Source organism: Psittacula echo (genome assembly GCF_963264785.1).
Source record: "Psittacula echo genome assembly, chromosome: 1".
Classification (NCBI taxonomy): Eukaryota; Metazoa; Chordata; class Aves; order Psittaciformes; family Psittacidae; genus Psittacula; species Psittacula echo.
Window position 1 is genome coordinate 65,516,721 of NC_137735.1, and position 237,177 is coordinate 65,753,897.

The 237,177-nt window shown below is 37.4% G+C and overlaps 1 protein-coding gene across 1 annotated transcript; it reads left to right on the forward strand.

Annotated features, from left to right (window-relative positions):
• Positions 1-97,744: 97,744 nt before the first annotated feature.
• TTC29 (tetratricopeptide repeat domain 29) lies at positions 97,745-232,151 on the forward strand (the record flags this gene model as incomplete). The annotated part of the gene is made up of 10 exons (XM_080638920.1): positions 97,745-97,925; positions 101,336-101,419; positions 119,375-119,598; positions 131,593-131,778; positions 151,781-151,993; positions 155,240-155,325; positions 171,221-171,312; positions 180,815-180,938; positions 184,920-185,151; positions 232,060-232,151. The coding sequence occupies exons 1-10, from the start codon at positions 97,807-97,809 to the stop codon at positions 232,149-232,151; spliced, it is 1,452 nt and encodes a 483-aa protein (XP_080495046.1). The 5' UTR covers positions 97,745-97,806.
• Positions 232,152-237,177: the final 5,026 nt, after the last annotated feature.

Below are 237,177 nucleotides of genomic sequence, written 5' to 3' on the forward strand. Positions count from 1 at the left end.
TCTGCAGTCCAACTTATTTTTCCTGGATAAGCTCTGCCTCTGTTGGGATTGTAAGGAATAATTCCAAAACTTAATAGCATTACAGAAAAACAAGTGTATAAAAACTGTTCATACATTAAATGTGTTGTTGAAGATGTGCTGGATCAGTCATTTTTACATAGTGTCTGCAGTTAGGTACAACACTAAAGAAATATTGGAGTGTCTCAGCTTCATACAGAAGTAGTGACAAAACTGAAATTTAGGGTGTGCAACCTTTTCTGTCTTAAGTGGTATGGATTAAAACTACTGATATATGTGCTCAGAAGACAGTTTACAACGATGTATCAGTAAGTTTTGATCACTAGTCATTTAACATATGTTCAGAGTTAAAGTTCAGGGCAGGTAAGGTAATTAGTTTGTGGACATTAATGTAACTGATGCACTCTGGAAGGCCTCTTAAACTCACTCTGTCCTTATTCCCATAACAACTGCTGACACTTTTCGAGATTTTTTGCCTTTGGGCTAAAGCTTCTCATATTTCATTTGAACTCTTTGATTTTTGGATTGAGGAAATGGAGCAAAGGGAATGTAAATGGGTTAAAGTGTTTCTGTTCCTCCCACACACCCCCTCTTTTTAATGCATGTGTAGGAGGAATGAAGAAAAAGCTATGGTTTCTTTTACTTGCTACAGCTTTCATTTCCTTGCCCCGTGTGAAAGCAGAGACTTCAAGAAATAAAAATCCTGTGCATCGTTTGCTAGGATTTTGCGTTAAAGATTCAGAGTTTGGGGTTTTTTTTGCCAACACACACACACACAATTTATGAAATATTGCTTTTTTAGTAACTAGATAAATTCTTCCTGAGACATTAGCCTAATATGTGTCTAACACTGGGAACATGCTTGAACATTTTGCTAAAAAGTTACCGAATTGCAGATTTTATGAATTTTGATACAAACCTCGTTATGTTTGGTCAGGCAGGCAGCCAATTTTATTTTCTTAAGACTCTTAATTCACCTAAAGATATAGCAAAAAATAAAAGGAGTATTTACTGAAAAACAAGCTACAAGTAGACCTTATGAGATCAGTCAAGGCAGGCTGTGCTGTACCTGCATCATTCCTGACACTTCTCTCCTCTGTTCTTGAAAACTTTTGATGTCCAAAGCTCTACAGCTTTTTAGGTCATCTGTTCCAGAGCTTCGCTAATCATACCATTAAAAAAGAGGTGCTTTTTTTTTTTGTATGCCTCTGTAAGTCCACTAGTTCTTTTATGGGCACAGTGAGCAAATCAATCTTTCTTCATCACAGCAGCCTGTCTGTTATTTACAGTTCTTATCTTGTCCTTGCTAAGACCCATACTCAATATTGAAAGGTTTTTTCAGGCGGTATTTTCAGAACTTTCCAGGGTTTCACAGTCTCCTTTCAACTTTCATCTTCGGTCCTTCAGGAAGGATGATGGTCCTCTTTCAAACAGGTAAATTCAGTAAGAAAATGGAGCAGTCTGAGAGGACACCTGCCATCCAAACACTTAGGTGTGCCAGCCAGCTGGCAGCCAGGTATGCCGGCAAATGAATTCCAGGTCCTAACCCTAGGATCAGATGCTAGCTGACCACTGAAGTGGCCTAAGGGAGCAAAAATAAGCTCTGGGTAACCAGTGTTAGTTAAATAGAATTGAATTGTAAAATCTGTGAAACTTAAGGAATTGCAGCAACTTATTTTACAAAATCAGTAAACTATATAATAGAAAAATTAGTCTTTGTAGTAAGTAGTAAAGTAAATAGTAAAAAAATTTCTTTGTAGTAAACGGGACTCAAAACATGCAAACTAATGCTGGGCACTGAAATTCTCGGCAAAGCTCCATTAGGAAGTAAAGTCGTGCATGAAAGCATGCTGTAGCTAAAATGGTTACCTACAGTTGAGTTTTTAGTATATAATCTTAATTTTTTCAGGATAGTAAACTTTCTTTTACTGATACTGTAAAGATACAGCAAGATACTGAAGCACATGCCAAATTCCAACCTTGTGGCTAGTCCAGCTGAAGTCAGTAGAACTAGGTATGGCCTAGCAGGTTTCTTCTTAGGAAGAAAAAACAATCAAAAAGCCAATAACTCAATAACTTTTTTAAAATACAACTCCATATCTTCTTTATGGAGAAAGATAATTTGAGGGGGAAGCTGCTGTTATCTTCAAGTCTCTTTCTAAAGGGCCTTCAATGCAAAAAAAAGTCTTTCTTCCAGAATACTGTTACCAGTTCACTATGGGCAGTCTTCCCAAACTCATCTTCTTCATGATCCTTCCTATTCCTGCTTGTTTCTGACTCTGCCATACATGCAGTCAGTAAACGCAGCCTCTAGTTTTCAGTCACAAGGGAAAAACAATACAGATTGCATTACTCAACTCTCACCTAAAGCTTGCCAGCCTGATCTGTGAGCACTCCCTTCTGTTGTTACCATTATCTTTAATTACTGTATGTATTTGGACAGCAAATCAATTATTTTTAAATATGCAGATCTGGAAAATATGCATCTGAGATTTTTAAAAACAGTGGCTAGTAAGCCAGCTGCTAGCAGTGGTTTTACAGCTATGATATGGTGTCAACAGGCTGGAAGAGATTGTGTCATTCCAAAGTTCATCCTGACATTTGGGAACAATGAGAGGAAAACATAAGAACAAATTTATAAATTATCACACCAAAAAAATTATAGTGCAGGTCAACAGCCATCAGTTCAGAGGAAGTTAAATACATCAAATGTAACTTGGTATCTTTCCCTAATGAGACTGCAAATGAGAAAAGGTAACAACACTTGCAGTACTTGTTGACACCCAGCTGACAACAGTAGGCCAGTAATAAAGATGCTCAGGCTGAAGAAGGAAGGACCTTCATATGTATCTCATCCTATCTTCAACTATTCTGTGCCATGTTTCTGTTACTAGAACTGTGAATGTGATGTAGACCAGCTGTAAAGCCCTCTACAGAGAAAGCTTGAATTTGTCATTGCTACAGCTCAAACAGGTATTAGAAACCAGCCTATGTTTGTGCTGATTCCTTCAAGGCTACCAAGAATTCCTTCTGGACATGCTGGATTCCAGGAGGAAGGAGAAGTTTCAGCTCAGTACGGTGTAAATGCACAGAGAGCTCAGGACTAGGATTGTCTCCACGTACATGGACCCCACCCTAGCTCAGAGCACTGGGAGCACAGTCCAGAAATACCTCACTGCTCCCAGCTGTGTGTACTTGGAGATGGTTCTGGGTCTTTTACCTTCTTCCCTAGGCAATACATAATTCATGCTTGTATCTTAGGAAAGTATCCCAGTTTCATATTAATGCAGGCTAAAGACCACATATAAGGGCACCTAGCCCTTTGTCAACCTTTTGCCATTGCAATGTCTGATACTTCATGAGACATTATAGTTAAGAATAAACAGTGTGCTATATGGACTTCAGTGTAAATGAGACACACTAAACAGTCAAGAGTCTTTCTAATAGGCTTTCTAGCAACTAATTCTTGTTCCTCAGTTATTTAATACTTAAAAGCAACTTAAAAAAACAGTAAAAGAATGGTTTATGAGTAAGGAAACAGGCGGAAATGGATCAGGAAATTATTGAGGCTGATCTACTCTAAGCAAACAAAAGATATTTCATGTAACAAGCCAGATATTTTGGAGCTAAGACTGTTGGTTGAACTTGAGAGTACGATTTTTCTCCTTTCAGTTACTGCATAAAGCAGTAACTTAATGCATCATAAACCCCATGACTTCTTCAATCAGCTTTGCTTAAGCTCCCAGACAGCTTAGGACAAATGTGTATCATAAGCAGTAGAAATTCTTGTAAGAATTAAGTGATAAACATTACCGTGTTTGGTGCTAGTTCACCCGCTATTAGAACACTGTGTTACCCCCTGGAAGCCAAACTTAAAAAGGATTTCCATAAACTGGAAATGGCTCAGGGGGGAAACACCAGGGTAACCTGACAGACTCTTGCAGCTTGGAAAAAAAGAGTGGGATGTGAGTGGTCACATTTGCTCCTATTTTTGTGTGGAACAGGACTAGGCAATCAAAGGCTTTTACATTTGTGTGATTGATTTAGACTGTAGATATTTTTTGTTTTTTTTCTCTCTGGTTGTACTGGATTTGATCCAACAGGGTGGTTTGGTTGTGTGGTTTTTTTAAGTTTTCCAGTCAGATGTTATCTTCCAAAGACAGTTCTTCATTTCTGTAAGTTATTTCTAATTGTGAAACCATCCCTAAGCTTACATTTTAACACCAATCCTTGAGTCATCACTTGATCTTGGCCGGTTTGTTCTGCCTTCATGCTGCTTTCAGACAATTGAAAAATATCCACAGAAAGTTGTCTTAGACTTCCCTTGCTTGCATGTATTCTTCACTTGACATCAGCACTTTATTTTCCATTATCCCCTCAGGTTTTCCCTTAAATTGGTTAGGGTTTTTTGCTTCGGTTCATTGTTGTTTGCATTCTTAGAAACTTTTTTTAATTTCCGTCTTTGCATCTATTTTTAAATAACTTGTGTCTGTCCTTGTGCCACCCTATTCCTTTAGCACATGTAGTTCTCTGTTCCTGGAACTTACTAGAAATTATGTTCTGTCATCCAGATTCCATTAGGGTAAACTAAGTATTTTCGTCTTTCATTATATTCACCTTGGTAGTGTGGAGAAAATGGAATAGTTCCAAGCACTCCATTGCTACATATAACAATGGTATTCCTAAAACAAAGCACCAAAAGTATATTGGAGTAATCCATGCTGTGAAATCCAGTGTCCTCATTGACAATATGACTGGCAAATAGTTTGATGCTAGAGGAAAAAAACCTTGAGTATAGTAAATCTGTACAACAGGCTTGATTTTCATGGAGCTATATTGATTCTTGCAGTCTGAGAATTTATGGGAGAGCGATTAAGCATCAGTTAAAAAATAAAAATAAATTTGCCTTCAAAATGGGCTTTTGTAAAGTAAATGGTAAATTGCTGTAGCTGCTAAGAAATTGCTTCTAATTATAGGAGGAATAGTGAAAGAAGTGATATTTTGAATTAGACTTCCTTTTCGTTCTCTTTAGGTTCTTGTGATCATTGGGGGGAATTAATATTTTCATTTCCAGGAATTCTTACTCCAGGCCTCTGTCCCATATTTCAGCTGATCTTAGACCACCAGAAGTCAGAAGCAACAGCCCAATTCAAGTCTTTCAATGTTTAGGTAGAATTATATTATCTGGATCCCTAACTGATTAGGCAGCTGGAAGAAGGATTCCATATCAGGATGCTAGAAGAAACTGTGAAGTAAAAAAATTAATTCTTGCAGTAGGCAACATTAAACCTGCCTCACTTCAATTGCTTGTTAGTCCAGCTGGAGAAGGAATTCTTGTGTGAGTTTGATTCCATCTGCTACGTGTTCATCCATTAAGCCACTGTTGACCATTGCCTCTTCATACATGAGCCCTTTCTTGGTAACGTTCATGCTCACTTGCACTCTATTCCTGTGCGTATGTTTTAAAACTTGCAAACTTATGTCTATCTGTGAAAGTGTGGGATCTTTCTATATGAGGGTGTAAATCCTAGGATAAACTGTGATATGGAGTAAGTATTATTGAGTGCAAAGGAAAACATAGCTGGCTGAAGTTAAACTATTTCTGTAATTTAAAGAAAAATAAGTCTTATGCCCTCCTTTTCCTGTCTATACAGCCTCATAAAGCATGTGAGACAAAGCTTCAGTTCAGCCAGAACTCTCCACTGCAGTCTGTAGGAACTATATTGACTTTCTCTAAATAAAAATAAAAATACTTGTTTAACCTCAAAAATATCAAGAACATCAACTCATGACTTGTCTGTTTTTACTGGAGATTCTTCTGGATAACTGGAAAAAGTTGTTCTGAGTTAAAAAAAGAATAACATGCAAAGAAAGCCAAGCTAGTGCCAGAGGACAGTTTAAAACTGTTGAGGACAGACAGATGTTTAGAGTGTTCTTTGGGTCAGTTCGGGGAAAAATATTCTTGTGTGACCCACTCAGAAATTCTGTTGACAGTGACGGTTATCTGTGTTTTTTCTGGAGAAACAGAAAAGCATCATATTGGTTAACAGTAATAGTGGTATTTAAAATCTGTCTGCTTTGTCATGATGGTGAACCTGTGGGCAATCAGAAATTAAATAAAAAACTAAAATAATTCCCTGAAAGTTGGGTCTCATTAAACCAGATGACAGCAAATCAAGGTGTCCTTAATTGTTTCTTACCTGGGCAGATAAGTACCATGAGAACATTCGTAATTATCCACTTCAAGGTTGCTTCATTTGGTCCTGCTCTAGCATGGGTTGGACTGGGAGTAAGAGGTGTAGGTGAAGAATATGACTTGAATAGAGAGCACTTTGTGCGCATCCAACAAAGAACCTTATTTTAACTATGTACTAAAATTGGGAATTTTCAGCCTCTAGAACATCATAGATTTAGGAAAGTGCAAAGTGCTTTCTAGGACAACAAGTGTTGTAATGTTCCTATATGCAGTTCAACATCATACCCTATACGTTTCTGTACTAAGTGTCAGGTGTTTCTAGATTTCACTGAATCTTCTATGAATGATGTGAAAGTGGTAAATCCTCAGATAAATGATGGCAAAGTAACTTAAACGTTATAGAAATGGAAGAAAGTAAAGCATTTGTGTGAAAATAGAGATTAAACAGTTCTCGTTGTAGCTGGCAGTACACACTAGGCAGAGGGAAGGGTCTGTAGGTGGAGGTTTCAGGCTTTTTAGCAGCTCAGAGGACAATTGGCTTGAGTTCCTCAAGAGGCACCCTGTAGAGTGCCAAAGATATATTTGGCTAAAGCTACAGCAGCTGCAGAGCGCTGCTGGGTTGTCATGGGATTTACAGAGGCTGGGAAATGACAGCTAGAGCCAGCAAAGATGGGGACCTTCAGAAAGGCTTTTCTGCTCCCAGCTAATGTGCTGGGGCACCACAGCTGTTGGGAGTCAGGGAATCTGCTAGAGCTTAGTAGTTCGATCTGTGAGCTGAGTGCAGAGCTGATAAAGTGATTGTCTATGATCTCTATGTAGGTTACAGAAGTGCTTAATACATAAACAGGGAAACTGCCTCCCTGTACTGGGCTCTGCATGTGGAAGCAGCACATGGTGCTAGGCAGGGCTGTCCTGAGGTCAATCTTTAATGTTCAGTAACTGTCTGGTGTGTGGCCTGCAAATTACTGTCTTCTCCACAGGGCAAGAAGGTGCCTAGAAAGCAGTACATGGCCCAAAATCAGATTGTAAAGATTCATCATGTCAGTATTTATAAATAAATAATAATGTCTTGTTGACCCTGAAATGCTGCCTCTGATACGTGGAGAGCCATCTGTGAATTACTGTTAACACCAGAAAGCATAGATTAAAAGATGGACCACAACTTAATTATCAAAAGAATATGTCTAGAGATATGTGGATGTACCATAGTCAAGAGTGCCAAGACTCCATCCTGCTGGCTTGGGGAGAGAAGGAGGAATCCCCAGTATCAGTAAAGAGCTTCTCACTAGATGGACATGCACCTACTGCAATTGCACCTTCTAGATCAAATCCAAATCTTATCAAAAGCCATAACAGAAACAGAGGTGCAGCCCCTATTACAAAGTAATGGGTACTAAATTCACCTGGGAAGGAAACATTGCAGGCAAAAGATTTCTTATTATTGATGCACATTTGAGAGCTTGCACAACAGTGCACAACAGTGCAAGAAAGTAGGAGAACCCAAACAAACACCAAATAATCCTGACAAATAGATGCAGCTAATCTGCAATTATAAAATATATTACTTAATGATCTATGTCAGCTGCAAGTTTTCCTTCTTAGCCTGAAAAATAATGAATCTTCTTTAGGATGGTGCTGTATAAGCTAAATACTTACGTTGCAAAAACCATCAGTACTGTCTCTAGGGCTGCTTACATTGACTTAACCTGAAGCTCTTTTACTTTTCCTTAGAGAAATGGCTCTTGGAACATGTCATCTTCAAACTGAGGCAAAGCACTTTCCAGACTATTGTTGACCCCTGCAGTGCAAGCTGCCCAGTTAAATGTCTTCTGCTGTATAGAAGGAAACAAAGTTTTTACATTAGACTGAAAGACTGAGGGAGACTTGTTAACTTATTGATTTTACAATATAGGTGTATTTATCTCATTTGTTCTTTAATTTGGCACTTCAGATATCAACCACTATTGAGAACAGAAATAACTAAGCTGATATTTATAGCAATACTCTGCTCTGTCCCAGCAACAGCCTCCTTTATCATGAAACATTGATGTCTGCAAAAGCAGTTCGCTATCTCAAATAGCAGCTTCCTCTGAATACACGGTGCTGAATGCTATAGATGAACTATACTGAGATGAGTCAGGAGGGTATGCCATATGTGAAGGAGTACCCTTTTTTGTCCATGTAGTTGCAGTGACATGGGGATGCTCTTTGGAAACCCTAGTAAGAGTTTCCTGCTGACACTAACAGTGCAAAGTAACTTTCCCACTGGGTGACATTTGAATACGCAGGAGCACTCGCAACTGTGCGAATGCTGTTTTCCCTTGACTTGCTTAAACTCTATGAAAAACACCTTGAAAGTGATTAATTTGTGTAACCTAAGAATATAGTTTAAAAAGGGTTAGACTGCTCGTACCTGCGTATTCTTACTCTCACCTCTGCTTAGCACAGTGTCTGTTGCATACACTGGTGTATAAATAGACTCCTGTTGTCGCAGTGTGGCAAACACTCCAGTCATATCAGTGGTGGTGTGGGCTACTCCTTAGCATGTTAGCTCAATTGTTTTTACTGCTGAACAGACATTGTGCTTAACCATTTCATTTGCTGTGTTGCATAGCTCATAAATGTTTTATAGCCTTAATTCAGAGCTGGTGATAAAGCTGTTCCCAAACTTAGAAATACCAAGAGCCAAGAATCACAGTTTATCAAATCTCTACAATAAAAAAGGCATGTGTCAAACTTGCCTATCCATTGGCAAGGGGATGCCATGAACACTGATGTCTGATTGTTGATAAGGGAATGTGGACGTTGTGAAGTGTTGACTGATACAACACTCAAGGGAATGGAAAAGAGAAAGCTGTGGAAGATGCAAAAATGTGCCAGCTGATATCCCAGCAGGATTTTTTTTCTGGTTCTGTGAAGATACTCTCCTGATGGATTGCAGGGAAGAATAACTCTCAAACTTGTAGCAAAATCAGTTTTAGGAGTTTTATTCTATTAGTTTTGTGGCATTGCTGTGTGGTAATAGTCTGTGAGCAAGGCTTTTTTTAAGTGCATGCCAGGTCTGGTTCCCTTGTCTGTTATTTTTGTGGTTATTAATGCTTTTCACCTTTGAAAAAATAATCCTGTGTTACCTTGGTTAGAACATCCAAGAGCTGATGTGACAGAATTGACAGATGCTTTGGCTTGCTCTTTACTCCATTTATTTATCTGTATATGAGGACAATTGCATTCAAAAGGGAGACTTTCTCCTTCCTTTTATTTTTGTTTGTTTTGAGTACCTTTGAATGCATCTCAAGGCTTCTCTTTTCTTTTTTGTACTTCCTCTCTAAGAATTATGCTCTTGTTCTCATAGGATATGTCAACTACTCATTCTGTTGCTAGTAAATCAGCCAGGATCATTTCCAGTAACAGAGGCCATGTGTCATGATGCACTAGCACTGGTATCCCACAATTATAAATAGATTCTTGCATGGACCTCAGAAGGGTAAGTAGACATTCAAGATTACTGCAGTCTTATAGGAGAGGAATAACAACTCTAAAAACTAATGCCAGAGCCCAGTGTTTGGTTATTCAGAGAGCTGTTCTTTCTCTCAAAGGACTTGGCTTGTGTAAATCTTTAGACATTTAAAAAATTATTATTTTTTTCTTTGGTTTTACTTTATTTGTTTTCCTCTGGCACATGGACAGACTGCTGCTACCCAGCATGTGCTTTACTGTTGTTATTAGCTTTTAGGAGGAAAAGGAAAGTTTTCACTATTATGATTATTTCTGGTTTTCATGTTGCTGTGCTCTTTTCACTGCTTCTGTCCCCACATAGGCACCACTCTGGTGTGCGTATAAGAAGCTTCCCCGTGTTCTGTTTATAAGAAATCTGCTAGCTGAATCAAGTAAGAATCTTTTCAGTCAGAAGGATACAACAAGTATTTGAAAATACTTTGTCTTGTCTTCCTTAATTGCAAGAGGTTTTGGCAGTATTGTAAGAACATGTGTAGAAAAGAGTGTTATTTGCTGTGGTGTAGATGCTACACCGGACCAGGCTTTCCCCTTGTGGATAGGCCTTGCAATATGTTTTGCAGTGGATTCCACACACACACACACACACACACACCCCCTACATTATACACAGTTTTCTGAAACTCTTCTTTCTTCCTCTGTCACCTGATAGGCTAGAGCGAGCCATCTGGGTGTCTGTGAAAATTTCAGAGGTTTTTTGGCTTGGGGATTTGCCAGGCAAATTCTGGTGAATCTTGACACCATACTTTAAACTGTTTCCTTGACCTGCAGCTCTTCGTGCTGCAAATCCGCTGGAGGTTTCCACCTCTGGGGTTGAGCCAAGGAAGTGCTCAAGTCTCAGCTGCTATAACATGAAGTCCAGCATTTTAGCTTTAAACACTGATGGAAAAAGTGTACATCATCTTCTTGTCAATTATTTGGGAGTAATAGGTTTGGAAAGATGCAAACCAAGGCTAGTAGGGATGTGTAGATAGGGTTTAAACCATCACAGCTCTATTTGCCTCTTTCTAAAGCCTGTGACAGGATAAGCCTCCTAAACTTTGTTCTGGTAAAAACCCAAAAAGGAGCAGAAGCCTTGCTGGCTATATGGATGACAAATAAACACAGGGCTTACATGCTCATAAGAGAAAAGTTTGGGTTTGGCTGACGAAACTTCCTGTGTCACACTTCCCAAGGACTTGATCTCACGCACTACTGGATGTGTCACACTGAACAAATTCTCAAAGGGTCTCTGGCATGGACATGCCGTTTCCTATTTTTCAAAGAAAGTTCCAGCAGGACTGCATTTTAGTGAAACATTATTTCTTTTTAGACAATTTTTGTTGACTTGCATGGGTGCAATAAAACATCTGGGCTGCAAAATAGAGCATATTTAATTTGATCTCCCTGCGTAGCCTGTGTAAGTTTTGGAGGGCTAGAGCACAGCATTATGCCTTGTATGTTTGCTCAGCACTCTCACTTGTAAGGCTCTGGTTTCAACTGATTATTATGTGCCAGGTTTTAACCATTTGCCCTTGGCATTTCCATGGCACGTTTCCCCTGCGAGTGTCAGTATTAGGCTGAATGAAGCTTTCCAGAACCAGCAAGAATGATTCAGCTTTCTAAGATAGGAAGGGGAAAAATATTAGTGTCCAGAAAATTCTTCATAGCCTTTTCAGTGAGCAGTTCTTAATTATTATTTATTATTCATTATTTCTTATTGTTTTATTATCATTATTTACCTTTAATCTGACACAGGAGTTATAGTGTCAAGGGTTTCCCTTATTTTTTTCTGATATAGAGGAAAAAGAAACCAGATAGACCAAATGCACATATTACGCTGACTGAAGACTTGTTAGCTTGTCATCTTAAATTGACATCTATGGTCGAAACAGTGGACGCTTTGAAATCTAATGTCTCTGCATCTGTCCCCATCTTCCCTGAAGTACTCGGGACCACTCGCTTATCTAAAATACCTTCTAATGGCATCGGCATCCTCGGAACGGTTGTAGAAACTCTAACAAGGCTTCCCTAGGGAACGACCGCTTTCTCCGCTCCTGGTGAAGGGGTGAACCCTGTAATCGGCGCCTTCCTCCCGGCGTGTCACACACGCCCGTCCCCACTAGATGTCACCGTTGCTCTTCTCCACCTCCAACAAGAGGTTCTGCAGGCGGGGTCAGCCTAAGCGCCCGTCCCCCGGCCACCCATGTCCTCATGCAGGCAAACAAGCAGCCACTTGGTTGCAAGGCACACGTAAGAGTTCACATATTGAATTTTCAGGGAACGGGGTATTTCAAAGCACACCCAAGGAGCCAGGATCACGCTCGCGCTGGTGGTGCATCTGACAGAAATACCCCAGTGTGCTTGCAGAGATAGTATCATCAAGTGGCGCGAGTCCAGAAGTGCTATTGCAATTTGATTTAACTGGAACTGTAATGGCTTGGAGGGAGTGATCCTGCCTATGAATAAAGCTGCTGCAATCCATGTCCTCCACTGAGTTCGCTATGCTTGACAACCACAAATGGAAATCATGAACTTGATTGATTTTGTTCTTACCAGAATGACGTATGAAGGTTTCCATGCCAGAAAATTAGTCAGTATTGTTTAATTAACTTGATCTTGCATTTTTTGTTAGTTAAGTCCAAATCTTTGACAGAACTTTGCGCTGCCACTGGCTCTACAGCAACATGTTAGGTTACAGTTCCCAAACTGGAGACGCTTGGATTCAACTTTTTAAGGGTTTGTTTCTTCCCTATAAATTCTTGATAACTACATAGATGAGTTCATAGAGTATTGCATTCAAAAATCTGGGTTAAAAAAGAATTAAGGATGCAAAATAAAGCACATGTGTTAAATTTAATATTGCCTATGTATCCTGTGATTTCCTCTTTCTACAGAAGTAGAAATGCAGTGTTTATATATACAAACACCAAACTGCTTATTTTTACCATGTCAAGCATGTTTTTTCATCTTCAGCTGAGATGGTCTTCACATCATCAGCATTCAATGCTTTGTTTCATCTTTATTGAAAAAGATATGATTCGTATTGCGTGGTGATGACTGAATTAATAATTTCTTTGTGGACACTGTTGTAATACTTTGTCTATATAAAAAGCAAGCAGTGTTACTGGGCAACCTGGGGAGTGTTGTGAGACGGTTCAAAGTTGCCAAACTGCTGTTAATGTTAGTGGTCACAGTGAGATGTCTTGAAAATGCTTTCCAAAGTGTGCTGCCTTTTTATACCATATTAGGTATTCAGAAAGCCATTGATACATGAAACTTTGGCTGAAAATGCAAGCACTCAGCCAATTTGGCCAGATGTTCCACATGGGACATGTAAGAAGTGAGAGAATTAGTGAACATTATGTTAGTTAAGGTTTTGTTTGGAATACTGCCTTCTGTTATGTACAGAGGCAGACATAGGCCCTAATTCTTCAGGCAGCATTCAACTGCCTTGAACCGAAGCATATACTTCTTTTTTTCTCCCTAAAATGATCTTGATTTGCCACCCATCTCCTGTGTTCCTTAAAAACCAAACAGCAACAACAAAACAACAGAAAAATAAATGAGACAAAATTATAAGGACAATAGCAGCCCTGGTATGTAGCTGTGATCACGGTAGAGCAATGTAAGGACTGAGCACATTAAGAAGGAACAGGCATTTATAATTTTGATACAGTGCATCTTACAAATTTCTTCACTCGCAAGCATAATATTCTTTTGAATATTTTGTGTAATTCCCTAGGTTTTTAGAAAAGCAAACTGAAAATACCAAACTATTTTATGGAATCATAACACCTCCCCAGAAGGGTCATCAGCAAGAAGGCAATCTTTGGACATATCTGACAACCATCTGCTACTTGCGATGTGTCACTGACAGCAGTTGCAGGCAGTGACTGTCAGTAGAAAGGGAGAAAGGGTGTGCATCCTGTGGATTCCAAAACCTCTTGCTGGGAGTTGAGAAATTTTCCCATATGATCCAAGTCACTGGGAAGGAATTCTTGGCCAGTTGGCTGGCTCCGAAATGACTGAACTTTTCTGTCCTTGTCTCACGACTACTCATTTCCCTGCTTCAGTCTTCCATGTCATTCTCCTCTCTCTCCAACTGTATTTTGTCCTAACACTCTTCTCCCTTGAATCCTTCATCTAGTTTCTCTTTATTGTTCAAAGCTACCTCAGTGCTTTCTCCAATTTCCTGGCTCACTCTAGGTTCAGTTCTCCCTGGTTTGCTTTCTTCTAAGCCCAGTACTCTCCAGATGAGCTGGTATCACTTCAAAACCTACAAGTTTCCTGTTACTGCCTGATTACTCCAGATGTCAGGCTCTTACCCCAGATAGAATCATCATAGAATGCTTTTTTTCTGCTTCCAATTTTCATTTCTTCCACTTTCAGTAGCAGCTTCCGTCACCCCTACAGGGTCCATTCTAAGTCTTGGAGCCCTTGACCATAGGGTATTTTTGTGAATGTAACCTTTCAAGTTATTGCAAGCCAAGTTATTGTCCTGCCTGTATTTCTCAGGTAGGTTTTATCTTCAGATTTGATGAACTTTACCTCTTTTCTTCAGTGTTACTCTTTCCTGAAAGCAGTTCTCAGAAGATACCTATGTAGCTGTTGAATGAGAAAGGAGTACATTCAATGACTGTCTTACATTCACTCTCAAATTTTATAATTAAATCAGTTTGCTTGTATTGTAAGGAGACAAAGCAGACAGCATATCTTCTAGCTCATTCCCTTCAGTGCTAGGTGTCACAGAATCATGGGGTTTAAGTCTGGAGGGGATGATCAGATTGTATTGTTTGAACTCTTACATGCTGTGAGCCCTTACATTTTACTCCCTTAATATATATTAGGTCTGATAAATTGAATTTTGACCCTGAGATAATTGTAGTTACTTAATCAAGGATTGGAAAGCCAAAGGAAAAACGCATACAAACACACACTTGAATGAGAGAAATTATGTGTATTACTGCCTTTGTCAATACGATTGTGTCTTTCTGAGGGCTGACTTGGTAACAGCGTGTAATACAATTATTAACTGAATAAACAAGTACATATATATGTCATATCTTCTGCTTCAGTATTTTCTTTTGCACTGTTTTCTTCCAGTCCCTCAAGTTGCAAGATACGAAAATTCTACTACTACATTGAGTAGTTGCACAGTTTTCTTATACCAGCAGAAATGAGGAGTAAGCTTAATTCTCATTAAGCTGAATTTTTACTCTCTCCTAAATAGAGTTGAGTGCCGTTTGAATACTGAACTATAAAACTCCAGAAAGCAAATAATGCCACTGATGACATTATAAATAAGAAAGAAACACACAAAGTTTGCTACCTTTAGAAAAATAACAGAAATTACTTCAAAATTCTAAATAGGCCCACCACTTTGCATGTATATTGGTGGCTGTGTTTGAGTTATTATTTCTCTTCTTTTGAAGGAGCACCTGGAGACGCCATTTGTGATCAGCTCCCCACTGAGTATTTTATATGTCCATAGTAATAGCCTCTGGTATGCAGGAGGCCAGATGAGAAGGTGTTCTAGTCCTGTCTGGCCTTAGTCTAGGAATAATAGGAGACTTTCTCTGCCCAGTGTTTACAATGAAAATAGACCTGGCAGATGGTGAGGAAACATGGAGGTACTCTGAACTGTCACCTTATAGCTGGATAACTGAGACTGATAGGCAGCTTGCCCAGGGTCACAAAGTTGAGTTAGTACCAAGAATTAGATTGCATACCAAAAATTTGGCTTGGCCAAAAGCCTGGACTTTCTTTTTGTGGTCTCTAACAGTTAACAGACTGACTGGTGCAGAGGCTGGATCCTGTTGCCAGCTCATCTTTAGTTCCTCTTGAAAAAGTAATAGTTGAATGTATTTGAAGCAATCCTTGTTGTCTCCACCTGAAATTGATGTACCAAAACTCAGCCTTTGGAATGACTGTGGAAGTGCTGGAGCAGAACTTTGCAATTCCTTCTCTGTGTGCTTCATGAGGGCAGGAAATAACCTCAAGTGAAACAAGTATTTTCAGTGTAAAGAATATGGATTCATAAGTGTATTTAGAAAGCCGAATAAGCTAACTTTAACAGTGATGTTTTAGGTGTAAATTCACACTAGGGACATATGGTTCACCTAGGTGCCTGCCCTTTGTACTGCCTGTGTCCAAATTTTATATCTTCATAAGTCCCTTACTTACTGGACACTGGACTTGCCCAGTTTCTATGTCTGCTTACATTAATTTACATTGGAAGTACCTAGTCGCCATCCAGAGGGACCTTGACACGCTTGTGAGGTGGGCTGATGCCAACCTTATGAAGTTTAACCATGCCAAGTGCAAGGTCCTACACCTGGGTCAGAGCAATCCCAGGCACAGCTACAGGTTGGGCAGACAGCTACAGGTTGTTACAGAGGTAACAGGTTCAAACTGAAACAGGGGAAGTTTAGATTGGATATAAGGAGGAAGTTCTTTACTGAGAGGGTGGTGAATGCTCCATCCCTGGCAGTGTTCAAGGCCAGGTTGGATGAGGCCTTGGGTGGCATGGTTTAGTGTGAGGTGTCCCTACCCATGGCAGGGGGGTTGGAACTAGATGATCTTAAGGTCCTTTCTAACCCTAACTATTCTATGATTCTACTGTTCTAGATGTCTAAAGCTCTGTTTTGGGCTATGGTATGAACTGCCTCAAATGACACAGTATTGAAAATGTGCATCTTTAAGGATTTTGTTAAAAATTTGGGATTTCACTGCCTGTCCCAGCTTCTGCGCTCTGCCTTCTCTTGTTCTTAGAGCAAGCTATGCGAAATACATGGGAGAGAAAAGCAAAGCCTGTTTTCTGTTCAGCTGCTCAGTGGCTGCGATATTAGCTCAGGAAAACTGGGGTTGGGTCTTCCTAAATGGGTTTAGACCTGTGTGTCGGAAGAATGTTGCTAAGCTATAGCTCTCTGAGTTGCGGCCATGCTGACTTCCCTTTGTTTGCCACAAAATACGGTGAGTTTCCTGCTTATTATGCTGGGCTTTTTTTTGACTCTTATTCCAAAGCATTCACGTAGCAGCATAAGGAACACAGCAGTACTTTGCAGGGATGATCAAGTACCCCAGTACTTACAGTCGCAATGGCTTGCTCACTATCACTAAACTCATATCCATACCTTAACCCGCCCAAATTCAAGACTGTCTAACTGAAAACTGAAAAGTAGTGGCCTCACTTTTCCTGATTTTTCTGAAGTTTCTTTCCTGAGCATTGCAAAGAAACTGGTGAAGGCTCTTAAAGGCTTTCAAAGCATCAGAGAGAGCACAGGGGGGAGTGTTGATTTCCTGCTGGCTTGTGCAGAGAATTTCCCATGCCTCGGGTTCCCAAATGCTAACTGGAAACAACACCCCCTCACATGAGGGAAGGCAGAAAAGAGGAATATTTGTTATTCTTCTACACATATGCAAATCTAGAAAAATCAGCTGGAAAGATGAGTGCTGTTATAATAGGTGTAGTAACCCAAAATGTTTTTAAGGTGTTTCACACTCTACTCCTGTTGCAGAGGAAGAAAGCTGCTGCTTTTCCTACTTTCAAATCCTAATCTTAGGTGATACAAGTCTAATTCACACTTTACATCAAAGATTTATTTTCTTTTTTTTTTTTTCCAATATTTTTTCATTTGCTTTTTCTAGGCCTAATTGCATTTGTTACTGCTGAGTTGCATGCAGTCTTTGCAGCTGTTTTTTCTCCTGTGTACTTGTGATCCTCTTAGCATTTATTTATCAAATCCCTGGGAATCCTGAAAAAGGGACAAAAATTGAAATACAGGAGGTGGTTTAAGGCTAAAATTTGGTGTCCAAATTTCTGCAACTCTGCATCTCCCAGTTGCAATCTCATCTCTGCAACTCTGCATCTCCCAGACCACAGAAGTAACCAGGGTAAAAACTTCTTTCCCAGTTTCTCTTAAAACATGTGTTCTCTCACACTTAAACCACAGGAAAATCTCTGTACCATAGTAGCAATAGAGCCACAGCCAGGAACCCAAATGAAAAAATACCCCAATTTGCAGTTGTTTGGATATATTTTTTCCCCTGCCCCACCCTGTCCCCCCCCTTCCATTTTCTTTCAAACAAAATGCAGGACAATTTTGCAAAGCTGAAGCAAAATCTAAGTTTTCTGTTTGAGAAAGATGTGAAGAGTTGTTTTGCAAAAAAACTGGCTTTCTTTTCTCAGCCCATCCACTCCATAGAGGCTGGTTTTAATGGGTAACATATTTGGGGATTTCTTATTTTTAAAGAAAATATTAATACTGAAAAAAACCCCAAAACAACCCAGCAACCCACCATGATAAAATTCCCTTTCATTTTTCATACAAAGCATTGCACTAAGCTGCTTGTCATTTGAATCAAGGTCTGTTTTGCTATTTGCTTCAGTGGAAGCATCTACATTGAGGTTTCTCTATGCTGTTTTCATGGAGGTTTGCATATATAGCTGTTGCTTGCTGTATTAAGGATGTATATAAAAACAAGAATAATTTGAAGAATATGAAGATATAGCTGCAGCATGTACAGGTTTGCATACACATTGTATATTTGATAAGTTAACTCCTGCTTAAGACACAAGTGGGTCAACCATTGTGAAGCTGCCAACAGTCTGAAGCAACAACTCAAGGTTCCCATTCCGCTGTTCTTCACTCCTGTGGAATGCCTTTGGGAAAATCTTGTACATAATTCAACTGACTTGTGTAGTTTCAGTTGGATCTTGTTTGTCTGTGCCTCATTTACCCATGTGTCTGGATGTCAAAGAAATGTGGATGGAAGTTTAGCATTCAATTAACCTTAACACATTTTTTTTTCCTTAAGTACTTCCTCATCCAAATAATGCTTAACTTATTTTGACTGCATATTTTTACATTCAAAAACTGGGATGAAATTCAGCACCAGGCAGTTTGAGGGGTGTTGATGGTTTTCAAGATTGTGTGATGTTGAGGTGTTCAAGATTGTCTGGTTATTCTTAAACTGTTTAAGAAAAAAAAGAAAGTACAGAAACATTATTGAGCATGTATCCCATTTCCAGGAGAAGGGGGAAAAAAAAGATGAAATCTATTATTTAAGAAAGAAATACAGCCAGAGTGATAAAAGTGTCTTCCCACGTCTTCTGGCCAGGTGCTGCGTGCATATAAATGTTTCACGTTAAGCTTAAAGATCAAGGAGAATTCTGTGGGGAACCTTGTTTCCTGGAGATCTGCTTGCTAGAGTAGCTCTCAAGTACTGACTTCCCATTTTTTATTTGGTTATTAAGGATGAAAGGCTACATCATTTTCTGGAATAGCAGTTCCTTGCATGTTATTATCTTTGTCCACAGCTATGAAACATGCATTTCCATGGGTACATGTGGATACTTAGCTGAACTCAGCTCTCTTTCTACTGCTTTATGTAAGTTTAATTCAAAGGATCACCTTTCTATCGTATTGTAGAGTGAACAAAAGATATACAGTTTCATTAGCTGAGAAACTGGGTTTTTTGTAGGTACAGGAGAGTATAATGGATCTTCAGCCTATGTAAGGCAGGGCACGCTCTGTTGCCACTGAAAAGGAGACTTTAAAAGTCTAATTTTCTGGCAGGATTCACTCTTCGCAATGTGTGTATGTATATGCAGCTTTACATAATCAAATCATTAGTATGAAGTTTTGCACACTATCAAATGTTTAGAGAACCAGTAGAAAAATGTGATTGACAGCCATTTATATTCAGTTTGCATCAGAAAATTATGCACAGGATTAGAAGTTCCAGCACTTATTTATTTATCACAGCTACCCTGCATAAATACCCCTTCCACAAAGTCATGGCAGGCTTTTTAAAAAAGACTAGTACAATTAACACGGATGTTTAAAATATCTAATAAGCTTAGCAAGCTATTTTTTTTGCTTGAAAAAAATCCCGGTTTCTTTATTATATTTTGTTATTTAGCTAGTTTGTATATTTCTGGTGAACGCTATCAACCTGAATGTTTCTGAAGCATTAACCTTTTCTTTCTAAAAAATGTAATAATTCAAACCGTAAAGTTCTTGCAAAATATTATTACCGATGTAATAATTCTGTCAATGTAAATGACAGAAGCTATTTTCAATCAAATGTAACATATCACTACGAGATGGTAAATGGTAGCAGCCTTCATACAGAGGTATCAAGGAAAGCACAAGAACTGCAGCAATTTAGAATGAAACAAAGCCCTGCAAAAAACCAAATAAATCCTGATAATTTACTAAGGTTAAAAGTAAGTATAAGTGTGGGTGTTTTTTCTTTCTCACAGGTGAAGGATCCAACCTATAGATCTTTTTCTTCCTCTGACCTGCTGCTTCTCTCACTCTTTAATGTATTGGAAGGTAGTTTTGATTCATCAGGATGCCTGAAAACAGTTGTCACAGAGTTGCTTGGGAAGAAGCTAATAATGGCAATCTACTGTCTGGAGAGTTTCTGCTCGTGTGTTTTCGCTAACATGACACTCATATCAAATATAAACTTAACAAGGACTGATCTATATTCTGTACCTTTCAGATGCTGTTACTGAGTCTATTTCCTACTGACTCTAGGGAAGAGTAATTGTGTTGCTCAAAACCAGACACATGGTTGGTATTGTGTAGAAAAGGGAAACTTATTTTTACCTATATCCACACGTTGTTTGTGGGACCAAGAAGCCTGTATGTGTGTATATATTTACACGCACACACCAAAAGTATATGTCTGAGTACATCCATATATAGAATGGCACTTCTGACTCTTCTAACATGTATGATGTATAAATTCTACCATCTTTCTCTGAAAGATACAAACTGAGTTCTAATATATGCACCCTTCTAAACACCAAGAACATGTTAAGGAAACAAAGGAACATTTATTTGTAAGTAAACAAATGGTAAAACAGAAGCCCAAATAGTTTATATTTTCACACTAAATTCACTTTAGCTTTGATTCTCTTTCTTATTTACTGTCTTCAAACCTTCCTGTGATTGTGGTTTTTTACAGCTTCATAGAAAGGGTAATCCAACTTTCTAAAAATGGAAGGTAACCTTTTGTTCTATATAAATATGATTAAAAAGAATTTCCACGCAGTTGTATGAAAGGAACAGGAAGAAAAGAGAGCAAGCACCACTCTAATCATCTTCACAACAAAACCAAGACTAAACCACAAGGCTCTGACAATTTGTTATCTAGTAGTGGTGTATATCATTTGAAATGCTTTTGTGACACTTTCTTTAAAAAGCTGTTTACATCAGATAAAGACTTATTTTTAAAACTTGGTCTTGCTTTACCTTTAATGTACACACAATGTGTGTGGGGAAAATAGCATCAACAACTTTTAAAGCAAAATAAGTAGTTGTTTAAATTCCTGTGCTGGAAAACCTAAGACTTAGCCAGCTAAAATCAACTAACTATCACCAGCTTTACCAAACCTGTTGTGTTTCTCCAACCACTATTGTTTATGACACTTTCATAGAAAAGCAAAGGGGCTCCACTAAGAAGTTGCCTTATGGTGAGAACAATAGGAAGGACTTCCAAGTAGTGGAAGATAAAGAAATTATTTCAATTAATTTAGTTTAGATGATAAATGCAGATAAAAGCACAGTGTGCAGGAGAGTAATATCCTTGGCAGAGGAAGCAGATAGATAATTTTCATAGTCTATTGCTCTGTCAGCTTTTCAGTGCAATAGGTGCTTATGTTCAAACACTGGGTTTTAGAATAAATCAGTTAACAAGTTTCTGAAAACAGTCTAGGAGTACGAGTTGGCTTTGTGTGGGGTGTCAGAAAAGCTAGCAGTAATGAACATTTTCCTAGCCTTCCTGTAAAGCATGGGGGTACAGTTTCTGTGATTCTTTGCAAATTTTAACTTCAAATATCTCTCTGGTGGGGTCCTAAGATACTGTGTTCTACTTTGGTCTCTGTCTCTGACACATTGTTTTGATGCAGTAAGCATTTTGTTTACTTTGGTGCTCTGTTAAGTGTTTCATGGCCTGGCATGAACTGAGTATCTGGTGGCAATGCTAGTCTAGGCTTCCATAATATGTCTGTCTTTGGCTACAAGTTGCTTGAACTGGTGGTTCTTGAACAAATGAAGGAAAGCCTATGTGCTTATGTTATATCTTTATCTTTTTTTCCTTCCTTCCACACGTATTCTCTTTCTCATTTCCTGGGCTTCTTCTGTTCTGTTCCTTGAGAAGCTTTTCTACTCACTGTGGACATTTAACATTTTCCTTTTTTATTTTTTTTTTCCTTAGGATTCTGTTAATCTTAACAGATGCACCAAAGGGAAAGTAAAGAGTTTTATTTCTAGTAATTATTTTTTATTAATAAACTCCTTGCCTGTTTTTCTTGGGTTTAATCCTATGGTTTTGACTTCATCTTCTTTTCTCTCTGTCCCATATTCTATCACTGAATCTTTATTTCCGTTTCTACTTCTCCTCTTTCTTAATTTACTTTTAACTGTTCTCATACCAGAGTTTGGGTTTGGGTTTGGGTTTTGGTGGGGTTTTTTTGTTTATTATTTTTTCCTCCACCAAAATATGGAATAGTTCTATTTCTCTTCCTTCAAATCATTCAAGCCTGAAAAAATAACGTTTTTCTTTTTTAGGTTCAGTAATCCTTCTCAGCTGTCAGGATTATAGAGGAATGAGGTGGAGCCTTGTACTTCTGAGGAAGGATATATAGTTGCTGGCGTTTGCCCACTGAGGAATGAGGGGAAAAAAAAACCCCTCCAAAATTAAGAATCCTAGAGGAGACCCCTTGAGAGCTGAAAACCACCCTCCCTATGTGAAAAACATGCCATTTACATTGTTTCTAACAGATCACGATTGCTGTAAGGTGAGCCTTGCTTACTGATAATGTGAGTTGTTTGTTCTGTTTTAACAATGAATTTCAAAGTGTGTGCTGAAAGGGAAAGTGAAGTTTTAAGAGTAGTGCTTAAAAAGTATACTCTGACATACACAGAGCTTGACTTCAGCCTGATTTGTCTTCATGCTTCCCCTGGAAATCGAAGTGCTTGGTCATTAACACAGTGAGTCACAGTAATGTGTTATGATCTGATCTGGCATTTATAAGGAAATATAGTGTCTAGCCTTGGATACCTCTCCTACAGGTCATTTGTCCTAGTGATAAAGAGAGTGCTTGCTCCCAGGGGAAAGCAAAGCCGCCCATTATGTCAGCTCACACCCTGGAAAAGTCTACAGATTTCAGTGCATCTATTTGTGATGTGCTCTCTAAACAGGGTCAGTGTTATAACTGGGAGGATGGAGCAGTTTCAACTGTGAGTGAGTGCTTGGAGAAAGGGTGTAGCTGACCCTGTCAAGGATGAATACAAAACGTAGACAAGCTGGCTTGTTTTATACTCATTTAAAAAAAATACATATGTAATGATTCAGTGTTTGGATCATTGATTTATGTCAGTCAGATGAAAAGCAAAATTTCTGTGATGTCTTTATCATTATTCTGACAAGAACTGCTTTTAAGTTAAAGACTGATAAAGAATGCCAACTTTTGACATTACTAGAACAGCTCTATCAGCTTTAATTTTCTTTTGGATTCTTGTTGTTAAAGAAAGCCATTAGAGACAAATTATGTTCTCAAACTGGTTAACCTAGTGAGGTGCATTTTTTCGCCATAAATTGCCCAACCTGGTTTATAAAGCATTATATGATCTCATTGAGAAGCAAACTACAGAAATCAGAAATTGCGAATATTGAACATCATCAGTCATTAGGCCAGAGGGTTCTCAAACCACTGGAAGACCATTGGTGAGTTGTCCACAGCTGAACCATTGTGTCATATTTAACTCTGCAATGAACCCATTTGTTCTGTCTGACTGTACTTCTGTGTGCACAGTTCTTTTATCATGCTAGAGACCGCTAGAGTGTGCTCAATTATAAGTCTGCCAGAAAGCACACAGTGGTGCATAGGGAGTATTCAAGGTTGCTGAAAGTTTATTTTTTCCACTAAATTAGGGAGCTAGTGCTCTTGTCATTACAGATCAAAGTTAATTGACCTCATACCATTAGCATCAGTATAGTCACAGCACAGAGTGTATACAGAAAGCTGGAGAATTTAAAACTAGAAAGTTTCATTTTGACCAATCTCTGTGTGTATGCTGCCGTTTCACTCTTCAGGAGAGGAGTAGCTGTGCAGATTATGAGGATTTCATGCAAAAGTTTGTTGCCTCAGACCACTCTTGGTCTCCAATATATTCAATTTCAAATCAGAGTTTTCCCCTCTTCTTTGCTCTCTCTTCTTCTTCTTTCTAACAACTTACTAGTTTGAATGTTCAGCCATCGTGCTTTCTAATAAACATAACTGACAGCTAATAATAATTTGCTTCTCTTTAGCCTGTGCTATATCAACATTATATTAACATAGTCGATGTTTTCAAAACCTTTATAAACATTAACTTTATATAAAAATTAACTTTATTAACATTAACATTAAAATACTTAGTCCCAGCTAAGCATTGCCCAGCCAAGCAGGCCAGTATTATTTGTGTATTTTGACAGGTAAACTAAACTACAAAAACAAAATCGAATTGCTTCCTTGTGACTGTAAGACTGTGCAAAAGCCAAGACAATAATATGCATCTTCTGACATCTATTTCTATGCTGAGCTTTTTTTTCTTTCCTTTTTTTCCTTCCAGATATGTATATGATTATCATTATAATTTAAGGGTTATGATTAACATTCTTTGGAGAATAGATAAAATGACTTCTTTGTATTTATACTAGAAGCTTTCAAGTGTAATATATCATCCTGAGTATGTTATAATAAGACTGACACAAACTGAGCACACTTAAAAAAAATGCTCTGTGCAGCTCAGCTGGATGTTAGCACAGATACACAAGGCAATACGTGAAGTGAAAGAGAGAAAGAATCGGAGAGAGAGGTGAGAAGATGCTGATAAAATCAGCAGAAAATATAGAGAATGACAGAAAAAAAAAGGGGGGGAGGGGTACAGATGGGAAGGAAGAGGATCCAGGCTGGATTTATTAATATTTAGGACTAAATTTTATATTATAGATACTATGTCCAGAATATAATAATCAGGTTATTATTTAGTAAAATAAGCATATTGAGCCTAGAATCACACAAGTTTAGAATAGAAAAAAAATCATGTTTCCTGTCACAGTGTGTAAAGACTCCACTGTCAGTCTTGTCTATTTTTAATGCATGATTGTAAGGGAATAGAAATATTCTGGATGTTTCACTATCATGACATGGTAGTGTCATATATCAGTGTGTATATCTTATCATATATCTGTGTCTTATCAGTGAATAGAAATTACTTGAAAAGAAATACTTAATTTATCAGTGAATAGTAGCATCTTTGTAGGACAGAGACCCAAAATAACAATACCAAGCAGAGTTATTGTAAATTAATTTTTTTTTTCTTTTATTTTTTTTTCCTTGTAGTGTATGTGTTTGCAGTATCCTCTTTCAAGAGTCTGGTATCACAGAATAACTGTTAGTGTTTAGTCACTTTCTGCACCAGTGATTTCATCTGCTGGGAATTCAATTGATTTCTCACATCTCAGCATAAGAAGGCCCAGGCTGTGCCCTATTACCTGTTAGTGTGTGGTGGCAACAGCAGTAAGGGATGTCAAGGCAAATGCTTTTAGGACAAGAGCAGTGATGATAGAAATACCACAAAAAGCATTAAGGTTTCATGGAACTGCAGACATTTTCTGATCCGAGCAGTTCAAAATGTGGACTTCATATGGTAGGAGGCCTCGTCCTGCAGGATCTTGCCTTCTTAGGTTTAAAAAAACCCAGTTGTGTTATTGTTCCTTGAAGTAACATTTATTTCCTTCCAAATTTGGATTTAATCCTCAACTATTTACGCATGAAATTAATTTGTATTATTTTCCTAATCCTATTTGAGGATACTCCTGGGAAGTATCTCTCTCCTGGGAAGCGCAGAGGGTTAGGGATAGATGTGGGAGCAAGCAGATTGATGCTATGCTACCTGAGATTTTACCTCTTAACGTTTTGTGCCACCAGATAGTATAACTATATTAACTGCATTTAATTGCTGTCAGGGCATTTGAAACTTCTGAATAGGCTGAAAATAATAATAGATTCTACCTAGGCCCTTGCTGCACTCTTTTGCACTTCTCCAATCTTAGTTCCATAAATGGAATGGTAATAGAGGCCAGTGGTACTGTGGTGGCAAACTGGGTGCACAGAGAAGCATAGTCATGAGTATGAAGGCCCTTTGCAACACTGTGGGTGGGTTACTTCTTGAGCTTCCCCCAACGGTAGATGCTTGTAAACATTGCTTGCTTTTATATGGTATTCCCATAAAATCAACCCTCATCTTTCCTTAGTTCATTAGAAGTTTGCAAGAACTTAACTCAGCCTTTGGCAAAGGTAGATTCAGGCCTTTTGACCTGGATCCTGACAAATCAGGGTGTAATGTGCCATTTGCAGGAAAGACCTTCCTAGGTTGGAGGCAGACATGACTGCTAAAGTAAGCTCTGAACTAGGAACCTGGAGAAAGATGCTGCTAAAACTTAAGCCTGCTACAGACAGTAAAAGGGAAAGAGGCATAGTTACATGAGGATAAAATTAAGAAAAAAGTAATGTTTAACACAGGCAAATGAAAGATACATTAAGTACACTAGCTGTGTCACTGCAACTGGCTGTTCCTCCTGCTACTGGAAGTCTGAAAATAGGATGAAGGAATTAGAACTCCTAGGACTGGAAACAGACCAAATCGTGTAGTAGTGATAAGAATATGGTAGACATGACATATTCTGGGTTAACAAATTGAAAGACATAAACTGATGAGAAAAGTGAGAACTGTATATATAGGGAGTGAGATAGCATTGTCTGTTAGTGAAATAAAAAACGGGACCACTGGAAAGAGGGATGTTGAGAAATATCTAAGGCTCAGAACTGGATAAGGATATCCATTTTGTGAGTGGAGGGCGGGGAGTGGGAGGCCAGGAAGTAGTAGTGGAATTTATATGATCATGGGTGACTAATTTTCCCAGACTAAGACACAAATAAAGTTCATTGAAAAATGAACTCTGAATACTGTAATTATTTTCCCAAATTTATTTTCCGATAAAGTCAGGTCTCAGATATTTTTGGGAGTGAATTAAGTAGATTTGTTTGTTTATTTGTTGTTTACCAAAGAGTCAGTGAACCAGCAAAGAAAAAAAAGATGTGTGATGCTTAGTTTCACTAAACAGCAAGATTTCAAGGGGCTGGGCATAAAAACTAAGCTTGGAGCAGATTCAATTTTGTCCAGTTCTCTTTCTGAGAAAAGTAAAAGATAAATCTGTACTTCTGGAGACTTAGAAAGACAAACTGAAAAACTGAGGCTACTTAGGGAGTGCTGGGAAGCTTACATGTTTGAACGTGGAGAAGGAGGCGGCATATAATAACTTTGAATCAAAAAAGTTTGAACAGCAAGCAAGATACTAGCAGGAAGGAGCATAGAGCTCCCCAGAATGATAGTCATCTTAAACTGTGTGTTAAAAGCAAGAAGAGAATCCATTAGGAATGCAGAAGAGGACTGATTAGGAGGAAGAATTATGCCCTGGAGTTTAAGATACAGAACTGAAGCAAGAACGGCTGACAGCTGTGTTAAACCAGACTTCACTATTCATTTCAGTTCCCTCTAGAACTCTTTGGCTTTGCAAACAAAAATTGAACAAGGAGGAAAATTCTCATCCTAAGGAGCATGCACAAGTAGAGGGATGTGTGGTAGCTTTAAACAACTGATAGGAAAACCCATCTCATAACCTTAGAGCACATTCATTGTTACTGAGAGGTACTGGAAGAGGGGCTATAGTCCTATTACTTACTCATGCTTCCTCCCTTTGCAAAACTGTGCTATAGTTTGTTTTGTAAGAAGCTTTTCAGAGGGCCTGTTTTATTTGCTAGTAGAACATCATCAACAAACAGAGAGCATCAACGTAAGCCTTCTGGCTTGCCATTCAGACAGCTAGGCTAAATGGCGCTTATATGTGGCATTCCACTTGGTGCCATGGCAGAGAGGAAAAGTCTTGTGGAAAAAGGCAAGACAAGAGATTCATGTCTCTAGGACTCCTTCCTCTTTTACTGCCTCATTTGGAAGGTTTGCAGTGAATTCAAGAGGAGGTTACAGGACGAAATATAAAAGTAAATGATCTCAGACTTGATGAAAATTATTTTACTTCAGTAGAATTCATTTCAATCTCAGTATTGTTAAGAAAATTAGTGTCACTTGACGTTTTGATTTTAATCTCTCTGGCTTTTAGTTCTCCATCTATAAAATGGGAATAATATTTCTGCTGGTAAAGGCTGTGTATGTGAAAATACAGACATTCTTGCTGTAAAGCACAATGAAAACACTGACACAGAAATCATTTTTATTCTCAGTGCAGAAATGTGGAATGTGTGAGAATAAGGTTTGGAATGATCTATTCATCTACAGGACTTAATATGTAAATGTTTGAATTAGGTAATGATTTTGTAGGGAGGGAAAAAAAGAGAAGTTCTAATGACATATAAGATTGTACTGTTCTGGTGTTTCATGGAGAAACTAAGGTTGTACGAATAGACCAGTGTTGCTTTTGGTTTTGAAGCATTTTTTTTCAGTTTGTGGGTGACTGACTTGGCAATCTTTTTATACATGAGACTTATTTCAGTGTATTGAGACTTATTTTAGTGTATCATATAAATATTTGCACATAGAGAGAAAGGCTTGTATTGCCTATGTATATACTAGAAAAAAATATTAGCTAGGATAGGAACAACCTTGTGTTATAGCCTCTTAGCCAAACAGGTATGGTTCAATCAGTGAGCTCCCTGTGAAAGAAATAATCACAATAAGCAATTAAAGAAACAATTTGTAGGCTGAGATTTACAAAATCCTGCAGGACCATCCAGCAAGAGTTCCTCACAGAGATGAGATTTCTGTGTGTGGAAATGCATGCCCACCCCTATGCTTGGAGGAGGTGCAGGAGAGAGGCTGACTGGTGGACTTGGTTGTTGACTGTTAATAGCAATTCACTGCTAAAATTCCTAATTGCTGTTTTAAGGAGAGAAGTTTAAGACTGCAATAATCTGTTTTACACGCATGCATACTGCTCAGTGCACTGTGTCAGCGTTCAACAGTACTGTTCCTTCCACCAAGGACTGGGGAGCAAGTGTCACACAAACTAAAGTCAGTCTTTACTCAAAGTTTCACTGGACTCCATGTAAAATTGTTCAGGTGAAGCCTGGGGTGCCAGACCAGTTCTGGACCTTCTGAGTGGGTCAATGGATATGGGCAGAGATAACTGTTAGTGGTATTACTCTAAGTCACCAATAAAAATGCTGACAATGAAAGTATTAATTTAAAATTTCAATATTTTATGCTACAATATTCAGCTGTGAGGTTATTGCAAATTGTAGTTGAAGGGAAAACAGCGAAGTTAATAGGCTGCAGACTTTGATCAACAATGAGCAAAGAGAGAAGTTTCCACTATTTTTATTACGTATTATTTCTAAAACATTGTACAACAATATCTTCATGTTTGCTTTGTATGCTCTGCTGGGTGTATACCTCAAGTTTACAGTGTGATTGTAAATTGTTTTAAGGAAGACGCAGCACTTCAGCAGCTCACTGGCTTCTGTGATACAAGTGCAGTTCCTTCTGCACTGGTTCTTTTGTCTGTAATGTAGCTTTTGTTGCTCTTCTAAGAGGAATAGTGGATTAAAGTGAACTAAAGCTATGAAATGTGCTTTGTAAACAGTATTATTTCAGAAATACTGCTCATAATATTAAAGCACAGAGTTAGGGTTTTGGTTTTGGGTTTTTTTCTGCATAAATTATGAACTTTTGAAATGATCATGCATATCATATATATACAGTACATCTGCAGTTCACCCCTTAGTTTCCATTCCTCTGAGATTCAGATAAAATTTGACTGGTGTTTTCCACTTTATTTTCTGCCTTTGCATATGGTAAATCAAACAGCACATTCAAAACACATTGGTTCTTTGAATCCTTCTGGAAGACTCACTACTGTGCTCTCTGAATTTCTGAGTTTTTCAGCAACTCATAGGACAAGTGTGTTTTCGTCCAGTGGATATGTGCAATGCACAGCCTGTCAGGTCTTTCCCAACAGTGTCTCTCAGAACGAACTTCAGCGTTGTTACATCAACTTATTTTTGATAGCTGGAAGCGTTCAGGTCTTTCTCAGTGGATCCCGGAACTGTAATTCTTGCACTGGAAGAATAAATACAAAGGGCAACCCGTTGGTTAATCTTTCCCCATGTTCAGCTCGGCTTGCAGGCTGGAGCCACCAAGGCAAGACGGTTTTGTTTCAGTCTTGCTCTGTGTGCTCCCTCTAGCGATCTAACCACGTAAAACATTTTCTTCTGAGGGGAAGAGCTGGAATTTCCCAGGCGGCTCACAAAGCGTTTAATGAAGTGTGTAGCACAACCATTTCATTACAACATATTGTGTACTTTTGCCTTTAATAACTGCATTCCTCATCCAAGAAGTCTCTGTAGCTTTCAAAAATGAATTACAGCGGTATTATTTTTCTCGGAATATATTTTTCCATGACAAGAATAGCACTTTCCTAAACTATTGTATTTATTAGCAACCTGTTACCCTCTGACACTACTGTCATTTTCATCAGCCTTGATAAAGTGAGTATCATTTAAAAACTCTTTAAAACTTATTAAACCAGTTGTATTGGTTTGGCGTTTGTTGGTTTTTTGTTGGTCGGTTGGTTGGGGTTTTTTAACTGTGCACAACGAAAGAAAATAGTCTGTAAAAAGATTAGAATTCCTATTCTGATTTGCTGGCATTTGAAAAGTCAGACTAGCCTGAGGGTGAAATAATCTTCTGTAGTGGGACAGAGGAATCTTACTGTCCTGATGAAGAGCAGGCTGACTTAGCTTGGAGATGGAGAACACCTTCTAAAACATGAAGCTTGGTGCTCCTATTGCTAGGTGGGTACTGCTTCAGCTTCAGGAAGAGATGTTGCTCTTTCTGGCAGTTTAGAGGTACTGAATCTGTAGGAACAGAGGCCCCTGCACAATTTCTTGCTTTTTTCCTCTTTCATTGCTTTTGCACATGCCTATTGCCTACTGCATTTCCTCTGTCCACCGAGGATGTGAAGATATGAATCAAGATTGTCTATAGATAGGGTGGGAGATCTTGTGCTTGCTTGCTACATGATATGTGAATTTTACCCTGTTAGAGGGATATAATGATGGCATAAGGGAATTTATTCCTTCAAAATACAAAGAAACAAACCCAAATCATAATGAGTACATTGACTCCCTGTACCTCTTACAGGACCTCTGCGTAAATAATCAATTTATTAAACAAGTTTTTAACAACAGCATAATTACTGGTGATTGGAGCTGCAAATTAGTTACCGCTGGCACTTCTTAGCTAGGCTGAGGAATTAAGAGACAAAGAGATTGAACTGTCTTTTGATCCAGAAGTCCTCCTCCTCTTACATCTTTGTAGAAATCCTGTGTGACTTAGCTGCTGTGGACAGGGTTAGGATTCAAACTCTTTCTAAGGGTCTTTTCAGCATGGATGTTCAATCATCTGTAACAAGTGTCATTATGAAAAGCTTCATCCATTGTGTGATTCAAAGGAGTTAGAAGAGTTGTGATCAAAATAATTTTATTTCTAGCATAAAACTATTAGAACAATTTTTTTTTTTTTTTTTTTTTTTTTTTTTAACTGTGGCTTTGCTACTAGAATTCCGTCCTTGGAGCATCACAGAATTGGGTTTCATGTTCAATTCTTGACAGATATTTGAAAGGGGTGCTTTTGTTGTAAGCACAGCAGCAGCTGGAGCTACAGCTCAGCTTCCCTTGTTTATAGTGTGAATGTCATCCTATTCATTACAGCCAAATTCTGCCCTTTTTGGACAAACTTCAGCTTCCCATGAACTTCAACAAATGCTGAGAACGCATACAGCAGCCCCCAGTCCTGTGCCAGTGTCAACATTTTAATAAGTGTTTGTTTATTCACAGAGTACAGTGTACAAACAGCATCCAATTCTTCTGGTTGAGTATTTCTCAAATGGAGGGGTAGAGGACTTAATTTGCCAGCAATCAGGGCGTTTAAATGAACTGTGCCTCAAACAGCAGATCAGATAGCTGCTCACATGGAGTTTTGCTTGTACACGGTACCTCTGATAGGGCCAAGAGGTATTAAATCTAATGTGTATGTGTGACTAATTTGTGCATACACAGTGAGAATCACTGGCATAGAAAAAAAAAAAAGGTGATATCCAGTTATTTCATTAGCCACTAGCAATTCTAGATTAAAATCAATTTATAGAAAAAATTCTTCAATTACCCTGACAGCAAATTTTGTCCACTGCTGTTGTAGATATTTCCATACTTTCTGCTAGCATCTGTTATTGAATTCATTCCTGTAGCTGAAGGACAAAAAAACCAAACCAAAACAACCCAAAAACAAACTTAAAAATTCCCTCATCATGAAGAATTAAGGAATTATGTCAGGCACGTAGGAAAAGAAAGAAACTGTGTACACTGTCTTGCTTGTGCAAGGCAGCGAAAGGGGATAGGAAACCACTGAAGAATTCCAGGTCTACCAAAAACATGACCTTGCTGAGTGGGTTGTTCACATCAGCTAGAGATGAACAGGTAGAAACTGCAGCAGGCAGTGGCTTCCCCTCATGCAGTGATGGAGGTAACAGGGCTTAAAGATATTTCTGTAAACTTTGAATCAAGATAACAGTGTAGGCAGGATCTGTACATATCAAGTTTTCTGTTTGCTCGAGTCCTTCATAAAAAAACTGAACAAAAACCCCAATCAGTTTGTGGTTATCAAAGAGAACCAGCCCAGCAAACAAAAAAACTGCACTGCAGAAATCCATCCAAAGGCTGTAGGAGACACCAAGGGGGTGATGGAGGGAAAACCTGATCCAGAAGGAAGGCTTACTAGCAGAACCAGAATGGATCCAAGCACTTCTTCCCTTTGACACAACTATTCAGGATGCCATTTTGGGGTTTTTTTTAAAAAAGCCTTCCTTTTTTCCAAAATGGAATTATGCCTGGTTTTCCCTTTCCTTATATTAAATTGGGCAATAGCTACCTTTTCCACATTCCTGTTTGATCCAGGCAGCAGTTTGATATTTTTTACTGTTTTCAGCATCGTAAATGCTTTGCCAAAACTGCTTGCCACTCCTCTGCAAATCATGAGATGGCTAATACTGTGATGTGGTTTAAGCTAAACCAGGACATACTGACACTTCTTCCCTCATTTGTGAGCTGAGTCCAGAGAAATTTCTGCAGAAGCTGAATTTGCTGAGAATGTAAAGTCAATGATTCTATGCATTTTAAGTAAGAAAAGCCAAATTTCAGTTTTAATGTAAATGTAACCCTGCATGCATGCCAAACCATGAAACAAGCAAAGAATAACTCAGCAGAGGGGTTGATCTTAAGACTTACATCCGTCAAATGGTGCTCCAAAGCAAGGGAACAGCTCAAATACAATTTTAGCACCTCTGCCTTTCAGAACTCAGTTGGATATAATGTCTACATCAAGGAACTGACAGAATGAAGATAACTGGTGTGAAAAAACCCCACTCCTTCTGAAGCAGCTTCTAAATACCAGTTGTCTAAGTCTATTGATAAGCAGGGATGCATTATTAATGAAGCCTGCAGCCTGCCTAGTGCTGCTCAGATGGTTCAAGCATTTAGTAGGAAATATTTCTGTGAAGTGCTGCATGGAATAATGACAGTGTCTGTCTTAAATCGAACAAATGACTGTAGCAAGCTCTGGGGAGGCTCAGAGCAAGCAGATGCTTTCCAAGTGAAAGGCAGTGGGGTACCACCTGCTGTAGGCAGGCAGGCAGGAACAGTCCACTAAATATTGACTTGTTAATAATTCACGACAACAGGAACCCCTAGCTCTTCAAGCATTGCACTGCCCCTTCATCATGTGGCTTTTCATCACCCTAATGAGCTACTTGAAGAATAAGACACTGAAACGTCTTGCAGATATTCCCCAATCTGCCATAATGCTGAATAAAAAGTTGTCTGCACTTCACAAAATAAAGAGAATTTTAAAAGTGGAAGGATCGGTGGTTTGGCTAAATATTGCTGTTTGCTGCATGTTGCTGTGTAGTGACTCAGTCTGCAGTTTGTGCAGCTCCTGAGGCAGAATGTGTGTCCTTTATGACATTTCTCTGGCTAAAAATAATTGACATTCCAGTTTATTACTGGTATATTGAGAGTTTTATTTTCAACAAGAAAAAGAGCTCTGTGAAAATCCACAAAATATTACTCACAACTGGAAGTCTCAGTTAATGCTTTCTGAAAAGGATCTTGGTTTTGTGATTAGTATGTGTTTGGGACCCTCCAGAGTCCCTGCCTTCATCATGGATATTAAATCAGCATTTGCAAATGAATACATTTCAACTGAAAAAATTAGAATTGAATAACCCAGTGATGATGAATAACTTTTGAAAAGTTGGCAAAGCTTCTCTGCAGACTTTTTTGACTCTTGGTTTACTATCAACAGCAGCAGTTTGCCCTGCTTAAACACTGCAGCTTTATGATGAAACGCAGGAGCTCCTGTATGAATGGTATATACCCTGATGATTGTTGCTGTTGCTTCTCTTTCAAGGTGAAACATTAACAGAACCTTCGTATTCATTCCTCCTTTCTTTTTTTTTTTTTTTAATTTAAGATGTTTTTCTTCCCTAAATATATAATTTTTAATTTATTTTGTAATGATAAAGTAATATACTGAGATGTTTCCTGTTTGTATGGTTTTCCCAGCGGTCAGTTATCACTCAGCTAGCAGACATCTTTACAAACTTCACAGGGAATTTTGCTGCACTTAATCAAGGTGATGAGGCTTGACTCTGTGAACAGTCTTGATTATTCCAAATGGAATTTTGTTCACTGTTCCTAAAGCAAGTGATTATCTGCACTGAGGAACTTAAAATTGCAGCAAATTCAGTAGTATTGCTATGAAGAGAGTGCTTCCTTCATGCCACAAGTGACTTTCCAGCACTTCATTTAAAAGAGCCATGAGTCTGTATGGCTTTCTCTGCTGCACTATTGAGCTTCTGCTGCAGCCTTCTAAGTTATTAGTCATCTGTATATATTGACAGTGTTTGGATTTATCAGAAAAGACAAAAAATTACCCAGACTCCCCTACTGAGCTGATTGAAGTTGCCCCCACATCTCCACAAACCTTATGCTTTTTTCTGTCATTCGTGGTGGTGGAACATCTGAACAATCTATACTCTTCATTCAGTGGTGGCAGGTCCTTACTAGACCATCTGAAAGTGTTGTGTATGAAATCGCTCTGTAAAGAAACCCCAGGAATTTAAAGCTGCAACTGTAGTCTTTTCCTGAGTACTGTTCGTTTTTAATTGAGAAAGGTCAGCAGGATAAAAATAAATCCCACTTATTCCAATCCTAGAAAGAAATTAGAAGCTAAACAGAATTGCTGCACTTTGTATGCAAGGCAGAAGCAATATGAGCTTTTGTTGTTTTATTTTGCTTACACAACAGCTTGTTTTATGATAGGTCATTTTTCTGGTCAGATGTTATTGCTAGAGAGTGTAATTGGTCCCCGATTTTATTTTCAAATAGATTCTACTGTCAAAGTCTGTGACTACAAATTGGCAACAACGTTTGTCTTACCTATGATGGTATTACTAAACACTGATCACTTTTCTGCCTTCTAAATTAAAGGGTGAAATAAACATCAACCTTTTTTTATCAAAATACTGCTACATGTTGTTAGATCCTGAGATGTCAACAGAATATATGATACTGTTGAGGACTTATATGCATGAAGTTTGCATGTTTCAATATGTTTCACTAGTAGAAGCAATAAAGTGCCAAATTCTTCACCAACACTGCCAAGTAGACAGGATTTAAGGAGGAGAACATAATAGTGTTATTCAAGAGCGCCTTTGATCATGGGAAGGTAAAGCTTTTGAAATATCTTGCAACTGGCTAGCTTAGAATGAAATTTTTAAAGGCTGCAAGGATCTTAAAGCCTTCAAAGCTGTGCCTTCTGTCAAAAATCACTGTGATTGCTCTGCTATGTGAGGCTTTGCTAACAGAAAAAATACTTGCCTTGTACGTCAACATTAGCATCTCTGAATGCCAGAAGTAGTGGGTAAGATAGTTTTAAATGTCCTCTGAGGTCTGTAGCCATTTGCCTAGTGGACCTGCCAGGACCCCACCAGTCCAGCTACCAGGCAAGTATGTTGAGGTAGATGATCTGGGCGAAAGCACAGCTGGCAGAAAGGACTCCCTCCACCACTGCATAGCTGTTTGGAATCAGAAATTGCATAGACAAGAGTATCAGGGACATAATTAAAAGCAATTTATTATTTATTAAGAAACAGGCATTTCTTAAAATGTTTCACTGTAATTTTAAGTAAGCAGAAAAATAAGTCCCTCATTTTCAATAACTTTGATATGATCAGAAATAACATTCCAAAAGTCTCTATCGAAACATCAGAGGAATCCCAACAAACTCTTCATGGTGCTGAAAGGGAACAGAATCAAGTCTGCCATTTTATTAATTCAGATTTTTTCTGTGATTAAATTTGTAACTAGTTTTCCTCTTTAAAACCAATTTTTTTTCATGTGCAGTTACTCGTGAGTGCTACTTCAAAAAGGAGAAAAAACTGGGGGGGATTCTACATTGTGGTAGTGCATGAGGTTGCCACTCCTCCTGCAACACTTGCTGCTCTATTGCAGACTACATCTGTTGCTCTATTTTAAAAGTCTATTCTGCCTTTCCTCACATTCTCACTGATTTTTTATGGGGGTTTTTCCACACTGAAGAGAGAATAGTTCACCAGAATGCAGAAGCTTAGGAATGCATATATTCAGTACCACCTCTGAAGCTGATCTCATTTTTATTTAATTGTACATCTAGACTCTCCAACTGCAAACCCCAAAATATCCTCACAACATAGGCCATTAGACATGCAAATGCTTTGTTGATTTAGCCAGTAGGTTGACTGATAGGTTTGGCATTTTTTTAACTGGAAAGGGAGCCAGATGTTCTATTAGGACAGCTGGAAGAACAGTCCACCCTGTTGATGTTGCCCACGTCCCAGTTCTACAGCTGACTTGTTCTATGGCCTTGGATATGCCCCTTTCTCTCTCAGGCTTCCAGGTTTTAGGGTCTTATTTAAGTAATTTTCCTGGAGTTAACTATATAAGCTTAAATGCGTGCTAAGATAAGATTCTGATTTGCTGACTGTGAAGAAATAAATCACTGTGTTACATGGGGCAGCTGTAAGAATTCATTAGGAAAATGTTTTGAAAGGATGCTCTAGAGGAGCTAAATATACTCCCCAGTCATGATACTTGAGTATCATGATTGGGACTTTTTATACCTTATAAAAAAAAATGCAATATCATAAATCTGAATCTGCACCAGCCACTCATGCTTAGTATCTATCAGAATGTTTTTCTATATAATATATTTTAGTTTACATGTGCAAATAATCTTAAAAATGTCAATTTTCTAGCCAGGAAAAGGTAATCTCATCTATTAGTACAACAGTAACAGAATGGTGTGGAATCATTACCTCGGATGATCCTTTGGAATGTGAGATAGTGGTGTCATGCAGCACAAGAGTGGTCCTGTCCCAAGGAACATTCTTTTAGCAAATGCCTTTTTCACACTAACTTCACTTAAGGCAAGAATGTATTTTTTTGAAGCTTTTCCCAGTATCCTTTTTTTTTTCATTCTTTTTTTTTTTGGTGGGAAGTCTCAGCTTTGGCAGGGTGAAACAGCTGAAAAACTTGTCAAGTATAATGCTTTGACTTTAGCTTAGTGAATGCCCCAAACTTCTGATCTGTCCCCATCACCCCCCACCCCCACCCCCCTTTTTTTCTTTTTTTTAAATTTTTCTTTCTTAATATTGGAAAGCAAATACTAAAAATTTATCCCAATTATTTGGACTAGCCAGATCTAGGCTATATAGAGCGTAAGAAGAAAATGTCAGACCCCATTCTGACACCACAAGATACAAGTTGCGTATAAAATTGTGTATAATTTTAATAGACACTACCTATGTAGTGGGCCAGGAAAATAACATCTAGAATTCCTGACCAATGGAGGCAAAACCATGTAGATGGACAGATGTAGTTTCATTTAGAATAGTTATGTTCAAATTCACTTTTCTTAAAACATATTTGTTTAAATAGTAATTACTTCTCTCCTTATTCAAAGAAGCAAAATGAAGCAAGGACTTATACGGACCAAAACTCTTGGTACTTACTCTGTGAGAACTGTCACAGTATTGAGAGACTTGCCTTATGTAGCTTTGCAGGAGTGCAAAATGAGGAAAACATGCAATAAACTACTAAACCCACAAAGAGATGGATCTTCAGAGTCTTTCCATCTTTATATGCAGGCTAACAGGCATCTAGGGATGTGAACTATAAAGACAGCAGAAAGCTGTTTTCACACAAGTATCTGTCAAGGGTGCAAAAGTGGAGTGTATGATGCAGGGTAAGCATTATGCAGAACACATTAGCTTTATCCATAGATAAATAAATTTTGTCATCAGTGGTGTTACAGCTGTAATGGTCTAAAGAGAGATGAGGCAAGGCTTGTAGGAAAGAATGGTATCTTCCATTAGGTCTACAGTACAGAGGAGCTTTCGGATGCATGAACCTCTTCCTCATGTTTTGTTTACTTCTATAATGCACTGTAACAAGGTGGTTCCATTACATCGAGGGTTGGAGCCCCAACTGCGGGTGGCTAGTGGGGCAGAGCCTCTTTTATTGAGGCCACCTTGAATATAAGAAGAGGAAATGATGAATGACCAGGGGCAGGGTCTTCCATGCAAAAGGAAACTGAAGATCTGTAGTTGGAAAAATTATATAAGCTGGGACATACGCTTTATTAAAAAACCTTTTTTTTCAATTTAAAAAATCTTAGGAGATGTCTCTTTACAATGACTATGTAGCTCAGCAGAGTTGGTTAGACATTCTATCACCTCATAACAACATTATGTTTTGAGTTGGGAAATGTTATTTCCTGCTCAGAACATTGTTATCTTTCTCAATTATTAGAAAACCACTGCTTTACTGTCACCTTCCCCCTCTGGCTTTTAAAAAGGGTTATCAGTTTTCCTCTGCATTATCAGTTGCTGCCTTGTTCTTGAAGTTTCCTCCGACTCAAAATGCAGAGGAAAACTTGCTGGCTCATGAAACCACCTGAAGTACTTTTTTCATGGTACAGGAGGGAAAATATTCTTATTCTGAAGTCATATCAGTTTTGATATATTAGACTTGAGATCACATAACATTCAAATTCTCTCCTCTTTCCTATTTTTGTTCAGATTTTGCTAAGGACTGTCATTTTATTGCAACTTTCAGAAGTGACTGGATGTGTCTTTTATTGAATTGTATTTTCTGAATGGTCTAATGTTAATATTATTCTTCCTTTCATTAACAACTTTAGGTATTCAGTACTACTGTTCTTTAATAATATGTTGAGAAAAGAAGCTTTAACAGCAAAGCAACTGGCCAGTGAGAATACAGCCATGATATTTAACCTGGTTCTACGTTCCATTATAAAATATTTTTACCAGAAAAAAAACTCTTACCCCTTTTTTCTTATCATCCTTTTAAAAAACTAGTGCATTTTAAAGTATATCTTAAATAAGTTTGTAATTTTTGGCATCTTAAGGTGCCAGAGCAGAGAAATGAACCATAAATGAGAAACATCAAAAGTAACTTAGAAATTTTTTTAATATTAAAGCGATGAATCACAGGCCAAATTAACAAGTAAAGGAATCCACCTATAATGAAATCTTTTTTTCTAACATAACACTTCATTATAAAGGGAGTTTTTCTATAATAGTAGCAAGTGTAATTACATTTTTATATATAATTAGGACATTATTATCATTTCACCATATCAAAGTTCATTATAAGACATGCCCAATGCATTTTTCATAGAGCAAAAATAAAAAGAGAACAGGGGTCCTTCAATTAGACTAGTATAAGGACATCCACAGAGACTGAGGGAAGCTGATCAAACAGCTTAGCCCAAAAGGGACCAGGTAGAAACTCGTTGCTTCTCTGGAACAGGGAAGTTGCATTTTTACATATCCTACTTGGTATTAATTATACTTTTCACCCTTCTCATATTCCACTACTTTGTTTGGGATACAAAAATGCTTTTCAAATTATAATCCACCAGAACTAAATATGGAAGATAAGAAATCTCTGTAGTCTACGAATTTGAGTCATGAGAGCTTCTCTACCTTCTTGAGTATGTTGCTCTTAACACCCAGAAAGTTACATCTGTGTCACCAGAAGGGCATGCAGAGGGAATCCACATAAGGTATTCCATTTTCCAGATTAATTTTAAAGTGTTCGGGGCCTCCTTCTTTCTAATTTGAAAAACAATTCAATCTTTTCCTCTTTCAAAAGTTCCTTTATTTCTGAGTAAGGTAAGGATTAAGGAACTATTGATAATTGGCACAAGAACAATCAAATGTCATGTTGATTATTAGCTTGTATGTTCCTTAAACATTGTTAAAACTATGCATAGTTTGATTATGCTCCGTGTACTTTCCTAATCCTGAAAGAGTTTGTTATCTGGTGCACCCATACATGTAAATTCTACATGACTTTGTAACTGCCAGAAAAGGTGTGTCCTCCTCCCTTTATAAAATACATTTACAAGTTCTCTGGTAGAGCCATAGAATGGAAAGTGTTTAATTCTGAGTGTTAAACTGAGTGTATTTATTCCATTTACTTATCAGTCTATACGCCAGAGATAGGTAGGTTAAATCACAAACACAGTAGGAAAATGAGTATTTCTAGTGCCATATAAAAAACTGCAGTCATTTGCAAAGCTGGCAATAAAGAGATCTAATGAGATGTTGAAAATGTGGCTTTGGACACTCCATCTGTGTATGTGTTCTGGAATGTGGAAGGGGAACTACCACATGGTGCTGGACTGTGGTATCTAGTGTCTGGCAATGCAGATGTGTTCCATCTCCAAGAATGCACTATAATGCATATATAATGCTCACTAATGTGACAACAACTGGATGAAACAGATTATGAAATACAGAAGTACTTTAAATGGCTACAGGTAAAATGGCCCACTCCTCAGAGAGGTGCCCAACTTGGTTGCTTGACTGCTCTCCAGGCTGAGAGCTCCTCACCTTGGTGATTAGTTTTGGGCAGTGGGAATTGCTGCCTTCTGGGCAGTTCAGAATAACACAAAAGGTGCCAAGTACAGAAGGTATGCTCACTGAAGAAATGAGCTGGTTTCGCATATTCTTGCAGGCTGCTTCCACACTAGGAAAAATCCAAGTTTATCTTGAAAGAATACTAAATAAGGATGCCATTTCTAGAAACCAAATAAAAAAAACCCTCAACCAAAAATCACACGTTTGTTTTAACACTGTATTCCTGGCTGACAAGAGCAGATTTTTGTTTGAATAGGTTGTGGCTACACAAATGACCTCTGCTGCCAGAGCAACACTTGCTCTAGTTAAAGTTTGCACCTCACTACACTGCTCCCTGACACTCCTGTGCTGGCAGAAGGCTGTAATACAGACCAGCTCAGGGATCAGGCAAGAGTGAAAATGAGTGGGAGCCTCACTTGCCCTGGAACTAAAAATGTCTTGCTATGACTCTGTTCTAGAGATCCACATTCAATACATTTCTAATAACAAGCTGTTGTGTCTACTTGACTTCTGCATGTGAGATTGAAGAGAATCCCTGGCTTTATAAGAACTGTGGTGACTCCAGGTTTTACTGGTGTTACAGTATTTGGTGATTGCTAGAAGGTAGCTGATAGATTATCTACTGAAATGGGTGATTGCAGAGAGCTGACTGTAGCAATTGGCATTATATTTTGCTCATCTCAAATGATACCTCTGGCTGTGAAGCAATGTATTTCAGTTCTGCATTTTGGAGATCCCTTCCTGTTCTGTTCTGATCTACAGGTCATTGTAACACTTCACTGTGCTCTGTATTGTAAGGCCTTGCCACATTTTACCTAGAAATATTGAAAGAATATATTACTTTCTGCTGTCACACAGAACACCAGTGACAATTATTTACTTTGTTATTCCTGGAATAAGAATGACTTCCAGAATGATGTAAATGGCTTTTGTGACCACCAGTGTGTCAGGGTGTAAACTGTCACCCGGGTGGTACATTTCAGGCTCGGAGTGTTTCTTCACACTGCACAGGCAGAGGTTGGAGGTGCAATGCCATCATGCACTGCCAACAGCTCTGACCCACCACAGCCCTCCTGCTTCCCTACAGTGAGCTGATCAGCAAATGCATCAGTCCTGCAGGGCTGAGAAGCAGCTCATTCCTTTTTTGGTGTAACATGGGTGAAACATGCCTAAATTAAATTAGGTGAATGTTCTTGTTTCACGTGTTCACTTCTTCACTTTCTCCTTTCTTTTCCCTTCTAGAAACTTCCATTAATTATTTGCATTTAGCTCGGAATTATCTCCTTTTTGCTTGTTTTCCTCTTCTCATTTCCTCTGGAACCAGGATTTTTGTCCTGCTAGGACAAAAGTTAAAGTATAGTTCAGTTGCTGTAAAACAGGGTAGTATTTGTTCAGGGATCTGACAAATTTTATATAGGACACAAGAACTGCTGAAAGATATAAATCAGAAAACTACAACTGGAACTAAAAGTTCTACTGTAAATAGCACAGGCACAGGAATTTCATTACAAATAATTGCATTTATCTGAATGGTTTCTGCATTGCTCAAGTGAAAGAGGGAGAGTAATAGCACCCAGGGGGTTTAGGTTATATCCTATATATATATATCCTATATATAGGATATATATATCCTATATACCTATACCTATATATAGGATATATATAGATTATATATATTTTTTATATATCCTATATATCTATACCTATATATATCCTGTATATAGGATATATATCCTATATATATCCTATATATATCCACTTTCACAGAAGTGGACTTTGCTCAAGTGAAATCCTTATGAAATCACTTGGCCCTGCTGGAACAGTTGGGCTTCTCCACAACTTTACTGGGATCTGGGAGACAAGACACAGAATGCAGGGAGGAGAAAAGCCTGAGATAGCAAGGGTGGGACAAGAAGATCTGCAGACCACCCATCTGCAGATGTAGACAACTGCTCAATGCAACCACAGGTCTCCACTAACAGAGCAGATGTCTTTGGTTCTTTCTGTAAACATTACAGCACAAATGACTTTTAAAACAGGTCTGGAACGAAACAAATGTGGGGATCTCATCTTCAAGTTGTGCTGCATCAGTTAGTTTGACACAGAGGCTGCTCCAGGCCACTTTTAAGCTTTTAAAATCTTGCTGGTATTTGGAAAATACAAAGAGAATCCTTTCCTTATTTACCAAATCAGCAAAGACGAAACTGTGATAATAATTTCTGCTATGTAGTCCCATGTCAGTGAGGTAAAATACTGTATTTAATGAGGGATGATTTTTAACTGCTTAAAAAAAGTAAAGCATGTTGCTTCATCTTTGTACTACAAACCAGATAAATCACCATTTTTAATGGACCATTGCATACAGGGAGTCAGAAGTCACACAGATACCCAATTTTATTAATTGCAAGAATCTTAGTTATTCTCCTGCACTCACAGCCAGGAAAAAAATTGTGATGTGGAAAACTCTCAAGCCTCCTAAATTTCAGCTGTGCCTTGTCTCCACTGTACTCTTCACCTTGCAGAGTGGCTTCAGTCTTTGAAGAAATAAAATGCTAACTTTTAAAGAGAAGAGAACGACATAAAACTGATTTGGTATAGAGTAAAAATGTGTGAAAACATCCACGAGAGGAGGGAGGTGAGACTTCTGTAACATTATATTTTATTTCCAAGACAGTAATGCAAGTAATGTAGAACATGTGTATGAAGTCTTTGCAATAAGGATGAGAAGAGGCTCTGCTTGCAGTCTGGGCAGCTGAAGCTAAATAATAATGTTACCATAATGTTGATCCTGGCTCCAGGGCCCATTCGTTGTCCCTGTGTTCATCAAAGCACTAGCCATGGCTGCAGGGTTTCAGTTTGGAGTGGTCCATTCCTGATAAGCTCAGAGAATGAGCAAAGCAGGCGCTTGTCCTTTTGAAGGACTGTAGATGTCCCTATAACCATTCATCACTTCGGAGGCTGACTTTCCAAGTATTATGCAGCAGCTGTTTGCCTTTGGCCTTTTCTATTGAAGATGTTTTGCACTCACACAGGTACATGGTGGCAGCACTGTGAATTTCTGGTGCAGAAGTGCTGAGCTAGAGGAAATCGAATCTCGAAGACCTGGGTAAGATGCTGAGAGTCCCGTTTCTTGCACTGAAACTTTTAACACTTGGCCTTCTACCTGAAATCATTTGAGTTTAATTTTCTGTGATGCTGAGCACTGGCACAACTTTTCTTAGCTGTAGTCATGGGAGCCCAGCACCTTTTAGAGGAAGGAGGAAGACAGCAGGAGGAAATATAAACCTTCCAAAATCCAAGGGACCAAAAATGAAGACCACTAACAAATGTTTAGTTTAAATTTTTGTCTTGGTCTTGCCTCTCTGTAAAGTAAGTTTGTTAACAGCTACATCTCTCAAAAATGGATTTTGGGGATTTCAGTACTTGTTAAAGCCTTGAAGAAATACTGTCTGTTCTCTTTAATGAAGCTCTTGGGAAGAAAACAAGTTTAATGTTAACATGATCCTGTCTGCGGGTCCTTCCCCTAGATAGCTATTCCATTCACAGTAAATGGCCCATATTGCACTTCAAACATGGCAGGTAGAACAACAACATGAAATTTTGTCCATGGGAGCTTTCCTTTTCCTGTGACATGGGAAGGCTCTGGTTCCAGCGCTGTGACATGGTTCGGTTCCAGTGCTGTGACATGGTTCACTTCCATGCCCTGACCACCTTATGGCCCCTAATATGCACACACTCAAAGTGAAAGTAAACTTTGGAGCAATAACCAGACAAGCCTCCCCCAAGAGAGTGGCCTTTTAGGAATAACAGGGGTAGTATTTTGGGTTTCCTTTTCCTTTCCTTTCCTATTTCTGTTCTACTCCTCGGATGGGATATTCTTGTCTTTTAAAACAGTAAATATATTAATATTAATAAATAAGTTTTTCTCACAAATATTAACACAGTTGTCTGCAAACTTAGGCAGGTATCAGTGAATTTATTTAACTTGGATCAGATTCTGGATTCTTTTTTTAGGGCTAAGACTGTAATAGAGTCATAGAATCATAGGATAGTTAGGGTTGGAAAGGACCTTAAGATCATACAGTTCCAACCCCCCTGCCATGGGCAGGGACACCTCACACTAAACCATGCCGCTCAAGGCTCCATCCAACCTGGCCTTGAACACCACCAGGGATGGAGCATTCACAGCTTCCCTGGGCAACCCATTCCAGTGCCTCACCACCCTCACAGTAAAGAATTTCTTCCTTATATCCAATCTAAACTTCCCCTGTTTAAGTTTGAACCCGTTACCCCTTGTCCTGTCACTACAGTCCCTGATGAATAGTCCATCCCCAGCATCCTTGTAGGCCACCTTCAGATACTGGAAGGCTGCTATGACGTCTCTGTCGTGGAATGGACTCAGTCGGAGATCAATGTGATCAGACAAAAGCCATTTATTATAGAAAACTAACCCTTTATATACTATTGCTTAAAGTTGCTTACAATAACTTGGCTCATTGTGATTGGATACATATCTTTAAGGCCCTTAACAACTAACATATAATTGGTTAAGCACAGGTGCGAGAACCTGACCTTCAAAGCTTGCCCACAGTTCACAATTTAGCAACTCTCTGCCTATGTCAGGGGGGTTGGAACTAGATGATCTTAAGGTCCTTTCCAACCCTAACTATTCTATGATTCTAACTCAGTAAATTCCAGCTCCTTCTTATCTTGCTGGGATTGTTACTCCCAGCGCCTCACTCCCATCCGCCTTCACCTCTAGTTGTCACTTGTTTCATGTTGAACTCCACGTAGGCACTTGCTGATCTGGGTATGTGGCCGTTCTTTGCCAGAAAATCATCCACACGTCTCCAGGCAGCCTTCTCTTCTCCAGGCTGAACAGCTCCAACTTTCTCAGCCTGTCTCCATACGGGAGGTGCTCCAGTCCCCTGATCATCCTCGTGGCCCTCCTCTGGACTTGTTCCAACAGTTCCATGTCCTTTTTATGTTGAGGACACCAGAACTGCACACAATACTCCAAGTGAGGTCTCATGAGAGCAGAGGAGAGGGGCAGGATCACCTCCTTCCACCTGCTGGTCATGCTCCTCTTGATGCAGTCCAGGATACAGTTGGCTTTCTGGGCTGCGAGCGCACACTGAAGCCGGCTCATGTTCATTTTCTCATTGACCAACACCCCAAAGTCCTTCTCTGCAGGGCTGCTCTGAATCTCTTCTCTGCCCAACCTGTAGCTGTGCCTGGGATTGCTCCAACCCAGGTGTAGGACCTTGCACTTGGCATGGTTAAACTTCATAAGGTTGGCATTAGCCCACCTCACAAGCGTGTCAAGGTCCCTCTGGATGGCATCCCTTCCCTCCAGGGTATTGTTGAAATAAAATGCGTCTATTAAGGTATTTAAGCAAGGGACCAGGTTAGGAAATCTGAGGCTCAGTTAGAATGAAACTTGGCAAGGGATGTGAAAGATAACAGGAAGGGATTCTGTAGGTACATAGTGAATAAAAGCAGACATGGGTCCTCTTTGAAAGCTATCAGGAGAACTGGCTAGCCTGGATTTGAAGAAAGCTGAGGTTCTTAATGACTTCTTTGCCTCAGTCTTCACTGGCAAATGCTCTGACCACATCACCCAAGTCTCGGAAGGCAGACGCAGGGACTTCAGGCAGTGGTAAGAGACTTTTATGTTTTGGAGGAGAGAGGGTACCTTTATTAAGGCCAGAGATATAAAGTTCCCTCTAAGCTCCCCCACTGTTAGCATTCTGCTTCCTAGGAGAGGGTTTCAACATGAACTGATTGTTTTGATGGTGACGTAATGTGCTTCTAGTGAATATTTTTCTTGGGACTCTCTCTTCTTTCTGTTGCTGTCCAGTAGAGCCAGTCTGCCAGTACCTAGTCAATGAGGCATTTCTCAGGCAAATCCCAACGATGCTGCAGATGCACTAGTAACCACAATACTGTATGAATCCTCACCCTGGTTTTGACCAGCTGAATTACTGCAGGGCATGCATTGCCTCAGTTATTATAATAGGACAAACAAGCCATAAAATAAACACCAAAGAAATAAAATCAGTCAAAGCAAAATATGCACCTTGGAACAAAGCTACTAAAAGATTACTGAGCGGTACTTCAAGGACTGTAATGTCTGTCAGATATGCAGTATGAGAACTAGATGAAATGATTCAACTGATGCATTAAATGCTTTCAGTATAAGCAAGTGGAAAAACTCAGTGAAGAGACACAGCCTTGAGGCGGGTAAGGAGCATGACAGCTGGTAAAAAAAATGACAAAATACATTTACATAGAGCAATTCATTTAAACAAGGTAGTACATAAATGAGCTCAATAACAGATGCCTACAATTGAGGAAATATCTGAGTTGGCTGGCAAATGCACAGGCTGTCTTACAAGCAGGTATTTTTGTATTAAGCAGCAATTAATTACCCTAATCTCCACACTACAGAGTAGAAATGCATGGCCAAGAGAGACAATATCGATTAAGTTTGCTGTAAAAGAATATTAATGCTGCCAGCCAAATATGCTAAGAGGACTCATTTGGATAAATATCTGGGTGAATCAGCGTGCTCAGGTATAGTAATTTGAAGTTAGCAGAAACTAAGGTAGATCATGTCTGCGACATCCTTTTGCTTCCCAGAGCAAGCTAGGGCAGCGTGACTAAAATAAGGGAAAAACCAGAGAAGCAATGACTGACAACAGTGTTATACAGGGGTCACTTGCTGTCTGTTATGAGTATAACTTGATCCTGGGAAGGCTAAAGCAATGTGACAGGTGCCTGCACCTGAAGTACGTCTTCCTAGTAAGGAAGGAGAGACTAAGAGACTATTAATATCTGTAAGTTTTCCAGACTATCTTGCTTCCAAGCATTTAAGGTGTCACTTGAACAAAGATGCAATGCAGACATAACTATTTCCATTTGGTGCATCCAGTGTGTAACTCTGCAAGTAAGTGACTGTTTATTGTGCAAATGCTAGATTCACAAACAAATAACGTGATACCAGAGAGAATGTGTCTGGAGCACTTCTTCTCCATAAAGGACACCAGGTAGCTTCCATATCAAAACTGCTGTTATCAATGGAATGCAAATTATGAAAGTCATGAATTGGCTTTTCAAATGCAAAATTTGGCCAGTTCAATTTTGCAATTTGAAGATTGTGAATCAATTTGAAAATGAACATGACTAACCAGATTTTTTCTTAAAAACAGTAGGAGTGGAATCCAGACGCTTTCAATGCATGCAGCTAAAGTACTGGTGTTCTTTTTATACCACTAATATGCCTTAATTTAGATTAATCCAACAAGGAAAAGATTATGGTATATATACAATCTTGAGAACAGCAGAATTATAAAATTGTAATAGACTATGTCTGAAATTTTTGAACTGCAAGAGAAAAAATGTGTAAAGCCTCTAAATCTATCAACCAGACTAGTTATGAGGCACTTTTACGAGAGGCTGAAAACACCCAATGTAAAGAACAAGAAACAGCTATATGTTTATTGTTCTGTCAGTCTAGCCAGACATCAGGAGCAAAGGACCCCGTGTACATGGCAAGTTTAAAGAATAAGATCCTCTATACCAGTAACTCCTTGTGATACTTGGGTCATTGAAAACCTGAGCTCTAAAGAATGAAAACAGATCTCAGATAGAAGTGTAAGTGCTCTAAGGAGGCAGTTACCACACGCTGGCCAGACATCACCCAGGTTAGCGGTGACCTAAGAAGGGAACTTTCTCATTAGCAGAGCGAAAGCTGCCAAATTCGTATTTCTTTCTGGTGTCCAATGCATAAGACATATATGAAAGCAGAAAAATAAGAAACTGGGTGCACATTGCATGAGATGTTGTGTCAGACAAGGAGATTTGGACAGACTATTTCATGATCTCTTTGCAGTCTTGCCTTCAGTAATAAATGTTTGGTACTCAACTGTAAAATTGTTTGTATGCTTTTTACTGTAACTATAGATTTCTAATTACCTTCAACCATGGAGCCAAGCTGACATTTCCTAATAACATTTTTTCCCAGTGACCTGAACAAGTGTGGCAGTGCTGTTTAGATTAGGTTTGTTCTGTTTCACCAGGATATTTTAGAACAATGTGATTATGCATGGTTGCACCTACCTACTACTATCATGACAAGTACAGAAGTTAAATTATGAAGCAAACGTAAGCTTTGAAGAAATTTTTATTTAATCTGTATTCCCCTGTTTCATCTGCTCATCCATCCAGCACAATCTGCATCATTATTAACCACACCATATTTCTAAAAAAGGAGTATAAAAAGTAAGACATCTGTGTTATAGCATTAATATATTCAAAGGTTTTTACTTTCATCTTCCAGGCATTAACACTATGTAAGTGCAATGTAGGCGCAACTTACAGCATCGATGAGATACCACAAGAAAAACATAGTAAGTGGCAAAAAAGAAGGAAAAAAAGATGCAAGTAGACTGAGTATTATGTAAAAAGAGGACTTTTTTTTTTCATAAATAGAACACTTTCGCCTATTGCTCCTATATACGTTTATTTCTAATTGCTACCACAATTTTTAAGGCACTGAGGCAAGCCTCCAGCAGTGTGCTGAAGGTGTGTTTGTGCTGTTATGCCCTCTGGCTTTGCTGCCAGCCTATTCCCTTAGATCAGAGCCAGAAGGCAGACTGTTTTCGAATACCGATCACCTCACCCGGACCTAATCCTTTGAGTTCTCTTTGGCATCTATTCCTTCTGCCAGTTTCCTCTTCTGTTCCTCTCTTTTCTTCTGAAGTTGACAACAAAGACATCCTCAGGGCCCTCCTTGATGTAAGACCACTCTTGATGTTGTTACAGTGTGGGTTTTTTTTTGTACCCTAAAGTTGTGCTACTTTTATATTCAGCTAGCACAATATTTGCACACCAGAAGATAAAGAAAATGAGAATACGTTACACAGAATGATAGTTTCTTTTTTATTTGTACACGCTGGTCCTTTCAGTGGAAACCTTTTTTCTTTTTCTGTCATTCATCTACATACCTGATCAAGAACCTAAGGTATCTTTTTACAGTCTGTGCTGCTTATATACCTTAAATTGGCCTGACCTGCCACTTTTAATTTTAAAAAGATGGCTGTATGGAATGTGGATGAATACAGAATTTCTATGAAGCACAAAACTTTTGAACGGTTCCTGTCCTCTGTGATAGTGAGTTTTAAAAGGGAAATCTCCAAAGAGCTAATTAGTAGACAAGTAGAGCTCAGGCTGAACAAAGCTGAAAAGATAGCAGATAACTAAAAGGACCTGGCCATAGCTGACAAAAATCAAAGCACTGACAGAGAGCTGGCAGTAACCTTGGGCTGCTAACTGACAGGGACAATAAAAAAAGCCTCTGAGTGTGGCAGAGAGTGACAGCCACAACCACAGTCTCTCTAAAGAGCATGAAACCTCCACCAAAACAAAGATACAATCTTCTGCCTGGCAGCACCATACACTTTCCCTTCCCATTCCAAATCGGGGAAATCTGAGCTTGTCTAAATAATTCTGCTGCATAAATGTGAACCGAGGAAGGAAACACGATGTGCAAAGTTTAGTGTCAACCCTATGATCTGAGGGGACATGTCTGCAAAAATGTGAGTTTGACTGGGGGACAGTGAAGGTTTCCTTTGCTTATCCTCGCACTTTTGCTGGAGCAGCCATAGAACTGCTTTACTCTATAAACCTTCATGGGATAAACATATAGAACAAACTGTGAAAGACATTTAGTCACAACATGCTCCCTGAAATGTAATATAAAATGGAAAACAAAATTAGCTTCTCTGCAGTTAGTGGGGCAGGGGAGACACTTATGGCTGTATCATGTTCATAGAGGAAAATGTGCTTGATCTGATTCTAAAAGTCACTTAAATTTTGCATAATAAATTGTTGCAATTCCATATATTAGTATGCCCTCACTGACCATTACCATTTACACACTGTGATCAACAACATGTGAAGCCCTGTTCAACAAGTAATCATTCACAAACTAAGATATGGAGGAAATGTATACAGGCAGCAGGAAACATATTGAACCAGCAACCACGCAAATGAGATATGCAAAAAAGACTTGGAGATTGTTTCATAAGACAGTAGAGATGGTAACTGCAGGGAAACCAAGGTTGCAGAATGCAGAGAGATGTTATAAAGTAGCATCATCAATCCTGAAATCACCATGACAATAGTTTGGGTGCTACTTTGGGGCATATTCATGTTAAGACAGAGATTGTAAGTTTGATTTTGTATCTCAGTGTTCTATCTGCAACCAATTTATCTTTTTTCATATAATGAAATAAGGGCCAACCTTTTTCAGAGGTGGCCAGTTTCTTTTATCCTATGAGCTTACTACATATCAGCAGTCCTCATGACACCTAGCAAACTGTAACACAATTACTTGGAAAATTTCTCTTGTTTTGTTGAAGGGATGGGGATGATTTCAAGGTTAAAGAAGAGCTGAATTTTTCTCTATACTCTCCAAGAAATCTTGACAGCTTTTAATTGCTGACTTACCCAGTCCTAAACCCTTCACTGTGCCACATTGTCTTGGATATATGTGTTTAATTTGATCATTCAGCTAAATGGTCAGCTCTGAAATGTATGTATTTGAAACATTAAATAAGGCTCAGAAGTAATATCTGCCCCTGACATGCAAGAAAAATTCATATACCTCAGTATTATTATTTCATTTCACTTAAAAGCTTAAAAATGTGTTTTTTTCAAAATTAACACCGCTGTTTAATAGTTTCCATCTATTTGCAAGCCAGACCAAATTCAAACTCTTATACAAATCCACCTGCAGCTTCTAAATCTCATTAAAGAGATAACCTTTTGCTTCATTTACACCTGTTATTTAGCAGTCTCCAGACTGGGAAATTCTTTTATTTAAAAACTGTAATTCTAAACCAGATCACACAAAGGCTGCTTAAGAGAGCCTCTGTGTGGTGGGACAATGAGATGCATCTGGGCATCCTGCAGACAGCCCTGTTTACACTTGCAGTCAGAGCCATGCTCTATATGAGAATCTTGATTAAAAAACTGTCATGGAATCCTTTGAATGTTAATATTTTTTTAAATTTCATTCAACCTATTTGCCACCTATTTTCATTCTTTTTCCTATGACCAAAACAGACTTTGGTTATGCTTAATTTCTCCTTTTTCTAAACCATGTCCTGAATCCCTAAGATTATTTTTTCTCCTCTTTCATGCTACGTTTCTTACAGTCTCTTTTTAATCCTTTAAGTTCTTCATGGCTCCCACTTTCTTCAGCATAGGTGTTTCTCACTGATTGTCTGCATACGTTTCTCCTCCGTCCCCTGCAAAGGATATATTTCTTTCTCCCTTCCCTCAGAAAGTAACTTTTCTCTTCCAAGTATGTGTTCTTCATTCATTTTATGTCACAACTGTGTAAACTCATATGAACTAGAACAATATAAAGGGCCAGTAAGAATATGGCTGCTTCAGGCCTTTTCTTGCTTAGTCTTCTTCAAAGAAATCTGCCTTGATCATTTTTCCTCTCCTTTCTTTCTCAAACTGCAGCATTCATCTCTATTTCACTGCATTGTATTAGCAACTGCCTCCACTTAAAAAAAGGGTTCACAGATTCATCCTCTGTTCTTACACTGATGTAGCTGAAGACAAAAGCTTTTAAAAGCTTTTGTTAATCTTAGTGGTTTAATTCCTTACTAGCTAAAGGGCTGGTACAGATTGACATACTAACACATATATATACTAAAACCATTGTAAATTGGTTTTGGAAGGTAACATTGTACTGCGTTATACTCAATGCATTCCAAATGAATACAGTTTATAAGGTGACATTCATTTCTGGGAGCAACTGAAACAAAATTGGACCAGTTTAACTGAGATTGACATTAATATATCACTGAGCAGTTAGTTATATCACATGAATTAGGTCTTACAAATTCAAGAATCATTTGTTATGCTTTTAGTACAAATTTTCCTGACATAAGTGAGATAGAGATAAATAGCCAGTCACAAAGATGTCATTTGGTCTCTTGGGGCTATATTGATGATTCCTGCTGAGAAACTCTAGCAGCAGTTTACCATGCACTAAAATGTGGAATGGGTATCCATGGGTTTTGTAGGGGTCTTTTATTATTGATTCCTCACTTTTTAATACTGATTTTTATGAGGATGGTGTCTGTATAATTTGGCAGAAGAAACTCCATTGAGAAACTTTGGAGTCTCCTCCATTTAACTGACATTAGAAGAAATGTCATAAAGAAAAGATGAGTTCTACTTCATTATTACTTCCAGTGGAAAAGAACAGCTGTAGGTAATGAGGCTTTATTTTGAGTGTTACTCAGACATATCTCTACTTTCCTATTCTCAGAACTACCGTGCACAGCCCTTCTGGATGTCAGTGTATTCACAGTTCCACTAATTAACTTCAAACTGATGATACTAAAAAAAAAAAAAAAGTTTATTATTTTCAAAGGTTTCTTCTGTATTGTTGTATTTATGTTGAATTGTTCAAAATCTGTTCTCCTTGAGGTTTGGGGAAGTTCAGTAGCAAATTTAGAAATGCTGCCTTCTCGTTCCGATTCAAGACAAAAATTCAGAAATGCCTGAATTTTCTCTTGGGCAAATATCCTACCTTCACATTCACCCGAACATTGACATTAACCTGTGCTCACTCTGTGTATTCTTCCTCAAGTACAATTTTGTGACTCTGGATCTTATGGACAGCACTTGTATTCAGCAAACATTTCTGATACTGTCAGTAGACAGGATTTGTAGCAGCACAGCCATCAGCAGTTGCTTTTGCAGCATACAGGCTTCCTTTCTTTAAACAAAAGTATCCGCTACTCAAAGGATGCTTGTGAACATAGTACCCATTGCAAAATGTCCAAGTGGAGATGCCTATTGCAGATCAGGTCCTTTTATTTATTGTACCCTTACTGGCCCGATATGAGTCTTCCTGATTAGCTGTCTTTTACTCAGGCCTGTACAGTGGAAGTGTGTCCTCTCTGAGCCTCTCTGTGCATACACAACCTGTTGCCATTGATGAATAACTACATGAGGCTCTGAGCCTGTGAGGACTCAGGCCTCATGGGCCTGATCTTACTCTTCTGAAACTAGTTCTACATTCCAGTGATGTAAATGAAGGCATCCGTCATACAGTAGTGAGAGAAGCAAGAGCAGCTATGTGCTTAAAGTGCCTTTTCTACTAATAGGCACATTCCTTGAATGCTGTCTTAAATGACCAACAGCAGAATGTAAAAATGAAAGCTGAAGCTTCTTCTGCCAACGCAATCCCCAGTCATTTGCTAGAGCAGGACTGAATATTTACTGAAGAAACATAGTCACAAAATTAAATTAATATGAACACTACCAACACAGCCTCACAGAGAAAACGCAGAAAATCTAAAAATCTCTTTTCTCCTAGTCATACCACACTGCACGTCCTTCCATAGTTTTCTTTCTTTTTAAGTATAACAAAGCTGCCAGATGCTGCATGCATACTTTGGTCCAGTATACAGATATTTTTTGGAGCCAGGGGCACCTTTAAGCAAAAGCTACAAAGGATTATTTTGTGTATATCTGGTTTATGAGAACTGTATCTGAAAAATAAAAAGAAAATTTTCTCTTATTAATATAATTCTGAAGTGGTTTGTGTTGCATTAGTTAAATGGGATCTTCTTTAATCTTTTCATTAAAAGAATTTGCTTTCTTCATAAAATTTATTTTAAAATTTTTTTATTTAAATGAAAATCAATTAAACCCATATTACAGCTACTGCTGCTAAGTGCATTTTCGAGAGATAATAAATAGTCTAATGATTTTTTGTTTTTATCATGAGGAAATTTCTTCTGGTAAAATATGCCTGCCTGAAAAGACATATTTTTGCTGGAAATGTGTACAAACTAGGGCTTTGGCTATTCTTGATGGACAAATAATATCAAGAGCTAAGGGTGTTTTCTTCATGCATATATTTGGCAAAGAAAACTACAGATTTTCCTTTCGGACATTCATCTTCATCCCGGAATGCATTCAAGCTGAGCTAAATCTGATGTCTCTTCATGTAGTACAGGATGTGCCTGTTTGTGTGCGGTGGGATTTCTCACAGGGAAGGTTGCAGTTGCTTCAGATTGTTTCCAAATACATGAGTTTTATGGTTTGAGTTACTGAATAAAGGTCACTCCTCTATTCGTATTCTACTTTGACACTTCAGATGAGATGAAATTCTTGAATTATAAAGCTATTTAGGCAGCTATGAATTGTGCTGAGCAGTGAGAGCTCAGAGTTCAGCTCCCTGCTGACTAAAATAGCCCCAGATTGTTCTCCCAGAACCTTCCAGGGCTGATCTTGTTCAAGAGACTTTGATGCGCCCATAAACTGCATTTTTGGAGGAGTGTTTTAATTGACAGTGGCTCTATTAATCTGACATGCTTTTAGTCTCATAAGCATATATTATAAATCAAAAGGGAGATGCATTATTGTATATAATGTGGTTAAAGGGAATATTAACAGTATTTCAAAGAACAAAGTATACACCATAAGTATGAAATAAAAATGGGATTACACAGTAATCGCGTGAAAAAGTGTTAATTGCATCACAGTGTAAACTACAGTTAATTATCAACATTAACCATCCCAGCCTGTTCACTGACTGCAGTAAAATGATTCCTGAAATGGATCTGGCCTAGTGACACATACCTGTACGTGATGATTTTAAATAAATCTTCTGATCTCAGGTCATAACAGCCTTATGGAGCAGTGCTCTGAAGGACTATCAGAGCTCTCACTGTACTGGGCTTGTATCTCTTTGCTTTCCTCAAGGATTCATCAGATTAAAACTGATGTGAGGGTGACAAATACCCTAGGCAAAATGATCTTCAAATCATATAATTTAAGGCCATTTAGTGTATTTTCATTAACAAGTTTCTAGCATACATTTCGTGGGTGGGAAGGCAGTCAAAGGCCCTTCTCACTTCAAATAGCCATGAGAGAGATGTTTGCCAGAATTTCCGTGAACACATTAGTGATCGATATAACTATTCAGTTGCATGGCTGCAGATTAGCTCAACTGAAGTTCCAGTTTTCTTCCCTTGCTTTCCCCAAATTACCCCACGTGTATGAAGAAAACAGTGGAGAATTCTCACACAATAACCCATGGAAGTGTTTGCTTCACTCCAGTGCAAGGGATAGCATATGCTCTGAACAGAGTCTACTTCTACACCTGTTCGATATTACAGCTTTTGGACACAATAGCCAGTAGTGTTAACTTGACTTTGTTACTGTATTACACTAACATATTAAGTGTTGATTCTGCATAGAAATTTTCGGTGTGCTTATTCTTGTGGCTACGAATACCAGTAAAATCTTTTAAATACCTCGTAAGAAAAAGCAAAAGTTAAAGTATCAAAGCAGTACAGTAGTACACATGGCTTTAAAGTTACTTATTGCCTTTCTTTCCAGCTGTAAAGTACATGCTAAGGAAAACTACAAGCATTTGACTGTAGTTACCTGTTGCTAACTGCTTGATGTTAATGGGAAAGACGAAAACTTGCTGCAGCTTTTTAATCACCTCCTGGCTCCATAAAGACAAGAAAAAAGTGTATTTATATTGAACAGAAAGCAATAGGGAATTCAGGAGTTGCAGATCACTTTTTTCTATGTTTTTATTAACACTTATTATGGAGGCGATGTTTATATATTCTGATCCTTTGTGATCTTCAAAGTTAAGCTTTGTAAGTATAGGCCTACAAACAAAAAAATGACACACGTTTGTTGTCTGTTCATTTGCAAAGTGGCTGTTCTATTTCAGTTAGGCTAACTCAGAGAGTAACTTGAGTTAAATCTGTAAGGCACTCAGGTAGGAACACTTCTCAATCTTAAGGGGTATATAAATTACGATAGCCTTTGGCTAATCATTTCACAAGATTTATAGCCATTGCATGTTTAGTTGCTAATTGTCAGCCTTGTCAGAGGACAAAAAGACCAACATGATGAAAGAATCTGCTGCTCTCAGTAGCTTTTCTCAACTACCTTCAGAAATAGTCAGAAAATAAGAACAATAAAAACAGTCAGAAAAACACAGAAGAGCTAAACCCAGGCACCAAAATTGCTTTCAGTGACAGCAGACAAAAGCTCTACTCCAAACAACCATGCCTAATTAGCAGAACATTTTCTACGACAGAAAAATTACACAGCACAAAATTTAGACCACCGAAAGATGATAGGTTGGTTCTCATCACAGGTGTGTTACAGTGCTCATCTACCTGCTAATAGTGAGACAGGAATTCAGCCCAAAAGTCTTGACAAAATACTGACTTAAGTGTTCTGCCCTCCACTAAGATAATAATAGTGATATCCCAAATGTGAACTGGTGTTTATTTTCCAGTGAGTTTTTTTATATTTACCATAGGCAATGCACCAGCAGTTTAATAGTCAAAATTAAAACCTGGATTATAATTTGAATATTTAGGACAAAATCATGGCACTTACAAAGCCTTAAAGTTTTCATGGGAGGACAACTTTGCCAATGCACTAAGAAGAAAAATTTTCAGACATGTAGATATTATTGTATGCTGTAATGAGCATGGCAACACAGTAATTCCCTAAGATAATGTCTTTACAGTCAGGTTATATTTATAGACTTATCATTTGTTCTAAAAAATAACCACTGTCTCTTGTTTTAATTAGTTGCAATCTACAGAATCCAAGGAAGGGTACTAACAGCACTAGACAAGAGAAGGCTCTTTTTACCAGCAAATAACCCAGTACAAGTTGTGTCACTGCCATCAAACACTACTTCTCCAGCTTCATCCTTCCAATTGATCTACAGACCCTTAGTGATAGTTGCAAACATGCTGTGTAAAGCAGAGACACACTGTCACCTGCCACTCTTAAAGCAATTGCATTGAAAATCACTCTTCCATCTGTCCATAAGTATTCCAAAAGATCAACCCACACACAGACACCCCAAACATATTAAATTTGAGAGACTTTAAACACATGGAAAAGAAAAAGTGTAATATAAAAGACAAATTGTTCTTTTCCTCCTCATATAATGATGGAAGCATTATTAATTCAATCGCCAAATTTATATCTTTTCAGTTAGCAATTTCATGTGATATCATAGAATCATAGAATATTCAGGGTTGGAAAGGACCCTAAGATCATCTAGTTCCAACCCCCTGCCATGGGCAGGGACACCTCACACTAAACCATGCCACTCAAGGCTCCATCCAACCTGGCCTTGAACACTGCCAGGGATGGAGCATTCACAATCTCCCTGGGCAACCCATTCCACTGCCTCACCACTCTCTCAGTAAAGAATTTCTTCCTTATATCCAATCTAAACTTCCCCTGTTTAAGTTTGAACCCGTTACCCCTTGTCCTGTCACTACAGTCCCTGATGAATAGTCCATCCCCAGCATCCTTGTAGGCCCCCTTCAGATACTGGAAGGCTGCTATGAGGTCTCCACGCAGCCTTCTCTTCTCCAGGCTGAACAGCTCCAACTTTCTCAGCTTCTCTTCATACGGGAGGTGCTCCAGTCCCCTGATCATCCTCGTGGCCCTCCTCTGGACTTGTTCCAACAGTTCCATGTCCTTTTGATGTTGAGGACACCAGAACTGCACACAATACTCCAAGTGAGGTCTCACGAGAGCAGAGTAGAGAGGCAGGATCACCTCCTTCGACCTGCTGGTCACACTCCTTTTGATGCAGCCCAGGATATGGTTGTTAAAGCCTTCTATCAAAATGAGAGAATGGAGGTTCCTTCCTAGTTCTATCGTAACCCTTTGGTATGAGATAGAGTAAATTATTTTCTTCTACTTCAGTTCTCCAATGATAAACTGGGATAAAAGTGCATTTCACAACAGATGACTGCTGGTGAAAATTTAGTGATAAGCCTAATACAGACTAAAGCATGGGCTTTAAAAACCATCTCCCATTTGGTAGTGTGAATCATACTGGGAAATTGGAAGTAGCAAATAGTTTTTAGCAGTATTGGGGTGGGAATGTCTTTTCTATTTTTCTTTCTGAGAGAGTTTTAGAAAAATGTAAACTGAGGACAGGAGAAATTCTAAGCTGCAAATAAGACTTATAAAAACAATAGCTATTAAAGAGTGACTGGTAAATATAATTGTCTAAAGGAAAACTGAGGCTAGCTGCTTTTTTTGTGCTTTTTAATATCAACTACACATTGGTCTGAGCAGTTTATGTTAGCCTACCTGAATTTAGATTAGGTTAGTTGTAAGAGGTTTCAGTACCAGATTGTTGCAATTAAACCTGCAATGGGTAAGCTATTTCCAAAGAGAGCAGATGGTATCCTTTCCCTGATAGTGCTACAAGCAACCCCTGCTAGTGGAAAAAAGTGATGTATGCTCCTTGCAATTCTTTTCTGAGAAATCATTTACTCAATAATGAGAATAAATGCTACATCCTACAGCCAGGTATACTGAGTATCAGGCAGTGGTCTGTCAAAAACCACAAACAGAAACACTGATGAGAAGTTTTGAAGATATAACAACTGCCTTTTAAAGAATCACTTAGATGTTGATAAAAAAATTGCACAAGTAATTAAGTATTACTCCGATCTAAATAATACTGTTGATGCAACTAAAAATAATGTGGGACGCAACTAAAGTGACTCTTGGGGCTGCTTTATTAGCAATACATGAAAAAAAGCAGTGAAAACATAACAGGCTGTTGGAAGAACATCAGTTCAGTAAAATGCACATGAATCTAATGGAGATGTCAGAGTTTCTGAGTTATTTTCAGAAAGGAAGGCTATTAAATCTGTTTTCACCAATAAAATCAGAGAATGTACTCTTGTAAACCAGACTGATGACTTGCCCATGTGTGAAGAATGCACTGAGATAAGGAACTGACTAGAACAGAGTAAGGGGAGTTGCATGTTTCTTGACTTCGGTTCTGCAAAGATATTTGTGTGTTATTTACAAACAATGATGTTCAATATAGTTACTTTAAATGGCCAAGCCTAGATTTCTCCAGCACAACAGTAGCAGGTATACTGATATAAAAGAAGGAAGAAAACAGATAAAAGTAAACAGATCAAATTAATTGTTCCATTCATGTGAACTTCTGTGTTCTGTCTACCCTCGTGACCTCATTCATCTAGTGAAAGGTGTTGCTTAGGCTTAGTAAATACTTTGAGATTCAGGCATAATTGATTCAACTAAAAATAATATCTACTTCTTTAACCTATTCTTACATATTTTCAGGTAAAATGAAAGTTATTATACAAGTTATACAGATGAGGAAATGAAGGCACTGAATACTATGCAATTAGAATAAGCTTGTTCTTCAAGGTAGTGAGAGAGTCCACCAGAGTCAGGAATGGAACCAAACTTGATGCGATTACCCCTGGGTCACATTGATTCCTCTTTGGTAAGGGTTGCATATGACATAAGTAAAATGCCACTGTTGTTTTTGGTTTTTTAATTCATGGGATTAGCTGTTTAACAGAAACACTGGTTTATGTTTTGGATAAATAGAACAAAATTGAGCAAAAGTGCTTGCTGACTCAAGTGGGTCAAGATCAAGCTATATAGAATCATAGAATCATAGAATAGTTAGGGTTGGAAAGGACCATAAGATCATCTAGTTCCAACCCCCCTGCCATGGGCAGGGACACCTCACACTAAACCATGTCACTCAAGGCTCCATCCAACCTGGCCTTGAACACCGCCAAGGACGGAGCATTCACAATCTCCCTGGGCAACCCATTCCAGTGCCTCACCACCCTCACAGTAAAGAATTTCTTCCTTATATCCAATCTAAACTTCTCCTGTTTAAGTTTGAACCCATTACCCCTTGTCCTGTCACTACAGTCCCTGATGAATAGTCCATCCCCAGCATCCTTGTAGGCCCCCTTCAGATACTGGAAGGCTGCTATGAGGTCTCCACGCAGCCTTCTCTTCTCCAGGCTGAACAGCTCCAACTTTCTCAGCTTCTCTTCATACAGGAGGTGCTCCAGTCCCCTGATCATCCTCGTGGCCCTCCTCTGGACTTGTTCCAACAGTTCCATGTCCTTTTTATGTTGAGGACACCAGAACTGCACACAATACTCCAAGTGAGGTCTCATGAGAGCAGAGGAGAGGGGCAGGATCACCTCCTTCCACCTGCTGGTCATGCTTCTCTTGATGCAGCCCAGGATACGGTTGGCTTTCTGGGCTGCGAGCGCACACTGAAGCCGGCTCATGTTCATTTTCTCATTGACCAACACCCCAAAGTCCTTCTCCCCAGGGCTGATCTGAGTCTCTTCTCTGCCCAACCTGTAGCTGTGCCTGGGATTGCTCCAACCCAGGTGTAGGACCTTGCACTTGGCATGGTTAAACTCCGTAAGGTTGGCATCAGCCCACCTCACAAACGTGTCAAGGTCCCCCTGGATGGGATTCCTTCCCTCCAGCGTATCAACCAAACCACACAGCTTGGTGTCATCGGCAAACTTGCTGAGGGCGCACTCAATCCCACTGTCCATGTCACCGACAAAGATGTTGAACAAGACCGGTCCCAACACCGATCCCTGAGGGACACCACTCGTTACCAGTCTCCAGCCGGACATCGAGCCATTGACCACAGCTCTTTGCATGCGGCCGTCCAGCCAGTTCTTTATCCACCGAGTGGCCCACCCATCAAATTGATGTCTCTCCAATTTAGAGACAAGGACGTTGTGTGGGACAGTGTCAAACACTTTGCACAAGCCCAGGTAGATGATGTCAACTGCTCTACCCCTGTCCATCAGTTCCGTAGCCCCATCATAGAAGGCCACCAAATTGGTCAGGCAGGATTTCCCCTTAGTGAAGCCATGCTGGCTGTCACCAACCACCTCCTTGTTTTTCATGTGCCTTAGCATGCCTTCCAGGAGAATCTGCCCCAAGATTTTGCCAGGCACGGAGGTGAGACTGACTGGTCTGTAATTCCCCGCGTCATCCATTTTCCCCTTCTTGAAAATGGGGGTTATATTGCCCTTTTTCCAGTCATCAGGAACTTCACCTGACTGCCATGATTTTTCAAGTATGAAGAACAGTGGCTAAGCAACTTAATTCGCCAGCTCCTTCAGGACCCGCGGATGGATTTCATCAGGTCCCATGGACTTGTGCACATTCAGGTTCTTAAGATGGTCTCAAACCAGATCCTCTCCTACAGTGGGCCCAAGGTCTTCATTCTCATAGTCCCTGCATTCGCCTTCCAAGACTTGGGTGGTGCGGTCAGAGCATTTGCCAGTGAAGACCGAGGCAAAGAAGTCATTCAGAACCTCAGCCTTCTCCAAATCCAGGGTAGCCAGTTCTCCCGATATCTTCCGGAGGGAGTCTACGTTGTCCCTAGTCTGTCTTTTATTCGCTACGTACCTATAGAATCCCTTCCTGTTATCTTTAACATTCCTAGCCAAGTTTAATTCTAACTGGGCCTTAGCTTTCCTAACCTGGTCCCTAGCTTCCCGGACAACATCCCTGTATTCTTCCCAGGCCGCCTGTCCCTGTTTCCACCTTTTATATGCCTCTTTTTTCCTTTGAATTTTCCTGTGAATCAAAGAGAACTATCTGGAACCTGAGATCACACAAATTTGCTATGGGGAAAGATAAATTAGGTTATCCATGGCCTCCTGCCTGGTTATCACTTTTTACTACAAAAGAAGTTATTCTTTTTATTACCAGGTCTAAAGGCTTTGTCTTCTCTTCCTCAACGCCTTTACTTTTTACCCTCCTTCTCAGCTCTCGTTCTGTCTTAAACGTCCTGTCTGTACCATTGCACACTTCTCCCTGCACCACATTCTGATGCTCCACAGGACTCTCCCTTTTTTCTGTACCCAAAATACTGAAAGACATAGCATAGTGGTACGAAAGAGGCATTGTTTGGAAAGGGGATGGGAAGCATAGAGCTTAACGCAGCTGCCAACCCTGCCAACCCATTCTCCCATGCCACAACATCAACCCACAGCTCCAACCATGCATGGTGGCTGGGGAGGCAATGCCACAACATGTACAGTGGTTGCTGATTCTCCATTCCTCATTCTTAAATAAATATTCATATATGACAGAATTAAAGAATACTTACACAGAACAGGTTACACTCTGTTGTTGCTTTCCTATACACCCCAGTAAGAAAAGAAAATATAAGTACTAAAGTATATCCGCAAGTGTTGTTTTGCTAAAAATACAAATGTACCATGTACTTTTCCTGTCCTTTCTCTACAATTATTCTGTTCATGTCCAGTGATGCACATGTCTCTGATCTGATTAAATAGATTTTGTATTTGTAAAGCAGAAAGAGATATACTCATGTGTAGGATTAAAGGCCCCACTGAAGTCAGCAGCTGTTACATACACAGTGCTAAGCCTGCATGCTGAACAGAACAGCCAATCGGAAAACAACATGGGCAGCCCAATGCATTTAGAGCACTTAGATACTTGTAAGGTTTGAATGTACTTAGTGGCTGTTTTATTAACAGTACTTTCTACTGGAAGACTTACACATACACCTTTCCAGAAAATACACTTACGAATTTAGCTAATATATTGTATGCATCTTGAATTAACTTCCTTCACAATTATAGGACCTCATACTGAAACAAAAACATTTCATATTGCTTTTTTTTAATTTACCAGTACTATTACTAAAATGATTAACTACTACTCACTTATTCCCACCAATTATCCAATAGAAAGCAGGATATTAAGAGATATAAAATAATACTGAAACAAGATATATTATTTAAGCAATGAAGCTTGGGGCTGGAGGTAGAATTCTGGTCAAGTTGGGGACTCAGGTTTTAGTCTAGAGCATTACAAAAAAGGCTAACTGCAACTTTAGACTCAACATAAAAACTTGGCATTGTGTGGTTTGCATGACTTCCCAGGGAAAGATGTAACAACCCCTTCTTATTTATGGAAATGTATTTTACAGAATTAATACAAAATCCAAAGAATTTAAAGGAACTGGGATGTTGTTTCTCCTCTTTTCTCTTTATCCATTTTCTGTGTAAATTCAGACAAGGAGATTACATTCAGAATTTTAAAAGGAACAATTTTCCCAATCTCTTGTCCAAATTTATCAATTAAGCATCATCTGTTAAGACACTTGGTTCTGATAAGGAGGAAAGAAAGCGACTCTTCCTCGTCCTCTTTTTCCATTCTGGAGGGGAGATATTCTCTTTTCCAGGTTGCCTCTTCAGAAGGGTTAACTTCTAGTGATTGTAGTTGATGATTCCCTTATACACTTCTAGTTAGTGATTTCATTTTATGACCCCATCCAGAGCTGAAGATCACAGAAGTATCGTTAAGTTTGTAGGATAAAACAGCCTTACTTGGAACACTTGGAACTAAGAAAACGCAAGCCTATGCCCTACAAGCTCTGGCACAACTTGCAGCATTCCATCCCATAGAATAGCTAGAGTTGGAAAGGACCTTAAGATCATCTAGTTCCAACCCCCCTGCCATGGGCAGGGACACCTCACACTAAACCATGCCACTCAAGGCTCCATCCAACCTGGCCTTGAACACTGCCAGGGATGGAGCACTCACAATCTCCCTGGGCAACCCATTCCAGTGCCTCACCACCCTCACAGTAAAGAATTTCTTCCTTATATCCAATCTAAACTTCTCCTGTTTAAGTTTTAACCCGTTACCCCTTGTCCTGTCACTACAGTCCCTGATGAATAGTCCATCCCCAGCATCCTTGTAGGCCCCCCTCAGATACTGGAAGGCTGCTATGAGGTCTCCACGCAGCCTTCTCTTCTCCAGGCTGAACAGCCCCAACTTTCTCAGCTTCTCTTCATACAGGAGGTGCTCCAGTCCCCTGATCATCCTCGTGGCCCTCCTCTGGACTTTTTCCAACAGCTCCATGTCCTTATAATGCCTTCTGATTTATATGGAAGTGACACCGAAAGAACTTACGAGGAAGGACAGATAAGACACTAACTGAATGACACCAAAATAGAATAATAAGACTAATTTCAGACTACTGAATGAGAATGATGACTGGAGAAGGTCTAATTAAGAATAAGGGGAGGTCTGTGAAGAATGATGATATGTTATTATGAATGATGTAAACAGTAGAGCAAACGTACATCTGGGATACTTTTCTGTCTTCTAGCATGTGAATTAGGAGAAGACGGAGGAATTTTACCAAAAAAGAACTAAGAGTTACTCATGTTGATTTTTCAGTTGAGTTACTAGTAACAGGAAAAATATTCTCTGACAGAAGAAAGTGGGAACATATGGGATCTACAAAGGCTTTTTTCAGAGTATTCAGTGACAGAGGCCAGTACAGCAGAAATAAGAAGCTGTATATTAATACCAAGAAATAAGAGGCTGTGTAATATTGTGTATTTACTGCTATACTTTGCTCTTCATAGTAAAATTCTTGTTCTCTAAAATTCTTTCTTGTAGATCGGAAAACATATTGCCTGAAGGTTTGATAGTTGTCTTCACACACTTCTCATGTTCTGCTCATAAAAATGGTAAGGGAACTTTAAAGGGAATAGTAGCAGACACACTTGTATGTAAGTTCATGTTTGTGTTGCCTGTCTTTTGCCTTGACTATTTCCCTAATTTACAACCTCTTGAGATAGGAATTATTTCCTTTCTTACTTAAAGCATTTATATACCAATCAATTTTTACAGTCATTCTTGTCCTGCAGATTACCTTCAGGCAGTTGGTTAAAATATTTTACTGTTTTTCTGTGGACATTAATTTCACCGGTAGGCAATACTTTGTAGCCAGGTTTCTGGTGTAAAGACTGGTATTTAGCAGTCTGCTACCTCTATGAAGGTTCCTACTAAAATACCTGTGGAACTGAATGCCTCAGCTGAAGAGGGTGAAATGAACAGTTTGAACAGTCAAGATTTTATTTTTCACAAGCATAAATGTCTTTTCAAAGTTGCTTACACATATTCCTTTAACTAACTGGATAATGTCTTCCAGTGTAATTGGAAGGAAATTAACATGCCATCTGAACATGTTCCTTTGAAAGATTATATTCATGGCAGAATGTAGCATTTCAAGGAGCCTACACCTACTGTAATGTTGAGATTTCATTTCACTACATCTGAAGTCTTACTTGAGTGTAGCCCAACATACAGTCTTCAGCTGCATCAGACCAGTCAAAACATTGCCAAGTAACAGTTGATCATAAGTGACCAGTTGAAGAACACTTATATTTAACAAGTCTCTGATTATCACATGAAAAATGTGCTGAGGGCAAAGAGCTTAGGGAATTACCTAACATAGAAATTCCTCTAAGATTTTTATTATTTCCCAATGTAACTAGGCTACTCAAATGCAGAGATGCAATTATTCATTTGCAGCCCATAAATTCAGATAAAATGAATTTTTTTTCACTTTCCATTTGGACAAAAGCATAGTGCAGAAGAAACAAGAATGTTTTCTTGATGGACTATATGTTTTTATTCACACATATCCAGAAATAATGGAAGGAGTTCCTGAAACTTTTGGAAAATAATTTTCATCCAACAGAGACCTAAGAGACGAAAATTTCAACCATAAGTTTTCAGAAAGTTATGAGCTGCTGAAGTGCGGATAGCATGGAAAACATCACACAACCTGAACAGTAGTAGTCATTTTCTCTCCTGCTGTAATATGTAACTGTATAATTTATTCATGTTCTAACATACATTAGGTAAAAGCAATGAACTCTTAGTGCTGGAAGAGTTAAATCCTGTAGAAGTCACTATAGTTTTTCATATGTAAGATTAAGGTGGGGGCTTTGCCTCAATTAACTGTTTTCCAGTTGCATTAAATGAGCAAGATTCCATTTTGGCTGGAAATACAAAGTGCTTGTCAAAATGCCATTTCTTACTGAATTTCAGTTTCCCACCCTGGGAAAACAATCCCTAATAGCTTCCCCCTGCCCCCATTGCCTAGCCCCCTTCACATTTTCCCTGCTTTTTGGAATAATTATAGCACTTCCTAAGCATAAAAATGCTTGCTTACAGAGCATATTGTTTTAAATTAATTCTTCAGACAGGAAAACTCTTCAGAAATTAAAACTCAGTGTTTTCTAGCTATTGTGCTATAGTGCCTCCTCCTGCTTTTTTGCGATCATCTCCAGTTTTCATACAGTAGTGAGTTCCTTTTGTTGTTCATTTCACAGAATTCTGTATCTTGATTTTTTTGTTGGTTTACTTTATACACAGAAATTAGATTTTTCACCCATATGAAAATCTGTATATACAGAATTGGAAATGGGCAGGGTGTGTATCTAATTACACAGTGTGTCTTAGCTTTGAAACCTTAATGGGTAAAGACAAAGTATATTTTCACAAAAAACCCCAACCAGCTGTCTGTGATGTATATAAATCGATTTGATTTAATAGGCAGTATTCACTGCGAAGTTTGTTTTTATGCTACCTTTTTTTTCTAGAAACCATCAGAAATTTCCATTTTAGAGTAAAGATTGCAGTCTGTTCTAAGCAGGCCAGGACTTCCAAAGCATTATTTAAATGCCTCAGCTGAATACCAGCATTCTTTCATCCCATTTCACACACTGAAGTACCAAAAGGGTAAATAACTTGCAATATCATTTTTGAGTGACTTGACTTTGAAAAAGGCAGAACCTATATAAACAACTGAGCAGTTGTTAGGCACTTAACTGGATCTCTAAATGATCCCATATGCTAGTCTGCTAATGCTGGTAATGATTATAAATACCTCAGTTCATCGTATTTATGAGTTATAGCCAATAGAAAAAGACAAAACCTATAACTTTTCCACAAACTTAGTTAAATGTCAAGGTTTTTAAAGGCATAGTTAGCAAGTATATTAGATGAGATATGTCAGTTTCCCAATTTACGACTCTGACTTGTCTCTTGTGATTCCTTATAGCCTCTAGCCATTCTCCTCTTACCTGAGGCATTCTCTGGCAAAAACCTGATGCTTCCAGTCATTCTGCATTCTTGTGTTCCTTCAAAAATAATTGGACAGGCACCTCTCCATAAACAATCATCATTAGTCACATAAGGTACACGGATAAGAATAACATACAAATAAGTTTCAGTAGAATGTCTCGAGTCAAATAATAATAATTTGGCTAGCTTGCTAAAAATTGATTGACAGGGAGTTAATGCACTTAACACTTTTCCAGCAGGCTGTTAAAATTAGTTCCTTGATGCTCAAAAAGTCCTGCTCCCAGAAAAGTGACACCGACATTGACCAGTGAGTTTGTTGCTGTTCAGTAACCTGCTCCATTTCCAGACTATATGATTAAAGTCATTATGGGAACTGTCAGTAGGAGGGAGAAAAATGAAAACTGTCATAAGAAGCAACTGTTGGAAATCTTAGGAATTTTTTTCTATAATGCTAAACTATTTTAAAATATTGCCTATAATTTTAATATTGCAATATTCAGCCATATAGTAAGGGTCAATATAATAAAAGAAATCCTTAGAAGTTATGCCATAAATGGTAATCACATTCTTCTTTATTACATATATAGTAGAAACGAAATGAATCATGAATTTCATTTGACATCAAAGAGTGAATTAGCTTGCAAAAATGAATTCCTATTTTAAAATGTTTCCATCCTCTGTTAAATGTTAAATCCTCTAAATTAAAGAAGTAAAACTAGAGAGTGGACGGGAAAAAAACAAGAATTCACAGTTGCAAGAATTTTGTTGAAAGAAAAAGCCTGTCGACTGCGTAATCGTTTTTATCAATCCTACAGCGCACTGTAGTTTGTTGCACTAAATCAGAAAGACAAAAATGTTCTAATTCCATCTTAAAACCTTTGCTAAATTCATTTTAATATTTGTTGTAATTACATAGTAATAATTTCGCTAATAATTTATATTCATAAATACCCACTAAGTTCTGTTTTAACTGCCCCCCTAATGCACTGTAAATTGTTGTTAGTTAATACAGAGATCACAAAACTTATGTAATGTATTGCTCAGATAGACATAAATTATAGTATTTGTCTTGTATTTGTATATTTTAGTAGGCTTTACTGATTTTTTAACAAATTCACAAATGCTTAAGCTATTGAAAGATTAGGTGGTTTTTTTTACATACCAACATAAAGATCTGACCCTGTCCGTATGTTTAAAATGTTTTTATACATCAAGAGGATGCTTAAAAAGAGAGTGTCTTTAATACAATAATACCAACACTATAATTTTCTTATATTTATTTTTCTTTTCTCACCTGCTATGCCTAGGTTTTGACATTAAGAATATTGTGTTTGATATTTTCAGCATTAAAAACCACTTTATGCTTTGGTTCCATTTTACTCCCAGTCAGAAAGATCAGAAAAAGCTCAAGTCACACAGTGAGAAACTTTATCCACTGAATGAGACATTATCCATTCCACCAGACTACAAATCAAAGAGTATCTCTTAGGCTGCTTAAAAATTCATTTTAAAATCTGATCCTGATTGTACTTTTATGGTAATTTCATACCATCAATCATCCTTTTACCTTTAGTCTCTAGGTCCACTGCTTTCCCCATAGATCTCATTCACTCTACCTCATTATAATTCTTTAGGTGAGAAAACAGGGTAAGAAACCTTAACAGAAAATGAGAGAAAGATGTAAATTTCTCAAGAAAAGTCAGGTTCACTAAGAAGCATAGCTAATGATATGTTCTGATCTGTGGGGCTTTTTAAGAAAAAATTAAAAGATGGAGGGGAATAGAATAGTGTGAAAAACACATTTGCCATGCAAATAATGTGTTTGTAATTTGTATTCTCACTCAACAATATCATTTATACAACTAAGCTGTCAAAATATTTTCTTAGATGGAGTTCCTTAGAAAAAGAATAAAAGAAAGATTGTTGGAGCTCCATAGAACTTTTCCTAACTGGGCTCTGAACTTCCTATGATTCTGCACTTTCCATTACAGCTGAGGCTGCCCCATCTTTGCTAATACTATAGATTATGTAAATTGCAATAATTAGTGAATGGAACTAACTGTAGAGTGCTAGAAACATGCTGATCAAAAACCCTTTCTTAGACTTACACCTAGACTTATACTACTTCATTATATAAAATGAATATATAACCTTGTTTATTTCTTCAGCAGTGCTAATGCCTTCACCAAAAAAACAGCTGATCACAGGAAGGGAAAGCTACTATGTATTGTTCTGTCAACCACTTCTCAGTGGCAGCTAAAATTCTTGAAAACAGCTGAAACAAGTTTAGGTATGATGGTTTCTACATAAGTCATATTTTTCCAGAAATCAGTATTATGTTTCCACTCTTTTCATTTGAATCCTGTCCATAATGAAAAGCCTTTCTTACACCATTGAGAAATAACGACAAATAATGAACCCACTATTCGAGACATCTAGACTGAAAGAAAAACTGTTGTTAATCACAAGGGAAAAGAATGATTTTTTTTTTTTTTTTCCCACAACACTATAGGCCAATCCATGTTACAGTTCCTAATGTCTTTAACAAAATGTAGCTATAAACTGCTGAATATCGGTAATAATCCCTCCAAAATGGTTTGTCACCAGCAGTTAGTGACCAGTTTCTTAGTTAATGGCCTGAGGGGAAAGGCTTTAAAAAAGCTGTATTCACTGTTTCCTCTCAGGCAATTTAACTGGCTGCATTAAACTGTATTTTCATTGAGCTTCCTAACATTTCTACTCTGATAAAATTCTAGTCAGGGAAGGGAATGAGGCAATGGTGGAGTTTGTCACGACTGTACTTTTTAACAGAAACATTCAAAAAAAAAAGTTATCGAGTGCCTTACTCCTCTGAATGATGGTAGGATTTGGTACTGATAGTAATAATAAATTTTCAAGTCTTTAAATATTATGTAAAATTTAAAGTAACTAGCAACTTTATCTGAAGAAAGGTGAAAGAGTCTTCAGATTTATGGTATGATGCAATGCCCTTGAAACAATCAGGGAATGCAAGAAAAATCTTTATGTGCTTTCATGCAAAATCAACATGCTAATCTGAAATGCTCATTTATTTTCATAAACCAAGTAAAAATAGTAGCTTATTTGGAAGAGTATCACATGTTAATGTGATACACGGTAATATTAAAAGGTTAATAAAACATGAGTAATAAAACATGAGTATAGGAGAGCATATAAAACAATTAATATACAGGTTTCATTTATATTTTAGTGAGTTAATATTTTGTTTCATAAAGTGCTTCCAACTATGTCATCGATGTACAGGCTTATGCAAGTAGGATTTTTTTTTTAAATATACATGCTTTATCCATACTTTATAAAAAAATTCTCAGTATATGAAAACATTTTCCAGCACAGTGCTCTATGAAAAGGTAAAGCATGAATATTCCTCCACTATTTCAGTTGTGTAACAAGCTGTAAGGCAGTCAAACACATAAACAACACTGCTGATTCCTCTGCCCATCTCCACAGCTCATTGGGTTTATATGGTATCTCTTCACTTTTTGCTCACATGGGTAAAAAGACTCATTAATCAGAAAATTTTTCCCAAGTATAGCAATAAAGTCAAAGGAATGATTGGCATTACACAGAACTCTCTGTAACATACACACAGGAATATAGGCTCTCATTAGGCACAGCATATTAAAAAAAGCCCCAAAACAAAATACATCTTTGCTTGCGCTATATAGGATGAAGGAATAGTAAAGAACCACACATAATGTGCAGGGAAGTGGGGGTGACTGGAGGGAATCTGAGGTTTCTGGAGTCCAGGCATGAACAGAAGGAATCGGTTCTGGGGAACTGTCAACCTGCATTAAAGCTTTGGTGAAAGGCACAATTCTGAATAAAGTTACTTTTGTGAAGGACACCAATGCGAGAGTTTACTGTGACAGAATCATCCCATTCATGCTCAGCCTGCATGAGACACTCAAGAAGTCTTTACCACCACCCAGCTGCACTATATGCAGTAAGACTTAGTGAAACGTTTTTTTTCATGAACCTTTCTTTTCTTCAAGTGCTCTTAGAGCACTTTTTGCTGTCAGGTCCCAGTTCAAGGTGCTGTACCACCCACCATAGGGAGAATCATATATCCAGCAATTTTAGATCTACCATAATAACCATATGTGGTAGACTATCATTTTACAGAACTCTCAATGTTTTAAAGCTGATTCTCATCCTGAGGTGGGCTGTTCATTCTGTGTAATCTAATCATAAAGTCAATTGAATTATGGTGAGTAGAATGAACTATATTGCATGCAAAAATTTAGAAATAGACATGGTGTTTGTTGGAAACATGACATTCATGCAGTTAAGTCAGTCACAGGATGTCTGAAGTAAATAAATAGTGTTAATAAGCAGCATTAAAAATGACTGAAATGGAACATTAGGTAGCAACACGAATTTGGTATAATTAGGTGGAAATGTGGAGGGGGCAAAGAAAAATAGTGAGAAGTGGAGAGAAGGGCTTATGCTTTGCGAACAGAGACAAAGGTTTTCATGGGAAACAAAAGCTGAATACCTTTTGGAAAGGTCCCAATCAAGAAAAATATTTACTTTAAAGAGAAACTTTCTGTCACATTCACAATTTACAGTTCCAACAAGCTGAAACATTTTTCTTTCATTAAAAAAAGTAACTGCACTTTTTTTTCCTTTGTGTATTATATGTAAGAGGAGACTGAAAACCTTCAGGGTTTTTTGTGGTCTTCCCAGCCTTCTTAATCCTCAAAATATCAGATGTTAATTCCGTTTATGTTGGAGGACAACTTGGTGGATGTACCTCCTGTGCTTTAATTGAACTATTAAGAGAGAAGGGACTGAACACTTAATAATACATTCTTCCTTCAAAAAATTAGTAAGAATACGAAACATTAATAGAATTACTTCATATTAAACTATCTAAAGAAGGTGCTAAACACAAAGGGTCTTGTCATTCAGGTGACCCCATAGGTTAAGTGCTTTGTCTGGATAGAAAGGAATTGGAGGAAATCTGGGATCCACTGGACATTGTCTCATCTCTAACTCTTACAAGGGGCTGAACTGTTACACCCACTTGCCCAAGCCCAGGCAAGCTTTTAAAGCATCAAACTGGAGGTTAGTTGCTTCGAGCTGAGGGATTTTGGGGATCAAAAACTGAGCAAAGAAAGGAAAAGAGAATAGAAAAAAGCAAGAGGAAGAGATGAGAGATAAAAAGGTATTTTCTTGACAACAAGAGCTGGCTCAGTGGTGTCTGATTTGTATATTTTGAAAGCAGAATTAATTGTGTGCAATTTGGATCATCTTTGTTCAAAATAAAACAATTTGTATTCATTTTGAACAGAAATATACCCAGAAGCTGGGGCATTTCTCTTTTGGCTGTAGAAATGTTAAATCACTGTAAAATACTGATTCTGTTATGACTTTGGATGCAGCAGTATTTGTTTCATGCTAACCTGACAGTTTCTGTCAGATTCACCACAAAAGACATATGATGTAGGAAAAGTTCCTACCTCTGATAGCCCCCATAGAAAGAGCTGGACTGATGATAGTGACTTGATTTCTAGACAATTTTCTTCCACTGAAGATAGAGCAACTGCTTATGACTGAGGTGGGAATTTGAAGAGAGTAGCTGGTGGATTTTGTGTTTAACAGTGTTGTGGCAATTTACAGAGATATACAAACTGCCAGGTACAAAAATAAACATTTTAAAGTTACTTCTTAAGAGTATTTTGCCATGATGACTGCATTACCTGTCAGTTGTTTTGCAGGAAGTTATTTGCTCAGGAAGAGAAGAACTCTCAACTTGTTTCACTTCCCAATGTTTTATTTAAATCTCAGTGAGATGATGGAGCATGGGAAAAGACCTCCTATTTCATGGCTGAAACTCCTTTCAAATCTCAAGGCTCAAACAGAAATGCATAGTATTATGTGAAATATATACTATATACAGCCTTGTATACTGGGCTGCATCAAAAGAAGCATGACCAGAAGGTCGAAGGAAGTGATCCTGCCCCTTTACTCATGACAGCCCACTTGGAGTATTGTGTGCAGTTCTGGTGTCCTCAGCACAAGAAGGACATGGAGCTGTTGGAGCAAGTCCAGAGGAAGGCCACGAGGATGATCAGAGGACTGGAGCACCTCCCGTATGAAGACAGGCTGAGAAAGTTGGGGCTGTTCAGCCTGGAGAAGAGAAGGCTGCGTGGAGACCTCATAGCAGCCTTCCAGTATCTGAAGGGGGCCTACAGTGATGTCAGAGAAGGACTATAGTGATAGAACAGGGGAAGTTCAAGTTAGATATGAGGAAGAAGTTCTTCACTGTGAGGGTGGTGAGGCACTGGAATAGGCTGCCCAAAGAAATGGTAAATGCTCCATCCCTGGTAGTGTTCAAGGCCAGGTTGAACAGAGCCCTGTGTGACATGGTCTAGTGTGAGGTGTCCCTGCCTATGGCAGGGGGGTTGGAACTAGACGATCTCAAGGTCCTTTCCAACCCAAACCATTCTATGATTCTATGATTCTATGATTATGTGCACTGACTTTTCTGTCTAAGCTTTGGCTGCATACTGCCCAAGTGGTCAGTAATGAAGTGATTTCTACTATGATTTCTGCAATATTAGCAATTATGTGAGAAATATAGCTTTTCCATTAAAAAGACAAAAATAAACAACAAACAAACAAACAAGCAAAAGACCCAAACAACAAAACAGAGAAACACACAACTTGGTTCTGTTTAAAAACTTTTTCTACTTTACTCATCATGCTAATACATTTGTGACAAATATTATTTTCCCAGATGACACTTGTACAGTAGGTCTATAGGAAATGTCAGCCAGGGAAAAAAAACTCCTGCATTAATGTGCATTCTGAAAGCTTTCTCATTATTTCTCATGCCAGCTAGAAGAATACTAAATAACAAAATAGAATGCAAATAATAAAAATGATGCAATTAAATTCATACAAAGTTGGGGTGCTCCAGAAATAGCGGAGAAATATTGCACACAATATTTATGTATATATGATTCCTTTAAAAAAGATGGGGTACTGGTTTTATGCACACTTTGTATTCTTATCACTCAAATTATGGAAATCTAAAAAAAAAGGAAATTAAGGTAGTAATGTGCTACGGAACAACATACAGTGATGATTACAATGGAATCTGTCAGGGGTTATCTTTATGGATTCTTTCAAAATAAATGTATGGGAACTGCAGTAGAACCAAAAAGGAAAGTTCAAAAAATATCTACAAATTTGTGGGACTTTTTAAAAAGAATGAGGGTGATTTCTTAATCTTTTTAGCAAATTAGATTACATCTAATATTTTCCAGAAATTTTTGTTTCCCAAATTTTTCTTCTAAAAGAGAGAAGGAGCAATCATTCCTTGACCACTTTCTTTGTATGAGGAATGATTATATAGGTCTCCAGCTATTCTTCTCTTCGTCAACCCTTTCTAGTTTAGGTAAGCCTTTCTCTTACAAAAACTATGCCCTACCCTCAATTGTCTATATGCACGGATCCAAAGATGGACTTTTAGGGGGAATGTCACAGAGAACAGGGCTATATACACAGTATTAGTCCCTGAAAAATGAGAAATACCTAGTATGTCTGTCCAGTCTGTCCTGCTTTTAGGCACATAAAACTGTGAATTTTAATGAACGTGCTGGTCCAGGAACTAAAGCACAGTATGACACAATACAGAGATTCTGCGCAATTTTCTTTAGCAACAAAAAATATTGCAATCTATTAAGGGGATTTTTCTACAGATAGTATTTTAATGAGGAAAGTTCATAATGTACCTCATACCAAAATCAAAAAAAGGGTCTAGGGCAAGAAGAAACATTCTTTTAGCTATCTTAAAAACAATTTAATTTAGCCTCAGAGCAGACAACAGAATCAAAGGCAGCCAGTTCAAGAGATTGCAGTCATCTACTCAGGAAACTAAAAGATCTGTGACCTGAATGGCGGGTTACAGGTAAGAGTCTTAGTTGAATGAAAGTAATTGCACAGCAGCTATTGACAGAATGTCATTAAGAAACTTAGTGTAAATCATTTCAAATAAATTAGAAGACGCTTTCATGTGGCCAAGTGGAATTCATCTAAATAGTGGAGACTGCCATATACTGAAGTGGAACGCAGTTTCATGTGAATGGCTATAGCTACTAAGGAAAATCTCCTTTCTTCCATGCTAATAATCATACCAGTAACTGCTACCCTTAAAAAGGGTATATATACCTATACACAGATATATCATGAAATTAATGTCAGAAGCAAGATAAACACTGAATTTCACTGGATTCAGTGAAGTTATTATCTCTTCTTTCTGTTGGAGCATTTCTTTAGAAAAAGTCTGTCATAAATATGACACAATAAATCTAGGAGTAGAGAAATATTTAGTTAAAATTATAATTATTTATACATACATATCAATGCATACACTTCATTACAGCCTCTTGCTATTTGCCTTTTTGTTTCATTAGCGAGCTATGAACAACATTTTCAAGGGTGATTTTTTTGGAAAGCATAAAGTTGGAGAGCTTTCCTAAAGTGCAGTTGTAAATTTCACATAGTCATAAAATTCCAAGAGAGGAGTCTTGGAGAAAAATCTTTCATATAGCTAAGAATTTTGTCAAAAATAATGTTTAAGATAATAAAATTAATAAAATTTAAACTCTGGAGCATTTTATATTTAACTCTGAGTATACTTAACAGGTATACATAGAGAGTGCGTATCTTAGTGTAGAAGAAATTTAACATACTTTTTCGTTAAGTTTTAGTGATAATTTTTAAACTGTATGTGCAGGGTAAATTCAAAATTTAACCCAAATTTGAAAAACATAACTAGACTGCTTCTGTTATATATCTTACCACCCCCTCTTTACTTTTGGCTTTTTATCTGCTTCTCCTGTTGACAAAAACTCAACTACTTTCAATGTACTGTTTTTCTAGTGTCTCAAATGTGACCTTGATCACCCCTTCTTCAGAACACTCTTGTCACAGACAGCCATACTTTTCCAGAATACTACTAACAGCTTCAGAATTTATTCAGTCTTCAGTTCTAACTGTATCTTTTCCTGCTGCCTCTGATCAATCTGTCTTGAGTGCAGCTTTACCCTAGCATCTTGTTTTTCTTCTGCCCACATTTCCAAACAAGTCTATTTAGATAGTCTGTTTCATCAGTTTTAACATCAAACTCTATCATTACCTGTTTTGCCTTAAAAAAATAAGCTTCCTGAAATCCCACAAGATCATAACATCAGAGCAGCTATCTAACTAGTAAAAGAAAGCCATAATTTCATTACCATGTGCCAGTATCCCTGGTTAGCTAAACCAGCTGGCACTGGAAACAGTAGGCCACAAAAAAGGGTGCAGCATGAGCTTTGCAAGGCTGGAGTCCACAGCATCCTTTTCCCAGGATACTTGGAAACATTGTATACATAGTGGAAAGCCAGCACAGCCCTTGATCTGACCACGTAAGATTGAGGAACTACTCTTTCATGAGGGCCTTATTCAGTATTCTAGTCTGAAAGGCTCTTTCTTACTGATTGTATTTAACACATGCACTGTGTCTGCCACTGCAGATCCCACCCATTATCCTGATACAAAGGAGTTGTGTGTTCAAATAGTTTGTTAATTATTTTTATCCCAAAATACCACATTGTGGTATCATTATTTTTTACTAAAATATTTTGTGCACTGTTTATGTAATATCACTTATCCTCATGAGAGCATAACACCTGCCAAATCAGACAGAAACAGATATCTTCTGTTTGTGATATAAAAAAGTATATTACATCTCAGTGCAGAATTATGACATAATTTTCCCTGATTGGATATTTCCATCTTACACTTTCACTTACTCCTGGGTTACACTCTGAAAGAGTTATATGAAGTCTGTTTCCCTATTTGAAGCCAGATAGAATTCTATGTTTGAATATTAAGCTTGCTTTTTTTTGGTTTTAATTTACTATTTTTGCTCTCTAAATAAAAATGTTTATTCCCTTTTAAAATTCTATTAAAATCTGGAACACAGTATAGTGATGAGCTGCTAGACTTATGTGCATATAAAACTACATATATATTTATATATGCTAATCCATTTACAACACCCCTCATTTAGGAAATTCATTATTAATTATGATCTGAATAACTACAAAACAACTAAAAAGCAATGCATTAGGAACCATTCTGAAAGTAAAAATACCGTATATCCTAAAAAATATTCTTTAACAGGCATAAACTCTGAGGCAGCTGTTTTCCTATTTATCTAGATACTAAATGTGAAAATCTTGTTAATCTAATTTTCTTGAATGTCAGATTAAAATCTAATATTAGTCATGGACAAGATAATTGACATTCCTTCTAGACAAAAGAAATGCATAGATTTCCTATCTGCTTTATAACCAACCTTAATACAATGCTACTTGGGGGTAACTTTTTATAGTGGAACTTATACAAGAAAGTATGTAGGGAATGAATGGTGATACACGATGTTGAAGGAGAAATAGCCAAGTTAAATGAGACTATATACAGGATTTGTAAAGTAGTGGTAAGGGGATAAATCCCATGTGATACGGTCAAAAATGGTCTTGGCAATTAGGAGTCAAAGATGAGATGAAGTTTTAAGTACAGAGAAGGATCCAAATGTCAGAAGAAAATCACTCTGAAAGTGTGATTTCAATGGCATGAAATTTAAAAGTACAGAACATTAAAGGACTGGAGAAATGTTTCTGCAAGATTGAGTGAAACTCCTGAGTGAGTTCAATTTTTTGATTTTTTTTTTAATGTAAATGCATAAAGCCTGGAAAAAGCAGTTGCAGTACATGGGAATGACACCTTTTAGTGACAACTTTGGAGGCATGAAGTCCAGGGTATGTGATGCAGAAGTAGAAGCCCATTCAACCTGGAACAGGGTTCTGACTGGAAACTCATTAAAGATCTTGGGCTAAAAGTATTTACCAGTATAATCAATACTAAAAGTATTTATCATTTGTGCTTTTCTACGTCACCTTCAGCTCAGCTAATCCCATCTCTGGCAGGAAGAAACAGGCTACCTCTGCATTTGCTAGCTTGTCAGATTTCCTCTGATGCTCTGGCAGCTAATATCATGCTAAGGCATTCTTAAAGAGAAATCGTCTCTTCACCAGTCTTCCTGCTCTGCTGGAATTCCCTTCTTCCAGCATCAGCCACATCTTTATCTCAGTTCTTGCAATGCTGTATAGGAAAGGTCAGCTCCAAGCAACACTACTTTGTGGCCTCCTCTTTACCTAGTAGTGGACGACTCTTGTCATCTCTGTTGGATGCAACAGTGTTAGTTTCTCTTCTTTCTGAAGTGGCTTAGGAAGAACACTTTTCTTCAGTTCAGAGTCTGCTTCTTTCCTCCATTTTTATTTAGAAAAGGATGACGTGTAAACATCAGCAGTTTCTTCTAACACAGCACAGTTTCTCTGGTACTCAAATATATAATTCAGAGCCACCACTATTAATGCTTTTTGCAGCTGAGATGTTACTTTAAAACAGTATTTTATAGTCCCCTCCCTTAAGAGAAATGCTGGATAGAATTGTTACTCTTCTTAAATGGTGCCTGACTTGAAGATATTGATAACATGTGGAATAGATAGAGGAATAGAAGATGGTACTCCCTTCACCGGCATAGTCCCACCTTATAACTCAACCCCATCCTACTGAAGGTATCTGAGAATGAAAAGTCTGTTTACATGTTACAGCTGCCTTGGACATCCCATCTTTTCTTCAAAACTTTCAGGCATTGTAGTTGGCAACACTGGTACCAGTCCACTGGATATCCAGTTGTATTTACCTGCATTTTCACTCTTCTTTCTCAGCCAGTACCTGCCCTGATGATGTTTTCCCTCTATTTTCTCTCCAGAAGTGTATTCAACATGTTTTTAATAACTTACTTTCTCCCACTAACATTAGTTATGCCTTCTTTTCTTCACATTCTAACTACTAATTTTAAATCTTTCATCATCCTCTACACTTCCTGGTCTTTCTTCTCTAACCATTCGTATTTCTTTGGATTATCTGTTCCATGTTAGAAATCTATTCTTCTTCTCTTCCTTTTTCAATCTTCACCTTAGTGTTAATCTTTATTTCAAAATTTATCTTTTTTCTGAAAAGTTGTTCTTAGTTTCCACATACATCCTTTTCCAAAGGATTTCTAATCAGTTTGCTAATCTACAAAGTCGTAATCCTTTCTTCTTTCTGGAGATTATTCTTCATTGCTCAGTTCCTTCTTGTTGCCTGTCTGCATTACACCCAGTTTGCTCAGCTAGATATCTGCAGCAGCTGTTAGCTGTTTAGGGCAAACCTAAACATGTATGTTGATAAGATATCCAACTAGCAATAAGAACCCTAAACCAGTCCTTGCACCCAGACATAAAACATCTTAATATTTGCTAAGGAAATTTAACAGGCATAAAGCAGCCAAGAGCCAGTAATATAGTTCTGCAGTTACACAGCCCAGTTCAATGTTATGTTACAAAAAGCAATCTGAACATTTTCTCCCTAATAATAACTAGTAGAATCTTACTTGTACAATTAAAGAGCAATGTAACAACTTTAAATTTAACCACTTAGCATTTAATTTACTAGCCATGAGTACATATATATTATGGTTTTTAATGTTAAATTAGGTGACCCAGTTTTATAGTTTGTGTTTTATAATACAATAAAATTCTAGTCAAAATAACCACAGAATGTATATACAAGGTGAAGACACTGTATCGTAGAAGAAAGATCCCTCTACCTCAATGAATAATGCATTTGTGAAGCATGGAGGTGATAGAAATCTGAGAACAATAAATAAATATAATCCATACAACAAAGCCTGGGAGTGCTGAGTGGAGGTTACTCACTTGAGCTCAAAGATAGTGGAAACAGTTTGGTTCTAGCTGCCCTGCTGAAAATGCCAAGACTGTTATTTACTATGTTAATATAATCAAAGCTATGATCATGATCTCTTCAACCTCAGGTGCAAACCATATACTACAGCAGAAAAGCAGCTGTCAATTGTTTCTAAAGCAACTGAAGAAAATAGGTTGCTAATCCAAACTGATGACAAGAATGCAGAAAATTAAGAGACCTTTACTCCAAAAAGATCTTCAGTGACTGGCGGCAGAGAATGTAGGAAATATACTGTGGTTCGTAATAATTGCTGTCTGCCCTGGGAAATGGCATCAAGGCCAGAGCAGTCACGGCTCCATGCAAGCACATACTCTAATTATTGAAAAACCTGTGTAGAGTCTCAATGTTAATCAGTCTCTCAGAGACTTCAGCTTTATGCGGTTAGTGCAGATTTATGGCATTTTTCTTTTCTTGTTATTAAAACTGATATTTCACAAGGAAGAAACTATCTCCAGACAACTGTTAAAATGCAAAGTTTCTGTCATAAAAGAGAACTGCAGGATTATTCTGAGACCATTCCACAGAGAACCCAAACAAGAAGGGCAAGAAACAAAACATCAAAGACACACGGAAAAATGCAAAAGGATGAGATTTTAAAATATTAACTAAAGATGCAACAGTTGGCCTATAGATTCAAGAGGTTATAGTGTAATTAATTAAGTGCTTGTTACAATTAGGGAAAAAAAACAGTGCATATGCTAATACAACATGAATAATGCATAACTATAAGAAAAATTAAAACAAATTGAGAGGTTTGCATGGCCACATTACCTGAGTTATTTGCATTATTGTATCAATGGTGTCCTTAGAAAACAAACAAACCCAGAACTTTAAAATTCTATTACATGGTCACCGTTTGCTTCCTTTTACTAGTGTTGCAGTAATAGTATAACATACAATTACTGATTATTCCATATTTAAAATTATATTTTGGTCCATACTGCTGAAACAGTCTTGAAATATACATGGTTATAATATGGTCTTTGCCAAATAATAATCAGTAATAAAAATTATAGTAACATAGTAATATAGTAATAATATCAGTAATAATAATAATAATATTTTCTACCAGCTGTGTCTGCAAATTCCTGGCAAAGTAGAAAAAGTTGTGTGTCTCAGTATCCTTTCTCTTACTCTTACATATTACATCAATCTCTACTTTCCAGAAGTACCTGCCACTTCATAAATAGTAGAACCCTGTGAAAGTTCACAGAAATGAAACCATAAAAATTGCAAACTTCTGTGTCACTGACAGGATTTGAGAAGTGTTTGGGAGGGGGAGATATAGATGTGTTAGTCACACATCATTTAGTTGTTGTCATGATTTTGAAAATATGAAATCTGAGATCTGATTTGTCTACAGGTTTTAATTTACTGGTGACGGTTCACTGCTCTTCAGTGGCCTAAATTAGCATTAAAATAATCCTTCTGGAAAGACATGCATAAATACTGCATAAGAACTGACCGCAGATTGTACTTATAATTTAGAAGTGGTACGTTTACTCTGTATAGAAAAAGACTGTGCAAGATACCCAATTATCTATATGGCAACAGGAAGTTCATAAGATGTAACTGGAATAAGCAGTTGGAATGCCTGAATCAGAGCACAAGACTGGAAACAAAAAAGGATATGCAAACTGACACCTGACATTGGCTTTTTATTTCACTTACGATGCTAATGATTGAAAAGAAAATAAGGACTAAGATACCGCAGATATATGTGCATAAAAGATGCACAATGATTTAAAGTACAAAAACTTGTATGGAAAAGCAAGCAATGTGTATTCAAGAATTCTCTTATCATCGTACAAAGCTCTTAGATATAAAGACATCTAGGACACTATTTTAGAGTAACTTACAGTCCACTTCCTTAACCGTGATGGTATGATAAATCAAGTCATGTGCACTTAAAAGTAAATCACAGGTGAAGTTTTTTTACTACCTGATTTACTCTGAAGATGCAAACAATCACGTACAACAACCAAGAAGCATTTATGCAGTCAAGTGCTTTATCTTCTGTAGAGATTATGACTAAGTCCAACCCACAACCAGAATACCTATTTCTTGGTTTGGATTTGAATTTCAACAAACTCCAGCTAATCCTGGGAGGAAAAACATGCACTGAAGTCAGTATTTTATTCTCAGAATGGCATATAAAAATGCATCCCCATAGGAAGTAACTTGACCACTACCAAAACAACTAATACTGTGATAATGGTTATAATTGCAAATAAAAATAACAGGGGAAACATAGAAAGCTGTGCATGATAGTGTGTCTGTGAGCCAGGCAAAAGCAATTAGACTGGTGATTACTAATTACAGATTATAACTTAGATGTCTATCAAAGAATGAAACCACTCTGCAATAATCTAATTGATGTTTTGTATATAGCAGTTTAGATCTGCATATTCTTACTTGTATACATTTTTATTTCTCAGTATTAGCTACCACACTGCCTTAGTAGAGATGTATGTCTCTACTTCCGGATGCATGTCCAGAAAAAGCTGAGGGTTTCTCACACTTTTATAAGAACATCATGCTGAATTGCAACCATATGCTGATTATATATTATCTATAAACATAGACATGAAGGTCTGGGTTTTCACACGTGTTTCTCTATCTGCATCATAACTGTGCACTTGAATATTTAGAAGTTCACTCTTAGAACTTGAAAAACTGAATTTTACTGGGTGAAATACAAAGTGAAGTATCACATTTATAAAGTACAATATTCTACAGTAACTACTGCAAACTGCAGTATTGCTATTGTTACTTATAGTGTCTTAAATAATTGCTATATAAATCCTGTAGTGATATTTTAAAAAGGAGGAGAAATGCTTGATTTGTACAAGTTAATATAATTTGCATTCGCCCAAAATTAAAAATAGTCAATTTAACTTTCAAATCATACATACAGCTATCATTAATATTTATCCTCTGCTTCAACTATGTAAACATTAAAGAGTATAACACTTCATTCTATGATACATTATTATCAATTAGTGAAAATACAGCTGACAGCATCAAAAATATAAACAGAAAGTGAATTTTAATAAAGGCTTAGTTCACTGTTTTTCTAACCTGCCACTTGTTGGCCTTATAATAATGAGAGATTATACTACCTTTTAAAATAAATACAAGATTTTTTTTGGATAAGAAACTATCTAACTCAACATAATCTTGTAAGACTGAACGGCAGGCTCGATTAGTGCTTCTTTTCACTTATAAATGAAGCAGATATTCTGCAAAGACTTATAAAGTTTAAATCAAAATTGTTCCATTAAGCAATCAGCGGCCATATAAGAACATATGTATGATTTTTATTTTATTTCATTAGATTTTATTTTATTTTATAAGCCATCCACAATTGTATGTCAGTATCCTACTTTTGCTGCTGCCTGCACTAGTCATTGTAAGCTGTGTCTTGATGAGTTCTCATGTACATAAATAAGTTATCTGAAATGAATGGACCCTGACTAAATCTTTCCTAGGAAAAAAAAAAAAAAATTAAATAGGTAACTCTTCCACGTGGATATGACTGTGCCATAAGCAATACGATCTGCTTTTCTGGGCATGCCTGCCTGTATACTAAGTTTCCAGTGTTTCTGTGTGTTCCTGAAGCCCTGCTTGCCTACTCCCTGTCTGTATGGATACAGAATCTTGTCCCTTTTCAAGAGACGATGTAAACATAATGAGAAAAAATTCTAAGGTAAAAATGTCAAAACCAAGGGACTGCTCTTGGAAGAAGGCCAATTTTGCTATAAGTTCAAAGAAGAATCAAGAATTAGCTTTAAATTAGAAACATCAGTACTTGAAGGAAAACATTAGGTGTAAAGAAGGAGAATCACTAGCTCTTTCTTTGGAAACATCTGCTTGAAAACAAGCCAGATAGCTGTGTGTGTCACACATTTTTTGTCCAGTACTGTATACTGATAAAAGCAAAACCAATCAAGTGTAGGATCTTTGCAATGCCAGTATTTCATTGCAATGTGTGCAAGACAGGGAAACTGAATCCTGAAATTATATACAGAGACTGAAAAGCAGTGCCTAAATTCTGCTGAGGTTGAAAAGGGTAACTATGAGACCTTAGCAAGAATTGTGATGCAAAAGTTTACAGGGTAGACAAGAAGACAGCTGTTAAAATTACAAAATTAGGTAATTATAAAATTAAAATGTAGGTGATTATAAACCTACATTATGCAAAATTCTTAACCCTGTACTTTTTAAGCAGAAAAGGTTCTGGTTCTACAAAACAGAAAGGAGGAATTCTGTTGATTTCCAAATTTGTTACCCAAACACTGTCCCAAGCCAGTTCTACCATTTTTTTCTTCCTCTTTGGTCAGCTTCAGTTTAGCAATGCAGTCATGCTGCTGCTGGTTCCAAATACGCATCTGAAGCCTTTCCCCCATTAGACTAAGCAGCTCTAGCTAGGCCTTTCCATTCTATCCCCAGCAATGAGAAATGCCATTTTTGGGGATGTTGTCCCCAGTAGTAGCTGGTAAAGCCACCTTCCATAAGTAGAGGCACAGGTACATCCTGGGTAAATACTCTGTGCAGAGACTCCAAATTCCTGTCAATAAATCCAAAATTAAAGGCACATGGGTGCTGGCATTACAGTGTATAATCCAGCATGAGATTATGTCTTTCATTATGGACGCTAGCTTCTAATCTTTCTTGCAGCAAACTCATATTGTTATCTTTACTATTGCTGTAATCCATCTCCCAGGTGAGCCAGGTTACTAAATTTCAGCTTGTTTCAAGACAGAGATATTATGTACTTAGCTGAAACTGTTTGAAAAAATTATTAAACACTCTGTCATATATATCTGGCAACATTTAAGACTAAAGACTGAAGCTAAAGACCGATGTTGGTATGACATAAATGTTATAAAGGTTTTGAATTGACAGTGAAGTCCCAAGAAAAGGAGCCCTTAGCATCATCCTCACTTCTTTCTGGAGTTTAAAGATTAAAAATTCAGAAAGCATGATAATGATGGAAAAAAATATAGTCAGGATAGATGATTCAGATGCCTGCATTCTGTGCATCTGAGGAAACTGTGGTGTAAAATTGCTACATATGTATGCGCTACAGTTACAGTAAAGTTAATCCACAGAAGAATCAATGCCAAGAACATCCCTTTTCAATAAACAGAGTGCTCTCCCTAAGGCTAATTCACAAGAAACTGTCTGATACAAACTTCTGTTTCACATTTAGAAAAAAATGTGACTCCACAGTTTTGCTCATGTGGCCACCACAAGACAAAGGCATTTACGTCAGAGTCTACTGCAATTGCACATAGATCCAAGTCCAGCTATTACCATAGCAAAATGTCTTTTCCAGGATTTATGGTCCTAAACTGTCACTGCCAGCTGCTGTCTTCAATTTCACTTTCCAAAAGATGTTACTTTGACTAGATAAGCAATTAGAAAAAGGCTGGACTGAACCAGTATTACTTTGAGTAACATTTGGATGTCCCTGCAGACTGAGGGGCAATAAATGTCACCTCCATCTCTAAACACTGTTGTGAGGCAGATCCATGAGGAATGAGTGAAGCTGTTTTTTCAGGGACACAAGTATAATGGCTTATGCTGGGAAATTTCTGCTTCTCTATTCTGGACATCTTGCAACAAGTTAAGAGATCCTCCTTCTCTTGCAAGGTACAGAAGAAAATTAGGCAAATGTTAGTAATTTCAGCAATATATCGTTCCAACAGAAGCTCTGTGCCTCAGCAGTACTTCACTGAATTCTCTGGCTTCATCAGTTCAGTTATTATTTTATATTATCTGGTAATTCAGATACAGCTATTGTAGGTTCTTCAGTCTGTGTTAGATATTCTCTATGCTCCCCAGAGTTTTGTATCCTGTTTTATAATTCTCTTGTTTTTACCAGTTGTCACCTATGGTGCCTCAGTATTTTACTCTCAGGTGCTTCAATTATATATGAATGTGATGCGGTTCACAGCTGCCATCTAAATACCTTTGTACATGAACAGAGTAACCTACATTTAACTTCATAGACAGTTGTGCAAATCTACTGTATTTCAGGTTTTGGGTTTGGGGTTTGGTTTTATTTGATAAATGATTTCTAACTGCTTTTTCCCTCTTTCCATATCAAAAATAAAACAGGAAAAATAAAATTAAAAAAAAAAAAAAAAAGGCAAGAAGTCACAGAGCCTATCCCTAAACCTGAAGGGAAAGAAGGGAAAGAGGCTAGCTTGGAATATTGAGGGCTCATTTGACCTGAGAGATTTGGTCATGCTGGCTCCTTTGGTGTACCTCATGTACTTAAGCTTGGCAATTTCCTTAAAAATGTCTATTTCAGGAAAGAGTAGCTTGTCTTTTATCTTGTTTTAATATCTTAGTAGTAGCAGTAATTATTTGCAAAGCTTTGTTAGTACCCCACAAGACTGATTTTCAAAAGTACTTTCATCCTGCAATGAAGCAGAAGCTGTTTTCCCAGTACTCCTAAACATAAGAGTCTTTGAAAACAGAGAGACAAGATCTCTGTTGTAAGATTATTGCCTACACAGACAACAGCCAGGTAAAGAAGAAGCAGATGTATGGACTGGCAATGACATTTATATGAATATTCTTTGACACATTTTCAGCAAATATTTGCAATGTCCAATACACATAAATGTATTTGACATATTTGACACTTGTGTAATTTTTAACATAAATAGGAAAATCACATATACCTCACATCATACTTTTCTATGCTCCTCATACAGTATCACAGGATAGTGAAATAGAATTTAGTGTCAAATTCTTGTAACTTTGAGGTTGGGCTGTGTTAAAATCATATGAAACAAGAAATCAGTGCACTATGTTATCAAAACCATTTTTCATTTTACCAGGTGATTTTTTTTTCCTCACCTATTTGTCAGACCATCTTTGCCTCAGTCTATATTATCCAGAAAATATAGTTGGTAGAAAATATACATTGAAGAAAAATAACCTGGCCACAAGTGGTTTAAGGATGCTCCCACTTCTTAAAGTTACTTCATGGAGCAGATAATTATCTGTTCAAACTCATGGAAATGGCTTGAACTAATGGTACTCCTATACAATAGGTACAAATACTCCTATAGTATTTGTTAAGTACTCATCTTTCTGCTTGCATCTGAATTTCATACTCAAGTATGCTTTTAAAATAATGCCAGTCCTCACAAAAACATATAAAAAATAATCATGTATTCTTGTAGGAAAAAAAAATCTCAGTACTAGAACAGAAAACAGCTGCATTGGGATAAAAATAATTCAAAGCAGAAGCCTTCAATATGTAGCAATATAACATTGTATTTGTTTTGATTTTTGCTCTTCTGAATCCCATGAGCACCAAATGTATCTTTTAGACGATTTTGAAATAATTTTGAAAGTAAATAATTTGGTAGGACTTTCAAAATCAATTGTTAATCTATTATTTGACTGGTAGTCTCACTAATCAGGAAAGCAGCATGACCAAGTGTAAGTAAATACAAATCGAAATGCACCAAGAAATAAATGTCTGGAAAAAACAGCAATGCACTAGGGGATTTTCTGACTTCAAATTTGTGCAAATACAGATAGAGCTTAAGATGTGTGGTTATTGGTTAAACAATTTTTAATGAAATATAAAGACCTATGTGCTCTTAAATGGATAATTTATGTGCATTGTTATTGTCTCTCAAGGTTTAATTAAATGTTTGCCTTGTGGCTAATCAGCTACAATTAATAAATGAAGCCTATACTCATGTCACTGATAGGGAATGTTAAAATGGCCTCCATTAGAATTTCAGTATCATTTTTGTGACTGATTGATAACAACAATCCAATGTACCAGAAACTTACACAAAGTAATTTGATAAGAGTACTAAGACAAATTACATTCATATAAAGCAATGTTTTTAACACAGTGCATAATTTTAAGTTCAGTTTGAAGGTAAGTAATGTGGAAGTGTATGCCTGCAAAGTGCTTTTCACCCTTTTGATGAAATTTTTTCAATAAACGAATTTTGTCAATAAAATTGAAAAGGTTCAATATTAATATCTACTACACCTAAAAACAGCAACACTTCTTAGCCTTGTACAATCTATACAGGGGAGCAAAAACATCCATTAACCGTTAGACCTACTGAACACAAAGGATTCGATCTCTGGCACAACACACAAAATTTTGTCCTAGGACTATGAAAAAACGCCACATTATTTTCCTAGACATGGCATTTCCATGCCTTTTCACTTCTGCTATGTTAAATTACAATCCTCAGTAGGTGAGCGTTTGAAATGTAGGTGAGCCTCTACTCACTCTCCCACCTGAATACATTATATAAATCACAGACCAACAGAGAACAGGCCAAAGGCAATCCTGGCTGTCACTGACAGTGTTCCAGAAGTCAACTAGAAAGAGAATTTCAGATCTCCTGACCTCAAAAGACATCTGTTCTATGTAGTTAACATACTGTTATTTATCATTTACACTGCAGTAGTGCACAGAGCTCTCAGGGCTAGGCTCCATCATGAAATGTTACCTGTAAATAACATGTATTTACTTATCTGTATCAGTGTTTAAGATGAGCAATCAATGAGAGTAACTAGAGCTAGAAAACAATAATGGAAGAAGAATTTTATAGCAATTAAGAATAAACAATCTGCAGGGACCAAGTGTAAAACTCCAGAATTTCAGTTTACTGAGGAAAAAAAATAATCCTTCGGTGTAACCTAATATGAGCACATTTGCTGGCAGTCTCTCATTTTTTTTTTTTTTCATTAATTTTAGCACAATCTATTAGACAAGGAAGAGAACTGTACCGGATAATTCTATTTTCATCACTCAAGTTGTTAATTTTGACTGCACCTCCTTCGATTGAGGTAGATTCTTGTTCAGTCACAAGTCATACCATCTACAGAATCATGAACTTCACTCAGAGTACTATCTTCTATTAGTATAAAAAAGGCATAATTAATTGCAGTACAGTAAGGATATTGGCTGTATACTTTGTCCCAGGAAATGAAAACTTATTTAAGAATAACTTACTTCTTTTGGGGTTGTAAAGACATCTTTATCTGTAAGTCACTGTCCTTTTATACAGGCTTCCATTTATTACAGAATTAAGACTATACAAATAAATGTATCAGAGATATTCAGCTCAATTCTACATGAAACAGAGCTTGTCCCAACACATACCAAAATAAACAGACAATGACACACTGTATACACAAAACACAGTGAAGTTTTCTACATATGATTATAGTGGCTATTTCTATCAGTTACTAATATCAGTTCTACAGATAAAGCTTTTGTTTTTTAAATGCTCTGTAAGATAAACAGTCTTAACCTCATTCTGATTACTATTTTCCATTCAATCATGGAGGAGACCTTCAAACTCACTTGCCCGAGGCACTGAGAAGCTCCAGGTCTTTGACGCTCATGAAAGAAAGATAACGATCACTCTTCAGGGGAGAGAGATCTTATTATACATACCCCGTGGGGTTTTTTTATCCTTTATCAAACTGCACCTTTGTGGGCCTTTAATTTCTTAATGGGTTGTTTATCCTTTCCCCCATAATTCATGATGATAAGCTAGATGTCACATAGATATTGTTATGGTGATGAAAAAGTTGTACTGATGAGCTGAGTCAGTGATGTAGTTTGATTAACTTTTTATATAAATCTTTTTAGACAACTTTCCAAAGAAGACAAACCAAGTAAGTTGAGAATGTTACAAATGTTTCAGAAGATTAAAATCTAATGCATACCTATAAGTCTCTGAGTGCTAATACTTGAAATGAGTAAACATTACCACAGAAATAGAAGGAGATATTAAAGGGATAAAATTCAACTTATTGTAAAATGAGGGAGCAGAAGCAGAAGGGTGCATGCTGGGACAGTTTTCTCTGTAATGCACGTAGAATGTAGGCATACAATGGCATGACAGAAAAGACTTGACAGCATGAGTTTTGGAAAGCAGTATTACTTGTGACTCCATTATTCACTAATAAGTTTATTAGGTGATCTCAGAGAAATGCTAATAAAATCTTTGTATGATGCCACCTTTGTTTGTACCATACATGTCTCTCAAGTCAAAGAAATACTGATTTAGACACTTCTGAGACGTGTTAGGTTACCATGAATCCAGTTTTCATTTGTAATAGCCATAAAATTGAAGTGCAGTATCTCTGGAACATCCAGGCCTATGAATGAATGTTTATACCCTCTTTTTAACAATGCAAAACTCAAACTTCTAGGCATGCAGAACAGTAATGCCCAAGGATGAGAAATAATTTGTCCATTGTAGCCCTCAAATCTATTTCTTTAGAGCTAAACTGGGAAGAGTTGATACTTATTATTTTTAGTTTTTAGTTAAAAGTTTTTAGTTACATGAGTAGTTCCATTTTGAGTGAATGGAAAAACTTATATATATAAATGTTCACCAGTACATTAGTGTTAACACAGTCCTATTTTGCTTAGTTTCCCATTACAGTGTTTGAATTGCCATAAGCAAAGAGAAATGGAAATTGTGATAAAACAAAAGTTTATGGAGTCTAATCCTTTTCTCTAATGCCACTCTGGAACATTTCTATCTATGAGCTGCAAGATACAGCAAGATGAAACATGACAAGAACCATGAAGTAAAGATTTTGGAGACGTGTGTTCTCTGTCAAATATTTGGCTCATTCCTGAGCCTATTATGCCAGCAACAGAACTTGACAGTGATCTAGTATACCGATGCACAATATGTATATAATTTAGCATTGCACATTTAAGGACAGTATATTACCAATTCCTTTTTCAAACAATCATAAAAGCTGCACCAACACATTACCTAAAAGGGTACCAGCTACTCAATATCTTGTAGTTTTTGCCTCTTTAGATTACATTTTTTGAATATTCCAACATCGAAACCCGAAATTTGCTCAAACAAATTAAATTTTCACATAGCTTTTATGAAGTTCATCTGCTATAAAATGTTATCCATCTTTGGACGTTATCATTGCTTACAGAATTAGAATCATGGAATCATAGAATAGTTAGGGTTGGAAAGGACCTTAAGATCATCCAGTTCCAACCCCCCTACCATGGGCAGGACACCTCACATTAAACCATGCCACTCAAGGCTCTGTCCAACCTGGCCTTGACCACCGTCAGGGATGGAGCATTCACAACTTCCATGGGCAACCCATTTCAGTGCCTCACCACCCTTACAGTAAAGAACTTCCTCCTTATATCCAACCTAAACCTCCCATGTTGAAGTTTTAACTCATTACCTCTTGTCCTGTCACTACAGTCCCTGATGAATAGTCCATCCCCAGCATCCTTGTAGGCCCCCCTCAGATACTGGAAGGCTGCTATGAGGTCTCCACGCAGCCTTCTCTTCTCCAGGCTGAACAGCCCCAACTTTCTCAGCCTCTCTCCATACGGAAGGTGCTCCAGTCCCCTAATCATCCTCGTGGCCCTCCTCTGGACTTGTTCCAACAGTTCCATGTCCTTTTTATGTTGAGGACACCAGAACTGCACACAATACTCCAACTGAGGTCTCATGAGAGAAGAGGGGCAGGATCACCTCCTTCGACCTGCTGGTCACACTCCTTTTGATGCAGCCCAAGATACAGTTGGCTTTCTGGGCTGCGAGCGCACACTGAAGCCGGCTCATGTTCATTTTCTCATCGACCAACATTCCCAAGTCCTTCTCCACAGGGCTGCTCTGAATCTCTTCTCTACCCAACCTGTAGCTGTGCCTAGGATTGCTCTGACCCAGGTGTAGGACCTTGCACTTGGCATGGTTAAACTCCATAAGGTTGGCATCAGCCCACCTCACAAGCGTGTCAAGGTCCCCCTGGATGGCATTCCTTCCCTCCAGCGTATCAACCGAAGCACATAGCTTAGTGTCATCGGCAAACTTGCTGAGGGCGCACTCAATCCCACTGTCCATGTCACCGACAAAAAAGTTGAACAAGATCAGTTCCAACTTCTTGACATGTTCATTCAATGAACTCTCTAATGCCAGTTTTGGTTTAGTAACTGAAGTTGAACTGTCCTCCTACATTATCATTTGAATAGAAAACAACTCATTGATGCCATATAACATAACTACTTCAGCTGCCATCTTCCCAAATGTGCAGAAGTAGCGTGTGTGAGTGTATATATATGTTTTAACATTCAAAGTTTGTCACTAATTATGGTTAAAGTAGACATCATCATTCTTTAATAGGGTCTTCTCACTATTCAGATCATTTTCTGTCATCTATACTTAAAATTCCATTTTCCACATTTTAACTTTGTTGACCATATGTATATTTCCCTTACAACCTTTTACTACCCACAGTAATTTTCTACAGTTCCTACCTTACAGTGTACATGTATGATACCACATTTCCTTCTTCTGTTTCATACATGTTTTCCTTGTAAACTACCCTGGCTTTTCAGCAAATGTATTCCCTAGTTGTGGGATTATGTCTTTGTGGGTATCTGGGCTAACATCCTTAAATGGTTTCCAATTATCATTCTCCTATTTCAGATCAAATTCTTTCTCCTGACAGCTTTACCTTATAATGGTATTCACCTTTATAAAATTAGCCCTTGCAAATCATTAAGTATATATATTGGTTTGGACTTAATTCTGTTTGCACATAACAAATGTGATCAAATCATTATGACTTATACCTGAGGTATGGCTAATTTTTAGTTCTGTGATCAATTCCTTTTCATCTGACAAGATGAGGTCTAATATAGAATTCCCCTGTGTTGGATGCAACACTTTTTGAGTTAGGAAATTGACATTTAAAGTATTTTGAAATGCCAGGTACATTTTATCACAGGCAGCATGAGACCTCCAGCATATGTCACTCAGATTGAAATTCACCAAAATACAGCAGTGTTTTCCCTATATATTGTAGGTGGGTAAGACATAAGTCATGCTGTTCTCTAGTGTGATTTGATATCAGCTAAGTACCCTGTCAGTTTCTGACTTATCTGTTAGAACATTGACCCATAAACATTCAAGATCATTTGCTTCCGACTGCCATCCGCTCAGAGAGAGGTAATGCCATTTTTGAAGTGCTTTCTGTCCACTTGATCCTTCCAAAATAGATTATAACAATTGGTTTTGACATTGTGGTTTTCCAAACAGTTTTAGCAATAAAAACTAGGTCAAACCTGTGCTAAAAAACAATGATCTCTTCTGCAGGTTTCCAACACCTAAAAAGAGGCTACCGAAAAACCTCTGCTCTTTGTATTCTTCAGCATCCTATTATGCTTCTCTTATAATCTGCATTTGCATTTACGAAAAGCTCACTGGTTCCTTCTCACTATTTCCATTTCTTATAAACTTCCAGATTCCTTAGCCGATCTGTCCCCTGGAAGAACAGTTTCTTTGCTGCAATAAATTAAACAGCAGGATCTCATCAACAGAAAGCAACAGAATTTTTCCATTAACCAAAAGCTTTCATGTTACGTCACTTACTTAGCAGTCAGGTCTAGTCTTTTCTACTTGCTCTTTTCTGTTGTACAAAAGTCCTGAAGGATGTCGGGAAGATCAGAGGTCCTGAAAGAAAAAAGCCTGCTTAGAGCAAGTGTTCATCTATAAACTAAGAGACTGCCCACAGACCTTCCTTTAAGTATCGATATGATATTGTCACTGGTTCTTTGCTTGCCAACTTCAGAAATTCACTTAACTTTGAGACACGCTCCCATTTCAGATAAGCTCATTTGGATTTCATTTGAGCTCTAAGAAACCACACAACCACTCTGTTAGCTGGAGGACCCATTAATGCAGAGCACCTCGAGTGGTGCTGATTTCTCACAGCTTCCACATTTTCCATGGTCTAAGTCGGACTTTGCGGGCCACCTGTTCCGCAGGCCTCACCCAGAAGGGAGCACCGGGCTTGTTCCTCACGCCTGGGCGTCCAGCCGCCCCACAGACACCAAGTGTAGAAGTGCCTCACGCCTGGGCGGACTGAGGCTGCTGCAGGGCCTGAGAGAGAAAGGTCCGGGGAAGGCAGCGAGACGGGAGACCGGCTCTCAGCACCGCCCACCCCCGTTGCCATGGCGAGGCCGCGAGCGTCCCGGCTACGGGCGGTGGCACCGGGGCCGAGCCGGCGCGGAAGAAAGGGGCCGCGGCCGTTACAGGCCACTGGGGGCTCCCTGTGCCCCCCGCCCCTCCCAGGGCGCACCCTGCGTCTCGTCTTAGGCGGCGGCGGAAGAGTAACGGAGCCATTAAGCGAAGGGCTTGGAGGGCTCGGCAGTGAAGAGCTCATCCTGCAGCTGCAACACAATGGGTAGAGGTCTGTTCCCCTGCAAAGTTCGGTTAATTCTTTCTTATGTATTTAAAGTGGCTGAGACCGTACCAGAGCCAAGCATTGAGGGTATGTAGGGTAAGAGGACGGTTAACAGTTGAGGGGAACAAAAAGTCTACCCGTTGGTGGTTGGGGAGGCACAGGAAGTAGCAAGGGGAGGCTATCTTCTGTCCCCACAGCCAGGGCTGGATAGCCACAAAGCCAGAGGAGGTTCAAGAACGTGGGTCGACTGCCACAAAACCAAGCGTTGGTCTAGGCTGTGGCCTCATCCCAGCTACTTGGACCAAATTCCATCTATCATGAAAGCTTTAGATTTAAAAAAAAAAACCAAACTATTATTTGTTTTAATCAATCATATCAGTACTTTCAGTGTAATAAAGAAGCATGGCTGTGAGTCAGTCCTGTTACACTCTGACTTCCTTTTGTTTTATGAGGTGCTGGATAGCAGCAAATGGGTTTGCAAAGGGAGCTGGATGTAGCCATGCCTACTTCCTAGGCTGCTGCCCCTCAGAAATGCTCAGCTTCCAGTTGCATTTATGCAGAAAATGCATGGGAAGAACAGCAAACATGTTTCCTAAAATGTGCCAGGAAAGACCATTGTGATCAGTTGGCATTTTACCTTTAGCCTCAATGCATGCTGGAGTGATTCCAGCCTCTGGGAAGATTCACTTCCTCATGTGATGGAATATAGCTCTTCTTTAGGAAAAATCTGTACTGCCTTGTCTTTTGCTGAACTCTGTGGGTGCTTGATTAAGTAAATGAGATGTGGCTTGGGCCTTATATTAAAGTAGTAAGATGGAAAGGGATCAGCAGTCTTTAAATGGTAAGCAACAAAATGTATGTGAGTGTAATAGGACACATTTCAGAAGGATGTGTTACTGATACCTTCATGTCTCTCCATGATTGTAATTTACCTGTAGACATTAGAGTTACCTTGGAAATGAGGGAAAACCAGCATTTAACTGTGAAAGCAACCTCCCACTTCTAAAACAAAAATTAAATTGGCATTAGTATGAAGGAGATTTTTTTATTTTACTTTTTTTTTTTAATCCCAAACTTTGAGTTTGAAATAGAAGTCAGGGCAATATTTTAATCCTTGTGAGGCAGTATTGGACTCAGGAAATGTCTGTGTCTGTACTTCATGTTGGTGTGAGACCTGTGTGTGCCAGACTGTCTTATCATACACTTGATGTCTGTGGGGTAGGAACCATAAGTGTGTGAGCCAGCGAGGAGCTACTGCATGCTTCAGCCAGGTCCCATGTGGGTGCAACATGGAGCCTGTTACCTGTGGCATGCCACAAAACACAGCTACCAATTGATAGCTTCATGGTTGCAGTGTCTCCACCAGGGCTTTCTAGGGTCTCCTTTCAGCAGTTTACCCCTTTCCTTTTCTGCACCACAGCTGCAAATGGTCAGCTATCCTGCCTTGCCAAATACAACAGTTGCCATTAAGATGTTGTCTGCTTGCTTTTTCTCACCTAATACCTCAAAACTGAGAGGATTGTAGAAAGCTTTTCATCTTCTCTGGACTTCAATATTGTTGTTCCAAAGTTTAATTACTATTTCTCACTGAACAGCATCTTCCTAAAAAGAGATTTTCCTTTCTATATTGCTTGTGAATAGAAACCCATCATTCTCTGTAAGTATAATCTTTTATAGTGATGAATTACCCATATGCTTTTATTCTATTGATTTTGTTTTTCCATGACACACTTCTGTAAAATACTGCCTTTAATTGTAGGTTAGTTTATTTATAAATAATATTTTTTTCTTTCTGTAAAAAATGTTACCATTAGTACTAAGCCCTAAAAGAATGACTTAGGGGAAATATCATATCCTGTCATCTTTTCAATCTCTAATTGTCTACATTATTCCATTCTAAGTAATGCAACTAAAAAATTATTTCACTAAAACTTCAGCAAAATATTGCATCACTGGAATGCCTTTTGATCCCAGAAAGGCTAATATGTAAAATATCTGCTAGTCTGATGCTGATCATTCAGAATCAAGTTGGTTCATATCTAATATTTATTCCCTGTAAAATAAATTTCCTTTCACTAAATGTAGCAAATGGTTAAATTCTTCTCCCCTCCTATTATATTCTGTTTTCCCATTCCCATTAAAAGTTTCTGCCTTGAGGCCTACCAGCAGGGCATGCAATACCTACATTAAACCAAATTTAAAAGTAAGGGTGCTCCTGCTGCTAACGTCCTCAGATCACAGACATGCAAAATGAAGGAACTGGCAGCTGAAACTTTAATGGTAGGAAGTGTAGACTGAATACTTGGGGAAAAAACACAGTAGCTCTATATGACAAAAAAGTCCTATTAGCATTTATGTACTTCAAAATGACAAGCTAGACGATTCTACATAACTGTGGGGCTTTCAGCTTTTGTTTTAAGTCAAACCCTGTGTTGTAAGAATAGCATTACTTACATTTTTTATTCAAAGGATTGTTACTATTATGATTATGTATTATTTTGAATGTTAATAGAGTGCCTGTTGTTGCATTGCACACTGTACGTTCAATCATTTCTCTGCCTTATATATTACCTTAAAATATTACTAATACTTGGATGTAGATAGCTTGAGGAAGAACAGGGAACCATGTGCAAGTAAGGTTCCTGAATTAGTTGTCCCTGTGCAAATCAAAAGCACTCCAGGGAAAAAGAGAAACCCATTGAAAGAAAGATCATGACCATTCGTTCACATTATGTCCTACTAAAGTAATGCTGAGGTCTGAAAAGATTTGTGTGGAACCTGAGTCCAGTTTTACATGTAACGCACTAGGAAAAAAAGGAAGTTGACTGAAGAGCAGCACAAAAAGAATAAGAAACTTTTATCACTGTGAAGACAGTGTTTCAAGTAACATGTTTGGTTTGTTTGTTTTAGTTAAAGTGAATATGTTGCCTCAAGCAATCCTGCAAAGCCCAGGGGAGCATCCCAGATTCATAAAGCAGACTCTTGGCCCCTCATTAGACTCTGCAAGGTATGTACCTCTTTTCTTTCAGAATTTATGGTGAATATCTTCAATCAGCTAAGGTGACAAATTCTGTTTGGGTTTTTTTGCAATATTTAAAACTACAAAACTCAGAGGCAAAGAATTTCTCTTTTAGGAAATCTTCATAATTAAAAGAGGGGAAAAACCTAAATAGGAAATGTGTTCTGTGTAAGGCTGATATCCTAATTTCGCAAAACCCCTTCAACAGCTGCAGGAAGTTAGTTCTGTTTAGCATTGTTATGGATGTAGGTCATTGAAAATGTACTTATTTGGATGAAAAGACAAGATTTTGGTTTTTTTGTTTGGTTTTTTTTTTGTTGTTTTTTTTTTTATTCAGGCTCATCTCTCAAAATATGGTGAATAAAACTAGCTTGAAAAACATTATCCTGTACTTAATAACTGAGTTAACAACAATGCCATAATAGTTCCAAGCCATCTTCTTGCAAATGCCTACTTGGCTTCCTGTTCCATTGCACTCATTTCTCATTTTAGTTACTTGTATCCATACATTTTTGTCTCCCTCAGCGCGTGTTGGTCTCAGTTACTATTCTGCCCCAGTATGGTCTTTTTCCTGGAACTTCCTACATTTCAGAAATAATTGTGGCTAATTTCTTCTTATTCCACATTTCCCTAACACCCCTTCCCCACCCCCCATGCCCCCTCAATCACCTTAGCCTTTGGCTGAAAAGTCTGCAGCATTTCAAAGTTCAGCAGCTGCATGTCCATGCCTAAAAGCAGTGAGGATCTAGTAATGTGGAAGCCTTGGGCCCAGTCTTTCTGGAGGGCTCGTACTGCCATATTCTTTGATAGGAGAAAACTGGAGTACAAGTTAACAGAATAGGCAGTGATGATAGAAAGCTTTGTGAGAATCAGTTTGGTCCTTTATGGAACTTTGTTCTGTTCTTTGAGTAAAAAGCCAGGTGTATTAATCATGAAGTTTATTTCTAGGAAAAAAAAATAGTAGTTATTTTTTTGTTGTGTAAATTGGTAACATAAGTAGTGATAGGAAAGCATGGTGTAAAATGTTAACTCTGGAATAGGTATCTATTGGATTAAATATATTTGTCTTAAATAGAAGCCAATTTACAGGTGAAGTAGACTTTTTTATAAACTATTTATGAAATACTGTGAGTCATCCTGGAAACACTGGGGAAATAAAGCTAAAACAGTTTGGAAATAGCAAGTGACAACTTCTGGAGGGAGAGAAACAATGCCACTTTAGCCAGTGCCATCCTCACCTCATTTCTTTATTAAGAATCAACATCTATTCCAAGTCACAGTCCAGTTCTTCACATTAATTAAGTTTATTGGTTTTAATTCTCATTGCTTATTACAAACCATTTTAAATAATGATTATTCGAGATGACAAATTTTCTACTACGTATTTTTTCCTATGTATCATCTGCCTGTCTTTTCTGTGTTATTGCTACATTAACATATTTGATAATAACAGCCAGAATGAGATAAGAATTTATTGTTTTTACTAACTTTAAAAAAGGTTATTGCAGAACTTACGTAAACAGTAATTGTTTTGCAATTTCTTGCCTTTGGTTTCCCCACCCCCCTTGGCTGTAGTTCTCTTTAAGTTAGAGAGTGTTAGCAAACAGAGCTCAGAAATTTGTATCTTGACTATAAGGCAGGTGACATTTTAAATTGTATCTGATTCTAGGGACTTTCCCCCGATTGCTTTTTCTTAAAATACCTTTGAGAAAATAAAGAGAAGACATCAAGCTTTCCTTTGTTCCAGTTAGAGATGATTTTTAACTGCAGTGTAGATTAAATTGCAGCAAGCTGATAGTGATGCCTAGGAATTCGTTTGTTGTAGTTGACTGTTTCAGTTTGAGGGTTTGGACACCCCACCCATATCTGGTGTGTTCTCTAAGCGCGGAAAGTTCATTTTTGCAGTTTTAAATTACGAAGGTCACCGAGTGTTTATTGTGTTGCCTACTGAACACTTAATATTTAATTATCCAGAGATATTATTTTTCAATTTTTGTATTACCTCATGTAAACCTACTGGATCTTGAAATATGTTTTACATCAAATTAAAATATGCAGTAATTACCTTATCTTCATTATCCTAATGTATCTTCCTAAATTATGACTATTTTGGTGTGAAAATTTTGATACGGATTAAATATTGGTATTGATTATAACTGAATTTTTATGGCAATATCCATAAGGTGTACATTTTTCATGGTCAGCAGCAGCTCGTATGGCTTGTGTTATGTGCAGCTTGAAAGCATAAGCCTCTGTTCGGTGCAGCAGTAGTAATAAATTCTGGAACAAATTTAGATGTACTATTTGTGCCAGAAGTTTTTACTATTACATTGTTTTAAATACAAACATGTCAAATATTCTACATTGCTTAGCTATTTTGTTTTCATTTAAATTAACTTCATAAAGTGTCTTTGGTATTCTCAGAGCAATAAGGAGAATGACGCTTATATTACCTAACATTATGAAAAGAATTTAGTCTTGCCACTGTAATGGAAGACAGCAGTGTAATACAGAGAAAGACGAAAGTAGTAGATATATGTGGAACATTGATGTTGAATTTCTTTTATCTTTGAGCAATTAACCCGACAACCTTCATGCTCTTTTAAAGAAATTTACATTACTTTTATAAAGATAGTATCCTCCAAAGTCAGGATATCAGAATCTGTTCAAGTACACTTTATGGTCAGTAAGTATGTATTATCCTTTAAAATTCTAGGCATCTCTTGTGTATCAGAGTGGGGATGCAAAGAGATGATTGCTCAAGTGAAAGGTGAAATGATGCACAGTTCAAATTTTAAAATTCAATCCATGCATCCTGATATTTGCTGTTTGTTTTGATGCCCTTTGTATTACCCTGTTAGCGGACCACCTTTTGAAATATGCTGTTTGAAGTGTGAAAAGCTGAGAACAGTGTTAAAAGTCTGCATTGCACTGAGGAAAGCATTCTGAGTTGGGTTTGGGACATTTTTTGAGGAGGTCTGGTTTTTTTTAATTTCAAAAAAATTAAATACAAAATAGATTGGACCATTTTGGCCCATACTGGTAATGCAAAAATGTAATGGTTCTTCTTTAGAAAACAGTTTAAATATGGATGGCTTAATCAATTATTACTGATTTAGCTAATGCACAATTTCTTCTAGTTTAGACAGAAATATGAGGCAACCAGGTCCTAGAAAGCTAATACTAGCTCTGTTTTCTTCTAGAAATCAAGATTTAAAATACCTACAGACCAAAAACTTAACAAGATATTTGTATGTGTTTATAGAATATCTGATATATTACTTTCTCAGTATTTTAGTATTTAGCTCTACTTGGCAATGCTAATATATTATAAATGCTGCAGAAGTCTACGTTAGCACCTCACTGTGTTTCTTTTAATTTTTTTCATTTAAATTTAGGATTCATTTGATCAAAGCCAAAGATGGCATCGATGATTATTTGGCGAAGAATATCAAAGGGTTGTCAAAACAAGAAGCTGCTGCGTAAGTTGGCTTTTTTTGAGGCATTTTAACATACCTAAGTTTATTGTTTCCTTTGTTTCTACTCATCATAATCATTTAAATTTAAAGCTCCCCAGGCCCTACCCTTTTTAGTGGAACTTGGCATTTAAAATTGAATTTGATATTAAATAATGATGGCTCATTTCTCCTGATCTTAAATATATCAAAGCATTTAACTCCTCAGTTTTACCAATTTGTATATTTAACAAAGTATTATATCACATTTGTAACATTATTGTTAAGATTGTGTCAGTAATTATGTTTAAAATTGTGTTTCTCTTTTTTTTTTTTTCCCCCCTTGCTTTTTTTTTCCCGAGCCTCTGTGAAATATCTCCTTTGGGGTGGAAGCTTCGTACACCGACATACATATTCTTGTAATTTTGAATTACTATTTAGCCAAGCCCAAGTGCTGACTTCTGTGGTAAAGCATTTAATACACCATTAGTTATTTAAAAACCCAATGAAAGAAAGAAATCTAGATAAGTTTTTGATTTCTTAGAGCTGAGGTATTTACATTTAGAAGTTACAAGAGACTACAACCGACTTATTCTTCTGGAGTCTTTTAACAGATCTGGGGTTCAGCACCATCAAAATTAATGAAAGAATTCTAAGAAATCTGAATTGCTGGTTGCTTAAGTGAGATGATTTATTTATTTCAATATTGAAATAATAAAAAGATGCATATACAAGGCCTCTAGGCACCTTAACAATTAATATTGCAAGATCACCCTTGCAGCATAAAAACATTGTATCAGTCAGACAGGAATTCGACCAGTAGTTGCTTGCAGAGCATGCTTTTTTCCTCCTTCCTAGCTCAAAAATGGACTGGCAAACCTTCCCTAAAAACTTTCATATTAAAATCTAGAAAATTACCAAATTTGAGTTGAGGGGTAACAACTTTAGCAGTGTCCTAAAACCATACCAGATTAAGGCTCAGCCAGCAGACACCTTTCTCTTTCCTGTAACACGTCCAATTTGCCTTTATTTTTACAATGGTAACATGATAAAGCTAGTAAGTGTTCTGACTGTCAGTACAAAGACTGTAATGTGTCTGATCTGATGCTCTAGGAAAGCAGTCTGTTTAAAGGAAACTCATACCACACTTCTTTTATTTGGGTTTTGTCTAGGTTCAAAAATGAAGGACTAAAGATTCACTGAACCAAAGTTCAGTGGTAGGATTGGTCAGGACCTTCTCAATATGTCATCCCAGGGTTTGCAAAGTTCAATTTGTTCCTTTGTTTCTGTATGAGAGACTGTTATCATGGTCATGGTCTGTGGGAGAGAGCAGCCTGACAGTGACAGGAAACTGAGTTAAGGAAGTCCCATGTTACTGCTCTGTGAGTACGTATGGTTGATGTGGAACAGTTACCTTTGATCATGCTGTCGTACTAATTGTGCTAGGTCTCATAGCTGGTTTAATTCCCTGCTTAAAGAGAAGGAAACTAAAACTGGTCTGTGACGCGGTCACATTCTGCATGAGCTGGATCAAAATAAGGAACAGATCCTTCCTGAGCAAATGCTGTGTTGACAAGAGATCCTGTCCCCTGAATTAGGGGTAGTGTAGTTGCTCTGTGAGGGGAGATGTATCAGACCCCAGGGAGCAAGCACAGAAATAAGTACATTAATTTATTGTATCACAGTATCACAGTATGTTAGAGATTGGAAGGGACCTCAAAAGATCATCTAGTCCAATCCCCCTGCCAGAGCAGGAACACCTAGATAAGGTCAACAGGAATGTGTCCAGGCGGGTCTTGAATGTCTCCAGAGAAGGAGACTCCACAACCCCCCTGGGCAGCCTGTTCCAGTGTTCTGTCACCCTCACTGAGAAGAAGTTTCTTCTCAAGTTTAAGTGGAACCTCTTGTGTTCCAGTTTATACCCATTACCCCTTGTCCTATCATTGTTTGCCACTGAGAAGAGCTTGGCTCCATCCTCGTGACACTCCCCCTTTATATATTTATATACACTAATAAGGTCACCCCTCAGTCTCCTCTTCTCCAAACTATAGAGACCCAGCTCCCTCAGCCTTTCCTCATAAGGGAGATGCTCCACTCCCTGAATCATCTTTGTCGCCCTGCGCTGGACTCTCTCCAGCAGGTCCCTGTCCTTCTTGAACTGAGGGGCCCAGAACTGGACACAATATTCCAGATGGGGTCTCACCAGGGCAGAGTAGAGGGGAAGGAGGACCTCTCTCGACCTACTGACCACCCCCCTTCTAATACACCCCAGGATGCCATTGGCCTTCTTGGCCACAAGGGCACAGTGTTGGCTCATGGTCATCCTGCCATCCACTAGGACCCCCGGGTCCCTCTCCCCTACACTACTCTCTAACAGGTCGTTCCCCAACCTATACTGGAACCTGGGGTTGTTCCTGCCCAGATGCAGGACTCTACACTTTCCCTTGTTATATTTCATCAAGTTTCTCCCTGCCCAACTCTCCAGCCTGTCCAGGTCTCGCTGGATGGCAGCACAGCCTTCTGGCGTGTCAGCCACTCCTCCCAGCTTAGTGTCATCAGCAAACTTGCTGACAGTACACTCAATTCCCTCATCTAAATCATTGATGAATATATTAAATAATACTGGTCCCAATACTGACCCTTGAGGCACTCCACTAGATACAGGCCTCCAACTAGACTCCGCCCCATAGACTACAACTCTCTGGCTTCTGTCCTTCAGCCAGTTTGCAGTCCACCTCACTACCTGATCATCCAGACCACACTTCCTCAATTTAGCTATGAGGATGCTGTGGGAGACTGTGTCAAATGCTTTGCTGAAGTCAAGGTAGACCACGTCCACCGCTCTGCCATCATCCATCCACAATGTTATTTCCTCATAAAAGGCTATGAGGTTGGTCAAGCATGACTTCCCCTTGGTAAAGCCATGTTGACTGCCCCTCATAACCCTCTTATCCTTGACATGTCTTAAGATGGCATCAAGGATAAGGTGTTCCATCACTTTCTCGGGGATGGAGGTGAGGCTGACCGGTCTATAGTTACCCGGGTCCTCCTTCTTGCCCTTTTTGAAGACTGGAGTGACATTTGCTTTCCTCCAGTCCTCAGGCACCTCTCCCGTTTCCCAAGACTTGGTAAAGATGATGGAGAGTGGTCTAGCAATGACTTCCGCCAGTTCCCTCAGCACCCGCGGGTGCATCCCATCTGGACCCATGGATTTATGGATGTCCAAATTGCTCAACTGGTCCCTAACCCATTCCTCATCGACTAAGGCAAACTGCTCCAGTGACCTGACTTCATCTGAGGTCTCAGGAGTACAGGGCTCTTCAGGACTGCCTCCGGCAGAGTAGACTGAGACAAAGAAGGCATTCAATAACTCTGCCATCTCTGTATCTTCTGTCACCAGGGCACCCACCCCATTCATCAGTGGGCCAGCCTTGCCTCTGGTGTTAGTTTTATCAGCTATGTATTTGAAAAAGCTCTTTCTGTTGTCCTTGACCCCTCTCGCCAGATTTAATTCTAAGGAGGCCTTAGCCATCCTAGCTGCCTTCCTACATCCTCTAGCAGCAGCCTTATATTCCTCCCGAGTGGCCAGCCCCTCTTTCCATGACCTGTAAACTCTCCTCTTCCACTTGAGCATACCCAGCAGTTCTTTATTTAGCCACGCAGGTCTCTTGGCCCTCTTCCTTGACTTTCTACGTGTCGGGATGCTCCGCTCTTGAGCTTGGAATAAGCAATTCTTGAATGTCAACCAACTATCCTGAGCCCCTTTACCTCAAGCAGCCTTGCCCATGGGATTTCCCCTAGCAATTGCTTGAAAAGGCCAAAGTTTGCCCTGCTAAAGTCCAGGGTTGCAATTCTACTTGCTATTGTACTGGTCCTACCACACAAGATCCTGAATTCCACCATCTCGTGGTTGCTGCAACCAAGGCAGCCCTCAACCTTTACTGCTTCGACCAGACCCTCCTTGTTAGTGAGGATGAGATCCAGCAGCACTCCTCTCCTGGTTGGCTCATCCACCATTTGGATGAGGAAGTTATCATCCATACACTGGAAGAACCTCCTGGACTGTGGCTGGGTTGCTGAGTAGTCCTTCCAGCAAACATCAGGGAAGTTAAAATCCCCCACGACAACCACGTCCTGTGACTGTGAGGCCGCTCTCAGCTGCCTGTAGAAGGCCTCGTCAACTTCCTCACCCTGATCTGGTGGCCTGTAACAAACACCCACAACAGTATCACCCCTGCCAGCCTGCCCCTTAATTCTCACCCACAGACTCTCAACTCGCTCGTCCCCTGTCCCTGGACAGAACTCAGTACATTGCAGCTGCTCTCGCACGTAAAGAGCAACCCCACCACCCCGCCTGGCTGGCCTGTCTTTCCTGAAAAGGACATAGACCTCCATGAGTATATTCCAGTCATGTGAGCTGTCCCACCACGTCTCTGTAATTGCCACCAGATCATAATGTCCTGACTTAACACAGGTCTCCAACTCCTCCTGCTTATTTCCCATGCTGCACGCATTGGTGTACAGGCATTTCAAGGAGGGAGCTGAGCTCACCAATTTCACCCTAGGATTATAGGAGGCCTCCCAGTCTTCATCAATTCTAGAGTGCTGCCCCACTGGGGCAAGCCCAGCTACAACCCCATCCCCCTTCGAATCTAGTTTAAAGCTCTCCAAATGAGCCCTGCTAATTCATGCCCCAGCATCCTTTTGCCTCTGTGAGATAAACCTTTCCCACATGCCATCATCCGGACTGGAGCCTTATAAAACCAGCTGTTATCAAAGAACCCAAAGCCCTGCCTAAAGCACCAGTCTCGTAGCCAATTGTTTATGGACTGAATTTTCCCATTCAGTCCCACATCATCACCGGAAGATGGAAGAAGTGAGGAGAAGATCACTTGAGCCCCAGACTCTTTCACCATCCGCCCCAAGGCCCTGTAGTCTTTCTTCATCCCCCTCAGACTGTGGGAAGCAGCTTCCCCCCCACCTGTCTGGAAGACCAGCAGTGGGTAGTAGTCTGTCGGGTGCACCAGGCTGGGGAGCGCCCTGGTGATATCCCTGATCCGGGCTCCAGGCAGACTACACACTTCCCTATGATGAGGGTCAACTCTGCATATCAGGCCCTCTGTTCCTCTCAGAAGGGAATCGCCTACAACAATGACCTTTCTTTCTTTCTTGTCAGAGGCAGTCTTGAGGCGCGAAGTCGACCGCCTTTTCCTAGGTGACCTTGTAGTCTGGCCTTGCGCCACATCCTCACTTACCTCTCCATCAAGATCCAGGGCCTCAAACCTATTACGGAGGGGCACCTGGGGAAGCAGGGCAGGAAGGGAGGAGGGTTGCCCACGGTTCCGAACTGGAACTTGCTTCCAGCCCTCATCGTCTTTTTGTCACCCTAGTTCCACGCCAGCTATGCAGTGCTGCTGTAGTCACTACTCTACAATTGTTGTAGACCAACTTGCCTACCCAGTGACCTGTTTCAGTCTTTAGCCCCAGTGGATTTCCACAGTACACACACTGTGGTAGGGACATAAGTGTTCTCTGTGATTACACAGGAATTCACTGCTGTTTTAGTGAGGCCTTGGGGCTTCAAAGTTCATTTTACAGATCTGATTTGATCATGTCAGCCTTTTACTGCTATTAAAAAAAAAAAACAACAAAAACCAAGCCAACAACAACAACAAAAATCCACGCCCAAAACCCCTTCCTATGCAATTTTTCTTTTTATATCCAAACTCTTAGTCTGGAGGTTGTGAAAAAAGAAACCAGCAAGGAAATCCACAATGAAGTGAGAACTTTATCATCTGTTCTGCAATACCTACACAAAGTGGGGTGTTTCCTTACTGGTTTGTAATATGCTGTTTTTCAAAGTTATCAAAGCCTCTTGCAAGATTAAACTGATACATGTATTCTAGTTTATTTCTATGGAGGCTTTTTGAGTACATCTTTTAAAAGACTATTTTCATGTTCTTTGTAGTTAATTATTCTCAGAATTTTAGCTTTTGATAGTAGCTCAGCAGTTACAAAGCTTTTATAGTATGTCATTTACTACTGCTCTTCCATAAACTTGATACAAGCATTTGAGAACAAACAAATGGTAACAAACTAGCAGCTACACAATTAAATTAGTACTAGGATAATATCTTTATAAAAAACCTAAATGACCAGCTGTAATTTTAAAACAATTTATAAACTAAGGGGATGCCGTATCTGTAAATGATCTTACTGAAATCGATGTTATCCTTTCTATGCCTTGGCAGACAACAGATGTTTTTCTGAAAAAAAAAAAAAAAAAGAGAAATTGCTTATAATATACTCTGTATTTCTTTAAATAGTTTCCATTCCAAAAGTGGATTATTGCCCTTTATCTTTATATCTGTACTTTTGTTTAATATGGAGGTTGTCAGTCATTTCTCTGTTAAGAGAAATTCTTGTAGCCACACCACTCCTTAATATTGAGCACTCTTTTTTTTTTTTTTTTTTTTTTTTTGCGGGGGGGTGGTGGTTGTACATGTTAGGCAGATTTATTACCTACTAAATAAAGACATGTATGGCTAGTAGCATATTTATGGAAAAAAGTAACAATATTTAAATTAAAACTCTTCCCTAAAATTGTGTCCTTCACAATATTCTTTAAAATTAAGTTAGTTTCTTCAGAGCTGAAGGAAAAAAGGGTTGCAGTTATCCTTCTATCATACAGTATTGTACTTTGTTCCAGACTTCAGCAAATGAGAAAAATTTTGTTGAGTGTTGTTATGTTATAACCTCATTTTTCTGTGAAAAAATTTGGAGATTTTTTCATTTCTCTTCTTTGTCATAATTTTTTGTCCCAGGGTGATATAAGAGGAAGATGAAACAGTTCTTAAGAAAAATAGTACTTTAATCATATTAAAACAGGTTATTGCTTTGGGTTTTTTCACTGATTTTGTTTTCTTTGCTTCTCTAAAACTTTAACTTGAAATAAGAAATGAATGCAGTGCAAGTAGCTGGAAACGGACAAAAGTGAAGGTTCCATTAATGCAGCATGTGACTGCTTTTCTGCTACAGCATTAGGCTTTTGTAAGCTTATGAGGAGGCTGGCTGACTCCACTGGCCTCAAGTGAGCCTTCCCAGACACTTTCTGTTAGTGGCCTTGACTCACCAAATCATTAATGGCTCGAAACTGGGTTGCCAGAAAAACCACGTAACAGTTCTTTAGTCTTCATATTAATGAAAATTGTCCAAATATGACCATATCATCAAAACACAGTTAAAAACTAGAAAAAGAGATTTTGAAGTCTTTTTGATGAAAGGAACAGCTCTGTTTAGTATTAACCAAAAAAAATAAAAATAAAATAAAATTCGTGATGCTCCTAGATGTATTTCTGTGATTGGATGATGCAGTTCTTGTATCCTCAGTCAAGACCCCTTGGTAATCAGATGACGTCTGAATTATTTTCCAGAGACTGTATGGCTTGACCTAGATATGCAGAAAATTGGTGTTTGTGTTTTCTGTCTTGTGAGTGGTGGGTCAGTGTGTTATTGCCTTGATAAATTTGTGTCAGTAAAGACAGGCTCTGATATGACTTTTTCAGGCAGGAGATGGTATTATTTTATATGCATTCAATCAGATGGTTTTTGAGATATAGTAGGTTGTTCTGCTTAGAATTCACCAGAAAGCTGGCCCTTTTCAAGATCACCTGGAACACAAAATGGCAAAGGCTTTCACCCTCAGGTGGGCTGTGTCTCCCAGAGCAATTGACAGGTATCTGAGCTAATACTGGGAAGATCAATCATTAAACTAGTTTGCAGATTGTATAGCGACAACTGGAATATTTTTGCTCTAGGAGCAAATGGTTGAATGTAGTGTCAACCCTTTGCTTCCGTAAATTTTTGTCCTTCAGATAGAGCAAAGGGATTTTCATCTGAATTTAACTGATACAGAGGACTAGGTTAATCACCGCATATAATCAATTTAAATAATTAAGAATAAGTACTTTGATTAGTTAAACCCAATCTTTTAGGATTTACAAAACTGCTTTAGAACATGGTGGATTATACTTTTGAAGCACCTGTTCCATAGCTTACATAGGGAACTTAAGGTGACCAGCTCAAGTGTAAACATGTAAATATACAATTAAATCCTACACTGGAGAGCTATTGAATTTTGAAAGTTGTAAAAAGGATCAGGTAGAAGTCTTAGAGTTGTGTTCGCTACTTCCTGCAGTAGCATTTCTACAAGAAGCTGGCAAGTCCAGAACAAAAGTGACCTGGCATCTATATTGCATCTTCTGTTTGTGCCATCTGCTAGAAGATTATTTTTCCATTCTTCAATGAGAGAATGAAAAGGGGCAAATTCAAAAACTTCACCCTCCCCCACCCCACCCACCACCCCCACCACCCCTCCCCTAGCAAGTTTCTGCTGTTTTCAGTGTCAGTATCAGCTATGTACAGTTAAGGAAAAAAAATGCTGGAAAATTAACGAGTGAGTAATTGTGAGTGCTCAAGATAAGTTTGTGGAAATAAAAGATTTCTTTCCTACATCCTTAATTCTACTACCAATTTGGCTCCGAATATTCAACCCCATCTGTCCTCCAAGACTACAGGAAGAAACCTCCTCATGTGATTAGAGGCCAGGATGATTTGGAGAGTCCACTGCAGGAGAAGAATGGGGTCTGTGGGCTGATGGAGAGCAGAAGGACTAGGCTGAAGGGTGTTCTGTTTGTTATTTTCATCATAGCCATGTGTCCTGGGTTCAGCCAGACTAGTAAACCCTACTATTAGGCTGGGCTTCTTATCTTGTCCTCTCTTTGTAAGTTATTTAAATCATTTGGTACTCAATTTTAGATTTTTTTTGCTTTTCTATTTGTCTTTATTCTATCTTTTGCATTGATGGACCAATTTATTAAGGAAGCTGAACACAAATATTTTCTTGGGATTTTTGATTAATCTAAACTTTCTAGTAGCTGTTGCTTCTACCAAATAAATTAGTAAAGTGACTTCATAGGTGACATATGAAATCTTTTACTTAACAAATAGATTGGGACAGCTTATCATATTGCTATGGGTGAGGTTTCTTCTTCGACGGTATATCACATTGTTATGGTTGGAGGGATTTTCCACAACCTTAAATCTTTACTGGGGCTTCCCAATTTGAACATGCGCAATTTAGGCTTATGAATTCTGTGTTGTGAAGTGAATATGACCATTTCTGTGTTATGAGGTGAGATGGTGTTACATAGCACTTAAGGGACAGGGGAGGGGCGCTGCCAAGAATAAGAGTTATGAAAAAAATAACTTGGTGGTGTGGGATTAAGACAAGGAAGGAAGAGTGGCAGCTGCTGTTACTAGAAACCTTGCATAAGGCAATTTTAGACACAGATAATGTGTAAAAGCAGATTCTGCTTCTACCTTGTATTGCAGTCCCTAATTGCACAGTATTTGGTTCTAGTGGTTTGAGCTGCTACCTTTTCTTTTGTAGATAGCACTATGAAGGCAGAGGGAGAGAGGAGAGCTCAAGGTAGCTAAAGAAGAACATAGCAGCAAAAGGAGAAAGGAGTAAAGTGTTCTTGCTCTTTCATGTTCACGATGATTTTATGGTTCTTGCTGATGTCAATCTTTGGATATGACCTGTGAGCACCTTATGACTGCATTACTCTGAGAACTGGTGGAATGTTGTGTTAACTCCACATTTTATGAGGATATTTCTTCACTTTTAAATACTAAAAACTACAGAAAAGAGTAAATCAGAACCAAAGAAATGTATCTTTTCATAGTAAAAGAAATTTTAAATTAAGGCACTCTATCCCAAACTCCCTGCTGATTGTGGAAAGGGAGATGGTACAAGTCACTTATTGAGCTAGATGATACATTTTAAATTTCTTTCACAATATTATTTAAATATGTATTTTTTTCTGTCTGAATTATTCCTAACAATCTTGCTTGCCATGACCAGGATTCAATGTTTATTAAATAACTTTCAAAAAAAGATTTTTAGCACTTAGAGGCATACATTCTTTTTGGTTAAATGAATCATCTCTGTGAATTCTGGGCCTGATAAACATTATTTAGTGTAACTAGGCAGTGATCTAAAGAACAGAACTGTGTGGGAAGTGAATGGTTTGCCTTTCCTAAAGAAACTTCTCTGAGCGTTTGTGTAATGTGAAAGGTTTTTCTTGAAAAGGTTAAAAAAAGTTCTAATCAACTTCTGTACATTATGTAGAACTTCATTTTCTAAACTCTGCAAAAGAAAGTTTCATATTTAATGGGAAATCATGAATTATTCCATTTATTATCTACTTCCTCCTTTCAAAGACATGATCTGGATAAAAGGCGGGGTGAATAATTTCAAAAAATACAATACATTTTTAATGGGAAGGTGCAAACTACAGATTCTCATGACTATTAGCAAGTATAGAGGAAACAGAATTTTACTTGCAAAAACTCATCAAACTCTTGCAAAGATAAAATACATGACATACTTTAATAAAGAAGAACACAGTGATCTGAAGTTTTCCTTTTTTTATGTAACTTGTTGTTTTTACTAAGTTTGGCCTTACAGTTTTCTAGTGCTTTCATTTCTCAATAGTTCAACAATATTTAGTACTGAAGATAATATACAAGCAATGCACAACTGACTTCTATTCTTAAAACGCTCATAACGGTGAAGCATCTCTAACATACAAAGAGAGTCTGAAATAAAGACAGTCTAATTTGCCTTGGTACAATCACGACTTCCTAATAATTCTCGCTGTGAATCCTTCTGAATTGTGTAAAATCCTCTCTTTTCATTTTCCCTCTGAATCTCTGTGTGGTCTATTTGTCTTTAGACTACTGAATAAGTTCTGTTAGAGACTTAAATGAGCTACCATAAACAAAAGCAAAAATACTGTGAGAATTGTTCATAGCAGTAGTATAATAAATGTGTAGACTTGTATAGGGTTCTATGATAATTCATAGCATCAGCTTGAGAAGAATCAGAAAGTAAATAGTTATGATTATCTTTTTCTAAAGATAATTTTGTACACTGTGAAAGAAACTTGCAGAGAAATTTGACTTCTCCAATATCATACAAGTCAAATGGAAAGGGTTCCAAATTCAGATGTTTCTAGCTCTCAGTCCACTAGGTTAGCTCTGAAATAAAAGAGGAAAGTTGAGAAATACTTCATCTTGATAAATAACAGTTCACAAAATATGTTGGAATTACTCTTTGTTAATGAACGTAATTAATTTAGAAAGAAAAGCAGAAATATTAATGAAGATAATGTTTTTGTCTGATTATGCTTGAAATATTCACAGGTGTGTGTGGTCTTGTTTGTAGAATATTTTTATAAGGCTAGCATTTTTATCTTTATTTTTAGTGCTTTCTTTTCATTTCTGTTTAGGGACATAATGCTCCAAAAGTTCATTGCTAAATTTATATTTCCATTTTCTGTGTTAATGAGGGTTCTTATTTATTACAGTACTTACATTCATTTTAAAGTACTTTTTCTGTGTCATCCTTTGATGTTTATAATTGATTAATTTTTCATTTTATGTAGTATTAAAGTGGCAGCGTAGCTTTGAACAAAAGGAAGCGAGTTCAATATATGTGTTCTTTGCGAGATCCTACTGACAGGTTATGCATCCACCTTTGATTGCATGATTTAGGTTAAAGTGTGGTTTGACAACAGTCAGAAAGTCTGAAAGAGAAGATGAAAAATACTGCATTACTGATGCTGAAAGTTGAATGGAATATATGGTATAAAGTACCTATATACTTGTTTTCTGATATACTGTTATTTTCATCTTTCTATTAATAGTTCTGAATACATAGCTCCATAAACCTTTTCTTATTTAAAAACAAAATCTCAATTGTTACAAAAGTCAATTTAAAGTAATGTTCTTCCCTCTCAAGATACATACAAATTATCATGAAATATTTTTTATTTATTGTTTAGAGTAGGGAATTCCTTTGATAACATTTTGAGGGCTTAGTTGATTTCATGTTTGGGTTTTTTTAATTAGGACATTAGCTATTTCAGCTTTGTAATTTGGAATTAAAAACCATGCACCCACCCCAATGTAAGTTAATTCTCAGCCTTAGTAAGAAAAATTCTGACGTATAACTGATGTCTATTGCTACTTAATGGCACTTATTGTACTTTCTTTAATGACATTACTATAGTCTACAATTTAACATATTACTATCCAGTAAATATTTCATAGAATCATAGAATTAAAAGTATTTAAAGTATTTAAAAGTATTAAAAGTATTTAAACGGGCAGTCTTTAAACTAGAATTAGAGGGTTGTGCCCTGATTCAGTTAAAGAGCTCTGTATAAGTAGCAGCATGTAGTGAAAATGTGCTGAGTACTTAACCAAACTGATACACCAAAGTACTTACGTATATAAATTTTCACACTGAACTCAGATACTCAGATGACTGAGATACATTTTCAAATTAGCTATGTACCTATAACTTCGGTGGATTGCAGCACAGACACGACAATCTAGATTTCAATAGTGTGAGTACATGGGTTTATATCTCTGTAACCTGAATCGTAACATTGCTGAATGCAATAGTCAAATCTTCAGCTTCCAAATTTACCAGGTATTGGCATATTTGCTTTTTGTGTTCAGCAATACCCTGCAGAAGTCTGAACTGTATTTCAGATATGGGTCACTAACAGTGTTGGGTTTTGACTGTCCAGCTATAACTAAATAATAATTCCTCTTTCAATTCTTAGGCAGAGCAACCTGAAGTTACAAGCTGTTACAGCATCCTTGGCTTTTTAGTGTTTTGTATAGTTTGGTTTGGGGTTGGTTTTTTTTTTTTACTTAATGCACATATTTTTCAAATTTTAGTGAGGAAATTCTGATCTCCTCTTGTTCATGCTGTTTGTTTGCATGTAAGTTAAGCACAAAGTAGGAAAGTATTCACATACTTTATTTAATTTTCATTTTCATGTAGATCTCTAGACATGAGATGTGAGGGGGAAAATAGTAAAATGTATTAGTTTGAACAAACCTAAGAAAAAATGTCTTGATTATTTTTCAGAATTTTGTGAGCCTTCTCCACGGCATTTGTATCAGTGATTGATTTGCTAAATGCAGAAGGAAATCCCAAATGGATGAAGCCTGTTTGAATACAGTTTTTAAACGTTATAATAATTAGTAATTATTTTACACTGGAAGTACACTTTAATATTTCATATCCTATCATTGTTTAATCCATGCCATTTTGTGTTTTACAAAATGGGAGTGCTATAGTATGCTTGTATTGTAACCATCTGGCATTAACCTACAGTAGTAATTAAATCCTACAAATTTAAAGATATGAACCCTGATACTAAAAAAAAAAAAAAACAAAAAAAAAACCACATAAAAAAACCCCAACCAACCAAAAAACACACCACAAAAAAAAACAAACCCTGTCATCTGAGAATAGTAGACTTTTACACTTATTTTGCATGTCTGTAATTGACCACACCAGACAGGAGGCATGGAGAATTAAAATAATAATAAATAATTCTGTTATGCTATACTGACTGTTTTGAATTTTTCCAACACCCGTACCTGCCTCTTGGTCTCTTAATTTCTTTTTTCTTTTCTCTCTTTCAGTGTGAAGGATAGCATGCCAATAGCCTTGCTGTGCAGGATTTTAAGTTAAAGGGAATGTAGTATGGTACTGTCCTGATCACCTAGATTTGCTTAGCTGTCTTGTAAAAGTACAATGCCATAAAATAGGAAGGTGTTTGAGATTGCAACAACAGTGTAATTTCTTTAGCCTTGCTGAAGGTTATTATTTATGATTTTTGCATGGGTAAAGACAGATTAGAATCAGATTTCTGTGGTTCCTCAGCATGACTCCAGATCATTTTAGAATAGCAATGATAATAAATAAAAAGAAATCCATATCAGAAAATCATATAAGTAGCTATGTAGTTTAAGAAAAGTATGATGCCTGTAGGAATACTAGATACACTTAAAGCAGTGTTAACAATAGCAATCGGTGCCTTTTCAGGCTTGCAGATCCACATTCAATAAATAGCTTCTTCCACTCATGTGATATACCACATGAAATCCTTATCTATAGCATGGCATCACTAAAATGACAATTTCAACTCTTGGTGGTTGTTTGGTGCTAAAAATTATTCTGATCCCTCACCCCCATGACACACATGCAGAAGGGCATAGATTTTTTCAGCACCTCATGCATAAAATGCCACATTGGCATATACTGCTGGTATAGGATAAATGCATGATACCTTACCAGAGCTACTAAGTGGACCTCAGTCATGTTTGACCCAGTCTGATTAAATAAACATACAACATGTGCAGGATTTCAGGAATGACAGAGGTAACTGTACAGAGGAACAGTGGATTCTCAGCACTGTTTATGTTTAAGTATTATAGTTTTCATCTGTTGAATTTCATGGATTGAAAAAAGAATTAAACAAATCTGCTTGAAATTAAAAACAGATTAATTGGTATCTTTGTTTTTACCATAAATGCACATACATGCTCCACACTTCTTTAAAAATTAATCTGTTTTCAAAAAATCCATCTGAAAGATTTTTTTTTCCTGGCATGCCCATGTGATCATTCGAAAGGGAAAGAGGACTTCAGTTTTATATTCACCTCATGCTTCAGTTTTAACATTAAACCCAGCCAACATGACAGAGCTGTCTGCTCTTTCCAATTCGACCGGTTGAGCTCTTTACAGGCAGCGTTTGTGTGGCTGTGGCACTGTGCTTCAGCGACACGGCGTAAGACAAACCGGAGCCTTGGCAGAGCAGGGAGCGCACCGCGTTGTCTCTGCGCTCTGCCGGCGGTTCTGCGCTCCCGCGTTTCATCCGCGCGGTCCCTTCCTTTGTTCTGAGGCCTTGCCCCGCCGCTCTGACAGCTCCGGGATTGACATATCCTGGGTGCAGTTTTCCGGATTTCCAGTAGATGCCCCCAGAGACCATTAAACCTCTTGAACGGCCCCACTTCAAACAAATGAAAGGCCAGTCTTTTTTCATTTTCCTTCTTGAAGTAACATAATTGTTCAAAGGAAGCCTAAAATCGGCGTAGCCGCCATGCAGAAAAACAAACTTACCTGCTTAACAATCTATAATAATTTATTAGGTAGGAAGATTCAAAAGGTTTAACGTAAACTGCTTCATTAGTGTAGTAGAAACCTACTGTTAATAGTTGGATTTTGTAAAATAATGGACCTTTAATTAGGTATCAGTTTTTTATATTGATATTAGAAATCAAGTGATATTCGGTTACATTAAACGTGAGATGCTCTATTTAAACTCACATTTTACATGCTGCATGGCATCATAAAAAATAGTATGAAAAGGATTTTAAGGGTTGATTTATAGTTTACCTCAAGATATCATGAAAAGTTTACTTCTGTCACCTACACTACTCCAGCTGTTCAAAAGCACTGTTTGGTGGGAAAAAGGGGCACTGACATTTTCATCTGTAACCACTTCAGTAACTGAATAAATTTAAGAAATCGTTGCAATGTCAGGCTCTCCTAGGTGTCACAAATACTATTCATCCACACAATATCATTCACTTCTAGCCCTATTTTATTGTTTGTGTGTGATCAGTCACTTGTGGCTGATATATTGTAGAAGCTTAAGAAAACAATAGTATTATTTTGTGCTTTGTGTATTTTCTGGTTTTAAGAATAACAGAGTGATAACTTTACGACTGTAAAATTTGAATAGTTATACAATAGATAGCAGCTTCATTGGTTGTGAGCTAAAATCAATTATCTTCGCCTAAAAAAAACCCATGCACTGTGCTGTATGATTACTGTATGTATGTTTACAGCACTTTATTAATTAGGATAGGATTTATTAAAAGCATATTGACACTAATTTTTAAAACTTGCCTATTTTATTGTATGTTTTGTTCTCCTGAATTGGTTTGCTAATAATGCTATCTTCTGGAGAAAATGTACTTTGACTCCAAGCAAACTGCATCAGTATACGCAAAATAATGTTACATGGACACAGTTTTCCTGTTTATACAAATACAAGTACTATGCTCAGTGACTATGCAGCAAATGTTAAAAATTAACTGAATGACCTTTTGTTTAGTTACTGTGAAGATCTTTTTGCAGTACTTTCTTGTTTACTTCCAATACATCTAATGATCTAATGCATGCACACATATACACATATAAAGATCACATTATAGGAATAAATATGCCTGTGTCTGCTCTGCAAGTTGTTATTCCACTGCTCTGAGTTGTATTACTGTAGGATTCAGTTCTAGGCGTTTGGAAGTTTATAGGAAATTTTACCCATATTCTTCAATTATTTTTAGTTAGAATTTTAAAACAGAAAGCAGAAAGCATTCAATATAGACTAGAGAATATATTGTATGGGATTAGCTTAATGTCTTTACAGTATTTTTAAGCCATATACTGTGCATCTGATCTGTGACAAATATAGCATATACTGGCAAATTAAAATTACATTTTTAAAGATATTTATCATTTATTTTTCTTAACATTTACTTTTCTTAACATTTACTTTTCTTAACATTTACATTTACTTGTTGCAAATATTTTCTGGTATAAAATAGTTATGTCTTTTCTCGTGTCTGTATGACCAATGCATGCTTTTCAATCTCAAAAAACACCTATTTATGTATTAAAGATAAATTCAGTACTGTCTAGTCTAAATTATATCAGGCTTTTGTAGTATTTTCGTATTCAGTTTTGAAACTGAAATACAAAAAAAACCCATGAAGGATTAGTGTGCATCTATGGAGTAAGAAATAGATTTTATTTTAATTGTATTAAATATGAACTTATGCTGATTATTTACTTCTTACATCTTACATTACTTTTTATTTCATTCACATCTAGTTAAGAAGTTTTTTACATCACTTCCATCTTACTAGCATTGTTAAAGAACTGCAGTAGCTATTTTTGGCTAGAAGTATTAGTCTCATTAGGCTATTGTTTAGCATGAGGTCATCTGAATTTATTACATACACTGTAAATCTCAGTTTTCAGAATTTCGTATTTATTTGAAAGCTGGTGAGAATCTGGAGTTAGTGGATTTTAATCTAAAAAGATAGTCTTGAAAACAGTTTGAAGACTTAATGGAATATAAAAAATAGAACTAACACTTCTGGGTGCTTGCCATTTTATTGGGACAAAGGTTTGTTTTCTGACACTAGATTCCTACTCCTGCAAACCTTTACGTCTGTACTTTAGTGTTACAGGCAGTCCCATTGGACTCATAGTTTTCTCCAGGATGGGACACAATGATTGTTTCATGCCACATAAAAGAAATATTTTGATTATTTCCATAAATAATACCCCAAAAGATATATTACCTCTTGAGAATATTTGATTGCACAACTTTTTGATATGTATATCTTATCAGAGTTTATGAATGAGATAACTTTGATATAAATTCATCATTGCATAATTTGATGTTAAAATTAGGGAGAAATTATCAAAATTTTACATCAGTAAACCAGTCCTAGCTGAAGTTATATGCTAAACAGAAGCAAAATAATACCTAATGATTATGTTTCTGGCATGGCATTTGTCTGACTTTTTAAACCAACCCATCATGTCCTACAGCAAAACTATTTAACATATACATTGTTTTGACATGTGGAATGTGCCTCATTTTTCCCTGTGCACTGTTTTAAAGCAAAATAAAAGTTCATTGTGTTTTCATGAACTAATATAAACATGGGGAGAGGGGGTTTCCCATCAGTCAGCCTTTTTTACCAATATCAGCTAAAGAACACCAGTATATTTGTAATATGTTTTCAATACATATATATTGGTATTTATTCATTATTGCCATATTTACTTCCCTATGGCATGACATTTGTAATAGTATTCTAGCAGGATGCTTTTTGAGCGGGGGATAAAAATACCCTGCTGCTGAACTGCAGAGGTCTCTTCTTGAAAGCTGTTTTAGTTATCTGTACTTATTTGGTAAGGTGGAGAACAGAATATGTGTTTAAAGGCTTAAAATCTATCTTTCTTATTCCCAGTAACAGGAATTCATACAAGAAGAACATCTGCATAGACATGCTGCGACAGGGTTATCACAAGTCCTTCTCCGAGCTCTTCGCTCTGATAGAGAAGTGGAATGCCTTGAGGGAGGCTGCAGGGCCTGGGTCAGCCATATGGCAGCAGAAGTCCCTGGGGGAGCAGCCTGATAAGCTGGATCAGCTTTACCACTTCCTGACCAGGGCTGAGGCAGCCCAGCGAGCAGGTATTGGGGGGATTGTGGGTAGCAGAGCAGCGGGAGCCGCAGCAGCGAATGCCTGGGGGAAGCTTCCAAATTGTTTCATGTATGAATTTGAAACACTACTGCATCTTAGCACATTTCAGCCTTAGTCAACTAAGCTGTATTTATAGAATAAATGATTAGGAACTGCAGATATCAGGAGAGGTTTTGTGAAGGAAAAAAAAAAGGAAAACCATGTAGAGTGCGTTATGATATCATCAGAAATGTTTGATGTATTTATAGCTTTGTTAAGATCTCAATTAATTTCTCATTGTTTTATTATTTATTGTTTTTCTTTCTCTATTGATTTGAGTAGCTGGGTTTGTATCAGAAAAATTTAATAGGTGAAATTCTGTTTCACACAGTAATAGTTTTATAAATCTGATTTTATTAAATACCCTGTCTGCTAACTGTGTTTGGATTTGTGACTGACTTAAAAAGGATTGTGAACATGTCAAATAAAATACAGCACACAGATGTAAAATGCCACCTGTGAATTACTAGATATTAGTGAAGACATAAGTCCAAATTACTGTATTTTCTCTATTGCCTACTATTTACTAAGCGGCCATATCTATCATTTCCTTTTACTATAAATAGTAACATTACTTATTCTGTCTTTCTCCTTTGGAATAATTGTAGGGATGGAGGCAGATAAAGCTCTAACTGCAGTGCTGTTTGATGGCTGAGCTGATATCACTATAGTTGGCTTGTTTCAAGGTTTGATTGTTATAAATATGAATACCTACAGTAAAATAATTTAAAAAAGGAACAGCAAAAAAACCCTTTCAGCACTTAAAAACAAACAAACAAACAAACAAACACATTCATTTTAAATGTTTATTTCATGTTTACTATGAAAGCCAAAAGTTATTTTTCAGTGTTAATTCACTGTAATGCTAGACAGGATGTCTAGCCATCCTATGACTGGAAGGAAGCTTCAGATTTGCATGAAATACATCTAAAACCCGAATAGGCACCCCTGTACCTTGCAGGTGTAAGAGAGAAAAGTTCTGCACTCAGACTGCCCTGACAGAAGCATACTACTGCCAGCAGTTTGTTCAAATAGTAGATATGTCTTATCTTGATGGGCCTGCTTCAAGCAGCTGCTTAAGGAGATAATTTTGCCTTCCTTCAGTGCTACAGTGTTACAGACTGACGTGTGACAACAGAGTTGGCAGACATGCTGTCAAAGTCTCAAGGCACTGCGGACCATGCAATTTCTGCCCCTATGAAAGGCAAGGGCCCTTTCCCTCACTGAATCCAGCAATCGTTGTTGCTGGGCTCTGTAAGTCTTTCACCTCTCACAGAGACAAAATACTAGCAATTGTCTGACTGATTGTATCTTGCATCTGGGAAAGAGTATCTCCCAGCTTTACCTGTTAAAGTTGATTAAAATGGAAGAAGATTAAATGAGAACGTATCTCCAGAGCTGGCAAGCATCTTTACTGAATTTTCAGATCGAGGTATATTTAGTTTTGATTTTTTTCACCTGTTTCAGTGCAAAACTTTGCACAAATCTCTTGTTTGCATTAAGTGATGCTCAAGTCACCTGATATGTGAAGCAGTAGATGTTAATTCATATTGCAGGTGTTAAAGCTAGTAGTGCTGTGAAGATAACATGAATTACACAGCTCATCAAATACTAATTCAGTTGTTCTAATCCAGTTACTCTCTGATTCTAATCAAATTGCTTGGGGCTCTGGCTTATGATCTCCTGACAACTGTAGTTGACACCATTTAAGAAGCATTCAGCATTTCACCTCAGCTGGAACTTACTATGATGTAGCAGTCACAACAGCAGATGACTTATGTTTGCTCTTCAGCTGCCACAGTTCAAGCAAGGATGAAAGTAAGATTTGAGGGTGCAAACTATAAGAATTTCAGAGTGTGGCTGCTATCACTAATATTAGGCTGAAAGTACCTTTCTCAGGCATGCTGTCCTGAGCTAAGAGTTGTATGAAAGAAGACATAGCAGGTATAAACTAGGAGGAAAAAAAAAAAAATCTTTGTGACTTGTAAGTTTTTTGACAAATTTAAACTTCATGAGGGGATTGCTTTGTAACCTGAAGTGGTAAGTGGAAAGCAAAATTCCACTTACCTTGTCAATAAATACTTTTCTTACTTGTTATTTGATTTTTCACCTGGTGTTCTTGTATCACAGAGTGTTTCTGTCTTAATTGTGAACATAATTTAGAGCTGCTTCTCCTGTTTTAGAGTTTTAAGGTTGTTACCATAGTGCACAGAGAAAGCTAGGTATTCATTTACTTTCCATTTGCTGGTGGAATATGCCAATCTTCATTTTTTTGATAGTTTGTAGTTATAGGATACTATTTGCTGGACATAAATTCTTTGCTTGAACAGGATCAGTGCCATCTGCCATGATGTGGAGGCTGATATCAAACAGGAATTATTTTCTTTACTCCTGAGTTTGAAAATAGTAACATTTTTTTTATCAGTGTTAGATTGTACAGACTGTTTGCCTTTACATACACCAGTGAATGTTCTCTCTGTTTTCATTTTTAGTGGAACATTTTGATTGAATTTCAGGTCATACAAGAGTAATCTTTTTTTTTTTAATTGCCTATTACCAATATTATAGTGTGCAATGAAAATACGGTTCCTTTTTGTCCAACTTAATCTCATCGTTGTTGTATTTGAATACCTTCCAAGTATTTAAAAAGAGACAGCTAACATTAATCCTTGCAGCTTCTTGGAAAAATAGCTAACAGAGTTATTTTGTCCTATGTACAGCATTATCCCAAAACCAGTGGCAGAAATGTTGGCAATATTTGATTGCATTCCTATTTGGTCCATTTTAATGCAAATAATGTAAATGTTTCTGACTTCAGAATTGAATTGTTTCTATTTATTCCCTCATCTTCCTTCACTATCCTGGACTAATCTCTTTTTTCACTAGTTCTAGTCTCAGCAGCTTAAAAAAAAGAAATAAAGTGAGACAGTCTAGCTGTTTAAATAAGTGTAGTAGTAGGGTCTTTTACAGAAGAATGCAAGATAAATGCCAAAGCAACATATCTGCATAGCTCGGCTTGGCATGTGCATGAAAATGTTGGTTTGGTTTTGTTTGGGGTTTTATGTTTGGGGTTTTTTTCAAAAAGAAAGTTATATTTTGAGGCTGTGAAATGGCCTTCCTGCTTGACTGACTGATTGAACTGCTCAGAGTAATTCCACTTAAAGCTATAATTGCCCTTGAAAGGTATGATACACTGCTAGCAAGGTGTTGCTGCTATCCGTTTGAAAAGGCATAGCTCCCTAGCCCCTACTCAGTACTGTTCTGCGAGTTAGCAGGAGGGAGAGTTTGAAGCCACTGTCCATCCCTGTCTGATATTAAGGGTTCCTAACTTAATATCCTCTACCCTGTGAACAAGTGATGACCATACCTTACAGTGGTGTACTAACTAGACAGAATATTTTTGTCTAAAACCCAGACAAAATTTAGCTCTATATATCTGTGTATTTCAGTAGGTCACAGGGAAGATGTAGGAACAAAGACAATATGACTGAGAAGTCTTTTATTTATAGTTCGGAATTTTTTAACAGCACTCAGTGTAATGTGTGCCTGGAAGAACAGTGCATTATAATGGTAATATTGTTCCTCAGATAGAAATATTTAAAAGTGAAATTAAAACCTCTAAGCTGGTATTTGTACATTTGTTGATTTTGCCATATGAATGTAACTGATACTTTAAATCACTACTTGGCTGCTATAATCTGTCTTGTTTTAAAATGCATTGCTAATTTACTTGTTGGGTCTGTGTGCTCATTAGGCTAAGGCACATATTTCTTTGAATCATCTCATCAAAGTATGATGTAACTACTTTTATTTAGTTCATTAACACTGAGCCTACTAGAAGAATGAATGATGTTATGCAGATTATACTGAAGAGCATCAAACACGTGGTTTAGGCTGAGGCCAGCCTCTCGGTGATAATGTACCAAATTTGATTTTTGTCAAATTAGAGGTCGTCTGTCCCGGTATTATTTCAGAAGGGCTTGGAAAGTATTGCTTTTCATATTCCATCTTAACTACATATTTAATATAGGTCTGAACCTTAACTAAATCCTTACCTAGGACTATCTGAGGCCTTGACGAGGTATGATCAGTGCTTGTTAGAATGAGCTGGTTTACTTGTACTACAAATTGGAGGGAATGCAATGCCCAGATCGAGAGCAATTAGAGATTAGAATTAAACTTGGCTAGGGATGTTAAGGATAATAGGAAGGGATTCTATAGGTACGTAGCGAGTAAAAGACAGACTAGGGACAACGTAGGCCCCCTTCGGAAGATATTGGGAGAACTGGCTACCCGGGATTTGGAGAAGGCTGAGGTTCTTAATGACTTCTTTGCCTCGGTCTTCACTGGCAAAGTCTCTGACAGCACCACGCAAGTCTTGGAAGGCGAACATCCCTGGGATAGCTGGTGGGGAGTAGGAGTTAAGACCTGGAAGCTGCTGCCATTCTCAGATTGCATCTGCTCGTGACTCCTGACCCCATGAAACCTTTGTGGTACGCTGTATGCTAAACGCTGAATCTGTGTGTGCCGCAGGCTGCAGACCCTTGTTCTAGAGAATAACAGACATGCAGAATTAGAAGGAAGTGCTAACTTGGCTCTTTTTAACTCACTTCAGTATAGAGAAAACTTCAGATGGTATGAGTTATCATTTGTTCTTGTAAAAGATGACTTTTCATGAAGTTTGTGAAGAAAGCATGAGTATTTGATGTTTAAATCTTTTGTTTGTCTGAGATACTTAAGGTTGATAATAAAGTTTAGCATTTTAAAGCATTTTACAGTAGAAAGCTTTTCTGTAAGATTTCACACTTATGCCTTAGGCTGGGCTAGAAACATTGCAATAACCATATTACCCATGCTATTTTGAAAAAAAAAAAAAATAGAAAAAGGTTAAAAAGAAAGAACAAGGATAAGCATGCCAAAACCTCTGTTAATATTTGCTTGGATGAGGCATACTTTTGTTTGGTTTGTGTGGGTGAGGAAAGGAACACACTTATTTTCTGAGCAGATTTCTCGTTCTGTACTCAGTTTTTATCACAGGGAAAAACACAGCAGTTGCTAGGGACCAGTGGAAGGGTTTATTATTTTTGTAATTATCTTACAAAAAGTGAAGTGATTCTGCCTGGGAAGGAAGCTTTATCAAAGTATAGCCAATTGTAGAATTACCATTGGCTTCAACAGAAGCAGCATTTCTTAGAAAAATTCTGTAGTGTGTTTTCATTGCAAAGTCTTGGAGTTCCACTTTAGCATCCAAGATTACCAGTTAAGTGCCTTATATCATTATCATTAGATATCTTTGCCCTAACTTGGCAAAATTACTTCCTGACTGTTTCATTAGCATCCCTGTATAGATTGTACTTTCATTGAATATATTCCCCTTATGTAACCAGCAATGTTGGAAGGGATGTGCTCTTTGTACGCTATGCCTCACGATATCTAGGAAACAGCAGCTGTGCCTGAAACTGAATGATGTCAGTATGCCAACCCACATCAACATTTCTTTGTGTGTGAGTTTAGGTTATGGATAAACTTTTTGGAAAAAAGAATGATTGGGTTGTCCTCAACCTATAGACATAGAGGCATGATTGTTAATGGCCTGATTTAAGATACACATGTAAGGCATGAATTATCTACGTAGTTAACTATTAACTATTTCTTTCTTTGATGTAAAAATGCAGGCTTAGTGGAAGTGGGTGTGTTCTTAAGTTTTTTTATGGGTCCTGCTCTCAGTTTTCACCTATTTGGTGAAACAGGCTTCCCAAGGAAGTGGTGGAATCCACCACTCCATCCCTGGAAGGGTTCAAAAACTGTGTAGATGAGGCCCTTGGTGACATGGTTTAGTGGTGCCCTTGGCAATCCTGGGGTAAAAGTTGGACTGGCTGATCTTAAAGGTCTTTTCAAGCCTAGTTTATTCTATGATTCTATGATTATCCTGAACAAGCAAATGGGACTGATTCTTTGCTGTGTATGGACTGAGGTGGAAATAAACTTATTGCAGCACATACTCTATTGACATTCATGCTTCTTTTCGGCCCAGCAGTCTCCATTCTGGATCTTTCTGTATATGAATGCTTCACAGCATCAGCCGTCCTGTTGCTAAGTCACTGGTATTGATCTCTTTGGCAAAAGAAAAATGGAATTTCCAGTATTAATATTGTCTCATTCTGACATTAAAAAAAAATTACTCCTATTGACTTAAAGTGACTTAATTGATCTTAGGCCACTCCTTTATATCTCTTCAATAATGAATGGTCAGTTGTAATCAAATCATACCTGCTGAAAACAAGTAACTGAACTGGAAGATAAGTGTTATCAGCTGTTGAAAACTTTCCATATGGCCTTCATCTGGCAGGAACAAATTACTAACTGGGGCTTTTTTTGAGTGGAAAATATTGAGCCATAAATGGATGTTGAAAAATTTCTTTCTGATATTTGTGTTTCAAAAATAGGTAAAAGTTCTATTTTCCATTAACAACAACAGTTCTCTTTTCAAGGATAATACCAGGATAGGATCACTTCATGATATTGTTTTCATCTGTTCTCTCAAGACCATTTTGTACTTCTTTTCCTTTCTTCCACTACCTCTTGTCATGAAGAAGATCATGTACATGTGGCAGCAGTTGTACTTACATCATAATAGTATGGCTTGCAGATCTTCTATGTGTTTGTTTTCTCTCATCTTAGCCCTCTTGAGATTGTTAAACTCCACCTCGCTATCCCCATGCATTGCACTACTTAGTAGTTGTCTAGCTGAACACCACAAACATGCAAAACACTGAATGATCCTCTGTTCCATGCACACCTTTTCTTGCCTGAGATCTCAAAAGAGCCCAGGAACAAAGATTTTGTTCAGTGGTCTAATCTGGAACTATGGCTTGAGCATAGCAAGGGGAGATCCTAGCTGACAGCTGAAATGCACTTGAAGAGATCCTGATGCAGAGCAGGAAATACTATATTGTTTAACATATGGGGTTTAATGTTTAAGGTCAATTTGAAGGGATTTTTTATTTTAAATAACAAAAAGATCTCAGCAAGATTTGATAGGGATCCTTTCCTTTTGTGCATGCACACCCAATTTCAAAGTTGTTTTCCATTGCAAAGGTTAATAAAAAAATAAATATTTTAAAAAGTTCAGTTCAAACAAAAGGAAAGAAGTCCTTTTTCTTTAATTTAAATTCTGTGACAGAAACATAAAAATATTAAAATACTACAAAATGAATACTGCAATATAGCTTGACTTTTAATTTGTTTTCTGCTTAATTTTTGTGAAATATTACTGCTTTCAATTTGATAATTTGGCATTAAAAAAATGTTCTGTTGGATAATTGCTGATAAGATATGCTCTTAGCCCTGCTTCAGATCTTCAGTAAAGTCCAAAACTGCAAACTACCAGGCCTCACCATTTGCTCCATCAAGTTCTGTTCGCTCCATGTAGCTGCCAGTTTAGGTAGATGTTCATCTTTACAGTGTTCTTACAATCTTGTGACTTAAATGTTCCAGAAGACCAGAATTTAGCTTCCAGTGTTTTATGAAATGAATATGATTTGGACATACTAATGGGATCAGCCTTTGAACTTTTATTTATGTGCTTTCTTAATTGTTTCTTGTTTAAAACCAGGAATTTGTCTTGCAGGAACCATTTTACAATTGCTTCTGTGATTCAGACCTCTGTTTCTGTTCATTGGTATCACATTCCAGTGCCATCAGCCTCTGTCTGATAAGTGATGCAGATAATTTTTTTTTATATATATCAACAGATACATAATGATTACTTGTCAACATATATTCTGTTATCAGCTATAGAAAAATGCAGAAATTCAGAGCTCAAAGACTTAATGACTGAACTAACTATGGGATATTTTATAGAAAAGCAAATTTACCTGTTTTAATATATTTCTTCTCCTGGGGAGGTAAAAGTTCACTTTTCCTAGGTCTGATGTGCTAGCTACACTGCTGTCAGAATAATCTTTATGAATTTCTTGATTTGTAAATCAGAGTTCAAATCCAGAAGACAATATGTCTTTTAAAAGTCTCTCTTTGGGGTTTATTTTATGACCAGCATATGTGGTCAGCCCCTGTCCAAGACAATTACAGAGAAATGGTTGTCTTTGTGCACTTCTCATTGTTATTCACTGGCAGGATAGTCATCAGAGGGTCACATTAAAGTTCATTCAATCAAAGCTGTGGCAGTAACAATAGTCCGCCTCAGGTCAATTCCCTCTCTTGGGATTTGTAGGGCACTACCTGAAGTTATTTGCGTAATTTTATGTAGCATTAGTGTCTTGATACTTTGTAGCAAAGATTTCAAAGGCAACAAATCTGTATCTAGTGTTCTACTCCAATGACAATCCAATTATCTTTCCTCGTACTGTGTTATTGTAACCATTTTTATGTATCCTCTGGTATCTTCTAAATTCATTTGCACTTAGCTGTAATCTCTATATAATGTGTATTGTTATCTTTATATTCGTTGTTATAATTAGGTTTTGTATTTCTCTGTTCATGTAGTTATTTGTTATGAACTTGTAATCATCGTTGGAACCTCTGCCTTTTACTTTTGAGATAATCTTTAAAAGCACTCCGTTCTGCTGCCATAGATAAACCATAGCCAAGAAGTATCTGCTTTTCTTCAATGAGAGTAAAGAGATCTTAGGCAACCCATATCTATATCTAAATCAGTTAGTTTTGGTGAATCCCAACTATGTCTTGATTTTTTTAATCTATGCATATGTACAGATGTGCTTAAGTATATAGAGATTTATGTGTGCACATGCACAGATAGATATATGTGTATTAAGGCCAAATCAGTTCTGTTACTTCCATTGCAGTATCATTTGCAGAGATTTTTATGAGGCTATTTTACCAAAATACTCTTCATTTCTAATGCATGAATAAGTTTTATATGATGTACATTCCTGCATATTCTGCAGAAGTGGTGCCTAAAAGGTGCTTTTCCAGCCTGAAGGGGGAACAAAAAGCATGAAAATTCACAGTCATCAAGAGTGTTCTGATCAGGAATATATGAAGTCTATATGTAGATAATTATTCCTCTCAAAGCCAAATTTCCAAACTTAAACTGATGGTTTGGTATCAAACCTTAAATACAAATGAAAGCATGAGATTATAATCTAGATGTAGTTTCTGGGGTATTTCTATTTTGGGGATTCTAAAAAGACTGTGAAACATTTTTATTTCTTGGAAGGCGTGTTATTTAAAATACTAGAAATGGAAATGTTTGTAACACAAGCTGGTTCAAAAATCATAATTTTATATATTTTGATGAGAATTATTAAAAAGGTAGAAATATGAGGTACTACTTCATGGAGGAAAAACTGTGAGAGAATAAATAGGACAGCAAAATAACAACTAGAAGGCTAAAGCAATGAAAAGTATTGTTTAGCATTAAAGAAGGTAAATTAATTTGTAAATCAAAAGACAAAACCAGAGACTGTTCAAGAATGAGGAAAAAACATTTCAGCTTGATTTCAGAAAATTAAGCACGGAAAACTCAGGCAATGTTCTCCAGAATTGCTGGAATAGGTAAAGATGAGGGAGAAACAAATACTAGATAAACCTTTTGAAGACTGCAACATGATTAGGTGGCAACAGAATATTTTCAGAAGGCAGAATAAAGTTCTTACAGTGTTGTGCAACGCACTGGAAAGCTTTATCAAGATGTTCTGAAGTCAAAGAACTGTCATAGAATCATAGAATGGTTTGGGTTGGAAAGCACCTTAGGCTCATCTAGTTCCAATCCAGCCATGGGCTGGGACACCTCACACTAGATAGAATTTAGTCAAGAAGTCTTTTTTGAAAGTTGGATTTTCCCCAGTTCTTCCTGCAGATAACAAGAGAACAGAATTTAACTGCTTCTGCAAAACTTTTCTTCAAAACTTTTCTTCAAACTTGTTTTGATACAGTATCATAATTTTAAAACAGAGAAGATAAGGACTTTGAATGAGATCTTGCCTCTATTGAAATATTGGTTTTTTCCTCTTGATTTCTGTGTGGTGCTCAGTAGCCAGGTGTTTCTTTTCCCCCTTTTCTCTTTTTTGAGCCAAGCTTGCAAATTGCAGAACTCCCGAAAGAAAAGCAGTGCTGTTCACACATCTAGCTTAACCAAACAGTCTCTTACCTGCTGCAAGACTTGTGCCTATTAACTACATCTTTACCCAACTACATGAAAATTCTTTTAAGAAGTAGCTGTTTGGCTTACATTCATTTAACAGCCACAAACACAATAAATAGCAAATCAAAGCTTCCACAGAATTTTAGCTAATTACTCTCCATTCACATCTGATACAAGCAGAGTGTTGAAAGAAAATCTTAGTTCAGCTGGTGATAAATTCAGCTGTGAAATATATAGGTTCATGTTTGCCATGGTTTAAGCCCAGCCAGTATCTCAGAACCATGCAGCTGCTTGCTCACTCCCCCCTCTTCTTCCTAACCCTGCTCCTGGAGGGATGGGGAGGAGAATCAAAAGAATGTAACTCCCAAGGGCTGAGATAAGAACAGTCCAGCAACTAAGGTATAACACAAAACCACTGCTGCCACCACCAATAATAATAATGGTAAGGGAAATAACAAGGGAAGAGAATGCAACCGCTCACTACCCACCAACCAATTCCCAGCCTGACCTGAGCAGTGATCTAGCCCTTCTGGGTAACTCGCCCCAGTTTATATCCTGGGCATGACGTGCTGTGGTATGGAATACCTCTTTGGCTAGTTTGGGTCAGGTGTCCTGTCTCTGTTTCCTCCTGGCTTCCCCTCCTCCCTGGCAGAGCATGAGACACAGAAAGTCCTTGGTCAGAGTAAACATTACTGAGCAGCAACTAAAAACATTGGTTTTATCAGCACTGTTCCCAGGCCAAAAGTCAAGAACACAGCACTGCACCAACTCCTAAGAAGGAGAAAAATGGCTGCTACTGCTGAACCGAGGACGATGTACTTTATCTTATCGATTCTTCAGTATCATGTAGGGAATATATATTTCAAATCCTCCTTAGTGATAAGATACTATGAGAGTTGTCACATAAGTTTTAGATCTCTACTCCAAATTAATATGGTTTTGGAATAATTCAAAGAAGATATTTGTTGTGGATTATTTTGTTTTTTTAAAGTGCTTTTCTGAGAGAAATAACTAATTCCACGGAGGCTCTCATTCTGAAATTTTAAATTGTGAGTGATATATTTATTGATAAGTTTGTAATGCTACTTAGATTTGTGACTTGCATTTGTTGTATAAACTTCAACATTAGTGTGTGTTCATTTAGCTGTCTGAGATGATAAAGAGCAGGATCAGTTTTTTTCTTCAGACCATAAAGGAGTCTCACCTTCTTTCCACACTTGCTCTGAGAACAATACCCTAGTGACCTGTCTTTTTCATGGCAAGGTGTAAAATTTATTTGTCCTTAATTTCTGAGGATGATAAAAATGGGAATATAAATGAAAGCAGAAAGACTTTCTTTGAACATTTAAAATTGTATGAATTAATGGGTTTTGATTGCAGAGTGATCTATTTGGCTCTTTATCTCCATCACCATAGTCACTCCCTTAGCCCTGTTTTGAAAGCTCTCAGTGCCTTTTCAGGTTTAAGGGGCTCAGACAAACACTCCTCTGGAAGTGACTGTGTCCTTTATTTGCTCACTGTAGCTTCTTTCTTTTGTCTTATCTAGGTTCTACATGTTTTATTGAACTGAATTTTGGTATTGCATACAGAAATAAGAGCCATTTATTGTGGTTTTGTAAAGTTCTCATTTCTGCCTAATCCGTAAGGTTATCATTTTCCCCTTACATTTCTTTGAGTGGACATGTAGGAGAACTTGGTATTTGAGTGGTGGAAATATAAATAGCTCCTCATTTTCATTACATGATTATTGCTGTAATTTGTAAAATTTCTGAAAGCTGATAATAATCTAACATTTTGATTGTATTTTTTTTTCTTGAAGGGTACTATGAGGAGGTGTATGATAACCAGCTTAACTTGGCCTACTATTTCAGTGACCCTGAGGACAAGTGGTTAAGTAATTACTTTCATGAGGGATGCTTTAACACTGCTAAACTAATAACAACTGATATCAGGAAAAGAGAGGCACAAGCACATGCAAATATGGGGCTCATCAAAGAGGAACAAGGTAAGGCACTGAGGTCATAAAGCTACATTTTATCAGTATTTTAGACAGCCATCTTTGATTTGCAACCATAATTTGAAAGAAGTTTTAAAACTCTTACAATTTTAATTTTTGGAGCTGCAAATAGGAAGACAGAAAAATCTGTAATTATTCACAGATCTGTTTCCTCTGACATTCCATCTACTGTTGAAAGTACTCCATCAGATGAAAAACAAAACACAAGTTTAAAGGATGCAGTTGTTCAGTACAAAGTTTCTTTGGGTTTGACCTTACTTCGTGTTGCTTGGTTTTGATGAGACTTGTAATGCTGCCTCAGGCCATCAGCGTTTGAATAGAATGGCATCTGTGGTTACACAAACTGAGTTGATTTAAGAGGTATAAACGAGTAATTCAGTTTAATCCTACTTCCAACTTACACTTGGATAAAATGGTCTATATTTTTTTGTGTCCTTTTTAAAAACTACCTTCTGGTAGTTTGACTGAAAAAGGCACCCTGTTTGTTGGTACATGACTGCCACAATGGTGTTTGCTTAAGATTTCTGTCTTACCACAAGCTCTATTTCTCCGTTCATTAATCTGTATCCTCAAACTGTGAGACTCTGCAATTAGAAAAGATATTAACAGAAGTAATTAGAATCATAGAACAGCCCAGGCTGGAAGAGATCTCTGGCCCAAACTGTCACGGGAAAGATTGCCAAGATAGGATTGTTTTAGCACCTTGTCCATTTACATCTTGAAAAGCTCCAGTAACGGGGACCCTACCACATCTCTGGGGAGGCTGTTCCAGTGAATTATTGCTCTCACTGTAAATATTACTTTCTTATATCAAGATGAACATTGTTTCTATGTTTAAAAACATATACATTATCTTTCACGGCTGAAGGCTTTGTGTGTGTAGTAAATATTACTTTCTTATATCAAGATGAACATTGTTTCTATGTTTAAAAACATATACATTATCTTTCACGGCTGAAGGCTTTGTGTGTGTATAGTAGTCTGGGTATAAAAAAAAGTGTTTTCCTATATTTGTATAAAATCCTTTCATGTTGTGGGAAGACAAGCAATGAGCAACCCTCAAGTAACTGAATAAAATCTCTCTTTCAGTTTTAATTCTAAAGTGTAGTGGATCCCTAACCATTGCTTCAAGTATATGTGGTTTGTATAGTTATCACAGTTTTATTTTTGACTTTGTGGGTTGAAACTATTTCAACTTTGAGCTCAATTTGTGGCTGGTTTCTCAAATAGAATGGCTTTTCTTAGAGAGAAAAAAGATTCACAGAAATTGAAATTATTTTTTTTTTACAATTTTGTACAATTCCTGTAAATATCTGACAGAATAGGTGTGTCTTGAAAGAGGGCCTGATTTCCTAACAGAAACCTGGACATAAAACACAAAACCTGCAGCCTTCTGTTCCCCTTTTGTCTCCCCTTCCTCCTCCCCCCCTTCAAGTCCCCTTCCCTCCCCTCCCCCCCCCCCCCCCCCTTAAGAGGTTATTGTCCTGGGTTATTTTTCTCATCTTCTTTTGTAGTTGGAACATCACACTTTTTTTCAGTATGTCCTCATATTTTCTAGGCTGCTGGTCATTCATACTGTTTTCCTCTGAACTGTTGCCGTATCTGTCTTGCCTGCAACACCCAGAGTTGAATTCAGTTTTAAAATTTGGGTTCCTATCAATGATACAAAAGCCACTTGTTTTCCTTACAAGTGGTTTTATTTGTGCTTTTGAGTATGACATTCACATTCTTCGTTTCAGCAGCTTAAATTGCATACTCATATTCAGACCTTCAGTAATCTCTAAATTCTTTCCTGAAGAACCATTAACCAGCTATTCTTTCTCCATTCTGAGATCAGCAGTTATTTCTGCCAAAATGCAATATGTTGCTTTCTTTTTGCATGGAGTAGCATTCTCTGTTTTGTAGGCAGTTTCTAGAAATTGTCAATATCGCTTCAAATTCTGAATTGTCCTTCAGCATGCTTTCTCTTTTTCCTACTTTGGTATTATTTGAACATTTTAAAAGCATTTTCTATCCTGTAATTCAGATCCTTAATGAAAATGCTAAGTAATAAACTGGACCTAGGACAGGCATCTGTGGAACCTCATCAAATACCTTTTCCACACCGTAGTTCCACATAACCAACATCTATATGGGATTTCCTAACTAGTTTGAACTCACCTAACAATAACTGCAGGTGAACTATGCTTCCCTCATGCTTTACAAGGAAGTTATATTATAGAAATTATTTTTCCTATACAGAAATTGTATTTACAAGAAAGTTATAGTCAAAGTGGGAAAGAATTTACTAACTTAAATAGAAGATTGGTTTGATGACATTAGCTCTTGATGTATTGGAGTTGGCTATAATATTTTCATGTTTTCTTTAAATGCTTGGGAATAGTCTGTTTGAGTATGTATTTATACCAGTATTGTTTTAGGAATTTAAGTTAAGCTAAATTCAGTTTTCTAGTAGATAAGATAGTGCCTGCTTAAAGCCCAGTCAGTCACAACCAAGTTATCTTCATTTTGAGTGAAAAATGCTTAATTAGCTTGTCTGCCTGATGCTCAGTAGGATAAAATTATTGAACTTGATGGTTCAGTTTGGTTTGGTTTGGGGTTTTTTGCAGCTTTTTCACTTGGTCCTTCAGTTACTAAAAAATAAAATTATGAGAATGTGCATAAAAGCAAACATCCCTATCTTTTTGCAGCTTCAAAGGCTTATACTAAGTGTGTCTCACTACTATTATCCAGCCACTGCCAAAAAAAAAATCAGCATTTCCTAGTTCTATGATGTGTTAAGCAAAAGTTGTTGAATACTTAAATATATTTAAGCCCATTACAAAACCCAATAAGTATAGTTATGAAATGCACTTTGAGATGCTCAGAGAAGAGTGAATTTCATTTTCCTGCTGTAAAATATTAGAAACTTCCAGAAGAAAACCTTATTATTAACATTGGTAGGAAGAGATAAAGCAAAATGCTTTTTCACTGCCCAGGGTAAAGCTCCACTGTATAGTAGGATCCGTCCTTTGCAAATGTTTCTTTCTAGAGGGAGAGAAAGGGACAAAAAAAGGAAGAAGCTCAGAGAGTAAGCATAGAATTTGTTTTGAGGGACTACTGAGTAAAATACAGCAGATGTATTCCATGCACTCTTTATTTTCAGTGGGTGAAAAATTAAATCACAAGTTCTGTTTGAAGAAAAGGTGTAGGAGCAGGTATTGAGTTGGCATTGTATAAAATTGCATAAGTATTTATGGCGTTATAAGTAAATTTCTAAACATTCTAATTTTAGTATTAGAGCAGATAGATACAGTTTGTAAATTGGTCTTCTTTTTATTCAGTTATTTATAATTATGTAATCTAATTATCTTGTGAACTGAATGAGTCAGATTCTCACTTCCTATGGGCATGTATATACATATACATACAGGAATAGATAGACAGGTATGTGTGCATTAATATATACATATACGAATATGTATTTATGCCTATATTCCTCAAGGAACCTGGTCTAGTGAACGGTGTCCCTGCCCATGGCAGGCGGTTTGGAACTAGAGTTTGGAACTAAAACTTTAAGGTCCCTTCCAAACCTAGTCATTTGATGATTCTATATAAATACAAGGATATCTCTGTAGGTATGTGAATGATGCCTAACATTTACATGATACTTTCATCTGATTTAAATTATCATATCTATATTAACTGCACTGATTAATAGTGCAGCCAGGAAGACAGGAAAATTTGCAAGAACAAAAAGTTAGTCTTTTGTTCATATGTGCATCTTTTTAACTGTAAATATCTCTTACCAGTTTTTTTCAATTCTCTCACCCAACAGTGTATTTTTTATTACTTGTGAATGGAAGCTGTCTATATATGCTTAGGACTGATTGCTTGTGAATATAAAGTTAAATATGTACTTGTAAAGGTTGTTGTTTGCCTTGGAAGCGAATCAATAAATTTGCTGGGTAATATTTGTGTAATCAAATTTAAAGTTCTTTGGCTTTCAGCCTGGTCCCTGTCCTAAAGGCTGGATATAAGCTGATGTTCATTAATCTTCAAAGATAAATATTTGAGGTGTCAGCAGTGTAGACTTCAGTCATGATATTTGGATGCAGGTGATTATGGCTGTCAGTACATAAGGGAAAGAAAAGACTAATAATTGGGTAGCCTTCTACAGGCACAAATGGAACATTTGGCTTGAAGCAAACATTATTTTAGTGATATTTCCTTACAGAATGAGATTTTAACTTCTTCAAAAAGCCTCTGTTTGTTAAATAAGGTCTCCGCTTACAGGTTACCCAGATGAGGTGCTGCTCATTGATTATTGTAGGAGTGTTCAGGTTATGATCCTGTTCCATGCATTGCACTTGCCCCATGGTTCGCCTTTCTTCAGGGGGCTGATAATAAATTGTTAGTTTAGTTGCTAGTCGTTTACCCATATAGTTATTAAATGTGCTGATGTCACTTTATACACTTCAAAAAAAAAGCAGTATCGTCTCCCTCTCCTCACCCCCTGCCATTAAATCCAGCATTACTTTTCACTCAAGTAAACACTGGCTTTGTTACAGAATCTCAGTTAAAAGAAATTAATTTTAAAAAATACGTTCAGTCCTGTGCTTTGAGTGTGTTTTTAGAAGTAATACCAGTCATTACAAATGTGCACATTTTTCTGCATATTAGAGAATACAGTTATCATAGCCTGTGATAGTTTTATTATAATAGTGTAAATTCTGCTAAAGTTATTTGTGAACTTCAGGTTTACACTGCTGTATCTTGCAGAAGTAACAGTCTGAGTGTATTGTTAAACATAATGGCTAGTGGTAGTGTGCATAGGTTCTTACTCTACCAGTGCTCATCATTACAATATTTGAATGATTTATTTTCTGTTTAAATGGTTAACATTTACTGGCCATGAAATTATGTAGGCCTTAAATATACATCAAAAAGATTCAGATAACTTACATTAGTAATAAAACAAGTCCAGGTGAAACAAGGAATTTGTACTTGTATTTGCTTCAAATAGTTTATAACAAAATTAAATATAGTTTATTTCTATGTTATTCAAAAGCATGATAAAAAAATAAAAACAGATATCTGAAATTGTATTTATTCTAATAGCAACTGTTAAGGCCACTACAAATAATAGATGTGTTTGTATAAATCTGTGTGTACATAGATACGTATGTATGTGCATGTATATATACATACACATACATATGCTGACACGTGTACGCGTACATGTGTGCACACACTTTCAAAATAACCAGTGCTTTCAAGCAAGCACTGCAGATGATACCAAAATTTCAATCTTAATATCAAGCAATTCTGCATTTGTGAGAGAATCTTAAAGACAACTAATCAATATATGATTGTGTTTTTCCTTAAGGCACGCTTTTATAAAGGATAGGTTAGTGGTACATTGTCTGTGGGACAGTGGAGAAGGAAAAGTGGCATCAAGAACTCTGGAAGTAACGAAAACATTATCACTACAAACTTACTATAAATATCTACCCTCCCACTCCCAAATAATGTAAGGATCTCAACACTTACACTTCAGGGGTTAGAAACAAAGGCAGACATCCACAGGCCACCGTGGTTGCTATCCTGAATGAGTAAATCAAGCCATGCTCAAGAATGTCTATGGTTGCTGGAGCATAGCCTAGTGCTAAAATGGTGTTACTAGTCCTGCAAATGCTTTTAGCTTGTACTAACTTGAGCCTTCCTGCCCTGCAATTACTCATGGGTGCAGTTTGGTAATTAGGAGTGTTGCAGGGACTTTTTCTAACAGTTTGCAAGTAGTCACACTGCTTTGAAGGCTAAGATTGTTTACTAGGATAGACACACCTTTTCATACCTGCTGATTGCTTGGAAACATTTCTGGATACATTTAACTAGTTTTGAGAAAGCATGGAAATATCACAGTAGAGTCCAGTGAATAAAATTTTCACAATTAATTCCAAATGTAAATCAGTGCCATGCCAGAAACTGCATAACCCCAGGTATAAGCTCTGAGCCAGCACTGTGCTCTTGTGGCCAAGAAGGCCAATGGCATCCTAGGGTGCATTAGAAAGGATGTGGTTAGCAGGTCAAGAGAGGTTCTCCTCCCCCTCTACTCTGCCTTGGTGAGGCCGCATCTGGAATATTGTGTCCAGTTCTGGGCCCCTCAGTTCAAGAAGGACAGGGAATTGCTTGAAAGAGGCCAGCGCAGAGCCACAGAGATGATTAAGGGAGTGGAACATCTGCCTTATGAGGAGAGGCTGAGGGAGCTGGGTCTCTTTAGCTTGGAGAAGAGGAGACTGAGGGGTGACCTCATCAATGTTTACAAATATGTAAAGCATGAGTGTCAGGATGATGGAGCTAGGTTTTTTTCAGTGATGTCCAGTGACAGGACAAGGGGTAATGGGTGTAAACTGGAGCATAGGAGGTTCCATGTGAACATCAGGAAAAACTTCTTTACTGTGAGAGTGACAGAGCACTGGAGCAGGTTGCCCAGGGGGGTTGTGGAGTCTCCTACTTTGGAGATATTCAAGGCCCGGCTGGACAAGTTCCTGTGTGATGTACTCGAGATTACCCTGCTCTTGCAGGGGGGTTGGACTAGATGAGCTTTTGAGGTCCCTTCTGACCGTTGGGATTCTGTGATAAGAGCTGTCACATGCATGAACATTATGCTGTTCTCTCAATGCAGTGGTGACTTCGAATTAGTCATGAGGTTTATACTCTGCTAGCATATAAGGATCAACAAAAGGAAATGCTTGCAGACCAGAAAGACTAAAGGCAGACAGAATTAGTAACAGAGAGAACGCAAAGCAAATGGTAATGTTAGATATCTCATTGATGATTCCTATAACATACAGCTAATCTGTGAATCAAATTTTGTCTTTGTGTGGTTTTCAGGCTGCAATTCTTAAAGAATTCCTGATCAGGGTCTCCTCAGTCGTTTCTAAAATAAGCTTAGACACTTCAAAAAATCTGCCATATTCTCCAAATTAATGAAGGTTTCTAAGTGTTCGGTCTTAATCCAGTTCTGCCTTGATTGCAAGCAATGTTAAGCTCCTGTTGCTTTTCAGTCAGAGCAGTGTTATGGCAGAGTTGATAATTTCTGATCTCTCTGCACTTACCCCAAAAATATTAATAAATTGCACCTAATTTATGAGAAAAGTCTAATTGTTCTATCTGTAATAATGGATAAAATACTGTCTATTTTATATATTAGAATTTAATACAGACTTTTCTGGTTGAAAGGCTACTGAACACAAGGAACTTACAAATAAATTTAATTAATTTGGGGGGTGGGGATGGGAAACACGGTTCCTACAAACTTTGATAATCTGGATTAAGACCAAGAAATAGGATTGTACCTATCATTTAACCATGCTGCTGAAATTAAAGTTTTTAATCAAAGCATTATAGAGCTTGGTGGAAAAATTCCTGTTCAGTTTAATGGGCTTTTAATGCAAGCTGCTGTGAAGGTTAAGTACAAATTTCTGAATATATTTGGTAAACAACAATTTACAGACAGTTCGTAACATCATCTTTTTGTTTTGGAACATAAAAAGCCTAAATTGATTATTTTCTTGTTCTTAGCATGTCCTGTTTAATCCATTGATAAGAAATTGTTGCTTTTGTATTTTGAATTGTTTATGGCAAGTGTTTTTCAATTAAAAACTGTAGTGCATAAATGAGAGAAATTCAGCATACATTCATGAGTATATATGCAGAGGAAATATGCATGTTTAAGCAGAATTTCCCCAACTGGTTTGGCTTCAGGCAGAAATCATTTATATTCAGCTTAAAAAGAAAAAAGATGTTAATATTGCAAAATGAAGTACTAAAAAGGTCTAAAAAGGCAAAAGTTAAAATTGCTTCTGAAATTTCTTATGGTTTTGTGTGTGCACATTTTGTGACATTTTAATTGCATAAACCTGTAGTGTCCTTTGCTTCTAGGAGATTAGGAAGTATAGCCAGAATAAAATTCACCTGTGGCATGGATGGCCCACATGCACTTTCTATGTTACTAGAACTTTATATTATTACCTGTGTTGCAAGTCTGCTAAGCCCACTTAAATAGTAAATCCTCTTTGTGCTGTATAATGTAGAAATGAAAAGTGCTGTTTTACAGTCCACAAAACTGGATACAGATGGTAAATAAAATAAAACTGTGGGGGGACATTTGTGAAAAGTGAGATTCCTTTTTGTAAGAAACTTCTTTTGGTTTAAAATGATACCCAGATAAGTTTGTGATTTTTGGTAAAAGATTAGCCTTGTAGCTTCCTTTGTCACCTTTTTATAATTGGATTTTTCATAATGTGGACCAAAAAGAGAAAAAGGATTTAAAGATACAAATGCTTATGTAATTTTTTTTATAGGAAGCCTGAATGCTTGTCAAAATATGGCATTGGTTTTAAGGAGAGTAGCTGTTCTGGAGATTTGGAGACTATCTATCCTTTGAGTCAAGAACCACCATTCTGTTCTGTGTTTATACAATACTATTTCCTGTATGCTTCTGTAACACTTGTACTTGGTAAGGTTCAGTAATAAATTGAAAACTATATGTGAACAGGCTGGTCAGTGCTTAGTTGCTGCCAAGCAGCATGCTGTCTTCTATAATATGTACAGCACAGTTCTACCTGTCTGTTTGGAGTTTGGATAGATGTCTATTCTTAAGCTATTAGTTTTCTAAAAAGTAGTGGGAATTTATTGTCCTACAGACTTCCTACAACTTCTTAGCAAATTTGTTTGAAGTTCACTGCAGATCTGATTAGAGGACAGTATGGGCACATAGGTTTGTTTCCTTTGGAGACTGACATAAAAATGTCTTTTTGTACTGCTCAATGTTTGGAAACAACAAACAAAAGAAACAAAAGAGTGTTTCATTTGATTCTTTTAATTTTTCTTTATATAACAGACCTTATTTGGTAGTAACCAAATACCTTTGATTTATCATGAATACTTCAGAAGTGAAAACTTACATTGTCTCATAATCCTATGTCTTTGGTTACATATACCTGTTGCTGAATTGAGTCTGTAAGTTCACGTGGAGACATATTCTTAAAAAGAGTCTCCACATCAGGGAACTTCAAGAAATCTTCCCTTAATGGCACATGGAATTCTGCATACCCAGTTTGACCATTTAAAACACTTCTAGTCGTTGATTTTCATCATATCAAGTGAAGCTAACTTTCTTTGTTATTCTTTGCTTACACTATTTCACAAAATGGTAATATCAGAGGTTGTTTTCTGGTTGCTTAAGAATTAAATGCATAAGTTAACTGGGAAAAAAATTATTGTTGAGCATAAGGAACAGGAAGGGATTCTATACGTACGTAGCGAATAAAAGACAGATTAGGGACAATGTAGACTCCCTCCGGAATCTATCGGGAGAACTGGCTACCCGGGATTTGGAGAAGGCTGAGGTTCTGAATGACTTCTTTGCCTCGGTCTTCGCTGGGAAAGTTCCCGAGCATGCCACTCAAGTCTTGGAAGGCGAACGCAGGGACTGTGAGAATGAAGACCCTAGGCCCACTGTAGGAGAGGATCTGGTTCGAGACCATCTTAAGACCCTGAACGTACACAAGTCCATGGGACCTGATGAAATCCATCTGCAGGTCCTGAAGGAGCTGGAGAATGAAGTTGCTAAGCCACTGGCCATCATATTTGAAAAATCATGGCAGTCAGGTGAAGTTCCCGATGACTGGAAAAAGGGAAATATAACCCCCATTTTCAAGAAGGGGAAAATGGATGACGCGGGGAATTACAGACCAGTCAGTCTCACCTCTGTGCCTGGCAAAATCTTGGGGCAGATTCTCCTGGAAGGCATGCTAAGGCACATGAAAAACAAGGAGGTGGTTGGTGACAGCCAGCATGGCTTCACTAAGGGGAAATCCTGCCTGACCAATTTGGTGGCCTTCTATGATGGGGCTATGGAACTGATCGACAGGGGCAGAGCAGTTGACGTCATCTACCTGAACTTGTGCAAAGCATTCAACACTGTCCCACACGACATCCTTGTCCCTAAATTGGAGAGACATCAATTTGATGGGTAGACCACTCGGTGGATAAAGAACTGGCTGGATGGCCGCATGCAAAGAGCTGTGGTCAATGGCTCAATGTCCGGCTGAAGACCAGTAACAAGTGGTGTCCCTCAAGGATCAGTGTTGGGACCAGTCTTGTTCAACATCTTTGTCAGTGACATGGACAGTGGGATTGAGTGCGCCCTCAGCAAGTTTGCCGATGACACCAAGCTGTGTGGTTTGGTTGATACACCGGAGGGAAGGGATGCCATCCAGAGGGACCTTGACACGTTTGTGAGGTGGGCTGATGCCAACCTTATGAAGTTTAACCATGCCAAGTGCAAGGTCCTACCTTCTGATATCAGAAATATTTTTAGAAAACATTTTATGTACACTTGGATATAAGTGTAACACTCAAGTGAGTTGTTTATACATATCCTTATGTAAGAATCATATTCTTAATGTTTTTGCTATCAAATATTGCTGTTTGCTGTATGTGCATGTTCATAAGACTATGACATTTAATGAAGAGATCTTTTTAAAGTATTGATAGCCGTTAGTAAATCATACTATGTTTGATCTGTGTTAAAGATTCAAAGTCCACGGTCTTTGACTAGAACTTAGAATGCAACTAATTAGGTTACATCCCCAAAGTCTGATATGTCTTTAAACAAGACTGCAAATGAAACTTTATTAAAACTTCAAATTAATTATTTCTTTGCTTTTTTAAATTCTTTTCCCCTCTCTTCTCTTTCATGTCTATTACTGACATTGCGACTTGTGTTTTACCTGTCTTTTCCAGGATGTTTTAATTATTTACTGCTTAATGACTAGTGTTGAGATGAAGCTTCATTCAAAGCTGCCTGCTCACTAACAGATTTTTTTGCTTCAAAGCTTTGCAAGGTCTTGGACTACTGCAGCTGAACTAGCAGTTGTCATCGTAAACTTTCCTGGAGGCAGTGTTTCCTCTTGGTAATTGATAAGGGAGGTACTGTTTCCAGAGGTGCCTTCTCAGTGGGACTGAAAGCTGATGGGGTTGCATGTCGCCAGCCATTATCAGTAATCTGTAGAAGTCATAGGTAAAACAAACACTATGAAGCTATTAATAAAAATACCTTACTCTTCAGGAGATCATAGGATTATTCAAGTTAGAACAGACCTCAGCAGGTCATTAGTCCAACCTGCTACTCAAAGCATCCTTCTGAAGTAGATTATCTGCACAACAGAACAGCTCTGGTGCTGGAGCATTGCACCTGATATTAAATTTATTATTGGAAGCTGTGAAAAGTAAGGGGAATGGGCTAGAATCTGAATAAAATATAATTGCTACCAAAAAATTTAAGCTGAGGCAAGCATTTGACACGAGTTAGCAAAAGAAAAAAAAAGTAATCTATTGAAACTCATCTGCTTCAGTGTCACCTTCTGTATTTAAAAGATAATGATCGTATTACTCTTTGAGATGAAATTGTAATATAACTTGTTTTCATTTGGTTCTATTGAGCTTAAAAAAAAAAACCCTTAAGCCATGAAAAACTTAACTGCAAAGCATGTGCCATTCTTCACTATTTATCATTGCATTTTCACCTCCCTCTCCTCCCTGCATTTGGATATCTGCCTATAAATACTGAAATACCTGTGAAACCTGAAGTATGAGCATCCCACTGAGTGTGGGCCTGCTCTTATTCAGAACCTGGAGCCTTACATTGTGAGAATCCTGAATACATTTTGCATCTTAGATAGCGCTTGCATACAGAAAGCACTCTGAAGCTTTACAAACATGAAAGAAGGTTTGAATGTTATCGTGAAGCAAGAATTCTATTCTAAGATGGGTATGTTGTTATTCAACTAGTGTCCAACATTGTCTGCAATGTTCTCTAGATTAAAATTGACATATATCAAAAGTGTTTGTTTATATAAAATCAAACATATTGAAAAAAAAGGCATCTAACAAATGCTGCTTTCATAAAATATGTTAGCCTAAAAAGATAAAGGAATTTTGATTGTAAAGAAATGTGTTAGTTCATCTGAATATGAATGCAGGACAGACAAGTTAGTGTAATTTTTGTGTGGGACCTCTTCGGTTGTCAGTTTTTTCCTGAAGTTGGACGCTGATCTTGGAAGTGTAAGCTTTTATTTTTATTCTAGGTTGCATGTGGGCAAAATGCTAAACCAATTTGTGCAAAAAGTGTTGCAAAGCTCTAAAGAGTCTAGATTCCATCCTAACCCTCTGTGAAAATGCCTGAAATATTTTATTTTTTTTTTCACTGTGTCCTGGGTTCAGCAGCAGCAGTCATTTTTTCTCCTTCTTAGTAGCTGGTGCAGCGCTGTGGTTTTGACTTTCGGCCTGGGAATGATACTGATAAAACTGATGTTTTCAGTTGCTGGTCAGAATGTTTACCCTGACCAAGGACTCTGTGAGTCTCATGCTCTGCCAAGGAGGAGGAGAAGCCGGGAGGAAGCAGGGACAGGACACCTGACCCAAACTAACCAAAGGGGTATTCCATACCACAGCACGTCATGCCGGGGGATGTAACTGGGAGCTACCTGGAAGGGCACCTCCTCTTTTCTGTCGGGCTCTTTTCTGGCGGGCGGTATCATATTCTCTTCCCTTGTTATTTCTCTTATCATTATTATTATTGGTGGCAGCAGTAGTGATTTGTGTTATACCTTAGTTACTGGACTGTTCTTATCTCAACCCGTGGGAGTTACATTCTTTCGATTCTCCTCCCCATCCCTCTGGGGGGGTGGGGGGGAAGTAGACTGCGTGGTTCTAATTTACGGCCTGGGCTTAAACCACGACACACTGTCAAGCTTAAAGAAAAGGGAAACATTCATGATATAATGTACTTCAGATAGCAAGACAGTAATCACAAGTAAGTTTCTAGCTTTCCAAGTTAAGGTTACACTTAGTATGAAATTGGTCTTTGATTTAGTACTGTCTTTCATGTATGTCCGTATGTTATATTTTGTACCACTCTCTGTAAAGTATGTGTGATATCTGTGTGCACATAGTTTCGGGGGAAATCATGTAATTGACACTGGATTTTCTTTGTAGAGTTACTCTGAGTAGTTGAAATCGATCTAGAGAACAGCTCTATGTCTCTTAGAGAAAATCTGTCAGGTTTTACATAGAGCTAGAAGCAGCTTAAGGCCTGGAGCTAACCCAGAATTTTGAGAGTGCAATGCAGTAACTGAAAGAAAGGCAAGAGGAGGATTTTGTTCCAGTCTCCTCTACAACAGAGCCTGTTCCACCTGTACTTACTCTTCATGCTTTCTTCTAAGAAAAAGAATATTTTTCATAGCAGTTTCTCTTCTGATAATGTGCTCTTCAGCTAATTACAGGGCTTTTATTATTGCTAGTCCACAGTAAACTATCCCCAAAGCAGCTGTTGTTTCAGCTGCCTCTGGGAAACTATTCCTTCTTTGCAGTTCAGTAGTGTTGGCAGCATCAGAGGAAGGACAGGCAAGCAACCAGAGAAACTAGTGTTATCCCAGCGTGTGAGGTGCCTCTTAAAGAATCTTTTAAACAACACCTTTTTAAAGCATTTTTAATATCATAATGTGTTTATGATGTGATATAATGTACTGTAAACAGTCCTACAGTGGGTGCTACAATATGCCCTGTCCTCTAGGTTTTTATAAGTGTGTTTAGCTTTAAGGTAAGTAAATTAGGGCCTCAGAAGACAAGACTGTATATATATATATATATATATATGTATACACACACACACACATACATCAGGGAATCAGTCTACCGATGCCATATCTCAAGTTGTGTGATGCTCAACTTTCCTTTTATCTCTCTCCTCTCCTTTATGTCCTCAAGCCTTCTACTTCTCAGGCATGCTTTCAGTTGACCTTGAGCAGCTTGCACTCTAGGGACAGATCTACTGGTGTATTGTCAAACTGAGGAAATTGTCAGAATACCCTGTGATGAGGCAGTGTGTTCATTACAATATTCTTATGAACAATCTATGTCATTTTGCTAAAACTCCCTGTGGAATCTTTCTGAAAAAAGTTATCAGCTCCTGTATAGTAAATGCAAATAACTCTTTGTCTTAAAAATATTCATCTTGATTGTTGTCTGATTTGTTGTGATTTAGAGGAATTTTCTAGAGCTAAGGAACCACAAAATTTCATCTTACATCTCTTCCACAGTTTTTGTCTTGCTTTTGCAGATGGCACAAAGTCAGGTTCTTTTATATGAGGTCAGTCCTAGTGATCTCTGTACAATTAATTTTATTTCAGGAGTCCAAGGTGGTTCTTCTATTTTACTGAATGAGGGCCTTGTTTTATGATTCTTGTGAACTTTTTTTTAACACCGCTCAATGCATCTTGTTGTAATTTAGAAAATTACAACCTCTGTAGATAGTAGTTCACATTGTAAGCTCTGACAGATCCTTAACTATTTCAGCATGAATAGTGCTACCAAATTATCATAACTGATCATATGAAACTAAAAATAATACAAGTAGTTCAAGCAGTTAAACTAAAATGTAAGCCATATATTTTAAAATAATAATAACAACATTTTTCTTTTTTACTACTGTTAACTGTTGCTTCAAGCAGATTTTATGTCTGTGTTGCACAGTGAAATAACTGATTAAAAAGATCTAGTTTTAGGGTAAAATATATTATAATATACATGAAGATTTATTGTTCCTTTAGGTTGTTGTTTTAAGCTAAATTTAAGTATTTTCTAAAGTCCTCAACAACTGTTTACATTTTAGAATTAAATGTGCTTTCTGCTTATGCTACTGCTGCTGAAGAAATGTACCTAGCAGACCTGTCACTTTTTTGTGTAGTTGTTTCTGTGGCATTATTTTCAGTGGTGAATGTACAAGCTGATAGAAAAGGAAATCATTAGGTGCTCTCAGTATTGCTGAGGCATGGAGCTAGACCAGGTTACTCACTGCATTTTGCAGATCGTGACATTTTAAATTACCTGTACACTACCGGAAGCAATCTGTGGACCTAATTAACATCGCATCTAATTAATATCAGGACTGTATATAGAGAATTAGAGATAGTTTTGAGCTGCCTTTATTTATTAAATACAGCATTATTAAAATTTATTATCTTTAATTTTAGTATTGAAAACTTCAAATTTGTGTGCTGTTTTCTTAAGTGGGAGTAACTTCCTTTTTTTTTTTTTCTCCTTCAAGTAATCAATGCACTGCTGAATGAGTTCATTTTAATGCACTCAATCATGCCTCTAATGTTTGTAGCTTACGGGCGCAAGCATCAGTAATGCAGGAATGTTATATGGCTTTAGTTTGGTCCATTTCATAAAATATTCATGGAATCAAAAATGTGCATCAAAATAGCGGCTGGGAGAATTACATTTATGTGCCTGCTTTTATGGCAGCTTCACATTTAAACCCATTTGTGTTAATATCTAGTCAATCTTTCTACTTAAAAAAAAAAAAAAAAAAAAAAAAGGCAAAATAGTAGTCTCCATGTATCCCCCTTTAGTTTTGATATTTATTTTGATATAACAAATGTATACTTTTGGAGTGGGTTTTAGGAAGGGGAATTATAAAGGGAAGTTTTAGATAATGTAAAAATGTTTCTCTTCAGTATTTACAAAATTACACCAAGTTCTTTTGCTTGAATGAATAGATTTATTTTTTTGACTTCTAGGCAACTCAGTGAAAACTGTAGCACAAATCTTTGTGCATACATACATAGTTGGTATGAAAATAAGAGTAATTTCTAAAATTTGATACTGTTAGTGGCAGAGTAATGTCTTATATTCATATAATTGTTTAAAACTGATTCTTTACTCCCAAAATTATATTGTGGCAATGTTTACTTCCCCTATTTAAGACTGAACTATTGCTGATAGGGTTTCTTTTGTTATGCTATGTTATATATGTATATATGTAAGAGGTACATTGTGTTTTGTGGTTTGTTGGGGTTTTTTAAATTCCTTTTATAAACATGGAAAAGATATCAGAGATTCTCAAACTCCATTTGTATATACTGAGTTAATTTCTGTGTGCCAGTGGGAAAAGGAATACACAATTGCTGTTAATGTTGCCAACTGAAAATAGCTATACTGCTTTGTGTAACACTTTGCAAAAAAAAATTTCAAATATAGATTTCTAAGAAACACCTTCTGTATTTTGCTCTTTGAATTCCTAGAGGTATAAAAGATGCATGCATTTCTACAAACTTTTCCTACTCACTATTTTTCCTGTCATTTCGTCTTTTTTTTTCTTTTCTTTTCCGTTGCTAAAAAGTCATTTAAAAGTTTACTTTGTCACTTCTCAAGTGAGATAAAAATAATCTTACTCTCAGAATGTTCCGTAATTCCAACTGAATCGACTCATGACAGTGAATGAACTTGCCACCCTTCTGACAATGTTTCTTTTTCTTTCTCCCCACAACATTTGAGGTTCACATAAACATGATGGATTAAAGACGTAATTTGTCATTTGCCAATGAGAACAAAGGATTTCAGACTATTTTGATGATGGAATTAAATCCAAACTCTAAAATGTTTTGCCTTCCATGATTTGAGAGATCTCCAAATAGCTAGTATTCAAAAATCTTCAGTAAGCAAATTCCCAACCACGTAAGGGCTTTCAGGTCAGGAATTACATCTCTCCCTTATTTAGGAAACTAGCAAGTATTTTGATTTTTTCACTCGGCTTCTTCTTTTTAGTATTTCTGTGAGCAGATTGTATTACTTTTTACGTCATAATCTTTCTTGGTAGTTCAGTGAAGCCAAAAGCAATTTAGTTACAATTGAATACTACCACAAAGATGCTTTTGTGTTTTGAAGCTTGATGTAGATGGATTGTTTCTAAAAAGGTTTCACTGAGATCTGGCAAAAAAAGATGTCAGGTCACAGCTCTTATGGTTAGGTCAACTCTTGAGAACTATGGGGTGCATGGAATATATGAGTTCAATTTCTAGTCTGACAGAAACTTTCTCAAGGGGATACTGCAAGTGAGGAAGCATGAGTAAGAATTACTGTACCTAATAGTTCTAACAATCTAAACAATACTTCTGAAGGTTGCACATATTATTTACCTAAATGATATGTCCCATTAAAAGATTATATTAGAGAATGTTAGGAAAAAGTCGGATACTGTGTTCAGCTTCAAAGTTCTTGTCCAGGTGATACCATTCGTTTGCTGCTTCCCATTCTTACTAGAAGTATTTGAGTTACACGTTGTCCTGGTTTAGCAGTAGCAGTCATTTTTTCTACTTCTTAGTAGCTGGTGCAGCACTGTGTTTTTGACTTTCGGCCTGGGGATAATACTGATAAAGCTGATGTTTTCAATTGCTGCTCAGAATGTTTACTCTGACCAAGGACTTTGTGAGTCTCACGCTCTGCCAGGGAGGAGGGGAAGCCGGGAGGAATCAGAGACAGGACACCTGACCCAAACTAGCCAAAGAGGTATCCCATACCACAGCACGTTGTGCCCAGGATGTAGAACTGAGAGTACCCGGAAGGGCACGGGCTGCTCGGTCGGACTCATTTTCAGCTGGTGGTATCGTATTCTCTTTCCCTTGTTATTTCCCTTATCATTATTATTGGTGATAGCAGTAGTGATTTGTGTTATACCTTAGTTACTGGACTGTTTTTATCTCAACCCGTGGGAGTTGCATTCTTTCGATTCTCCTCCACATCCCTCTGGGGCAGGGGGGGTGGGGGGAGAAGAAACTGCGTGGCTGACTTGTCAACTGGCTTAAACCATGACACACGTGAATCAAACTCTACTATTCTAAAGAATAGAGTCACACATGTAGTGAAAATAGATGACTTAGGAATACCCTTTCAAAAGGATAATCAGTTGATTAATAAACTTTGGGGAGAATTCCAAAGACAAGTCTGTATGTGTTTATGAGGATTCAAGTGGATACAATACTAGATCAAGCTGTTAACACTATATTTCAACTCAATTTTCTGTCATTTGTCAGCAAGCCAACACTAGCTTCTTAAATCAGTATCTTAAATCTGCATTTAGCAACTTGGATAACTGGCATTCTGTTGACATCTGGGTTGGACTTCCCCTAAAAAGTTAACTGGACTGGATAGGCAAAAACACAAATTCAAATTGGGAGCCTCTTTAGAATGGACAAGAGTTTTCATCTGGGTTTAGCAAGTCTGCATCTCTATTTCCTGTTACATGAACTGTCAGTGAATCCTTAAACAGCTTGTACTGGTCATGACAATTTCACTTTGCATTTCTGTTTGTTCAGCCTGATATGAAGTTTGTGACATTTTTGAAAGAATGTATTGATCTTTCCCTGTCTCTTTACAGGGTCTGATAACAGTATGCTATTTCTTCCAGCATTTTGGACCATCTTTCTGATACCTTTCCCTAGCTAGAGTGGAATTGAATAAAGCCTGTTGTCTCCCTTTTCACCTGGCACTTCACTTTTTGTTGTGTCCTCTAGGACTTATACGGATCATAGGTCATAGAGCCTGAAAAGGATTTTTCTATTAAACTCTTAGTTTCTTCTTTGAAAGTTTCTTGCACATCTCAGTTTTAGTTGAATTCATTTTAATCATCAAAGTAGCTTAGTAGGAAAATAAATTTAACTCTAATGAAGATAAGGGTTATGTTTCGTTGCAAAATTGAAAGCATGGCTATAAAATGGCAACATATGCAAAACACAAATCTAAATTAAGTTAATGAGAGGGATATGTCATAACTCTTCTGCTGCCTCTAGGTTGGCTGGAGGCCTCGGGAATTAGCCTCATTTTCTCTCAGAATCCTTAAAGAAGGTCCTTCTCCAAGCTTCTCTCACTTTCTTTCCTACAGCTGGGAAGCAACTTTTCTCCTTGATTGTTTTTGTAATTTGAATTCAGCACTGTAAAAACAGTCAGCAAAACAGAAACTGTTTCTTATAAAACATGTTTCAGAAGATGTATAAACTGAAAACACATCTATACAAACTTAGTTTATGGCTTGTTTCAGCTTTTAAAAGAAATAGCAACTGGTACATTCATGATCTATGGGACAGTGTTCCTCCATCACACATAAACTTAAGAAGCAAGAGTGACATTCACAGTTCTCCCAGATATAGAACATTCTTTGTATAACATTTTATTAATATACGATGTCTCATCTTACCTGCTTCTCAGCAGTTTTTCTGCACCTATTATTTTTCTGTACCTATTATGTATAAAGAAAAGATATTCCGTTCTTTCAAAGGGCATTGAATTTCCATTGTTCAGGAAACATGTAAATCTCCTACATTGCATGTATATATGGAGATAAGTCTAGCTGAAGGTAAAGGGGAGGAAAGAACTACTTGCATGTTGAAATTAATTGAACTTTATCTTCAGACTTTTGCTTGCCTTAAAGATGTTTGAGTAACTTATATTTGAAGACCTCGAAGTGAGGTCTTAGTTGAGTATCAATAATTAATCTATTAGTGGTTGATGTTTTTCCACTAGGTTTGCTATAATCAGAGTTAGCCTAGTAACAACTGTTGAATAAATTAATTTGCATAATAATTCTTTTTTAGCAATTAATTTATTTGAATGAAGACTTCTTTTTCTCCCCCAATGCACACACTTTTGATACCTCTATTTTCCACATCTCAAATCTTTCAGCACAAGTTTTCATTATGAAAGAAGAAACTTGAGGAACAGTTTGAATTGTGATTACTTCTGCATAGATGTGATTTTGAAATATACGATCCACAAAAGGTATATTAATGAATCTATAATAGGTGTATTTTCTAGAAACTTCTGACTTTGCGTCTTTGGGATCACACACCCCAAACATTGTGACTCTACAAAGGAAAGCTATTTAAATCGTGATATATTTAAATTACAGAATTACTGGTAACTGTGAGATTTGGTAGTATTTCCTAGGCAGGAAATTTTCTAGTAAATTATATATTGAAGTTTCTTGAAAAATTTTCATATGGTTTGCTGCAGCTTATTTCTAATGAGAATATTATTCTAGGTTAATAACTTAAAAATTGTATTGATTATACTGATTGTAATTACCAATTACATTTTTCAGGTCATGTCTTGAAAGCTGCTGAGTATTATGAAGTATTTTATCATCTAACGGTTGGTTCAACATGGAAGGATGTGACAGGCCGTACTTACAATTCACTGGCATCTGAGTATCTCTGGAGAATTTATACATTACTAGCAGACAAAATGCTACAAAATAATGAGCACCAACAGGCCATCAAAACACTAAAAAAAGCCTTAAAAATGGCAAAAAATGGTAGGTGGAAAATAACACTTTCCCACTGCTTTATTTGACGTGCATGTTATGATTTTCCCAAGAGTAAAGTAGAAATTGTCAAGTGTTTGACTGGGTGATTATTTCCTAAGAAATGCAAAGACCAGTGCTATCAATACACTTCCAGATCTTACTAAAGCAGAAAAGCCTTCTTCCAGACAACAAAGAATCTTTTAGATTCCTGAAAGCTTAGTGTCCAAAAAAAAATCAAACAAACCCACCTTCTGGGAATAATAGTGTACAACAGTGAAGTCATAATCAGGAAGTAAAGTCACTAACAAAAGCTCAGCCCACTGATTTTTTGATTGGGAAGTCACTGTTGATTTGGCAAATTTTGAGTGCTGCTAGCTGCTGGGACACCACCTTTTCACTCTACATATTTATTTAGAACTTGAAAAAAAAACAGTTTTCTATCATAAGAAACCAACATTTCTTCCGTATATCTTTATACTTGGAAGCCTAAATTAGAAATTACAGAATTGCAGAATAGCTGAGGTAGGAAGATACCCTTGGAGATCATCAGAATCAGCTAGAGCAGGCTGCTCTAGACTACATCCTGTTAAGTTTTTAATACATCCACAGATGGAGATTCCATAACCACTCTGGAAAATATTTTCCACTGTTCAAACACCCTCACAATAAAGAAGTGGGGTTTTTTTTCGAGCTCAGATGGAATTTCAGGTTTTGTCCATTGCTTTTTGTCCTGTCACTGAGCACCACTGAGAAGAGCCTGGTTCCATCTTATTTACTGCTGCGTAAGAGGTACTAATAAGATCCCCCTCTGAGCCTTCTCTTCTGAGGCCTCAACTGTCCCAACTCCCTCAGCCTCTCCTCCAAGGACAGATGCTCCAGTCCCTTCATCATCTTTGCAGCCCTTTGCTGGATTTGCTGCACGATGCCCCTCTCTCTCTTGTGCTGGGAGCCCAGCATGTGACACAGCACTCTTGGGGTGACCTCATCTGTGCTGAGCACAGGCAAAGGAACACCTCCCCTTGACCTGCTTGCAACACTCTGCCTAATGGATGATCCCATTGGTTGCTTTTGCTTTGAGGTTGCATTGCTGTCTCACCTTGTGTATGAAGATGTTGTGGGAGATACTGAGAGAAGCCTGGCTAAAATTGAGAAAAACAAAATCCACTGCTTTTTCTTCATCCGCCAAGCCAATCATCTTATTGTAGAAGTCTATCAGTTTGGTGAAGAACAAATTGCCTGTATTAAATCTGTGCTGACTACCCCTGCTTGCCTTCTTGTTCTAAATGAGGGCTGTATGAAGCTCTGTCTATGTATGGATAGGTTTAAAATTGGGGGAAAATAGAGTAGCATTTGAATGTTATACATAATGTGAGATGTTGGTTAGCTAGAAATACTAGCTTTGGAGCATTTCTTACACAAGAGAGGGAACAGAGAAGAGGGCAAATCTTACAAGTTGACTTTATGGAAATACTTAAAATTTTCCATATATTTTTAGAAATCTTAATAGTCCTTGTTTCTTAAAAGATGCTGTTAAATGTCCGCTTCTACAAGCTTACTTTTCCTAGATGATTATCCAAGATGATTATTGGATAAAAGATAGAAGGTTTCAAGTGATCATATTTTTCCAATCACACCAGTTCAAGAACCTTTCATGGTATTCCTTAAGGGGCATATTTTGCATATGAATTGCCCATAAAATTAATATACAGTATTACTTCAATATTTATCACCAGATACATTAGGTTTTTTAATTTAATAATGTGTGCAGAATATCCTTGCCATTGTTCTTTTAAAAATGAAGCTTTAAAAGCTTCTTTCAGATGAGTTGTCTAGTCCTCATTCCAGAATCATAACCTCTACCTACAAAGCACATAGTTAATTTAGTTAAACCCATACTGACTCTGGCTACTATTTGTAATATCTATTTCTGTCCTTCTGGACCATCATCTGTGTTTATGTATTTTATGAATTGGGATTAGATATTATCCACTTCAGACTCTCAGACTGTTCTTAAATGAGGAAGGAAGTGTTTTATATCCCTAGCAAATTTTCATTTATTATCCTGCTGGTCATCTGTATTTTAAGCCTTTTAAGGGTTATAGCACTGGAAAATACCATCAGGGTTTTGATTTGCAGACTTTTCATAATTTTTGTAACGTATTAGATAGAGCACTACTATGGCCTCAGCAATTATATCATTCAAAGATTTCCAGAACTAGATGTAGACTTCTATGTGTTCAAACATAAAGAAATTATTAGTAGATACCTTAAATAGATAATCTCCCCTTTCATTGCAACTGTATTTAAGCACTTTATGAAATATCTTAAGATGTAGTTATGCTTCAGGTTTATTTTTCCACTCTTTATTACATTTGACAAGATGGATATTGAAAAATAGAAAGACTGAGGTTTTGTTACTTTTTTTTTTTTAATGGATACTCATGTTCTGGAGGGAAATTTTTGAATATAGTGTGATACAGTAAGCAGTTATATAATTAATTTATGTAAATTTCAGTACTGAATGGATGATTTTCTATTGAGGGAGCAATATAAAAATACCAGCAAGCAGTGTTTGTTAGATTAGTATTACTGAAATAAAATCTGGAGTGGAAAATGTGATGCACCTCAATTAGCAACTGCCTGTGCAGAATTTTCTATGACTTCTGCTTGCAAGTGTAAGTTATCCCTCTTTTTTTTTTTTATTTATTTTTTTATTTTTTTTAGCTATTCCACCCTAAAGTAGCTTTCAAAATGACCATGAGAATAACAAATATGAATGTTATCTACTGGTAGTTCTCTCTTGGTATTTCATGAAGTTTCGCATCAGCAAAGTGTATGGGTCAACATATTTTGTGTTTATATTTTTTGTTATCTATGGATAGTTACTTTAATTTTGTATAGTAATATAGAGAGAGAGGCTAGTGTGATTTTCTTACGTGAAGACACTGTTATTAAGCAATTCATGACAGAGACCATTACAGCATGTTACATTGATAGTACTGCATTACTTACTGGCAGATATTTTCTTTGACTTTGCTGAACTTTCTTGTTGAACTCTCCTTAAATCCATTGCATCTATTTTTAATTGCCAATATACATTTTTGGAAATTAATAATTGGCAACGGTAAGGAGAAGGGGATAATTAATGTAGTATTTAAACATCTGTATGTTATTTTAGAACCTGCAAGAACTCTCTGTACTAATGTAATTTGTTCAGATTATGCTGGTGAAGTGTAACTTTAATCCTTTCTTTAGCAGGTGAAATGAAGATCCAAGGAGAAGCTACATATTGCCTAAGTTTAGCATATTATTTTGCTGGAGAAAACCAGAAAGCATTATCAGTAAGTTTATTTTAAAGTTGTTTTAGCTTTCCCAATGCCTTTCTCTGACTCCTTGGCATCTTAGGCATTTTGGAGAGTGAAAAAGACTTGGAGAGACTTGGCTCACAGACCTTTTATAACAGTATCTAGATCTGTAAACAGGGATCCATGTGGCTTAAGCAGTTACGGTTCAAATAAATTCCAGAACTGATGGAGTCCAGGTTTCCATGCGTGGATCTGTAGAAATAATATAAATTTATAATTCAGGTTATGTGTGACTAGCTTTCCTTTTCCTGTATTCATACATATATAAACCAGCTACTTTTTAGTTACGGTTTTGCTATAAAACACCGTTTTGCAAGCTAGTTTGATGCAGCATATTTGTGAGCAACAAATAAAAATACGTCAGTTCAAATGTTCAGCTTTTCAGAACATCAGGAATTTAGAAGAAACATGAATCACTTTTGGCATGAAAAGCTGTGATGCAAAAAAGATGCAACCCCCTTCTGTTGATACTTCAGTTCAAGCTCCTCATGTTTTCCTTGAGTATCTCATACATAATAATTCTAACAGAATGTGGAATTCCAGTCTAGAAGGAGGGTTCCTCTAGTTCATCATAGGTTGGGATGAGAGGAAAGATAAGCAGCAACTTGACTTTGTCTGTGCCAGTCATCAGAGAAGTTATAGTCCTCCATTATCCTCTTAAAAATGTTGTGTGGAAAATCAATTTGCATATTTTGTCCATTATTATTGCAATTAATCAGCTGGATAATTGCTATTTCTGTTTCTTCCTTTAACTGCAGAATGACATGGTATTGTATTAATGAACACGCTCTATAGAGGTCATTCTTTGAGGTTATTTTTTTCTGGTAGTTATTTTTTTCAGAAAAAGGCCAATAGAAGTCACAGAGTGAATTCAGCATGAGTTTCAATATTTCTTGATTGGCCTCTGCAGTATAGGAAAGGTTCTAGATTTCTGTCTTAAAATATCTTCCTACATGCTTTTAACAGTTTGTGATACAATCGTTTCTAAGAGTTATTGATTATACATAATTCCTCAATGCTGATAGGCCTATCTTCCGTATAAATCAACTGAATGCTGGAAAGTGGGAGCTTGTTCTTACATCAGTTGTAATTAAAGTCTGTAGCTGAATGTGAAAATATTTCAAAATTTTAAAAGCTACATATAATTTTATAAAATTATATTTAATTGTTGCAACAGCATTGAGAAGAAGATTATTTGGTCTCTTCCAAGAATATGGTACAAGAGATTAGACTAGAATTTTTTGTACTGAACTTTATCTTCATTGTTTTCTGACTGACAAGTGTGCCATCATTCTTACCTGATCAACTTATTTGTCAAGTTTCTGAGACTTGCAATAAACTGCGTGAGTGATGATGAGCAGCAAGATAACAAATGTGCTAAATAAAGAAGCCTGAGCACATATTTGAACTCTCCATCACAGAAGAAATTAATTAATGAACAAGACTGCACAGTCTCCGTGATATGCAAAGGATCAAACTACCCTTGAAAGTGCCAGAAATATTACATGTCCTGGCATTATCTTCTCAGGATCCATTTTGCTTGTATTTTGTAGCTACTCCTTTCCCTGCATTGCTCCCCCTTTGCTCCTGCCAAAAAATTACAGCAGTCATTTGGATGATCAATTTCTCTATTTCATATGCAGATTAATTTTTTTTTTTTTTTAAGAAAGATTCTGAAACCTTGAGTTTTGTAATGTACTACAATTAATTTAAAATATATACACGATAGGTTGTGCCTATTGGGTTTGGTCTTACAAAAACACCTGACAGTTAAGGAAAGCGATGTGTATTTTTGTGAAAAGGGAAAACAAGACTGTAGTACAAAATATAAATGATACTTTATGTTAAGGGTATAAGATGTTATTTTAACAGTAATGAAAATACCAATACATTTCAGTGTAAATAATATTAAATATTATTGTATTATGTTATACTGGCATTTCCTAATATGGCATTTCCAATAATATTACGTAAGAAACCTATGAAGTACTTTCTTCCAGAAAAAATAGTGTGTGTTGTGGCACTTAGAAAAAGGAGTACAATTTTAGTTCCTTTTGTCCTTCACGGTGATCAATATAGACAGCAATAAAATATCAGTGGTTGACAGTGCTGTTGAGCACAAGTTGTCTTCACTCTCCAATTGGAAACCATTGCCTAAAATTTACCCTTCTGTTCTCAGTTTAATGGTCTCTTCATGTGAGGGGAGCTCAGATGCTTACAGAGATGAAATCATTGCATCCTATTCCCAGAGGACTACTGGTTATCATTACACATAACATGCAGACAATACTGCTAGGAGCCAGTTTGCCTCATGGTAATATGTAGTTCACCACCAGCTTCTGTAGCATGCTAAAGAGGTCTTGCCACACAGCTTGGGACTATTCGGATGTAGACTCAGGGGTCTCAGCAGTTATTTTCCTGCTTTGCATCAGTTTTCATCTTCTTTATCCTTTTGTGCTGTGGTCCACCTCAGGCAGTCTCCTTCTAGGGGAATCTGAAAGGAGCAGCTGTTACAGATACCATTTCCTCCAATTGTTGCCACTGGTTCCTTTTGCTGTTTAGCGTGCTTCTCCCTCCCCCAACATGCACGCACAGTAGCATGCATATAAACTTGTTTCTCTTTCATTCGTGTCTTCTAACAGGGCAGAGAAGCATATGTTCAAAATATTCATTATCTGATGCAGTAATTAAAGGTTGAAATGATTAAGCCGCAGCCTATTATATAAAAAATATGCAGTCACTTTGTATCGAATGGGCTAGTTTTGTTGGAGAAGGAGTTTTATTTGCTAGGCACTTGGTGTTTAATCTTACATAATTTGATTTGGTGTGTAATCTGTATAAATTGCTTTAATTTTATTTGATAGATATGATTGATTTCAGTGGACCTACTCAGATGTATAAATGTAAGTGTTTTCAAGTTTAAAAACCTGAGAACTAATTATGTTCAGTAGCAGTGTGGTATGTTCATAATATTTTTCATACCATCTGGTTTATAATCAAGCCTAATGGCTATTTCACAAAATATGACACAAAATATTAATAGTTCACATTATATAGATTTTATCTTAAACATTATAGATTTTGTCTGGGAGAGTTCTCCATCTAGACTAATTTTAAAATACGTTACTATTTGCTAATTTTTCTTTAGACTTCTATAACAAGCTAAATATTAACTGAAACACTTCTGTGTCATTAGAAACTTTGCATGAGGTATTGCAATCTAAGGCTTGATGTGGGAAATTTTTTTTAAACTGGGCTTTCAATAATGCTTCAAAGAGCTGGACATCATGGATTTTTTCCTCTTTTGATTAGGGTTGTATCCCAAATCATCAGGAGAATTCCAGTCCTCATCCCTTGTCTAAGCATTAGGCTTTTTCTAAGTATTCTTATATTTTAGAGATTGAATCCTGTGTTTCAGAGATGTTACACATTTAAATAATAGAGGCAGTGCTCATGAGTACTGAGACTCATGGCAAAAATAAATGTGGTAATTTATGACATAACGTTACTTGCACGAATTGTCAGAATTACGATATACAAGCCACAGGCATAAAATTATCAAGAAAATTTATGAACTTACAAAGGCATCTTCACATTTGAAATGACCCTATTAAAGTAATCAGAGGTGATTTATGACCATAAAGTTAATTTCTGCAAAACCTATGTCAAAACAACTGAAAATTTTTTCTCAACTCATGCAGCTAGAGAGAATACAAGTAAATGTGTCTGGGATGCAGATATCCTGAAATGAGTATCACAGTAGATTTTATCTAATTACATCTATTATATCTAATTGTATAGATTATGCCTATATGTATGTATGAATTTGGTGAATCAAGGAGGATCTTAGGAGTAAAAGAATTCCAAATGGTGGACTGAATGTCATCCTCTTTTCTCTCAAACTTTGTGAAAGGTAGTTCCTTTGAGATATGCTTACTATTCTAGTGCTTTGCTAAAAGGCTGAACATTTCTGTCAGTGGTGAGTGGGTAGACACTGAGTTTATGTTTAATCTTGCATTACTGTTACTATGAAAAGAAGCACTTAAACGAACACTGGCAAAACACATGAAAGGTGCTATGCAATGGAAATTATTTCAAAATTCCCTCTTTTAAATCAATCAGATTGTCTTTTATTCATCTGTAACTGATATTTAGCAACTAGTAATGAAATGTAACATTCTCAGCTTAGCAAATGCATCACCTGCTTGGAAAAGAAAACCCACCAAAAAACAACATTTTAGCATACCAGTTTAAGAAGAGGTCTTGTCATTCTTTATCTTAGAATGATTTAATCTTAGAATGATTTGGGTCAGAAGGGACCTTAAAGATCATCTAGTTCCAAACCCCCCGCCATGGGCAGGGACACCTTCCACTAGACCAGGTTGCTCAAAGCCCCATCCATGAACACTTCTAGGGATGAGGCATCTGAACTTCTCTGGGCAGCCTCTGCCAGTGTCTCATCACCCTCACAATAATGAATTTCTTCTTTATACCTAATCTAAATCTACCCTCTTTCAGTTTAAAGCCATTTCCCGTTGTTTTTTCACTACATGCCCTTGTAAAAAGTTCCTCTCAGATTTCTTGTAGGCCCCCTTTAGGTACTGGAAGGCTGCTATAAGGTGTCCTCAGAGTCTTCTCTTCTCCTGAACAACCCCAGCTCCCTCACCCTGTCTCTGTAGGAAAGGTGCTCCAGCCCCCTGATCATCTTCATGGCCTTCCTCTGGATATGCTTCAGCAGGTCCACATCCTTCTTACGTTGTAGGCCTCATTTCTGAATGCAGCACTCCAGGCAGGGTCTCAGAAGAGAAGAGCAGAAGGGCAGAATCACCTCCTTCGCCCTGCTGGTCACGCTTCTTTTGATGCAGCCCAGGATATGGTTGGTTTCTGGGCTGTGAACACACACTGCCAGCTCATGTGCAGTTTCTCATCGACGAACACTCCCAAGTCCTTCTCCACAGGGCTGCTCTGAATCACTTCTCTACCCAACCTGTAGCTGTGCCTGGGATTGCCCTGACTCAGGTGCAGGACCTTGCACTTCGTATTGTTGAATTTCATGAGGCTGGCATTGGCCCACCCTTCAAGTGTGTCAAGGTCCCTCTGGATGATATCCCTTCCCTCCAATGTGTTGACTGCACCGCACAACTTGGTGTCGTTGACATTCAGGGTGTGTCATGGACAGTGGGACTGAGGGTGTACTCAATCTCACTGTGCATATTGCCAAAAAAGATGTTAAACAGCTTCACTCTTAGAGGCTTCATTTTTATAAGAGCAATTTTTAATTGTTCTTAAAACTGTAATCATAGAAATTTTGTATTTTTCATATCTGAGGAATAAAAAAACAAGCAAAGCTCTGAGTCATCTTTGAAAGTAGGGATTTCTGATTGATCTTGACACTGACAATGGATTATGTACAGAGAAAAGATTTCTGCTTGAAGGCCTAGAATTACTGAGCCAATTCTGAAACTGATTCAATTTTATGTTTCTGAAAGGTCACACTGCTGCTAGTCATTTGTGAAGATAGCACAAATAAAATTATGTGAGAACAATTAGTGCTGGTAGTGAACTTTGCCCTGACAAAATATACTAACTCAAATACTGATGGAATTGAGAAGGTAGAAATTATTTGTGTTGAGAATCTTAAAGAAAACCCGAAACTTTAGGAAAAAGGTGAATGCCTGATCAGTTACAATTTTGTTGATAATTTAGCACTTAATTCCTAAGATGAAAGAAAGATCTAAATTTTCATTTGAATGTGAAAGTCAACAGTCTGTTAGTGAAGGGAAGATTCCTTCTGCTAGTTTAATCTAGATAACAATTTTCCTGTCTTAGCCAGTTTCTTGAAAAACTAAAACAAAAAATAAATAACAGGGAAAATATTCTGAGTAGCCTAGAGATGTAATGACATTATTCTCCTTCAGTTCTCTTCTGTACACAACACATGTATACTTTCCTTGGAACATGATATCACTTTCCTTTTGAGTCTGTGTTTCAAGTTGCATTTTTCTTGCTTAATGGCATCAGAATAACTCCCCTCAGTAAAAAATGGATTTTTATTAAGTGTCCTACAAGAATACCCTTTGTAAGAAAACAGTCTTAAATGTAGTGCTGCTGCGGAATTGTAACAGTAAAGTTATACAAAAATTATAGAGCACGAAAAATAAAATCTGTTGCATATGTAAAAAAATCCATTACTTGATGACAAGCAAATCAGATTAGCACATTTCCATGTTTTCCCACAGCAACTAAGAAAATAAATGCACTAGTAACTTGTTGATATCAGCCTTACTCTGCAGGAGTCTCATGTTCCCTAAGACTGGCTACCATAAATGGGTGGATTTTCATCTCATCTTTTACGATCTTAAATTTAATCATTCATACATCCCAAAAGAGCAAGATAAGTGCAGTGAGCTGCAGATTTGACTGCATGCTCCATCAGATAATTCTATAGCACCTTTTCAGTATTTTAGGACTATCTGATCACAAGTGTTCTTATGAATCTAAATACAAGTTGGTGACATAAAGTTTGGGGGCTATGCATGGAGGATATTGTTTTGTTGGCATGTTTGGTTTTAATTCCCAAATGGTATGAAAGTTCCTGGATTTATATCTATTTATTAGGTTTATGTAGCCTTACTTATATCCTGAATTTAGAAGTCATTTAATTTAATGTATCAAATGTAGTTTCCCAAACTTCAAACTCTATTTCTTAAAAATTTTGACTGAGGATATCTGTTACAAAATGACAAGTTTTACCATTACCTTATACACACATGCACTTGCACACATACATTCTCTGTATGAGTTCACAAAAGAACCGAGGGGGCTGCAGTGCAACATTAATAAGAATATTTACATGCTTCTGCTTTAATAAGAACAACATAAATCCTAATGTCAAGAGAATTCTTTGTATGACTCTGAATCATTTCCATGAAATTATTGCTAGCTATTTTCTTTGAACTTGAAGCAACTTGTCTAGTACGATACTGGAGGTTTACTTAGCTCTAATATGTTGAAACATTGGGGACAAAGCCATAAAAACTCCTTAAACTGCTCTGCAAGGCAGTGGAAATATCTTTGCATCTATTTTTCACAATGCAGGGCATGTAGGGCAGAGCAGCTAGCAATCATGGAGCCTTCACTCTGGTCCTACCTTTTTGATGTAGCTGATGAGACAGAACAATCTCTGCTATTCTCAGGCAGGTTGGCCGATGGGGATGACTCTTCCTTATGCTTTGCCAGGCAAGGCGGGAGCTCAGAGTGTGACCACAGCTATACAGTGTCTGTTTTATTGGATATAAGGTTACAGTTAGTCCACTTGCCCTGACTGAGGTTTCTAAAACTGTAATAACTGTCTTCTGTCAGTTAAAAGATGTGATTTAGGCAGACATTTTCTACTTACTCTATTGAAACTTTTTTTTTTAGAGTAACTAATAAAATATACTACTTTTTTTTTTCCTTTTTTTTTTTTCTTTTTTTATTTAAATAACTGCTGATATACAAGTTTCCACTCATTTCATTCCCACAGGCTAGGAGCAGAAATGGCAAAGCAGTACAACTGTATCTTATAGAGGTTATTTACTTTATGTACTTCAGACTATATTGGATTTTTAGCTTAGATGTGCTAAACCTTGAACCTAAATGCTGTATATAATTGGAGGAAAGAGTTAGTTACAGCATGTCTGAGTTCGTAGCTTATATTATCTAAGACACAATAGCACAAAAGATCTTAAGAATTGTCAGTAGTATGTCCATTAATGAAACCACACATATACCCAGGGCTGAAGGAAATGACTGAAAAACTGTATGAAAAAAATTCTAATTCTGTTAGATAATATACTTATGGAAGTCAGACTTCTTATGTATTTTTAGAAATGAAACATTTGTGTCCACACTGTACAAACTCAGGAATTTCAGTACTTAAGTGCAAATATATTCAAAATCTGGGAGGGTTTGTTTTCCTTTGTATAGTTTAGTTTAAATGAACAGGCTTAAAAAAAAATCTATAAAGTAAGGCTTTTAAAATTAGGTTGGTTTCTCAAATTGGTATAGTTCAAGCTACAGCAATTTACTTATTAAATACATGTTTATATTTCAATTCAGTTGTTCCCATTGACTTCAATGAGACAGCACATATTCAGGTGTAAGCAAATGCTTAACAACTTTGCTTGATCAGAACCATCGATAGCTAGATTGGAGAATAGGAGATCTTGATTCAGGCATCAGATCTTAAGGAATTTAAAATTTATCCTTTGATAGATAAATAGCTTGAGAAGTTAAAACACTGAAGTGTGCCAGTATAAAGCATGGAGCTTGCTGCTTCATTGCTAGAAGCAATTTGTTTTGCTGTTTTGCTTTCAGCTTATGTATTATTTCAGAGCTGATCAAAAGAATTGGTAGCAAAGTGTGAAATAAATTGTACTTCTAAATAAATCGATTTAACATTCCTTGGTGCTTTAAGTGATTTCAGTAATATTAATATTTAAAATATTTCTGTCTGAAATCTTTTTATTACTACATATAGCAATAATGGCCACCATTTCATTCTGCTGTTTTTCATATTAGAATATTACACTGTAAACATTGTAAAAATACTATCTTTTAGCACTGAAATAGATGCAAAAGATTTCAAATGTCTATTTGCATGTAAATGACTCAAGTTTTATTTAGTCAATAAAACCAGTCTATTAATCCTTTTACTACATTTCTTACATGGGTTTAAACCAAAAAACATGAGGTTTTCAGCTGAATGAGAACTTTTGCTTAACTTTCGTATAGGTAGGCAGAAAAATAATGGCTTTTAACTGACTTAAACTAGGAAGGTGTGAAAAACAAAAATTATCTCTGCAGGTTTTTCCATTGTATTATGCACATTTAAGGATATGTTTGCTTGCTTTTAGCTAAAACTGTGTAATTAAAAATACCTGTTCATGGGTGGACTAAAGATATTAATAAACATGTAGCAGAATATTTATAGCTGTTTTGTCTAAGAAGTAATGGGCATTTAAGCATACACATGCATATCGTATGATATTAATGTCTTAGGAGGCTTACAGCAACCTGACAGACAGGTACATTCATGTAGACACAACCGTGTGATAAAAGCAGTCCAGACATCTGGATCACAGTGCTGCTATACAGAAACATTTCTGAACAATTCACATTATTGCACTTACCCAAATTTCCAGTCTTGTCCACCCCTTTCTCCTTGTTTCTTTCTCAGCTTCTGCCTTTGTCTTCTATGTACTTGCAGAATCTCATTTTTCCTTTACAAGTCACCTCCATCTGCTTATGTGTCAGTGTGGTCCTCGTGCCACACATCACATTGAGGAATTCTCAAGATGAAGGGCTGTATTCACATCAGTACTTCTGTCTCAGCACTGTTTCATGCTTGTCACTGTTCTGCACTCAGCGCCACACCGCCTTGTTTTGTCAATAACCATTTATTTGTTGCTGGAATAGTAGCAACCATTACATCTGACCTCCCTGTTTCATCAATTATGGATAGATTATTGGATGTGAACATCTGCAAAAGCTTGCTGTTGAACTTACCTCCTGGCTGGGATTAGATAAAGTATTAAACTGTTGTTTATTGTCAGGCCAAAACTCTACTGGGAAGCCAGGGAATTCCAAGACTAGCGGACTCCCATCAGCAAGCACCAAAAATTGTTTAGTATTGCCACTGTTTCCCATAAGATCGTAGCCATTTATTATTTACACTTATTACTAGTTGTTATAACATACTTGATAAAAGCTCTTGGCAGGCACAGTGTTTCCAGCTATTGTCACATCTGTCAGGATGGAAAGGATACATAAACTGTTTTTTCCTCTTATATTGCTGTTAAAGGGTAACAGATGAAGCTTCTTCACTCCAGACTGTTAAGCCATGCTTTATTTTGAAGAAATATGTCAACAATGGCTGGTTTGGAAAACATTGCATTCCTGTACTAAATAAAGATTGCAACAACATTTACTAATGTCTCTTGCAGTTGAGATTTCAAAATGCATGGTATTAACAAACTAAAATGCCTGATTTTGATGCTTGCATAGGTTTTTGCTTTGAAGGACCTGACTGATTTATGTATGTATTTATTTATTTATTTATTTATTTATTTTAATAAAATGCTTCATGAGATATACTAAATAATAAAATGATGACTGCATTCCTGCAATGTTGTAGGTGTAAAGAGTCAGAACTAATATAATTTAGTGGCACAGAAGGCCAGAATTAAGAACAGTAATCCATCCAGAGGCTAATACAGAAGAAATGGATGGGAACAAAAGTTAATGTTTATTCAATCATGTATACATTTCATCTCTTTAAAGTTTCCTGTGCAGCAAAACAAAGCATACAGGGTGAACTACTGACCTTCTAGGAAGCTAACAGACATTTGAAATTGCTTGGGGAAAGGAACTTTTCCAGTTAATTACTTGTATTTACATATCGTCCATTAAGAATCAAAGCAAAATACTCTGCGTATTATGCAAAGCATACAAGACTAAATACAGTCAAAGAACCCTAGGTCTTAACTTCATAGACTGTTAAGGAATTAGTAAAATATTTGTATTCTCTCATGCTACAAACAGATACAGACAGAGTAACCCAAATCGTGAATTTCCATTCAAGTTTATGGAGTGTCAAGGTAAACAATGCACTTGATAGCCACGCATAACGGGGGAGGGAAGAGTGGGGACTGAATAGAACAGTTACCCCTCAGGGAGAGTATCAACCAAGCAACACCTTGTTGACAGCCATGTCCTAGAACAAGGGTGCTGCACTTCTGTGTTTGACTCAGCAAGACTTCTAGATGGGTTCCTCTACATCTCTCCTCATCCTCCTGTCCCTGATTCCCTTGCTCCTAGATGCATGCTTATGCTATGCATTATCCAAATACACACATTAAAGCCCCTGAAATAGCAGTTTGGCCAGTTGCAGACAAAGTCTTTGTCTCTGTAGGAACAGTGACAGTTTGTACATTTCTGGTTTGGGTTTTTTTGGGTTGGTTTTTTTTCACAGTTTATTTATCAAAACTGCAGTCCAATGTAATTGGATGTGACTAAGGGCAAGAAGTTAGTATTCACATTTACAGAATTTGAGTTGATGTGTTTCAGTTGTGGGAAAAGAGAGAGAACTAACAATTCTAGCAAATCAAGGACTATTCACTCTCTCCCAAGCATGGCACCCAGTTTCAGTATCCCTCAACTGTGAGCATGCAGACAGAATGCTGTACTGCTTCTACCCTGGATCCTAATTATGTCCAAATACATTTATCATTAAACAAGGTGCAGCCTGCCATTCAGTTGATACTGGTGTATTGCTTTCTTGGGATCAATAAGCTCTGCTTATTGTAATCAATACATTACATGAACAATATAATTTTCTTATTGCTGTCCAACCTTTCTCACACTGCATTTTGGCCAAAATAAGAATACATCCAGGTTTGCATTGTGAAACTCTTCTTTGACCTTACCCAGGATGGCCACAGGCATGTAACCTCTCAAATTATGGTAATAAAAACTGTGATTTTTAGGTGTGTTTAAATATGCATTTCTTGGGGAGCTATGGGAGAGAGTTCACTGAACTGTAAAATGCCTCTGCATAAGGTTCTATTGTCTTTTATTTTCACTTAATGGTATCAAAATGATTATTTAGTGACTGTCAGAGCTATGTGTATTTTCTAAAAGTATTTAAGGTTCTAAGTCATATGAGTCCAGTAGTCTCACTAAATTGCATTGTCTTCTACCAACACCTATTGTTGGCTCCAGAAAAATGTCAGATGCTTGCTAGCTAGGCCGGGCCTCAGCCTGTTAGTGCAGTGCCTGTCAGAAATCATTAGCTACTGATCTCTTTGACTAATGTTCCAGTTGATTGTCTGATTCATGTTCAAGATCTGTAAATGAGGCAGAAGCATCTTTACTGCTTACCAGATGTGAAATGGCTAAACACAGCTAGATTTTCAGAAATCAAAATAAACGTATTTCCAATAAAGTCTGACAACGATATCAAGTGCAAAGCTGAAAGCAGAACTACGGTTTTGTGGGTTTTAAAGTTACAGTATTATAAATCAATATTATGCCTTCATGTTTTTGTCAGAGTAATGTATTTTACCAAAATAGCAAAATACTGGTAGTAGCATTAATCTTGTGTCGAGTTGGATAGACATTCTTTATTCAACATACATTCATACCTTCGATTTTTACTCTTTTGTCCATTATCCTCAGATGTGTCAATGTTTAGGACAGCCTATGTCCTTTTGTCTGAGTCCTCAGTGTATGCTAACAAGGTATGTGCATGTGTTTGTGTATGCATAAAAGTACAGGTGTGACAACAAAAAAAAAAAATGGTGGGATTTTGAAGAGGGAGAGTCTTAGGGGAGGAGCTGTTTTATATTAATAGAATAACCCCACGAGGGTCGTACTGGCATAATGCTGAGATAACTAGAAGCAAATCTGCTCCTGGGATCTGACTAATATTTTTCTTGGCAAAGGGGGTAAACATGAAAATCACCTCTATCTACAGAATCAGTGCAAGAGCTATATGACAAATAGGCTCTAGTTTGAGGATTTAAGCAGAGCTTGTTACTTTATCTTTGCACTGTAACTAATTGCAGCCACAATAGACTTACAAAGACCCAGGAAGAGAGTTGATTTTGGAAAGAGATGCTCCCACAGTAGCTATCGTCCTTCCAGGTGCACCTGCATCCAGCTTTTGCTGCTGAGCAGGAAAACAAGGGAAATTGTACAATGCATCCTGTTGGGGTTTTTATATTTATTCCTATTTTGGAACCATAAAAACTCCTTTTTCTCTTTCTCCCTTTCTTTTCCATTTCTTTCCCCTTTTCCCTTTCTTTTAATCTTTCCCTTTTTCCTTTTTTTTTTTCCTCTGCATACATCAAAATAATAGTGGATAGCATGTAGGACAGTTGTCTGTAATGTGGAAGACAAAATTGGAGTCTTCACCCTGCCTCCTTCCCACATTTTGCATAAATAAGAACAAGCAATTGAAATCCACTGTTCATTTCTATATGACTTTTATTATCATTTTATTTTGTTTTTTTTTCAGCCAGTGATTCTACTGTAGACCCACAGAAGTATGAAGTTTGAGACAGTCAGTGTGCTTGGTCTCACAGAGCCAAAAATTAATTCATTATGAGAATCAGTGCAGTTTTCAGAATTTTTATATTGTTAAACTTATCTTACATTTTCTTTTTAGAGAGAGAAAGAAGTGTAAATTATTCTGATCTGTTCAACTGCATATACAATGGTATTTTTGCACTAGTTGCTAGGAGTATCAAACTCTCTTTGAAACAGTATGGAAATTTTATAATGGAGTCTAGCACGATCAGGATAAATGTATTGCAACAGCTTACTTCCTCAGAAATCTTTGTACCTAGCAAAATAAAACTAAAATTAAAAAAAGAGAGACATTTTGCTCCTTCAGTAACTCTAAATCTCTGAAAACATTGAGTTACCAAGATGACATTTTAATGCACAGTATTTACCATAGAATACTGAAGCAGATGAATATTACTTTAATAAGAAGACTTTTGTTCCTCCAACATTTACATGTTAATCCAGCATTTCATTCAGCCCTACCTCCTCTCCTTTTTCTATCCTGAATGTTGAATTTAGGGCATGCACCGTAATTGAGGAGGCTCCTCTTCACTTCCTCCATTAATCTAATAAATGGATACTGGGCAACTGTAGGGTATGGGGCACTGTACAGCTCCTTTCCATCAAGAACGCATCCCTTTCTGTGTCCATATGTAATATAAAAAGCTGGAGGAGTTACTTACAATGCAAGCATATTTTCTATTATATTTCTATTTCTAATACAGGATATTTTCTATTGTGATTTATGAAGATTTCCTGCCTTTCATGTAGATGATTTAATTATCATTATTTCATCATTATTTAGAGTGAAACGTCTGATTTGTATAATGCAGTAGTAATCTGGGACCAAAATGAGCACTTTTCATCAATACAAATGAGTGGCTTCATTTATTTACTTACTTCTTTCTAGCAACTGTTTCAGGGATGCAGTGAACCAACTTTATACTTTAGCTACTCAGTCTAAGTTTTCCCTTGGTTTTAGCTGTACTTTTTAGGCTTTTTCATATCTTTAATAAAAAGAAAAGTACGGTAGCCTAAGCCTTAGGCACCAAAGTAAACTTTCTGTGCTAGATAGTAGCAACCAGAGGCCTAGTTAAATATTGCAGAGGACAGTTTAAACTCTTTCAGGATTTCAGTCCTGTACATAGCATTTTGGAAACCTCCTGACACTTTTATGGCAGGTTTTCTGATAGGGACACAATTACTACAACAAATGTTGTAGCTCCTCTGGGTTAAATGCAAACCCAAGAACTGTTTTTTGGATACTTGTATGTGTCTCTGATACTATCCTGGAGTATTAGAAGGACACACTACAAGCTTTGACAAATTTGAGTTTTAGGCGAGTTCTGAACTGATGTGACAACTTACTAACTGAGGTGCATTTATGCTCTTTTTGTCATACCTTGTGCATTGAAAATGACTCAATTGAGAATGACTCTGTTGAGAATGACCTTCAAGTATAACATGCAATGCTAATGTACCTGAGAATATAACTGATAAGGAAGTACTCGAGGTATGGTAAATAGTGCAGTGCACATTAATAAATGCTACTTTTTGTGCACACAGAGCTTATATAACCAAAAAAAAAAAAAATAAGAGCCTTGTCCAAGGATACTCCTGCATGGAGTAGAACTCTTTCAAGAACTAGCAAATCTGAGTAGTGGAAACTGGTAGAAATGGTGACATCCACAGCATTAGCACACACAGGTTGTCTTCTTTTGACCCATGTACTTTGTCAATGACAGGGGATGCAGTCTTAACAGAAAATGCCCTATCTTTTATCTTAGTTTAAATAGGCATCTTGGGGCACGCACGATACTGTCATATGTCCCTGGGCATCTCTCATCCCCCTTCAGAGCTGGTAAATGACATTCGCTACTCCTTTCTTGGAATGTGCAAAAAGGATTTCCATAGATCATCTTTGGAGATTTGCTGTTTCCTCATGTGTGTAAGAGGTTGGGTCAAGCAATAAATAGGAGGGAGGAAAGAATAAGATTTAATTTTATATGTACTCTCCCGTCATCACCGTTGGAAACAGAAGGGCTGAAAAGAGAAATTATGCAATAGTGGTGATGGCAGTGTTAAGTTAAGATTACACATTTTTATACAGCAGATGTAAGCCTTTGGTTAAGGAAGTGGTCATGATAATAGAGTACATTCTCAGCCAATGTTAACAAATTGCTTGTGTGCGTAAATAGTCATAAAAATAACAACTTTATCTACAGTTTTTTTAAGGCAACATAGATTAAATGAATAGCCTATAAATTATTGACTTCTTGTGCATCCAGATTCTACTAAGAAAAGTTGTCAAGTTGATAGTTTAAAGAAAGAAAAATATTAAGTTTATTTCAGCATATCATTCTAAAACACTACAAATGCAAAAGATACCATCTTAAGGTATTGATTATCAGACATTCATAAAAGCACAGCCTCTTAAGATCTTTTAAATTATGGATAAGGAAATTTATATTGTGAATCAGGTAATATCCCTTTGGCTTTTGCAAAGTGGTAAAATACAGGGGTTTAAATGCAAGTTATATCTCTTTAATTTGTATTTATTGAGTAGTTTCAAATAACTATAAGTAATGATCAAAAAACTAGTCCCATTACAGCTAATTAAGGAAGAAATGTACAAGTGGGAAAACTTCTAATTTTGTGTTTCATATGGACAGAGTGACTGAAAAAAAAAAAAAAAGAAGAAAAAGAAAAAGTATAAAATCTTAGCATTGTATTTATTGGGGTTTATTTTCCTGTTTCACAGACCTTGGACACCTCTGTAAAAATCTTCACACCACTTTGTGATTCTGCTGGCCTAAGCAGAGCATATGCAGCTATAGCCAAGATCCTGGTAAGGTAGGTTAGCACATCCTTGTCAGTGCAGATTCATTCAACTGTGAAAGACTTAAATTGTTAGAGGTCTGTCGCTTCCCATTACTGACTGCTTAAATTTTAAGCAGTGCCCTTCTTGCAGTAAGTGACCCTTTCATGGAAAGTTATTTGAAGCTGGTACGTATTTTCTAAAGTGTATGATCCAAGCTTTTCTTTACCTATAAACTATAATATGTCCTTTTCCACTCCGTACTTTGAGGACTGGGGTTTTTTTGTATGTTTGTTTGTTTTACCCAAGATTGGGAGGGATCTTACTGGAAAATGGAAATCCAGGCATATTTTCCAGGTTAAAAAAGACTTTAAAGAATGTAGAAAGCTTCAGCAGGTGTCTCAGTGTAATCTTTCTGAGCTCTAAGTTTCTATTTATTGTACTCTCTTCTGTGGAAGAATTTCTAGTTTGTGCACGTGTAACTAGATATAAATTTGTCACAAATAAAAAGCTTGTCTTCAATGTTTTCCTTTCAGCAACTGAAATTAAAATCTACTTCCAGGTGAACTCATTTGAAACTCTTCAACTTGTTACACAAATAATTTTGACATAAAGTTGTCTAATGTAATTATCATATGAAATAAGAAACATAAAAGAGGTTAAAGTTAAGGTTACAGCTTATCCTTGATTCCTCGTATGTTTGGGGACTTCAGTGCATATGATGCATGATAGAGGTTGGCAATTTTTTTATAGAGGAGGACTTCTCACTAGGTTCATTTCTGTGTGCAGAGTAAATTCTCCTGTCTGAATTAGATTCCTTTTCTCTCAGAGAACATAGGGGCTAGCAACAATCACAGTTTCTCTTCAGTTCCCTAATACATAACTTACAGCTACCACCCTCACTGTAAAAAATTTCTTCCTAACATCTAATCTAAATCTACCCTCTTTCAGCTTAAAACCATTACCCTTTCACAAGGGTATCACAACAGGCTCTGCTAAAAAGTCTGCCACCATTTTTATAAGCCTCCTTTAAGTACTGAAAGGCCACACTAAGCTTTCTCTTCAGGCTCAACAAGCCTGACTGTCTCAGCCCATCTTCATAGGAGAGGTGCTCCAGACTTTCTGTGGACCTGCTTCAACACCTCCCTGACCTCAATATGTCTTAGCATAGCTTCTGGGAGGATCTGCTCCATGATTTTTCCAGGCAGAGGGGTGGGACTGACAGGTCATTAGTTCCCATGGTCCTCTTTTCTACACTTTTTAAAAATAGGTGCAATGTTTCCCTTTTTCCCATCACCAGGCACTTCACCTGGCAGCCATGACTTCTCAAATGTACAGCCAATTCCTTTGGGACTCTGGGATGCATTTCATCAGATCCCATAGGCTTATGTATGTTCAAGTTCCTTGGATATTCATAAACCTGATCTTCTCTTACAGTGGGAGGGATTTTGCTCCCCCAGTCACCATCTTGCAGTCCATCCACTTAAGAGGAGTTGAGAGGTTATCAGTGAAGACCAAGCCAAAAATTTGTTGCTTACCTCAGCCTTCTGTTGTCTGTTGTCACCATTTTGCCAGAAGTAGTCATCAGGGGGGTATGCTTTCTTTGACATTCCTTTTCTGGCTGACATACCTTTAGAAGCCCTTCTTGTTATTCTTTGCATCCCTTGCCAAGTTCAGCTCCAGCTGTGCCTTGGTCTTCCGCATCCCACCCCTACACAGCCAAGCAGCATCCCTATAATCTTCCCAGGATATGTGTCCCTGCTTCCACTGCCTTTGCATTTTCTTCTTGCCCTTTAGTTTGACCAGCAGGACTTGACTCAACCATGCTGGTACCTTGCGTTCTTTTCTGATTTCTTACACCTGAAGACTGAGAGCTCTTGTGCTCTATGGAAAGTATCCTTAAAGATCTGCCAGCTCTGTTCTGCTCCCTTGTCCTGAGGACAGTTTCTCAAGGGGTCCCATTGACTAGCTCCTTGAAGAGCTAGAATTTTGTGTTTTCAAAACTCAGGATACTGACTTTATTCTTCACCTGACCCATATCCCTCAGGACTGTGAATTCCAGCAGTGCACGATCACTGCAGCCCAGGCTGCCTCCGATCTTGATGTCATCAATTAGCTCATTTTCGTTGGTGGCCAACAGTTCCGGTATCACATCTCTTCTTGCAGGGCTGTTACCTGGCTTAAGAAGTTTGTCTCAATGCAATCCAGGAGTCTCTTGGATTGCCTGCAGCTCACTATGCTACTTTTCCAGCAGATGTCACGATGGTGAAACCTCCCAGCAGGATGAGAGCCTGCAAGCACAATGCCTCCTGTAGCTGGAGTAAGAAGCCTTCATCAATAGACTCCCCTTGATTGGGTGGCCTGTATTAGACAACAATCATGATGTTTCCTTTGCTGCCTTGGTCTCTAATTCTTACCCATGAGCTTTCAACCTGCTTATGGCTATTCTTCAGAGACAGTTCTTCACACTCTCCGTTTCTTGATGTAGAGGGAAACCCTTCCACCTCTCCTTCCTCACCTGTCTCTTCTGAACAGCCTGTAGCCATCAATACCTATACACCAGTCATGGAATACATGCCTCAGGTAAGATATATAATCTGTCTGTGAGCCTTATGTCTTCTGTAACGCTTGAAATCCATGACTGAGGATCATAAGACTTGTGAAGTTATTATCCATTTTCTTCATCGGCCAATTCTGTTAGGAGGTGTAACAGATCATGAGATGTGTGCACATCTACAGGGGTATGATATAATAGGCATCACAGAAACATGGTGGGATGGCTCCCATTACTGGAGTGTTGGAATGGAAGTTTACAGGCTCTTTAGAAAAGAGACGCCTGGCAGGCGGGGAGGGGGAGTTGCTATTTATGTTAGGGATAGGCTGAAGAGTATGGAACTCTGTCTGGGGATAGGTGAGCAGTTGACAGAGAGTTTGTGGGTCAGAGTTAAAGGGAGAACAGCGATGGGGGACATTACTGTGGGGATCACAGACCGCCTGATCAAGAGGAATCTGTGGATGAAGCACTCAACAGACAGATAGGAACAGCCTCACACTCACAGGCCCTTGTTCTCATGGGGGACTTCAACCACCCTGACATCTGTTGGAGCGATGGTATGGCCTGGCACAGGCAATCCAGGAGGTTCCTCAATTGTGTGGAAGACAACTTCATTCTGCAAGTAGTAGAGGAGCCGACAAAGAGAGGTGCCATGCTTGACCTCATGCTCACCAACAGGGAAGGGCTCATTGGAAATGTGATGCTCCAGGGCAGTCTTGGATGCAGCGATCACAAGATGGTCGAATTCGAGATCCACAGGACAGTGAGAAGAGTGTGCAGCAAGCTCACTGCTCTGGATTTCAAGAGAGCAGACTTTGGCCTCTTCAGGAACCTGCTTAGTAAGGTTCCATGGGATATAGCCCTAGAGGGCAGGGGGGCCCAAGACTGTTGGTTGGTATTCAAGGATCACCTGCTACAAGCTCAGGAGTGTTGCATCCCAACTAGAAGGAAGGGCAGCAGGAGGGCCAGGAGACCTCTTTGGATGGTTAAGGAGCTGCTCAGGAAAATTCAAAGAAAAAAAGAGGCTTATAGAAGGTGGAATTACAGACCAGTCAGTCTCACCTCCGTGCCTGGCAAACTCTTGGAGCAGATTATCCTGGAAGGCATGTTAAGGCACATGAAAAACAAGGAGGTGGTTGGTGACAGCCAGCATGGCTTCACTAAAGGGAAATCCTGCCTGACCAATTTGGTGGCCTTCTATGCTGGGGCTACGGAACTGATGGGCAGGGGCAGAGCAGTTGACGTCATCTACCTGAACTTGTGCAAAGCATTCAACACTGTCCCACACGACATCCTTGTCTCTAAATTGGAGAGACATCAATTTGATGGGTGGACCACTCGGTGGATAAAGAACTGGCTGGATGGCCGCATGCAAAGAGCTGTGGTCAATGGCTCAATGTCCGGCTGGAGACCGGTAACGAGTGGTGTCCCTCAGGGATCAGTGTTGGGACCGGTCTTGTTCAACATCTTTGTCGGTGACGTGGACAGTGGGATTGAGTGCACCCTCAGCAAGTTTGCTGATGACACCAAGCTGTGTGGTTTGGTTGATACGCTGGAGGGAAGGGATGCCATCCAGAGGGACCTTGACACGCTTGTAAGGTGGGCTGATGCCAACCTTATGAAGTTTAACCATGCCAAGTGCAAGGTCCTACACCTGGGTCGAAGCAATCCCAGGCACAGCTACAGGTTGGGCAGAGAAGAGATTCAGATCAGCCCTGCGGAGAAGGACTTGGGGGTGTTGGTCGATGAGAAAATGAACATGAGCCAGCTTCAGTGTGCGCTCGCAGCCCAGAAAGCCAACCGTATCCTGGGCTGCATCAAAAGGAGCGTGACCAGCAGGTCGAAGGAGGTGATCCTGCCCCTCTACTCTGCTCTCGTGAGACCTCACTTGGAGTATTGTGTGCATTTCTGCTGTCCTCAACATAAAAAGGACATGGAGCTGTTGGAACAAGTCCAGAGGAGGGCCACGAGGATGATCAGGGGACTGGAGCACCTCCCATATGAAGATAGGCTGAGAAAGTTGGAGCTGTTCAGCCTGGAGAAGGCTGCGTGGAGACCTCATAGCAGCCTTCCAGTGTCTGGAGGGGGCCTACAAGGATGCTGGGGAGGGACTATTCATCAGGGACTGTAGTGACAGGACAAGGGGTAATGGGTTAGAACTTAAACAGGGGAAGTTTAGATTGGATATAAGGAGGAAGTTCTTTACTGTAAGGGTAGTGAGGCACTGGAATGGGTTGCCCAGGGAGGTTGTGAGTGCTCCATCCTTGGCGGTGTTCAAGGCCAGGTTGGATGAGGCCTTGGGTGGCATGGTTTAGTGTGAGATGTCCCTGCCCATGGTAGGGGGGTTGGAACTAGATGATCTTAGGGTCCTTTCCAACCCTAACTATTCTATGATTCTATGATTCTTTGACCATTCCATAAAACCCATTCATTCATTGTTTTAAGTAGGAATGGATAAAGTCCATTATAGCTTTCACTATATCAGAAGCAGCAGAAATAGCTGGGTAGTCTGTAAAGTATCTCTGACATGAGAAAATATCACAAGCAACATTTGAATTGAGTGTTGAAGAAGCTGGCCAAATCAAGGCTGCTTTCGATTATCTTTGAAAGGCTGTAGCAACTAGGGGAGATTTCTGAGGACTAGAAGGTTGCAAATGTCACTTCTATCTTCAAGGGAGAGGATCCAGGAAACCTCATGCTGGTCAGCCTTGCTCTTATCCCTGAGAAGATGACAGAGCAAATGATCCAGAAGCAATTTCCAAACATGTTAAGGACAAAAGGGTGATTAGATTTAATAATACAGGGAATTTGTACTTCACCAACCCGATAACTTTCTATGATGAGATGACTGGCTTGGTGGATAAAGGAAAAGCAGTGGATGTTGTTTCTTTCAGTTTTAGCCAGGCTTCTGTCATTATCACCTGTAGCCTCTTCATAATTAAGCTGATAAAATATGGCTTAGATAAATAGAAAGTGAGGTAGACTGAAAACCAACTGTGATGCTGTCCTTCAAAGGACTATAAACAGCAGCATGAGGTCCAGTGGGAGGTCAGTTACTAGTGGTGTACTCAGGCAACAGTACGGGCACCAATACTGATTAAGATCTTCATTAAGAACTTGGATGATGTGACCAAGTGCACCCTCAGCCTCTTTGCAGACAATACAAAATTGAGGAGAAATGATTGATCCACACATAGGTGGCTGTGCTGCCTTTCAGAGAGACCTCAGCAAGCTGGAGAAATGGGCCAAAGGCAGCCTCATGAAGCTCAGGAATGGGAAATGCAACATCCTGCACCTGGGGACAAATAATCCCAGGCACCAGCCTAGGCTGTAGGCTGACTGGCTGGGAAGGAGCTTGGCAGAGCAGGATCTTCAAAAGTCACTCAAAATTCCACAGGCCTCCTCTAGTTGACCCTGCTCTGAGCAAGGCAGATGGAGATAGCTCTGGAGACGCCTTCCAATCTTAACTATACTCTGATTCTGTGTTGCTGTCTTAAGCAGTCCTAGATAAATTGTTTTGCTATATAATGATCTCTAGCAAAACACTTTTAGTAATCCAGCGTAATGAATATTTCAGACAAACCTACTTCTGAAAATTCAGTGACAGAATTTTTCTTTACCAAAATCATGCTGACCTGACTCTACTGGTTCCTCCTTATAGGAGAAAAAGGCAGAGAAAAATGGTTTGAGAAGCTAGTGTAGGGACATTAAAAAAAACTTTTCTGTTCACTTTCACACCAAACTTTTGGATATTTATTTGTCTGATGTATAACAAACAAGCAAATTTCTGGCAAGCCTGCTCAGGAAAACATTGGATAAATGCATGAATACATACTGTTGGTGACAGAATTTCCATACTCAGCTTGATCACTTTTTCTTTATTTGTAGTTTTATCTGATCTAGGCTAGACTTGTGCAAATAATAATTTGATGGGTAATGTCTTTACAAAGAAGAGATTACTGTTTCTCTAAAATAATATGTTTTAAACATAACATCTGAGAGTTTGCACTTACTGGCTTGTGACAGGTTGGAGGAAGTCAGCTGAGCCTTCCTGAATCACTCAGAACTTGTCTATAGCTTTGGAATATTTTGTGAAATCTGTTCCAGATGTTTTCACAGACCATGGGAAACTAAAAATCTCTATCATGTGCATTTAGGCATGTCATTTTCCAGGGAAAAATCTGACATAATAGCATCATGTTCTTGACTTATTCTGCAGGTGTCCACCATGGTAATGACTTCTTGTGGACACATGATTTATACATCCAATTCAATCACATGAGCAATCCTATAAAAGGTGCATATTTTCATAAAAGTCTAATAGGGGTAAAAATCTCATAGGGCATTTTAGCATGAAACTGGAAAATGAGTTGCTGTAGATGTGTAATCTCTTCTGCTGAAGTCATCATAACTGTTCTGTGGGATCATGAATGACTATATCTTTTGGAAATTACATTTTATGCATTTAGAGAGGTGATGTCTAAGGAGATAGAAAGTATATGGCTGTATAAAATAACATGTAGATTTTTGAAGGAACTATAAAATATTAGCCCTTTGAGTAGGAAAGGCCTGTTCATCATGTTATTGGGTCTTGTACAGGATAAAGTGTTTCAGTAATCCTTCTAGCATACTTTAAATATCTCAAGCTGGAGTGCTTTTAAAAGTACTTCCTTTGAAAAATTGTTAAACTCTACCAACGGATTGCTAGTTGGCGTAAGTGAAGTTCTAACAGTGAGAAATATCTTTCTGATATGTGTCAAATTGATTTCTGTTTGTTTGAAAGAGGTTATATGCCCCAGCAATTTTCATATTTTCTATATGCAAAGCATAGGGTTTTATGTGAAATATAAAAAAATGACCAAAAATACATCAAAACATTTCTATTAATTCATGAAATTAGGAAAACCTTTTTACATTTTCTCCTGTCACTGATTCCATTTGCTTTATTACTTTCAGCCTCTAGCCCTCAAACTTGGTGGCACAATCAACAAACCCCTTAGTGGCTGTTTCATCTCTGCTCTATTTGATTTCTCCACTCTGAGTAAATGATTAAGTTTTCATGCATTGGTTCAACCAAAATCTATGTTCACTCAACCACATCCTTTATTGATTACTTCTACTGCAAACAGTAGGCCAAGTGTGATATACATAATTGGACAGTTGTCAGGGGATGTGGGTGTTAACAGTCCTGTTTTCCCAATTGGAAACTGGAATCACCTTGATACACAAATATTCTGCACTGTTTCATTCTCATTCCTTGGACCAAGGAGTCCTTTTCCTCAGAATATATGTTTTTAACTCTCAAAGGTCTGGTTGAATGGATTTAATGATTATACCATATAATATGCTCTTCAAGTTGCACCTGTGCACTGCATATAGAAAACTAGAAAAACTGGAATTAATATTTGTCTAACACTTTAACCTTGTCCTTTATCTTATATAAATCACATGCTGTGTTTCTGTGGAGGAACATTTGATTTTCTCTCCTTAGGAAAAAAAAAAGAAATTTAAAAACTGTGTTTCTAATTCTAAAATTTAGAAGCCTTTTGATGCTTGGCAGATGTTTACAGTACAGCACATTTAATGTTCTCATTATATTAAAATACTTAAATTAGAAAACTTTAGTAAATCCAGCTCTGCTTATTGACAACTAAGCTTTATGGTAGCTTATAACATGTGGTAGTTAGTTTGCAGTGTTTTAGCATCTTTTTCTAGGAATCTAGCTCATCTCAGTCACGTATAGATAATCACTGCAATGTTGTAAATTTGCAGCCATGTTTTGCTGTCTTTCCTATTCCCTGGCAGGGTCTATCCTGTTATAATTACTCTAATGGAAGGGAATTGCAAACTTCTGACAGATTTTGAAAGCACATATCCCTAATATAGTTTATAATAAAAACTGTAATGTAAATGAACCTCAGACAGTCATTTGCTGCAGGCAGATAACTTTAAGATGTTTTAAAATGGTGAGAAAATAAATCACAATTCTTTATCACTTACAGGAACTTCTATTTCTGTGAGTTTCTTAATTAAGCCTAGATTTTTCTGTCTTGCTTGGTGGCATGACATTTAGCATGCTACTGTCTACATTAGTAACTCAAGTTCATGGCTAATATTGAGGTCAGCTGCAGTAACACTTAAGCCTTAAAGGGAAAAAGAGCATAGTGCCTTACTCACAAGCAAACCTAGATGTCTATCTTATATCTTGTAATCATACTGCAGAGATCTTATATTGTTAATATGACTGGCTTTATTAAAAAATAAAGGAAATCTGCAAATGTTACTGTCAAAGTACATTAGCCAGTTTTCAACTTAGATTCAGCTGTGACCTCAGGTTGCTCTGATCTCACTGGGATTTTGGGGTGACACCTGCAATCCACAGTTTATAAGTTTGCCTGTGTGATTCCAGCAGCCTTTTATCCACCCAGCCAAAGTGCAATATTGCACTCAGGGAAAGGATCTTATCCCCAGAACTAAGAGACAGCACCATTATGGAGCAACTGCTGCACCACCAGGGTTCTAGAGCAAGAAATGGCATCTCTGAATGACAGGAGCCCAAAAAGTCTTACTGAAAAACTAGCCTTTTTACCTTCTTCCCCTACTTTGTCAGGATGTGGGGTCCTGCTGTATTGAAAATGTTATCAGCTGCTCAGTAGAAAAACCTGGAAAAAACATAAACTCCAAAGCCGCTATAAAATCATCACCTGCATTTTCATTTGTGGCCCATTTTTTAATATGGCACCATATTTGGAAGAAAAACTTTATTTTATTTCACTTAAAGGATCCAGTTCTGCCCTCAGGGGTTCTGTGTGGACTCATCTTGTTGGTCTCAGCACAGGTAGTGCCCAGATGACAGTTTTGGAAATAAAGTCCAGTCATGAATGAGTCATCACAAAGTTGCTTCAGAACAGGGGGATAGCTCTTCAGCATTTGGAGAAACCATCTAAGTGAACATCTATTTTTGTTCCTATCCTTTGCTTCAGTCAGGGAAAAGCAACTGAAACTACGAAGCACTTGGAAGAGTTTATGAAGGCTGCTGAGAATGCTCATCTAAGCCAAAGCCTGGTGGATGCATGTGTATTACTTGGGAATATTTACAATGAAAGAGTAAGTAGATCTGTGACTAGTGGAGTCCCTCAGGGGTCGGTGCTGGGACCAGTGCTGTTTAATATTTTCATCAACGACCTGGATGAGGGAACTGAATGTACCGTCAGCAAGTTCGCTGATGACACTAAGCTGGGAGGAGTGGCTGACACACCAGAAGGCTGTGTTGCCATTCAGAGAGACCTGGACAGGCTGGAGAGTTGGGCGGGGAGAAACTTGATGAAATTCAACAAGGGCAAGTGTAGAGTCTTGCATCTGGGGAGGAACAACCCCATGTACCAGTACAGGTTGGGGGTTGACCTGCTGGAAAGTAGTGAAGGGGAAAGGGACCTGGGGGTCCTGGTGGATAGCAGGATGACCATGAGCCAGCAATGTGCCCTTGTGGCCAAGAAGGCCAATGGCATCCTAGGGTGCATTAGAAAGGGTGTGGTCAGTAGGTCAAGAGAGGTTCTCCTCCCCCTCTACTCTGCCTTGGTGAGGCCGCATCTGGAATATTGTGTCCAGTTCTGGGCCCCTCAGTTCAAGAAGGACAGGGAATTGCTTGAAAGAGTCCAGTGCAGAGCCACAAAGATGATTAAGGGAGTGGAACATCTCCCTTATGAGGAGGGGCTGAGGGAGCTGGGTCTCTTTAGCTTGGAGAAGAGGAGACTGAGGGATGACCTCATCAATGTTTACAAATATGTAAAGGGTGAGTGTCAGGATGATGGAGCTAGGTTTTTCTCAGTGATGTCCAGTGATAGGACAAGGGGTAATGGGTGTAAACTGGAGCATCAGAGGTTCCACGTGAACATCAGGAAAAACTTCTTTACTGTGAGAGTGACAGAGCACTGGAGCAGGTTGCCCAGGGGGGTTGTGGAGTCTCCTACGTTGGAGATATTCAAGGCCCGACTGGACAAGTTCCTGTGTGATGTACTCTAGGTTACCCTGCTCTTGCAGGGGGGTTGGACTAGATGAGCTTTTGAGGTCCCTTCCAACCCTCGTGATTCTGTCCTTCTGTGCTTCTGTGATTGGTTGCAGTAATGATGTCAAACAATTGGGTTTAATTCATGGTAAAAAACGAAGTTTGCATATGAGATGACCCAGAATGATTTGAGCCAGGTATTGTGTCTTACGAGAGCTACCAAAGAAGATACTGTGTGACTAAATAAAATGTGCCTTAAGTTTTTGAAAGAGGTGAAAATTTCACACCATATTTAACACATAGGGGTTTGTTCTAGAATAGGTGAATAAAAACTCCAAATTCAGATTATGGAAAATTTTCAGTGTTGTGAAAATCTGCATCCAAATCACCATTCAAGCCTCATATACCCCTAAAGAGTTATTGCAAATGAAATTTTATTGTACTACACATTGAATTTCATGCTTTTTTTAAATGAATGTATACTATATTGAGTATTAATAAGCAGTATTTTATTTTAGCTTTTATTTTTCTCTACATTCTCTCACCTAAATTTAAAAAGTGAGTGCTAGCAACAAATAGTTTGGCAAAGGTCTGTGCTGGTACTGTGCTGGTAGTGGAAGTGCTTTCACTCCTGTATGCCTCCATCAGCCTGATGGCTTTGATTTGGCCTGTCTAAATCAATAGATAGTCAGTGATAGGCAATATTAAATTAAGCCAGAGGTGACTAAGAAACTCCTTTATTATAGTTTCTAACGTCTTTTGAAGTGATTCTTTCAGACCCGTGTGTCAGTCTCTGAATGGTTCTGGGATGGATCCTGCAAAGGCAGCAGTTCTGTTGGCTGGCTAGCAATTTCCATGCTTACTCTGTCCCTTACCAGATCTAGAGATGTAGCACTTGCACTGCAGTAGCACTTTTTTTAAATGAGAAGGGTTAAAAACATTACTGCAGAAGTGAAAGATTTGTGTTGAGCTCTTAAACACCTATTTTAGAGCTGAAATGTTACATGAAATTATTTAGATACAATGAGTAATAAAAATAATGTACTGCAGACTGTACAATGTGGAAATTAGGAAACAATTCCACTATAAAAATAGAAATCCCATTTCAAAATCACCCTTTCTAGCTTCTGTGGCCTGATTTTTGTCAGAATTTCTTTCCTATGTGTAATATATTGAAGAGGCTACTTGCCCCTTTTCACTTCCATTTCATGTGCCTTTGGATTTTTTCTGGATTTCTCTTACAGAGAAATCCCACTACCAAAGCTGCTGGCCCATTTTTTTCATAAGCTGTAGAAAAAATTCTTATCCTGTTCTCTGTATTAGCTTAAGAGGTTTCTATTTTACAAATATTCTTAGCATAAATGCTAAATGTCCCATTGAAAATCAAGTTCTGAGTCCTTGAGAACTTGCTAAAGTAACTCTAAAATAGATCTAAAATTTAGAAGAAAGTAGAGTGATGTGACACTGGCTAAATCATTCTACTACAAATTCAAAAAATAATTAACTAAATTCTGGTTAGCTATATTTCACTGGTTCTGCCACCATTGCTAATAATCAGTTCTATGAGAACTGATATTTTAAGAATTAACCTCTTTTTTATTATTATCTAAATTATCCTTCACATTTCAGAATTTGCTGCCTTGAACTGAGACAGTGGTGTAGAAGGGAAGAAAGTTAGTAACTTAACCTAATTAATTTACATAAAATATATGAATTAAACATACTAAAAAAAAAAAAATCTTATCAAGATTTACAATTCCCTATATTCTGCACCATTTTTTCTGCAAGGTCAGCAATGTTTACCAAAATTGAATCTAAAGTACCATTTCCTCTCTTGGGTCACTGCCTGCTTGGTGTCAGCTGTCATCACCAGTATTCTCTAATTCATTATTAGGGTATTTTTATTCAACTCTGTACTTCCCTGGTGACACAATTTGCAGTAGTACTGTCCTTTTCATCGAATTAAAGATATCTCTATTTATATCCAGATCTGTCCGTAGGGAGCCCTTAGTAAACCAGGGATATAACTTTTACTGTTCTTCCTAAAGTGACTTTGACCAAATTCGCTTTGTTCTGTCCATGCTGTTGCTGTATCTTTACATTTCTGTCATCTTACTATTTCATCACCATCACTGTCTTTCTTTAATGCTGAACAATTGGTTCATGCTTTCTAGACAGGCTTGGTTTACCCATCTGTTTCTTGTTTCCTAAAATGCCTTGGTTTGTGTTATGTGCAAGTATTAGGTCTATTTTCTCCCAGTTTAAGTAATTTAAGTAAGTTAAAGTTTCTTACTTAATATGCAAACTCTGACCGTTAACATGACAGTGTTATTTTCATTTTACTTTTCACAAGTTTCTTAGCCTGATTTGTTGTATTCCTCTCACTAATTGCATCACTTAACCTATTATAGTTCTCATGAGCATGATGTGTAGATGTTTCTGCTTTTCATCTGTTATCCTACTGCTTATTGTTCATTATTGTATCTTAGTAAGCCTAAATCTGCTCTCTTGTATTAAACAAAGCTTAAAGACTACCTGAATTTCTGTTACTCTTTCCTCCTTTTTAAATTGCATGCATATTTTAGCAGTTATATAAATTTTGATCCCCAAAAGTAATATCAAGTGCAACAGGTATCAATTGGAGTCTCTCCTCCTGGTCTATGCTGTACGCAGAAGGAAATTTCAAATTTATTAAATTGAGCTGAGAGTGAAAGAATACAACAGCTCTGAAAATGTTTTCACTCAGGAAGTTTGTGCCATCAGGGCAGCAGAATTCCATACCAATAAGAGAATGGAAGGCGTCTTCCAGAGGTACTTTAATTTGTATTGTATGTTCAAAATACTACAAAACCAGTTTTGCTCCTGAGAAAGATATGAGCAGTGTTATCTGGGTTTTAGAGCTTAGGAGACAGCAAGGGAGAGTGATTTGCTTAATACCTTGCCATGAGTCAATCTGTGGACTGGCCTCTCAGCTGCAACATCTTTGAGGTGCCAGAGGAGCAGGCTCCAACTGTAATGTCAGGATAAAATACAGGTGTCTAGAAGTAGTTTTTGCAATTTAATTTTTTTTCTTTCTTTGCCAGGGGAGCTATAATGAAGCTTGTGAATATTTAAGTCAGGCTTATGAGACAGCAAAAACTTTAAATAATTTGCCGTTAGTGGATGAAACAAAAGCTTACTATGGCATTGCAAAGGCTCATAAACTGATGGTGCCATTTAACAGCCATATAGAAGCAGAAGATCTCATCAGCCTCACATTTCTGCTGGCATGGAAGGAGAACAGAAGTGACATGTGCGCTGACCCTCTTACAGTTGGTAAGACATTGGTTATGAAACACATTAGTGCTGTATTGTCCTCAATGGTTAAGTCATTTTTCTTGTAGAGTTTTATTAAATTATTTCCTGGGTTTAATTCACGTGCTGAATGGGGATTAGATTTACTCCTTTGTCCACTTATTTTAAAGGCTGAATTAAGTAAGTTTAATAACAGGTAGAAACAGGGAGAAAACAGGACGAAAGAATGTAACAAGGAAAAACGGATAGTAGTAGTTGCTATGGACGGTAACTCACTTTTTTTCAGTGCTGTTTTCCAAAACATCAGTTATGGGCAAGCAGTTTTGTATTAATTTACTCAGTTATCATTATTTTAATCCTTAAAAAAAAATAAAAAAACCTTCATTTCTGGCAGTTTTTCATGTGCATCCAAGGATAAGTTTCCTGTTTCTAAAAGTCAGAAATAATTTCTGCTTGATATAGGGGGCATAGTTTTGAATTGAGAAGAACATGCTGGTTTATTTTTAGCATCCTTATACTTGACATTGGAGAGGAAGGAGGGAAGAAAAAAAAAAAAAAAAAAAAAAGCTACTCTGTTTTCTTCACTGTGTTTCCTTATCTGAGATAAAGAGTAGAGGAGGACTTTGTATGGAGTAGACTCTTCATGGTTTAAATTTTTTTTACTTTTTTTTTCCCCTTTGCTATCTGTTAATACAAGAAAAACTGAATTATGCATTATCTCTAAGTATTGATAGTATTAAACTATATTGTTCTTTGGAAGGAAAAGGGACAAGTGTACTGCATCTTAAAGCTTTCCTCTCTGTATTCCTGTGGAGAGTGTGAATCTGGAGTATAGTGGAAATAAATGACAGCTGGGCCAAATTCGTAACATGGAGCTTCAGAGTTACTGTGTCCAAATGCCCTCAGTTATCATACTCTCAAAAACAAAGAACTGTATGTCTGCTGTTTTCTTTTGTATCTTTTCCTTTCGTAGAATTGGAAAATGAAGTATAACTTCAATTGTAAATTTTATATATCAAATAAGTGGTTAATAGACTGATATTCAAAGATGTTAGCGGCTTAATAGGAGCCAGGATACCAGAGGCAACACTGGAAGCAACTGAGAACTGTGGAACAAAGACATTCACTGTCATGATAAAGTGATGACAAATTAGGTAGCACACTCTTTGGAGTTCTAGTGATGGTAACAGGGCAGTCCTTTCTCAATGATACTGTGTTTCTTTTTCAATGACTGTATATATTTATGATTTTTTCCTCAATAAGTGAATATTCAGCACATTCTTAGATTTTGGTGGCTGGCAGAGTTAATTGGGTGCATGTCTCCTGCAAAGGACAGTAAGTTCCAAGACCTGTAATGCACATGCCAAGAATTCCAATATGGTCAAAGAAGAATCCAATGTCAAGCAATTTTGTATGTATTTCACATGAGGATCATTAGCTGTAGCTGATGTAAATAGGAGGCAAAGAAAAATCAACAATGGCAACAACAAAATAACAGGAGCCTCAACAATATAGGATGATATTTGTATCTTCAACATGTATTTTAATTTTTTCGCCTGAAGAGGTTTTCCATTCCACTTTTATATATTGCTTTCTCCAGTCAGTTGTGAAACTTGTTTATATCCTGAAATGATATGTACCCCTTTAAGCTTAAGATTCATGCTTCTTTTTAACGGTACTTCAGGGATAAAAAGAGTATGATTAGAAAAACCCTTTATGTCCTGGCAAGCATGATGCCAGAAACAAGTTTTGCCTGCTGAGATTCTCTTCCTTCTGCATTTCTGCCTAGTTTACCCTCTGTTACTTTCAGTACTACAGTTTTTATTTTAGTTCCAGTTAACTCCAGGAACCCTGTGGCTACTACATATTTAGCAGCTCTTCCAGTTCAATATCATTCTTCTCATTAGTGCTCCAAGCTTACTCTCACGATACCCCAGATTACATCCAGGAAAACATAGCGTCACACTGTCAGCACAATCTGTAACATTCTTAATGTTTTGTGTGCCAAATCTCTTGTTAGTACTGGCATTACATTTTTAATATCTTTGTCTGGCAAAACATGACCTGGCATTAATTCAATATTAGGATTCACTGGCTTTGAGTTTCAGTTACGGCCTTTATCCTGCCTTCCAGGAGAATGTCTGTGTATCCTGTGATGAACTCATCACTTTGGAAATTCCTGCTGTGATAATAGAACAGTAATTCTAGCTCTTTCAAACAGCTCAGCATCGATAACCTACTAGATTTTTCTCAGTCTTTTTAGGATAAAACAGCTAAAGACAAGATACAATACTAATTCTTAATCCATGGGGGATTTTAATGACAGGAAGGTAATACATTTTTATTTCTAACTGTTCTGACTGAATAATATTTCTGTGACAAAAAAAAAAATTAAAAAATCAGAGTAGTTTCTGTATTCTTAGGCAAAATAAATACTTAGACTATTAGACAAGCATTGACATTTAAATTCAAGTACTGCGATGTACCTTATGTCTTTCAACCAAGGCTTATTTTCTAAATCAATCATTTCAACAACTAGGCAGGAAGAACCATTTATTACTCACCTTATCTCAGCATTTATTAATAAAATGGATGCTTTGACCAAAGTTATCCTGGACAAAAGGGACAGGATTGTCAGAAAACCGTGTTTATAAATGCAAAGAACAATGCGTTTCCATCTCTTGCATTTGGCTTGGTCACCTGTCTTCACTTACAAAAGGAATATTTATGCCATTGTGAGATGCCACTGCAAGAACAAATAATTTTTTTATTGATCTTTTATGGTTAGTCAAACATGTTTTCAAAACAATCAGCAGAATCAGTAGATAAAAAGGCTTGTGACTCCATGTTAGAACCTAAAAAAGAACCTACAGCACAACTAACATTGATGAGAAAATATTTCACAAGTGTTTCAATAAATAATCTCCAAGGGAGAAGAATAATTAAAGGTGCTGAAGGCAGGAAAATTTTCGATCAGATTTTTTATATTGAATGCTGACCAGGAATTGTGTTTTCTGTGAGTCTGGCAACTTCTAGGTCATTGCACCTAGCAGGGCTGTGCCTCAGCAAGAGGCCTTGGATGCTTGAAATCATCTAAACGCTTTTAAGAGTGGACTTCAAATGTATCGTTTCCCTCATACTAAAAAGCCTTCAGTTGTTTTCTTGAGAAACGTTATGTGCTTTTGAGCACAATTTAGATTTACATTTCTTAACTTCGGAGAACTTCAAAAAATTGACACATTTTATAATCACAGGTTTTCTGTGTTTTCTTATTTCGGTTTGGTCTTTTTTTTTTTTTTTTTTTTTTGTTACCTATAAATGCAGCGTAAATGATTGCCTTACCCATATCATCAATTGTGAGGTCCTACGATCAATGGAATTATCTTGTACCATCAACTTCGGAACTATTTCTAGCATTCTTCTTTAGAATGTGGTAAACTGCTTTTTTTACTGTCTCTTCTTTCTGAAGAACACTAATTCCAGCAAAACTTCTAGCAGCACAAATCTTTCTTTCCTTCTTTAATAGGTACCTCACATGCATGCTAAATGAAACTGTTATGCCATGGCACTGTACCCAAAATGCTTGACTGTACTTGAGCAAATCAAAACCAGTCTTCATCAGGAATATGCATTGTAAATTATATTTTGTATTTGCCCAGTAAATTTGCCTTGGTGGTAGCAGATTTTCTGGTCTGAGAATATTTAAGAGAAAGGGAAGGTATGGTGTATTGATCAAAACTATAAAACCAGCAAGTCTTTCTACCTTACACAGATAAACATCCATAAAATAGTTTTTATGTGGTATCAGTGGAAGGTAGTGGCTTGGGTTAGCAGGTTCCTTTCACTGCATATTTCATATTTAAAGCTCTATCATAGATTTTGGCCTAACGTGATACAGACATAGGACTATCAGAATTGTGCACATCCATGCACACCCTCAAAGCCACTGTTTATGTCTTTATTATATTTATTACTTTAAAAGGTCTATTCTTCAGTTAGCATGTACAGAAAGGAAATATATATTAGCTTGCATGGTGACTGAAATTAGCATACAGTCTTACTATTTTAACATGTTTCTTCTTGATGGCATATTAGTGCAGTTTGTAACTATGTTGTTGAGTAAAGTTAGTGACAAAGTAGTTTGACTGAATTTGAACAGGACAAACTATGACTTTCTTCCCAACCACTGCTGTAAAGACAATGGGAATGACGCAGGCCCTCATTCTGGGCAGCTGAGAGCATGCCTGTGCCTCACAAGAACCCTCTGGGGCCCATCCTCCTCTCAGCAGTCTGTTCACTGTGCAAGAGTCTGGATGTAGGATCTATAGTGGACACTCCTTCAAGTTCTACATGTTTATGATTTACGTCAATATCAAATTGTTAATATGACCAAAAATAATGAGAAATTGAAAGGACTTTAGAGACAGGTTTCAGTGTTTTCTGAGAAAATACAGCTGAACATGGAATAAGGGAATTATACACTTGTTCCCACTGTTAAATAAGAGCTATGATTTTAAATTATTGAAAGGTGTGTGACCAAGTACAGACTCCAAGGCTGTCCCTGTGCCAGGGCACAAAGGCTCACTTCTTCATAAGCATGTTTCAAAAGTAGCTGAAATGCTTTAAGTGTCCCTTACTGAAATTCACAGGATAGCTTCTGCCCATTTTTGTGGGGTTTACTGATTTGAATAATTTGTTCTCTTCTGGAAAAATACTGTGGTTAGAAATGCCAGAATATGTACATTTTAAAAAAATCATTAGGAAAAAGAATTTAGAGGTGATTCTGTCTTTTTTTTTTCCCTGAAGATTTTCTAAACTTGTACAGCCTCTGCTTGTTCTAGCACTCACCAGTTGCTGAATTTTAGCTTTTCTCACTTTCCTGTTTAAAGAATCTCAGTCTTTTTTTTCTACTCCTGTACCTTTGATATTAATGCAAAATATCTTACATAATTGTTGAAAACCAGCATGCTTACATATAGACATTGATGACATGGAACAGATGTGTTTCGGAAAAACAGCTTATGTGCTTATCGTGGTTTAATCCCAGCCAGCAACTAAGTACCATGCAGCCACTCATTCACTTCCCACTTCCCCTTCAATAGGATGTGGAGAAGAATCAGAAAAAAAACCCAAAAAACTCATGGGTTGAGATAAGAGCAGTTTAATAATTAAACTAATGTAAAATATAATAATAATTGTAATGGAAAGGAAAAATAGAGGAATAAACCCCAAGAAACCCAAGTGATGGACAGCTCACCACCCACTGATCAATGCCCAGCCCATCCCCAGGCAACAACTGGCATCTCCTGGCCAACTCCAACTCCAGTTTCTATACTAAGCGTGACATTCTATGGTGTAGAATATTCCTTTGGCTAGTTTGGGTCAGTTGACCTGTCTCTGCTCCCTCCAGGCTTCTTGTGCCCCTCCTCACTGGCAGAGCATGAGAAACTGAAAAGTCCTTGATTAGAGTAAGGACTATTCAGCAACAGAAACATCGGAGTATTGTCAACATTATTCTTACACTAAAGCCAAAGCACAGCACTGTACCAGCTAATAGAAAGAAAATTAACTCTGTTCCAACCCAAACCAGGACAGTGGTTCACATATTTTATTTATTATCAATTGGGGTTTGGTTTTAAGTATTTGATTAAGTCTACTTATTGATATACTTTGATATTTTTAGAAAGTGAGAGTGATTATTGCTTGAATTACAGAAAGAATCAGGTACGAAGAGAAGAACTGGGGGTGACAAGGAAGTTTTTTGTTGCATTGTGATGAGCAGCCGGACACAGCAGATTCTCAGTGAAGAGTCTGAGAACACAGTTTAAATGTCAGTTTAGCTGTGAGTGCAGTAGCTTGTTGTGTTTTCTGCTGATGGCTGAAGTTTGTCTGACAGGGAAGTGTTGATATTCAGTATTCTTGTGCTTTGTACAAATGCACTATCCAGGTTTTCTTCCTGTGATTCTTTTTTTCCCCCCGTTCTTTTAATGCCGCCTTAATTGGGATTGCGACACAGGATCAGACTCAGGCCAGATGTGTGGATTGGCAGTACCAAATTTGAGAGGATTTGTAGAATATTTTGATGTTTAGCCATGGAATAATGTGGTAGGAGAAGTTTCTTCATAGTCTTTGCCAAGAGTTGGCATTTCTTGTATAGCTAAATGGTGTTATAACTTCAAAAAATTCATTATCATCCTGCCTAATGTGATTGTGAGTATTCTTGTCATCAGTTATATATAAACATCTTAACCAGAGAAGAATTTGGATCTCACCTAGATTTTTCTTCCATCTTATACTTTCAATGGAAACATCTAAATCTCACCATAGATTTATTTCCTTTAGACACATCCTGTGCTAAACAATGTTGGCATCCGGCTGTGTTTTCCCAGACAATCTTTTTAGATCAGCAGAAAATGTTTGCCTAAATAAGGTGAATTGTTCTTTCTTGTGGGGAAAAAAAACACGTTGGAAGTGGGGTTCAAACTACAATATATTGTCAGACTCTTTAGTGTAGCTTTATCCACAGAACTAGTGTAGCTTTGTGCACTGCACTGTCATTGCTTCTTCCAAATTGTAGTTCCCTACCAGTTTAAATTCTCAGGGCTGAAGCTCAGTCCTGCTCTGATTCTCTAGGACACTTGAATGGTACAAAAGAAACAGAAACTCTTGACCAGCCACATTAGGACACTTCCAGAGAAATCCTTGATTTGGAGGCATCTTTATCTTTGCCTGCAGTCCAGAGCATATGAAACGCATTGACAAAGAGAAGAGTCATAATGCAGAACAGCTGGCAGCTGAAACCATATTTCTTTTGCCCCAAAATCCACCTCTCTTTTTATTCTTTTCCATAATCACTAAGAATATATCACGACTTTTTGGAACAGTTTCTGAAACAGTCATTTTCTTTTTGTTTTTTGTCCTTCCCTGTCTGTTCGGTGTCTTACATTTGTTTTGTCTCTTGTTCTTCACTTTTATATTGCAAATTATTCTCTCCCCACTTTTTGGCCCCACACCTTCGTTCCAAACCCCAATTTTTTATATGTTTCCAGTCAATTTTCAAAGAGCAGAAGTCAGTTACCCCCATACCCTGTAGTCCGCATCTCAAGCTATACCTTATTAGGCATATCTTCTACGCTTGCAGGAGAATCAATAGGTGTTTTTTTAAGAGTGGTGTTTCAGTTTCTTCCTACTTGCCATTCTGGCACTGATCTTCATGCTGTGTCTTTATTACACTGTAATCAGAGAATACACTGGAAAGAATCACACTTCCTCTTGAATATCACAGTAAATTGGTTAATAGAAAAATGCAAAGTATCCAAATAGCCTTTAAAGAGGCCTTAATCACCTGTGTGAATGGATTGACTAAGTTTGAGTATACAACTAGTGATTAATTAGGTTGAAGATCCAAATTCATGCTTAAACAGATGACTATGCCCCCAGGCTCATCCACTTGTTTCTACTCAGTTAGTTAAGCATTCAATATTATCTGTAATACAAAATATTCTCATTTAAGGCCTCATACAAATCTTGCCACAGAGCTAAGTAATTATACAGTATTTTCCATAGTGTGTCATACAAGTGTATCATTTTGAACACGTAGCTACTATCCTATAATACTTAAAATAATAAGTATCAGATAGAGGAATTGATCAGGGGAGGCCAATTTAAAATTGTTGTGAATCAAAGGGGTTTTTCATATTTTTGCCATGGTTCCTACAGTGTTTTAATCCAATTCCTTTTCCTAAAAATTCTGGCATGTTTTTTGATTTTTGAGATATCGTTGCTATGGATGGTAGTCAAACAGTGCTGCTAGTGTCAGCTGCTGTGGGGAATTAATCTTCTGCAGGAGTTTTTGAAATGGTAAGTGCAGGTGCCCAGCACCATCATATCTAAACTTTATTCTTATTCACACTCTAATGATAATGTCTGTGAAGGCCTATACTCAAACTATGTCTCTTTTGTGAAGGTGTATTTCGTGCTGCTTGATATTTACAAATGATGTGAATATAGACATCAAGCTGTCTGATTGTGTCTACATACCTCAGCCAGAGCATAGTTAGTACTGTGCATTCAACTCATTGCTGATATAAAATTGAACCTGAAAAATGGAGGTTGAGTATGCCATATAGTAGTCTTGCTCAGCTCATGTTGTGCACCCATGGAATTTGAGGAATGAGAACTTCAGATCATGCCCCAGTAGCTGGTGTCAAGGAAAATCAGAATGTTAGAGTTGGTAGGAATCAAGAGGGGAGAGGGCTGCATGCTACGCAATGTTGGTAATTCTGAGCTATCCACTCTGACTGTGCAGAACTTGCAGCCCTCTATTCACCTAAATCTTTTGTTCTCCTGGTGGAAAATGTCTCTTCAGGATGCTATGGAGCCCAGTTTTTTGACTCCAGATCCTTTCACTCTGCCAAACAGCATCTTGAGATGTGTAATTCCCTGAAAATAAGCTTATCTTCACGGGTACCTTTAGCTTAGTTTTGAGAATAATATTAAAGCAAAATGTATTTTATTTTGTTAATACTTCTACAGGTATGCACACTTACGCACAGTAAGAAGAGAACTGAGATGAAACATTGATGATTTTAAGCAACTGATATATTGTAAGATATCTGGATTTCTGTTCTTGTCATCTCTTATATATCTTGAAATAGCTCACTGTTTGCATGGGGGAAAGCAATATTTCAGTTGTTGTATTAAAACTTAGTAGCTAATAATGACAGCAACAAGTTAGCTGTGATTATCAGAAAAAGATTGTTCAGGCTAATGCCTTTGAAATTTGATTTAGATAAATTTAATTTGGTTTTAGTTCAAAATAAAATATTTCTTTCTCTCACATACTTTGAGTTTATTAATTATTGTAGTGCAATTATACGAGCTGTTTGGAAGGTGGAAGTGCATGTGAATTATATATACATGTATATGTACATACAGAGAGAGAAACTACACGGCAAAGAGAGGAAAATGTAAATACGCTAAAAATTGTGGACCAAATACTGCTTTTTGTTATGCCCATAAAATCTCGTTGAGCTGCAGGGGGTTGCATAAGTGTAACTATGAACAGAATTCATCCCTTTTGCCTGAGATTTATTATGAAAAACAGAGGTTCAAATAATTGTGAGAATTGCTAGCTATGGTATGCTGGGGAACATAACCTAGATAAAAGGGAGATCCTGACTTAAGGCATTCTAATAAATTTTAGTGTATTATATTTTGTATTTCTAAAGCGTGTTGCTTGAGCATTTGAGTTGAGAAGCACTGAAAAATATATTGCTAATCATAGTTGTAGTATGTTTAAGGAATGATCATGCAAGTAGAATTCAGAAGATGCAGGAAGAGTTCTAATACATCCATAGGAAAATACGGGGTTAAAGTGGATAATATTTTAAGCAGTGTTCAGTTGACTTGATGTGTGGGGAGAGACTGAGCAGTCCTGGCTAATGACTTGTAGGTACTGAATCCTCAGGTCTCTCAGGTGGTTTCACTCGACCAGTTTCAGCAGAATGATGAAAAGGTTGAGATAAAATAAACTGACAGTTGCTACTCATCGCAGGCAGCAAGCTGTACCCTGGCAGATGAGACCCTGGGAGCCCTCTTTTTTAAACAAAGGCTTTCACTACAGTGAGCAATGAACTCCACACAAAAAGGGAAAAGGAGAGAGAGATTGGCAGCTGGTGACCGACGGGAGGAGGGAAGGGAGGGAAACTGAGAAACACAGCAATTGTTGGCTAATTAGAAGCCATTCCCACCTACTTAATACCAACCCATTAAGCAGAAAACACTTTTCATCTTACTCTCGCTGCTACGCATGACATTGTACTCCAATCAATACCTTCCCACAGGCTGCCCCACTGCCCACAAATGAATACATTGCAGTTCAAGAATGCAGTAATTGAGTTGGGGCAGTGAAACTGCAGCTCACAGTCAAGATCTTTCTCTGAAGATACTAATGTAGTGTTCATGATGCTTGGATAAAGAAATCAAATCCTTGTATTAACAACTGTCAACAACTGGCAAATGGACGAAGTCAGCAATGAATCCACTGTAACCTTTGACTGAAGAGGCAATCAGTGTTTATTTTCAGAGTACTTTTTCCCATTTGAGTAAGAGATCCAGAGGATTTGGGCACAGGTGTTTAGATTTTCCAGGGCGTTTTGAACTCTGATCCTCGGTTATACCTACAGAATATATATATATATGCACATCATTTTGTACATGCAACAATGCATATCTGCATCTCTGTACCAGTATATCTCACAGGGTTCCCTGTTTTCTGGAAAGTTTTGGCGTAGTCTTAAACTTTTAAAAGTGTTTACAGCAGTTTGCTGTTTTGGTTTGGTTTGGTTGGGTTTGGTTTGGTTTAGTTTTGTAGGCTATGTACAGTCTGGCTAATTTTTTATTTCATTTTAAGTAGGTCTTACTATAATTTTTAGGGGTTACCTTAAAATGTACTGTTTGGTCCGCAATAGCACATTGTGTGGTAAATCTGGGATCTTACATTTCGACCATTAGGTTCTCACATTTAAGTCTTACATTTAGATTCTTACAACTTTTTTTTTTTTTTTTTTTAATCCCCAAATTAAATCCCTTGTTCCCTGAGCCATCTGGAGCTGGTAATACTATGCACAATCTGCAGCATAAAGTAACTCTGTGCAGACTGCAGTGTAACTCCTTCTTCATGCCAGTTTTGTCACCACAGAATCAAACCAGCAGGACACTGTTACTCTGCCTCCTTGGTTAGACTGAAGAAGACATCAGTGTTAAGCCTTTTGGAAGCGCTGTTCCAAATGCAACCCATGAAATCTCTCCATTCTTTTCAATTCCAAAGTGAATTGAATATCAGTTCAGGAACTTAGATTCCTTACAGTGTAAGTTTTAAACAATCTTTCTGATGTGAATAAATTGCTTACTGTGATATCTGATATTTGCAGAAAGAGACTACCATCATGTGTGTTATTCATTGTCATAACAGTATTGTGGCATCTGCAGTATGGCATTTCTTCAGATGCTGATTGCTAAAGTTCTTCTTGTGTACATAATTGTATAATGTGCTGTTAACCTGCCTAGCTGAGCCTTGAACCCTTGAGTTAGGCGTTATGTATGTGGAATAACTTAGCTACTACTTGGGGCTCTAACCATTTAACAGCTTACCTACAGCTGAGTAAGCTAAGTATAGTCAATAAGACTGACAAATGTTTCACATCTTTCGAAATTGAAAACCAAAAAACAAGTTGCTGCTTTATTGCCTCTTTCCAGTGGTATTATAATATTTTAAGCTTATTAGTATAATTATCTTTAAATTTCACTTAATTCATTTGTTTCTTAATATTATGAAGCACCTTTAAGCCACCTTTTTTGTGTGCGCTCCCTGGGTATGTTTTAATATACATTAATGACAATCTTAGAAAAAGACCTGTCCTCAATATGGTCTGTAAAGAAGAAATAATTGTCTTCTGACAGAGAAAGCTGGAATCTTCACCACTTGTGATGATGCAGTTACCTAGGACATAGGAGTTGAATGTGATCAGGCATGGGGACAGAGGGTTTGTTTACCCTAGAGATACTTGGATAGGACAATCAAAGCAGATATATTCAGATTCCACATAAACACAATCTGATGCTTAAAATAATCAGTTTCTAACATTTGTTTCTATAAACTATAGGACTTTGATTCATTTAAACACATATGTGTACAAGTTCAATCTCACTTTGACTAGATGCCAGTTAGAAGGATCATAGGCAGGCTAGGGAAAATGTGAAGAGCAGTTGGTAGTCTTTCTCAGTGCAAAAGCCTGTGGGGTTAATTTGAAGATACCCAAATCATCTTGGCAGCATAATCTCTACTCTTTTCCGGAACTGGAATTTAATGAGCCAGGACAATAAACATAGGATCATAGAAAAATAGTAATGAAAGGGAGTTTAAGATGTCATCTTCTCCAGCCCCAATGTAGAAGCAACTGTACCTATGCCATTTCTAAGAGAAGTTTGCCTTACCTGTTCTTAAAAAATATCTGGCAATGGAACTTCCACAGCACCCATGGACAATCTATTCTAAAGGGTAAAATGATGCAGGAAAAAACCAGAACATTTTACCTTTATGTCTAAAATTGCCTGCAATTCAAACTCGTATCTATTCTATCCAATGAGGACTTCAAATTCATTTTTTCCATCTTTGCAATAATCTTGGAGGAAAGGAGTTACATGACAAGTGCCCGGGTTTAGAAAAAAATTTTATAGTGATTTCTGAAAAGGATAGTTATAAGGATTACTTATTTAATTATTAATTCAATATGACAGAATGTAGTTCCTTCTTATGAGCATGACTTCTGGAAGGAGGTAGAAAGTAGATGCAAGGATCCTGTTTCCTTTTTATTTATTTTCCAGTTATATTGTCCAGTAGGACTAGTCCACTCAGCTGAGCATAGTAGATTGGTATTGGCCCCAAAAAGGCAGGAAGAGCAAGGGCTTCATCAGCAAGAATTAGACCAATACAGAGGGAAGGGTTGCTGCTAATTCTTAAATGGTCTCTCTAAGTGCTGGGAAGCTTTGTTATTCAAAGCCTCTTACATAATTCAGGACTCTTCTCCTTATATAAGTTTCTAAAGTAGGAAAGCAGCTAGATTTCTGAATTCATCTTATTGAATTAATCCATTCATACACTTACTAGAGGTGCAACTGAACTCAAATGAAATACTTTAGGTCATTATTTATGACTGAGGGTACTTCTTCTAGAAACCGAGGTGTGAGATCTGAACAGTCTCTTTATCCATTTTAGACAGCATGTTTTGATACTTCACAAACCAGACTCTGATTTTTCTCCAGGTTCAGAGTTCAGTAATTGAATCCATACCCTCAAATAAATAGGATTACACTACTGCTCTGTGCCTTCACAACCCTCGATTCTTATAAAGCTCTACTAGGTCCTGTTTTGCCAGTCTTTCATAAATAGAAATCAAAATATTTACAAGACAAATAGCTCATCTTTTGAGCCCTTATCAAAAGCTTTTATTCCCTTTTCCCATTTTATTTCCCATTTCCCATGGCAAATTAAGGCATTTTGTTTTGTTTTGGGGTGTTTTTTTTTCTGATCTTGGGGACCCGTCTAATAGTCTTATCTGCAACAGTCTCCTAGGTCCAGGTTTTCAAGTCAAATTCTTTTCTAAATGTCACTCCTCTTTCTGTCCTAAGATTTAACCATAGCAGCCTCCATTAGCTTCCTGCAGAGAAACTTCTGTCTAAGTTAGAAGCTGGCAAGGCTATATGTTTGCATAGGACTCATTCATGAAAAAAAGTCTGAGGCTCTATTTGTCTTCTGCAGAAGTTATAACTAAGGGAAGAGAGTACAAAAAGTATCAATCTCCAAACAGATCAAATGAGAAAGTAAAACCCACTCAAACTGCATCCAGCAAGCATTCGGCTCAAGGAGACATTGCTTCAGGAAAAAGACTTCATCATAGTTGAACAGAATGAGTATCCTATAGAAGCAGTTATGGCCGGCAGTTAGTTGGTCTTCCATATATTTTTTTCACATGAAATAAAGGTGTGTTTGATTTTCTTCTACCAATTTCAGTCATCTGACTCTGCTGTGAATGCTCCAGATTGATAGATGGAGCCTTGCTGGGGAATAAGGATGTTTCTTTCCCCTACTTAGATGTGCACTGAACACTGCAAAGACATGTACTGTTTTGGTCTTTATATTGTGAGATGCCACTGTGTTAGGGGATGTTGGGGAGGGGAGTGTTTCTAATGGAAATAAGAAAATTGTCTATGAACATTTTCAGACTTAAAATATGTTGTCCATTATTGATTTCCATAAACTTAAGCTTTGTGTTCAAGTTCTCATAATCATTGCATCTTCAATGCCTCTCTAGCTGTAAATGTTTCCAAGTATTTGCCTCTAAGGATGCATGTGTGGGACCTGCATGTGTCCAACGTTAACAGTCACATTTAGTTAAGGGGAAAATGTTTTTTTTCCTAACCTTATAATTTCTGTGTACACAGAAATTTGTGGTCTAGATATTAAGGAGGCTGTTGCATTTTATTTAGACTAGACTGAGGTTTCCTATGTCCTGAGAATCTCAGTCTCCATGGATAAAACAAGGGCTTAAGAGCTTCTGAAGTAATCATTACTTAGAAGACTGAAGGATTGTACTCTATAGATTCCTGGGAACAGATGAAAAAAGCTTCCCTCTGTCATGTTCCCCTCTGTCATTGTGATTCTGATGTGTTAGCAGATGATATGTGTTAGCTGCAAGAGTGAGCTGAAACTCGATTTTTTACTCACTATTTTAAATGACAGTTTTGATTAAAAAACTGATTATTTGCACACACACCCCCAATATATTCAGTTTGAGGTTTTTTAAGTAATCCTGATTCTTCATAGTTCTTTCCTTATTCCAAAGTTGTCTCCGTTGATTGATTTTGGTGCAGTTCTCCAGGCTGTACGTCCTGACTGCGCAAAATTTTTATTTTTATATATATTTATATGTATATATGTATGTAGTATGTGTATGTGTGCTTGGCAGTTGCCTGATTTTCATATCTACCCAAGACCCATGAGGTTCTTTCATATTTGCTTTGCTATACACAATTTTGTTTCTCTAGTTCAAGATTATAGCCAACTTTTTATATGTTAAAAGTAAGATTAACAAACCATTATTAGCATATATGATCACCTAAAAAATTGGCCTATTGAACAATCTCAGATGAAGCCACAGTGGCTCAGTCTCAGTAGCTGCCTGGAAGGGATGGGCTTACCTTGCTGATGGCGCATGCTTCTGCATGACGTACCTCTGATGCTGTATCTCTCTGTGTTGGCACGGTATGATCTAGAAGTGAGCAACACTACCCTGTTGCAAAGTCACTTTTTCCTCCTTCTTTTCCTGTCATGTTAGCAGTATTATAAGCAGAAATACTTGAAACAACAAAATGTGGGTTTTAAAATCAGTTTTAACTGAAACTGCAGCCACTAGTGGTCATTTTATATGTATATTACATGTCACTACAAGGTAACTGTTTCTGAACCTTCAACAGCAACTGTTTTGTAAATCTGAGATTCTTTTAAATATAACCTTAAGGTAATTCAGAATTTCCTGGCTTTATTATGCTGGGGAGGAGAGGAAGGGAGGCAGAATTGCTGTTGTCATTTAACTGCTTTTGCACACAAATTCCTGACACAAACTCAGACTTGATTACATCAAATGCAATTTTATACATGAATGATTGCAAACTTGTACCTTAAAATTTGATCTCTCTTGGTAACCAGAGAAAACTATGAAAGAGTTTAAGACATTACATGTATTTATGACCAATCCATGGTATCCCTTAAAAAAAAATGCCTTTTTTAATAATCTGTATGAATAATAAGACCTCTAATAGAAAATTGTTTCTTAATAAACAGAGTACTGTCTTGGAAAGCCAAGTGTAAGAGATTTAACACGTAACAGTTTTGTTCTGAGTGGGATTTTGGTACTTTCAGGTCCACTCTTCACGTAATTTATATAGACAAAATAACCTAATACTGTTCTTGTCCCTAATTAAATGAAATTGGTATTCTTTCACATGGATGCTTTATTTAGCAGCAGGGAGGTGTAGCAGGATGTGAAATATGAGAAAAGAAGTAGTCATTTCATTGTGAGCTGAGGAACAAGGTTCACGAGCATGGGCCTTCACAAATAGCTCTGTCTTACCTAAATGATGCTTACAGCACGGTTAATTTCTATTCAGGAATGGCTCTGAATCATTTCATTGAAAATATTCTATACTGAGATTGTCTTTGAGTAAGAACGACAGGCTATTGAATTAGTATATACACCTCTTTTCCTCGAATCAGGGGGAACATGCCTGCCTTTTGATTCCACTTTGCTTCCCTTATGTTTCGTTGGAATTATTATGAGCTTCATGATGTAGTCCAGCATGAGCAAGATGTGGCCCTTATTGCAGGCACGAGTAAGAAAATCTTATTCTTCATTTTGTTTGTGCAGCCTTACTATCCCAGACAGCAATGCCTTGCAGGATGCACTTGTGAAAGAACATTCCTTCCTAGCGTTTTACATCAAGAAACCAATGCAAAACTAATATTTTTAACACCTCTCTCATAACCGTCTATGGTTGTTTTGTTTACAAGAGGTGATCTACGGCCAAATACAGCCCCCGGGTGAGGGGGTGACTTGCAATCCTTCCAGAAGTTGCGTTTAGCCTCTAGAGGGTGCACTTTGATCCCTCTTGATCACACAACAATTTGCTATGACAAAAGCAAAGTGAGGGGGTGAATATAGGCACTTATGCATGAACAGCAACATCACACACCAGCAGACACTGTTGAGGCAAGGCTCTCATCTTATGCAATAAACCATTTCAGCTTGTACTCTTCAGAGGTGGAACCTGCCTCTTTTTTCACTGAATTGGATGTAACGTATTCTATCAGCATTCAGATTTATGCTTTAGATGCTCATGAAAGATGATGCTTTCCTTCGTGTGCCTGTCAGTGGTGATGCTTGCTTGCAGTTTTTATATTTCTGGAGTCACTCTTTTTAAAATATTAGCAAAAACATCCTTCCACATAGATAAATCTGAGGAGATACTGAAATCTGAAGAGTTAGGAGATTTGCAATATAAGGTTTTATTTTACCTTTTGACTTATTATAAATCCTTTTTTTTTTTTTCTTCTTCTTCTTCTTTAATGTGAAAGGTGTCTTTGGGAACATAGCTTATCATTTTCCTGTGATAGATGTGTGCTTTAAAATGTAGTCTAAATTTGCTCAGAGAAAATCGCATTCAGGATCTAGTAATATAGTTGCATTCAAGACAGAATGAAGCCTTCTATTGCTACATCTGATTCAAAACAATGGCTTAATTGGCCAGGAAAATATAGTTATCAGATGATAAAGATATGAAGTCAAGGGCAAAATATGCCTGAAAACAAGCATTTTCCTGCCTAAAATTAGGCAAAGTTAATAGGTTAAATTTTGTTTATTGAATAAGAGAACCCAAAGTTGATTGATATAGTAATTTCAGTGTTTGCTATGGCAAATATTTAGCTCATTATCAGTTTTAATAGCATTTTGGAGAACAAGCCTTTTCTTGACATGCAGAAAATACTATTAAATTTCCCTGCATAGATACATTGTTATGACATGCAATAACTACTTGAATATAAAGGGTATTAATAATTTAAAAGGTGTTAACAAATTAGGGCCATCATTAAAAATAGACTTTGAACCATTTTGTAGAAAAATCAGATTGAGGTAATGCTCCGCTCTTATGATAAAGAATTACAGCATTAATTCTGCAAAGTGAACTTATTGCTCCTATTCGTCTCCAAAACCCTGGAGCATTAAAAGACAGGAAGAATGAAATGATCACTGCGTTTTTTCAGGCACAACAGCTCTAATATTTCCATCACAGTTCCACAGCTCAGCTTGCATGGTTGTGCTATAGAAAAAAGCCCATAAACGTCATGCTTCTCTTTGTTTTGTTTTTGCTGGTCTTATGAAATCAGGTCGAATTTTTTTCAGACAGTTTATATTAATATACTGTGAATTTTGCTTGTACAGCATCTGTGCAGAGTACAAAGCAAACATTTCTTCTGTACAGAAGCTGTTCTTTTCTTGATTTTAAAATGTAATCCTCAGTTTTCTTTTTCATTTTGTTTTTCCTTTCTTGAAACAGTTCATGACCAGAGGCATTTCCAGGTTGAATTCTTGTTGGTTTGCAAATTATTAATTTGTTTTCTCTGCAACTTGAGATAAACAGAAATAAGATAACTTTTAAAGCCTTTTCTATATTATTTCACATTGAGTCCTTTAAACATGCAGAAAAATCGATACCTTTTTTTTTTTTTTTTGTATCAGTACATGAGAAAACACATTTGTGATTCTTACTTGTGTGAGTAATCCCTGCCCATATGAATAGTTTCACTGCAGTAAGGGTTAGGATTGGACCCTTATTGTGGAAATAGTTCAGCTGAAAGATTTAAACAAGCTTTAAAAGGCTAAGCTTTTATGGTTGCTTCATTCCTCTTACTGTTTTCTTTCAGATGTATTTTGGAGAAGAAACAAATAATTTCTGTGATTTTTAGTAATAAATTTCACATTTGAAGGACAAAGACACTAGGAGCTCTTTCAAGCCCCGAAGGTAGCAAAATATTTGTCTTCTCCCTCACTCTTATTCTCACTTGCCATGGTAGTCATCTCCCTTTATAACATTTCCTTCTCATCCATCTTCCCGAGTTTTCTCTCTCCTTTTCCTTGCATTTTCTGAGACCACAGAAGCCATATGGTGCCCCCACTGTTGCCAGGCCCCGGGGGAACTGTTTCTGTTATGCCTACCTTTCAATAGCTGTACTGAGACACATGCCAAAAGTCCAGTGCTGAGATATGCTTAATTTTGGTATAATTTTCTTTCCAATTAATTTGTTTGTCAGCACCAATTTTTATCCCTAAACTCAAGTCTCCAAAAATTGTCAATGCTGCAACACAGAGTTTAAATAAAGCAATGAGTTTCCAGTCATCTAGTTGTGATTTTAGCAGAGTCAGATGTTGTTAAAACACCAATCAATAAATGGTTAAAGCATTATTTATATAGCACCTCTATTTCTCCTAATACTGAAAAATTCATAACACCATGACATTTTTCAGGCAGAAATGCATATGTTGATACAGAGAAAAAGAACATCTTTTATATACCATCTTTTATATACCAATATAAGAGTTTGATTTTTTTTTTTTATCACACAGAATTGTATATATGGAGAAGTATGATGGAGAAATTAGAACGTGTAGCAGAGGAGAAAAGATTCATGTTCTGATAAAGCAGAAAATAAGAGTAGCTGTGGTAGAGATACAGTTAGCAAGGGACATCAAGGATAGCAAACTGTTAGTACGTTATTAGCCAGAGGAAGATCAAGGGGAGTACTAGTCTGCTATACAACAGAGGGGAGAAACTCTTAATAGATGACCTAGGGGAGGCCAATGTGCTTTAATGCTTTTTTTGCTTTAATCTTGACTGAAAAGGTCAGCTGGGATCATGTGGCAAACAGAGTTTTATATCTGCCACAAAGGCTAGAACAGGAGAAAGTAGGCTAGAGAGTACTTAGAGAAGTTAGATCTTCAAATCAGATGGGCCTCAGAAACTTCATCCTACAACACTTAAAAAACTGGCTGGAACAATCTTGAGGTCATTCATTAGCCATTTTTGAAAACCGATGGAGGTCAAGTCAGGTTCCAGAGTAGTGGAAAAAGACAAACCTGATGCCTGCTTTTAGAAAGAGGAAGAGGAGGAGCCACCAAGGAATTTCAGAAAGATCAACTTAAGATCCTGTCTTGGAAAAATACCAGAACATAGAATCAAATGTTTAACAGAGACCGAGAAGAAAACAAGGACGTGCATGACAGCCAAAATGTATTTGCCAAAACTAGTTGTGTAAAGCCAAAATAATTAACAGGACAACAGGACTTCTGTGTAAAAAGGTTAAAATAAGGAGAATATATGTTATAGTCTGTCTGAAGCTTTTGGCATAGTATTATACACAATATTTATTAGCAAATAATGAAGCATGAACTACATGCACCTACTATTAAGTGATTGAATAATGATTACAAAAAAAATGTGACTGATAAAAGCTATCAGTGGCTGTTGTTAGAAATGGAAGGCTGTTTAGCATGTGCTTCTGCAGGGATCTGAGTCTGTACTGTCTTGTATTTTCATTCCTTCTCTGGAGACTGGAATAGAGAGTATGCTTATTGCATTTGCAGATAATACAAACTAGGGAAGGAGCGTAAGCATTCTGTTTCATGGTATTGCAATTCCAAAGGATCTTGATGAATTGAGAAACACACGTTGTAATGTTCTCAGCATTAATGTGTGTGCATGTGTGAGAGAGAGTTTATATAATCAAGAACAAACAAGTGCAGAATTAAAAAAAGAGAGCAAGTACCAATTGTACAGAAAGGGGAAGAAAGAATCTAGACTTGCAGTAAAGCACAAGCTGAACCTGAATCAACAGTGTCAAGCTGTTGTAAAAACTGCAAACATCTTGGTGGATATGAAAAAATGATGACTCGTGAAGTAATCCTTCGGTCTACTCAACACTGACAAGGTCTCAACTTAGTATCGAGGCGGTTCTGGATATCATGCTTTATGAAATATGCACACAAGCTGGAGAAAGTTTAGAAAGATTGAAAAGTATCTAAAAATTGTGACCAAAAGAAAAGATTAATTATAGATTTTGAGCTTCTGATTCTACAGGAGAAACACAAGGAAGACACAATAGCAGATTTGAGAAATGTATAATTTGAAGAGGGAGAGAAAATAAATAATGATCTTTTCTCTTTGTCTGTGATAGCTTGAACTAAAAGTGCATTACTGGAAGAATGCTTCTCATTAGCCATTGGGAAAAACTTTATAGCAGTTTGAGAAGCAGACTGTGTGATGTCCATTTTATATATATATATATATATGTCCACATGTTTCAATGGTTTGAGTTGCATTAAGATGAGGGTAATTTATATACACAGATATATATTTGTTCATGCATACAAACATACAAACAACAGCATTCTAAACATGCTGTAATTCTGGAGATATATCTGTTATTTTCTGAGAATAAAGAAACTTGCATTTTATTTGAAAATAAACACTCATTTGCTAAGAAAGGTTGGGTAAAATAATTTCTTTGTGCCTCAGTTTGCCCATCTGTGAAATCAGTTTTAAGATGTTGCTATTTTTTATAAAATAGCTTTCCAAAATATTTCTTGACTTAAAGGATAGTAAGAGAGAGAGATTCCTTGCCTACCCCAAATTATCCCCTCATCCTTTCTTTCGTGGAAGCTCTCCAGTTCTTTCTTCTCTTCTTATCCCTGCTCCTCTGCAGAAACCATTTCAAGGCTTCCAAAGTATTAATTTTCATCCAAAAGATTCTTAGGGCAACAATATTCAGTTTTGCCTGTTGTCAAAAAGCCTAGAATCAGCTTTGTGCTCAGGTTTAGTGTGAGGGAAAGCTATGAAGACTGAGTGAAATCCACTTTTGCCTCTAGGGAGCAAAGTTCACAGTTGCAGTTCATGCTCCTCCCTCCTTCCACTGCCCTTCTCTCCTCTCTCTGGCTAGAATAACAAACCAGTCTTTTCACCCTGCTTGAACACGCATTACCACGTGTCAACTTTCCATTGTCAACTTTCCAGCCCAGGCCCATTTTATTTCTTACCATTTTCAGGCTCTGGGCTGCCAGGCCTACAAGTAGTAAATGCAATCTTTTACATTTTCAGCTTTTGTCTCCTTCCAAAGCATCATCTCTTGGGGCTTAAGCCATGTGCATGACCTCATATTAAGCTGCTATTAATGGCGCTTTCATGAATGTGCTGGCTACATAGTAAAAGGTTTTTGTTGCTTTTCTGTGATTTTTATCCTCAGGTACAGACATTTTCAAATTCAAATATTCCAGTGAAGAGAACATACATATTCTAAATTTGTGACCTTCCCCTTTGCTAGTCCCTGGGCTGCATGCCCAAAATCTGACAAGTCTATTTTAAGAGAGCAGCAGCACGTGGTTCCACCACCATCCTTTCTGCATAGAACCTAAAGGCTAATTTTGGCAGCTTTGGCTAGAAAGCGTGGGCGGGTAGAGTGTCTAGCAGCAATTCAGTATATTTCTAAGGGTTTGGGGTTTTGTTGGTTTGTTTGGGGTTTTTTTTCACATTAATTGTTTGATTGTAAACAAAATGTATGTGTGCATACATTGGTGTACATGATTTTTTTCTGCAAAGGCTGAAAAGCTTGCACCATATGAGAAAGTGGTGAAATTACTGAATGATTTCTAAGAAACCTTTGTAGTCAAAACTAGAATTGTGAGGAACACTGAAGCTCCTATTCCGTATGTGGTAGTTATTTATGAAAACCTGAATATGGTGTCCCTGTATGGTTGGGACGTATGTCAAGGAGGGGCTCCAATCCAAATTGTTCTGGAAAGCGGTTCACAGATCCTGTTTAAAAGGCATTGAGGCTAGCTTGCAAGTAGTAGTTTTAGGATCAAGAGTAGCTTGCAAGTAAGAATTTGGGGTGGAGATTATTTCCTACTTTCTTGTTCTTACTTCGTTTTAAAAAACTTTCCTGCTTCTCCAAGGGCAAGTCAGTCTTGCCTTGATATGTTTTCCAAATAATGCACTGTATAATTACTGTTTTAAAGCTACTTCAAGGTAAAATGTTCTGTTACATGCATTTTTGAGTCTGAGAACCTCTGGTAATTAGCATCCGAAGATGACCACATGCTATAATTTAAATGCTTGTTTTCACTGGTTTGTTTTCACATATCACCAAGGGATATGTTTTCTTGTTCAACATTTTATATGCGCTCACAAGATTGTTTCTCTGGCTGCCAAGTCTTCTGACATAGTTATGATTTTCACTAAAATTTATTTTTCAATTTTAAAATGTTTCCATTTTAATTCAACTTTAAGCACAGGTAACTAACAAGTAAGATCAATTTGAAAGAATTTCTGTTGGGTCTGTAGTGTTTTCTCCCTGTACTCAATATTAAGAGATCTATAACCCAAGAAATTAGGAAATTTGAAAGTAAACTGAACAAACAGAAAATCAGGGAGGGGGGTGTAAGTTGTAAAATATTAAATATCTGAGCATTTTTCCATGTCTTTTGGCCTATAGAAGTTACAAGTATTTATGGATTTGAAATTCAGACAACTATTTGGAAAATGAATTGAGTACAATATTTTCTGGTTAATCTGTATCTGTAATTTCACCACTTTCTTATAAGCCTTTAAACTATTTGATAGCTTACATTTTAGAGGAGGAAGAGAAAGATAAAAGGGCCATAGAATGATGGAAGTTGTTTCAGAGTCTGACTTAATAAATGTGATGATCAAATATGAGGATTTTTGGAAACAGGGATAAGCGATGCTAGCCCGAAGGCTGAACTTTATGTCAAAGAGGGTGTTCATGCAAAGTAAAACAGTGTATCTAGTAAACTAGAGAAATATCATCTTAGGAGAAAAAAATCTCTAAAGATTTTATGCCACTTTTAACAGACAGCAACAAAAAAGCCCTAGCTTTACCTCAGGATATGATCAGTCTTTTTGAACTGAATTTGTTCAGTGCTTTTTTGTTCTTCAGTGCTGTCTGTGAGCATTGCCTGTCTCAGTCATAAGGCTCAGAGTTTGGCAGTTTTATTTCTTTGTTATATTTTCATCATGTGAGATAAAAAGTCACGGATGAGTGATATAATGGAAACAAATGTTACCTGTGTCTGAGCAGGAGGAAAAAAGCCCTCAGCTGCACTGAATCCATGCTCTTATTCTTTCATAAAATTGTTTGAAATCTTTTGAAAATGATAGGTGATTTTTTTCTCCTTCTCTGCTCAGCCAAACTGCCTCTGTACCAGAAATGAAGTTCAGTAGCCACCTTAGGAATAGCATTTCTCAGGATAGCTGAGGTTGAGACTGTTGTAGGTATGAAATGTTCAGACTCTCTAGGAGGGATTGAAGGCTGCATCACTCTCGAGTAGCCCCTGGAGGTTAGCTTAGAGCAGCAGTACAGCTTTGGAGGAAGCTGTCAGCCCTCTGGGCTACAGGGATGTGCTGTTTTTAATAAGTACGTTGCATAAGACAGTACCTATGAGTTAAAGTGTATTTTCTCACAAGAAATTATTTTTAAAAATAATAATGAGTCCAAAGCTGCACAGCTAATTTCTGAAGAGTATAGTATGTTCAAAATATCAGGCAGTCCTAGATTTGTTAAATGTGAATAGATCCTAAATAAAATACATTCTACAGATAGGCAGTTTGGCTCATCTCTGTCTCAGAGATTTGAATTTAAGCTTGATTTGGTTTTACCAGTTGTGAAGGAGTTGGTTAGAGATACGAAGATCATTTCATTCCATTCAACAGTGGCTTCTCAGCTAAATAATATTTAACATGATCAGTCAGTGTATTCATTTTTGTGGGGGAGGAATTGAGATAAGGATAAAAATAGGGACTATCAATAAGTATGCATTTTCTAGATATCACAATGCCATATATGTTGCAATAAATTGCTTTCAGAATGTGCAATGCAGCCGATTTTGAAGCTATGTTTATAACTCGTACTTTCATTTCTTGCTTTACTATTTGTTGATGGCAACTACCTCATTTATCATGCTTTTCAAGTTTAGCTACTTATGCTCTTTAACAACTAGTTACTGAGTGATTAGGCTTCTTTTATTTGGCACGTAGTAAGTAAATATATCAGAAAGTTACTCAAAAATTAAACTTAGTGTTATGTTATTAACATATTAAGCAAAATTTACGTACTCATGGGCAACAATTGAGTGTGCTAAATCAGAAAATACTTCAAATATGACATGACAAAGAAAGAGTCCCTTGTATTTTCTTTTATGTATTTTTCATTACTATACAATCTTGCAAATCTGGTGCTCATAGACATGATTCACTGACCTGCTCATTGAATTTGGGCAGTCATAATCAAAAAGTCCTGCAGAACATCATTGACAAACTGGTCTAAAATGAGACCACAGGATTACTTAGCTTTTCATTTCCAAAGAAATGCACATCTGCCAGAAATGAAGGATGAGGTTCTGGTTGTCCTAAAGCTATTACAAGTGGGAGATTATATAGACATATATGGTAGTGATGAACAAAGATCAGAGAGACCAGAACATCAAGGGGAAGGAGAAAGGGGAATTAAGAGATCAAAGATAGTAGAGAAACTGGAGGGAGAGTTGGCTTTGTCTTCTCTGCCAAAGAAGGTGTGGTTTTCTAGTAAAAAAACTAATTGTAGCATTAGTTATTTTGCTGTAGAAGACAACAAAAGCTCTGTAGCTTTTACTGTGATGAAGGTGAAAAAGTTCAACTACAGATGTGAACTGCAACACTTCTGTTCCTTGTCTCCCATTATGCTGAACAGTAAGATAATTTTTAATGAATGAACAGCGAAAAAATTACTCTGAATTTCTCTGGTTTACTTCATTGAACACTATTCAGAGAGGAAAGCCTAATGATAAAGAGCAGCCTAACTTGGACAAAAATGATGGAGTCTGATTTTCATACTAAGCAACATTTGATACCCAGGAAGGACTCAGACTGTCAGAAATACACATAGGGAGTAATATCTGGAAAGGATAAGGCACTGAAGGTCGTGCAGTGTGAGATAGCTATTTATTTGCCCCTTTGCCACCAATTTGATTTGGGAATGTTGAGAACTCACTTTTCCTCTCCTTTTTTACTTTTTTTCTTGTTTCTTAAATAATCACAGAAAAGCACAGTTATTCATTAATGCTTCTCTTAATCTTTCATTATTCAAGAAAAGAGCTTGCTGAAACTGAAGGTCAGATCTCTTTAATATTGGCTATTTATAATTAGGCAGTGAAAGCCATACCTAAGTATTTAAAGCAGTTTGAGATGTTGATTACCCATTACTCCCAATGGAAATACACACTTTATTTATAAGAAGCCTAGGGAGAGAATGAAATGGGGAGAGGGGGTGTGGTGGTGGGACTGGGGAGGTTTAAATAGTATGCTAGAAAAGTGTCTGTCCAAAATGATTCAGGTAAAATTGATTCTTAACAAAAGTATTCCAGGACTGTTTTTTTCTCACTATTATCTTGCATTTCTTGGATTTCAGTCAAAGATGTAGCATTAAATGCCTAAACGTAGTACTCCAGTTTTAAAGACATTTTCTACAAATAATAGCTTTTATATGCTTTCTCATATAAAATTAACTGAGACTTTGAGGAAACTTGTCTACAATTTCTCCCAACTCAGCAGTAATAGGCAAGTCTTTGTCGAAACACTTTGTATAAAGAAGAATCTCTGAGAGCACACTTACCATAGAATCACAGAATGGTTTGAGTTGGAAGGGACCTTAAAGGTCATCTGGTTCCAACCCCCCTGGTCAGGCAGGGACAAATTCCACTAGACCAGGTTGCTCCAAGCCCTGTCCAACCTGGCCTTGAACACTGTCAAGGATGGAGCAGCCACAGCTTCTCTGGTTAACCTTTTCCAGTGTCTCACCACCCTCACAGTAAAGAATTTATTCCTAATATCTAATCTAAATCCACCCTCTTTCAGTTTAAAGCCATTCCCCCTTGTCCTATCACTACATGCCCTTATGCTGGGTCATATCCTAAGTGCCCTTTATCATACAAGTCCCTGTAGAAAGAATTTGCACAATATGATTATTTGTGGAAGAGTTGATACAGCAAGAGTAGAATTTCTCATACATGAGATACATTGAAATAGTTACTTCTGCTTGGTGAATTATTTTAGTTCCATTAAATTTACATCTACAAATGTATGCCAGAAGCCAGTGTACCTACCACCAGGTTCTCATTACTTTCTAGAAAACACAGTATATAATTCTCTTTTTAGTACCTGAAAATAATTAAAAGAGAAACTTTCTCACCCCCAAAGTTAAAAAGCAATGGCAATACAGGCAAATTATAATAACTTTATTTTCTGGTCTTCAGGATAGATCTCTTAGTAGTATCTTCCTAAATTCACAGCAAAAGAACAGTTTAGTTTTTTAAGGGTAATTTTTCCTCTAGGATTCTATGTTTAACAGATGTCTACTGTATACCTTATCTAGGGAGCTGATTCTTTGTTTAGTATAAGTAGCATTGGGATCACAATAAAAGAGAAGGCTAGCCTCCTTTGCTGTCTGCAGACTAGATTGCCTTAAGAGACATTGAGACCAGTAGAGAAAAAAGAAATTACACTGATCCAATAGATATACTGCTGAGAGGTTTCTATTATATTCTTACCTCAGACATTGTACCACCGTTAAATTCACACTTCCAGGCCCTGGGAATCAGGTCAGCATGACAGAGAAGTTTGGCTAAAATGAATCTGCTATATTAGTTTTTGTGAAAATGATTAAGCTCTGCAGGTTCCAGATCAGTACGATTTTTCAAGCAGTCATTGTTTCAAGGCTAGGCAAATAAACCGTAATATTAAAGAGAAAATGAGAGGGAGGCAGAGAAAGATGAAATTGAGTAGCAGAGTAAACAAACTACCTGAATACATGATCTCAAGTAGAAAACAACACGAAGTCTTTCATTTGGCACTGTTGAAAATCAGCTGGCAGGCATTTTTTTAAAGTATTTTGAGAGGACTGCCTATCAAATAAGCATAATTATAATCAAAATTCTTACAACGTCCTCAAAATTCCTAAAGGCAATCAGCTCCACTCAAATTAGTAACTTGGATAAATCACCATTAATTAGCTAATATAAGCCAGCAGGTGGTTTTGAGCCCAGAGAGATTCCCTGGTTATTTAAATTATGTATACTATACTACACCAAAGACAGAGTAAGTGAAAGGGGAACAACAGGCACAAGTCTGTTTAAAAGAAGATAAATAAAAAATAAATGTTTAGGGATGATGCTCAGCTAAAGTCTTCTCCAACTCCCACATCCTACCCAAAGGAATACAAGGTGGCTTTGACCCTCAACTCAGATAATATAATCCAGGAATGTGCTGCATAGTTCCTATTTCAACACTGAAATATATGCAGAAAACAAAACCTGCATTGGAAGCTTGCTTGAACAGGTTTCTAGTAAAGACACTGTGATTACTAGAAGAATGGACATAGCAGTGACTATGCTTTATAAAAATGCATCATTGAAGCCACAAGGATAGCATTGCTAGCCTTCACATTAATCTCAAAAACAGAGGGTGATTCTTTCTTGTGAGCTTGTGATAGGCATTTCCTATAAATAAATAAAATAAAACTTACATCATTTTAAGACATTAATGCCTGATCTTCTGTGACCAATGCTGCCATGCTCAGCTGTGGACAAGAACTGTTAAGAACCAACCAACATTTTTTATATTAGTACATCAGAAGAAAAATATATTTTCTTTTTAAATACTGCTACCAATAACTTCAGGTGATCCAGAGACCTTTGAAAAGATCTGACCCAAATCTGCAAGCAAATCTATTGGCTTGCAACAATTTCTATCTGCATGCTGCGATGCCCTAAAAATTTCAGAGATTGCCATAACATTTTGTCATAAATTACTGCCACCCATAAAAGTTATGCTTGGTGATCATGCAAAATCGAGGCTCAACTTCATTTCAGAGTCTTTAATTGAAGCTAATGACATTGCATGGGAGGAAATGGATCAATACAGATATTTGTATTTGTCCCAGTGACAGCATCTCTGAAAATCTGGACTGTGATGTAGTAGCAGTACTTTAAAGGATTAAAAATCCTGCCAGGTTTTACTGAATGATGTGCAGGTCTGGTAGTAATATTTAATCCCAATGCATGCTCTTGGATCATCATGCTTTTCACATTAATCAGCTCAGTGTAATGTTCTGTTTACCAAGAACTAAGTTTGTGTATCACACTGTATTACAGCCTTTGAATCTGGCAGACTCATTGCTGGCATATGCTTCATGCTGGGTGATGTATTTTGATGAACTTGTTTTCATACATTTATACAGACTTTTAGTCTATCACATTTTTTTTCGTTGTAAATGATAAATGTATTATAAGCATATTATCCAACAATTATTTAGCATTTCCATTCAAACATGTTTCTATAAATTGAGTCTGTTCAATACTAGAAAGAGTAGCATTGGAAGAAAGCTTTTTCATTACTCAATTATAACCCAGATCCTGACGTCCTTATCATTTCGTTTAACAGAGAAACCATTAAGTCTGTACCTACCTAAGCCCTCCACACTTCCACAATAAACACTTAGGAATAAGGCTTACCCCACAGAAATGAGGAGTCAAGGCAGTTCCCAAGTTATTGTAACAAGACTCAAGGCGCGTTGCAAACTACTGTACAATATCCCATGGCCTCACAGACCATGCTTCCTTAGCAGATAAAGTCCTTCACAGAAGATGACAACAGATAGATAATGATTGAGAGCCTGGAGATAGGTTTACACTGACAACTTTCTGGCTGTCTACAGCAACTCGGTTAAAAGATGATACAGACTAGAGCTTTATTCATTTTCCTGCAGACTTCTTTACCCATCACCATTCTCCGTGGTCCTGCCATAGTTGCTTTATGTTGCTCTGCCAGAAATGAGGGAGCCTGAACAAGGGCCAGTGTGTGTGCATGAAGGCTTGAAGTCTGCCATATTTGAGGGTGATTTTGCCTTGTTTTTAAAAGGTTTTCTCAGCTTTGCCCTAGCCTTTCACTCTTTTACTGAAAAAGAGAGTTAGGGCATAAGCAATGATTTTGGAATATATCCTCAGTCAAATGTAAGATATGTAAAGATGGTAACAATCATAACTAATTCAGTAGGTAAAAACAATTCCATGTATACAAAAAAGTAATATCACTAGATTTTAAAAAATGTATCCTGCATTGTATTTTAAACTACCTTAAAAATTCTTTTTTTTCTGGGTATGGTACAGAAGCATACAACTGTTCAGGGAAAAAAAATGCAGACTTGTTGCTCAACACATGCAACAGTGCCCTTTGATATCTTTTTTTGGACTTTGTAATAATGCTGTGACTACCGCTGTTCACAAATATTTTATTTATAAAAACTATCCTCCCACAGGGCTGTTGCAGCTGATCTGCAAGCTGAAGACTAGCCCGTAAACTCCACTCTCTCCAGGAAATGGCACTGCTGTTTTTAAATATCAGTGCTTGTACTGGGTTTTTTAATAACTAGTAGTGTGCTCCCAATTTCAGTATATAAAGTAAAGGGATCTAGCTCTTGGGTAAAGTGTTGAAATAACAGTTTAATGTCCAGTCTTTCTATGAAATGCTGTTATGCTCTATTATTGAGAAAACCTAGGAAAACTGTCTAAATACCTTCATGTTAGCGTGACAGGTAGAATTAGTGTTACTTTTTGCAAGTAAAAATTATCATTTCATATCTCGGAAAGACCAGCACTCACAAACCACCATTGTTAGTAGCTTTTGAATGGGAGCAAAATGGGCGTTAATACTCAGAAAATGTCAAGTTTAATAGATTGAGTTTTAGTGACCAAAATTGGGAAATTTAAAGAGTGATGAAAACACTGGAATAGTGTTTATCAGAGGTAAGTTCAGTCTAATTTCATACAGGGAACAATTCAAAGAGTTCCTATGTAAGTTTTTTTATGTTAACCCTTCTCTAATCTCCATTATTAGAGGTCATGCTTTTCTACTATTAACATGATATACTGGAAAAATAACTGCAGTAAGTTAGATCAAAGGCCTATCTAGTCTGGTATATGTCTAGCAGTGGCTAATATATTAGGAAAAAATTTAAGAACAGGAAATTTGGAAACGATATTTCTGTCTGGTATTCTTTCCACATCTTCAGCAGCCTGCAAGACAGGAACTTTTTGAAGAAGCTGTTGAGTGTAGATCCCACAATATTCAATAAGCATTCCTGTACTTGTCTGTGAACTTGTCCAGTGTATTTCTAAATGTTGCATATTTTTGGCAGCCAAGGCACCTCACTGGATTTCACAGCTAAAATACAGTTTCCTTGAATCTGTCCTTAACTCACTGTGTTGCAGTTAGTTGTGGCCCCTCAACTTTTCCTCTGTGAGAAATAGTGAGTTATCATTTCTCACTCCTTTTCTTCATGGTGCTCATGAAAGTGCATACATCTCTGTATCCCGCGGTCAGTCATCTTTCTGTCTACCTGAAGCTTGCAATTTCCCAATACATGAAAGACTGTTTTCCACATGTGCATTAATTTGCATTATCAACACTGAATTTTGTCCAATGCTTTATTGCCCAGTCACAAAAGGTTTTTGAAGTTCCTTAAAGTTTTTATATTGATTACCCTGTGTAGCTTTTTATCAGCAGTACATTCTGTCACTTTGCTCTTCACTAACATTTTGTGGTTTGTTTTTTTTTTTTTGATGTTGAACTGTACAAATTCAGCCTTAGATCCCTGCTGAATTCACCACTGATCTGTCTCCATAGTGAAAATCAATCCATCTATTCTTACCTTTATTTCCTACCTTTAACTAGTTATTAATCCAGAGGAGCTATCTGAAGCATTCTGAGAATCTAATCAACCGAGTAATACTTATCCAGATCCTCATACATTCCTCAAAAGGACAATAATCTCATGAGATCTCTACAAAAGCTATCTTGATTTCTTTTCTTCATTATAACATTTTAATTCATTTCTCTATCATTATATCCTTTGTTAGAATAGTAGCTAATTTGCCTAGTATAGAATCAGATTTTTATGGGTCTCTCCTCCCATGGAAAATTATTGATTTTAATTAATGTCTTGTTTAACACTTCATATTATTCTGGTGTTAAGGCTGATTTAAGCAATGCGTACGTGTGTGTCCTTTAAACCTCTTAAGCAAATGCCACTTTCTTGACTGATTCATTTCTGAGTTTGTTCTAATTCTTCTTTAATGACGTTTCAGTTTGGGACTGTTCCTCTATCTTACCTAGAAAATAAAGATGTTGATGTATGTCTCTGCTGAATGTCTTCCTTAGTGACCACCATCCCAAGAATACATTTCACCAATCTACTGTTATCTTTTATTCCTCAAACTCTTTCAACCCTAGTGTGAGGGTTTTTTTGAAAAAAAAAAAAAAAAAAAAAAAATCAAAAAGCAGCATGTAATTATGCTTCTTCCCACTATTTTGTTGGAAGGGTACAAGCAGAAATAATAAATTCATTTTGGAAAATAATATAATCTGTGGAAATGTGGTACCTGAAATCTGTGCTCTGTTACCTTTGTGCAGTCCTCATAAAATAAAGCAAATGACTAAGCTGTATTTTTGTGCCTATACCCTGAGATATTTTGGCTCTTTTATTTTAGAAAATTGTTTCAAATATCTTGGCATTGTGCAAGTCAACATTAGAGTTTAGTTTAAAGCCAGGTAGTCATCAGCTCTTTGTAGGTGCGGGGAGGGTGTCAAGTTGATGTTCTTGGGCTGCAGCAGTGTACGGGTTTCTGTGTCAGTGGCAAATGAGCAGGATACAGAGTGACTGCAAAACAGCTACGCACTCCTGTGCTATCCAAGGGAATTTCTGACAGGCATGTCAAACTACAGAGGCCATGATTCTGCTTTTAATTAAGAGCTATATGTTAGAGACATCTGTACCTACCTTCTTGCATGTTGAAAAGTCCTGGGGAAGCTTCCACAGTAATCAGCATCTGAATACAACCTTCTGCGTTAACTAAACTTTTAGTGGCTTACTGGTTCTTCACTGTATTGTTTTATTAGTCATTTGAGAAAAAATGCTGTATTGTTCATGACCATTTCCGCTCTTTCTTGCTTCATTATTCTTTTCACATTTTTGCTGTCTTCACGGTTTTCTTCCATCTTTTCTCTGAATTTCTTTTCCCACAGGGACTTCACTCCTAATTCTTTCCTCATAGCACTGGTTAAATAATCAGAGATGAAGTTTGGCTTGATAGCAATGTCACTATTTGAATTTAGAGATAACATCCTCATCAAATTGGGAGTGGAAGAAGAAACTTACTCCTCAAGGAACATTGCTTTAAGTTGTCTGCTCGCTTAGGCAAATACCACTGCATTACATATTGGAGGAACAACGTGAACCTCTGGGGAGGGAAATGGAGGGAATAGTTCAGTGAAACTATCCTACAAGTCTTTGTGTACTTGAGAGAAAGGAAAAGAAAGAAAGAGTTTGGAATACATAAGTGCAATGAAACGGTACAATCAGAGGTAACATCAGCACTCAAAGAAAGATATATTTGCATCTTCTAAGAGTGCTGCCTGGTCAACCAATAAGGGAGGTCAGGGATTCAAAAGAAATTGAAAATCCAGTTTGTGATCCTTTGTGGCTATTTTTCTGGCTGGTCTTCTGTTTGTAAAGGAATGCTTAAAGGTTGCAGGCTTGCTGAATTGTTCTGGAAATTTTGGATGTGGTGTGTGCTTTGTGGTATTTTCTGTTAGCTTTTCATAGTTATCTTTAAAGCTCTCATAGTACATTTTTGCCAGATTACATTTTCTCACAACTGCATGATGTATGTTTAAATTAAAATGTCATGGTTTTTTTAAATGCTTGAAAAAAATTTAAAGGAGTAAAAATGATGAAGAATTCATGTCCTTTTTTTGACAGCTTAACTTTTATTTTTTTATTTTACGGTGTCCTCAGCCTGCTGATTTTCCTATTTAATTTCTTTACATAGTCAAGACCTACATTTAAAAGAACAAAACATAAAAGTACATAAGTAAAATTTAACCTTCAATTTATATTATATAACCTTGTATTAAGGCTTTGTCTGCAGATGTCAGGCCTCTTTGCTTTCAAGTTAGTTAAGTATCATCATAATGCAATTACAAAAAAAAAAAAAAATCAAAACCAGACAGATATCCTTTTGAGCTTGCTGTTGTGAGCTTTGCATACAATGAAATACTTAGTGTAGGTTCCAAATCCCACCACAGTTAGCAAAGTGCATACACCTACACAGATGAAGAAACACCAAGCTAGAAGACCTTTAAAGTTAAAGGAGAATGTTGATAGAAGAAGAGAGGGGGTTTTATGAATTGGCTCATTAATTTAGGTCAGGAAATAAAAGAAATAAACCCTAACATAAAGTGTTAGTGACTTCTGTTAGGGTAGGATTTAATACTTACATAAACAAGATTATAATATGTGACTGCTACAGTTAGATTATGATCCTAGAAACACAGAGGGTGTTGATTCAAACTTGTAAACTAAAAAATGAAGATTCTCAGGCACTCCTTGATGCATGATTCAGTCCTGGGAGAGCAGTTCATGATTCCCTTCATAGTTTTTCATGGCATGTTTTAAGACTATTGAGGATCTAGTTATTTGTGCTTTTAATTTCTCTCACCCTCTTTTTTTTCTTTTTTTTCTTTTTTTTCTTTTTTTTCACTGGTTAACATTTTTAGGAGTGAGGTTCAACCCTAATTTTAGTATAGCTGGGGAGAGATGGAATACAAATGTAATTTTAAGATTTTTAATTCCCTTGGTGACTTGAGTGCCTGGTAAAAACCTCAGCCTAATATTTTACAGAAAATATATGGCTGTACAAAAAATGTTTCAATTGAACCACCAGGATTCAGTTGCCATTAATAGAAGAATTCTGTTCTTCAGGTTATTAAAATTACAACCATTTAGTACCAAACCCCTCAGTGGTTAATGAAGAAACTTGGGAAGTTTGACAAAGTCAGGATTCAGTCCACACCTGAACCACTAATTTGGCAGTGATGCAGCTCACATGTTAAATGTTTACATTTACTTTTGGTCAATAGCAAACATATTAGCAACCTCAGCAAACATATTATTTGACATATTGCAAAATATTTAGCATTGTTTTCATAAATTTAGCTGTTCATAAACAGTTTCAGAACTCTTCAAATAAATATCTCACATTTCATAATTCAAACTTCTCTACAAAAATTACTTTTAAAATGCCAGTAGCTGTAGTCTTTATTTATTTGTAAATGCTTTGTGCATGTGTGTGTGTAATTAAACTTCAGAATAAGTTATAATAAAATACTCTGGTTTCTTACAGCATTACTTAAAAGCTCCCAGGGAACTGAGTTGTAAATATTGCTCTCTGTGACATGTTTTTCCTATAAAATCAGAAAACCAATTTCATTGTAAATTTGCTTTTTCATATAATTATTAATTGTAATGGTTTTTGCCATTACAAACAACAACAGGAATGCAAACAGATCAAAAAGATATGTACTTGAGAAGTCTATATTTTTAATGTCAATGATTTTACTTAGTGATCTCTAAACTAGCAATGTCTTGGAAGACTACAGAATGATTCTTGTTTCTGAATTTCACTTAGACATCTAGAATTATGATTGGTAAGAAAGACCAAAATTCAGAAGTGAATTTATGAATCTACTGTGCAGATGTGCCTCTGTGGATATTCTGGTTTGAATCAAATAACATTACCAATCACATAAGTAACACACCAAAAGGTGACATTCAGTTGTGCTTCAAATCCGTCTCTTGGTCTGTGCAAGTCATTTGCATGGCATTTGGTATTGTTTTAACTGATCTTTCCCTTCACACTGTATCCAGCTATTACAAAGAACTAAACTTACCCTTAGTCCTTGTGGAACTTTACAAGAAGGCTGGTGCTGGGATTGTGTTACTCCAAAAGTGCCTACTTTTGGGAAGATTCAAGCTGTGTTTAAGTCTTACTGTTAACTTACTGTGGACTCCATCCATCTTGTTGAGGTGAGACAGCAATTTTTAGTAGTTTCAAATGCTGAAGAGTGGTCCAAAGGAACTTTTCTGTCTGTCCTCTGTTGATTAAAGGGAATCTGATCTCACAGCCTTACAAGCCAAGTGTGGTTCCATGTCTTGGCTTGAATTCACACTGTACCAAAACTCTAAGAGTGGCTTCTAATTAGAAATTCCTTGTAGTAAGTCTTTGAATATGCTATCTTTTGCCAATGTAAGAAGTGGTTTGGAGGAGCACAGTACTTGACTACAAATGATGTGTGTATCAATGATGATTGATCAACATCATTTGTGTCAGTAAAAGTAGAAGAGAATATTCCTTTTTTGAAGAGGTATTGCTTATCTCATCTGCACTCAGGAAGGAGTAAAGCCATGCAAAAATAACAATTACAATGATTAGTGTGCCTATCAATAAGTTGCACAAATTGGTACTTAGATTTGGATTAGTATTAGAAAAATAATCTTGTGAAATTTATTTTATTTGCATATTAAATAATTATGATAATGAAGAACACTGCTGTTACAACACATGCATAAAGTTCTTACCCAGAAGTAAAACACACAAAAACTAACACTGACTTTGGTTTCAATTCTTTCAAGTAAACAAACTTGCAGATAGGTTCAAAATATTTAATTACTATTGAAATTGAAGTCAGTGACTAGAAAGGGAAAATGTACATCGCAGCTTACCCTAAAGGAAGACATATTGGGCTGATGAAAGCAACCTATAGAGAACGTGAAATAACAGCCAAGTGCTGGCATATTAGGAATGTCTCTTCATAGATGTGCAAGTTTTATTTCACATTGTCCTCACCCTTCTCAATAAGAATGACTGATAGCTTCACTTTGTGATTTCCCAGCTTTTAAGAGTCTATTTTTATTTATTTTTTATGACCAACCTTACACTTGTTAAATGTAATTTTTGCTTTATGTAACACAAAAAAGAGCACATCTGCAGTATGCTGTCCCATGAATTAACAGGAATGACTGGACATAAGACAAGAAATCCTTTAAAAACATATGTTCACATTAAATATCTGGGCTATCTCGGTAAAGGAGGTCTTATGGGGTCATTTTTGATGCAGTGCAAGTAAACCATTTCTGCTCTTCTGAAATAGTTTCTTTCAGGTTTATATTGAGCTTGTATAAAGGCACATTACATAAATAAGGGCTTAGTTTGTACATTAGTCGTTTACATCTTGGATTCTCACTAAATCCTTGTTTTTACCAACTTGATGCTTAAGAGAAATTGATTTCTGCTACTCATCTATGGTGTTTATTTTGATATGCCTGGGATTAAAAACAAAATTAACGCGCATAATCAATTTTCTTAGAATTAAAAAGGGTGCTTTGGTACCTTTGGCTACATGGTTCTGAAGAAAAAAGAGAGTAAAAGAGATGTGATAATAAAGGGATCGATTTATTCAATCACTGGGCATAAAAACATTAGCCCTGGGAAAGACCCTTCCTCTAAGAGCTTTAGCTGCCCAGTCTCACTTGTGTGGCACAAATAATTTGCATTTTTAGAGAAATTTCATGTCTTCTGTGAGCTCTAGTGAAACATGAATAAATTGCTTTCTTTTCCCCTTTTTCTGATTTTTATAAAGCTGAATCCATTAGGGGCTGAGTCAAACTGTAATGAAAGAAAGGCAACAACTGAGATGATGGAAACCCTGGATTAGATTTCTTAGTAGTCCAAGCCCAGCTGTCATGGCCTACGTGTCAAGTTAGTGCTCTTTGGGGAGGCTTGACAGTACATGTGAATATTTTTTTACCTGCTGTGTTACAACAGGTCTCTAAAGCAGCTAGGAATTAAACAGAAGCAAAGATTAAGAATTAAATAGAGCCACAGCAAGCTGTTCACCACAGAGGTTTGCAGTCAGACAAGTAAACCTTTCCAGGACTGTGAGCCCACTGCCATCTGCCTGGCAGGCTTGCATGTGACCCACCATGCCCTCTTTGTGCACACTGAGTTCGTGTGATTGCTGAAGATGCGTGTAAAGGATGCAGTTGTTCGTGTCACTGAGTGCACTGGCCTTGTGCTGCTCTAGCAGAGTCTGTCAAATTCAGTACAAACCAATGCTCAGTTCAAATACAGCCTCTGTGAATGGTTGGCATTTATATTCTTTCATATTACAAATATTCTTCTTAGCTAGTTCATAATATAATAGGTACAATCTAAACAAGATCCAGAAGAAGCCAAAGTGCTTTCAAGTTTTATGCCAAATAATTGAATTTGCACAACAGGAGCAAATAGCTCTGCTATTGGAAGAAGGGCAAACCTCAAGATCTGCACCTGTGAAATATCCCTTCTTGCTAGAATGAGGTTTTGCTTGGAGATTCTTAAACCTCCAGGTGGGGCTGTCTTATTCTAATTTATAGCAAGGAATTTTGTCATTCATTTTTGTCACTGGCATTTCAAATAGCAGCAACTGTAACTGAAATGGTGTCTGCCTCCACTTCGGCTGATGCCTTTGTGAGGGACTGAACTGAGAGTCAAACCATCCCTTAACAGTCTAACTTATGGCAACAACACAGAAATAACCCTGTTTCCTTTTCTCTCCTTGCATCATGGCTGGGGGAAAGGTACAAAAGAAACCAAATCGTTTCTCTCCTACCCTCAGGCCTAGAAGTCCGTGCCTCCCTTCAGTCTCATTAAGTCTCTGCCATACTGAAAGTATCCAGTGGTGTCTCTCGTCTCACCCTTGTCACTGCAGTTAAGGAACAGAGTGGCAGAGCAGCATCTTTTACTTTATGAAAACATTTGTTTGCCTGGTAGATGTTTCCAAGCTCTGCTGTTCCTAGAGCAAAACAATGTGATTGGTATGGCATGGTTCAAAGTGAATTTAAAATTACTAAAGTCAAATGTTTTCTTAAAAGACCTATTTTGAAGCAATTTGGCTAAGCTGACATAATGATGCTGACTTCACTGAAGCTGCATTGGTTGAGTCACTTGAGGGTTGGGCTCAGACTAGCCAAAGCATTTATTTTTAAATTCTAGCCTCTACTGGCATGTTCTTAGAAGTCTCTGTAGTTTTATAACTTTCTAAAGTTACTCACAAGTCGTATGCTGAGTGTTAATAAAACAGAAAATCTATTTCCATTTTTCAGTGTAATCTTTTTTTCATGTGAATCTATTTCTCATCAAAAGAAGTGGATGACTGGCCTGAAAGATAAAGTTCTCAACTGTGAAGACAGAAGATGAGTAGTGGCCTTTCAAGTTGTCCCATGTTGTCTGGAAGAACATGGGCATAAATCCAAAAGCTAAGAGGGAGAAACCCAACACTCAATATTACTCTGCCCAGAAAAAGTATTGCTCCCAATGCCCGGAGAAGAAAAGTAGGTCTGATCTCATTATGTTGGTAAAATCAGCAAAGAAAGCTGAGACAAAGAAGCTTCTCTGAAGTGCCTGTGAGAGGGGTATCTCACAGTATTGTATACATGTCACCACATGTGAATCCAAGGACCCTGTATAAACCAGGACCTTAATTTCCAGCAGCTGGTTTTTGTTGGTTGTTTTTTAAGTGAGAAGTAGGACCACTTTGCATCAATTTTAGAGAAGGACCTTAGCTGCTACAGAGAATTATATTCTCCCCAGAAAACCTTAGCCACAAGAAAATTCATACTTCCATAAGGGATTGTGTGTCTTCTTTTAAAGAACATAATCTTCCAGATTTTTCCCCTACCCCTCTTTAGCCAGAGAGGATGCACTCATGCCTAAGGTGCATTAGAACACGTAAAGCTAAAGTCAGGTAAGGAGAAAAAAATCTCACTGGGATCCTTTTTCTTTTTCTAGCAGATGCATTGGTGGATTTTCTCTGCTTTACTGACATCAATTTCTGTGCCCAGAAAGAGACCTTTGGCTAAGCTCTTGGAAGGCAGTTTCCCAGGCAAAAAAAAAAATGCGTTATAGAAGCCTCAATGATAACCAGTTTGCGAGCCACCAGGCAGAGTAGTCACTGAAGATGCTGAAATAAAGAAGTTTCAACCATGAAGAAGTACTCTTACATAGAATTATAGAAGAGTAGGTAAGCCTTTAGAGGCCAGAAAACAGCAGAGCCAAACCAGAACATAAAGAATGAGTTCTGCAGAGCAAGAAACTCTCAATAAAATAATATATAGCACTCATGTCAAAATAGGGAGATTAAGGCAAAAAGAGTTAAAATCAGGTATGCATCTAATCAGAGCAGTTTGAATACTATATTTGAACCACAGTATGCTAATGGAATATAATTAAGTAAGAGGAATTGTTTAAATAATCGTTCCAGCTTTCCCTCCCTTTGGGACACCTTTGAGGGACCTGGATTTCAGAGAAAGGGGTACTAAGCACTCTCTGATAGCCAGATCCTTTGAAGACACATCAAGCTGCATATTCAGAAATAAAAATCACACACTACCAGTGATTTAAATATGAAGCTCCTCTGTTCAGTGACATATTTTGCTCAATGGATACAAAGTGGAGTTTGCAAAATACAGTTATGAACTGTCCTACTATTCTGTCTTGCAGGTTTTAACTGTGCCTTTATAGCAGTACTTAACAGACTTAACGCATGCTATGAGTAAAGGATAAGGTATGAGGTTTTATGTGTAGCCATGCAAAAATGTTGCATAATAAGTGCATAAAGTAGGTTCTCAAACAGACTGTTTTAAAGTTTTACAGGACAAGGACTGTAGTGATTTGGGGAAAGATGACAAGATTTTTTCAGTGAACTAGCTTGGGCACCAGTTGGTCTTAGAATCATCGCTATATCTGAAATCTGTGTTTCCACATCTACTGCACTGTAATTATTTACTGAGCACCTGATATACCTTGCTTTGCTTTAAAATGAGTGTAGCAATGATCATTCTGCACACAAATTGAAACCAAATATTCTGCTTCTGTTATGATCATCATGTTGTCTGAAACACCAGTCCACTTACTGCTTCATTGTGCTTTGCAATGAGTTTATATTTTACTCATAATTATAAAGCAGCGTTGAAAACTTCTGTGCTTACATCATTAAGATACACACATTTTTGTAAAAGCCTATAGTAATGTCTTTAAAAATGCTGTCAAAAGTTCTCCAGGACTATAAAATACCACTTTCTGTGAGCAAGGTAAAGATTTCCTTTTGTAAGGATGTCTAACTAGCTTTTGGGCTCAATCTTTAATGACGGCTCATGGGTCTCAACACATACAGAGGTAGTGGAAGTGTTTTTATACTGCTTGTATGTTCTTTCCTCACCAGTTCCTCAGGGTAGCCAAGGGTGAATTTGGCTTCTATCACAAGAGTGAGCAGCACCCCCTTTGCTCAGAACTTTGCAAGTTCCCCTGGGGCTTGTCGCGTCCTTAGGAGAGGGAAAGTAGGTTCCAGGTGTGATATTTATTCTGCATCTGGGGAGAGGATGAAGGAAAAGAAAACCTTCTCTGGGCCATCTCAGAATTCTCCTCTGCACTGTGGAAGCCTTGATTAACCAGCTGGGCAGGCACTCAGCCTGCTTTGTGTTGCTGGAAAATTTTGCCTTGGCTGAGAAAGTTTAGAATCATAGAATAGTTAGGGTTGGAAAGGACCTTAGGATCATCTAGTTCCAACCCCCCTGCCATGGGCAGGGACACCTCACACTAAACCATGTCACTCAAGGCTCTGTCCAACCTGGACTTGAACACTGCCAGGGATGAAGCATTCACAACTTCCTTGGGCAACCCATTGCAGTGCCTCACCACCCTTACGTAAAGAACTTCTTCCTTATATCCAATCTAAACTTCCCCTGTTTAAGTTTGAACCCATTTCAAGATACTGAATCAGAAACGTTGTTTCCTTAATATCTCCCTACCTTCAGTTGGACTAGAGCAAGAGATGAGATGCTGTGTTGAAACTTTAAACTGATAGTTTGGATTTCATAAAAAATTTGTTGACAGTAAAGGTAAAACTATAAGCTAAAAACTGGCTGGTATTTTGTTTAGGTTTCTTCATGTTCAAAGTGATCTTCTTGATGGCTGTTTTGAAAGCTGATTTTTCTGTGTCACCAAAATTTGTGTAGAATTTTTGTGATGCCTAACTTCCAGATACACAAAAGACACAGTGTCATATTTTGGCCTTAAGAAAATACCTTTTTTCTACCTACAGTCAACAATCTGACATGATAGAGCAGTTAAAGTTGATATTCAAGAAATAGTTTGTGCAAAATATGCTGCTGTACTACATTGTCACAGATGAGTGTATAATTTTCACAATGAACAGAACTGAAAGATGTAAGATCAAGAGAGATTTCCATTGAACAAATGTCTGGCACATGCCCAAAGTCTGTGAGAGAGGAAGATTAACTTGTCTGAGTACTGCTGAATATGAATAAGTAAACAATGGAAGTTATTAGGCAGTGAAAAACTCATATTCCCGTTAGGTTTTCTCATCCAAACCAGAAAAATCTTGCACTTTCCTTATAGTGCCATAGTCAAGTAGGCTCTTTAAAAGCATATAAAATAAATTTTGCTTCTCAGTCATAAACTTACCCATCTGTGAAGCCTTTATTCAGAGAAACCTATCTGCTCAAATGCTTGCTGCAGTTCATTAAAGACTCCCATTCGTACTCATAAAGACTCATTCATTGCCCTGAATAATATATATGATATACTGAAAAAGAACCAACTCTCACCTTTACAATCTAAATTAATAAAAGAAGCGCTGTCTCATTTCTAACTAGGCCATAAGCCCTAAGGGTCTTGTACATATGCATTTATTTGTTTGGGGTTTTTTGCCAAATTGTCCTGCAAGGATCTGAAAGCTAAGTGAACCCAGCTGACTAAATTGTTTCTTTTCTGCCTGCTTAGAAAGACTGAAGCAAGCATGGGCACAATTGTACTGGAACAAATACTCGTCTCTAAACTTCTTCTATAATGCAATTGGATGATCTCCTGTCCTTTCCTTGGTTCCACCTTCTAACCTTTCTAATCTTGAGAGTTCATCTCTATTATATGTGGCTCTTACAAATGCCCATGATTAATAAGTATTGTGATTCATTAGCCTGTGTTGTTGGTATTGTTTTCCCAATGGGAGCATTTGCTATCTAGGGATAGTCCATGATTACTCTGCCATGTGGAACAGTAAGATGCTTTCAATCTAATGTGCTCTCCACGTTTTAGCATAAAATAATATTAAGGCATCCACATAATGGAACCATCTGAAGATCCATTTTATTAAACACTGAAAGAAAATGTGTGTGTGTTTGTATGTGCAAGGGAAACATAATCAGCAAATCTTTTTCACCAGAGACATGATTTCAGTAAGCGTTTCACAAAAAGACACAGCTATTTTGAGGTATAGTTCCTCAGATATGAGGTTGAAAAAATATAGCGAAAATCTTGCCTGGTACAATTAACTTATTCAAATTATATACAGCCTATTCAAAGTAGGAAAAATAGGAAACAGAGGTAGGGCTATTGTGTTTATTCCATTTGGCTCGTATTTATTTTAAATGCAATCTACTTTCAAGTACAAAGCTGTAGTGCTCTTAAAAGATTACAGTTTCAAGTTACTTCACGTACCTTAACAGAGCATGTAACCTTTTTACATTATATGATCAACTTTTTGACAGTGCAGGGCCAGCACAGCTAATGGAATAATAGCCTGCAGGGTCCAGCTAAATGATATACGAATATAATCAACCTTTGTGATGACTATTCAAAAGTAATCCCTTTAGCTTTCAACTGCAACATATATTTCAACCAGGCAAAGCCATATGAAGAAAATCTCTGCAGACTCCACTGATACAATATGGCCTTCATATTCCCACAGTGTGTTTGCTGCTTACAGTGAGTTTTAAATTTAAGGTAATGGCTACTGTGTATTCATGTGAGCATAGAACAATACCTTTGATTTGTTGGAGAAATGTTACATTAGCTACCAAGGGCCCTATTCAGTAAACTTTGACACAACCCTTATATATGGTTTACTGCTTATTCTAAATGGAATATGCCTGATAAAAATGCTTTGCGTGGCCAAATTGTACAAATTCATTAATCTTTATATTCATAAAACCTCCAAGTTCAACTGTCTCCATTCCAAGCGAACCTACTCAGGATACATGGATAAACATGTAGGCCCAATCTGCTTTTCAAAAAGCTTTGCATCAATTTTCATTTGTCAAGACAGAAAAAACGCAGGAAGATCTTCTACAAGTGTGGGACATGCATGTTGTTGGCAGTCATATTATTTTCTGCTGTATCTTTATTACTACTCCATTACATCATTCTACAGATTATATAACTAAAATCATCTGCATAACCTTTAAAAATGCAAGTAATTTTTAAACTACAATAATGGGTTATATCTCATCAGCTGCATTACACCAACATGATAATCTAGCATACCCTACCAAATCATGGGGAGGATATAAAGAATATGGTGAGATAATCTTGCTTTCTCTCCCTTCTGTGACAAAACTACAGTACTGGCTGGCAGTGGAATTAGCTGTATTAAAGGAAAATAGACAAACAGTAATGAAAACACTGCATTGTCTTATATTAATGTTTTTATACGTACAACATAGTAAGAGTTCACTCACATTAACAGCAGTTGCAAATATGGTCTTGCTTGCATATCTGCACCTAAATACATGTGAAAACATAACAGCACTGTTGTTGTCTTTTGTTTGAGGTGTTGTATCATAGGATTTTATGCCACTTAAGCCAGTTAGCTATAGTGGCAGAGTAGGAGAGGTACAGATTTTTATCTGTTTGCCATGTTACTTCTTGAGCCTGCAGAAAATTAGGGCATTCCTGCAGCATCCTGCAGCAGGGAGTTCTAAGGATGAGTTAGCCATGCACAAAGAAGCCTTTCCTTCAACTCCAAGCCCACCACCTGCTGCTTTCAGTATATCCTACCTCATTCTTTTATTGCAAGAGACAGTGAAAAATGGTTTCTGGGTCACCTCCTGCATGCTACTTTCATTCTTAACTTTTGCTATCTCCTCAAAATACTACCTTTCTTTTTTTTCCAAAGCAGTTTCAGCTCCCAAAACAATAGTCCTTTTATGATCCTTCATTGGTTCATGAAGTTTTTCAGTGGAGTTCTTGTTTAATAGAGTCCAACAAACTCTGAACAATTAAAAACCTGGATTTGAATGCTTTCCCATCACATGGGCCTGCAAGCTCAGGAACATGAGCATTGCCCGTTTCATGTCATTTAGAATCTTTTGAGAGAATGGTGCCAAAAATTCCTGCCCTCTCTGGAGTTAGTGATCATTCTAGCTTCAGTCTTTGTAGGTGCAGCTTTCATTCTCCTGTATGACTTCCCACTGATTATATTTTGTGAAGGACTAGCAGCTCTGCTTAGCCTTCTCCCAGGAACATAATGGAATAATGAGATTTTTAGAAGTGTAACACTCTTTAGATAGACACATGTAAACAGCAAGAAGAGAGATGCCAATTCTAGCTGCACTGAAAATTCAACCAGACAATTTTAATTATATTTTATCAACAGCAGTGATAATGTGTCAGGAACATCCTATTATGATTAATTACATTTGCATACTATTAATACATATTAATGTTTATCTCTGCATTTTGCCCAACACAATATGATAGAAAAAGAATCCTTGATGGTGTGATCTGTGGTGGTATATATGTATTATCATTATGAATATGAGATGCTTTTATTGTTCCTAGACAGCACACACCAAACAAATGCCAAGAAAACATTTATGGTTCAGTATTCCATCAGTTATCCTTGATACGCTTAATATTTGCTGGGAGGGTAGAAGTGTTAATCAGACAATAATAGCTTGGTGTCCAAGTGTGAAGGCAAAAGGCCAAAAGGTGCATAAAAAAAGCAGTTTATGCTATAATTCCCCATCATGTACACATCCCCACCATTTTTTGCATGTGTCAGTGTATGTAACATACATTGCTGTCAGAGATACACTTTTATGCGTATTTACTTGCAGATATGTATGTTACTACACATACGTTATCACATTTTGGGCTTGAGTCACCCATCTTGTATCACTTTTTCAACAATAAGCTTCCACTGGAAAGAGCAATAATGCTTCCCTGGTTTAAAGCCGGGTAGAGCAACATAGTTCAGATCCTTTGTTAGCTCTTTGGAATTGTGTGAGGCTCTCAGCTGCTTCACAGTGTTTGAGTTCCTAAGCCAAACTAAGTTATAGACTCTGCAGCTGTGAGCAGAGTGCCTTGAATTCAACTAGGTTTTGTTAGGTTTTTTGCTTAGATGTGGTCTGTTAGTAAAGGAATTTCCATTGATGTACTTCAGGCCTGGTTTCAGAAAATGTTACCTGGAATAAATGCAGGTAAACACACAGTAAACCCCTAACATATATGTTGCCTTCATATAAAATGAGACTTCATATCACAACTTACAGTGATTCTCAGATGTTGTTCATAGTTTTACTTATCTTATTCTTACGTGCATACAACTACAGATGAAGTCCTAGTTAGCAATTTTGCTTAATAAACACCTATGATATGATGAAATGTAAATTTTATTGAGTATTGAGTGGTCCAGTAGTTTGTATCTGTTCCAAACATTGCATCAGCAGAGACACTGCTTTGCACAGTATTTTTCATCTCCACCAGAACTGGATTAATGTATTTATTTTGGACATTAAATTAGGATATCATATAAGTACCATTGGTATTGCTGTGGCTGAAAGAAAGAGTCAGTTTTAGGCAGCACAGTACAAAGAGGTGCGACAAATTAAGAAAGATCCAGCCAAGGATTGTCCAGATAAACCTTGTCTAAAAACACAAGTTCCTCTCAAATATTGAAGAGACTGCATTTGTTTAGCCTCAAAAAGAGATTAGAGGAAGGGAAAGAGTCTCTCAAGCTATAAAGAGTTGTTATAAAAGAGGACGGCATTCCTCTGCTCTTCATGTCTACCAAAGGTAGAAAAAGACAAAAAATCAGCTTAATTTGCAATAAATATTTATCTTGAGTATCAGGGAAGAAACTGAGCTATAAGATTGTGAAGCACTGGAATGGAGAGATTAGGGATGTTGTGAAACAACCTTCATCAGAAGCCTTTTAGAATAGATTTGACAAAGAGGTGTCAGGGATGGACTAGATATATGTGCATTTTCTTCATTTGAGGAGGTGAACCACATCAGTAGTTCTCAAAATAGGAAACCATCCCCCAGAGATGGGGAGGTTGTAACTAGGCAGAGAGAGATTTGCTGGACAGTCACTGAGAACAGAGCAGAAAGTGCAGCTAGAAGGTGGGAGTTTGGTGCAGAAATAGAGCAAGGAAGGAACAAGGCTGAGCATCACAGATCACTGGAGCAAAGGAAATGCGTAGCTGCTCAAAGCTGCAGTTAAGCCGTTGCCTCCCAGCCACTGGCTTTTTTGATCACATCCCATTAGGAGGACCCTGCTGAGAGGTGGCAGCATCACTTACCCAAACTCCTCACTCTCCTTTTGGTTTCAGCACTGCTCGCTTCTTCCTCTGGATAGTTTTCTTCCTGCCTGCCATCTTTCAGTGCTGTCTTTGCCATTATCTTCCTTGTTGGCTCCCCAGCTGGTCCCACCTGGAACTATACTGCAAAACTGGCCTGGTTGAGAGCAGCTTCACAGGAGTACAAGAAATAAGAACAGAAAATGCTATAATTTCTGTATTCTAAGATTATGACTTTTGTGGTTCACCTCTGTGTTGTCTTAGATTCCTTCTTTTGTGACTTTTTACTGTATTACACTTTTCAAATAAACCTTCCAGGCGTTTTTACCATTAAGAATGTGTTGTGAGTCTAAAGCATTAATGCACTTCTTTTATTTTCTTTTCTTTTTTAATAACAGAACCTGATAAAGAAACAAGTGCTTCAGAGCCCTGTGAGCCTCTTCCAGAGACACCAGATCTCGATCCTTCATGGTACAGTATTTGCTCTTAATCCACAGCCTTAACCAGATGCTGAACCCAAACATAAAATATGTGGATATCAAAGTGTATATATACTTACAACATTTACTGGTTTTTATTTGCTGTTTTTCATTATAGAAGATGCCTGCTTACTTACAGAGAAGCTAGTAATGAGTACAGGAAGATCCTTGAAGAGTCATGCAACCAAGAAGTTTTGTCATTTACATGAAAGCACAGTGTTGCAATATAAATATCTGAGAGCTGTAAGTTCTTTTATGACTGAAGTGTGGCTTCAATGTGTATTGCATGTTTTTAATCAGAAATAGCTGGTGTCATTGAAATAAATACAAAAGAAAAAGAGTAATATAGAATAAAAACTTTCCATGTTGTGCCTCTAATGATTATTGCTTTCCAAAGCGTCAAGATCCTTCTGTTAAGATACTAAACATACTTTATGCCTACTGAGTGAGAAACCAAGACACTCAATACCTTGTAAGATCAGGTTCTGAACGTGCCTGGAGAGTTTTCTTTAAATGCCAAATTATTGTCCCTGTCAGAAAAAGTCAACTACAAGCCTGACACCTTATTCATAGGAGTATCAGTGATTTTAGCAGCTGGTTGGTATTCAACTGTAGTTTAGCAGTTGGTATTCAACTGTAGCTTAGATAGAATAGATCCAACATGGGTGGCACATTATGATGAGATTTTTACCTAATCTATAACGCAGGTTGGACCCAAAGCACAACTGTTTGCTTAAAATCTGGTTGAGTACACTCATGAAAGTGTTGAAAGCCTGTACAATCAAAGCGTTTGAAATGTCATTGAGTGTCTCAAGTGCAATGTTAATCTACAGGCACAGCTGAAATAGCTGTATTTAACAATGAAAGTACATCTGGTAGAATACCTGTACATCCCATTTTCAAAAGTGAACACGAAATTTCCCTTTGAGCAAAGCCTGTGTTCGTTCACACAATCAGGTAAAAAAAATCTGCTTAGATTCTTTTTGAAGCACTGATTTTGGAGTGTGTGTGGAGAATTGTCTCCCATTTCAAGCTGATGAAATTGACTGTGGATTCCCCATACAATCCACAGCAGTCCGACTGCTGTTGTCTTCAGAGTCCTCAGAGGGCATTTTCCAGTTGCCATTGCTGTTGGCCCAAAGAAAAGTTAGGGGACAGAAGATGGAGGTTATCACTCTGCAAAATATATGTAAAAGCAGAATTTAGAACCTTTAAATTTTATCTAGTGCAAGCTTTCATAATTTCATGTGTTAGAAAATGTTTTTTCAAACCACATAAACAAAGCTTTCTGAATCCAAATAGTCAACCATTTGTTTGTTTAAACAGAGGTTTCCAGATTCAGCATTTGAAACAAGATCCATTAGACCTGTAATCAGTTTTTATGGCAGTCTTTGAGCAAACAATAGCTTTTGCCATAGTAATAACTCAATTCACAGTTTTCTTCAGGATTGCAGTTTGAGTAACTGGTTGACATGTGACAATAGAATTTCTCTCTGTTTCAAGGCATGGTAAAAATGTTTTCACTAAATGTTTCATTGACTAGCTCTTATTAGACCATTTTTGATGGTCTAATGAGAGTATACATAATGTACACATTTTGATGTGTATATACAATGTAACTACAATACCTCAACAATTTTATTCTTTTACTTAGAGGTCTTTATCATCTGAACACCAAGCTTATTACTAAAAGAACACCAAGCAATGTTCATTTAGAATGTTTTACAAACCTGAAAAGTTGTATAGGAATGTTCCTACATGTAATTATGCACACACATGAAGATACTAATCTCTTTGCTGAGTGTTAAAAAGAACTGAACATTTTATGAAAACCAGGAAGATGATAAACAGGACCATGAATTTAGTATAAACAAAAGGAGTATCCAGTCTACCCCTTATATTTTAATGCTATTGACATAAATACATATACATATAAAACCAGCACAATTTTGAAATAATATCTGAAAATCACATTAAGCTGCAAACACTTTTGATCTTGGTAAGTATAGTATGACTGCTTGTAAGAAGTTGCTATTTTTAGATAATTGGAATTTCATTTGACAAATTTTGACAAATTTGACAAAAGAACTTGTCAAATTCTTTTGACAACATTTATCAGAATATTGCCAAAAGAAATGGTGTATTTTGATTTATCCTTCATAGTAAGAATAAATAACATAAACCTAACAGACATTCTAGAAAAGACAATTCTCAATTTTTCAAGGAGGACAGGTTTCTATATTCTTGATGGTTTTGAACCTCATGTACATTTCTGCAGCAACTGACCATTCTATGTATGTGTCCCGAAAGTTATTATGCAGTTATATTAAACAGTGTCCACGATAATCACTATTTTTTGCCAATCTGCACATGTTACTAAGAGATACTTTCCATATGGTTGTGGAAAAAATTGTCACAGGTTAATCCTCTAGAGTGTTAACTCTCCCATACTTTTTAATTACACCTTTTAGTCCTAAATCTTTTATTGAAAATAAGGGAAGTTTTTTCATCCTGTAGTAATGTACATGCAAGTTGTGTTCTCCAGCATCAGGAAGCTTTGGGAGAAAATTATCTTTATTGAGCTAAATTCTCAGGCATTGTTCTGCTCCTCGCAGACTTTTTCAGTGGGAAAATGAAGGCTCTGCTTTATCTTTTAAATTAATGGGGCAAGGAGGCTAGGCAGAATGTTGTTCCATACCTTATTGTTTGGACAAGATCCTGGAACAAACCTGTCAGCTGTTAGAACAGTCAAAACTCCATGGGTCATGGGCAGGCCTTGGTCTGTCACCACACATGATCCAGTGTGAAGCACAGTGCTCACTGATACTTGGCTGCAGTAACGACTCAGTATTTCTTTAGAAGAAAAATCACCACTTTCTGAATTACCAATGCTTCTTCCAACATCACCTTTCTTTGGTGATCTCTTGTCAGACATAGTCCTGCTGAGATTAGAGCTCAAATTAGTATAATGGAAATTTAGTCCTTTGTCTCTTTACACAAGAGATGCTCTGATTTCTTTAAGGAGCTCCTCATATGGAATAGAATTATTCTCTACTCTGCCTGGTTCATTATCATTGCAATCCTTCCTCCAAGTTTTTCCAGAATGCCCCTAATCCCCTGACCCTTAAGACTTTGCAATCAGAAAGGAGGACTCCAGAGAGAATATGAATTGCAGTTGTAAACTTTGGTGTGCCTGAGAAATTATAGGCATAGTTTAATGAAGTTAGGAAAGCAGGTAAATTAATTTAGCCTATAATGCCAGTTGTCAGTTTCAAAACAAAAGCTTGTCAAACACATTATAGCAGATGAATCTCTGAACAGTTCTGAGGTGTAATATTGATGTCTCTAAAATCTCTGTCTTAAGGTATGCGAGACTGGCAATTAAGACTGCTTTTTGAATAGGGTTTTAGTAGGTTTCACTGTGGATGTATCAGATGGTATTAACTAACAATTCATAGCAGAGGGGAAGGTTATATCTCAGGAAGAGCTCTGTTTATGAAAATCATGTTTTATGGCCATTAATAGGGTATATCTTGTTAATTATGATACTATACAAGGTATTTCACCTGAAAAGCCATTTAGAAAATTAATGTTTGAGTCACAGAAAGGTTATTGCCGTTCTGGAAGGAATCTATTCGTCTCTAAATGGGCCATCCAAATGTAGACTAAGAAATACACTATATATAATTACCTAGTAATAGATGGAATAAATAAGATTGATGACAGGCATTACTAAAGCCACATTTTAGTTTCCTGCTATGAAGAAGTAGAATATAACTGGAAAAAAAACAATAATATACAAGCAAAAATACAAGAAATAGGTTAAAGTCTTACATAGTTAAGTGAGATTCAGCTATTACACATGAGGTGAGAACTCATCAGCCCTCAGAAGTGGTGTCCATCAACGCCTTTGTCCTGAGATTCAGTCAGGTATTTCTAAAGACAGATCCTACAAAGAAGAGAATTAGGACAATTTTTTTTTTCTCCAAAACTGTGTCTTGTTTGACAGGATAACTTCATAGTACCTCTATATTTGCCATATGCTTACAAGCAGATAGAATGTATAAGCTGTCTTTGAAGATAAATAAATGTATTAATAAATATTTCTATTTGTGAGTCTTCTTTTGACACAGGCATAATACTGAAGAGTGATGCTTGAGCATGAAGGAGCCCAGCCGCTGTGATGGTAAAGTGGATTGCCAGGAGTTTAATCTTAGGAGATAAACTTTTCTTTCTAAACATGTCAGGTTTAGTTTTTAAAACTGCAGAATAAAAGCCCAGAATGGCTGTTTAGTCAAGCAAGGTCTCAAGCCCATTTAGCAGAGGAGAAGAAAGAAAAAAGATGTGAGTGTGCTTTTAACTGAAAGTCTGCTGTTTAAACTTGGCTCACCTGCAGCATGTGGGAGGAATTAATCTCAATAAGCAAAAAAGCAATTTAGTAACCAAAATCCTCTGTCCCCATCTCTGCTGAATTAGTAGGTTTGTTTCACATGAGTTAACACTGTTTGTTTCATTACCACATGAAAGGCTGACAGACAACTGCTCCAAGAGCAGCTTTCAAGCACAGCTGACTTGGGTGAGATTTGAAGCACTGGTGATAGTCCTACCTGGAGTCTCTGGGAGCTGAGGGTGTGCAGCCCCAAAGGAATTGCTCAGCTTTCTGTAAGACTGTGGTAGGGCAGGCGGGAAAGGCTTCAACTGTTCCAGCAGCTTCCCATTTTCAGTTCTGCAGCCTGGCTGGGCAGAAGGGTAGACAGCAGATTTTCAGTAGCACACAGCGGCAGTGGATCCTGGCTCCCACTCAGTTTGGAGCCCAGATAGGACTGAGATTTTCTTCCCCAGACAGACGAGAGGTAAGCCTTGTCTATAGGAGGCAGCTTCTTTCAATACCAGCAGTCATAACTGGCATGTTTAGCCCCTGATCTGGGACATACATACCCCTGTTACAGCAGTGAATCACCTTTGAAAGGTTGATTTCTCCTACACTGAGCTATTCTATCCCCACCAACACTGCTATTTGGTCTTCCTGGGCTGTTT